The sequence below is a fragment of the Lycorma delicatula genome, chromosome 8 (genome assembly GCF_047948215.1).
Source record: "Lycorma delicatula isolate Av1 chromosome 8, ASM4794821v1, whole genome shotgun sequence".
NCBI lineage: Eukaryota > Metazoa > Arthropoda > Insecta > Hemiptera > Fulgoridae > Lycorma > Lycorma delicatula.
Genome location: NC_134462.1, coordinates 91045145 through 91288937, shown reverse-complemented (window position 1 = coordinate 91288937; position 243793 = coordinate 91045145). Strand labels below are relative to the sequence as shown.

The window sequence follows — 243793 nt, the reverse complement described above, 5'->3', positions numbered from 1 at the left end:
AGAACTATTTCTTTCACCTAATTTAAGAGACAAAAGTAATAACTATCCCTACAATTAATAATCAAACTTGTCAATTAAAATGAATTATACAATGCATTCTTGTTTTTGTTTTTTTTCAAACAGTAACACTCTTAAAACAATAATAAAATTTTTTACACATACTTTAATAAATCCATTAAAAAAAAAATGTATGATGATAAATATAAAGGAGTTCTTGCACTACATTAAGTTCCATACCAGTTTAGTTTCTAACACAAAACATAATAAAAAAAGAAAAAATTTAAGTTGGAATGTTATTCAATAAAAAATATTTTATATAAATTACTATTTTATTTTAATGTAATGTAATTAAATTGACACAAATACACAACATTCTTACTACTTTGTTCTAAAATAAAATTTATCGAAATTTTATACATGCTAAATAATAAAATAACATATCACCATTCAATGATGTAAAAATATATATCATTTATTTATTTTTTATATGTTTATTAGTAAACAAAACAAATAATACATACTTATAAAAACCTAATATTTTACTTTACATTTTGCAAACATAACATCTTTTTTTATTTGGTGGCTGTTTACAAATAACATAAGACAATTTTGGGCATTCTTTTCACTCCCTCATAAATATATAGCAATATTTTTATTGAACCGGAGGACTGATAAGAGTAGTGGTTGACTGGGTCATCCTACCAATTCAGTTTTAGGTATAATCAGTTGCATTACAAAGCGACTTTGTTAAATTACTACATTTATAAATGCAAACTAAATCACAAAAGCAGCAAATGAAACTGAACAAGAAAGGGATAAAACTATTTCTTACAGCAATATGCCCATGAAATTTGAATTAAAACTTTTCAACATCAGGCACAGAAGAGGGACAGTTTTGTGGCTTTTGGCAAAATTTCTTTAGGGATTTCTGAGATAATTAATTGAAAATATTTTTCTAGTATTTTAAGAATTATACATTGGAAAACAAAAAAAAATAAAAGTAAATTATTAAATTAAATTATAAAAATGAAAGTAATGCCAATTTGATAAACAGAAATACTGAACACATGGCAATACATGATGTTGATAAATATGTCATACTAACCATACAGATGAGAAATGTAGAAGATCCACCTATCAAAAAGTATCATCCTATATATGAGATAAGAAAATTCAAATATCACAATATGGTACAGCGAATGTTGCAAGGATTAACTTGTTCAAAATCAGAAGTAATTCTTACAATGTGATATTTTTCAAGTTACTTAACTTTTTCAAATTACTCAAATTATTTTTAGTTAAATTTTAAGTAGTTTGTATTGCATAAGATTTTTTTTACATAGGTTGATATGACTTTTCGGTTTTTAATCATATAAGTAATTTTTTCAATGTATATAAGCTTTTTCTTTAAAGGATTTACTTTTGATTTTCAAGAACAAGGTAAATTTTTTATAATTCAATGTAAAAAGAGTTGTGTAAAATATAACTCGAGAAACGAATTATAATTTTTGATGCGACTGTCAAAAGATTACAACTCATTGATAGACAAATTGCTTCATATAAAATTTCACAACAAAACATTCACTTCCCTCAATTAACAAATAGGTAATGTTATTTGTAAACAATAGTCAATTACCATTATCAAATTCTACTTCATTGATAATTATAAATATTTATTTAAGAAAAAAACCCCTTAAAATTATAAAACATAATCGTAAAAATATTGTCCACTGAAAAAGATAATCACTTATTTAAATTAATGTACTGCGCCTAACCAAATCCACAACACTCCCTACACAATAACAAAACACAAAAAAAAATATTGATATACTGCTGTCGTTTTTAAGTTTTTAAAAGACAAACGTATAAAATATTCATTACATTACACTACATCAAAGTACAAAAGATAAAACACCTATTGGCTAACGATAATACATTACATATTATAATTACATTATATATATATTATTAAATATATATTTAAATCATATTATAATAATCATTTAACAATCAATAAAATATTTAATGAAATAACAAAAAGAAAAATAAAAACAGTAAACCTAATAGAAATAATGTATTACAAATATATATTTATGTATATGCTATAATTATATAAATATATATTTATAGATTGCAACTAAGTAACATGAAAAAAAATATATATGTATATATAGTGAGAAAAAATAAAATAAAAATTATAATACACGCAATTTCTAAATGCAAATTAAATATAAACTATATGCATACGCTCAAGAGTAAACCTCACAAACACACGTGCACACAAACATACACAAATTTATTTGACTTAATCGTTGTAAATAGATAAATAATAAATGAAAAAAAAAAGAATAAAACCCATAAATACTCTCTTTTCCTAGTTAATATATTAATCATTCTATGCAGTATACAATATTACATAATTATTATATAATCTATTTATGTTATTATATGAACATAACATTTTTAGTTGCTTAACTATTGATTTTGTAATAAAATATAACACTAACTTTTCAATTATCTAACTACAAATTTCTAATATTTGTTTATACATTAACTAAAAGAAAATTAAAAAATCAATTAAATGACTTTTTCAGAGTAGTGAAATTACATGAAAAATACAGAATTCTTAATTTTGCCACAAAATATAAGTAAGCAAATATAGTAGGTGATTCTGGGGCACTGACAAATACGCAGTATTCTGTCAAGGAAGAAAGTTAATTCCTGCTTGTTTATGTTAACACCCTTTAGGATAAAAATTAACACAAACAAACAAGAATATAATAATAAACATAATTTATTATTTTCCTTGCAGTATACAATGTATTACAGAAAAAATTAATAACTTAGAAGATTAAGTCTCAATAAGAATAATAGCAGCATTTTAAGGAAGCAAGTAAAATTTATTATAAATGGTAAATAAGTAAATATGGAATAAAAAAGGAAAAAACCAAGTATAACAAATTCTTCTTAAAAAAAGACTATATATCAGACTAGATTACCATGATTTCATATATGACGACCGGGTGCAATGGTTGAAACAACACAATTCACATTCTACAAGCTTACAAATGGTAATCACTGGATTATCCTGACTACAATGGTCACCAAGAATGAATAAAATCCAAAACTTACTTCCTTTACTTTAGCTTTTAGGTACATTATATTCACAATTGCAATGAAAGAAAATTTTTAATGAAATTAATAATTTTAGTACTGACCTTGTTTTCAAAAGAAAAAATTATTTCAATAATGAAAAACTTAGGGTAAATTAAAGAAGTTGACAAGCATAGGAAATAGTTCATGAAATACAAATAAGATTTCAGAAATCAACAATATAAAACCTAATTTTAAACTGATACTAATTAAAATGATATCTTTATTTACCAGTATTCATCTGACTGGATGAATCAGCCTGGGCTTGAAGTTAATAAAATCAGCTGATAATAGAAATTTTAATAGATTTTAATAATGATATGTATCTAACAGCTTAAATAGCCATTTGATCCAATACAAAAGCTCTTTATCTTTTTAAATTTAGTCCTACTTCAACAAACAGTGTTTGAGTCAAGTTTTAACGAGATCATAAAAGAACATTACTTGACCAATTTGATTGAGGTCAAGCCCGCAACAAATCCCCCCCCAAAAAATTGAAAACTAAGGATCAGAAGAAATAATTTAAAAACAGACTACGTAATAGATATTTTATTCCTAATGGAAGCATGTGTAGTAATTAAATAATGTAATACCTTAAATAAATAAGATTGATTTAAAAAAAAATACAATTATGTATTTTCAATGTGCAATAAAATTTTAAGAAAAATTCTTTCCCCTGAGTTAATATAAAACAAATATTTTAAATAAAAATAATAATATATATATATATATATTAAACTATTGACAATGTGCACAGATACAACAGTCAAGCAACTATATTACAAAAACACTTTGGTTTAAACAATGATAATATATTATTTATAATATACTGTCAGTAAATTTCAGCAAATTGTTATGCACTTTTCTCTGAATTGAATAATCATAATAGTAATAATACTATATAAAAAAGAAAGGCACACACAGTTCGGTTGTCTGTTACTGAACAATTAAATCAGCACCAGTCCCTAAGAAATATTAATAAAAAACAAAATAAAATATCTTGCTAATCGTTTATCTGTGAAAGCACTTGATCGGTTTTTATCAGTTTTTTCATTACTGAAAACTATAAATATTGTAGTTAAGATATGATGATCCCACTGTAATTAATGCGTGCTTAGAAATAATACTTTTTCATCCTGAATAAGGTACGGAATGTACAAACAGTTACATAATTATATGCATAAATGGAAAATCTAGCTTACTTATAATTACCAATACTTATAACTTACTGAATACCTGTTAATATAAAAAAAAGAAATAAAAATTAAACTGTAACCTTTACTAATACAGAGAAATGACATTTGAATGAATGGGAAATATTATTTTAAAATAAAGAAAACAATACAGAAAAATAATTTCTCCATGTGGCAGTCAACTATATCATTTGCAGAGATAAGATCTCATCATGCTAGAAGTTGTGCCAGAAAAAACCTTAATACGAAAATACGGGGGTCACATCCAAAGGAAGTTTTCAAGTACAGTGTTCCCATGCACTGTCATGTGTTTATCAAGTGCTTCACTCTCAGTAAATTTCTCACCGCAAGTTACACACTCATATGTAGTATTCATATGTATTTTTGCATGACGCTCCAAGTGATATCTGCGTCCAAAATCTTTACCGCATTCATTACAACGGTGTACTTCCTCACTCCCTTCAGGACAGACTTTATGCACTTGTCTTAAATGACGAGAAAGATGGCTGCGACGCGAAAATCCTTTTGAGCAGATGTGGCATGTGACAACCGTCGGTTTCTTACTACGCTGTTCTTCTGGCTTACGTTCTTCAGGGCTATTTGGTGGTGATGGAGTAGGATTATCCTCGCTCATATGAGACACAGCATCTATCTGCGGCGAACACTGTACCTCTTCTGCCTGCTGGACATCCATTGGCATATCTTTCTGGTGGATGGCTTGATGTCGACGTAAATGTTCACGCCTAGTAAATGTTTTATTGCACGTCGGACATGAGAACGGTCTCGGTTCAGTTTCACCTTCAGGCAGATCGATGTCATGAGCACGTTTCATGTGGCGTGTAAGATGTTCCTTGCGAATAAAACTCTGACCACAACTCTGACAACTATGCGGACGAACTCCTACCTTGCTTTCACTTGACCCGTCCCAACACATAGGACTAACTTGCAAATGACGATTAAGATGTTCATTACGTGTAAAAAACTTACCACACCTTTCACAAGAGAACGGTTTAACCGCTCCGTGTAATAACAGATGACGAGATAAATGTTCCTTACGGTTGAAACCTTTACCACACACTCGGCACTGAAACGGTTTTACATCTTCATGAGTAGCCTGATGACGTTTCCAAGAACTTCTTCGAGGAAATACCTATAAATAAATAACCAAAACTACCACTGTATTGTTATTTATATAAATTACATATACTTAAAAAATACATATAATAATGTTTTTAAAGGAAAATCTGATCAGCAATAAGAAAAACAATATCAGTCAGAGTAGGATTCTCGAATTAACTTCAGCCGTTTTCTTGTAACTAGTATCACCCACACAATAAAACATATTTTAAAATGCAGTATATTAGACCACAACTTTCCAAATATATAAGGAAAAACTCACACATTTACAAAAATTGGAAAACTTAGCATGATCATAAATAATATAAAGCATAACCATGTCACAAAAACAAAAATTAAAGAGATGAAGTCGAATATTCATGCAGGGAATTGCATCACCATAACTGATATGGGGGACGATTACAGAATTCAGAACATCAATTTTAACAGTTTTCTTTACCTTCTTCTCACAACATTACTACTTAACCAAACTTTCGAATTTCAGATAGAAGATAAGAATTTTATTTTAATCTTTTTAAAGAATGTTCAGAGCTACTATTACTTTAAAAAAATCTTCCTAGAGTTTTGCAATTAAGAAAAATTATTATTAAGCAAATAAATAAACGTGCTTATAGATGAAGTTACCAAATAATCTAAAGTTTAAATTTGAACTAAAGTTTAAAGTTTTTCTAAAGTCTAGTTTAAATAATCTAAAGTTTACAGAATAAATGTATCTAATATTATAAAATTAATAAAAATATAAATAAAAATAGGAAACATTATTACCTTGCCACAAGTATTACAATCATAAGGACGGATTTCAGGTGTGCCACCTCTCTCATAACCCTGATCAAATTTAAAACATTCTCCACAGAGAGAACATGGGAATGCAAGCTTACTCACAACATATCTACGATGGACTACTCTAATCATTGTCTTCTCACCTAAATCAACAGAAAAAAATTAATTATACTATTTTTAACAAAATTAATTTTATCAGATTACATTATTAATCTTACAAAAACGAACAAATCAGATCACTGAACTGGTTGTTTTAATTTAAATTAAAGTTCATAGTTCTACCTAACAAAATTATAAGTGGAACTCACACATATTATAACAAATATACAAAATAAATAGAAATAGAAACAAGGATTAAAATATAATATATAACTGAAGATGTAAGGTACAGTAAACATTTGAAGTTAATAGATCAGTAGAAAAAGAAATGCTATATAAATAACTATAAAAAATTTAAGCAATGGCCAAAAAAAATTTAACAAGATTTCAATTTCACATTGTTTTACAGATGACAGATTCAATGTCATACTAAACAAAATAAAATAATACACACTGTTGAAATAACATTTTGGAGAGGTGATTTACTAAAAGGAATAACTAATATCAGAAAGTATTTTTTTAGTTTTAGTCACAGAACTACGCAACAGAAAGATGAATGTGTAAACAGATGACTGATCATGCCCATAAAAATAAATCAAAAAATTCAATAAGAAAAAAAGAACCAAATGTCTAAGATAAAACAGAAACAACACCAGCTATTGGTGCATCAAATAGTATCCAGAAGCAGGGAAAAAATATTTAGTTATGAAAAACATTCTCATATAATACCTAATACCAGTGCTTCAATCACAACTTATGTCATGTCTCCATTCAAACAGCTATGATGATTTATCACTGAAAAGTGAAAATTGATAAAATGAACAATAGATTGAAGTAGAAGAAGAGTTAAAATCATATAAAATGAATCAATGATTTAAAGAAAATGCATCAAATTCAAATTACATATTTTATTGGGTATGACCATTAATGAAAGTTGAGGTTAAAAGTTTATAGTTTTTACTACAAATTTCAACAATAATTAACACATACAACAGACTTAAAATTTTACATGAAAAAATACATATAAACCAAAATATAATTTTAAGAACATCTCACCATTAGCACTTTCATTACGTGGCCAAATTTTCTCAAATACATCCCACATAGGTGCCAAGATATCTTTTCTAAGACGTTGTCCATCAATAACATCCCTATCTTTTTCAGAAGTACTGGTGTTATTAACATTATTATTGTTATTATTAGTACTATTATTGTTAAATTCCACAAAATTGTCTGATAATATTCCTGGCAGATTTCTGAAAAATATCAAAAGAAATTGAGAAATGCGTATGATAAAATTTTCTTAACACAGTTAAAAATGTAGCCTAGAAAAGTATGGTAATAAATAAAACTCTACGACAAAAGTAGTTGAAAATTTTAAGGAACAAAGAAATTCTATTTATAGTAAATTTGAAATTTTTAACTGCTATATTTTTTTTTCTGGGCGAAAAACACTTCGGTGTCGACATCACCCGAACACAACATATTTTTTGTAATATACAAACAGATATCACATTTTACATCTTAATTAGAATAATGAAATTTCTAACCACTACACAGCATTAGCATAAAAAATAAACACCACAGTAAATTAAATATTTCAGAATAAAAAGACGGTTCTAAGAAATAACACCTGTCTAAAGCTTCCTTATCGGTGCCCAGGATTCGTCGAATGCTTTTGGGCAATTTATATTTAAGACCATGTAACTTGTGCAATCCATGAGGATGTGGCACTTAGTCAAGCAGCTGTTACATCATATGCAAAATGGAGCATTTTATCCTGACTTCAAAAACTCGTGTGTAACTCGTCAGTCCCAACCATAATCAGCAGAGGACCACATCCTCTCAGCGAACTTTTCTGCATGACGAATCCCATAGCAACACAGTATCTTTGATAAATCAAAGTTAGTTATCAACTGTAGCAGTCCAGTCATCTTGCCACTTTGCATGAATAGTGTTTTACAAAATTAATAGTCAGTTGTAGTAAGATAAGCAGTGGACAGTTGACTACATGCGACTAGCAGCGGTATCTGCACATTTATTACCCAGAATTCCCACGTGGCTAGGAATCCAGCAGAAACTTACTTGTGTGTTGCAGTGGTTTAACTCAGCGAGTGTATTATAGATCTCAGTAAAATAAAAATACTAAAACTTTGAGAGCACTGCAAATGTTAGTTTGTTAGAGTTTTGGCTCATGATACATATAACCCTGCTTTCTGCTCCCTCTGTGAAATTAAACCATAGTAAATTCTTGGGGTACAAATTAAAGGGTAAATTTGGTCTTCCTTATGGTTTTTTATCTAAGAAATTGAATGAAAGTGGTCCGATCACAATTTCATTTAGATTTTAAGAAAAACGGGATAAAACACGATAAGGTTTTGTGGAAGAAAATACACTTTTTTAGGTTTGAAATAAAATAACTATTATTTAACCAATAAACAATTAAAAGTTTCTAGTTAACTTTATACAAAAACTAATTATGGATAATTGATTTAAATAATGTCTATTAATATTGCACAAAAATTTGAGAAGTTCAAATTTAATTAGAAACAAAACATACAAACTGGATCAGAAAAGTGACACAATTTTAAACAGAACAATTTTCATCAATCTTTGAATAACATAATGCAAAGCCTTATTGAACAAGATAAAGCCTTATTGATAATGTACAGTTCAGCAGTAAAAACATTTATATTATTAGACAAACCAAACACATAGGTTCCACCATTAACAAATGTGCACCCAACAGTATCATTCTGTTTCAATCCACTGCCTTATTGGTACAGCTTTAATTTACACCGCACAATGGTAATTTTTCAATATTACTTTTACTCTCATGTTAACAGTACTATCTTTTTTAAACCAACCCACTGTTTTGTTTTTACACAAGGCTAACCGTACAAATTATTATATACAGGTGACTCCAAATTGCACAACAATCTCTCAGGAAACGATTCTACAGTAAAAAAGAAGAAAGAAAAGTTCACATATCAGAAAACTGTTTGTTAGAGTTTTGGCTCACGATACATATAACCCTGCTTTCTGCTCCCTCTGTGAAATTAAACCGTAGTAAATTCTTGGGGTACAAATTAAAGGGTAAATTTGGTCTTCCTTATGGTTTTTTATCTAAGAAATTGAATGAAAGTGGTCCGATCACAATTTCATTTAGATTTTAAGAAAAACGGGATAAAACACGATAAGGTTTTGTGGAAGAAAATACACTTTTTTAGGTTTGAAATAAAATAACTATTATTTAACCAATAAACAATTAAAAGTTTCTAGTTAACTTTATACAAAAACTAATTATGGATAATTGATTTAAATAATGTCTATTAATATTGCACAAAAATTTGAGAAGTTCAAATTTAATTAGAAACAAAACATACAAACTGGATCAGAAAAGTGACACAATTTTAAACAGAACAATTTTCATCAATCTTTGAACAACATAATGCAAATGAAAAAATAAAAAACTTATCAATACAGAAAAAATAAATATAAAATAGATTTTAAAAAATAAGTCACATACTTTTAGTTTTTTTCTAAAAATTATTAAATATTAAAATGGTTACCTGATAAAGGTGCAAACATTTCTTCAAAGCAGTTGCTCAATGTGGCCACCACACAGTTCAGCTCGGCGAATCCATGCTAGCTAGGCACGTCAAATAGCATCATTATTATTCTTAATAGTAGCTCCAGCTTCTATTATAAGATTCAATTCTTCTTGTATGCAAATACGAGCAGAATAGACTTAATGACTTTAGCCAATCCCAAAGGAAAAACTGCTGGCATCAGATTGGGAGATCGAGGTGGCCATTTTACCGGTCCGTTTTCACCAATCATTGCTTACTAAATGTGTTATTTAAATGATTCATCACATCATGACAGTGAGCAGGTTGAAAAACCACATCTGCACTCTATCTGCAAGTGGAACATCTTCCAAGGTTCCATCAGATTTATTTGTAAAAAATATAAGTACGCTCTCCATCGAGCCTTAGCAGTAAAAAGTAGGCTCTATGAGATTATCACCAAGACCACACACCAAACATTAAATGAAAAATTGTATTGGAAATGACTTGTAGCAGTCTCATGTGATTTTCTTCTGCCCAAGTGTGAGTGTTTCGCCATTTCTCGTACAACAGGATTCATCAGTAATTAGAATATTACTTATGAAATAAGAATGATGTATACATTTTCTAATTAACCATTGACAGAATTTTCGTCCATTTATCAAAATCAGGTAGTAATAACACTTGTACATATATTAAAAAGAATGGATATAATTGTTGCTCCTATAACATTTACCAAACACTTAACTGTGAAACATAAAAGTGATGTGACAACCTTCTGGTGCTTGAGGTGGAGATAATTGTACTGTGTTCAATATTGCTTCTTCAGCATTGGCATTTCTCACATAATGTTCAAAACCAGCATCAAATCATTGTTGTTTAAGCATATACCTGTTCTTGAACTCACCTCTCCGAAGCCTCAAATGTTTTACGATCCAGAACTCTTCGATCTGGATAATTTCCCGGTATTCACATGCAGCATCCAATCCATTTTTATTTACTTTAACATAAATTAACATGTCCATCAACTCTCCAAATGAAAACAAATTTGTGGTATCACAAATTGTGAATGACTGACCAAACGATAACAGTACAAACACCACTCAAATGAATATTCAAATGCTGGACACTAAACTTAATTGTTGATCAGCAGTTATTTCCAACCAATGAATAAATAAGTTTTTATTACGTTTTAGAAGGATGTCTTTTAAATTTACTTTTATAACTTTTAACTTTTGTATGTAAGCTGTTCTGTTTAAAATCATATCTCTTTTCTGAAACAGTTTGTGTGTCTTGTTTCTAATTAAAATTAAACTTCTCAAATTTATGTTTAATTTTAATAGACATTATTTACATCAGTTTTTCAGAATTGAATTCTCTACAAAGTTAACCAGAAATTTTTAATTGTTTATTGGTAAATTAATAGTTATTTTATTCCAAACTTAGAAAGTGTACTTTCACGTTTTACCCCATTCTTGAAACCTCAGTGAGATAGAGGTCTGAGACCACTTTTATTCAATTTCTTAGATCAACCATAAGAAAGTACCAAATTTATCCCTCAATTTGAACCACACGAATTCTGGTACGGTTTAATTTCACAGAGGGACCAGAGAGCAGGGTTAAATGTTTTGCGAGGCCAAAACTTGTCAGCAAACCGTTTTCTGATCTCTTTAATGAACTTTTTTTCTTATTTTTGACTAGATTGTCATGCAATTTGGAAATCACCTGTATGTTTAATGAAATGTTGTCAAAAACAATTTATTTCTTATAACTAATTTTTTCAAATTATTATTTGTCTTGTTTCATTATTTATATTACTATACAATTTGCTGGAAGACAGAATAACATTAATCAATTTTAAGTAAAGTATTATTGTTGTTTAACAAATTTCAACACAAAAATATTGTTATCAGGAGCCATTGTACAACAGAGAAGAAATGAGGGAAAGGAACAGACTATATAACTGCCTCTTACTTAGCAAGATAATAGTTTACTACCATGCCCAAGACCATTAGTAAGCAATTAATGATAAGATCACACTACTGAAACAGACAGAACATTGATAAAAAAAATAAAATATCACCTGTTTTCACGATTTGCTTCTAAACTGAATGTCTCTTCTTTCATTAGTACATAATCCTCCGAACCTGGCTCACTAAGCTCAGGTAATTTCTCTATACCATTTTCTTTTATTTCTGAAAAAAGGAGAAATTAAGATATTCAATTTTTAATTATATATATATATATATATATATATATATATTTATTTTGTTTAAATACTTTAATTATATCTTGCTCTAAATATCACAGCTAAAGTGTAGTAATATTTTTTTATATAGCATAATAATAATCGGTAATTGTCACTGCTCAAAACTGAAAATAGAAAACTTTCTTCTAATATAAAAGTAGCAAAAATTATTAATTAAGGATCATAATTAATATAAACAAAATTTTAATTACTTTTTTGCTGGTGATTTAGAAAATCGCAAATTAACAGTAAATCAACAAAAGCAACCAACAGCAAAAATTGCTGCTAATAATTTAGAAAATGGCAAGAAAGAAAAAAAATTGTTGCTTACCTACATGCCAGTGAACTACTAACGACTTTATGGTTAAGCCGATAGTGTCAGTATATGTTATGAGAATCCTCTATGTGAAGGCAATTTACACTTGAGTTCTAAAATTTACATGGTATTATACAATATTTTTTGTGTACTTTATTTTTCTGTGTTTAATGATTTAATTTTATTAAAACGGAAGGGCCCTATATACCCTTACATCTGATGATCGTGCGGGTGAATTAATTTTTTTTTAAACAATGTGACAAGGGCAAATGGCCTTAGGTCAATGCCCGTACAATGCAAAAAAATTCTTATAACAAACTTTAGTAACAGTTAAATTTTCCATTTATGAGGTTAACACCACTTGGTCTTATTTTGAGGATTTTAACTTTAAGAACTATAAGTACAGTATTAATATAAAAGTATAGTGGTACAACAAATTAACAAAGCATGTGATCACTTACATACTTACTTTCATAAGTGGTATTTTACCATATTAGCATGAATAATTTTTATTTTTGAATAATCACTAAGTATAAATTTAACGTAATTCTTTCAATGTTCAGAAAAAGAATTGATTATTTTTCAAGGCACAAATTATCCAAACACAACTTACTAAAGTTCTACTGTAATTAATAATACCAACCAAACACCTTATAAACACATTAACTTTTATCAAACTACATAAACATGTCATGTCACAGAATAAGAAAATTATAATTACATATCTATTTGTAATAAGTTGTAAAAGATCTAAAAAAAATTGGATTTTAAAGAGCCATCTCAATATCTCAAAGTAACAATTATAAGCAAAACAACATTCTGAAAAAAGTATTTAAAAACTATCTTACTGACAAGATCCAATATCAAACATTTTCATCTGATAAAGTAACTAACATTAGACAGTTTTGGTAACTAAAGTAATTCACAGTTTTGGTTGGAAAAGCAAACTGTCACAATCTTTTAACTCTTGGCTGAAAACAATTCTCTGTCTTTAAAACTATATCATTAGATTTAATTAAAATCTCTAATTCTACATCTAAACTTCTAAATTTATTTTAGATTAAATTTAACCTTCAGTTTCACAGCTAAGATACAAATACCTAACTGAATGGTGCTGACACAAATACTTTGGTTAGAATTGTGTAATATGTACATGGCATTTTATGGTTAAAAGATTTCCTTATACTACACTAAATTTCTCTCAAAATATTCTTCGCACAAAAAAATTTCAAAATTCTAGAATTCTGAAAAGTTCACTCAAATAGAAAATGTAGGTACATAAAAAGCTTCAAACATGAATCCTAGGTATTGTTCCAGTAATTTTCTTTTATTTCAGCTCACTTTGTATTCATCCTCTTTATTTATAACCAACATTTATCTCTTTTTGACTGGATTCATATCAAATTTCTTCTTTTTTCCACACCACTGATTAACAATCTTTTTTGAACCATGACCTACATAATAATAAAATTTACCCGTTAAAACTACAAAAACTGGATAAAGTGGACAAGAGACAACCTAATAAAAATTTTAGAATTTGTTCTTTGAACGTAAATAGTCATATTTTCAACATTAAAAAACATATTTAAAAGTATCTTTTTAAGCATACTGCAACAGGTAGAAAAGCTTACAAAAACCAGAATAAGAAAGAGAGAAAATAAAGAACATAAATTTATAAACACACTAAGAAAGAAAAATCCAGAAGAAACAACAAAGAAATTCTTTCTAGAGTTGTGTAGATGGTTTGGACAATAGAAATCCCTACATTTGAACAAACAAAAGGGTAAGTCGACTGCTGTTACTGTAGGTCAAGCCCTAGCTAGGCCCAGAGGTATAAATACTACTAAAGACCAGCATACTTCAAAAAGTGTGCAAGAGCATTCATAGTGAGTGTACATAACAGTCAAACACACTAGTGAAAGTGCAGTACGGAATACTAGAGTATTCTGTTTTGGGATATTGTTCTCATCTACAGTTAAATATGGAAAGCTGTAAGTACGTTGCCAACAGGGAACAAGGTGGCATAATTCATTGATAGAAGTGTGAATTAGAATCCCTTTCTAAATATAAGAAAAAAGCAGCTCTTTGTTATCTTGCTTGTTATAGCAATATAATCACTTTTAATTTTTATTAGCTATTGTAATGTTTATAGTAAAATAAGAATTGTATTTTGCAATTTATAACCGACTTATTTTGTATGTACTAATTTATTTGAATAAATAAATTAGTACAGAATTTTTTTTAAATTTGTTTGTGGCATCTCTCTACATACTTGTTGAACTGCTAATATGTAACAATACTTTTTGAACAAATCAGAAACTGTGAAACAGATAAAATGCTTAAAAAATAGATAAATAAGAAGAGTAAAAACATACCAACATCATCTGTATCACTTGAAATAGTGGATTGTGGTTCACCAGCAGACTCTTGTTCTGCAGCATCTTGTTCCGGTTTAATCTGTAATTAGAAATTAAAATTTAAACACAACCCACATAAAATATTGAATTTTTAAAAAAAATATAGAGTTAAAAAAAGATTAATGTAAATAAAAATAATTTTCTTCCTAAGCAAAGTTTCTGGAGGGAAATTACATTAAAAAAGATACTTTAGGATCTGCTGATTTTAAATCTTTTGCAATGCATAGATGCATTTATTATCTATTTAATTTCCTTGAATTCCTCATTTAAGCTACTTAATGGCTTTTCTTCATAACGATCACTTAATTTCTTTAACAAACACCAATTATCTTAATACCAGAATTTTATATTAAAAAATCTGAAGTAGACAGCACATGAATTCCTTGCACGCCTTCTAAATTACATATACACACTATTTTTACAATCAGAAGTTAATAATTATTAATAAATCAATATATTAAAAAAAAAGAAGTCAGATTCAAACTGATGTGCCTTCCTCTTGGAAGATCCAAATATTTCATTAATTAAAATTTTATTTGATTATAACTCTGGAACCAATGAAAATAAGTACCATTTGTGATATATTGAAAAGCTCTCAATGAGGATTTTTTTTGGACACTTTCGGTCCAATCGACTGCATTAAAAAGAGGAGGTGCATAAACTAGATGTTACAACAGTCCTAAATCCAAAATTTCACCATTTCAATGGCTAATCGTTTTTGAGTTATGCAAGATACATACATACCTATATGCATACATTCGTCATGTCAAAACTAGTCAAAATGGATATTTCTGTTGAAATCTGAAATTTTCTCGATCACAATACTTCCTTTACTTCATATAAGGAAGTAAAAAAAAAAAATTAGCTAGTTAGGAACACACTCTCCAATCAAATGCCTAAAAGGAAATAAAACTCCTACTAAAACCAAATGAAAACACTACTAAAATGAACAGTGAAAAGGAGAACAATATTACCTGACGGTAATACTGAAGATGAAACATTGGCAGGCCTCAGATAAGCCGCTAGTATTATAATGGTACGTACCTTCAAAAAAATAATACCATGCTATTCTTAATTAACTGGAACTTTTATTAAGCAAGTTTATTTTGTCTATTATTATATATTGTGATTTTATTTTAGAATCTTACAACCAAAAAAAATTAACCAGATTTTTTCTAGAAAGGCTGCCAACCAATGGGGTTATTACGCTATGGAGCAATCTTGAGGGGACCTGGTTGCCAGCAACCACTTCCTGCCGAGGGTCACTTGTTAGGTCTCCACCGAGACCATAGACCTATATAAGGTCACCATGAAGGCAGTACTGCGCCCAAGTGCACTGACAGATTGCACTAAAAATCCTGCTGAAACCTCACTATGAGCTGTGTAGTGAAGGCTGCAGCTGGAACCATGCAGGGAGTCCACAGTAGTGGAGGGAGAGCCAAGGCCAAAGAGCGGAAGTCAGGGAAAGCACTGGCAATGTGGAGATCAGCTCAGTATGAAAGGTCCCTGGGGTGAAACCTGCTGTGAGGTATGTGAGCTCTGGATCCAACTGTATCAGGCGGATCAATCAGATGTGGTCTGAATGGTTCAAAGTCTCCTCTAAGAAAGAGTCGCGTGTAGCACTGGAGTTTTGGCAGATGGTCGACTCCTTTTTAAGTGAGTGTAGTTTGATGGTTGCAGGTCTGGCATTAAAGTACGAGGAACTCCAAGGCGCCAACCTTGCCCGCAGGGTCTCGGTCCCCTGCTGTGGAACCTGGTATTCAACAGATTTCTGGGATTGACATTTCCAGAAGAGGTCACGGCCCAGGCTTTGCCGATGACTGTCTCCGTGACTGCCGATGATGGTATGTCTCGAGCTCATTTTTAAGGGAAACAGGTGCCCAGGTGCTCACAAACCATGCTAACTTGAACCAATATCTGTTTCGGTTCCGCCTGGCAGCTGATGAACTGTGTGTCTGTGGAGAGGTCCAGTCAAACGAACAGCTGATGTTTGAATGCCCTGCTCATGGAAGGGGAGGGGGGGCAGAGACCGGGCCACCCTGGAACTTACGAGGTCAAGGGGAAAATTGGCCACTCACAAGCAGCAAGTCAATATGTAAGAACCGCATTGTCAGACCATGTGGGAGACTCTTACTGCATTGCCGTGGGAAGCTAACCCGAGTATGGCTGACCATCAGCCAATTATTATGGCTCCAAGCACTATAAAATAGTGAACAGGTACTTGCTGACATTCAGGGGCCTAGGCGTGGTAGTGAATTGTTGCCTTGACAAAATAAATTTTATTATGGATGTTATATATATTTTTAGTAGTTGATGGGGTGCACCTATCCATTTTAGCAAATATATGACAAGTGAGTGTCACATAGTCCGCTTACGCTGTTATGTAAGCTCTAGAAGCTATGTTAAGATACTGGTCGCTAAACTGTTCGAGGCTCAGTTGCCGTTTGTGGCACAGACATTTTGTCTTATGCTTTAGGGTGGCCGAATGGGATGGTGGCAGGAGAAATGCCAAGCAAACCAAAAACATTAACAATTTTTTTTTTTAAAAGCCTGCCAACCAAAGGGGTTATTACCAGCTGAGAAATATTAAGAATGGTTGTTAAACTGCTTAATAATTATAAGTTCCACACAAAAACAAGGTAAATATTCAACAATAAGCCTTACAAATTAACAGCCTGTATAGTAAACTGGGCCTCCAATCATAAAATACAAATAGAAAATGTATAATATCAATATTTCTGTTACAACTAATGATGGATACAGTAAACATAGCTGAGGAATTAGTAATACTTGATCATCAAAAACAGTGTACATTAAAAACAATTTGCCTGTAAATGTTTCAGTCACAATCTGCAACAATAAAGCCAATCACTTATGTTTGTTGTAGGCACTAAAAACCTTTTAATAAGCAATTTTGTGATAGAATTTAAAAGCGAACTTTAGACTATTTTTTTATGGGGTCAAAAAACTCAGGGAGTCATCATTGTCTTAATAATATATTTTAATTTTTGACCAAATTGTAAAAACAAGCAAAATGTTTAAATGTTTAATATAATCATGTAGCAATAATTCACAAACCATTAAATGAAAATAATACAAGGAGTAGTGGTGTAAAGAGTTCAATTACGCATAATAATTGAGAAAAAATAAAATTTATCCAATATTTAAACTGAACTTAAAAAATTCACTTATAAAATTAACATATTAATATTGGTTATACATTAATTAAAGTACCTTTCCCTGATGCCAGCCATTTTAAGTTTATTTGAGAGATTTGATGAAAACTATTATCTACACTATTTAATTTAGATTCCTAATCACTCTAAGTTTTCAATCTATTTCATCCAATTGCATTATCAATAGTTTACTCTTAATCATAACGTAAAAAAAAAAAAATAGAATAATAATGTACATAAACAAAAAAATATACTTCTGTCAGGTGTTTAATAAAAGTTTCCTTCAAATCAAGTATGTGCAACTAACATTATCTAGTATTTATGTGCACTACAACTAATATTGAATATCATCAAAAAGCTTTTGGAGGTAGAACATAATAATGGAATTCATTACAAACCAAAGAAAATGAGAATGTTACATCTGCCATTTCTCAAGAAATCATTACTGTGAAGAATAGCGCATTTCTGGCATGCTGTGTTAAACTGCCATTAAAATTAAACAAATAAGACTATACAATTGATCTAATATAAAGAAAGCTATTAACAACCATTGCACTAAGCATTAGACGTCTTAAATAAATGAGACGTAAAAAATTATTTGTAGCTAACAAAGATTAGCATACTTCTTCAATTTGAGTACTAGCATCTCTCAATACATTGGACAACAGCCAACTTGTGGATAAACTTAACCTTAACTCTCAAATTTTCCTCTGTGATCTAAATCAAGTATTTTCCTTACACAACATTTGTGTTTATCAAAGTTTTACCTGAGTCTGCATAGATTATAAATGACTGCAGTCTATAAAGGAAAAATCTATAAGATAAGAACAGTAATGTATGGTATATGAATAGTATTTTTAACATTATTTAAATGATTTTCATGAATAACAAATATATATAAACTAAATCATTACAAAAAGCAAATAAATAGGAAAGGTCTGAAAAAAATATATAACATAAATGGTATACTCACATAATGAACTGCATATAGCAACCTGAACAGCAATTTATTTTACAAAATATATGATATAAATAATAAAGAAGAATAATATGATAATAAATATAACAAATGATAAATAAAATACATGATGTATGATAATAAATGAAGAAGAAAAAACTAAAGAGGCTCATATAATGGCTAATTTATAAGCAAAATAAAAATTGCACAGCTCTGTCAAAACACATACAATGAATTTTCATTTAATTGGAATTGTATTTAAAGGCAAATTTATATAAATGCATTATCATTTCAGATTGTAAAAAACCCAATTTCCATTTTTTGCCATTTTTGGATGTGCCGAGTCAAAGTGGTTTTTACTGTTACTAGATTGATTAAAAAATGTTACTACCATAAATAAAAAGAACAAAATAGATAAATAAGCGAATAATAAGTGAACACACAATGACCCAATACATTCACATTTGTTGAATTATGTAAAACACTTATCAAAAGTAAATAAATAATTTTTATTATGAACAAAGGAAAAGAGATAGCCACATAATTTCAGGCCAGGTTTCTCAAGTTAAGAAATGGCTGTTTGGGGTTTTGTAAAAATAACTTATAATTATAGTTTTAAGATTTTTTTTTGTACAGTCAGAGTCATTAATAAGGAATTAAAGATTTTATTGACAACTTTGTAACATATCATGTTGCAAAAATTTTACATACTTAAAATTTCTATTAGAATAATTTTTAAGAAAAGTTATAATGGTACTTATGTATTAACGCCACCGCAGCTACAGCTTTATTTAAAAACAAAGTAGTCAATCGGATTTCGGTGGAAAATGGGCCAAAACAGATTCAAAACAGAATATAAATGGTTATTTATATTTATTTATTTTATAAATATAATTTAACCAAACTTAACCTACGCTCGCTTCGCTCGCTAACCTTGACTAATTAACACCGTAATTTTTTGAGTATTTATTTAATAAATTCAGTAATTACAATTATTTATTATTTAAATAATCAAATTGCAATAATTATATTTATAAAATAAATAAATATAAAAAACCATTTATATTTTGTTTTGAATCTGTTTCGACCCATTTTCCACCGAAATCTGATTGACTACTTTGTTTTTAAATAAAGCTGTAGCTACGATGGCGTTAATACGTAAGTACCGTTATAATTTGTTTTTGTTCTGAACTTTTTTCAATATTTACTTTTTTAAAGGAATTTACACTGACACAATTTAAATTTATTTTAAATATTAAAATTTTATACTAGAGCTATATCAACATCATGTCTTGTACGTGTGCATATGCATGAGCACACACTTAATAAGTTATTATTTATGCATTTTATTTTAATGAATATTTCTAATAAGTAATATTTTTAATATTTTAAAATATTTTTTATGCATGTTTCTACACAATACTATAGGGTATACATTTTGTGTGTAAATGTAAATGTAATATAAATAAGTGAATCCAACATACATTATATCAAGAAGCCAATCTGTAAAAATTAATATAATAAAGATATTTTTCTGACAATTATCTCGGCTACACTCAATGAATTACACAAAATAATTTCAGCTGGCATCACTGCATTGCAAAAGTTACACAGAAATAAATAAATGCTGTTTTACCTTACGAGACATTGTATTCAATACTAAGTTACTTTTATCTAAAGATGGGGTATCTTCAAGATTCTATCTATATTTTCTTTTAAATTATGCAGGAGTTCCACATAAAACACAACCTCCTATTTGTCAGCCTTCTATAAATTTTGAACTGACTACAATACTGTCCCAAGTTTTACTGGAATAAACCTTAGTCACATCAAAGCCATCAGAAAAAATCAGAGCACTGTTATGAAGATGTTTTCACAAAAGAAACAGATTTTTATTACAGTCATTCTTTGGAATGCGATCAGTGATTACAATGTAAGAATATTTTTTCTGAAAGTTCCCAACAAAACAAGAGTTTGAGGTTAGTAACTAAATTCAGAGAGGCAGGTTCTGTTAACAACAAGGAACACAAAAGATCGAGAGCAGTGTTGAATGCAGATATCGCTGACCAATTAACTGCCTTACCAAAAATTCAATTAGGATACTTATAACAGAAATTAATTCACCAAAACCAACCATTCACTGGGCAACAAAATAGTTAACCTACAACCATACCAAATTCAAACAGTTCATCAGCTTGTGGATCCAACAAATTGAAACAGTTAGAACATTGTGAATGGTGAACATTAGTATGTGCATGAGGGGATTCATATTATGTGCTCACTATTTTTATCTGACTCGGCATCATTTCACTTGGATGGCTGTGTAAAGAGTCAAAACAGTAAAATTTGAAGTGCTGAAAAACTGTCACATATATCTTGAAAAATCAATGCACCTACAGAAGATAAGCTTCTGTCATGGGATATCATGAAAAAGATCTGCTGATAAAACTTTCTTCGAGTTAATTAATGCAGAAATACATCAGATTATTTTATTGTAATTCACTGCACTCTTGGAAGAGGAAGATCAATATTGTTAGAATACAACAGCGACAATATTGTTAAATTCAACTATTTTCATTAAACAATTCTTTGGTGATCACATCACTGATCATGCCTTATTGCCACAAGCATCTCTATATTTTGACACCACCAGATTTTTTTCTTTGGGGGTTATCTCAAAAAAAAGCCTGTAAAAAAAACCACCAACACTAATGGATTGATTGATATTGACTGATAATGGTTATGATATTGATCATTAATCAGTCAATATCACAGAAGCTGTATTGATCCTCCATTTATAAACTCTGAAAACAGTTGAAAGAAACACAGTGAAAGGATGGACACATATATTACAGAATTTTAGTGTGTGTGTGTGTGTGTATATATATGTGTCTGTGTTTATATACATACATATATGGGATTACATGAAAACCGGTTATTGGAAATTAATATGGCAAGTTTAACTAATCTAATTACTGTTTTGGTAGTTTATATTTCATATAACATTAAATATATACAAACTAAAATTTTACAACCACTTTAATGTCAACAATCTATATGTAGATTTACGGTGGCACAAAAATAAAAATTTAGGCCTAAAAAACTGTACTGCTGTCCTTTAATACATCCTAACAAACAAAAAATGTAATTAACAAAAAAAAAAATAGAAAAAGTAATTCATTAAGAAAATAATTTTCATAATTTTATAATCCACTACTGTTTCTTACAGACCAAACAAGTGAGCGACTACAAAAATGAAACAAAAAATGAACCACTGCAGACTGATTTAAATGAAATTTTAAAATACTTTTGCTATACTAATTGCTATACTCATAAAATTTTCTTCATCCTAGAAAAGGTTATTTATTTATATTTAATTAAGACAATAACATCACCTCCAGTGTACTCTATTCATTTAAGAAATATATAGAAAAAATTTGTTTCTAGTCCTAGTTATTTTTATTATAAATTATCAATCAATAGTTATACTTATCACATATTTTATTTTATAAACAGGATAATATTAACTAAACATAAAAATCAATTAATTTATATTACACTTGATTTGTGCTCCTCAGTATCACCATTCAATTTTAAGCAAGCCAGCAGCTTTGTTTGTGTATCATAACAAGATGTTCTAAAAGTACTAAGGTTTTGAAGAAGTATCAAACAATTTTCACACAAATATTGCGGTAAATTGTCATCTTTATGAACCTGAAACCACATCAAACATTAAAATTAAAACTGATTTTTTAAATAAGTAAGCATATACAAAGTACACAAAATTGGACAGTTTGTAATATTGTAAAAAACTTAGGAGCTTATAAATAACACTACAAAATAAAACTAATGAACTACATATAAAATCACATCACAAGTTTTTCGTTACATTTATTATATAAGATTATAAAATTTATTCATGTTAGCAGGATTGGTGAAGTCATGATACAGAAAAGTGACAAGAAAAAATGTTTAGAATTAAGGAGTTAACACAGTTAATGTACTTTTACGTATGGAGATATAATCAGCCTTTGCTAACCACTATCACTTTCCTTTTTTTTATGCACTCAGTCCAAGTAGAAATTTGTTTTTGGAAGACTATATTTTTATCATAACATATAGGGCATTACCACACATCATGTCAAAAGCAGAATCATTCTTCTTTCACATCCACAACTATGAAACAGGTAAAACTGACATAAAGCAGCAGAGTTCTACATTGGTAAGTTTTTTATATTAAAATAACATAATAATTAACACTTTAAAGACTAAAGGATGTAATCAAATACAATTTTTTACCAACTCATCAAAAGCAATAACTTCTAAATTATAAAATAAATATGGCTAATACAATACATATAATAGATATGAATCTATAATATGTAAATAATTAATGTATCTCTCTCTTTTCTTTCTCAAGGTAATGCAATTTTTGGAACATAAATGTAATAATGGTCTAATCATAGTGCATTCTTTAGAGCAGACAGTATAAAATATTATAACCTATTTACAAACAATCAGGAACAAAGCAATTGGTCATCAAGTAAGTGGGGTGATCAGCATGCTGGTTTCTTGTTCAGTTGATCAAGAGAGAAATCCCAGAAAGTGGTCTGGAATGTTCATTTCATTAATTTCAGACAAGTACTAATGTCAGGTTAATGCTTTTAGCAACTAACTTCACTTCATGGTATATAAGACTGATTGGGTTAAGATTAAAAATAAGTATATCTTGTGCACAAACCCAATAAAATAATCAAAAAAGGCAAACAATTTCAGTGAATCTAATTAACGACCACACTTAGTTGATAAACTACGACTAGAACCAAATGAGTAGTATAAAATCTGGTGCAATTTTAAGGATATGTCTATTTTCTTAAGTAGACCTGATTACTACAGTAATTAGACATTAATAGATGCTAAACTGAGAAACTGTGCCTGCTATTAATTAACTCCAGCGATCTAAGAAAACTGGTTTATCAAGCCGCCAGCAAGTCACATTTACCAACACCAAAAATCCACATTTACACTATCATTTAAATCATTACCTATTCCTGACTGGATAGGGATATACATTTTAATGATTTAAACATAGATTTATAATTAAATATCCTTGAGATGTAGAAAATTTAAAACAATACATTTATCTGATGTTTAATTTAAATATCCTTTCTTTAAAAATATTACTTATTTAATATCAATGTCAATTTTGATTAAACAAAACTAATAATCATAGAAATATCACCATGCTGCATATCTCACTAATTATTTGATATTTTCATCTCTGCTTGATGAAAACACAGATTACACAGGCTATGTTATAAGATAGCCTATAAAGAACACACACCACTAAAACTATAACATGACAGCTTTACAAAAGGAAGAAAATGATAGTTATTAAAGGGATATTTAAGTACCAATATAACCCACCGGGTTGGTCTAGTGGTTAACGCGTCTTCCCAAATCAGCTGATTTGGAAGTCGAGAGTTACAGCGTTCAAGTCCTAGTAAAGCCAGTTATTTTTACACGGATTTGAATACTAGATCATGGATACCGGTGTTCTTTGGTGGTTGGGTTTCAATTAACCACACATCTCAGGAATGGTCGAACTGAGAATGTACAAGACTACTTCATTTACACTCATACATATCATCCTCATTCATCCTCTGAAGAATTATCTAAACGGTAGTTACCGGAGGCTAAACAGGAAAAAGAAAGAAAGTACCAATATACTACCAACTCTTTCTAGCTCTGGCTGTAAGAGTACACCTTAATGCCTTCAATTTTTTTTTTAACATTTTGTCCAATAAGCAGATTACAGTCATATGAGACAAAAAATTTCCCGACAATGTATAGCTATTTATATCCCTATATCATTACATAATATAAACAAATTTTTTATTAACTAATTTTTTATTTTTTTGCAAAGAACAAGAAAGGCTACATCATATCCTTTTATTGTCACCTAATTTTCTCTGATAAGGAAAAATAGATTGTTTAATAATAAAATTGTGGTTTCTGTGATAAAAACTTGTAATCCATCCAAAGTGGCTGCAATGCTGAAATGAATTCTTCAATCAAGAAGTTAGCAATGCAGTGAAGAAGGCAGTTGTGTCAGGAAACAGACCGTTTGTTAGGAGTAAATTAACATACTATTTTTTTGGAATAAGTTCTATATCATACTTCTAAACACAGAAAATAAACTTTAAAAAACTATACTACAATTATTTTTTTTTAAATAACACTTTCTTGATTTTTTGGTTTTGAAGTTTTTTTTAAGGGTAACGTCAAATTAAAAATTTAATGGGCATTTATTTGGCACGAACTCAAAAAACTGAAAATATTAATTTTGTTTATGGCATTGATCTGATATTATATATCTACATGGTACTAATATTTTGTTTGAGAAAATTATATAATATGGTAAACTGGAGAACAATAAGACTTGATTCACTTTTGTATGCCTTTATAACAAATCTACATATTAATACTAAATTTACAAATGAGATTAAGTTTTTATTAATGCTTGCACCAAATATGTTTTTTTGTTACATAGAAAGTATTACTCACTCAACCAGTATGTTTCATTTTTAAAAAAAAGAAGAATATTTGGTACACTTGTATAATAGAACAGTACTACACATTAACCATTACAATTACTTCTAATTAGTAAAGTAAATCATTACAATTTACTTCAAAATGAAATAGTACATTGATTAAGATGAATTAATAAATACAATTTGAATGAGAAGATTTGAGCCGTGTTCTCAGGTTACTTAAATCCTATATATTAATTACCAAAAGAGTAATTAACAGTACAACAGCATTATACTAAAATAATTTTCCAAGGTATTACACGTATACTGTACTTTTAAAAACACTAATAATCTCAAACATGACTAGTAACATAATCCACAACCCATCAAGATTCAAATTAATATAAATCAGTAATTCAAATAAAATAAACCTATATACTAATAAACAGTTCAGTTGATAATCAACATTAACAATTTACATATATTATGAAAAAATTAATTACTTTAGCAACCTTTAAAAATATTATCGCTGGCCTATTATTAAGAGGATTTTATCAAACGAAAATGTTTGTATAATTTTATGACTGTAATTATCTACAATACCCAGATTACTTATTTGGATAACAAAACAGGTATATTCAAAATATTTTACAAATTATGCTACTTATAGATTACATGAAAAAATAGGGTTAAACTCTAATTTAAAAATAACTGTACCATCCGCACAATTATTAATGGAGTTGCAGAATGCCTAAACAGTTTCTAAAAGCAAATACAACACACCTTTAAAAGCATCATTGTTTTCGCTTTTTTTTAAATTACTTGATATTGTAATGAAACAATTTACAATGTTTTTAAATAACTATGAAAACTACTTAGAAAAAGAAAGTAGCTGTCTTCAACAAAATGACATAAAATCCAAAGATATGATTGGCTGTAAATAAATCTGCTATATCAGAACTAACAAACCTAAAGTTTGTAAAATTATTTACTACTGACTTTGTAAAATTTATTTAGTACTGATATGTAAGTACATGATTTAGTGTTCAATAAGTGATATTTGATTCGGCATAAACTTGTCAATTTTCAGTTTAAAAATTGTTCTTTGAAAATTAATTATTTTCAAAAAAAATTTCAAAGCCAACAGTTTCGTGCTTGTAAAAATAAAACTAAAACAACATAAATCAAAAGTATCAGAAGCATGTAGTTTTAGTAAATATTAAGTTATCAAAAGAAAACCAATCGTACGATTTTCTTCAGGAAAAAAATTATTTACAAAAGTAATTACTACTAAGAAATATTACTACTCAGATAGTATTCCATTATCAGATCAGGTCTACTATTACATAAATGTACTGTTTGGATCTGGTAATTAGCACCTTTACATATTGTACAGTAAAATTCTACATTCTGCAAAATTTATCAATTACAACTTTTCATTTGAATTATAGTTCTCATAAGAAAGCGATGGAATGAATAATGTCACAAACTTATGAAACTATAACTGTAAAGGAGTTTAATTCAAATTAAGTAGGGAAAAATTGCAATCGTGAAAAATATGTGTAAAAGCAAAATATTTTTTAAATCCACAAAACAGTAATAAACTAAACACTAATTAATATTAGAGCTGAAATTTTATTATTTCTGAGAAATAAGTGTAGTTAAAAATAAACCTTTGTACAGGTTTCAGAAAAAATATTTAAGAAGTGTAAATTAAATCTGGGGTTAATAAATGTTTAATATGTCATTTTCTATAAAATAAGGATAAAATAAACTTGGAAACTCTTATGTGAAAACATAACACCTTACAATCCTTGGCCAATATTACAATTAGGCCAAGGCCGTTAATATACTCTTAAAACAACCTCACCTCCAAAATTTGTAAAAATTATAAACACGCATTATTTAATAAAGTACAAAAAAATTTTAAGAAAAAAAATTGAAATCCTATAAGCGAAACAAACCCCAATAGGAAAAGCAATGTCTTCTTTTCTGGGTCATTTATGGCCCCTTCTCTTACTCAAAAATATAACCACTGCCCAACCAACCTTAAAATGTTCAATATAAGTAACAATAATACTATTAAAATATAAAATAAATACAAGTAAAATGACAAAATACTTTAGAAAAATAAATAATTTCACTTTACCTTAATCTGAAGACATTCATCAATAATATTAGACAGCCCTAATTTTCCACAAATTTCATGTTTTGTAGCAGTCAGAAGAGAAGAACAGAGACGACATATATTGTCAAATTTGTCCTTGCACAGCTCAGTCATATCTTTTTTTGTAATATACAATCAAATTAAATAACAACTGATCATTTAGAAAATAAGGAAAACTGTCAAAAAACGAAAAATAGGCGAAAAATAATTCTGCTACGTAAACAAATCTACATCATGGCGGCCATTTTGAAATCTCTGTGCAATAGGGATTGGTCATTCACACCGATACCAAAATTCTGACCCAAAATTCCCTCCCATCAGTCACAAAAATAACTGGAATATTCCGCTTTCTTTCACACCAGTCATGCCTAACTTCCTTTCATTAACAATTCCCTTTTGAATTAAAAGTAGATAAACTACACTCCAAAATAATATTAAAATATTACCGTGTTTTATTTTTATCGAATAAGCGGGTGATTTTTAAATTTTAAACACCGTTAACGCAATATTAACATACCAAGAAGTATTCAAACGGTAATGTTGTACGGTGTAGCACTCGATCGTGAAAAATTACAGGAGGCCTACAATAAAAATATTGATTTTAAAACTTCAACCTTGGATAAAATGGAGTTCGGTTTGCTTTTCAAATTAATTTATTATTAAACCATAGAAATGAAATGCACTCTCCACTACTACGCAAACGTCCGATTGTAAAAAATTAAATACTCCCTACGACGCGAACAATTTTTACACTACAAGTTCTACCGGCAACTTTTACCATAAAACTAGTTAGGGCGCGGTCCCAATTCTAATCTCTTGTAAGTACCCGTTTTCCGCCTAAATAATTTAAAACAACCCATTCAAGACCAGTTAATGTAAACCATCACTCAAATAAAAATGCATTATAAAAAATAGTAAGTAAACTTTGAAAAAAAAATTTTTTTTTAAGCACAAAACAGGTTTTCAATTTTTTAGCCACAAACCACAGATTCTAGCTAACACCAATAATCAGAATACTCACTACGGTTGTCATAATCTGTTACTAACATAGTGTCTAATATTTTGGTGACATACTTCATTTTGTACTTGTAATAAACCATTACTTAAAAAAGAGAATAATATGCAATTATCATAATTGTCCTGTAAAACTGTTTGAAAAAAGAGGAAAGAATTGTTACTGTCGAATTTATTATCACAGGAAGGAAGGGCCTCCCCCTTGGTAAATTAAGAGTTTATTCTGTTAAATTCCTGTTTTTTTTTGTTTGTAACATTAACAACAATCACGTATTATTTGTGTTTTATTATTTTAATTAAAGGGTATCTTATTTCAACACTGATAAAGTGTTGTCACCCCAAAATTAAGTTTCTTTTTACTTTACCATAACAAAAAATTTAACCAACATTATCTCAACAAAGAAGTAAATCATAGGAGACTGTATTAAAATAAAAGAAGGCAAAATAAACTACAATAAATTAGTACTTGTTAATCTTGAAATGACTTTTCATCATATTTTTAATTTCAGCTTTTTTCCATTATAATTTTCTTCCAAAAATATTCATTTAAAAAAATATGACTGTAACTGTAGAATCATAGTTGTATGGACAAAAATGAAATTGCAAAGTAAAAGTTTTAATGTGAATTTCTTTCAGTTATTTTATCATTACTTTAATGTCATCCATTATTTTGTTCAAAACGAATCAGCTACCTTAAAAATCTAAGGATAAAGGGGGCAGTGAGAACAGCATTTATAAGCACTCAAGTATCAATTTGAAATTATTTTTTATTGAATTTCATTCCATATGATTCAAGCTGTAATAAATCAAAACACAATATTTTGTTAGATTGTGATTAATAACACATCCTGGCATGATTGCCCATGGATGTAAAAAGCTACAAGTCCACTCTTAACATGAACAAGGGATGCAACTGCCTACAAATTTTTTTAAGAAAGCTCCATTAGATACCTGAAGACTTTCAGAAAATTATACAAATCAAATCAAAAGTAACAGAATAGTTTCATCTGTTGATCATAAGTTTGAATATTAAAATTAGGTTTAAAACAAAACACCATCTGTTTAGAAATGTGCTTCCATGACTATAAAGCTTTCCTGAAAAAGTTTACAATACACCTCTCTTATTAATGACAACAATTTCTTAAGCGATTCAGAAACTCATTTAGTAAGCAGTCAAATAGATTTATGTGTTGCTTCCATTACTGTTTGGTCAAATCTAATTTGTAAACTTTATAATGATCAAATACTGAGTTGGTGGCTTTTACATACTAAATGTAAAATTTGCAATAGCTTTGTATATGTGCCTATTATCTATTAAGACATTTGATAAATACAGTATGTCTTTTTGCATAGGTTAATGCAAATGCGGTGTCAAATGCTTGTATCTTTTCTTTATATCTGAGTAAATGTAAGTTAAGTTCCTCTACCATAATATTTTCTGCAGCCCCTGTAGTTGAATTTATTTTATATTCTTCAGTTGTCAGTTTCACTGGTATCTCATATGTATTCTACACTGGTAACACATATTCTCCACAATAATTATTGTAAATTATAAAAGAGGTCTATGTTACACTGTAACATATATCTCTTATAATTTGTAACCTTTTATAATTTGCAACATAGAGGACAAAATAAACTAGTACTTAAAATTATTGGCATTTTTAATTTTGCTAACTCAACTCATTAAAGAAGATATTGGATCTGAGAAATTCTTAATACAGATGAGTATTTATATGAACAAACAATTAGTGTAACTGATATTTTTCTGAAAATTGAGGCAATATTGTGCTAATTTTGTGTGTAAGGACTATGTCACTAAAGATGTTTTTAATTTGATTCTGCATTTCACATAACATTTTGTCATAATTTTGTTTTAATAGAACGGTAATATTTTAATATTATTTTGGCCTGTAGTTTATCCACTTTTAATTCAAAACAGAATTAATAATGAAAGGAAGTTAGGCATGATTGGTGTGAATAAAACAGAATATTCCAGTTATTTTTGTGACTGATGGGAGGGACTTTTGCCACCACTAGGAACTTGTTGCCTCGTTTCGTTTCTCTGTATGGACCCATTAAGTCAACCGCCATATGCTTCCAACAAGCGGTAGGCCTCGGGGGTCGCTGATTGTATGGTGGAGGGTTTGGCCCTCGTTTGTAGCGGGTGCATGTGCAGCACCCCTGTATGTACTGCCGAACGTCCATCATAAGGCTCTGCCAATTGCAGTATAGGCGGATCGCCCACCAAGTCTCTTCTGCTCTGGGATGACAGGCTTCTGGAGCAGGGTGGTAGTGTTGTATAACAGCCAAGCGATTGCCGGGTGGGACGTACACTCCCACTGGTAAAGCTTTGGCCCTAGTGCTGTGCCCTGCTGTCCATATGATGCCATTTTCGTCCACTCTGAGGTGAGGTGAGCGACTGGGGCCGAATTTGAATCCTGGCGTAATCGTTGGCACTATGGATCGGCTTCTTATGCTTCCCGCACCTGTTGAACAGGGAAGTGGCAACGACTTCTTGCAGTCCGGGTGTAACCGCTCCGCTCTCTTCTTGGCCGCGTTCAGTCGGGTGTAGTCTACCTTCATCCCGCATAATTTTAGTATTTTCTTCCACCGGTTCTCTTGACAACAGATCTGGTAGTTCGTTCAACCAAGACAGTACTCTAAGGTAAACTTGAAACTTTGAACCAATAAGGCCCAGCGAGCATATTTTGTTTTCTGCCCGGTGGCCTGCCGTAGTCATGTCAAAGCCTTGTCCGTTCTGAGGATGAAACTTTGGTGTTCGAAGTACAGTCAATAGCGTTTGATTGCCCGCACCAGGGCAAGGCATTCGAGTAATATTTATTCTCTGCCTCTGAAAGCTTCGTGCTGGCGAACGAGATGACTCTTCGCTCCCCGTTCTCAGCTTACTGGTAAAGTACAGCTCCCAGTCTTCGTTGGCTGGCGTCGGTTAGCAAAACTGTTGGAAGCTCTGGATTCGGCCGAGATAACTTCAACGGTCTGCTGAAGGCTTGCCAAACAGCTTCGAAGGCTCGCTGTGCAGTGTCTGTCCGTTTCCAGTGTTTCCCTCGCAGCAGGCCAGTCAGAGGCGCGAAAATTTCCGAGAATCTTGGGATATATTCTCGCAGCCAGTTACAGGTGTTGAGGAACTTCTGCAGCTCCTTTCTTGACCCAGAAATCTTGTGTTCGATGATGGCACGTAGGTGTTGCTGCTGCGGAATATTTCCCGTAGATGTGATTTCATGGCCCAAAAATGACATCTTGTCTCGGCCGAATTGGCATTTCTCCAAAGAGCACTTCAGGTTGTAGCCGTTCCAGAACAAAGTCCAGGTGGCCTAAGTTTTCTACCCGGCTACTGCTATAAACAATAATGTCGTCCAGGTAGACCAGGCAGCACTGGCAGAGGAAGCCAGTGAGAACGTCCTGCATTAGATACTGGAATAAGCTAAGTGCATTTTTCATTCCGAACGGCATGTCTCGGAACTGGTATCGGCCGCCACCTGGAACTGAAAAGGCTATAAAACGTTTGGCTGATTTCTCCAGGGGTATCTGCCAACAGCCATTCTTAAGGTCGATTGTCTAGAAGACGCGGGCGCTTCCCAAGTCTTTAATAGTCTTATAGATCAGTGGCAGTGGTGAGTCCACATCTTCCTTGATGTCGTTCAGGCGCCGGAAGTCTACACAAAAACATGATGAAGAGTCCTTCTTAAGAATTACTACTAGAGAGTTGTAGGGCGATGTCGACGGCTCTATCAGTTTTTTCCTTAGTATCTCTTTCACTTGTTCTCTTATAGTCCGTTTCTTTTCTTCGCTGTACCGGTACATCGGTAAGCGAAACGGCCGGTTTCCTTCCCAAAGTCGAATCCCATGTACTGCTGACCGAGTTGGTTGCAAGGGAGTGCTGGAAAACACTCCCTGGTACCGCTTCAACACCGTCTCCAATCTTGTCTTTACCTCAGGGGGTGCTGTATTTTTCACTGCCGACCAATCCAATTACGATGTCGCCAAAAAACGATTTTGCAGGTTTCCCTACCCAGATGGAGGTAGCCACGACTGTAATCGTGGCTGACTCCATCTTTTTCGTGTCGCCGCAGAGAAGCTCTATTTGCATCACAACCGTGGTACAGCAGGAAGTAGAATTCAATGCCAGATCTATCTTGATGTCTGTGTTGGAATTGACTTGCCACGGTAACTAGTTCAGGTCTTTCATAGCTGAAGTTGGCCGCAGAATCCATGGCTGCTTTTGTGAGTCGTCCTGCTACTTTGACGGTGATTCTAGGGATGTCTGAGCCTAGTTGATTGAGGGCCCCGGTTGGCTCCACAGCCGGGACCCTTACAAATTTCCCTGCTGCGACTTCCTTATTGGGCAGTCCCTATGGAAATTGCGCTCCGGCAGGAGACACCACGGATCCAAGTTGCTTCTACGTCGAGTTGCCTTGTCATTTGTTCTAGCCACGGAAGTAACCGGTTGAAGCTCACCTACTCGATCCAGCGAGCTCCGCGCAGAACTAACGTGGATTTCGTGAGTACTCTTCAACATTGTAGCTTGGATCTTCTGTTCGGCTGCTTCAATGATGATGGCTCGATGCAGCAGGTTGTCAATATCATGAATGTTTGCCGCTCGCAGCGAAAGTTGAATCTGCGGTCTGAGCTGTTCCAGCAATATTGGTAGGAAGGCAACCTCAATACCGGGAGCAATTTGTTGAATGAGTTTCCTCTTCTGCAACAGGAAAAGCTCCGCCTTTTCATTAGCTCCTTGCGTTTGTCCATAAAGTTAAGACCAGAGCTTGGCAGTAGTTTGCGGGCGGTTATATTGATGCCGAATTCGGTCGATGAACTCGGACCAATCGAATTGTAGGTCTTTGTATTGCCTGGCCCAGGACAGAGCCTCTCCTTTCAGCTGCCCTTCGGCGTACTCGGCTCATTTTTCAACAGGCACTCTCTGTTTCTGTAGCTTAGTTTGTAGACGAGAAGAATAGTTCTGGGTCCTCATGTGGTAGGCCACTGAAGGTTTCCGTTATCAGCGGCGGAAATTCTGCACGGATGCCCGCAACCAGGCAGTCAATGTTGTTGGGCACCGTATGTGTTGGTCTGTCTGCTAACATGTAGTCGGTAGAGGCGTGGCTATGTCCAGTCTTCTCATCCAGACGATCTTCACCCCACGTTGGGCGCCCATTGTCGCCGAATGGCTTCGACGACACATGGCACTGTATAACCTTGTAGTAGCCCTGAGGAGGGCTGTTGTCGTCGATTGGCTTCGACGGCTCGTTGTAATTTATAACCTTGAGGTAGTCCTGAAAAGGGCCGTTTTTGTTTAGTTCTGAGAAGAGCTGTTGAGTTCGGAAGCTGGTCTCCCGAAGTCGACTTGGCTGTAGTCGGAGAGTTACGGTTCGTACATTGAAATCAGACCGGGCTTTCCCTCAGCGGCAGTTAGGTCCCCACTGCAGTGTGGCCCCCAGAGTCCCGCAGTGTCGGGTCGGCGTCAGTGGTCTTTTGCCGGCGCGGCGGTTCTCCCCGAGCGACCCCACGCTGGGCCTGCTCCTGAGACCGACGGCCAGGACGATTGAAGCCCGGCGAGCTGGAGCGAGAAGGTAGCGTTCGCGTCCAGCGGCTCCCTCGGCGGGCCGGCCAGGCTTCCTGCTCCGGCAGGGATGTTTGGCATCCGTCGGGAGGTCCCACGTTGAAGCGGCAAGGGAACTTCTGTCTTCTTCTTGGTCTTCTCCAGGTGGTGGTCGACAATGAATTAAAAATTCACTCTCGTGTACGTTATACTCGCATATATATGTAGTAGTGAAGATCTGCCAGTTGAAGTACAATCTTTAATTAAGTGAATTTATGAACTGTGAGTCTCTATCACTGTGTGAGCTGGGTTTGAACTGAACGATTTGAATCGAATGAATAATATTACAAAAATAATAGAATAAAATTAAAAAAAATTCTGTTTAATTATAATGGGCTTTCTTTAGGGACTGCATGTGAGGCTAGAGTGGCGAGGTGATGCAAGCACCTCATACAAGGCTAGACCAATCATCACCATCAACAAACAGGGTGGCCCTGGGGCGCTGTTTTTGGAGGTGCTCTTATAATACCACTGCAAACAATCATCCAATTTTTAAAATTCAATATAAATAAAACAGGTTATTTGTTAGTAGGTTGAAGGCTAACTTTTGCATGCCCAAAAGACCAAACAGATCACTGTTACTCGGAAATGTTTTTATATCTTTGCAACCAATCTTCCAATTTTCAAAATTCAAATCAGGCATTTGCTAGTATAATACAAAATCATGATGGAATCAAACCAGAACAAAAATTAACTGATATACTCAGAAATGGATCTTGTTAAACTGCCCAAAAAAGAATGTAATGTATTTAGGATGTATGTATGTTTGTTCCACCGTAGCAGTTCAACGGCTGAACCAATTTAGATGAATGAGCCCGAGTTGGAATCCTGACATTACTGGGAGTGTCACAGGTTACATAAATATAATTTTTTAATATTTATCTCTAGTAATATTTTATAAAATTCTTAATCAATTATTTTTGCTTAATACAAAATAACTTAATCAGTTATTTTGTACACTAGTCAGTAATTTTTTCTCACTTTTATGATGTTAAAATTAAGTTAAATATTTCAGTTTCTGTTAAATACTTAATAATGTTATGCCGTGCATTGTTTAATATATTATAGCTGCTGTTTAATTGGTTGCTCAAATAAAATTATGAAGTAGAAGTCAATGTTGTATTAGTGTGGGTATGTAGCCATTAACATGTATTTGGTATTTTACTAGGCGAGTATTTTGCTACTAGCTGACATGGGTGTATGTAACAAATCATGAAACATATGAAAAATCTGGATGCTTGAACTATAAGGGAGTAGCTGTTATTAATGAGCTGTTTTAACTGTGTGGAATTTAAATGTATTTTGCTTGTCTCATTATATGGTGCTTATTTTCATCAATCCAGTTTTAATCAAGTCTGTTAAAATAATTAAAACTGTTGTTTATGTTCATCTATCAAACATTACATACTACTAAAATGAATACAGTAATAAGTATTATAAAAATTATTAAACCACCAGATTTAGTTAAAAAGTTACCAAAACTTTGGTAAGTGCAAGTTAGACATAGGAGGCATTTCTCTTCCTGTACAAGTTTGAATGCATTGATATCAATCAATTTTCTTTTGATCTACTAAAAATGGTACACAATTTTAAAAATTAGAACAATGGCAGATTCATAATCTCTCCACAGATGAAGTAAAGTTCCGTAATAGAGTAAATTGTCTAATACATAATGAAGATTACTTCCTAAGAGCCTGTAAAGAATATTTTAGAGACAACCTAAATCAAACACTATAATTCATCATTAAAATGGTTTAGATATTTGCTAATTCTAATTATATATTGTTACATTTTACAGATGTGTGTTTATAGTTTTGTTGGTTATGCCAACCAAATGTTATTATAGATGTGATGTTCACAGCTTGTGCTGAACAATAGAAATTTTAAATACCATCATTCATACAAACAAGCACATACTCATGTTTTAAATAACTTAAAACAAAAAAATAATTACAAATAACTGATTGTACAATTCTAAATATAAATTTATTATAATAAAGATAATTAAAAAATACAATCTTTATCTTCAGCTACAAATTATATGTAAAAAAAGATTTAATTACATTTTCAGTACAAGTTTTACAATAACTGTATAAATTAATAACTACAAATTGAATAAAATAATTTATAAATATTTAGATTACATTATTAAATTAAATATTAAAATAACTCTCATTTTTTTATAATTTAATGGACGGAAATTATTTTAAAACCACATTTCTTAAATACACTTCAATTTATTATGCAATGTGTAAAATAATATTAATAAGTTTACAAGAAAATGATCTTGTCTAATCCACCTCACCATAAAAATCTTACCCTTACGGAAATCACAAGATCCTTTTCTTGAGAAACCGTTTAAGACAAATAATATGCCATTAAGACAATATGGATACTATCACAGAAATTGATGTTTTTTATGGCTTTTGAACAGTCAGAATAGTTATTATGTCCCAAAAAGAAAACAAAATACTGCACAGTTAAATTTAAAAAAAAATTAATTTCAAAATTTTGAAGGAAAATAGAGAGAGCAATAGCCATAAAATAACAACTTATCAAGTAGCAAACAGTAAAAGGTTGTAAAGTACAAAACAAAAACAAGTTTTAAAAACTTCATACAAACACAAAAATATTCATAAAATATAAAAAAAAAAGAATTACTATATATATATATATATATATATATATATATATATATATATACATATACAGAACTCAAATGAAAATTACTGAAAAAGAAATATAAACGGTTCTCAGCAAAAATGAAAAGTAACTGCAAATAGATTAAAATTCAAGGAATTTAAAAAGGTTTGTCATTTATAGTCAAATAATCACCTAAAATACCCCAGTTTTGCAGGTGGGGAATCTCTGGAGAGGTCATATTAAGGAACAGTTTTTGAAAGAATGTACAAGCCTAGTAGTTTGAGAATGTGAAACAGACAGTAAGTTGATTCAATCTTAGCAACATAGATTTAACATTTAGCTTACACAAACAACTTAAAGGAGAAGAATTATAATTACATCTTCCCAGGAACTACATTTTGCTACTAAATATTCCTCAGGAAACATATATTCAGATTAAAATAATTCTCCGATCGGATCTCAAAGTAGAAATTATTCATTGGTGATCAGAAAGTATACAAACCATACATTTTTTTAATCTGTTGTTTTCACAATTCTATTAAAAACAAACTAATAAGAATTCAGGACATTAGAATTTTAAAAACTTAAAAAAAAATGGTATGCCAAAGATGCAAATACAATGTGGATTGGATAATAGTGGAACGATGATTCTCAAATCAAATTACATACTGTAAAATACATCTAGAAGCAGACATGAACAAAGTAATATACATAATTAATGAAGTTCAGTATAATTTGCCAAACCAAATTAAACAAAAACAAGAAGTTCCACAATAATTATACTATTTCCACAAAAAAAGTAAAAAACAAAAATCATGTTTGTACATATTTGGTATTGGTTTCTGGTTATAATTTTATTATCACTATTGCTGTACACATAGTATTTCTAAAACATTCTCTACCATAATTTGGTGAAATAGAAAATGTAGAGGAAAGTGAATAGAGAAAGGGAAGTCATATTACAGAATGAGTTTCAATATAAGAAATGCAACTTTAACCTTCAAATAGCCTAGAAAGATAGATAAGACTGAGAAAACAAAGCTGCTTATATCACATTTGTTGATATTAAAAGTACGTTTGATAATGAGGAATAAAATAAGTTGTTTACAATTTAAAGGAACCAAAAACAATCCTCAAAATAGAAAATAATGAACTGACATATTGCCATTACTTTTCTAATCTGTACATTAACAATAAAGAAAAATTACAACCCAAAATCCAAAACACAAGGATATCATATTACACTCTCATATAACATATTTCTTTCAAGTGAAATTAAAAATATATAATGACAAATGGTGGTTTTGGGGGGGGGGGGGGGGTAAAAAACGCTTTTGCGTTATCATTGCCTGAATATGATATACAGGGATTTTTTTCTATAGGGTTACCCCAAAGAAAAAGCCATGCAATTACAGCAACAAACCATGAACACTTGAAAGTCAGTATGAACAAGCTGTATTAAATATCCAGCTACAAACTTTGAAAAAAGTTGCAAGAAACGCTATAAAAAGAATTGAACCTTGTATTCAAGAAGATGGCGGCCACTTCCAACATTTACTCTAAATGTAAGGTAATGGATGGTAATAATAAAAATTACATTTACATTTACGCATGCCTTTTTATTATTTCAATTAGGGTTGCGTTTTATATGGGAAACCCTGTATTTGTTATAAAAAACTAAATGTTAATAATTCACAGTTAAAACAAATTAAAAATAAAAACATCATTAAAAACAATTAAAATATATCTTAGAATGAAAAATTAAGATAATAAAATTACCATCTGTTTTATGCCAAATGACATAAATAGCTTAAACACAGCAATTTAAATTTTTTAATATAAACGGATAGCTCTAATAAATCATGAAACATAAGATAATTTTCCTCCTCTATGAATCATGAGACCTTGCCGTTGGTGAGGGGGCTTGAGTGTTCAGGGATACAGAGTAGCTGGACCGAAGGTGCAACCATATCGGAGAGGTATCTGTTGAGAGCCAGACTAAGGAATGATTCCTGAAAGAGGGCAGCAGCTCTTTCAGTAGTTGTAGGGGCGTGAGTCACAATGACTTAAACGGCCGTATCAACATCACTCAGTCCTCTGAGTACTGCGCAGCTGAAAGCAATGGAAAACTACAGCTGGCAATGGTTTACAGCTCCAAGAAAATGTGGCTCTGCATTTTCACATAGCAATAATGGAGGCGCCTTCCTTGGTAAAATATTCCGGAGGTAAAATAGTCCCCCGTTCGGATCTCCGGGTGGGGACTACTAAGGAAGGGGTCACCAGAAAATTAAAAAATAACATTCTACGAGTCGGAGCATGGAATGTTAGAAGCTTAAAAAAGGTTGGTAGGCTAGAAAATTTAAAAAGGGAAATGGATAGGGTGAATGTGGATATAGTAGGAATTAGTGAGGTTCGGTGGGAAGAGGAAGGCGACTTTTGGTCAGGTGATTTTAGAGTAATTAATTCAGCGTCAAATAATGGGCAGGCAGGAGTAGGTTTCGTGATGAACAAGAAGATAGGGAGGAGAGTAGAGTATTTCAAAACGCATAGCGATAGAATCATTGTAATAAGGATAAAATCAAAACCTAAACCGACAACGATTGTTAACGTTTATATGCCTACAAGCGCCCATGATGATGATGAGGTAGAGTGTGTATACGAAGAGATTGATGAAGCAATTAAACACGTAAAAGGAGATGAAAATTTAATAATAGTTGGAGATTGGAATGCAAGCATTGGAAAAGGCAAGGAAGGAAATATAGTGGGTGAATACGGGCTGGGCAAAAGGAATGAAAGAGGGGACCGACTTATAGAGTTTTGCACAAAGTATAATTTAGTAATTGCCAACACCCAATTTAAAAATCATAATAGAAGAATATACACTTGGAAAAAGCCAGGCGATACTGGAAGGTATCAGATAGATTATATCATGGTTAAGCAAAGATTTAGAAATCAACTCGTTGACTGCAAAACTTACCCTGGAGCAGACATTGATAGCGACCATAATTTGGTGATAATGAAATGTAGATTGGGGTTTAAAAACCTGAAGAAAAGTTGTCAGATGAATCGGTGGAATTTAGAGAAGCTTGAGGAAGAGGGGGTAAAGAAGATTTTTGAGGAGGACATCGCAAGAGGTCTGAGAAAAAAAGATAAGGTAGAAAATGTAGAAGAAGAATGGGAGAATGTTAAAAAGGAAATTCTTAAATCAGCAGAAGCAAACTTAGGCGGAATAAAGAGAACTGGTAGAAAACCTTGGGATTCAGACGATATATTGCAGCTGATGGATGAACGTAGAAAATATAAGAATGCTAATGATGAAGAAAGTAAAAGGAACTATCGGCAATTAAGAAATGCTATAAATAGGAAGTGCAAACTGGCGAAAGAAAAGTGGATTAAAGAAAAGTGTTCAGAAGTGGAAAGAGAAATGAACATTGGTAAAATAGACGGAGCATACAGGAAAGTTAAGGAAAATTTTGGGGTACATAAATTAAAATCTAATAATGTGTTAAACAAAGATGGTACACCAATATATAATACGAAAGGTAAAGTCGATAGATGGGTGGAATATATTGAAAAGTTATACGGAGGAAATGAATTAGAAAATGGTGTTATAGAGGAAGAAGAGGAAGTTGAGGAGGATGAAATGGGAGAAACAATACTGAGATCTGAATTTAAGAGAGCATTAAAAGATTTAAATGGCAGAAAGGCTCCTGGAATAGACGGAATACCTGTAGAATTACTGCGCAGTGCAGGTGAGGAAGCGATTGATAGATTATACAAACTGGTGTGTAATATTTATGAAAAAGGGGAATTTCCATCAGACTTCAAAAAAAGTGTTATAGTTATGATACCAAAGAAAGCAGGGGCAGATAAATGTGAAGAATATAGAACAATTAGTTTAACTAGTCATGCATCAAAAATCTTAACTAGAATTTTATACAGAAGAATTGAGAGGAGAGTGGAAGAAGTGTTAGGAGAAGACCAATTTGGTTTCAGAAAAAGTATAGGGACAAGGGAAGCAATTTTAGGCCTCAGATTAATAGTAGAAGGAAGATTAAAGAAAAACAAACCAACATACTTGGCGTTTATAGATCTAGAAAAGGCTTTCGATAACGTAGATTGGAATATAATGTTCAGCGTTTTAAAAAAATTAGGGTTCAAATACAGAGATAGAAGAACAATTGCTAACATGTACAGGAACCAAACAGCATCAATAACAATTGAAGAACATAAGAAAGAAGCCCTAATAAGAAAGGGAGTCCGACAAGGATGTTCCCTATCTCCGTTACTTTTTAATCTTTACATGGAACTAGCAGTTAATGATGTGAAAGAACAATTTAGATTCGGAGTAACAGTACAAGGTGAAAAGATAAAGATGCTACGATTTGCTGATGATATAGTAATTCTAGCCGAGAGTAAAAAGGATTTAGAAGAAACAATGAACGGCATAGATGAAGTCCTACGCAAGAACTATCGCATGAAAATAAACAAGAAGAAAACAAAAGTAATGAAATGTAGTAGAAATAACAAAGATGGACCACTGAATATGAAAATAGGAGGAGAAAAGATTATGGAGGTAGAAGAATTTTGTTATTTGGGAAGTAAAATTACTAAAGATGGACGAAGCAGGAGCGATATAAAATGCCGAATAGCACAAGCTAAACGAGCCTTCAGTAAGAAATATAATTTGTTTACATCAAAAATTAATTTAAATCTCAGGAAAAGATTTTTGAAAGTGTATGTTTGGAGTGTCGCTTTATATGGAAGTGAAACTTGGACAATCGGAATATCTGAGAAGAAAAGATTAGAAGCTTTTGAAATGTGGTGCTATAGGAGAATGTTGAAAATCAGATGGGTGGATAAAGTGACAAATGAAGAGGTATTGCGGCAAATAGATGAAGAAAGAAGCATTTGGAAAAATATAGTTAAAAGAAGAGACAGACTTATAGGCCACATACTAAGGCATCCTGGAATAGTCGCTTTAATATTGGAAGGACAGGTAGAAGGGAAAAATTGTGTAGGCAGGCCACGTTTGGAGTATGTAAAACAAATTGTTGGGGATGTAGGATGTAGAGGGTATACTGAAATGAAACGACTAGCACTAGATAGGGAATCTTGGAGAGCTGCATCAAACCAGTCAAATGACTGAAGACAAAAAAAAAAAAAAAAAAAATATAATTTTGTTTCATTATCTCCTGTAGAGTGACCACCTGTTAGTTGAGAAATTAAGTAACAGGATAAAACAAAATAGAATAAAATAAAATTTTACAGAAAATAGACATACAATACTACTATGGTAGAATATAGTACCATAAATGAAAAACTTTGTTTATTAACTACAGGATGTAGTAAGTAATGGAAGTAAGCTTAGCATGTATATAAAAGATTAAAAATATATTTTAGAATTAGGTATAAATTTAGCAATTTCTGTAAACAAAGCACAGAGAATATGGTTAAAATAAAGGACAAAAGATAACAAATTTGGAGATTTAAAACCCACTGAAATGTATTGTCTAAAGAAAATGCTGAGTATTAGATGGCTATTTAAAATGTTAACATTTTTATGATGAAACAAAGAATTACAGTAAGCCTATTCTGATATCAATTAATTTTATTTTATTACAAAACAGCTCTTAATTCACATAATGTCCTTGAATGTGCTAAAGAAATAACTAATATCGATATAATTGTCACTAATGCTTTTATTACTGCAACTTAGTAAACCACAAATTTCTAAGTCCAAGGAAATAAACTACACTAGAATTTACTGGGACGATTCCTTTTTTGTTAATTGTAGATTAGCTAACCTACTTATTCCTGATGTACTCTAATATAAGTACATAACTGGTCAGCCAATTGATATAATACTTAAAACACTGATTTCAACATCAGCTTCTATTGGGTTTGGTTCCAAGGATCAGTTATTTTTTCATGTATAATTTCATCAGTCTCATACAAACATATTTCAGTGTAAGATTAAAATTAAAAAAAATATTAAAAAATAAATACATATATATAACTAATAATGCATTAGCCATGTTGACTATTTCCAAATTCTATTTACTGACAGATTTTTTAAATTTCTTATGAACTACTAATTTCAGTATTTTTGAAATTATCAAAACTGATGCGATTGGCCATAATTATTATTCATCATTCTTTTCCAGTTCCTTTAGTATAGTTATTTTAATTAACACTACAATTTTCAAACAACAAAGAGATTTTCCCTAAGTTAAATGCTTAGCATTGTTCAATGCTTTAGCATTGACAAAATGAGTTATGTTCATAATCTGTCATTACTTTCATCTGTATATCAACCTCCAAACTGCCTTTCAGCTCTTTAAAAGTAATCTCATTAATTTTTTTTTTACCCACATAACTAAAATGATAAAAATAATTTTCAAGACGGGTATCATTCAATTCACTTCCACCAAATAATTTGTATTGGATATACCATGATTCAAAGAAAATAAATGTTGCAGTGTAAGAAATTTTCTCTATTTGATAAATACAAATTTTTTAAAACTCGGCTTGATAATAATCCATATCAAATAAAAATGCTTAATTTAAAAAATACACACATGATATGGTTCTTTAGTGAAAGATAAATAGTAAAAAAATATAAATTATCTATTTAAAAAAATAAGCATTTAAAAAAATTGAAAATCATTTGTAAAATGAATCATATGAAGACATAATGTAAAATACATTTAAACTGAATCACTCCAAAAGAAATTAAAAAAAAAAGATTAAATCAACGTAGTTGAGAAAATGCTGATATAAAAAAAAAAGATTACATTTTCATGAATAATGGATAAAATTCTTTATTTCATCCTTTATTTAAAAAGAAATAAATAATAAAAATTAATAAATAATTTATAAATTTGAATTGTGACAGTAGCATGTAATTTAATTACTTATAAAATTAATTTTTCTACTTTGAGCTTTTGTTTCTTTTTTTCCCATGTTTGGTACTTTTAAGGAGATATCTGTTTTATCAGATAAGTTTTATAGGGAATTTAATTAAAAGTATTATCAATCATTGATCAGTGATTGAGACAGTAAACCTCTACAATTTTAATATTTTAAGTTTAATTCCGCATAAAATGAAGCAGAGATCTGTGCAAAGTATAAAAACTTTGTTACAAAAAACAAAGCAGTAAGTGAAAAAAAAATCATCTTATATATAATTTTAAAGAAATATAATTGGTACTAGCCTGAACGTCTAGCCATGGGGCTCTGTCCCCTGGACGCGTTCATATACTCATGTTTGTGAGAATATTAAAAATTTTACAGATATTCAATAAAGATAAAAAGATTAGTAATTTTACTTAATTATATTTTTATTGCCATGGTGACAAAAATATAATGAAGTAAAAGGATTAAACATTTACATGTATATATATATATATATATATATCATTTGTATCAAGAAGTATGGTGCTTCTATACTTAGTTTTATAAAATTTCAAAAAAACTTATGTCTACATTTTAACAAAATGTAAAAACATAAGTACATAATAAATAATGTTAATGTAAACATTCTTTTTATAGTACAAAACACAATTTATTATACAGTTGTTAGTTCAATTTTCCCCCACTAAATGGAAGCCTTCATTCAAAATAAAAATGTGAGCACATACAGCACGCAAACCCAACACACCATGCTTCTTGATATGGACGTTTGAGAAGCCAACAAAGCTATTTTCTCCATATAAAATCATGTTTTCTTTCCATAATAAAAATATTCCATTTATTCATGAAATAGATGTGTAAATATTGAGAGTATATAGTGACTAATTAGGGTTCTTTTATTATCAATTTTTTTTTTAATTTTTAACATACCAGTTACCAGTTTATTTTTACAGTAATTTATTAAATTACATGAAACTTCACCATAATATATAGCTTTGGCAAGCATAATAAATGGTTATTTATTTTTCCAACTTGTAGCTAGTTTTATCTTCTTTGCAATAACTCCCTCTCATCTATTCTACAAGAATTTCTGCAAATCTAGATATACTTTTAGACAACCAACATCTAAATATTGTAATAAAAGAAGAAAAAATTTGTTAAGTCGTCATACTTCTGTTAAACCAGTCCAATTTTCATTTTTGGCTTTAACATTTTCAAGATATTCTCTACATGATTACTTTTATATTGTTATATCAAAACTATACCATCCAGATTAATTAATCAGCTCAATATTACAATTTAACAAGAATGAAGGATGATCACAAACTTTGAGTTCACATTAGCAACTGTATTGACAGTAAATATTGAGAGCTACTACTACAGTTTGGGTGTAAAATAAAATTTTAATTATTGCTATTTAAATTAGATTATTATTAAATAATGCTATGTTTTTGCCATCATCAGTTAAACTATTTGCAGCATTTTCTTACAAGTTTATATATTTTTTTTATAATCTTGTAATATAGAGCTACTCTTATCACCATTGATTCACTACAATTTTACGTAAGGTTATACCCTCTTTAAGTTATACATTTTTAATTTGTCTTCTCTCATTTGATGATTTATTTTATTAAATCACCTATTTTGCAGCTTTTTAACACTCCACCACATGATTATGACTGCCTCCTGTCTTGCTCTTGCATACTCGAGAAATATCCACATTTTATGTTAACTATTTTTTTAAATGAGATTTTTTTTGGACTTTCTTTAATAGTTTTTTGAAAGTCATAAATTTTTTATCAAATGTATTTATTTTATTTATCAATATGCCAGTTTCGATTATTTAGTATTTATTTATTTTATATATTATTTATTACTATAAATGCAATTTTTTTTTAATTAAAGTTTAAATACACTTTCATAAATTCCTACCAATAAACATTATAAAGCCTAAAAATTTTATCCATTAAAATTTAATTTAATTATAAATTCATGTTAAAATAGAAAAAATAAAATGCATTTCTTTTTGACAAAGCTAAATAGTTGTAGATTTTCTTCATCAAGATTACCCAAATGTAATAACAAACATACCTCGTTATAAATAACTGCTAAATAAATGCAATTAAAATATAATAGTTGCTTTTTGTTGTGACTATGTTAAAAACTCTCTTGTAATCAATAATCATATTTCTATATTAATCACTTGGTTTAATGTTCTAACAATCATAGTATCTAATATACTGCAGTGCTAAATATAGATGTGAGTACAGAAAAGTCAAATAAATATTTTTTAGATGATTTAATTCTTTACTCTTAGCGAAAATTCATTAAAATTATATTTCTATACCACAAAAGTATACACTGAAATGCTCTTTTTATATCTGATATAAATTTTTTGGAAATAAATTATATGAATATGTTTATATTACAAAATACCCAGCAAGTATTAAACAAACAATAAATAAATTTAAATGGACAATTTTTTCAAATTTTCTGTTTAAAAACTGAAAAAAAAACAAACATCGGCTAAATTTATTAAATTGCTTTTGGTACCATTCCTTATGCAGTGTGGCACTTTCTGTTGCATTTCAATGCATCTTCTTTACTGTTAAAAATTGGATATTTTGATACAAAATATTCAAATGTTTTATATTTTTGTTCAGTTCTCTAATTAAATCAATTTTCCATATAGAGTCAAAGTTATCCATTTTATTACAAACACATATTTAATATTATTAATTAATATGTAATATATATTGAACACTTATTTTCATTATTGTATTCAATCACCTCATTTTGAATTTTAAGTTGTAGCCAGTTTGTTCTTCAGAAAATGACAAAATGCAAATTCTCATAAGATGCAATAGATTCTATGATCAGCAGATGATCAAATCAAAGAACAAAAAGTGCTGAATTTAATCATCTTAAATTAAATTACATAATAAAACTTACCTTCCTTTTATAAACATTCAAGTACACCATAAAAAATAGAATAATTTGCATAAAAATGAGGATCAACAAGAATGATTTTTATGTAACTTGAAAAAAATATCATGCTGAACTTTCAAAACAATAATATATTAAAAAATCATGCATCAGAATTTTAAATTAATGTTGATACATATGAAGTTACAATGCATATGAAGCAGTCTTAATATTTTTAAATTACTCTAAGTTATACCTAACCATAATAAAGTTTATAAATTAAAAATGGAGTGTAATTAATAAGTTTAACAAATGATAAGAAATTAGAGGAAAATGTATTGTTTCATTTCAACCGAAATACCACTCGGTTGCTTGGCTTTTAATGCTCAGGTAATTTTAAGCTTAATTTTTAATATTACATGCAGTAAACTATTTATTGCCTAAAAAATTATTATAGTAGAATATAATAGTATACTAATCATTTATAGTGCTATTAATTTATTCTATATCAGCATAAAAATAATTAATAAAACAAATTTCTAGAGTGAAAAAAAAATCAGTAACTTTGTTTGTCCATGTAAAATTACATTTATAACTGATGAAATAAAGCTGTAGTAGATTTATGTATGGCACACAACAAATTCTTCATCATTGCTATGTCATTTTCATCAATAAACTTGCAACTCATGTCTTCATTCATAACATTTGAAGTTATAGACCATTATCTTTTGACTCTGACAAAACATCACCATCATAACAATTACATCACCCACATAAGTAAAAAAATCAAAATAGTAAATCTAATTTGGTGATTTTGTTTTTAATATGCGTTTTTTATTAATAAATGATGGAAGTGAATTGGAATTTTTTGATAAGCAGGTTCAACTTTTTTCTTTTTTTCTCTTCAAAAATAACAATAAAAATGCATATTTTTACATTTACATAACAGTAACCAAATAACATTAAAAATAAATTATTATTATTATTATATTTATTACCGAAAATAAAAAAAGAATTGAACATGCAGTCTGAAACTATTACAAAATTTATTTATGAGAAATATTTGCCTTGTCAAAATAAGACAAAAATAGGTGGACCTAAAACAATTGTAGGGATTGATGAGTCTGTTTTCTAAAAGAAAATATAATAGAGGACGAATATTATTACATCAGGGGGTTTCTGAAGGAATTTGTCATGAAACAAAAGAATGTTTCATAAATGCTGTTCCTGATAGAACAAAGGAGACAATTTCTACAACTGTAGCATGTATCGAACCAAGTACTAGAATCATATCGGATTTATGGAAAGCATATGACTGTATATTAGATTTAAAAGGTATAAAATACAAACATGATGCAGTAAATCACAGTGAAAACTTCATTGATCCAAAAGCAGGTGCACATACCTGAAGTACTGAAAGTTTATGGTGCAAGCTAAAAATCTCAATAAGAAAAGAATGTGGTAATAGACATGAATTGTAGGATTCATATTTGTGTGAATTTTTGTGGCAAGAAAATAATAAAGGAAATATTAGTGAAATTAATTTAGATTTAGCTTTAGATGTTAGTCAAGACATGTGAATAAGTACAGTGTGTTTATGTATTATTTATTTGTAATAAATATATTAATTATTTTTAAAACTGTTTTTATTACATATCTAAAAAAAAGGGTTATTGGGCTGTTTAATAAAAAGTTACCAATCTCCGTTGCAGAGTGGAAGCATCTCAGTCTTTTATCTGGAAGTCCTGGGTTTGAATCCCGGTCAGGCCATTTTTCATATGTTACAAAATTCCACTTCCATATCCCATCCACAAGCTTCAAGCTTATAAGGTATAATCAAGCAAAAAAAGTGTATGTTTTGGAGGTTAATTTGGTAATTAAAAAACAAAAAAATATTGGGTTATTTGGTTACTTTCTGAAAAAAGAAAAAGAAAAAAGTGGTACCTGCTTAATGAAAAAGGGCTATGAAATTTTCTTAATTTTTTGGGTCCACCTTGCAAATTTTGATGAATTGTTGACTTTTACACATGTTGAGTTTGTCATAAGATATAAAAACATATTGTAATAAATAAACAATAATTTTATGAAAATAATTAAGTCAGTTTTTAATCATATGTAACATACAACTGTAAGAGAGATAAGAATGTAAAATCAAATTTATTTAGATATTTTATTTATTATGAGGTCATATTTACTTATGTTTTTATAATTAAAAAAAAAAATAACAAACTTAACATGAGTATACAAAACATAATAATTTAACACACAAACTTAATAGAAACTCTTAGCAGTTATTAAAAAGATCCAAATGTCTTAAATTGGTCTTACTTAATTTAAAATAGTAACAATAAAAAATAACTTAATTCATAAATGCTAAGTCAGTGTGCAAAAGAAATCTTTCTAGCACAATTAAAAATCACATAATTAATTTTTGTTTAACTATGTTCTCATGGTTTCATTCTGATATGACCTGTCTGTTACTAGAAAATAATCAGCCACTTTCATAAGTAGAGGTGTTAATTCTTTAAAAAAGCAAAATTCTGCAGCTTTAACTCAATTCAAGGATTAAAAAATGGCCTCCACTAAAAATCAATAATAACAATATGAAGATACCTTCTTTTTAGTTATTTCATACAATAAAACAACAACATTATATTACTTATTTGTTATAAAACAACAACATTATATTACTTATTTGTTATATCTATATAATATAATTAAAAAAAAAAAAAACATAAATAAATACAACAAAAGAAAAATATGTTATTTGATTTTCACAAAAAATATGTTTACATATTACTGTTGCATATGTCACTCCCTATTATTGCTCGTTATCTTTATGTATATTATATCTTTTGGTTTTGTATTCACCTTTTTCATAATAGAAGTATGAACTTTCAGCTTTAGTTTTTAGTTTGTAACACTTGAGGAAAGTACTGTGTACCAAATCAACCACTATGATTTTTTTAAATCTTATTTTTTGGTGAAAATCAAATAACATTTTTTTTATGATGATTTTCATCAAGTAATGGCTTCATCCATAGATTACTTGATTAAATAAATTTAATACTGAAATGATAATAAAATAAGAAATAAATACATGAATATAAGTGTAAAAGTATAAAACTAAAAAGTTATAACACAGAAATGAAAAAATTTTAAAAACACAAAATAATATAAAAGAGTACCAAACGTTACTTTTAACAATGCAGTGAACAGAATCTGTACAAAGCCAGCAGCATAAACAATTTAGACAATATTAAACATTCTTTATAAGTGAAATATGTCAAAACATTCTACAGAGCATAATTCAACACCCTACCAACACATAAATTTGTTCTGTAAAATCAAAAGAAAAAGTAACATCATTATAATAATCCATAATTTCATAACCCAGCATATATGAGTGTGTGCGCAAACTGCATGAGTAACTGGGTTATACTCAGCATATTTGAATAGTCATGTATGCCCTGTGAAATAAATTTTATTTACCAATCTCACAAGCTATTACAGCTTATTTAATAAGAAAAAAATTATTAAAAATGGTCACTGGAGTCCTGCACCGAGTGTTCAAAGATAAATGAAGTAAATCCACTCAAAATAAAATTCAATAAATAATTTTTACTAAAGAAAACACTAGAATTTCAATAACCTGACGACACTAAGGTCATAATGTTTCTAATACTTCTACTCTACTACTAAATCTCTGTTTTAGTTTCAGAAGGTGCTTAAGTTAGACATCTGCTCTTTAAGCACATTTTTTATTCTAATCCCAAAAATATATACTTCCAGACTTCACAAAAAAAAAAAAAAAAATAAGAAAGCTATCAGTAATCAATGCAGATCTGAACAATCCAAATATGAACATGTACATAAATTATGACTTTGCAAGACATAAGGGGTTTACCCTTACCTTTGTTAATATCGGTATATACAGGTACTTTTGAAACTTAGCTAGTTGCTTATTAACTAATTTTAACATAAGTGAAATCTTTCCTATATAAGTTTACCATCTACTTTCGATTTAAATTACTCTGTGTTTTTTATGGTATGATATAAATCTAAAAGCGATGTCATGAGTTAACAAGTAAGTGCTATAATGATGATTTTGCATGGTGTGATCACAACTGCTATGAGGTTCGGATTCGTATCTTAGGGGTTGTTCTGTTAAATGTCAGGTGAGACATATATACACCCCGATAGTGCTGCTTTTTCATACTCAGTTAATTGCAGAAATGTCCATAGTCTGTTGGTAGTTTTAGCACAAAGAAATCCATTTTTCTTTAATAGTTATAAATATTTAAAATCTGCTGGTTTTTTGACAGAAAAAGATTTTATTATTAAAAGCAATAATTATTACATTATTAAAATAAACTGTCCAACATATTTCAATGTATCTATCTTTATTCTGCATAAGTCAGTCTTTTGTATTATAAATGAAGTCTGTGAACCTGATCTTCTTGATGAAACATCAACACCTTTTATACTAAGTTGTGTTGTAATGTGTTGTTTATATGTATAATCCTGTAATAAATAATAATATTATAACTATATAAATGTCTTTAGTAGTTTGATAGAGCCTATTATAACAATGGGTTTGTATCAATGGCATTATGAGTTTGGTATTATAAGTTCTACAGGAGTAGATGATGAAATAGATTCAAATTGCAGCGCTGATGTCTGTGACGTATTGGATGATGAGGTAGGCAGGTAAACATGATTTATTTGATTATGATTCTGGCCAGAATTCACAGTGGTTACCACAAAATTCAGATGAAAGTGACATTGGTATTATCGAAAACGAGGTATGTATTGGCAATATCAATCAGCATGTAGATAATATAAATGCAGTTGTAAATAATCCAGTTAATGAGGAAAACCGTGATGTGAATATTATTGATGACATGAAAATATCAAAAATGAAAATAGACCTGATCAGTATGTACATAACGTTAATGTAATTATTAATAATGCAGTTCAAGATAGACAAAATGTAAATAGTATGGAAACAATTTAACAATGGAAACAATTGAGAATGTAAATAGCAGGATTATAGAAAACAGCAGTAAACGTGTAAAGATGTCAGTAGGTCTACAAATAATATAGTACCCCACAACTACAACTATAAAGAAAAAATGCTAAAATTTGTAAGTGGGTGCCCACTGTTATGAATGAAATGAGAAATTTCATACATACACTTTTGTCAAAAAATAACAATATTACAGGATCACTAAGGACAAATCAAAAATTAAATCCAGCAATTGTAAAACAGACAAAGTTAAAAAAAGAAGTGGATCGTCTGTAAAAGTAATACTGGTGTACTTGTCACAAGTTCACCAGTATTACTTTCTCCATTTAATTAAATGGAAAGACAAGTGTGATGTCCTGATGCTGAGCATGTGCAGTTTTACCAAATTTACAGATAAGGGATAAGGTTGTAAGAAAACCAGAAATGGTTTTACAATATAACTAAAAGGAGTTATTGACTTATCAGATCAGATGTCATCTTAAAGCAGTCCTCCATGAAAGGCCAAGTTGTACTATAAGATTGCAACTGAAATTTTACTAAACACATCTGTAGTAAATGCACTTTTATATACAAAAATGTCAAAATATAATAGACAACATTTAATAACTAAACTCGTAAAATTGCAACTGAATCACCTTGCCATACGAAGAATTTCTTAACAGCAACAAAAACAAGAAAAGGCTGCATACATTGTTACTTGAAAATATCAGCACGTAAAGGAAGACAATGGCTCAGAGCCATTGTAAATGTGTGAAAACTGCTTGCCTTAAGACATATTGTAATGATTGCTTTTTTAAGATTATTAAATAAAGTGTAAAACAAGGTGTTGTGAAGAACAATGAATGAATAAATTAGTAACAAAATTACAATTTATAGTACTCATAGTTATTCCAGTACAGTTTTTGTTATTGAGTTTTACTATGAAAAAGAATAAGTTTTTACATTTACAGGATGTTTGTTTCCAAAATTAAAGCAGATAATTCAATATTTTATTAGTATTCTTTCATACATTATGTCTTCAGTGCTCTGAGGTACGTTTTAGTACCTCACATTCTTCTTGACTGTGTAGTTATAATAAAATATGGATGAATTTTTCTAGTATAAAATTAGATAAGCAACAAAATAGGCCAATGCACAAAAATGATTTAGCATTGAGTGATGGTTCCACAAACATAGCACTCAGTGCTATGGTATTCCTGCAAACAATTTTTTTACTAGTGATAAAAGTTCAAATTCCTCAATTTTGAATTTAATTTTGCCAATCTCCGTGGTGGAGTGGTAGCATCTCAGCCTTTTGTCTGCAGGTCCCGGGTTTGAATCCCAGTCAGGCATGGTGTTTTTCACATGTTACAAAATTCTATTTCCATATCCCACGCACAAGCGTCAAGCTTACATGGTGATATAAAGCCAAAAAAATAGTCAACTTAAGACTGTTACAAGCAAGTTAGTTGTTTGAAAATGGGATAAACTAAAAAATCTTCCATAAAACATAATTAAATTGCAATAGAGCAGGACTACAGTAAATATATTTATTTTACATATAATTTTTGAATATAGATTTGATATAGTTAGATTCAAATCATTTCTCTTTTATTAATTAAATGAACTGCCTTCTTCTTACTCTGTAATATATGAAACTGTTACAATTCAGTCACCAGCTGACATTTATTTTACTTATTATTAATCTGTTATATTGTTTAATGTTAGTTCAATTTATTATTCATAGGGTAAACATGTACATATAGGAGATTATACATATTTATCAATGTTATATTCATTACAATAGAAAAGGTGTTAAACATAAGCCAGCAATTCATTGAATTATTTCATAAACATAAGTATGAATCTGTGACTTCAAAATCAAGGAACAGTTCACCATATATTTTGGTCCTCCGACCATGTATACTACATAAAATTGCAAGAATCCTTCCTCATTGACAACTTCATATGACCAAGGATCACAACAGCTAATTCTATATTATCGTAATATTTTCAATTTACTGTGCATATTTTACATTACTATTAACATGGAAAGGGAACAATTCATTATACAAAGAGGGCTAATACAGGCTGCCATAACCAGAATTGAAACATTCATTCATAAATATGATCCCTAATTAGGTGATATTCATATTTTATAAATCAAAATTAGAAATCTTACTGAATTGCGGAGTTATGACATTATTCAATCACAAATTGAATTAGAATTTAATGATGAGGCTTTAGATTCAAATCTTATATTAGTCGAAGATTTGTGTAATAAAGAATGTAAATGGCAACATTTAATTAACAGCCAGAAGAAATCTAGTCAAGAAGTTAGTTCAATTAAACAAACACAATTACAGCCTATAAATTTACTATATTTGAAGATAAAGTGTTAGAATGGCCGTATTATTTTAATAATTTATTGATTTAGTACATAGCAGAGATGACTTATCTAATCCAAATATTATTATTTACATTTTTCTTTAAAAAATGAAGCCTTAGCTCTTATTAAAGATCTCCCAATAACAAACAAAAATTATGTTATAGCTCTAGAATTGCTAGATGATACAACAAATATTTAACTGCATCTCATAATGTTAATTTCATCATAAGGTTAGATTCTATAAAAAGAGAATCGATAGATAATTTATCAAAATTTATTAATGAGATTTCCTCATGACAATTTGCTCGAATTAATGCATCTTCCTGTCAAGTCATATGAATTGGTCCACCAATTTCTAACATTCAAATTGAACTATAACACTTTAAGATTACGGAATGAGAAATTATCAAATGAAAGGTTTTCCATCCATAAGTACTTTTATATTTTCTTAATTCCAAACAACTTTTAGAAAATTTTAACTCATTCACTTCAAACAAGCAAATAAATACAGAAAACAAAACCAAAGATCGTTGTAAAAATACAACCAAACGCTTTAATTTGCATCATAATAAACATACTGTTAGATATTATGCTAAATTTAACTATAATCAATGCTCATTCTGTAACTCAAAACATTATTTATACCAGAGTAAGGAATTTTTAAACTTGTCCATTGATGATCATAAAACCTATTTGAAAAATAATAATTGTTCTAATTGTCTGTGTAAAGGCCATTCCACTAATCATTGTTATTCAAAAAATCAATGTAAGATTTGTGCTAAGAAATACAATACACTCATCATTCATATGGATAAATTTAATGATTCTAAATTAGAAAGTAATAACTCTTAAATTAATACTTATTGTTTAATCCAAAAATCAGTAAGAGAAAATCTGGTAGAATTCATTCATTCATATCGTGTTGGTAATGTAATGAAGAAAAACATAATCGAAGGAAAGTTAAAAGAACATAATTCATGCTATTCTGGGCATCAACAAATCCAGATGAGACAACAAAGGTTGAACTTTGAAAAACAGTTTTTACTGAGAAATCACAACCTACAGTGTATTGATCAAAAAATTTTACAATAATAATAAAACAATATTCACAATATTCTAAGAATAAACAAGATCATTCAAATATAAATGATAATCATAACTGTCGTAACAAGGTGACATTATTTATAAAAATAGATCACATAAGTTATCTCTTGATAATATAACTCAAACGAAGCATAAACATTTGCAGTATCTGAAAAGGGAAAACTCTTTTCTTAACATTAATATAAATTTAAATGCATTACCTTATTCACAAAACAAAATCCTAATCATCAAAATGGCATTAAAGGTACAAACAATAATACTGATCAAAACATTCAAACGAAGAACAGAACTACATCGGTTCTAATGATGTACTATCACTACCGCAAACAAATCCATTCAATCTCGTACAATTATGATTCGTCATGACGGGCAGAGGTCTAAGACTTGTGCATAAATTGTTTATTACCATACTCTAATGACTGAGTTTATTATTTGCATATTTTATTATTACAATTTCATTTACTTTGTATTTCGTATCATCATTGTATTTCATATTATTGTTTATAACTAGTGTGTTAATCATGTTACACTCTAGGACAGTCTATATGAATATTTACTATACTACATACATGCACCTTGCATCTTGTACATACATACAATGTATACATAAATATTACAAGTATTATTCATTACAATTGTATGAGGACTTCCTGATTTATGTATGCAGTTTGAAGCAAGCATTATTGTTTCCATAAACATTTTTTAAATATGTACTTTTAACTTTATTCATTGTTCTGAACTATGGCATAATCTATACAGCACTATATATTACTTTTATTAATTGACTTTTTATGGAATACATTCAATTACAATCATATTATTGAGACTATAAATCACTTATTTTCATGTTATTATTGTAACATTACAGATAATAAAAAATCATAACATGATTTTTTGCGGACAGTATGTTCAGATTCAAATCATTTCTTCTTTATTAATTAAATGAACTGCCTTCTTACTCCGTAATATATGAAGTTACAATTGTCACCAGCTGACATTTATTTTACTTATTAATAATAAAATTAATAATATCTTATATTGTTTAATGTTAGTTCAATTTAGCATTCATAGAGTAAACATGTACATATAGGAGATTATACATATATATCAATGTTATAATTGATTCATTGAATTATTTCTTAATCATAAGTATGAATCAATGACTTCAAAATCAAGGAACAGTTCACCACATTCCATTAACATATAATTTTACAAACCTATACAAAAACAAGCAAAGATTAGTAAATTGTTAACTGGCTTTAACACTTTTCCTGTCCCTCTAGATCCCTAGTAGCATAGATCTGTAATTTGTTACACACAATATTCTATATAACTCTTAATTCAGATTCATAAATTGATTAGCCAAAAAGTACCAGACTCCTTTCTCACTAAAAACATTTTTAAAAATAGCTTATATAAAATTTCACTTTTCTAACAATTCAGGAAATGGAAAATTAATAACAGAAAGTGAGACACTTTGCCCTTTATGTAGATTAGTACTTAAGCAGTACATCATTGCTGATTTAAATCTTTACAGCACTTTTAAAACATAAATCCTTTTATCCATTTAAAGATGTGTTAAATAGAATCCCTTGAAACATATTTTGAGTATCTATCCAAAGTTACCCTAATATTGTTAAAATTACTTTCAGAGCAGAAAGAATTCTGCTATGAAAGAGACTAGGCGCTATGGAATTCACCTGTAATGTGGAATGTACATTAAATATATCGTTAGATACAGATAACACATACGGATCCACACGCCCTGAACCATGACAGTATAGTGCAGAACAGACTCTGGGACCTATAATGGCACTGCTCAATTTTTTAACATGTTAACTTAATAGATCAGAACCAGTAGTGTGAAGAAGACGAGAATGATTTCAACATACTTAGTCATATACTGTGAACACAAATAATAATGTACCACAACTGCCCATGCAATTATTTTGGCAAACTCATGCGACTATAAACACACATTGTTAATCATATTATGTTAATCATTTAATAAAGTTAATGAAAAATCAAAATTTACTTAATAAAAAAACAAATATTTGATATATAAACAAATCCATGAAATATTTAAACATTTCTGAAATCTATCATAATGTGTACTTATGATAATTTGTAAATAGATACTTTAGTTTATGAATGACCGATTTTCTTATGAATGACAGCTTTTTCATTTTCTTCTATTTTAAAAAAAAATTTTAATCTAAGATGCTTAGTCACATCTTTAAAACTTTTGTACACATAACATTTCAACTTATCTAAAAAATATTATTTTTTTATTCTGTCATTTTACATCTTATCAATTTGAAATAATTGCAACAATTTATATTGTTTTTATTCACAATTACAATGGAAGTAAAATCATGAAACCTCAATATTGTTTTGTAAAGAATATCAATGAATGTGCTATACAACAGCATTTTTTTTCTGTTTATACCATAATTACAGCAGGTAAAATATTCTTTTAAAATTAATAATGGCAATGTTTGAATGCAGTACTGGTTTATGAAGATATGTAGAAAATTATTCTATTGACCCTAAGGGAAGCAGGAAACTTGTGTGATTTAACTGTTATGAAGACAGATGGTTCAGCAATAGACCCATGTATACAAGCCTAAAAATTTGTACTGCTGTACAGAATTCACCAACACAGGGCAAAAGGGATTTTTACCATACTGGTAAATTCAATTAAAAATCAACATGCTGAAGGAGAAACTGAAATGTGATAGAATGTTGTTAATGCCATGTGAGCAGAATTTCAAATTTCTATCACAACAGCAGGTATACAGATTTTAGTAAATCTATCATTAATCCCAATTATCTATTTCAGAGATTGCTTTAAAGAAAAATCCTCAAATTTTAAATGGATAAATAAAATTACAAGTAAATATTATTTACTTCAACTTTAGTTGGGCTACATATATTTCCTAGTAATTTTCAGTGCTGCATCTCAACTCGTATAAGAATCACTGGTTTTGCTCCTCCTGTTATCCCCTGAGGACTACGTGGGAAAAATCACTTTTTACTGATAGTTTAATTCCTAACGGAAACATATCTGTTACATTTCTAGTTTCCAGATCTTCTGACACCACATTTTTTTGAACAACATATTTTTTCCCATATAGAAGTAAAATGATTTCTACTAACTTTTCCAGAAGACTCCCTTGGCATTAATCAGGAAAATGTCTGATTAGTGGATGGAGATTTACTCATGACTAAGTAGGTGAATATACTCTCTTGTTTTTATATATATATATATATTTATATATATATATATATATATATATATATATATAATGCTTTTGGAATAAAAAAAAAAGAAGAAAGGTAAGTGTCATTTCATTTACTGTGTAATTCTGTACTTGGGTTGTTTAAGTTGGTTTTTGATTATAAAAATAAAATATATTGGTACAGAGGAATATGGATCTTATAAGTACTGACTTTAGAAAAAAAAAAAAATATCTTTTGAATCTTTTTTTAAGCATTAGGGATGACTGAAAAATATCCTTCCTTATTCTCTAAGGAAGATATGTACCTATAAAGTAGCTCTTTTCAGCTCCTATTCAATTTAATCCCTTTGAGGATTGTACAGAAAAATAACTTTTGCTTATATTTTCTAAAAAATAATTCACAGATCTTGAGAATAAATCAATTAAATTCCAGCTTTTTAATTATTCAAGCTATGGAAATATTTGAGATAAGCCAGGTTTTCTAGCATCCCTTGACCAATGCAGTCCAACATTGTATCAGTTTTTACAGAATGATTTCTCCATAGACACAAGATTTATCTGCCAAACCTCTTCCAAGAGGTTTACTTTACAGTAAGTAAACCTCACTGTTTACAAACTGTACAAACAAGTTCTATTAACTAAAATGTCCATTGAGCGACAGGGGCTGGATTTTTTGATACTCCGACAACAGCATCAGGATGATGATCTTTAATATGATTAGCACACTGTGTGGATTGCCTAAAAGCTTTGCCACAGACTTGGCACAGATATGGTAACTCGCCTGTGTGTATGCGTCGGTGTCTCACAACATCACCCTTCTTAGTGAAACCACGTGAACAAATGTCACACTTAAAAGGTCTTTCACCGGTATGCGATCGCCTGTGGACACCAAGATGGCTGCTCTGTGAGAAACCGTCACCACACATCTCACAAACATATGGCCGTTCTCCTGTGTGCTTACGCATGTGTTTCTTAAGATCACCCTTACCAAAGAATCCCTGAGGACAAACATTGCACTCAAACGGCCTGACAGGATTATGAGTTCTAGCATGTTGTTTCAGAGAAGCTTTTTGTGCGAATGAACGGCCACATATCTGACATAAGTAAGGTTTGGTACCCGTATGCAAATTAACATGATCTCTTAATAAACAACTAAAAGCAAACCTTTTACCACATGTTGGACAAATAAATTTCTTTTTTGGTGCTTTTAATATTTCCCCATCACTATTATGTATTGATGTTCTATGAACTTCCAGTGCAGCTTCACTTTTAAACATTTTATGACATTCCTCGCACTTAAATCCGACATTTCCAGCATTAGTACTACAATTACCATTTAAATTACGTAAAATTTCACCTTCTTCATAATGACTTTTAATATGAGCTAATAATACACGATAATCATTACAAATTTTATTACAATCTTGGCACATAAATCTACCGTCTTTATCTCTATGTGCTTCATTACGGTGTTTAATTAAATCACGTTGTAATTCAAAACTTAATGAGCATAATTCACAATTAAATGTCATTTTAATTTGATGCTTTTTCTTTTTATGAATTCTTAAACTACCCTTCGATGATAATTTTTTACCACATATATCACAGTTGTGAGGTCTACATTTTCGTTTAATAGGTTTCTCCTTCGGTGGCATTTTAAAATCATCAGCTTCTTTATCACTATCATCAATTCTATGATCAGGACTATCATTCCAAAGACAGTTATCACCATCATTATTATCACTATTTAGAATCTTACTACTATCATCTACACTGACAGTAGAATTGTCTTTTTTTTCTAAATTACTTTGCTCCTTTACTGAATCATTTACCTTCAGTAAAGGAGATAATCGTAATGAAACTGGACTTGATGATATTGGTAGTGAGGAAAACATTTTTGGTTCATCAGTTTTCAGTGGTATCTCAGTAATAGTCACTCGTGATACTTCAATATCATCAGGAACTTCAGTTTTTACTGCAACCTATAGAAAAATTTACATAATAAATTAATGAAAAGTTATTTTTTGGGACTGAATTTTGTTCAAGAATAAGTTTAGATCAATGAACCACCAAATTAAAAAATGGAAAATTAGGTTCTCTTAACCAAATGTATTTTTCAACAAGAATAAAATCATTAGACTTATATCGAGATTTAAAAATATTTTTTAACTACAAATCATAGTACTTTACATCAATATTTTCACTAATACATCAAAATGGACAGGACTATCTTTGTAACAATTGTCATTAACAAGGATTGTTCTACTCATGGTTAGAACAGTAAGGCAATATCAAATATACTATTTTAAGTTGGTACCAACTTAATAATGCTACCAACTTTATTTAACTGTCATTCTCATATTAACTTGGTGATTCATTTACCTTTATTTTTAAAACATATTTATAATTGTAAGTACATAATCTTTTTTACAATATACTTCAATTCATTACTAGTAAATCTTAAAATTTTCAAATTATTTTTTACATTACTGATATTTTATTTGTTTTTAAATGTTTTGTTATATTGAATAATTTATATTTATTATTTTTAAATGCGTATATGAACTCAGTTAACGGATTTTGAAAAATGTATTTCTTTTTACTTGCAATATGAATAACATTACATCAGTTACAAATGATTTTATAAACATTGCATTTATTATAATTTTGGTAGGGTTTGTTTTGTTTACAATAATTCTATTTAAATAAATTTTGATGAACAGGATATCTTTTATTAGTTTACATAAATTAATAAGAAAAAACATTCTGTTATCCTAAGTAACAGAGAGTTGTCAAGTTAGAGGATCTGGTGAGTATGGATGTGTTTTTGTTGCGATCTGTGCTTTTTCTTGTGTTTATTGGTTCCATGATTTAATTATCTGATTTGGACATTACGTATTGGTCGGGGGAATTTATCTGGAAGTGTTTTTAAAGAAGATTGATTTTTGGAAGACAGATTTACTTTTTATTAAGTTTTTTTTAATATAAGCAACTGTATTGCCATTGGCAATAAGGTACATTATTGTCTAACTGCCACTGTTACGTATTAGTGCAGGTTAGTGGATGCATTTGTATTCGGTTGTTTACAAACTGGGGTGGTTGTTATCGGGTTATCAGTACGGTATTAGGTTATCATTATCAGTAAGTGATAACATTCTGGTATAAATAATTAATAATTCTTTTGATGTTTGGTTCTTACTGTGTATTTATATACAGGTGTTTGATAACTATCATATTGAGCACAAACTCTACATAGTAGATAAAGGAGATTTTTCCTATTCTTATGGAGGGTGAGCCAAAGAAGACAGCTGTAGTTCTTCTTGAGCCTATGACTTCCAGACAGGAGGACATGGAGGTCATGCTTGGCCACCACCTGCTGACATAATGGTAGAGGACTTACACCCAGACCAAATGTGGTGACTAGGAAAAGTACGAAGAGGATCATGACGAGGCAATCCCTCACAGAGGAGGAGGATGTCCCTCTCGATGCCCCATGGAGGAGCATGATGCCCCATGGTATCACAGAGTTTTTGAATTAGGTGCTGGTCTCCACCAGAAGTTCCATGTAGTTGCCCATGTAGTCGAAGTTGGGTTAGGTGAAGTTATCGAAAAACGAAGCCTTGATATTGTTCTTCTACAACACCCTTATGTGGTCAAGGGTGATCTGGTAGGTTTCCCAGGTTAGAAGAAGTTTTTCATTGGCGACAGTAAATCTACCGTTCTGTGCAGAAAGACTTTAGATAGCATCTTTATACGGCAAGCCTCCTTGCCGTATATGTAATGCAACAATGCATCACATTGTTGTCAAGCTTGTTGTGGATAGTCTGGAACTAGTTGTTGTTGGTTCGTACTTTCAGTAGGAATCCAACTTCTTATAGGTGCTGATGCGAATGCCAAATCGCCTCTTTTGCAAATTGGGATCACAGACAATGGTGGCGAATTGATCAAAGGTTTCATCGCACAGCACCAATTCAATGTTTTTAATGTAGCCGGTGAATTGTCTACTTCCATCGGTGCAGTTGAAGAAGAGCGGAGGGCCTTCCATGGTACCAAAATCAATGTTACCACTGGTAAGGATATCCCTGGTAGGATTCAGAACTGGTCTGTAGTCGATGATTACGCGAGTGATCAAATAATAATTTTTGATTTGGTAGGCAGGCTGTGCGATGTCTATAGGGGGTACGACCCTGTTCAGCAGGGATGCTTCCCGTACAGGCAGGCAGATTGGCCCAAGTTTTCTAATATTCTTATGACCAGGCTTCGAGTTGTTGCTCAAAGACTGGATGAACTCCCGTTAGATGACCTGGCAGAGAATTTTTCTTCTGCGGTAGTTGAAGCCACAGTCGATTCCCAGGGATACGTGTCGAGAGAGAGTAGCTGGATGGTGGATGCAAACTTGACTGTGATGAAGCAAACTGTGGGCCGCTCAAGAGAGTTGCACAGCGTGAGGGTGATCCTGATCAGCAAGTAGTCTTGCTTGCAAACTATCATCTGAAAAGGACCCAGTATTTTCACAAGGTTAGGTTTTCTAACAGTGATTCCTGGCACCTTTTTGTACAAGAGCAGAGAAATAAGGGCTCACAGGGTGTTGTTTATAGAGTTCTTGGTCATAAGAAGAAAAAAGACATTCTTCTGTTGGCTCTCTCAACTCGGGATGGTGTTGTTATAGACAAAGATCGTGTCTTCACTCTTCTGATGAATGATCTGCTTCTAGACAATACTAAGGTTGGTGAAACCTTTTATCATCGATGTTTCCGAAGGGAGGGTGTAGGTTTTCACTCTGGGAATTAGTCTTCTGAGATTAGATTACTGAGGAGGAAGTCCGCCAATTACTTTGTATCCTGGCTAGGAATAAAGCCCCCAAATATGATTGTATCACAGTGGAACTCCTTGTTCACATGTTGCCAATGATTGAAGACATGTTTTGTCCAGAGGACACACAAAGCATAACGCTAAAAGGAGTTAAAGAATGGAAAGCGGTTGAGAACTACGTTAAGAAGGTGATGAATAAGCTATATATTTATGAAGAGTCCCGCCAGGAAATGAGATGTTGGAGGGTGCCAGGGTGGATAGACCCATGGCTGAGCGCTTAGAAGGCCCCCTGAGTAGTGTTGATTGCCTCTGTACAATGAGGCAGAGGGCACTCCGCATTTTGGTGCCTCACAATGTGACACTCTCCTTTACCAGATTTACTGCTCTCCAGGAGTGGTCCAAGGAAGGGGAGGTTCGATGAGATAGGAATTTTAGTTGGTAGGGTGCAGGCATACATAGGAACTTAACATCTGGCTAAATCCGTGCAAGTCTGACACTCCCCCAGTTGTGGGGGGTATGTAAATGGTATTTCTCCAACTCATTGGAAAAAAAAAGAAAAAAGGTAGCAAAAATTTAGAAATTTAACATACTAAGAATAAAATAAAAAATAAACATTCAAGCATTCAAAGAAAGAAGCTGAATCTAATATATATAATTTTTTTTATACAAATAACTAGGATGGTCAAATATTTCTAATAAATATTTAGATATAACTCACTTTACAGTTTTATTTTTTCTTTCTTGGTATCTGGTTTCATGGTGTATTATTACTTTTTTAAACAAGTCCTGTTATAGTTATACACTAAAAATAATTTAAATTTTATAAAATCTGACTTGCATAAACAAGAATAATCATACTCATCTCAGTCATGTTGGATAAAAACTGAATGCATCATTATTTAGTAATTCTGCTAATAGTAAAACATATAATTTGATTTACAAATTCTTTATAATTATAAAAAAAATTAACAATAAAATTCTGAAAGTGAATATAATCTTCAAACCTTGACAGTTAATTATATTAATATTAGTGATTATTTTATATTGTAATTTTTCAACTGGGAAAAAGGTATAATTTAAATTAAAAATTTTGATATTAATATATTTTCTATTTTTTTAAAGTTTATTTGCCATAAGACAGTTGTCATATCTGTTGGAAGGTAGAATATATTCCTAAAAAAGCTTTTTTAAATTTCTTTTGCCTTTAATACCTATGTAAAATTTTTACCACCATACTGCAATTACTATATCATCTATTTTCTTCCCTAAAGAGTGCAGACAGCATACATACAAAACACATCATTTCCTACAGAAAGGGATAAATTAATTTATTGCTTTACACTAATCATCCTGATCTTTCATAAGGGTGGCTTCTGAAGTGTAAGTAGCACCAGGAAAAGCTGCTTTCTTTGAAAGAAATGATGTTTCTGCCAAAGTCTGGTGCGAGTGGCTTGTAACTTGTAATCTTCAAGTATGCAAATGTCATTAATGACAGGTTGACATAGCATTGCTATCTGCAAAAACAGTACTCCCATAATTCATAATGGTATTTTCATAGTGTAACTTTTTTATATCTTCTTTTATGACGAATTTTCATGAGACAACAATACTGATTTTACTTCCAACAATATTAAACCATACTATTTTGGTTTGAAGCATCTTAATCAAGCACTGATATGTCATCATTATTATGAGGGACGTTAAATAATTATCAAGACAAACTGATGTAGAGAAAAAAATAATTCATTCAATGACAATAAAATTTTTTAAGGGTCATACTCAACCTTGGGAACATATTTAATCAGCTATTCAATCATAATTAATCTAAACATAACTCTTTTGTTGATTTCAGAATGTCAGCTCTATTAGAAATCTGTATTCCAGAAGAGCAACATACAGTAATAAGCTATAAGAAGGGGTGAAACTGGAAAAAATTTACTGAAGAATGTTGAACCAGTATGATGAAAAGTTTTTAAACTGCAGTGGGCGGAACAGTTTAATTCAGGCAAAACAATTGTAACTGATCTCCATTCTTCTGGAAGACCAGTTGAAGTTTCGACTACCATGCTGAAAATCACATAAATGACCTTATTTGCAAAGACAGGCAAGTCCAAATTTCCCAAATTGCTAGTTTCTGTAATATTAGTGTTGGAACAATGCACTCAATTATTCATGACTTGCTGAATTATCACAAAACATGTTCAGGATGGGTTCCAAGAAATTCCACAAGAAACACTCAAGAAGTTGGGTTGGGAGGTGCTGCCACATCCTCCTTACAGCTCAGACCTCGCCCCATCCAATTTTCATTTGTTCAGCCCACTCAAAGACTTTTTACATAGCAAGAAGTTCAACAACAACGAAGTGGTAAAAAAAGCAGAACAAAAATGGTTCAAACAGCAAAGACTTCTACACTGTGGAAATCAGAAAGTTCACAGAATGGTGGGCAAGTATCTATAAATGTTGCTGTAGACTATGTTGAAAAGCAGTGTAAGTTTCATTGTCATTAAATAAATAGTTTTTCTCTACATTAATTTGTCTCATTAATTACTGAATGACCCTCATAAATATTTATTATGTCTATGTACATATGCATATGAAATATAATTTGTGACTCTTTCAAATAATCAGAATAAGGGTTTCTGGACAAAGCATTGCTCAATGATAGTTTAGATTCTATAAAAAGAATCATAGACAGATGTTAGTTAGTAAATTAAATCTGTAAGAATGCACTATCATTGTACAATGACAAATAAAAAATCCTTTAATAAGTAAAATGTTATTTCTTCTTTAGGTGTTTGCCTGCTACAGGATATCCTGGATAGCTGACAACAATACATCTCCAAATTTCCCAGTGAGTGATGCAATGATGATTAAAACAGACTTGTGAGAGATAACTTATACAACACACAACCCAAGAAAATATTGTACACATGGATTAAGCATGTGATAGATTTACTTGCCCAATCAATAGCATCATATGTTTCTGGTCCATTAATGCAAAGAGGATCATCCCCATTGCTTCCTAACAGATCTTTACGTTCTTCCAAATCCATCTAAAACAAATAAGAAATGCATTTTTCAAATGGTTAATAATTAATTATTAAAACAAGAAACACATTTTGTATTGTTATTTTTAAATTAGTTATAAAAAATTATTAATTAGGCATAATCTACACAATCATTTCATGAAGAAAAAAATGCATTATCTCCATATTATCATATAAAACCAATTAATAATGAATGATTAACATTTGAATCATAAAATACGTCACACAATACAGAATTTAAAATAATACTACTTGTAACAAAAATATAAATTAAAAGACAAGAAGTAAAACAACTCAAATCACATTACAGAAGATTAGAAAACCAATAAACACTGAACAAATTATTACAGACTTTTGGACAAAAAACTAAAAAATAACTACATGTTCTGTTAGTGAACCCTTATTTATCAAATAAACAAATTTCACTTCAAAAATAAAAATTTAACAATAAAGAATATATAAATAATGTGTATCTCCATTTTAAATTATTGTCAATAATTATTACTAAAAGTGTAGCAAAGTTAAAGAAACAAAATTTAACAGATATTGAGATTCAAATTTAATTCTTTTCTTTTACTATGTTTTTGCTTTAAATTTCATAATTACAGGTTTTAACAGTTTAAGGAAAGTCCATTGGACTATCCTTTTGAACGTATATCACCTGTACAAACTATATAACCTTATAATCAGAAGAAGAAATCCATGAGATTCACACAGAAAAATAAGGAGAACTTCAAAGAGGCTATGTATACAACTCAACCAACATAACCACCCACAGCCACTGCCACTATTACTGTCTGTGCGATGCAACTGGCTGTACCTGCCTCTGGTTACTTGACTAAAAAACATAAAATAAGAAAAAAATTGACTACAACAGGAAATGCAAGTAACCATAAAGCACGAGTGCTGCTGTGACAAGGGATGCTAGTGTGTGTGTATATATACAAGGCATATTCATAAAGTAAAAGCCGATTGGTCATTAAAAAAAATGAACTCGTGAGAAAAGGTTTTTACGTACAGTTTTAGTTTACTACTATCTACTTCACTTTTCCACATAATTGTCATTCAGTTCTAAGCACTTTTCATAACGCTGTAATAGTTTCTTTAACCCTTCTGCATAGAAGTTCGCCACCTGGGAATTGAACCAGTTGACAACAGCAGTTTTGAGTTCCTTGTAGTTTTCAAACCATCGTCCACTTTTTCAAATGCAAGAAGAGGAAATAGTCGCTAAGTATAAAGTCGGGACTATATGCACGGTGGTCAAAAAGTTCCCAATGAAAGTCTTGAATCTTTTTCTTGGTTAAGGCAGCGATGTGAGGATGCGCATTGTCATGTAGGAGGATTACACCGGACGACAGTTTCCCACATCGTTGATTTTGAATTGCACATCTCAGTCTGTTGTTTTGCAGTACACGTCAGCCAAATTGTTGATCCATGTTCCATGAAATCAACCAAAATGACACCCTTCATCCCAAAAAATGGAAGCCAACATTTTTTAACTTTAGTACAAAGATTGATTAAACGTTTTTGATTCTGAGGTACTTGAATGGCACCACTGCATTGAATTTGTTTCAATTCTGTGCTGATGTACGATATCCATGTCTCGTCGCCCTTAATAATGTGGGAAAACAAATCATCTCCATTGTGTCGATAGTAGTCCAAAAACGCTTGTCCACTGCACATTCTTTGCTCTTTGTGTTGGTCGGTTGGCATGTTCAGTACTCACCTTACACCACACAATTTGCGATATCTGAGCTTTTCTGTGACAATCGTGCAGATAGAGGTGTGTCCAATATGAGGAAATTAATCAGCCAGAACACTAATCGTCAATCGCCAGTTAGTGAATACTGGTCCTGCCACTCTGCTCTTGTCATGCACATTTGTGCTACCATTTTTAAAATTTCAATACCATTGTCTAAACTTTCCTTCACTCATTACTGTAGGTCCATACACTAAGCACAATTCCCAATGAATTTCAGCATCTGAAGATCCTTTTGCACACAAAAATCGAATCACAGCACGCACTTCACAACTGGCAGGAGAAACGATTGTCGTGGACACTGTGATCAGCATTCACCGGCAGGCAAACGACTACTCAATTAAAACAACTGCAGTGGCTTCATAAATAGCATGAAACTGTGTTCAGACCCACTAATATTTAAATATAAGCCAACAGTCCTTATTTTATGAATATGCCTGGTATATATATATATATATATAAAACATTAATATCTAAAAATCAATTTCTGGTTTTTCATAATTCAACCACCAATGGGGCCAAAACACCAAAAAATTTATATACTGAGCAACACCACATTGATGGATGTACATCAACAACAACAGTTTACAAAATGGCACACATCACCAACTAGAGCAGCACACCAGTGAATAATGGAGCAAAAAAATTAATACTTCTCTCTCCTCAGCAGTCGAAGGTGAAATATTATACTTATAAAGCAACTTGTTCTGACTCACTGATTTATCAACATCCAGCAAAAAACTACTGAAGAGAAATTGATAAAAATTTGTGTACATGCTCTTCTTACAGTGCAGGTGTATATTAAGAAAGGATTTTTTGAAATTCCGAGTTTAAAGAGTTAAAATGGAGTAACAATGAAATTTATTATTTTTTTTAATTTCTCGATAAATAAATATATGAACTTAATTTACAAAATACATTTTTACCTGTATGAATGTACAGGTAACCATTTATAACTAATATTTTTAGGATGTAGGCCAACTGTTTTGAAACCCACATTCTTAGATCAAAGTTTTCAGTCCAAGTTTTCACTGGGACCCAAGGAGCAGAATCTTCTGGCTAGACAGGAAGAGCAAGCGAGTCAAGCCATCACGAGCTAAATATCCCTTAATCATGATGGGAAATGCAAGTAACCATAAAGCATGGGTGAAGGCACGATGAGATGAAAGGCGATAAATTGTTCTTCTTCTACATTTTTGCACGTATCTTGACAATGAATGACATATCAATTTGATATGCAGTGAATTTTCTTCACATTAATATGTAAAAATCAATTTTTGGTTTTTTCAAAATTCAACCACCACTGGGGCCAAAACACCAAAAATTTATACACTGGGCAACACAGACGGATGTGCGTCAACAGCAACAACAGTTTACCAACAGGGATGCATCACCAACAACAGCAGCACACCAGTGAATAATGCAGCAGAACAATTACTACTGCCGTCTCCTCAGCGCTCGAAGGTGAAATATTGTGGGTGAAACTGTGACAGGGGTGTGTATGTGTGTATATACATACATACACAACTGCATACAGAAAGGGAACTAAAAATGAAAGACTTATATTTATTATACAATATATTTTGTTTTTTCTGAAAAATTACAAAATAAAAGAAATATGATAAGAATATTCTTACAATTCAGTGCTTAAATAAAATTTATCATATTTCTTTAATATTCACACATTTAAATATTAACCAACTAGGGTATCTACAACAATAGAACAGTACCATGTAATTAAAGTTATTTATTCAATTTTTTCAAGTGTTGTAAATAATGGGTGTAAATTATAATATCTTCAAATACCAGAAGAAAAAATATCTCACTCACAAAAAGTAAGAAGGTATGAAACAGAAAAAAGCTGTGCAAAAATACCCTTCGATGACCGATAAAGAAAATAATTTACAAGCTATTTAAATAGATATACTTACAAAATGTGAAAGTCCTGATTCCTTTAATCTATCATACAATCCACTATTCACATCATTAATAGTTTCAGTATCATTTTCACAGATCCTTTCAATCACTATATCATGTTTACTAATTATTTGTTTTGGTTTATCAGAACAAAGCGTTTTACCTATCTTGGATTTTTTTAAACAATTTTTTTTATACATCTTTTCTGTAACATACATAAACAGCAATTAGCACATTAATGAACTAAGAACAACAAATAGTTAAGATAGTAGGAATGACTTAAGTGCAGCTGAAGCCATTCCCTCTAAATTATGACTAAAGACAGTACTCATAGTTTAATTTATAATATATTTTCAATTTATAAAAGGTATAAAATTAAATCACCCTCAAAAAGTTAAAGTATGAAGGTAATTCAAACATAAACTCTTTTTCTCCTGTTTAGCCTCCGGTAACTACTGTTTAGATAATACTTCAGAGGATGAAAGAGGATGATATGTATGAGTGTAGATGCAGTGTAGTCTTGTACATTCTCAGTTCGACTATTCCTGAGATGTGTGGTTAATTGAAACCCAACCACCAAAGAACACCGGTATCCATGATCTAGAATTCAAATCCGTGTGTAAAAATAACTGGCTTTACTAGGACTTGAACGCTTCCAAATCAGTTGATTTGGGAAGACGCGTTCACCACTAGACCAACCCGGTTGGGTAATTCAAACATAAACTGGAATATGTTTACTTATCTTTACTGATGTTAGATAAAATTGCAAATAAATTACTTATTTTTCTACATACTTTTCTTCAATAGAAATGCATTTTCTTCATCAGATAGGTAGCTAGCTTCCTGATCCCCTCATCAAAAAACAAGATGGCTGCCCCAACAACCAATATCACATATAGTGCTCGTCTGCGGCATCATCTTCAAATCTTTCCTCTCCTAAAACTTCTTTCAGCAAACCAAACATATGGAAATCACACAGAGACAAGTATGGATTGTACAGTGGGTATTCAAGAGGAATTCAATGAATTTTAAAAAGTTATTGCAAGTCAGAGCTGCTGTTTGCAGCTATGTATTGTTGTGAAGAAGGACGTTGGGAATTTGTTGCCAGCATTGTTTGTTATGAAAAGTAGCCTTGAAATCATCCAGCTGGAAATATTATATCACATTTACTGTCCATTATTTGTGCAGGAAATCAATCAGCTGTCCCAAAACACAGTTGTCGGAACTTTTCCAGCTGATAAGCGTTTCTTGGCCTTGATTGCCAACTCCATTTTTCTACTCAATACTTGTTCTATTGTTTTCTGGGGTTTAGTGGTGAACCCACATTTCATGATAGGTTCAAAAATGCCTCATAGTTCAATGGTGCATGGTTTCAAATGATTCAAAAGTATCTCTCCTTCTTCCTAATATGATTCAGAAGCCACTGACAACTGTCTTTCTGGATATTTCTCTGTGCCTCAGTAAGAAAACGTGGAACCCACCTTGCTGTATTCAAGAGTGTTTGACAACATTGTATGCATACTCCCAGCATTTACACCTTTGATGCAATACCTTTATTGCTTATTACCTTTGATGCAATTTCAGCAACAGTTAAGTGGCAGTCGCCTTCCATAAAGTCACGAATGGCCTGAATGTTGTTATAATTAACGCTGGTCCACAGAAGATGTCTGTTACTTTCATTTTCCACTACATCACAGCCACTTCAAAACTTTTTGGCCCGATCAAACACTTGAGTCTTTTTCAGGGCAGCATCTTCGTATATGCCTGGTGTCGAGTCAAAATTTCAGAGGATTTAACAGCTTTGTTGGCAAGAAATTGGATTATAATTTATTGTGGAATGGACAATGGTACCTCCTGCTCAGACATTCTGCTACTGATGTGGGAACATGACCTACAAGCATGGCTGCCCAATTGCTCCCCTCCACACATATTCAACTATCTACACTGCCCCCCCACATTCACATTCCTGTCTGTGTGGAAAAATTCTGATTCATATTTGAATAACCCTCCCTCATAAGTTACAACCCTCATAACCCTCATAAGTGTTTCTACTGTAAATCAGGAGGAAGTTGTCATTGAAAATCTATTAAAAGCTAATAACTACAAAAACATTAAAGATAATGTCATGACTAAAGGAAATGAACTACACAATAAAGGGGCTTAATTAGAAAGATGATACTCATGATGCTAATTAATTCTATAGGCCTAGATACAGATAAATGTTTTCAATCTCTTTTTTTTTAGTCTCTGGGACCACCGTTAAGTACTGCTTCAGAGAATGAGATGAAATTACAATTTTGGAGCATGTGAAAATGCCATGCCTGACTGGGATTCGAACTCGGGACCTGCAGTTGAAATGCTGAGAAGGTTCTACTCGCACCATAGAGGCAGGATCAACTTTTAAGCTACATCTGGAGAATCTAGTGGATCAATAACATCTGAAAGTAAAAATTAATTTTCTATCATCCTAAATGCAAGATGACATGGACATCATGGTGAAACTACATTTCAGTAATACTTCCTAAAATGTTACATAGTTTTGGGAGTGGATTCTTTATAAAAAAGAGAAAAAAACAATATGGCCTAAATGACTAAAATGTTTTATTTTCCATAACTTAAGTCAATATTTTCTATAAAAAAATAAAGATAAATAGCCTACATGAAAATTTTTATTTTCAAACAGTTTGCTACAGTTTTGTCCATAATGTTTGGGGAAGACTTTTTTTTTAAACTGCCAACTTTTTAAATGATAAATTGAAATGTTGTATTTTTAAACTTGTTTTAGGTTTTCAATCACCTTATTATACTCACTGACACATGGTGACCCAGACATTAGCTGGCTAATGGTTATTCCTGGTAGGTTTTTTAAGCTACACAGGCAACTATGTATAATGTGATTGAAAAGTGTATTGAACTGACAGTGTCTGTTCATTTATTATTTGTGTGTTTATACATTTCATATTGTATCAGCATTAAGATGTGCCTTTTTTTATATATGCTTGAAATATCAGCTGCAAAAGACACTGAAAATGTATGAAGTATGTTAGAAACTATTTACAAAAATTTGATCAATTTTAAAATGTTTACATCGTAGTCTTAAATAATATGTTTGGATTTAAGTTTTTGGATTGAATTCCCTACATTAAATAAAATATATATATAAAGTAATACACATCTTTGCAAACTCATAATGATTTACTTGTCAGCTTATAATTTCTACTTTTCAATTCAAATGAGATATATTTTAATAAATCTAGATAAAAAATTTGATTTACACTATTTTGGCAAGACAGAACAGCCCTAACCATGTTATCCTTTACAAATAACAGTTATTTCTGAACGTTTTTATTATACTAAGTACGCATACAATATTCTAATTTTAAACAAAACCATTAAACTGAAATCAAAAATTTTTTGAAACAAAAATGGGGTTTAACGATAAATATTAATTTAGTTATTTAATAATTACTGCAGTGACATTACCTTTCTTTTTTGAAATTCTTTCTAAATCACGCTCTTTCTGCAAAACCTCCTTAATCATATTAATTTCTTCAACCCCAATGATACTGCTTTTAGCTTTTCTTGGAATTTTTTCTCGTTGCTCTACCACATTTTTCATTTTCGGCATATTAATTCTTTTAACCAATATCACTATTTCAATAGAATAAAAAATAAATGACGAAGCACCGTCATTTCAGAATAAAGAACAAAAAGATAATCACTATTAACTAACAAATCGCGTAACAAATAACATTCGGGGTACCGAATCCATTAATTATTTCAAGTACATAATACTGACTAATTTTACTATCATAATAATAAATAGAAAGGTTTAAGTAGTCAAAACTAACCCAAAACAACAGTATTGTACACATATAAAAAACATCGGTAATACAGCCCCTCTCTCGTGACAATGTTAACAATAAAACTGTTGCCGGTAATCAAAACCGGCTACTTACAAATAAATCCGTAGATTTCTAAAACTGAAGTATCTTAATGTAATTATCTGCAGAAATTAACAAGAAAATTACAGTGATGCAAAAATGTTGGGATCACGAATCGACTTAGATGTTCTGGGTTTATTGGTCATTGTACAAAGTTAATAATAGACTATTAAAACTAAATAATAACTTAATTTATCTGTTCTATTTTCATCAAGAAAAGTTATAATCTTTTTTTAGCAATAAAATTACAATGTAAATTTTAGAACACATGAAATTGTGCTACTAGATAATTGCGGTAGTGTTACACACTTTCTCAGTCGGTGAAGTTCCAGGTGGCATTGTTAACGGCGCCCGTTTGAAGTGGTTAAGGTACGTTCGTACTAAAGTAATGTATTCGGAGTTAATTATTAACAAACATAACTGAAATTATTGATGATTGTTAATATTTTATTTTTTCAGATTTAATACATTTGTAAATTTTATTGTCAAATGTGATGAACTACGGCTATTTGTAAATTTGTATGTTTAAATTATCCAGTTATACAAGTTAACACATCCCAACACTCTTCTCATCAATCTGAAACCTGTATAAAAAATAAAATGTATAAGAAGGATAACAGGGGCAGTGATGAGTTTAAGAAGAGTAGGATAAACGAGAAGGATCACACAAAATATGTTGCAGTTAATGAATAAACCCCACCAGTTTAAGCTAAAAAAACAAACATATGCTAGTCGCATATTTATTGTCAAAACACATAACAACTTATTCAAAAATAATCTTTGGAATGTTGACATTTATTTATAAGTCAACCAAGTACTGACATGATCCACACAAAGTAGAATTTTCATAATTTTGAATTCATTTAACTCTCCTACCTGTCAGATAAAATATTATTTGCTTGCCTATAATAAAGGCCTCATACTTTGGTTCATGTGTTAATATAATAAGCTAACTTATCAAGTTATAATTTTTTTTACAATTTGCTGCATGGACTGCATTTATAAATGTTCAAACATCAGTTTTAATTTTCATGCACACTTATAAATACCATGCTAAATAACACAGAACAAAATTAAGTAAACCAGTACACAAGAAGTACAACAGGTTTTACAAAGATGGTGTCTTGCATCACTGTGCAGACAAGACACTATGCAAATTTTTTAGGCGGATCATGCAAATTAGTATCAAATCTGTTAGAATAGTTGTTTGAATAACATTAAAATGTATAAACTAACTTTATTAACAATCACAAACAATTAATAGTTAATATGTAATATTGACATTAAGTTAATGATGTGTACCATTTGACTATCCTATTAAGACTAAATAAAATTATATATACATATTTTTCACATTTTGCCTACTTAACTAAATACAAATTTATTAAATATTACATATTATTCAACATGCCTCCTTAACACATTCAACACTGATGACACTGCAGTGGTGTCGTAGAGGAAATTGCTCCCTACTTTTCACTATTTGAAAGTACAAGTCTTTTAGAATAGATTGCACTTGAAATGGACATGAAAAAGTTCTTAAAAGCCAAAATAAGTACAGTTGCCTTAAAAGTATTTTTATAAACTAATTTCAATATCTCAGCAATAAATAAACCAATTTTCTTGTTTTACAATAAATATTGCCTTTGTAAAAAAACTGCCATTTTTAATGGGTTTTCGAATTTTTTGCATTAATTAATAAACGAAATTCAACGCTTAAGGGCTTAAATTATAGGTACAGCAAATGCCCACAACGTTTTCGCCTATGAAGTTTACTTTGGCCTACAAAATTGAAAAACACATTTAACCACCTTTGAACGGCCGCCATTTTGTCCAGTCGCATATAAACAAGTTATACTTACCCTAATCTACAACCCCATGTAATTCCCTTAAATAATCGACCTTTCCTCCCTTCAACTAGACTACATTGACATAATATTAAACCATATATTTTAAAAACCATTGAATAATTTCCAAGAACAAATGGGAAAAAGTACTTATCGGTTATACGGGACCCCTACTGAAATCCAATTGTTTTTTGCATTTTCCAAGAAGCAATGTGATGGGTGGGTTACAAAACTCGAGAATTTGTATGCCGCTTGATGATGCACATGTTGCGTCATACTTTAATATTTTATTATTATGGTTCCGGTTATTGTAAAAATAAAAAAAACAAAACAAAAAACTAGTTATATATGCTAGTGCTATATACTAGTATAATTAAAAAAAAACAACAAAAAACAGGGCAGCAGATAAACAGAGAAAAAAATTCAGCAGTGAATGTGTTAAGTATTACATACGATTAATTTATTAATATTCAACAGGATCAAAATACAAGATTAGAACGAGAAACATGTGTGAATAGTATGAAATTTACAAACATAAATTTGACAAAAGAACCGCACATTAAACAAACACAAAATAAATTTAAAAACAAGAATATGGTTAAAATTGTTTACAAAAAAATTTATTTAAAATCTAAAACTATGTGGACAGATTTAATCTTAGATAAAATAATTTGTAAATAGCTTTTGAGAATTTTCTTGTTTTCTATTTATTTTAATAACCATTTAGTAGTCTAACTCTTTCTTTGTATTTAAACACAAAACTGACCAAACATACTGTTTGACTCAAACTAAATCAGCCTCTTAACTGTTTTATGTCGGCACAGTAACAGTGCTATTGGTAACCATTGGCAGTAATAAATTCTTAACTTTGAAAGTTAGTTGTTAATATCTATTAATAAATAAAAAACAAAACCAATAATGCACTTTGCTAGCGTTCACATCGTTGCCATTCGAACCACGATAAAATTTGGTAGGTAGTATAGTATACTGCCTCTGATCAAGTTCTCAATTCGAGGTCACTAGTAGATAACAATTTGAATGATTTACGTTTTTTGTCAGTGCTTTTCGACGGAAATTCTAATAATTCAGTTTGTAAATACAAACCCTGAGATTTCCAGGAACAAAACTTTTCAATTTTGAACTTATCACTTTAGACGAATTTGTTTTACCATAGTGATAAAAATTCAAGATGGTTGGATAGAAATTGAGCGTTAAAAATTTTCTTAAAGTAGGTAACTATAAAATAAAATGCACCCTACATGAGATAAATCTGTCATCAGCTTGCAAGTATGTGCAATTTTAAGTAATCTTCATTTTAAGAACGTAAATAACGAGGTACATGATAAATGAGCTGTATTATTTGTTTAGTTGGTAGCCATTTTGTGGTTGGTGATAGTGTCATGGCGTTTACCAATTTCATTTTGTTGTATGCGTTGTCTTTTTTGAATTGAATTTGCTCTACTTAAATATAGTTTTAACACAGTTTAAATATGACGTAAGTAAATTTTGTTATGTTTTAATTTGTAAGATAATTATTGAGTTGATTCCTTAGTGAAGTTATGAAAGTTTCCAAATTCATTGTCTAGCGTTCTTCATTATTTTTAATAAAACTATTTCTATTTCTAGGTGAAAAATGTTAGATACAAGTTAAATGCTACTTTGTGTTTAGTAGATGCCGTTTAGAATCATATTTATCCTAAATGTGTTATTCTGTGGTGTTCAGTTGGGTGTTTTTGCTACGTTGAGGATTTGTTAAGGTTAATATTTTTTCCTGTGGATTTTTCATGTAATGTTTCAATTCCAGCTCTATTAATAGTGTTTTTTTTGTTATTAATATGGTTGGCTATTTTAATTATATTGAGTTAACAAATTTATTTTATTTCTATCATACCGTTACAGTACAGATGTACACTATTCTGCTTAGCCACGTTTATATTCGCGAAGGCGGCAGTATTTTATTGTATTTTGTTAGAACATGGTGTTACAATGGTTATTAAAATAACTAACAGTTCTATTAGAGTATTAATAATTGTATTGTGAATTACGAAAACTAACTTTGATTTTTTTTAAGACAAAAAAAATAGTGTTAAATAAAAACAACTCTGTGTAAGAAGTTAGTGAGACCATTGTGAGATATAGTTAGTACATTGACATGGATGTTGATAGATGTAAATGTGTTTGTATGTGTATTTTTGATGAGTTGTACCATATTCTGAGAAATAATTCCACAAGAAACCCTAATCTAGATTAAGGATTAATTTAGTTTTACAGTTTTTAAAATTCCCCATGTATTCTTGTTTAATTGTTCTAATAATTTTAATCATGTTCTCATTTTTATTGTACCTAATTTAACAGTTTGTTGTTTCATTCAAATTTTAAATTGAAGTTTGATGTTTAAATTAAATTTTTAATTTAAATATGATCATTGATTTTGAAAGGTAACAATGCAGTATTTTATGTAGGCTTCAATACATTCAGTTGTTGATTTATATTTAAATTCAGAAGTATAAAATACCTGTAATCCTAATTTATCTGATAACATTTATAATTAGTTAAGTGTAATATTTATTATTAGCCTTTTGAAAAAAAAAATCCTTGAGAAGATGGATTATTAATTGGGATGTGCTCTTCCAAATTTCAGTGTATGGACCCTAGGTTCATTTTTTTTTTGTAATGGTCTATTAAAAGAGTTATGAAAGAATGTTATTATTATTTTCTTTTTAATTAATAATTTGGCTCCAATTTTTTAAATTTATCTTTTTGATAATTTTGCCAAATATATACTACACACCACATTGAAAGTCATGTAATAAATATATTATAAACTTTCTTGGCAATTTTTACCATTTATATTCTCTTTGAGAACTAAATAGACTAATTCTGGATATAGTAAGAAAAGAGAGTACTGATGATGACTAGCAGGTTGGTAGGATATGAGAATATGTCTGAATGAATAACAGCCTCATGTCTATTTAGAAAAACATTATTATGAATAACTTTGTTGTGTAACATAGGCAACTTTTTGTTGATGTTCACGATAGGTTATAAATTGGTATTTTATTTAATAAAAAACTCATCTATTCAATAACTATGAAAAGACAATTTTTTCTGTTGTGGTCACTTCTCTTAGTAGTTCTTGAGGATATTTATTACATTTTTAAAAAGTATGAATATTGTTAAATTATTACAATAACTTATTCTCAGAGAAGATTGTATTAAATAATTTTATTAATTTCATTTAGACTGTCACTTGAATTATAATTCATGCGAGTGGAAATTAAATTGTAAATATCTTGACCTGTGACTTAATTTGTGATTGATTTTAATAATGCTTCAAACTGTGATTACAGAATGTCAGAATCTGAATCTGTACAGTCTGAAGAATTGAAACCAGAAGGAAAAGATGCTATCATTACGAATAGTAAAGAAGATCTACATGAAAAAGACGGTAAGAAAAAAAAGAAGAAAAAGAAGCATAAACATCATAGCAAACATAAAAAGCACAGTAGTGGTGATGGCGACAAACATGAAAGGTATTTAAAAATATAAGTTGTGTCTTGTTATTTTTGACTACAGCTACATGGCTTTTTTGCAATCATCTGTTTTGCTATTTGTTTTGTGCATAATATTCTAATCCAGTGTTTCTCAACCTGGGGGGAAGGATCTGGAGGTCAAACTGACCTCAAGTTTAACCTGAATCTGGAAACTTGACCCTGTGGGGGTTGCGATCCCTGAGGGGATCGTGATATGAAAGGGGGGTCGTGAAATTAGCCTACAACTTTACACATAAATAATAATGAAGCCATAACATTTATTAGTTCAGATGTAAAGAAAATAAAATGAGAATCTTGTGCTTATTTTTCATTTAAAAGTTTCTCTATATGTAGATCTATGTTAGAAACACCCAAAAACCAATTGTTTTCAAGTGATAAAAGATGATTCCTGTATTTAGTTTTTAGTGCAGCCATAGATGAAAACCCCTTTTCACAGAGGTAAGATGTAGTAAAAAGGATTGATATCAGTGCTTTGACTAAATTTTCCATACTCACTTCGATGAGCAAGCAAAATGTATCTAATTCTTCAAATGTGAATTATAGCTGTGATGTTTTTTTGGCAGACATTTTGATGAACTGTGAATCTCAACTGGTTACTTAGCAGCTGGAACAATGTTTTCACTAAATGGATTCAGTACCCATCTCTGCAAAAAATTATTTTTATCTTCTGAAAAATGACAACTGAATTTTTAACTCGCGCAAATCTATCTTCATGCTATCCAAACTGTGGTTGGTAATAGTGTCTTCTTCATCCAAATTTTTCTCAATGTAATCAGGAGTGGAAACATAAAGATTTAAGCTTTGAAGGCGATAATCCATGCATCAAGCTTGTAAATGAAAGCATGAACTTTGACTATCATTAATAAAATATTTTTATCACATTCAAATTGTTTGAATGCAAAAATACATCAGCCAAGTAAGCCAATAGCAACATATACTCATTATTCTGTACAAACATTGAGAATGTTTGCTATCCCGGAAAAATATTATATATCTCAGAACTCCAATAATTGGGTTAACACTTTCCCCCGTGATAACAATCTGACTTCTGAAATTATTTTCTTTTTGCTCATTTCATTCCATAATTTAGGAAACAGCCTGTTCTGTAATGACTTTTAATAAAATTAATCATTTTTACAGCTTTACAAAGAATTTGTTTCAGATTTTCCTGCATTTTTTTTTGTGGCAAGAGCATCTGAGTGGACACAGAAATCCACTGATCTTTTTTGTTTTATTGCCTTTGCACCAGCACTACATACTGCAGTACATTTTATTTGGTTAATGTTATAGTTTTTAGTGCCTCATGAAAAATAAAAAAGACCATTGTCCTGTTGCATGACTTGGTATTGATTTTGCAAAAACATATCTTTGATTGATCTGTTCCTATCGTGTTCATATCTCACAAAATATAGAACTGAGAATTATTTGCCACGTCTGTTGATTCATAAAAGGGTCAATCCATTTGAAGTGACCCAAAGGTGGTTGCTTGACCAACTAAAAAAAAATTGAAACTTACCCACTTGTTTCCTACATGTCTCAGGACCTAAAAACAATTTTTAAAATTTTTTTATTTAAGCAGTTTACCTGTGGTGGCCATTTTTGTTATAGTGTGCACACCTAATTTTGTGATTCTAAGGGTTTACAGAAAAAATCATTATTAAAAAACTATTGGTCCTGGAAGGATGAAACAAAAAGTTTTCAAGGTAAAAGATAAAAATCTCAAAATTGCACAACTTCCAGTGTCTTTGTAGACGTTTATGGGAAATAAAAAGGTTTCTTGTGTATTGTACTAATAAAAAAGTTATAACCTCTAAAAAATCATGAAAAACCTGTTAAAAGCGATACCATTTTGACTTGCTAAATAAGTGCTCCAAGGCGGTTTCTTCCCTTCTTGGCATTTTAATATTTTTATACTTATTATTATAGTTGAAATAGACTTGTATGAACCATTCAACTGCAGTGTTCATGTTATAACAGGTGCTTGAAGTCATATCCATGTCAGGAAAATTCATGTGCAACATGCTCATTTATGCTTGTTGCATCATTTAGCTTTGCAGTTACAGACTGATCAGTCTGACAGTAGTCGTGTGATCTGATCACATCCTTACAGAGTGTCTCAAATTTCATCCTGTGTTTGGAAGTGTTTATTAAATAAATAAGTTTTACTTAATAATATTATATTTGCATATTTTAAAATTGGTTCAATTTTTATATTCTTTTCAAATAGTTTCACATAAAACAATGGAAGAACAATGTTCCATAGGAATTTTATGTGACTGAAGAGTTTTATAGAACAGTGTATGGTATAGTGCCAAAAGAACTCATTAAAATTTGTGAATTTAGCGATGAAATCCAACAACTTATTTTTTACATATTAATTCAGATGTCATTAAGATTAGTGTTTGTAAATATCATGAAAAAAGTTTTTGTCAAAATTCAGTCACCTATATAGCCGGTTCTGTTGTGACCGTTAACCGTTGTAACCGTTCTGTGTTAACTGTTTCAAAAGTATTTTTTTCTCAGCAGAACAAAGCACTATATGTATGCAAAGACCAAGAGCAATACATTCCCCCACATCACAATATTGAAAAATTGAATTTTTTAGCATTTTTGGTGTATCACCTCCATCAAATAACTACAGTGAATGGGTCATTCTCACACAATTTCAAGAGAATTATCAGAAGAGATATCACGGGTGTTGGTTAACCACACTAAATAATAAACTTTCATTGCTATAAAAACAGGTTGTTTCATTGCAGAATAATTAAAATTTTACTACAATTTATTTTTTCTTTGGTAGTGTTTACAAAATAAACAAATATAATAATAAAATGAATTCTTGAAAAAAGATGTGTAGGCTACTCATTGAAATCTCAGTTTGTCAAAAATATTGAAAAGTCTCAGATATTTTCAAAAATATCTACAAAAACACTGGAAGTTGTGCAAATTTGAGATTTTTATCACCGGAGCAGCTCCATCAGAGTTATTTGAAGCCAAAATTTGAATATATAAAAAAAATTAATTTTCAAAATTTCATAAAAATTTAGGGATAAGTATTTCACCATTAATATTATTTATGGTTAAACTATACTAACTTATACCTACATAAAAAAATAATTCAAACTGTATATGCCATCCCTGCCTCTTGAAAAAATTACCAAAAGTGAAATTGAACAGACTTTCATGTTCAACTTTAATTTTCAACTGGTAATTTTCTCATAGAGAGAAGAGAGATAGGTAAATAAACCACTGGACCAGTCTTTTACCTTGAAAACATAAGTAAATTGCTTTTTGTTTCATCCTTCCAGGACCAATAGTTTTTTAGTTATGATTTTTTCTGTAAACCCTTAGAATCACAAAATTAGGTGTGCACACAGTGACAAAAATGGCCATCACAGGTAAACTGCTTAAATAAAAAATTTAAAAAAATAGTTTTTAGGTCCTGAGACATGTAGGAAACAAGTGGGTAAGTTTCAATTTTTTTGGAATTGGTCAAGCAACCTGCTTATGTTTTTTTGGGACACTTCAGATGAATTGATCCATCCATGATCTTTTGCAGGAGCTATGTTGTAGCAAATAAAACTAGAAAAATCACTTAGTGTTATAATAAAACACAACACAATATAGTCAAATGAAGCTAGACTAAATAACATTTTAAGCTCTGTTAGTAGACAACAACAGATGTCTGTATGATGTCATCATACAGATATGTTGATATTTCTACTTCTCATGATATAGTATATATATTTATTTATTTTTTCTTTATTTATTAAAGATGTATGCATATTGTGTAAAAGTAAAAATACAGAAACTATTCTTAATTGTAAGTAGTTGATCCAAATGAGGTTATTTTTAAAAAAAATTTACAAATTTACGATTTACATAAAATCATTATGTGGGAACACAATTTCAGTAGCATATTTGAAATCAGCACCCAAATTACAGTGAGAAAAGTTGTGTAACACGTTAGAACAAATTTTGTGTTTAGCGTTAATGACTATACCTTGACTATACCATTAACTATAACCCTTCCTCCATGAAAGAAGTTAAATTCAGAAAACTGTGTTTCTTGTTTACACGAGTAACGCCAAAATTAAAATGTTTTTTCTAAATTGACAAGAAAAGATCATTATTGTGTGACGTAATATTTTGTTTTTATCTTGAACAAATGATGTGCATTAAACATCAAATAGAAATTTTTTTTTTACATTTTAGATATGAAAATGTGGTTATTTTAACTGTCGGGTGCAGAGTGCACATGCATGTTTCAATTTTACCTGTGGTTTTGGTAGGATATGGATTGGATGAGAGGGCTCAGTGATCTACTCTTGCCAGGTAAATGGCTGGGTTGTTGAATGAAGTTGTTGGACCCTAATAACTTTCTTCAACTTGCTACTGGCAAATTTTGATTTAGCCTGATAATAATTATTATAGTATAATGTGGTATGCTTTCTTTCTGGAAATAATAGAATTAGCAATGATTAAGGTATCACATTGAAGCATAACCTCAGCAATTGTAAGATATTGTTACGAATAGGCTTAATGAAATTTAATAGAGCATCTGCACTTAACAACTCTAATGTGTGTTGAGTCCAGTGCATATTTTCTATGCTGAGTCTTGACCTACTTACTGTATTTCTTCGTCAAGGTTGAACAAATTGAACTTTACTGTCATGCATACTTTTCCCACTTTATTGTCACCGTCAGCTATTTAAATATAACAAAACAGATGATAACCATGTTTTTGCCAAATTCTCACGTAGTAAACGTACACAAATTAATTTACACTGAAGGATGAAGGTTGAGCGATTCCTGTAAATCATTCTTCACGGTTGGTCAGAGTGTTTACGTGTGCTCTATATGCCTCACCAGTGCAGTACATTTACTGCTGAATTGTGCTGAGTTTCAGTAAATGTGAACTTCAAAACATTATCTGACATATTCCCTACACAAAATAAAATTATATTATATTTTATTATTGAAAATTCAATAGTTATGGATATTCACATATCTGTTTCTATTCATAACAATAATCATTCATAATTTACATATAAATTGTGTATATGTAATTCTAATTTACGTTAATATGTGTGCAGTGCGGTTTGCATGGGATGTGTATACATGTTTATTTTTGTATATCTAATGTTAGATTATTAATTACATTTATTTTCTCTAAATTATTACTTTAAATTTCTTTATTATTTTTCTGATGTAGTTTTTATATTTATCTTGTTTTGGTTTATATACTGTTTATGAGATCCCTCTACTACCTAATATGTTGTTTTTTGTTCTTTCTGTAGTACTTAGATAATTAATGTGGGATATTTTTTGCCAATTTGCTTCACATTTCCTAAAATTTTCACAAAATTTAGCCATCAGTTCATCTTTAGTGCCAGCATTTTGTTTCTTATAATCTAGGCATGATGGTTATCTATCTTGTATTTCACTTTTAAAACTTAAAACCGAAACTATTCATTGAACAAATCAGATGACATCCAAGTGTTGTTTTGATTTCTGCAATAAAGATGTGTGATAAGTGATGTTTACGTGAAGGATTCCTTTTCATGTATTAACGCTATAGTATTTGTTCATGTCTTAGCTCAGTCAGTTACTGCAAGGGGTATAGTTTATTTCATGTAAGTGTAGAACATAATATAGACCATGTGCTTATCATTGCATGTGTTCTAAGAGGAGGAGTTCATTGGAAGTGATTATGTTTCCTTTAATAATTGATATTAACTGTTGTAGTAGAAATTCTTCTTTCTTTTACAATCCTTTTCCATTCTGTTTATGAAATTATGAAAGCATATATGTACCCTAGTAGTAATAATGTTCACAGCATAGTGCAAAAATATTTTGCCACTTTACTGAGAGTCATAATAACGATTTAAAAAATAATACCCACTGTATTTAAACCAACCTTTAACTGCCCTGTAGACTACAGAAATAGTTATTTTTTTTTAATGTAATCTTAGCATTTGGAATGTTGAAATGGCTCTAATGAGAAAACATGCAAAAATGGGATATATTTTATGTGTAATGTATGCTGTAATCTTGAGAGGCTTTCTTTAAATTAATTCAATTCACATCAGTGCAGAAAAGATAAGGGTTAATTAATCTGCTATAAAATTCATTTTTTTCCCTTTGGTAGTTAATTAGATGTAACTCAAAGACAAAGTTCAAGTTTTTTCTTCTTTTTTTTATTATAATACTGTAATGATGGTAATATAAGGCTACATTATCATAATCATTTGATGATATATTTATTTGATAATTTTTTTATGCATATAGAAAACATCATAAGAAACACAAACATAAAAAAGAAGCTGAAAATGGTACAGTCAAAGATGAAAAGAAAATTAAGAAAGTAAAAGATAGTATTACGTTATCAGATACAGAAAATTGGAAACAGGATACTAAAGATGTGACTAATTTGAGTCTCATTAATGGAAATAAGTTACTTAGTTCACGTGATGAGGCTGATCCATCATTAGAACCAGATAGGAAAAAAAGAAAAAAGAAAGCGAAAGAGAGTGATGAAGATGTAACTGTAATTGAAGATGAAATGAATTTAGAAGAGTTAATGAGGCAGAAAGTAAGTATTGGTTATTACTAATTTACTTTATGATTAACTGTTGTCAATCAGTTTCATTGAAAATTTTGTTGGCTAAATGGCTAATTAATTATCTCTGTTATTGTTGGTTATTTTCAAGGTAGTAAACTATTCCTGTGCGAGTTAATTGTTTGTATATATAGAGAACATTTCAGCATCCTAAAGAGAAGCGATTGCTTATCTCCGATTTATGTTTCAATTTATATAGTAACACATTCAATATGACATTTTTAAAAAATTTATTTAAGCTATCAGTCAAAAGAGTTTTTTTCTTAATGAATTATTACAATGAGGGACTGTAAGTAATGGAAAAAAATTATACTGATTGGAATTCTTAAAAAAAAGGGGGGATTTGGTTTCCTGCAAGAAGCAAGTTTCTTGTCAAGCCCATCAAAAGCTAAGGGAAATGCTGTGTTCTCTGTTAGATCTAATTCCTGGATATATGTAGAATATAAATGTGGGTACTTACGTATTAACGCCACCGCAGCTACAGCTGCTGTTTAGGTTATGTTGACTTCGTGTACTGACAAATTGTATGTATATCAAAATAACCTAACTAAATATAACCTACGCTCGCTTCGCTCGCTAACCTCTTACGTATTAATGCCACTGGAGCTACAGCTTTATTTAAAAACAAAGTAGTCAATCGGATTTTGGTGCTGTAACATTAAGGTTATATTATTAATAAGTTGTATATATTATGCATATTTAATGTTAATTATAAGAGGTTAGCGAGCGTAGGTTCTATTTAGTTAGGTTATTTTGATATACGTACGATTTGTCAGTACACGAAGTCAACATAACCTAAACAGCAACTGTAGCTGCCGTGGCGTTAATACGTAAGTACTTAAATGTGTATATGTCCATTGAAATTAATGTATTTTCAGTAATGTGAAAACAATTTCTGTTTATTTTAAGTTTAAACAATCAATCGGCACTATCTGCCTTACAGTATATGTTCAAATCAATGAACAGTTGATTATTAGCTTTATTGCAGTATTCATTTTTGTTATAAGAGAATAATTTTTTAGAAAATAATTCTTAAGTATGTTTTTCAAATTCATATTAAAAACTGGAAATAGAAGGGTTATTATATTTCTGCTTGTTATCCCAAATTAAAATTCTGGTTAGGTTTGGAGAGTATTGAATAAATCAATCCAGAATTTATTGCCTATTTAAAAATGATAAAAGTTTAGAAGGAGAGAAAGAGGAAGAAGAGAGGAATTTTTACTAAAAACTTTTTTAAACAAATTTAATGCTTCAAGAAAACATTTGCTCAGAAAGTTGAAAACTAATCATTTTATTATTATAAATAAATGCTAGAACAGAAAAGGGCAAATATAAGCAAAAAAATTAATTATTTATTGAAATCTTTAAAAAATAAATAATTTCTGAGAAAAACCTAGTAACAGCAATTAAAAATTGAATGTTGTGCAATATATTCTCTTTGTAAGCATGTAGATAAGAACAAAACCACATGCTTCATCCCATCATTTGATACCTTCCTGTTAAACAGAACTAAAGTATAGTGTACTTATATAGTATAGCAATCATGTGGCTCTAAGTGACCAAATATGACTGTTAGGAAAGGAATCATTATGTGTAAATTTTTGAATTTCATGTGTTGATTTGATTTATCATTTTCGATAATGGAACCTTTTTTGTTCAGAAAATGCCAAAATGTGTAAGATAATAGTATGCATGACATTTGTTTGATTTATGATTTCAATAGTTTTAATAAAAACTTGCAGTTTCCTTTTCATTATATTAAGATTGTTATCTTGTTATATTAAACTTTACATTAGATGAGATAAATTTCTTTTATATTTTCAGGCCCTACTTCAAGCACGTCTAGGAGCGTATATGTCCGATACAGATACATCAAAATCTGAAAGTGAAGTTATTAATTTAGTTGATGATGAGTCGGATGATGTTGGAGTTAAAAATCATGACAAAAGAAAAAGAAAACATAGTCGGTAAGTAATTTTTTTTTTCTAGCAATGTCTATATTATACAATCATATATGAGAGCTGTCCAGAAAGTAACTTACATTTTAGCACAAAAAAAACAGGAGCTGTTAGAAGAAATTTATTATATACAATTTGAAAATATATCCTTAACTAATTTTCTACATAGCTGCCAAATAAATTGAAATGATTCTCATATCTGTAGATGATTTTTTATTCCTTCATTAATAAATTCTGCTGTCTGGTTTTTCAACTACTTTGTGAGATCTTCCCGGAGCCCCTCATGGAGTCGCTGAGTTGCCAGCAAGTTTATTAGTTGTTGTAATCATTAGCTTCTTGGCTAATGATTACAACAACATCCTTGATGACCCCTGCCGACAGCTCATCTTATACACCACTTCGGCCAGGACGTTCGGGGTCGATCCCGTACTAAAAGCCCCCTCTGACTAGAAGATCTTTATTCCCCCACTTCCCAATGTCTGCAATCAATTCATCCACCTTCTTGAATTCCATTACTTCGATGTTGGGGTATAGATATACACTGTATATCACATTCCCTATCCTACGCCCATGCCATACACTTCCAAGGTCACTGCTATGACCATGCCACATCAGTGTTTAGTGACCACATCAGTATCTGTGACCACTGCCTATTTAGTATCTGTGATTGTCCTCCAATCAGGTTCACTGACTAAAATAATGTCGACTTCCCATCATGCGTCTGTGGCTCTGCTGCTCCGGTTTACATTGATCTGCAAGAAATGCATTATTGTGTTGCTCTTTCATCACAGCAGTCGCCACTACCTCCGATGCACTACCATTACCTATCTTTTCCTCCAGCATTCCCTGCACGCTGTTGACATTCTTCTTGTGGTCCTCGCCATTACACCGAAAGTAGAGCCCTTACACTTCGCCGACGTATGGCCACTTTCTCCGCATTTGTAACATTGCTTTTCTTTCTCTATCTGTGATATATGACAATGTATCCTCCAATTGGAATCCTTCTGACCACTTCCAATTTTTGAGCCGCAAAACCCAGAATCATGACTTGCATTTCATGTGCCTCCGTACGCAGGCCTTAATGAAGTTACTTTGAACTCTGCTTCACTGCAGCCTGTGTGTGCTGCTGCTACCAATTTGGCCACCTCTTCTGCAGTTACATCATGCGCCAAATCTTTTATGTGGTTGAATGGTGGATACGTCTGGTTTATTTCGACATAAAAGGTTTAGAGCATGATGGAAATAACCGCATCTACTGCCCAACCTCTCTTACTGCAACTTCTTCAACTCTTTGACAGTTTGTTTTAGTGCCTCGGCCTTCTTTGCTCATACTCTTATTTGGACTTCCTCGTCTGCTCTCTTCCTTACTGACAGTACTTCAGCCACTCCTTTATCAACTCCCTAACTGATTTGAACAATTCAGCGAAGGAACGCCCCTCAGCTTCTGTAATTATTTCAGTTTTATTTTTTATTATTGTCATTGTATTTATCTAATAATTTTTAAAATTATTTATTATTATAAATACTTTGTATTCACTTACATTTTAGAGATTAACATTAATAAAAATTATAGTTTATAAGATAAAACGAAGTTTCAGCGAGTATTGCCGGTGATACTCATGGCACACGAATGATACATGTGTGACTAGGAGGCTGTGAGTATCGCCAGTGCACTCACGGTTTGATTTTATTATTTGAGGTTTATATTCAATTTCAACTATATGTATACTAAACATATGCATTAGAAACCGTAATCAATTTTTATCCCTTACAGCCTAACAGGAATGTTTTTCATTAGACATTACTACATGTTAACATGTCAACATGTTAACAAATGGTTAATTTCATTCCGTTTTAGCAAAGATTCACAGATGGAAATTTGATCTGTTAAGTTTTCATTGTTAAATCAATCGTGTGGCACCCAAATGTTGAGTTTTTAAATCCAGCCTTCTTCAAATGGTTTAAAACTATTTTTTGGTTTATGCTTAGTTTATTATTGATTGATATTATGACTGCTATGTGCCTGTTTTGTTAATTTCCATGATCTCATAGATTTTTTTCAGTTACTGGTTGGCCAGACCGAAGTGCATCATAAACATGAAAATTTCCAGATTGAAAATGCTTGAGCCATCTTTGATGCGATACTAATACCATATTTTGTATCTATAAACATCACATCTTTTTTTTAGCAGCCACAGTCGTAGTCTTCCCTTATTTTCAAGGTGTAATAACTGTTAAATAAACTAATATAATCAAAACCATTCTAGAAAAATGTTTTTGATATGTCACTTTCAAAAGCTCACAGGAGTTGCCAGATTTGATTAATATTACCAGAGTTATGTGGTCCTAAAGCCATCTGGAGAATATGAAGAAACTTTTCCCCAACCCCAATATTAAAAAAAACCAAAAAAAACCATCCTTAACAAGTGTTCGTAAGTTTAAATTTGCCTTATTGATTGTCACATTCAAAATTTAATTTGTTTGCATTTAGCTACCTCATAAACTAGTTTGGTGGAGTTTATTGTTTGATAAAAAAAATATTTAGAAAGCTCATTAAGAATAACTCATGTATGTTTATTATTTTGTGTAGTTAATAATGTGTAAAATCTTTTAAATTTTTAATTACAAATTATCAAATATGTTAAATTATTTTATATCAAGGGAAAGTCAACATTTTACTTTCCTCATACTCATTTTTATATTTTTGTTTATTTTTCCTTTACGGCAGTCTATTTGGTGTTAAGGAATGTGGGAACAAGGAGGATGAGTTCTAACTCTGCTGTCTGGGTACTGTAGTGAATAGATTCGTCTCATTTTGTTATTAATAATTGGCTATTACTGTTAAAAGATAATTTCTATCTGAATTAATTTACTTTACAACTTTTTGCTTGTATCTAATTTGTTTTTCCTCTTTTGCTTTCAGGAGTAGAAGTAGAGATAAAGATTTATCCAAAGATGATAAAAATGGTAGTGAAATGTATAGAGATTCAAAAAGAACTAGAGCTTCTATTTCAGGTAAATATCAGACTAGGAAGGATAGTGAACTAGATGATAGAGAGGATGATAGGAAACGTGAAAGAAGAAGAGAAGAAGCTAGAAGAAAAGAAGATGAAATTAGAAGAAGAGAAGAAGATAGAAAAAAACGAGAAATGGAAAGGCGAAGAGAAGATGAAAGAAGAAGGGATGAAGATAGAAAAAGAGAAGAAGATAGAAGGCGTGAAGAAAGGCGGAGAGATGATGAAAGGTTGTTATTAAAATTATTAAATTAATTAATTGAACTTATAGTTCAGTAAGTGCTATTAATAAAAAGAAAAAAAATCAGTTGTTTGTTTGCATTGAAAAAATTTAAAAAAAACTTATTCATTTATTTTTTTTGAAAAAGATAAAATTTCTGCTTAATCTTTGGTCATAGTAAATGTTTATTTCATTATTTATTATTGAACCCAGTATCTATTAGATAAAGTAGAGTTATGCTACCACTCTTCCATGAAGGTTGGGAAGTTATCCTAATTTTTTTCTAATTACTTCAAAATTTCTTTAGTCAGTTTTGACACCATCTTTGGTGAGTGGTGCTGCTGTTTTCACTCTGCGATTAGGCGGTGTTTCTGTTTGCAGTTTTTTTTTTTAGTCCTACAAGTATTTAAAATGTGACGATTGTTCACCTATTATTATATGTTTATATAATTTTTATATTGCTACGAGGAAGGTTTTCAAATGCTTGTTTGAGTTGCATCCTGTTTGCTTATACTATATTATAGAATTAAAATGGTTCAATTTACTTATTTTAAAGGTATTATGTTTGTTTTTTATTGTTTCTGAATGTAATAATTGTTTTGTTGATTATTCTGCAGGATACGTTAATGGAGATTTTTAATGTAATATGTATTATTTTTATAATTTTTGGTTTTTATTTTTATCTGTTTTGCTTTGTTGGATTTTGTGTTACTGAAAAATATTTTATGTATTTAAAATATTTTTAATAATTAAGAGTATTTTTTTGTGGCTCAAAAAGTATTATTATTTTTTTTTTACTACTGTTCTTTTTGTAGTTATCAGTTTTTATATTTATTAACCGTTGACATTATTAAAATTATATTGATATTTTTTAACATATTTGACTAAAAAAAAAAAAATGTGATTGCAGTTATTGAAAAAACCTCTTCTATTATTGGAAGTGAGATTTTAGTGAGAATGTGTAACTTTTGTCTTAAAAAAAAAAAAGAAAAAAATAAATCAATAAAGAAAGAATTAATTTCATTATAGTATCATGTAAAGGAGGCTCTGTGGTCTAGATCTGTTAAATGATTTCAAGATGTAGTTTAATGTAAAAGAGGCTCCTTCACTCAGTAGTTTATATTAAATGCATACTTTTATTAAAATTCATGTATTTGAATTTTTTTGTAATAAGGATAAAATCAAAACCTAAACCGACAACGATTGTTAACGTTTATATGCCTACAAGCGCCCATGATGATGATGAGGTAGAGTGTGTATACGAAGAGATTGATGAAGCAATTAAACACGTAAAAGGAGATGAAAATTTAATAATAGTTGGAGATTGGAATGCAAGCATTGGAAAAGGCAAGGAAGGAAATATAGTGGGTGAATACGGGCTGGGCAAAAGGAATGAAAGAGGGGACCGACTTATAGAGTTTTGCACGAAGTATAATTTAGTAATTGCCAACACCCAATTTAAAAATCATAATAGAAGAATATACACTTGGAAAAAGCCAGGCGATACTGCAAAGTATCAGATAGATTATATCATGGTTAAGCAGAGATTTAGAAATCAACTCGTTGACTGCAAAACTTACCCTGGAGCAGACATTGATAGCGACCATAATTTGGTGATAATGAAATGTAGATTGGGGTTTAAAAACCTGAAGAAAAGTTGTCAGATGAATCGGTGGAATTTAGAGAAGCTTGAGGAAGAGGAGGTAAAGAAGATTTTTGAGGAGGACATCGCAAGAGGTCTGAGTAAAAAAGATAAGGTAGAAAATGTAGAAGAAGAATGGGAGAATGTTAAAAAGGAAATTCTTAAATCAGCAGAAGCAAACTTAGGCGGAATAAAGAGAACTGGTAGAAAACCTTGGGTTTCAGACGATATATTGCAGCTGATGGATGAACGTAGAAAATATAAGAATGCTAATGATGAAGAAAGTAAAAGGAACAATCGGCAATTAAGAAATGCTGTAAATAGGAAGTGCAAACTGGCGAAAGAAGAGTGGATTAAAGAAAAGTGTTCAGAAGTGGAAAGAGAAATGAACATTGGTAAAATAGACGGAGCATACAGGAAAGTTAAGGAAAATTTTGGGGTACATAAATCAAAATCTAATAATGTGTTAAACAAAGATGGTACACCAATATACAATATGAAAGGTAAAGTCGATAGATGGGTGGAATATATTGAAGAGTTATACGGAGGAAATGAATTAGAAAATGGTGTTATAGAGGAAGAAGAGGAAGTTGAGGAGGTTGAAATGGGAGAAACAATACTGAGATCTGAATTTAAGAGAGCATTAAAAGATTTAAATGGCAGAAAGGCTCCTGGAATAGACGGAATACCTGTAGAATTACTGCGCAGTGCAGGTGAGGAAGCGATTGATAGATTATACAAACTGGTGTGTAATATTTATGAAAAAGGGGAATTTCCGTCAGACTTCAAAAAAAGTGTTATAGTTATGATACCAAAGAAAGCAGGGGCAGATAAATGTGAAGAATATAGAACAATTAGTTTAACTAGTCATGCATCAAAAATCTTAACTAGAATTTTATACAGAAGAATTGAGAGGAGAGTGGAAGAAGTGTTAGGAGAAGACCAATTTGGTTTCAGGAAAAGTATAGGGACAAGGGAAGCAATTTTAGGCCTCAGATTAATAGTAGAAGGAAGATTAAAGAAAAACAAACCAACATACTTGGCGTTTATAGATCTAGAAAAGGCTTTCGATAACGTAGATTGGAATAAAATGTTCAGCATTTTAAAAAAATTAGGGTTCAAATACAGAGATAGAAGAACAATTGCTAACATGTACAGGAACCAAACAGCAACAATAACAATTGAAGAACATAAGAAGGAAGCCCTAATAAGAAAGGGAGTCCGACAAGGATGTTCCCTATCTCCGTTGCTTTTTAATCTTTACATGGAACTAGCAGTTAATGATGTTAAAGAACAATTTAGATTCGGAGTAACAGTACAAGGTGAAAAGATAAAGATGCTACGATTTGCTGATGATATAGTAATTCTAGCCGAGAGTAAAAAGGATTTAGAAGAAACAATGAACGGCATAGATGAAGTCCTACGCAAGAACTATCGCATGAAAATAAACAAGAAGAAAACAAAAGTAATGAAATGTAGTAGAAATAACAAAGATGGACCACTGAATATGAAAATAGGAGGAGAAAAGATTATGGAGGTAGAAGAATTTTGTTATTTGGGAAGTAAAATTACTAAAGATGGACGAAGCAGGAGCGATATAAAATGCCGAATAGCACAAGCTAAACGAGCCTTCAGTAAGAAATATAATTTGTTTACATCAAAAATTAATTTAAATTTCAGGAAAAGATTTTTGAAAGTGTATGTTTGGAGTGTCGCTTTATATGGAGGTGAAACTTGGACAATCGGAGTATCTGAGTAGAAAAGATTAGAAGCTTTTGAAATGTGGTGCCATAGGAGAATGTTAAAAATCAGATGGGTGGATAAAGTGACAAATGAAGAGGTATTGCGGCAAATAGATGAAGAAAGAAGCATTTGGAAAAATATAGTTAAAAGAAGAGACAGACTTATAGGCCACATACTAAGGCATCCTGGAATAGTCGCTTTAATATTGGAATGACAGGTAGAAGGGAAAAATTGTGTAGGCAGGCCACGTTTGGAGTATGTAAAACAAATTGTTGGGGATGTAGGATGTAGAGGGTATACTGAAATGAAACGACTAGCACTAGATAGGGAATCTTGGAGAGCTGCATCAAACCAGTCAAATGACTGAAGACAAAAAAAAATGTATTTGTATAAGATGGGTAAAATAATGTGAAAGATGTTGGTGTGACTGGAGCTGGAGTGGGAAGAACTGTTCATTGCCTGCAATTTGAGTATTATCAGTCATATTCGCTTTTGAACAAGGTTGCGTATATGTGTGCTGTTGTTTTTTTAAAATGTGGTTAACTGTTAAAGAACGTGTATTTGTGATAGAAACTTATTTAGAGATAAAATTTCTACTTAAAACTAATGTCTGTATTACTTGAAACTTATGCATTATGCAGGCAAAAGTTCAAGAAAAATTTGAAAAGGAAGCACCACTAAAAAGTGTTATTCAGAAGTTTGGTAAAAAATTTAGTGAAACAGGTTCAGTATTAGATCAGAAGTGTACCTGAACAGGTCAGTTTTAATGATGCAGGTCATGCAAGACAGTAAAGTAGCAGTTACAAGATCTCTTCATAATCTTTGTGAAGACTAATCTGGGAAAGGAACATTTCACTAGGTTCAGCCCACACTGGAGTGAGGAGAATACCTGAAATGTTGTCCATATTGAATGCAGGTTTTTCATGAGCTGATTAATGTTGAATATGCTAAAATGGTTCATTACTGTCAACGGTTCAAGAACTTCATTAGAGGCTACATTGGCATTTTAGATCAAGCTTTTTTCACAGATGAAGCATGGTTTCATTTCACCTTGTGGGATTTGTTAATAGTCGGAACTATCAGACCTGTGGTACTGAAACCCGCACATATTCTTTGAATCTCCCCTGCACCCCCAAAAATAGTTGTATGGTGTGTAGTTTCAAGACTGACGAATAATAAATATGACTCTTGCTTTTTGAAAAAAATGCTGCTGGTAACCAAGAAATTATCAACAGTTCATAGCCTTAGAGCAAGAGGATGAGTATGATTTCTGGTTACAACAGGACAGTACTACATGCCATACAGCTTGCTTTACTATGGCTTTTTTCAGTGGAAGAATAATTTCTAAAGGATTGTGACCAAGATCCCCTGATCTGATTTATCCAGACTTCTTTCTGTAAGTTACATAAAAGAAATTGTTTATAGGACAGTCCACACACCCTGCAGGAATTGATGCAAATATTACCAATGCCATTTCAAATAGACAGGGTACAGCTAACAAGAATAACCAGGAACATGGTCAAACAAGACAAGTGTAAGAAGTAGTAGATAGACATCATTTTCAGTACTTTATGTAAATTATTTTATAGATAATAATAAACTAATATTTATAAACTAGACTTAGTGATGGAGACTGTTGTAAATTGAACACTGTATTACCTTCTTTACAAATTCTGTGATTACTTTTGCAGCCTGTGTAATATTTTACTTATAACATATAATATTAGCTTATGCAAATGTTTCAGATTTTGTTACTCTACTAATATTACTTATGCATAATTTCATTATATTCTCTGTGATGTTATGAAGTATTTTTCTTACTTCAGTATGTGTCCCATAACCTAGGAAATACAGCTATATATCCTTGTAGGCTGTGCTGTGGCAGCATGGATTTAAAATCTTTTATGAATATGTCATAAGTTATGTTAATAGTGGAAAATATTAAAACACAATTTATATTTAATTCATATTTAAAAGCCATTCAAGAGATGAGGTTATTGATGTTTTGGACATTGGACTGATTTAACATCAGTAAATATTGTTAAAGGATAAATGGGTATTTTTCTGGCTGTTACAGCATCCTACAGAGGGGCAAGCATTTATCTGAAAGGTAGTTGACTTCATGAAAATTTAACTTGTTTGTTTTTACTATAAAAATGATCAGTAAGAGCATAGGAAGTAATGTAAGGAATAAAAAATGTTTTAAATTAAATGTAAAAATTAATCAAAATTTATTATTGCAAGCTATTTTTATTTAAATAAATGTAGGCATAATCATGATGACAGTTTTTAATCTATCTGAGGGTTGGGGGAATTAAATCACAACCTTATTAAAACTATTTATTTATTTTTTTTTTAAATATTGACTGCTATTTAAACTGGTGCTTAAAGAAAGAGTAACCCAAACTTTGTTTTAACAATTATCTGATTTGAATAGTTAATTATATATACTTTAAAAATTTAAAGAAGTTCGTTCAGTTAAATATTACTAATTATTTTTTATTTACAAAATATTTGAAAGTTAATATTTTATGTTATTAAGTTAATATTTATGTTATTACAATAAAGAATGCATGGCTTATTTCAGTTGACGTCTTTGTTCAGAGGATTTGAAATATTAAGCTATATGGGTCTATAACCATTAAAAAAGAAAAGTATTGAAAAAAAGGTTAATAACTGTTTATTTATTTATATTTGATTGGTTGAGTAAACACTTAAATTGAGCTATCAGATTTGGTGGTTGTTACAGCTTGCCACAGTAATAATTAAAAGATTACATGTTTAAGTATCCTGTCCATTTTAACTGGGAAATTGATTAAAAAATTAAATATTTATAATATTTTGCAGTTTTAAAAAGAAAAAGACTTTTCGTTAAAAATAGCAAAGGCAAATTTGATTGGTTTTGTAAGCTTCTATTTCTACACCAAAAAAAAAATATTTTTTTAAAAAATAAAATACTAATTTTTAAAGAACTTGTTTTAAAAAAATGAATTTACTAATGTTGGGATTTGCGAAACAATGTACTAAGATTATGCTGCTTGATAAGTTTATATCCTAAGATTGCTCTCTTTAAAATCTAATTGGAATACCCTACTGTCAGATAATCATATTTAGTGTAAACATGAGTAAAGGAGTCTCAAAATTAATTATTCAGTTAAAATCAGAAATTTATATGTAATAATTTAGTTATCTTTTTAAATAAAATAACATAATAATGAAAAATTGAAAATTCTAACATAAAACTGAAACTTAGCTAGAGCCCTAATTTATTTACCATTATACATTACAATGAATAATTATTCATTATTTATTCGTTATGAAACAAGTATTGATGTATGTAAAAAAACAAAAACAAATAATAAACACATAAAAAGAAAATATAAAACAAACTCCTTTGCTTAGAGTATATTTGACTCATAGAACACCCATTATTAATATACTTGAGAGTCGTAGAACCCTTATTATTTATCTACTTGAACTTTGATATTCGCATATTAGAATTTTACAAATTGTTTTATTAATACTTATACTAATATGGAATTGGCCAATCCGAAAGTAATTCTAGTTGTAATTTTGAATATAATTTATCTTAAGTATCATTTTTAATAGTTTTTTATTAAATAGTCGACGGATTAGTATTATTGTAATGGATCCATTGAAACATTATTGCAGAGAGACCTTTAATAATAAAGTTTCTCATACCTGTATCCAGAATAAAATATAAATTATAAATATTTTGAACAGTTTTCTGAACAACATTTTACGAACAAAATCACTGCACTGAAGCTCATACCGACGAATCCAAACATAAACTGCGTCTTATCGATTATCTCCCTGTCTAACCCCACCACCATTCCTGAGCATTATTCAGTCTATGTGAATGTGTGTACGCACACTAACATAACACTTTCTGTGGGAAATGTTTTTTTCCCATTTCGAGCATGATCTCATAATAAAATTTATTTTTAGCAAGATTGTGCAATGAGAATTGAATGAAAAAATAGTTTATGCTTATCCAATTAAGCCGTGATTATCCACAATCAGTCTTGCATTCACTGATTGAATGTAAGATTTTGATCACGAGTGATCACTCGCATTTTTAAAATCGTCCGTCAACTTAATACAAAATTTATAAAATAAGAAGTGTATAATACAAATAAAGTAACCAACTTAATTAAGCCCTATGAGCCTATTTTAGTCAAAATTTATAATTGTTACAGTTTACAACAAAAGCTGTTGTGGTAAGAACCTGGATCCATAATACTAAAGATGGTGCTGTGATTTTGTGAGAGCAATACAATGTTTTAAAATTTTGTTTTAAGTTGGCTAGTAGTTGTTAAGCTGAGTCGCACATGTTGTACAAGGTTATTTAGAAGGAAACTTCTTCTTCACCTCATCTTTTGAGTGGTTCTTGATCATGAATGAAATGTAAACTTTGTTGTAATATTTTCTGCTTCTGACATGACTTATACATCATGAATGATCTTAAATCCATGTTGCCATATATAGGCTATTGGAACATATAGCAGTACTTGCTAGGGTAAGGATAAGCATAGTGGAGTAAGAAAAATATTTTATAACAGCACTAAGAACATTCTGAAATCTTCTCACTTTTGAAGGAATTTTCAAGGTATGATTTATGACTAAAAAACCATTTAAAATTTGCCAGATTTAAACATTTTTATAAAATATGAAAAATGCAATGAAAACAGAATTGTTTTTCTGGGGGAAAAAACTAATATTTTAACAGGTTAGAAAACTTGTTGCGTGGGATAAGATTGTGTAAAGCAGTCAGTTATAAAAGATTTAGATTCTTAATTATTATTCTTGATCCTAGCCAGACTATTTCAGATATGTGATAAGCCTTTTGTTTTATTATATTTCTTTGTGTTTGTTAGGAGACGAGATGAAGAATTAAAAAGACGTGATGATGAAAGAAGGAGGGATGATGATAGAAGACATAGCAGCAGAGATAAGCATTTACTTCCCAGAAGAAGCCGGTCAATTGGTAATATATTATAAAATTATATTTCAATAATGTTCATTTTAATAATGTTTTTTTTCTGACACCTGAATACTGGGTGTACTATTATTAATACTGTAACATCTTCAAATTTCAAGTTATAAGTACAATATAGTTATTTATAAAACTGAAAAATGAATGAAAATTACTATGTAAATAAAATTTTGTTTTCTGTATACATGGATTCACGCACATTCATGCTGCGCACACACGCACAAAGTATTTTTGTAGGAATTTATAACAATTAAGATCTACTGATTAATTAATTTATTCATGTAAAATCCATTTCATGTAATTAATTTATTTTGCAATACTGTTAAATCACTGGAAAATAAATCATATTCAACACATTTTGGCACAGAGTGTACAGCAAGAGTGGCTAATGGAATTTGGTTAGTTGATATTATAGGTTTGAATTTTCAAGGTTTATTTTGAGTTTTGTTGCTTATAAAATTGATAACATCAACTGTGCCTTTGCTTACAAAGTGTTTGAATTGATTTAAACTGTTTGGTCCATATCTTCAAGGTTAGTTTTTATATATATTTGTACAAACAGATTGAGACGAAGTTGAAATTTCAGTTTAATTTTAATTTATACACATATTTATTGTTCAATATGAGCTGCATAAAGTTTAACCCATTTAGAGAGAATAAAAAAAAAATCTTTTGACTTCTACTAGTTGAACATGCTCATTCTGTAAAGTTAAATGAAAAACTGTACCTAGTTCTTTTATCTTTAAAAAAGTCTCAAATTCTAGAACTACTTATGCTCTTAAATTATGGGTCAGTCTATCACATACCCACCCTTGGTTTATCTTAGAGTATTTATTTATTAGTTTTGTGCTTAAAATGAATGATTAGATTACAAAAAGTTACTTTCTAATTTTCTTTTTGTAAGTGGTATGAAGTGCTGTGGTCAGTAGCCATTAACTTAAGTAAGCACCAGTACAGACAGTGAGATTATTTATAGCTAAGAATGCTGAAATTTAAATATCTATGGGAGGTTGATGAAAACATGGCTTTGATTAATGGAATTATGTCTATTACTAGACATATTTATGTAATTTAACCTTGTTTACATTCTAAAAGCTGAGAGTGGCATTCACTGTTCTTAATTATGGTAAATCTATCGGAATCAAAGCATTCATCATGACAGTGGTTGTTGTATTTATCTTATTTCATAACATGTTAATTTCTGAAGTGATCCCAAGATATTCTGGTGTTACAGATCCAGCTCTAAAGAAATGTAGTTTGCTGTCTTACCCCGTATCCAATAGTTTTTTGTTTTTGTTTTCGCTTTGTGAATGACATTCGTAGCCAATTAGGTGTTACAATTCTGAATAAAATCTATCTGTTGTCTGACAGTTACAAAAAAAAAACCCAAATTATTTTATTCTTTGGCTTAAATTTAACTTTATTAAGTTTTGGTTCATTAAGGTAACTTACATTGTACTTGTAATAATATTTTTAAAATTTAGGACTTTTTGATTAATGTATTGTTATTATATCTGATTAATATTAATTACACATATTAACCCAATTTTTATGTATTCTGCCTGTTGTCCTTAACAATCCTATGGAGTTTGTGGGCTGTGAAGCCCACTGTCCTGCCAGCTATGTAGTTTTCACAAAGTTAGTAAATAATTTTCCTGCAGTAAAAGTTTTTGTGGTATTAGATTGATGAACTTTCATTGACTTCTGTTAAAATTATCTAATGTATAAAATTCATGATGCACTGGAAAAAAATTCATTCCTGGCAAGGAGTAGAAATCCACAAAAATGAAATACAAAAAATTATACTTGAGATAGAGTTTTAGATTTTACTTAATTTATGTTAAAGAGTTTTTGATATTTTACATCCAAAGCCAATATGTGGAAAACCACTTCTCATTGATAAATGAGTGCTACTCAAAATTTTGTTAGTAGATATACATCGTAATAGTCATTTATAGGGTTTAATGGTTATTTTTACAAAGTCTTTAAAACAATTCACTATCAGGAAAATATTGTAAGAAAATTATATTTAACCAAGAAGAACTTTTGAGCACGTAGAGAGAATTTTTAAGAAAAATAATTTTGATTAATACTAGAGATATTTAGTAAAATAATGGACATTTTTTATTATTTTGTACTCTTATTTTAGACATACAGCCCTTCAACATAGTTTGACTGTTTTTGAAGTGATCACTTACCAATATTTCAGAAGATTGGTTAAATCAATGCAGTCCCCAGTTATCATTCAGCCCTTGGGTGCACCAGGGTGAATTCACAGTGGCGTTGGGTTTCAAAGAGTGAATTCACTCTTGGAGAACCTATGATGGACTGTGTAGTGCATAAGCTAAAACTTCCCATAAGTATTTACTCAGGAAATTGTTTTTTTACTGTTTTGCAGTTAGCCAGTATGGGATTTGCCATACTTGAGATACAAAACTGATGACCCAGTGAAACTTGTATAACACTTTCTTGAAGAAAGTTGAAAAATGTGGAATCACAAACCACCAGGATTCCAGCAACATTAGTACCTTGTATTTTAAAAACTAATTTTCTGAAAAGCCTTCTTTTTTCTTTACCTTAGGTCACCATTCCCAGGTTTTCATGAAAATCAGTACTAACAGGAAACTGAACCAAGTCTGCTATCTGCTCACTACATGCTTCATGCAAAGTACTGTGAATTCATGGTAAATGCTTAATCAAAGTACTGTGAGTGATGAATGTTGGTTTCCAACCATTATAGTACCGAGAATGCCCTGGTAACACCTGTCAGTTCAAAATGGCATACACTAGGAAAGTAATAATATTCACACTTGTAGATTCTTTTAATCTTCAATTGTAGTGTCAATTTTACTGGGATTGCATCAACTTTGCATTGTTACAACTTTATGCATTATTTCTGAAATGCTCATTGAATGAAACATTCTATAATATTTCTTAACTTTTTTTGCTGTTTCTTAACAAACTGATAACATATACATATTTAAAAAAAATTTAATTTAAAAATCTTTTGTAGTACCAGTAATTATTATGCAAAAATTCTTGATAAAATGTTCATTGCACAGGTAAATATAGTAAATTTTTATAACAACAGCTGCCATTTTTTGAAATATTGTGATTTACTTAATGTAGGAATAATTGAAATTTATTTAATTAAAATTAATAATTTTATATATTTAGAAAAAATTATAACTTTGCACAAAAGATGGTGTTTTTGTATTTGTTACTTCTATATGCTTTACAATTCTGGGAATAGGCAAGAGTTTTCTGTAAGGATGTCTTAACCTATTGTGCCTGTTTGATAACGTGTATTTGAGCTGGTTGATAGGAGTAGTTGAGAGATATGGTACTCCCATATCGGAATTATGAGTGAGATGGATGCCTACTTTCTTGATACGGTCCTGAAGTATTTTATTTTGGTTGGTCTTGGTTTTTGATTTCTGTGGGTAGTTCATCTCTATTGCCCACTGCTTGTTCCCTTCCTTTCAATGGTGGTGGGTATTTTCTAGATGGCACTGGATCTGAAAGGATCCAAAAGTGCCTTTTGAAGATTTTTGTAGGTTACTTACTGTACTATGTTAAATACTTAATGTTGAATTTAAGTGAAGTAATATCTTAGAAGTAGTATGTGTTTATTTATTTGAAGAAAAACTAGATAATGACCTAATCCAGCTAAAATTAGCTACCAAGTAGATAATTTGACTAACAAAACCCAAAATGGAGTATTTTATATGACTTCTGATATGCTCAAATCTCATTTACACTAGGTGTAAATGTATAGAAACATGGTTTATGCAAATATCTGGATTGTGAACCATTATTACAGTGTTACAATAAGAAAATACTTAACGGTTTATTTTAAATTTTAGAATAAAGTTTATTTACATATTGTTTAATGAAATTTAATAAAATATTTTAAAACTATAATTTTTGGGTTTAGAATGTATGAAGATGGTCTAAAACATCACATTTGGTGATAACAGTTAATTCTGCATTAGAGTCTAATTCTGCATAAGCATCTTATGATGTATTAAAGAGAATTACAGATTTAGACTTTTTTTGTTAATTAATTTAATTTTTTTTTAAAGTGAGGTAGATTGTGAAGATAAATATTTTACAAAGAAATATTATAACAAAGAAAAAGTAAAACCATTCTTCATTTTTTCAAATGGTAAAAAATTCCATAACAAAAATAGTGTTATTAATTAACATATAAAAATAAAATTAAATTAAATACCGTTTGTTGACATACAAATATGTACAGATCTTTGGCAACATGCAGTGAGTTTGACCTATGTGGTCAATCAATAACTTTCTTTTATAAAATAGCTTGCACTTCATAAAGTAAATGTCATTTTATTTTCTAAATTTTGACCTTATTGTAACCTTAACTTAATGAGGATTAAACTTTAATAAAGGGATTTCTTTACTTTCTTCCTACCCTTTTTTTTTTAGTAGATTCATTAACCAAGTTATTTAAAAAATGTGTCTTTCATTAAATTTTATATTGATGTAATTTATTTTCCTGATCTAGCTTGATTTCATTTTCCATTTGGTTCTTCTCATACTCTTTTTATATATTTCAGTTTTCTCTTCATATAGATAAAAAAATAATTGCACATTCAATTATATTGTCGATAAAAGAGCTATTAAAAAATCTTATAAGATCACCATGAATTTTGATTATTGAATTTATTTGGATTAATTCTCTTTTTTGTTTTGGGAACTATGTAACAAAAAATTCTATTTTATCTTTATTGCAGCATATGCAGTGTGTAATATTTAATAATTTTGTCATTTAATTTGTGCTTTATATCCATGCATGATCCTATGTTTAGGCCTGTTTCATAGTCCTTGGACAATCTGTCCTTTTAGTTCACTAGAGGTACATCAGATACAACTGGTGACCTTTGCAACAGTGCTAATATTCAGCTGCTGATAAATTGTTCATTATGTCCATTAGTATGATTGAAGGGTTAAAGGTTTGTTTGTAAAGACACAGGAGCTGAAGGTAAGTGATAAGTTGAGTTTTTCTTCTTTGTCTGAAGAAGGCATTTTGTGATACTGTAAACTGTTAAGATCCATTTGTACATAATGTGTATGTATACTATCAAAACAGTTGTGGTCTACATTTTGTATGTTCTTTGTGAACAGACCTTAAACTTATTAAAATTATTAATGAAACTTCTTTTCCAGTTTCTAATTCAAGGTGTTACATGTATAATTTATTTTTGTCTTTTGTAATGTCTGTTAAATGAAGCTCTTGACCTAAGTTAAGGTTGTTTATTTCACTTTAATGGCAAATGTTTTTTATTTTTAACTTTCATTGGTCTAAATGATGGTGGGGTTTATAAGGAATGTTTTTTTTTATATGCTGGTTAGAGATCATATTACAAAAAAACCAAAACAAAAAAAAATCATGGACATATACATATCTATCCATTAACAAGAATCTTTGTCGCAGGTTGTCTGTAATTGGGTACTTTGTTTCGAAGCAGTGCAGATCTCAGAGGAAGACATTATTTGCACATAGTGGCTGATAAATAAGAAAAGGTATCATGTGTCATGAAAGTAATGTTACTTGATATATATATATTTTTTTATAATGATTCATGTAATATTAAAAATATTTACACTGAGTGTAATTAGTGGAGTAGTTAGAATTGTTTTATTCTTTGTGTTCAGTTATGTTTTTTCTTTTGTTATATTTCAGGAAGGGATAGTAGAATGAGAGATTTTGAAAGAGACAGAGATAAAGATAGAGAAAGAGATAGGGAGAGGGATAGAGAGAGAGATCGAGACAGAGACAGAGATAGAGATAGGGATAGAGATAGGAGAGAAAGAGATAGAGACCGTGATCGTGATAGAAGGAGACGATCAGATAGCCGTGATAGGCATGGTTCTAGGTAAGACATCTGCTTGTAGTATACTATAGCTTATTTAATTTTACATAAACCATATTGTAGAAATCCTTGAGTGTTCTGTTGCCTACTATCCTATTCAATCCTATCCTATCTTATTTTTTACCTATGCTTTTATTCAAAATACTACATTCTGTCTACTGTGATATCAATATAATTGCTACCGTTACTTGTGCATCCTTCAATATATGTATTTTTTTAAAACTTGCGAGACAATACTGTTGTTGTTTTGTTGTTAAAATTTACATGTGTGATTTATTGAAATCAATCTCTGCAATGTGTAAAGAAATGTTAATTGGAATAAGAACTATAGCCACAGAGCCTGGTATGAGATTGTAATGCAAATGAATAAAATGTTAAATTTAGTTTATCTGCCTTTTTTAAGTCTTGTGTTTACCTGTTTTAAGTAATTTTTAATGTGATATTACGATTTATGTAATATGAATATCATATTCTTCTGGAGGAAAGAATTTTGCATATGGGATAAATTTTATTATTTGGTGTTTAATATATTCTAAATCAAAAAGTTACTAAACTTCTTATATAATTAAGGTTTTTTTTTCAAAAACCTCCTTCTATGAGTAAATTTCACTTAGTTTTCGAATCGCTGAAGTTTTCCAATTTTCTTAGCTATGACATCAAAGATCTGTAGCAGTTGTTATTGTAACAAATAGTTGTTTACTTACAGACGAGAGGAAGTGTGACAGGATTTGACAGTCATGTTGAAAGATTTACTCTGAATCTATGTCAGCATCTTTAGTTACTTTAGTGGATTGTGCGAGTATATTATTTTATAAATATTGTACAACGTAGCAATAGTTGAGATGATCCATTCCAAATGGAAACTGAGGGCAGTTGTAGTTGAAGACTATAGGAATTGACTAGTGTGATTGTTAACTTTGCCATTGTATGCTGTTTTGAATTAACCATTTACAAATGGTTTGCATGTCCCTAGCTTCCTGTTATGGTTAAACATTGAAATTTTATAACAGGATTGAAATTTAATGTGGCCAAAGCCAAACCAAAATAAAAATTGGTTGTGATTGATTTGTTGAATAAGCATGACGGGAAATGACTTTCAGTTACACCCTCAGTCAGGTGGTGACATGAGTGTAGAAAATCCTTGAAATTTTGGGTAGGAAGGGGTTTGGAAAATGCAGAGGTTGGTTCTACATAGAGCGAATGAGATATTGTTTGAAATAAAGTATGTATTTCATTAAAAAAAAAGTGTACATTATTTGTGAAATTTCCTTCATACTACTTGGCATGTGCGCATATTTTTCTGCTCATATTTTGAAAAATCTGAATTACCTTGCTAAAATATTACAATAATCATTTATCAACCAGATTATAATATTTGTTTTCTCTCTATTAATAAGTTAAATAATTAAGTGTAAGAGAATGTATAAAATTCTGTTCGGTTATACATGGTATAAAAATAAAATTATCTAGTTAAAAAGCATAGTTTGTATTAGTGATTTATATAATTTTTGTATTCTAGAATAAAAAAAAAATTGAATCATCTCATTCATGCAGAGACAATGTGTGAATCCTCAATTGTGTAACTCCTCATAACCTGAAAATCCAGAAAAAATAAAACATTAATTTTTCTGTTATATTAATGTTTATATTATCTTGTATTGTGATATTCCAGTATTTAAAATAATAAAAAAAAACCTTTATTTAAAAGATATTGATTTTATATAACATATTCTAGTATGCATTGTGGTTTTTTCTGTAATGGCTCAGTCAAGTAATAGTAATTACTTTGAAATTGATAGGAATTAAAGATGAAATTCTTGTCTGCTTTTATGAACCAAATCTGGCTTCAACTAAAAAGAAGCATCATGGTGAACTATTTATCAAGCAAATGCAACAATATACAGATTCAAATCCAAATAAGATAAGCTAATTTTATATGACTGAACATCCATTTTTTTATCAACTTTCACACTTATATTACATTTTACTTGTAATTGGATTTGAGTATACCTATATTACCGGCATAGCATGACAACCTTGTCATTTAGTTTCAGGTAGTGGCATTATTTCACAGCTCTTAGATCTTTGTCTGCATGTCCAACTAACAAACTGTAATTGGCTCTCATTCTGTTGTGAAGCTGTTTGTATTTTAAATTGAATTAATTTTTGTTTCTTATAATTCAGTTAACTACTATTCTTTACTTCAGTTTTTCAAATTTTGTATTTTATCAGGTTAAGTTAAATTTTCCTTAAGTCTTTGAAATTTTGAAAATCTTTCCTTGAAATAATTTAAGTTTACAAGATTTATGTTGTAATTTAAATAATTTAAGCATCGTGTAATTTCAGTAACCATGAAGATTACATGTTTTTTGTTTTTACTATTTCAGATCACATAAGAGTAAATCTGATAAGGATAAAGATAAATTTAAAGACAGTCTTTCAGAAGGATTGAAAGCTGAACAGTCTTCATCTTCTGATGAAGAGTAAGTAGTGTTTATTTTTTCATAATATTAAATAAGAGATTTTTCAAAAAAATATTTCACCTTCAAAAAATTGTGCTAGTGTAGTGTATTGATAATATAGACATATATACATTCAGCACAAGCTTAATTTTTTAAAAGCAAAATCTATATGTACATAGTTTGTTATTGTATAACAATTAAATTTTAACTGTACAATGTAAATAAGATTTCATCTTGCTTCCAGCTTATGTTGTCGTTGTATTAGCTAAGTTTTAGTGATAAAATTTGAATGATTTAAATATCCCCCCCCCATACCACAGGTGCACTTAGATAAAGTCCTGTCGCAAGCTTGCTTGTTGACTGTGGTGAGCCATCACTTTGGGACAGACAGGACCAGCTTTTAGCATCTTATTTTGCCCGTTTCAAAGGACAGCCAAATAACCCATAACCTGGTTTTTGACTCAGCTCTTGAGAATTCTAATTTATGAAGGTATGAGTACCATTCAAATTGTACTGGCTTTGTTGTTCGTAACTGTCGTCTACTGCACCTTATAAATATTGACATACCTTCTATTTTTCCAACATATTTGTGTTCATATCCTCTGTGGGGAATCAACCTTATAAATTTTATGTTTGATCTTACGATATACATTGAAGAATCAACACTACTTATTGTCTTCCAGCAAATGTTTCACTGTATTCTCTCCAAAATAAACCCAGATGCAGTAGTTTACAGTGATGGATCGAAACAGAACGATACTGCTGGTTGCGCATTTGTTGTCAGTGTTAGAACTTATATGTTTGGTCTACCTTGTATTATGAGTGTGTTTACTGCAGAACTATATGCTGTAAATGAGACTGGGAATTTCATTAACTCTAAGTACCGAAATATCCTTATTTGTGGCAACTCATGTAGTGCACTCCAAGCTTTAGAAGATTTATACTTTAGCCATCCTTTGGTCACTGAAATCTATAACGCAATTGCTGAGTTGAACCATCGCAACAGACAAGTGAGTTTCTGTTGGATTCCTAGCCACGTTGGAATTATAGATAATGAGTGCAGATCCCGCTGCTAAAGATGCATGCAGTCAACCTCCTTTCACCATTTGTGTTGCTGCTTCTGACTTTATTATGCTATAATTAATAGCATAATAATTATAATAGCATTATAATTAATATTATGCTATAATTATGTAAAACAGTTTCTTCAAGCAAAGTGGCAAGGTGACTGGACGGCTGCTGTTGATAACAAAAACTCCAGCACATTAAAGATTCTGTGTTGTCATGGGACTTCCTCAGGTAGAAAAACTCATAATGAGAAAGTGGTCCTTTGTTGATTGCTGTTGGGACATACCGGAGTCGCACACAAGTACCTCATGTCAGCAGGATACGCACCACTATGCGTATGATGCAACTGCTGCTTGACTGTGTGCCACATACTTGTGGATTGCAGATGCTATGCGGCCTTGTGTCGTAAATTTAAATTGCCCAGAAATATCAGTCAAATCTTGGGCTTTAATAATGAAGTTTTGGACTGGATGTTTCTATTTTTGCATTGTGTTGGTCTTATATCTAGAATTTGATATTGTTGCGTATAGTTTTTTGTATTGGAAAAGTTTTTAATGTGTCTGGTTTTGTGTTGGTTTTTTATTCCGTTATATGAGAAAGGGGCCTTTACACCCCTCTTGGATTTTTTAAAATCTATGTTTTTGTAAGATTTATATTGTTTTTTTGTTTTTACTTTTATGTTTCTTTTAGATAATTTTATAATATTTTTAAGATTCTGACTGTGATATTAGTTGTAAGTTTTTAGTGATATTAGTTTTAATTTTTTTCCATTTTCAACATTTTAGTTTTTATGTTATAGTTTTTATATTAGTTCTTAATATTGTGTTACCTGGGAAGGGGCTCTTTATACCCCCTCTTGGATGTTGTAAAATTCTGTTTATTTCTAGTTAAATTCTATATATTTCTATTTTTTATTTATTATATTTACGCTTATTTTAATTCTACGATTATGGCTGTGATATTAAATTTAAATGTATTTTAAGAAACCTGTGATATTAGTTGTAAGTTTTTTGTTTAATTTTTTAGACTGTTTTTAGTTAGTTATTTTGTTTTTTATGAAACCTATTTACTCCAGGCGATGATAATGCGAAAGCATTTTTCGCCCTCAAAAAAAAACAAATTCTTAACATTGGATAGGAGTTTTTTTAAATGTTTATTTCAGCTTTTAAAAAATTGGGTTGGTGCAGTAAAATGCGCGCACAACACACACATGTTTTAACAAATACAATGTTGATTTTGTAAAATTATTTAATGCCTTTTGACTTATTTTAGTTTGAATTTTGAATATAGGCATCATCAGTGTTTTTGTTGTGGAACTGTATGCTATTAATGGGGACTTATCTATAATTAGCCCAACATTTACCTCAGACACTTACTTATCTGTTCATATTCCATGATTGTCTTGCAGGCATTAGTGATATATATTCCAACACCGTGTTGTCTGTGAGGTACAGTCTGTCATTTCTGAACTCAGCAAAATACAACTGTGAGCTTCTACTGGATCCCTGGCCATATTAGCATTTTAGGCAATGAGTGTACTAGTTCGGCAAAACAGGCTTATTTATTTGCAATCTCCTTTCACTAATCGTGTTGTTTCAGACAATCTTGTCTGTTTTCTGAAGAGGGTGATTTATGATGAGTGGCAGAATGAATGGAATGCTACCATCAACAGTAAACTTTGCCCATTCTAGAGCATTGTGTTAACGTGGAGGAGCTCTTCATGCAGGAATAACTGTCAACAGGAGGTTTATTATTTACTGTTTGTGAATAGGCATGCTAGACTCACTCTTGGACATCTCCTAGCTCAGACTGATGCACCCATTTATGTTCACTGTGTCTGCCAACTAACAGTACACCACATCCTTGTGGACAGTGTCTGTTATGCAGCAGTGCATCAGAAATTGTAATTGGGGGCTAACATTCAAAATATTTTAGGAAACAGTAGTATGACAATGCTATTGAATGTCTTGTTATTAATGTCTTGTTATGCTGTGCATCTGCATCTGAATATTTAATAAATATTGTAATTTATATTTTACATTCTAAATTTTTACTATTTTTGCTCTGATTTGGACTCTGATTGTTAATTTTATTTATTTTGAATTACTATGTTTAGTTTTTTGTCTATGATACTGAGCGTTGTTGAACTAGTTTGTTTATTATAGAACCATTGCTTCTGGGCGCTAATAATGGATTTTTGTTGTGCATCCAAAAAAAATACAGTATTACAGTATTTCGAGGTTTCTAAAATAAGAACATGATTCTCAGGTATCAGACCTTTTCAGAAAGTAGTCTTATGTGAATAACTCCCTAAAAAAGAAAAAGTAAATATTTTACTCTAAAAATATTTTTTCCTGAAGTTGAAATTTTGTGTTTTTATAACTTTGATTTCAATTAATTTTTTGTGTTATTTCTTCCGTACAGGCCAAAATATCCTCTGCATATAAAATATGTCATACAGAATCATTTGGTTTTTGTTTGAACTTATACCTTTAAAAACATAAGTTATTAAAACCTTTGGAACCTAAAAAAAAATAAATGCAAAATTGGTCATAAAAAATGGCTTTACAAAATTATTGTTGAAAAAATATCCTTATTTTCAACTCTAAACATGGTAAGATTTTAAGTAAAAATAAATAAATTTTATCAGTAGCTACCTTTAGATGGTCTTAAATAGGTACACCCAGAATATTATATTATATCTTGAGTTAAGTTTTCATTATGTAAATAGGTGAGTGAAATTAATTTTCCATTTTTTTGTTAAAAAAAAAAAATAAGGTGCTAAAGGTATTTATTTGTTTTGTAGGATTGCTGATATTAAAATAGATGAAGAAGAAGACGAAGAAGAAATAATTGAAAAACGAAGAAAACAAAGAGAAGAGTTACTTAAGGTATGTATGGATATACAGCATAGATTGTTTTTGGAAACTATTGTCTGTTTGTGATATTATTTTTGTAGAATTTATTCTGAAATAATACTATTTTAGTATATTATTTCAAAGTGTGACTATTGTACTTTTTGTCATCATTTATTTGGTTTCACAGATTCATTTCCTTATAATATATCATTTTTTGCCATGTTCTATTACCAGATTTACCAGTCTTTGATGTTTGCACATTCTTTTTACCTTTTTTTGAAAATTTTCTGTAAACTTTCATCTCTTAACACTGATGATATTTCGTACAGTCGTAACTGTCTGTGGCATACTTTACACTTATTTTATTTACTTGTTTTTGCTTGTAAATCTTTCGTTGTAATAGGAATGTCTAAAACAGTAGTTCCCAAACTTTTCTGAGCTGAGGCTCTTTTTCAATTAAAATTTTTCTATGGCTCCCTACCCTAAGTAAAAGTATGACTACTTGAATAAAAATAAATAATACTCTTGTATCTTCATTATTTTTTTACTTTATTTATATTAAATTAATAATAATTAATTATGAAGCTTTTACAATATTTCATGGCGCCCCTTTGAAGTGTGTGCACAGTTTGGGAATCACTGATCTAGAACTTTGGGGAGAGACTTTTATTCTAGTTGATTTTTGTAACAACTTTTCCATAATATATGAAGAAAAACAGTTTTATTAATAAAATTATTTATTTTAGAAAATGTGTTACAGATGACAAGTAATGTGTAAGAGTACAAGCAATGAACAATTGAAGTTGGTTGCCAGTTTATGGAAAATTAATGGTACTTACATATTAACGCCACTGCAGCTACAGCTGCTGTTTAGGTTATGTTGACTTCGTACTTATATATATTGACTTCGTGTACTGACAAATCGTACGTATATCAAAACAACCTAACTAAATATAACGTATGCTCGCTTTACTCGCTAACCTCTTATAATTAACATTAAATATGCATAATATATACAACTTAATAATAATATAACCTTAATGTTATATCATCGAAATCGGTGCTTAATGTTAATCCACCAAAATCCGATTGACTACTTTGTTTTTAAATAAAGCTGTAGCTGTGGTAGTGTTAATACGTAAGAGGTTAGCAAACGAAGCGAGCGTAGGTTATATTTAGTTAGATTATTTTGATATATGTACGATTTGTCAGTACATGAAGTCTACATAACCTAAACAGCGGCTGTAGCTGCAATGGCGTTAATACGTAAGTACCTAATTAGTCATTAAGTTTTGTGAACATAAATGGGGGCTTAAAATTACTAAATTAGTGATTTGAGAAACAAACTTGTGTTAAGCTATATTATAAAATTTTTGTTTCATTAGTAATAAATACATAATAGTTTGTGTAGGTTAGTTGTAAATGTAAGTATTGAAATGTTTTATTTTTCTTTAATTCATCCATCTGGTCTATATATCTGCAAACTGCCACCCACTTGCTTTGCCTCTTCCTTGTTTCCTTTATTTCCTGTTTGTTTGTTTTTTAAATCCTACGTTTTCTTTTAAGTAATAGTTTAAATATTTTGCTGTATAATTATCTATTTGTAATAAGTTTTTCATGTGTTAAATTACAGAGGTTGGGAGCAGCTAGCGAAGACTCAAATAATACAGTATCATTAATATCAGCACCATCAAGTCCTGTTCTTTCACAACCTATTACTACTGTTCAGCTTTCTGAACCTCAAAATAGTGAGGAAACTGTATTGACCCCACCTCCAAAACCTAAACGTAAATCACGATTTGAACCTGAAGCTGATAAAACATCTGCACAACAGGTACCTACACCTGCTAAGCAGGAAAAACAGCAAAGGAAAGATGGCAAGTGGGATATGTTTGCAGAAGCTGATACATTTGGAAATCAATACAATGTAAGTTAAAATTATCGTTTTCTGTGCTATTTATTATTCCTTGTATATAATAGTATGATTCTTTTTTTTCATTTATGACTGCACTTTAGTTAGTACATTATTCAAGTCTCTTTGAAGAGACTGGGTCTTGCAGTCCTCCCATTACTTTATCATACATTTTCCAGCCCTTTCTGGTGTTGAAAATGTTCACGTAGTGAGTGTTGTCCTTGATTTTTTTATTGTCTGTGGTGTTTTCTGGTGTAATTTCTTCAGAGCCTCTTTTCTCTGATCCATCTGCATCCTATCTTGGTATTTTTCAAGTCGAGATTGTACTGTACCAGCTGTTTCAAAAGTCATGAATCTTGAATTCTCATGATATGTTCAAAGAATCGTAATCCTAACCTCCTCTTACATGTGGTGTCAGTGATGAGTTCTAACTCTTTGTATACAACATTGCTATACACACACGATACACCACTGCCCGTTTTTCTGGAACTTTTAGTTAAGTAGTAGGTTCTTCCAATTCTTCGTTTGATTTTTTCGAGTCTGTTGATCGTTCATTCAGGTGGAAAAGTGTTTCTGCTGCATATGTGGCTTCTAGTTTTATAACTGTGTTGTAGCATCTTTACTTTTGTGTTTGTGGATAGACATTTTTTACTGTCTGTGTACTAGGTTAATTTTTGTGCTTTAGCTAGTTTGCTGTTCTTGTTAGAATTCAGTTTTTTTTTTCATTTTGGTTGTTAGTTATTTCTTTTAGGTGTTTAAATTGGGTTACTATTTTGATTTTATTACTGTTTATGTTTACGTCTTTTAATTGTGTTGTTTTTTGCGGCGTAATTTCTGTCTTCTCGAATAATGTTTTCAGGCCATTTTATTTGTAATGTTTTGAAGTTCTAATATCTGTTTTAGCTTTATCAATGTCATTTGTTAGCAGTGCCAAGTAGGCAGCGAAACCAAGGCAGTTTGTTTTGTTTTATTTTTATTTTTATTTTTGGGGGCATTTTTGAGCCATTCTTTCTTTGCCATTTCCAGAGCGCAGTTGAATAGTAGCGAAGATTTCATCGCCTTTCCAGTCTGTTTTGATCTCAAATGATTTTCAGAGTTCGCTTCAGAATTTCATTTTTTAGTTAAGTGTTTGTAAGGGTCAGTTTTAACATGTTTATTAATTTGGGGTGTAGTCTGAGGTGTCTTAGAATTTTCAGTCTGCATTCTTTGTGGATCAATATTATGCTTTCATGAAGTTAACTAACATTATCAACATATCGCTGCTTCTTTTTCTGTTGTAATCCATTATTAGCTGGTTATTAGCATTATTAGGCCTGGACAGCTCCTTTGTAGTCTGAAACCTGGTATTCTCCTAGTTCTTTCTCAAGTTGTAAATCGATTCTGTTTAGGATGATTCTTGAATGAATTATGTATGTTGTATCTAGGAGTTAGATTCCCCTGTATGTTATGGTCTGTCTTGTCCACTTTTTTATGTAGCAGTTAGATGAGGACTGTCATCTGGTGTTTTGGTAGTTCTTCTTTTATCCAGATTTTGGCAAGCTGTTGATGAAGGGTGATTTCTGCTGGTCTTCCTGTTTGTTTCCAGGTCTCTGCAAAGGTGTGATCTTTTCCTGCGCTTAGTAATTCTTCTTCTCGCCTAATTCTTGGTAGACTTCTTTTATTGTGTTAAGGTGAATGTTTGACAACACCACAAAAAGTGTTGTCAAAGTTTAGGAGTTCTGTCGGTTCTTCACAATTGTTGAGTTAGTTGAAATATTTAGCTAGAATTTCTGCATTTTCTTTATTGTTATGCGCCAGATTATCGTTTTCATCTTTCATTAGTTGAGTTGGGAGGGTTCATATTTTTGGAATTGTTTTTTGAAGGTGTTTGTAGTCTCTTGACTGCTTTTTGTTTAATTCCTCTTCTATTGATTTCAGTGTATCTTTATTTTCCATAGGATTCAGGTAGGTGGTTTCTTTTCTTTGTTTTTCTAGGTTTTTGAAGGATGTTTCTGATTTTTGTGATTGGTGTAACAGCCATGCTTGATAGTATACTTTATTTAATTGAGTTATTTAGCCACTATGTGTTATTTTAACAAAGAGGTGCTTAAAATTTCTCTAATTGGGAAAAGTGAGGGGCTGAAGGCTTTAATTTAATTTTATTCTTGTATTTAATACAGTAGCAGAACATATTGTAGAAGAATATCTAAATAGCTATATTATTGTAAAACGTTTCCTGGAGTTAATTGAGAAAGTTAAAGAGTTACCATCCAGTCCCAAAATATTTGTAATGACTGTCTTTCTAATCACATTTTTAACAAGATGCATAATTAGCTAAACCACTGGTCTTAAACATTGTAAGTCATTTGTACAATTTTTAATTTTTTCCCATTTCCCTTGTAACCTCATTTTATATTCTATTTCTTCTATATTTAGTCAAATTAAAAATTTTTTAAATCAACACGCCTGTTGATTTACTTTGAGATGTCATTTCTAATACCTTTCTTATTAACAGTATTAATCCCCCCCCCTCAAAGAAGTCTGGAGAGGGAACTTGAGCTATCCTGTAAATAGGACAGTTTGTCTCATCTGTAGTTCTTCCGTATGCAGATTGTATTCCACCCTTTTTTTATCCTATATATGAATTTTTTTTATTGTGCTTAATTGTAGTCTTTAAAAAGTGTGTACTTTATTCACATTCAAGGTATTAACATATTTCTATAAATTTAATGTATACATTATTATTTTATTAATAATTCACTGTGATGTTTCAATTATTAACAGATCAGAAAGTTGAAATACAAGGTGTGGTTACTAATAACAAGACTAATGCTGTAAAATATTTTATTTTAAATTTATACATATTTTGTTATTTTCTTCAATATACACCCCTTTATCCCTACAATACTCAGTGTGAATTTTCCATTGTTTGAAACAGTGCTGGAAATCCTCTTCTCTGAGTTCTTTCAGAGAAAGAACATTTTATTAATAAATTATTCAAGTGATATATGTAGCATGTATGTTAATATCTAATTGAGGGGAGAGGTAAGAGAAAGAGAGAGAGAGCTAGTGCATACGAGAGAGATAGAGTAGTGTTTAAAGGACAGGCTACAGTTTTATGTGTAAGTAGGACATTATTTGCTTCGAGAAAGCATCGAGATGTAATATTCAAAGTTTTTTTTTAACGAAGGTTGATGATATTATATATATATAAAAGCGTTAGAAAAAGAGAGAGTTATCGGGGAAGGGATAAGAGAGAAACTTGAGTTGGAGTTGAGGGCCACACATGCCCATAAAACCTGCTGCTTTTTCTTTTACAGCTTCAATGGTCTGAAATCTTGTTCCTTTTAATGCAGATTTGACCTCAGGGAACAGATAAAAGCCTCATGGTTCCAGGTCAGTTGAATAAGGCGGTTGATCTAACACTGGGATGTTATACTTTGCTAGAAACGTATTGACAGATAGTGCATTATGAGCCAGTGTGTTGTCCTGATGAAGAACCCATGACTTGGTCCTCTACAATTCGGGGTGTTTTTTCTTATTTTTTCACAGAGTTGAGCAAGGACCTCAAGGAAGTAATGATTAATAGTTTGACTTTCAGGAGGAACCCAGTGAAGTTGCACAATCCCATGAATGAAAAAACATTCATCGCTTTGAATTTTGATCATCTTCAACATCTTCTCGGTCATCTTGGATATGCTTAAACCACTCAAAACACATGATAAACATTCATTGCCATATACTTTTTTAAATAAAATATTAGTTTCAGTAGCGGTTTCTCCACGTTTCATATGAAATTTCACAACAATTCTTTGGTCTAATAAAACAGTTATCATTTTTTCAGCGAAACAAAAAAACAGATGTTATTCAAACAAAGGCCATGACCAGACTTATATTTGTACAAAAACTGGTCTGGCAACAATCAAAAGAGAAGGCTTCATGCTACATAGCTGTCAGTCATACGAATTTGGTGCTTGTGCAGTTCTTCTGTAGCAGCATTAGTTTGGTTATTTAATATCCACTCCTTGTATATTAAATTTTAATTCAAAATAAAAAAAAGGATCTCTTTTTTATATCTTTGGGATATCACTCCTCTGGTAGGGTCAGGCAGAACATTTATAGCTCATTTGCATTTTTTAGATGCTGTACAAGTCTGGATATGGGGAAGGCTGTATTTCAGGAGAATTTGAATCTATTTTTAGTGGCCCTTGAATTTTTGGAGGGAAAATGTTTTTTTTTGTTAAACTTCTAATTAGACTGGTTAATGAAAATTTGTTCATTAATAATGTGCTTCTCCCTCCTTGAAAAGTGGAAGTGCAAGCTGTATCTGCTATGGAATTGTAAGTGGTATGATCTCTACATGTCTGGAGACATTTTTTTATTTATTTATTTTTTATAAAGATATATTTTTATTTTATTTTAATTGTGATTAACTTTGATCAGGAAAGTATTACTTTTCACACTTTGTTTCAATTAGAACGTGCACCTTTCAGTTAATGTGAGTGAATAAGCAACAATGAAATTACTGTGTAATATTTTGTAAGTTTTAGCTGTCAATAGTTGAAATCTTTGAAAAGTAATTGAAAAACTTGTGTGAATAATTCGGTCATCTTTGGCTCATTATTTTTACGGGGGGGAAAAAACTAGAAAATATCTGAAAATTGGATTGCAAAAGAAAGAGAAATTAATTAAAGACTGATATATTAAAAACTGTCTTCAAAGTAATAAACAAATTAGCGGATCTACTATTCTTTTATTTCTACTGCAATAAATTTTATTTATTTATTCTTTGTTTTATAGAGTCCAGGAATGTTAGAGAAAGGCGGTTTACCAGAAAATCCTAGCCTAACAGATAATTGGGATGATGCAGAGGGTTATTACAGAGTACGTATTGGGGAAGTAATGGACTCACGGTATGTTGTCTATGGGTATACTGGACAGGGTGTGTTTTCTAATGTTATACGTGCTAGAGATGGTGCTCGTGGAAATCAGGATGTTGCTGTGAAAATTATACGTAATAATGAAATCATGTAAGTTTTAAACTATTTTTATAACTTTAAAGTTTTATTAGCTGTGTACGTAAAATATTTTTAATGTAACTTAACAATTTGAAATTTCTTTTTGCTGATTGTTATTTTAATAAAATATCTTTTTTATACTAAGAATTTCGGTGGACTGTAACATTCAAGAGAATGTAGTAGTTTGTTCTCTACATTTAAGAGAATCTGATCTCTTCTTATATGGTAGATTCAGCTGCATCAGAATGTTGAGAAATATTTTTTTCCCTAGTACTGTTTGTTTAAGAAATGACATGTAACTGGCAGAGGAGCAAAATTTATTTGATTGATATTGATGGTTAATATACTCAGCTTTTCTGGACTTGGATCAATATTTATGATTATATATCCTTCATGAAAGAAGTAGTCTTGTGAGAGATTGAATTACAGTTTTCTGTCTGCTCACCACAAACTTTATGAAACTGAATTTCTTTGGGTTTTGCCCAGTAAAGTTTAAATCTTGATGATCAACTGTCACAATACCCATTGTGCACCATTTCTAAGACTTATCAACTCAAAATGGTGATTACTAGGATATCAAACATACATATTAATTCAAGTCTGCAGCAAACTAGTATCACATTTCAGTGGGATTGCTTCATCAACTCTGCAGATTTGCCACATTCTGTATTATTTTCTGTCTTTCGTATATTTCTCATATGTTTTTTTATACCTGTTTATTTAGAAATTTACTTTTCAAAAGATCCAGCGTTTGCGATGGATATACATTATGAGGATGCTAAATTTAATTACCATAAAAAATTTCAAGTTTTGCATATATAAAGTAGTGCTGTTGAGAAAGATGCAGTGAAACAATTATTTCATTTCCAGTTCATAGTACATTTTTAGTGTGCTTCACATTTCTGAGTTTCTGTTTGGCTACATGTTTCATTAAACATGCATTTTTGTTTGTGTCTGAATTTTATTTATGTCATTATTGTTAGCTTATAATCTCAAATTTTGTTATTGTATATTTAAACCTCTCCTCTTTGTTTTACACAATAATGTTGTTAGTGTAATGTTTTTGATATTCATTTGCAGATGACTTGTGGATTTTTTAAAAATTTATCTGATGTAGGTGAGCTGTATACTAAATTAAATAAAGATGTTGCTGATTTGGCTCTTTATCTAGTTAATGTTAGTAATGAGAAAATAAGTTAAAACAAATGCATCATAATCTGTAAGGAAAAAGACAGAATTTTAATTATTATTTAGAATTGCTATTAATATAAAATTTATATCACATCTATATTAATATTGTGTCTTACTTCCAGTACTACATAATTCTAGAACTATCTAATAAGTCACAAATTAATAAGCTGCAGTTATTACAAATTAGACATAAGGAGATTATTGAATGTGCCTTATTGAATACAAATTTCTAATATGCTTATATGATTAAGTTTTTTGTCTATAAAATGAAAGTTGGGCAATACCACCATATTTATGATCGGCAATAACCGATCATATTTTTTTTTTATTGAAAAAGGTTTGGGCATAAATATAATATTAGAAAGAACAATTATGGCAGTAAAAAAAAAGAACAACTCAACTTGTTATACTGCAAGGGAATAGCTATTTATAATATAGCTATCCCACACAGAGGCCACAAAATGAGTTGATAAATTCCACCCAAGAGGAGTTTTTCAAAGCCCCATCCAGGAAATAGGTGTCCCATTTTGCTCACAGTTCTTTAGGAAATTGGCATATCTTCATCTAGATTAGTATCGTGCATTGACCAGTTCAAATAAATGATGCATTAAATTAAATTCATTTTAATGAATTTCAAGAATCTTCTTTAGAACAGGATGAGAGTTTCTTTATGAAAGATTCTTGTCCATCCTCTGAATTGTGTGATAATTAGGAGTATCCAACTGAAGTAAGAATTGTTTAGTCGGATATCCACTAGAATTTATATTAGAGAACTATTCATTTGTCTTTCACATAGTTAGTGATTGAATATTTACCATTATAGACATTAGCTATAATTATTAAGAAATTGTAGCTTTTTATTCAGTTCAGGCTAATACATCTGTTAATTTTGAATGACTCAGGTTTCAGGTAATGGAAGTTAAAATAAATACAATTTTATTGCATTTGATTTTACAGAAAACAGGATATTTTTTATTGATTTTTGTCTATTTTTTATTAACTGTGCATGCTTATTTTGATGATTGATTTTTTTCTTCATTATTATTATTATTATTATTATTGCATGTTATGAAGTGTACTATTACATTTGCACAATTAGTATGCACCAATATTTATACAATAAAAACTATATTTTTTATCTGCTTACAGGCATAAGACTGGTTTAAAAGAGTTAGAAATATTAAAAAGGTTGAACGATGCAGATCCAGATGACAGATTTCATTGCCTTCGGCTGTATCGTCATTTTTTTCATAAGCAGCATCTTTGTATGGTGTTTGAACCTCTTAGCATGAACCTGAGAGAGGTAATTTTAAGTATAATTGTATTATTAACTTGATTATTAAAGATAACACTGATAAACATAATTTTTGTTTCCTAACATGCGATACATATTTTAATCTAGTTTTTTGATGCTGAAAACTAGTATGAACTCAGAATCATTCTGTCACCCACCATTTCTGAAAAATGTTAAAATTTTAATTAAAGGATTTTTAAAATTTTTCAACATATAGTTAGCATTTTAAGCTCCTGTATTGTATTTTGTTAGCTCACTTTTTATTGTTTAACTTTGTTAACATAATTTTTAAGCTATAAATAAAAAATACTAGATAAAAAATTAAATCATAACATAGTCACATATTATGACATATCATACCTATCTTATCATACCTATGGTTTGGCGTGAACCAAAGGATCATGTAACCGATTGTTACTTCCCTTTAACTGTCTTGAATTTCTAAAAAATCTAAACGTGCTGTAAAATGTCCTTCGTTGCAATCTGCAATCAGGTCTATACCTCACAGTGAAATTATTCCAGTTTCTGAGCCACCTGTGAATGAATGTTTCAAAAGCAGAGATGAAGAATCAGGCAGTACTGAAGAAGACAACAATGATTTTGATTTTGAATTATCTTCTAATAAGCCACATCTTACATCACAAGGTGAATTAAATGACTCGGTTAGGGATTTAAGTTTACCAAAAATTCAAGCTTAACTTTTAGGATTAACACTGCAGGTTGGAATTTAGTTAAAAAAATATAAAAGTTTCTGGCTCTCGAAGCCAAGAAAGAACTTTCTCAGTACTTTATTGATGAAAATAATTCGGTTTATGGCACAAATATTGATGAGCTTATGTTGCTCTTAGGACAAGTTCATAAACCTGAAGACTGGTGCCTTTTCATAGATTCGTCCAAGTATAGTTTAAAAGTGGTTCTACTACACAATGGTAACTAATATCCTTTGATACCAGTCGTTCGTGGCATTAATTTGAAAGAGACATACGATGTGATGAAAGATGTTCTTGAAAAAAATAAATTATAAAAACATAGCTGGAACATATGTGGTGATTTGTAAGTTATAGCTATTTTGATAGGCATGCAGTTAGGCTGTACTAAATACATGTGTTTTCTTTGTGAATGGGACAGCTGGGCTAGTAAACATTATGTTACCAAAGTTTGGAAGAAATGAGACAACTTAACTCCAATTGGGAAAAAATATTATTCATGGGCCCTTAGTTGAACCCAAAAAAATATTTTTACCCTCTCACCATATCAAGCTAGGACTAATAAAAAAATTTGTAAAAGCAGTGAAGTATAGTCCTGGATTTTTGTACATCAGGGAAAAATTTCTGAATGTTAGTGAAGGAAAAATTAAAGAAGGAATATTGGTTGGTCAAAGATGATGTATTTAACTCAATATTAAATAATGTAGAAAGTGCAGCTTCAGCTTCATTTAAAGACGTTGCAAAAATTTTCTTTGTAAACAAAAATTTGACGATTACCATGATATTGTTAAAATCAACTTCTTACCAGGTGTGTAAATATGAAACCAGAATTTTTGTATAGGAAATACATGTTTATTGTATGAAAATGATAAAAAATATTTTATTCAAAATATTGTCCATCGCTAGCTATACATTTTTCCCATCTCTCTGATAATTTATGAATGTCATGCCAAAAAAACTGTTTTCTATAAGCCATTTTTGTATATTTTCATAAGAAATGAAGCACTGCTCAGAAAGTGCGTGTCCCATTGATGCAAATAAATAGTAGTCAGATGGAGCCAAGTCTGGTGACTAAGCCACATTTGAAAGTATTTCCCAACTGAACGCTTCAATGTGTGATTGTGCATTATCATGAAGCGAATTCACATTGTGCTGCCTTTTTTATTATTTTGGTCATTTTTCATGTAAAATTGATCATTTGTTGTCCGTAGTGTGCAGTATTAACAGTTTTGCCAAGTTTTAGCAGCTCGTAATAGATCACACCATACCCTTCTGATCCCACCAAACACAGAACATTGCCTTCTTTCCATAGGGATTTGGCTTTGAAATCGATGTTGATGGTTTGCCTGGAGTTACCCATAATCTTTTACACTTAGGATTCTTGAAATATATCCACTTTTCTTCACCTGTCACAATTCGATGAAGAAATGACTATTTTCTACCTGGCGAGCAGCATTTCACAAGTGGTTTTTCAGTTTTCTTGCTGTCTTTCATTCAGTTCATGTGGAACCCATTTTCCCATCTTCTGGATCTTTCCAGTGGTTTTCAAATCTATGGAGATTGGTTTTTGTGTTACTTTTAATTGATCCACAAGTTGTTACATTTGAGCGTCATCCTCATCCAACAATGCTTGCAATTCGCTGTCTTCAAACTTTTTTAGTAGTCTTCTATGTTCTTCGTTTCTTATGTAAAAATCACCACTTTTGAATTTTTAAACCACTCAGAACACTGTGATTTACCAAGAGCATGCTCACCATAAGCTTTGACAAGCATTCGATGGAATTCTGCAGCATTTTCTGTTAACCATTTCTTTAAATAATAACAGAAAATCAGTGCTGTCCTGTCTGCAAATCTTAGTTTGTAGGTATAAAATTCGACATGCTCAATGCTAAGTAAAACTATGCTGTTGTATGAAACTTGTGAGTTTAAAATCTTTGGCAGTTGTCAAAGAAAGAAAATGGTGCCAATGATGCGGTTTGATGGTAACTACATTGACAGCTAGGCCATCTATAGGCAAATTCCGGTTTCATATTTACACATCTGGTACTTCATACATGTCTGGATTTTTTCCCGGACAACCTCGGAGACATAAGTGACGAACACGGTGAATGTTTCCATTAAGATGTTTTGGCGATGGAAAGCCGCTACAAAGGGAAATGGAATACTAACATGCTACTTGATTACTGTTGGAAATTAATTCGGGATGTGCCTATAAAAGAAAAGCATCAGTAAAATCATTCTAACACAGGTATGGCCGTGCAAAATTTTAAATTTGACAGATTTTAACTATATTTTCCCATTTTTTTAAAGCGTAATTTATTTAAAACTAAGGGTGATAGAAAGATTGTATTTACAGATCTGTAATATATGCAAAAAAGCAATTCAAGAAATGGTATCACACTTAAGAAACATTAAAAAAATTTTTTGTCTATCAGTGTAGTTATTGATATTTTTGTATTTTATTAACAAACAGCTATTTTTCAGGTAGAAGTTTAAATTTATGTTGTGTAATCATCCAGAGGTAGATCAGGTGGTTTGCGGATACATCATTTCATGCGATTTATGAAGTTTATTCAGTCCATAAAAATTTATCTAAAATAGTTTTATTTACAAAAAATAAAAGTAGTTTACAAAAGATTTACAAGGTTACAAAGTAATAAAAATAGTTGGTATTTAAAAAATGTACAAAGCAGTTGCCGTAATTAAAAATCTTTGTTGGTATAAATTTTAAGTTATAAATCACTGCTTATGTGACAGTCTACTTCACTACCTATTTACAAACAGGTAAGTCACTATAAAATTCTTCTAATTTGTGTTTCATCTCTTCAGTCAGTTAAAAAAATTTAATTTGAAATAACTTGCTTAAATTGATTGGTAACAATCTAAATTGTGTTATAATAATTTATCTATTATTTCAACAATGATTTGAGTTTTGTAAAAAAAATAAGTTACAAATTATTATTTTCTAAGAGATGATATTTAAAAATTACACTTATTGCTGGTGTGTGTATTGTCCAGTTTTGGAATCAAAATATTTAAGTAATATTAAACAGACCAGGCTTCCCCTCAGTGCCAGTTGGATCCCCACTACAGTGTGGCAATGGTGGCCCCCAGAGCCCTGCAGTGTCAGGTTGGTGTTGGTCATTTTTCACTGGCGTGGCCAAGGTGGTTCTCTCTGAGCAATCCTGAGCTGGAATGGGAAGTTTGTGTCTGTGTCCAGTGGCTCCCTCAGCGAGCCAGTCAGGCCTGTTGATGCGGTGGGGATGTTGGCGTCTGCCGGGAGGTCTCATGTTGAGGCGGCCAGGGAACTTCTGCCTTCTTCTTCTTCTTCTTCTTCTTCTCCAGATGGTGATTGACAGTAACTTAAAAATTTACTCTTTTGTACGCTCTTTTATTTGAGAATGGTGGGAGAACCGTACAGTGGGAGTGATACTTATACCAGTGCGCACATATACTGTGCTCCCTCTGACATCTGAGCTGCTACCATTATCGTCTGCCGATATTAAGTTAGGCATATATGTATGTGGTAACAATACAGATATATCTGTCAGACAAAAGTAAAACTTAGCTTCTACCAACAGTACAGAATAGATTTATTATAGGTAGGATTTAGAATAGGTTTATTATAGGCTTTATTTATAGGTTTCAACATTGTTGTATTACTAGATTTCAATTTTTGTTTTTTATAATTATTATCAATATGAGATGTTATATCCATTTTTTACTGCAATACTTTTTATGTATTGTACTAGAAATTTTGGTCTGGTAGTGCAGTGTTTTCCATTAACATAAATAGGTTTATGAAAATGTATTTCCCAAAGGTTGTATGAGATCTATGATACTGATACTATCACTAGTACTTTTAATTGAAGGGGACTAAACAAAGGCTTTAAAAATATTCAGGAAGCCTATTAGTTTGTTTGGAAGGGGTTATTTTTTTTAAGTTTATATTTTGTCATGTTTGTTTGTCAAATTTATTTGTTACAGGTGTTGAAGAAGTACGGAAAAGATGTTGGACTTCATGTTAAAGCTGTTCGATCATACAGTCAGCAGCTGTTTTTGGCACTAAAATTATTAAAGAAAGCTAACATACTACACGCTGACATTAAACCCGACAATATTTTGGTATGTGATATTTTTCTGTCTTTGAAATCATGTTTATCTGAGTAGATAAAGTAAACTTATTTTTCTTATTTAGATATTTATTAATCATTTTTTTTTCTTTTGTTTTGGGTCCATTCTATGTCAAATCAACAAGCCTCACAACCTGACCACCACCAATTTCAAAGGATTGATCATAAAGTGATGGAAAAAATTATTTTTTTAGATTTTTCAGTCTCTTGGTTTGTGTAGGACCCTGTAAAAAAAGTGAAAAAATTGCAAAAAGCAAGGTTCAGGTAATTACAAAAAAATAATTTTCTCAGCTCCTGTAAGAGCTAGAGAGCTCAATGTGGTGTCATTTTAAAGCTCTTGGAGTGGGCTTTCATGACATATATCACTTGGTATGGTTTTGTGACACTAATTAAACATTTATAGGTAATAAAACATTTATTTGATTTTGAATATATGCAAAAGTGTATTTTTTTAAATTTGAAAAAAAATTGTTTCCTTCCTAATGTGTTGCACATGTGGTAAACATTTTATAATGGGATTGCAATGAGATCATAATGAAATAAAATAATGAGCTTGTACATTCATCACTTAACTGCAGTTCATATAGCTTTCAAAGATATTTACAGAAGAATTAACCGGTCGGTGTACACTTCACTTTACAATTTCTGGCTAGCATTGTCCATTTCTTGCTTTGAGAGATTATAAACTCTTCCTGTTGGATTTACCCTGGGATCTGCTTTTGAAATAACATCACTCCTATGTACATTTCATTAAGAACATCCTCAAAGTCTGGGTAGTGAAAGGAAGGTAAGGTAAGGTCCATGTTGATGTAAGAACTTCATCTTCACTGTTAGGTTTTCCTCATTTGAGTCTAGAATACCCCCTACCACCAGTGCCCATCATATCTGCAGATCAAGAACCCAATCATTTCTGTGATTCAGAATCATCCTCTATATTTATTGTACTTGCAACTGTTGAGTTGTTAGAAAATGAAAACACCCTCAGTTGCTCCTGATTCTTGTTCGGTAGAACAAAATAGTTGAGTTTCTGAGTACCTGGTGTAGTTTTGCTGTCATTGCCCTACTCTTCAAAGCCTTTTCTTTTCCTTTATACTGTTCAATTGTACTCTAATGGAAATGTATCGACTCAATGTGTCCATTTGCCCAGTCATACACTCTCATGGAGTCATGATCTGGTCATTGTTGGTCATTTGAATACTTAATGTAGCTGCAAGTCTTTTAATAGTCCCTCCCACACCATCACACACTTTTGCCATGAGATGTGGCAAAAAAATTCCACTCTGTTTTGATCCCAAACTGTGATTCATGGTGGTAACAGAGGTTGAGAAAATTGAGTATGTTTTGTACTGAGAGACAGCACCATCATTGTAATAATAGATTAGGCTAGATTTTGTGGTAAAATGAGACTGCATGAAACCATTAAATATATCTGAAAAAGGTGCACTGCTATTGTGTCATATGTTAAACAGTCAGAAATAATGACAAGAGATGTACGCATCAACGTTTTTGTTGTTGGATCTTGGAAATGGATTGTGAGGAAGTGCACAGTCGCCTGTGCATTGTTCCAGTGGAAACCTTGGGCTGCATCGTGGAGAATGAATGAGTAGTTCTTGGCGAAGTCGCAGATTACATGATATTCACATTCTTTCAGAGACTGCTTCAGTTGGGTGATGTAACTGAACTGTTGACTAGCAAGAAATGAGTGTTTGAAGTAGTTTACTGATGAATTCTTCAGTAGATTTGACTAATATCTCAAGAGATGTTTTTCTTTTCAATTTGTATCTGCTGTTTGAAGGTGATGTTTTCAATGCAGTTGAGCTTGAAAGCTTCATGAATCCTTCCCTTGATTTTTTCAAACCTAGGACAATCATTGCAGTTTCCAAAGTAGCAAACTTCAGATGGATTAGCATATACTATGTATGTCATAATATCTTTGTAAGACTTAATTGGTCAATCAATCACTTTCTATCAGTTCTTTCATTCTACAACGCATAACCATAAATTTTGCGTTATGGTGCATTGTACACATAAACACTGTGGTTCCATTTGCACCTGCAAGAACACATTACTTAGGCCTGAGTTCACAGAACTTTATCCTGTTTTCAGCAATGGATACCTCAGTTTAAACAATGGAAAAGCTTCATTGAGATTACACAGAATTAATTTTTCGTGAACATGCTCTTGCCTTCTATTTATCTTAAGAGAAATAAAATATTTTTTCCTGGCATCATTCAACTTATTTCCTCACTCTCATATAAGATATTACTTTTTCTGCTGTTTTATAATCTAAAGTTCTACGTTTTAGGATCAGGACATGATGTGACACCTTTCTCTTAAACCATGCTGTTAGCTTTCCTTACAGTGCAGTCTGATACTCCAAATTCATCTAGAATGTCCAGCTTTTAGGGAGCATTGTCAATATTTGCATCCTGCTGCTCTTATCGGTAGTATTAAACTTTTCCCTCATTTGGTTGATAATTTCACGGTCATAGGAGAAATGAATAGTATCTTGTTCAGAATCTGAATCCAGGTTCAATACTTTGCTTTTGAACACTACTGCTGCTTTCTTAAGCTTTTGCTGAGGGTATTTTCTCTCACGTAATATTGTTTTTGGAATAGGTGATTTATTTAAAACAGAAATGAGACTTGAAATCAGACTTGTTCTGAGCATTTACAGCTTCATCTTTTTCTGGGAAGCACAAAGGATGTAATTGTTGAAATTCTTCATCAGAAGTAGATTCTTCGGCATTATTTTTAGCAGATGCTTCTAACAGTTTGTGGCAAGCATCATAAATTTTATAACCTTGTTTAAGAGAAGTAAGTGTTTGCACCAAGTTCTTGCTTACACTTCTCAGGTTTTTCTTACAGAAATTATTACTTTACTTTTCAAATGGATTGCAACAGTACATTTTATTTGAAGCTGCAGAAGTTGATGGTTCCATGCTAGTCACTGTATTTTGGTCCAAGGCTGTGATGAATTAGTCATAAAACTCCAAATCTGTAGAGAAAGGCAAGCTCAGTTAACAAAGAGTGACTGAAAAATCTGAAAAAAGTATTTTTTGCATCACTTTATAGACATGATCAATCGTCTTGGGGAGTACACCACTGAACCTTCTGTTCCAAGAGATGATCTAAACTGAATATTACTTGACTCTTGTCAAAAGGATGAAACATGTACTTTCTTTTGCTGGCTCTGGGGTGCATGTCATGACATTCAACTTTCTGCCACATCAAGTGACCCAGTCTGGAAACAATTGGAATATTCTGCTGTACCTAATTATTACAATTTTTTTTTTAATGTGATCCCATTGCAATCCCATTATGAAATGTTTACTACATATACAACACATTAGGAAGCAAAAAAATATATTTTCAAATTTAAATAAATACACTAGGATGTGTTCAAGGTAAAATAATGGTTTTTGTGACCTTGAACTACTAATACAAAACCTTGCCAAGTGTCATCATATGGAAGCCCATTCCACGAGCTTTAAAATGACATCAAAATAAACTCTCTATCTTATGGAAGCAGATAATTTTTTCTTTTGTAATTACCCAAACCTTGCTTTTTACAGTTTTTTTACTTTTTTACAGGGTTCTACACAAAAAACTGAGTCACAGAAAAATCTGAAAATAAAAAACTTTTTTCATTATTTCATGGGCAGAGCCAAACCTGTAAAGTTTATTTGAATTACTGGACATGAATCTGAGTAGTGCATTTCACTGATTTGATGTGGAATGACACTTTTTACTAATTGATCTTACTTGATGGTAATTGTTTATATACATAAACACTGAAATAAGTTATTGTAGTCGACATTATATGACACTTGTAAATAAGCCTTATATTTACTATTAAAGGTGTTCTATGACGTAAGAAAGTGTAGATGTAAAATTTCACATTATGTAAGAATTATAAAAAAATATAACTTTTTTATGCTCTATAGTTTTTAGAAAACAGTAGGTCTTAATGCAGTGGATTTCATTTTGGGCAGTTTAGTTAGTTAAAACAAAAATATAGGTAGATGGACACTTATGATATATGAAGCCAGCCATTTTTTTCATAGTTTGTGTGTTTCAGGCTATCTTTCCTTTACCTGGGAGAAGGGCTTAGGAACCTTGTAGTTTTTTTTATTTTAGTTTTGGTTTATTTATATTTATTTAATTTTTTCGTGTCCTAAACTTCGGTATACTGGAATTGTTAATAGCTTGACTATTGTGAATGAACTTGTTTAGCTGTGCAATGTGTATGCTTTTATGAGCAATAACAATAAGCATTTTCTTGTTAAGTACATATTTTAATATAAGGAATAATATGTTAATAAAATTGAAATTTATATATGTTGTTAAATCATTTATATATGTTGTTATATGCTCTATTATTTTTTGCAGGTTAATGAGAGTAAGCTAGTGTTAAAACTGTGTGATTTTGGTTCTGCATCACACGTTGCAGAAAATGAAATTACGCCGTACCTTGTTAGTCGTTTTTACCGAGCACCTGAAATAAGTATGTTAATATTTTATTTTTATTTAAGTATGCATTGTGGTTATATATTTAAAGTTTTTAAAATGTTTTCTTGTTGAATATGTTTCTAAAAAGATTTATTGTAAATATTAAATTTTATATTTTCTAAATCCCATAGTAAATATTAATATAACAAATGTCAAAATGTTCAGCAGTACTATTCTACAGATAGAGATGGTTTTTTGTATGTCATTTAGGAGAGATAAAGTTTAGAACATGTTCGTGGTGAGAGGGATGTCCCTTTATGCTAATTATGAAATTATTAGGATAGGTGCAGCTTAACTTCTATCAATCTAAAATGTATGTGTGAGTTCCGTCATGTTCAAAGCACAGTTGTATGCACCTTCATGTCTGTTTGTTCATCCAGACATGTCTGGTTGTTTATCAGGAGTGGTCATTTCAAATGTTGACCGAACAGCATCATGGAGCTGCTAGTTGTTGATGTATCTTGTTGTATTTTCAGATTTCTTCTTTTACAAAATCCCTTTTACAAAATCTTTTACAATGCACTCTCATTGTCAAGTGTGGTGAGGTCAGGATTTCTTGCTGTCCAAGGCAATAGAGCTGGTAACTCTTATGAACAATGTCCAATCCAGCGATACAGAAAAAATTCCATTGAGGCATCTGTAGATGTTCAAAGCAAAATGTGCGGCGTATCATCTCTGAAACATAATGATGTCAGTTATTCCTTTTGCCATTCGTTCTGGAAGCAACCACTTGTCTATCATTGTGATTAACTCACAATTATCTGGCTCAGATAATTGTGATTAACTGCATTAAAAAGTAAGGACCAAGGAGATGTTCAGCTGTCATCCCAGCCCAAATCATATGATGTAGATGGTATTCAATTTTCTCAAAAAAGTGAGGATTATCTTTCTTCATAAAAACCATTTTGGTTACAAGAGCTTTGATAAATCACACTCACTCAGCTGAGAACAGGATGTTCTTTTTATTGTTTGCTCTCAGAAAACATTCAAGCAATTATTGACATACATAAACACATCGATCAAGGTCATGTCACTCAACTCATTAACTGTGGCTAAATGAAAACATTTAACTTCAGGTTCTTCTGCATGGTCTTGCATTGTCAATCTTGGATTGCCTAACTTTGCAGATTGTTAGTGCGTTAATTTTATTGGTGATCGTGATCGCTTGTCTCAGCTTGAGTGCTCAGCCCCCCAGTATATGGTGCATCAAGAATACTTCCTGTTGCAAAAGCTTTCTTTGTAGTGATTGTAATGATTTTCCAAAACCCACAAAGAAGTCGTCAATAATGTTTTGCAAGTGTTTGGATGTTTGTGGACCCACACACGAGCTAACAAACTCGTATCTGCCATCATTCCACACTCGACTGTGACTAAGATCATCCCACCACGGCTTATCCTCCCCACCTTTTCCAGCAGTGAGCGATATCACTGGTGAGTATTGGCAAGCAGCAGAGCCTGATTAAGCTGGATTTATTACAGTGTAAAGGGACTTCCTGTCCATTCTGTACAACAGCAATTAGATATGTGGAGAAACCTTTCTGGTTACTGAAATAACACTCTCAATCTTATCCTAACAAATTTATGCGCCTAATACTGTTTAGAAACATAGTCACTAAAATTCAGAATCATTTTATTAATCTGTATTATATTATTTTAGCATAGTATTGGATGACATTGATTATTTATATTTAGTCTGTTTATTATTAATGTTAACAAGTAGGCTGTTTGTCCAATTATATTTGTTGGTATTATTGTAAATGAGGAATTAACTTTATTACCCATGGAAAAATTGCAAGTTTGACTGGGATCTAGATCCAGAACATTTTGGTTACGATTGGCCTATTACTGTTAGAATATAATTGAAGGCCCTACACCTTTCATAATAATTATTTTTAATGTAAATAATCATGTTTAATAATTGTATTGTGTTTTTATTCTTTTTAACTTTTCATCAGTTCAGTGACTGGTTGAATTATACTGTTGTAATAGAAAAATTAATAATAATGATATTTTCCTAGTAAATTTCACAATTTTGTGACTGCTTCATAAGAACAAAACTGTTAGTGTTTTTAGCTAAATAGGTGATAATCAAAGGAAATTACTGAAACTTCTCATTGTCGAGATAATATCTGCCTTTGTGTAGTACCTTGGTTAGGGTAATTACTCTACGTATTTACCAGTGTTTCAGATAATATATAAATATAGACATTTATCACTTTGTAATTAGATATGATCCTATAATATTTGAATGGATAATATAAGATTATGTATAAGTGTATCTAAATGCTTTTAATGATTTCATAAATGATACACTTTAAGAATATATATTTTGCACGTTGAGTCCATGAAGGCTGATGGAAGAAGATTACCGGAATTTAGTGCGGAGTCGGCTTATATAATGCGTACGGAGCCGCTGAATCGTCAGGAGCTGAGTGCATCTGAAAAGAGCTGTGTGAACTGATAGAAAGACCTTTAAATTTTAGAGTCCTTAGATAAATTTTTAATAACATGCACCGAGTCTGAACACTCATACTTAATGACAATAAGTATAAAATATTCTAAAAGAAAAGCCTCAAGAGTTTTTTTATAAATATATAATAATTCATTGATTTAGATTTAAAAAAATAAAGTAAATAAGAATTATTGTAATTAACAATGAAATAATATCCTGAAAGCATTACCACTGATATATTAAAGCCAAAAAAGTAAAATAATAAAAGGTTATATATAAATATATTCCTCTGTATTGTTAAATTATATTTAACTTCTATTTAATACACCACCTAGTATGGAATGTTTAGGTAAGATATATTTATTTGATGTAATTATAGAATTGTGCATTCCCACATCATCAGTGATCCTGCGGGATCACTGCAAAATGATGATGCAGGATCCTGCGAAAGCTTACTATTGTCATTGGTTGTTTTAAGTTTTTCTGTTACTGTGTTTTGATGGCTGAGTTGTTATTTTCTTAATTGATTTAGCACAGTGGTCAATATGTTGATGAATTATTTGAATTTTCAAAAAATAAGTAAATAAAAAAATTCATATTGCATATACAATAGCCAAGAAGTAAAATAATTATTAACATAAAATCTGGGTCCATCTGTAAGATACTATAACCAAAACATTACAGCTGACTAGTATTTCTTCTAGTAGTACTAGGCTGAACCCCAGTTAACAACTTAAAACTTTACGGGAGAGGTAGAGATGCAAACTCTCCAGAATGGAGGTCGCCAGAGTTAATGATCTTAGAGAAATAAATATCACTGAAAAATCTAGTGTTATAATATTCAAAATAGTAATATGTATAAAAAACAAAATTTGTTTGTGGGTACTTTCAGTTTTTGAGATTATTTCTTAATAGTAGGCTCTGTTATGCTAAAAAAATCTATATATTAATATATATTGATTTCTAATATTAAAGATGAACACTAATCGATGTATTCAAAATTACACTAAATTTATTGAAATATTATTATTATTATTATTGCGTTAAAGTTATTCATTATTTTTAGAGTTGTCATATTTTTCTGGGTAATTATTAATTTCTTTAGAGAACACCTTTTAAAAAATAGAAACTGGGTGAAGGTTGTGTTTTATTTTTCTAACTGGATAGGTACAAGGTTCTCTATCCCTGATATCATAAAGGATTAGAAGTTCATTTATGATTAAAATTTTTCTATCAGTTTGTATGGATTTTTTTTATAATTACTTTCTTTTTTATATATTTAGTTACATACTTATTTTATTTTTTTTGTTTTTTAGTTCTAGGAATACCATATGATTTTGGAGTTGATATGTGGTCTGCTGGTTGCACAATTTATGAATTATATACTGGTAAAATAATGTTTTCAGGAAAATCAAATAATCAGGTGAGTAAAACACTTTATATATTTTTTTTCCATACACACATTATGTGTATTATGGGTGAGTACGTCAGTGTTTAGCAAATTAAGACATTATTATTATTAAGTTGTTTTATGCATGAACTTGTTTACTTTTTTTGCTGTACTCTTTTTTGATTATTAATATGACATTCTTTTATTATTGAAATTATCTGTGGTTTTACATTTTTTTAATGAGTTATTAATTACATATCTTAAAGTTTATAACTTGGATAATTTTGTATGATAAACATTTTTCTGTCTCTTTAAAGTGTGTTCTGTTACAGATGTTGAAGTATTTTATGGAATTGAAAGGTAAAATGCCTAATAAACTTATTAGAAAAGGCGCTTTTAAAGAACAGCATTTTGATACCAATTGTAATTTCCTATATCATGAAGTGGATAAAGTCACTGAAAGAGTAAGTACTGTTTTTTTTTTTTTTAATTTAATGCATTGTTTTTGCATAGATTGTGCTATACATTAAGATTGTGATTGGGCGCACATTTTGATGTTTGTACATTTATTTTGTATGGGCCATTAAAACAGGTATTTTGCTAAATATGTAGTACTAAACAATATAAATATTGTAATTTAAGTGAATGCATCATGAAAATTCTACTATTTTTCACTTTTTAAGTTTTCACATAAAAAAAAAAATCTTCATTTATTTTATATAAATAAAGTTATATATACATTTTTTCCCCATCTTTTATGACCGCGTAGGATCACTTTAGTTAGTTCATTATCCAAGTCCTTTGAAGGGGCTTTTCAGGCCTTGCAGTCCTCCCAGTACTTTATCATACATTCCGATCTCCATGCCTTTCTGGTGTTGAAAATGTTCATTTTGTGAGTTTCTTTCTTGTGAATGTGAAGCTTGTGTTTTTGTCCTTGATTTTTTCATGTAATTTTATGTTGTCTGTGGTGTCCTCTGGTGTAAGACCAGTTTCCTTCAGAGCCTTTCTTATTTCTTTGATTCATCTGCATCCTATCTTGGTATTTTTCGAGTTGAGATTGTACTGCATCAGCTGTTTCAGAAGTCTCGAATCTTGCATCCTCCTGATGTGTGATCAAAGAATCCTAGTCTCCTCTTATGCTTGGTATCAGTGATGGGTTTTAACTTTTTGTATACAACATTGTGGACACAATCCACCACTGCCTGTCTTTCTGGTACTTTTTGTTATGCAGCTTCTTCCAGTTCTTTTGATTTTCTGGAATCTGTTGATCTCTGACTTTTTGTTCAGCTGGAAAAGTGTTTCTGCTGCATATGTGGCTTCTGGTTTTACGACTGTTGTGTTTTTATTTTTGTATGTGGATAGACATTTTTTACTGTTGGTATACTAGGTTAATTTTTATGTTTTAACTAGTTTGTTTGTTCTTGTATGGATTAAGCTTTTTCCATTTAGGTTGTTTGTTTTTATTTCTTGAGGTATTTAAATTGGGTTACTATTATAACTTTATTACTGTGTATGTTTACTTCTTTTAATAGTGTTGGTTTTTGGGGTGTAATTTCTGTCTTTTCGAATAATATTTTGAGGCCGTTTTATTTGCTATGTTATGAAGTTCTAATATCTGTTTTAGCTTTATCGATGCTGTTTGCTAGCAGTGCCAAGTCGTTGGCGAAAACCAAAGCAGTTTGTTTTGACTTGGCCTATTCTTATTTATGAGCTACTCTCTCATTACCATTCCCAGAACGCAGTTGAATAGTAGCGGTGAGAGTCCATTCCTTTGGCGCAGTCCTGTTTTGTTCCCAAATGGTTCTGACAGTTCGCCTCTGAATTTCATTTTTTACTTAGTGCTTGAGAGGGACAATTTAATTCGTGTTTATTAATTTGGGATCTAGTTTGAGGTGTCATAGAATTTTTAGTAGGGATTCTCAGTGGATGCAATTGTATCTTGAAACTACCATCTACTACCATTATCACCACATCTCTGCTTCTTTTTCTGTTGTAATTCATTATTAGCTTGAGACTTATGAACTGGTCTGGACAGTCCCTCCAGGGTCTGAAATCTCTCTGGTATTCTCCTCGTTCTTTCTAGAGTAGTAAACTGATCCTGTTAAGGATGATTCTTGAAAGAATTTTGTATGTTGTGTCTAGGAGTGAGATTCCCCTGTAATTGTTAGGGTCTGTCTTGTTTGCTTTTTTGTGTAGTGGTTGGATGAGGGCTGTCATCCGATGTTCTGGTAGTTTAGATGTTTAAAAACTTTTGATGAAGGGTGATTTTTACTGGTCTTCTTGATTGTTTCCAGATGTCTTACAAAGGTCTGATCTCTTGCTGCTTTATAATTCTTCATCTCACCCAGTGCTTGGTAGACGTCTTTTATTGTGGGTGGGTTGATGTTTTGTGGTATTGTTATTGAGATGCTTTTATCGAAGTTTAGGAGTTTGTTGAAATATTTAACTAGGATTTCTGCATTTTCTTTATTGTTATGGGTCAGATTATGGTTTTCATCTTTCATTAGGGTTGGAAGTTTGTATTTTTGGACTTGTTTTTTGAAGGTTTGTGGTAGTCTCTCAACTGCATTTTTTGAATTCTTCTGTTGATTTTGTCTTTTTATTTTCCTTAAGGTTCAGATGGTTTCTTTTCTTTGTTTTACTAGATTTTGGAAGGATGTTTCTGATTTTTGGGATTGCTATAATAGCCATGCTTGATATCTTTTTCCACTGTTTCGTTGCATTTACTGTTCCACCTTGTGTTTCTTATGTTATATATATATATATATATATATATATAATCTAACCACCTTATGTTATCTTCTAAGTGGCACCCCACTATATTTTTGGTTCGGTCAGTGGGGTATTCCTTAAAATTGGTTGACTGAAATATAAATATGGTTGACTCTCAATGGGTCACTTGTGATAGGACTAGGTCCCAAGTTACAACTGCAGATGTGTTCTGGTCAGTTTATAGTGGGTATCATGTGAAGACAAATGAAGTTTGTTTAGATTCAGTTCACCAGACAATTTTTCCTATTTGTTCCGGATATATCCAGGCGCACCTCGTGGATGCTCAATCTGACTTTTGTTATTTTGGAGAAAAGCTAAAAAGTACGAATTATGCCAAATTATATATTAATTATTTATAAATATAATTTTTTGATTTTATACAAAATTTAATATGAAATATAAACCATCAAAACACAGTAGATAAGTTAGACTTGCCATTACATTAAATTATCCTTTTAAGGATTTCTATTTTTAAGGATATATTTCTAATGTTAAATATGTTTTAATGTAGTAGATATAAAATTTACTATTAACTGAAAATGTGGAATTCTGCCAAAACTCGTTATTGGAAATTAATATGGTAAGTTTAACTTATCTAATGCTGTGTTTTGGTGGTTTATATTTCATATTATAATATTAAATATATATGAGACATGTTTTTTAAGCAAGAGCCGTTTTTAATTTGCCACCATTAGAAATGGTGGAAATTTATGGCACTAGTGTAGCATACTTATTTATATCAACAATCATCTGTTTGTAACGATAAGTTAATGTTATTCGGATTAGTTGCAGTGTATAGCCTGGTTGAAGTGAGTGCTATAGTCCCACGAGTTGTGAAGTGCGATCAGTAATTTGTTGTCTATTGGCGAAAAACAAATCTGCTAATATTCATAGAGAAAGTGTCGATGTGTTTTATGGAGGAAGAACGAATGTTCTTGATGAAGAATGTAGTGGTCGCTCAACTGTCGTTGCAGATGAATTGACTGAAAATGTGAATACAGAAATCCATGAAAACAGAAAGCTTACTGTTTTTCAATTATCGATTGAATTTTCTTTTGTTTTGTGATTAGTAATTTATGACATTTTAACTGAAAAACTGTGTTACAGAAAGTTATGTTCCCAATGGGTATCAAAAAGTTTGACAGAAACACACAAAGAGAAACGTCTTGCTGCAGTTCAAACATTTTTGAGACAGTATGAAAACGAAGGTGATGATTTATGGAAACACATTGTGACTGGTGATGAAACGTGGGTATCTTATTCAAATGTTGAGACAAAGCAACAATCAATGCAATGGTGGCATTCATCATCCCCAAAGCTCAAAACATTAAAGTGAGAAAGTTTAATGAAAAAGCTTATGCCCACTGTTTTTTGGGATGCTGAAGGGTTATTGCTGATTGAATTTCTTGAATGTGGAAGAACTGTTAATGCCGATACGTACTGTGAAATGCTTACTGAACTTAGACATTCAATTCAAAACAAAAGGTGTGGGAAGCTAACCAATGAGATTTTGTTTTTCCATGATAACGCCCGACCTCACATGCCAAACAAAACCACTGAACAATTGTGACAATTTTGTTGGGAAATCTTTGAACATCCGCCTTAGTCTGGATCTTGCACCAAGTGATTATTACTTTTTTCTCTCATTTAAAACAATGGTTTGCTTCGCAGAAGTTCAAAGATGATGAGGAATTGCAAAATAGAGTAATTAATTGGTTAAAATCACAGGTGGGAGAATTCTTCAGTAACAGAGTAATGAAGCTGGTAAGCCGATATCAAAAATGTATTGCAGTGAATGGTGAATATGTAGAAAAAAATATCTATATGCAAGTTTATTTTGTTATAATAAAATATTTTCTATTTCATTTATTTCAATTTTTACTTCAAAATTGTCCTTACTTTAAAAAACATGCCTTCAAATGTTGACTTTTTTAAATTGAATTTTTATTCCTGTAAAACAGCTGTTTGATTATGTTTTTTAATATTTACTGCGTCTCTGAAAGTAATAGTATTCACAAATTAATTTTTTGGTATGGGATTGATTATAATAACAATATGCATTTTTGTGATCTTGACTTAACAAACAGTATATTTTGCTAACCGAAGAAAATAATGAGATTCTATTTTACTCCTTATGCATTTTATTAAAGAAATGGCTCCCAATTTTGGGGATGATTTATGATAAATGTCAAGTCGTGTTTCACCGTTTTATTATAACCATTTTATTATGAATATTTATGTCTGCAACTATAATTGTTGTAGATTGTTCAACATGGATCTCCATCTATTTTTAAAAATTACAGCCATTTTTAAGAATAACAAGTCCCAGGCCAGGCTTACTAGAGTGAGTGAAAATGGGGGAGTGAACTATTTTTCCCATTTCCTTCTTTACCGATCTTGAATATTGTGTTATATTGATTTATCACTATACCAAGTTCTCTGAAATTTAGCTTATTTTAGCCCTGTAAGTGACAGATTCACTCTATTTACCGTTGAATCTTAATATATAATTAACATCATTACTCTAGTAAAAAGTAACTCTTATTGGAATATCTTGTACATTGCTTGCAGCACATATTTCACAACTATAAAAAAAGACTGGAACAGATAGTTTAAAACAAAATTAATGTACTCCTTTTTACTAATAGGCAACATGTTGCTTTTCATACTGGTTTAGTTCAGTAGGGAAAAGTAATATCAATAAGTACTTTTTAATTGAAAATAAATTTACTGGTTTTATTTTGTTATTTATATTTACAGTTAAAGTTCTACATATTAAAGTTTCTACCATTAAAAAAAAGCCTTTGTTGGGAATAAAACTGAATTCATGAATTATTGTGATGTCAAAAATATGTTTTACACACACACACATATTTATATATAATGTTTACATACATAAAAAAATATATATTTTTTGTGAATTAATTTTTATTCTTATTTTAGGAAAAAGTAGTTGTCATGACCACAATTAATGCGACCAGAGACTTACATGCTGAATTGGTTGGTAATCAGCACTTACCAGAAGATCAGGCCCGTAAGGTACAACAGTTGAAAGATTTACTTGAGCGAATACTTATGTTGGATTCATCAAAACGTATTCCCACTAATCAGGCATTAATTCATCCATTTATCCAGGAGAAGATTTGAGTGCACTGCTCTGCTGTATAAATTTTAATGGCAGAGGTAACTTCCACACGTGTTGTCTACATTGATAACAGTGTCTGATATGTTGTCAGAATTGTAATATAATATTATCATCATTAATATAAAAAAAAATGCATTTAAATGGAAATTTTTTTATTAAAATTAATTTACTAATAGATTGTTTAAATTAAGTTGATTAATACCAGTGAAAATCTACCTGTAGATTTTCATTTTCAAAATTTGAAAAGTTACTGTACAAAATGAGGTGTTGCCTTTGGATTGTGGGGTGACAAATTCCAGTTTGAATTTCATTCTTACATGTTCTGTTTAATAATTTCTGTAGCTTATATGTATATTTATGCATTGTGATGTATTCTAATTTGTATTCAACTATTATGAAGTGTGTAAAATAACTGTTTTACACATATAGTTTTAAAATCTTTTTTATTCTTTTAAAATATCAAACTGCTATGGTTATAATTGATTAAATCCATGTTGTATGTAGCCATCTGTTAAATGTAAAATTCATCCAATGTTAGATGTGCTGGCCATTTCTTCAGTTTACAGAGTTGTGTTGCCCAATTGTCCAAATCAGATGGTGCGTAAGGATGTTCAGCTGTTTAAGGCACCATGAAGTTCAGGGTTTTACTAATTTTAAATCAATTCATTAAAAGTTATTTAAAAAAAAATATTAACATATGTTAAAATTAATCCTAAAGTAAATAAAAAAATTTTTTACCTTATGAAAATTATTGACTTGGTCAATAGAGTAGCAGCTACTATTAGCAGTTATAAGTGGATATATAATTCCTGATTTCTTATAAAATCTTTTCAACTTTTAGCTAAATTGATTTGGCTTCCCCATAATAATTAAATCTTAAATCTAAAAAGAAAATAGTTCTGTTATCAGTTTGTAAATATATTTTATCGATTTCAAAAATATTATCTAAAGTTGGTTTTCTCATAAATAAATAAATGTTTTGAACAAATAAAAATAAAGAAGTATAATGTGTAATTTCAAATTTACTGCAAGTGTAATGCAAGACTGGTGTGTGTTATATATGAGCAAACATTTATGATGTGCTCTTCAGTTCTATTTGTTTGCTGTTAAAAAAACAGAAACAGAATTTTTAATAAGTATGTAGGGGTCATAAAGCTTAATTGTTCTCTGGTTATTTAATTTTGTTGATATATGTGTACCAATTGAGTTACTACAGTTACTACAGTTACAACTAAGCTTTCTTCCGTTGTTAGTTAATCCTTAGAAAAGAAACCTACTCCCAAGATTTTTCAGTGATAATGAAATCAGGTGGACACAGTTTTTATATTCATTAGGAGCTGCTTCTACTTAATTTCTTCACTCAGAAATAGTTTATAATTTTCTCAGTAACCAAGGTTACTTTTACTCCTCACAATCCAGATTAATGTGTTTCAGTTACGTGATGAGTCGTTTTTTGTTTTAAATAATTTACCATCTTACTTGATGTAGAAGAAGATGCCTTTTGTCTGCTGCAATTTTCTTCTAGTCTTATTGTGTAATTGGCAATTAATTTTTGTTCGGGTAAAATAAAAGTGGTTAAAAGTAAAATAAAAGGTTTTCTAAATTTTGTGTGGTAAATTTTAAATTGTCTCTGTCAAATTCTGCTTTATAAAAAAGTTATTTTACATGATGTATAACATACAATGTACTTCTTCTTTAAAATTTCAAAGGTGTCTTATGGTGTATCAGTTATGATTTTAGATGTTTGTAAATTTGAAAGCCCCTCTTTAACTTTTAGGGTATTTATTTTATTGATATAATTCTTTAGTTAAAACATCAGTATGATGTTAAAAATAATGAACTTATGAAATGAAGTAATGCATTAATGAACTTATTTTTTTTATTCATGATATCATATACGATGATGTCATAACAAATTTTTGTTAGGCTTAAGTAGTGTATTTATTCGATTAAAAACTATGAAGAAGAAACTCTGAACTGCATCAGTTTGTCAGTGAACAAATATATTTTCCTTTATATATATATATATATAATTTTGTAAATATAATTAAATATTTATCAATATTTCAATTATTAATATTTTATCATTTGACTAAGTAAACATCAGTGTGCTTCAGCTGATATATAATTTCATCTTGTATTAATAGTGATAATAAATATTTGTAGTTCAATTTTTTTAATTATGAGCAAAACATTGTTTAGTTAATTATAATTTTTATTATTGCTATTGTTTTGATGATTTGAAGTTGAGTGATGAATTTTATTATTTAATAAGAAAAATAAAGTACTGTATTCATTGAAACAGACTGTCCATATACGTATATTATGAAAAGAAAATATCTTGTATTTGTTTAGATTATTTTTTGTTCTTTGTAAACATATTTAATAATTTCAAATGTTGTAATTAATAGTAATAAATTGAGTGATTATAATTTTAGTTTAATTTTATAATTTTTTAATTTTAAGTTACATTCCTTAAGTGTAGCTATGTTATTAACAAGAATTAATTTTTGTGGATGAAATTCTTCATTTTTACATTCTAAAACTAGTTTTATGCTTAACATGTTGGCTGCAGTTCTGTGGTTTTGGGTGTTTATCTTGAACTCAACTCATGAAGGATTAGGAAAAGTTATAAATTTTTTTTGTAGCAGTATAATATTTAAAGGTTCAGTTTTTTGTTACTATGCAGTTTGTTTATGATTTTTATTGCTTTTTCGTAAAAAATCAAAATGCCTCAGAAAAACATTGATATAACATCAGATTAGTGTTTCTCTTAAATATTTTTTAAAGTAATTTATGAGTTAAAATCAATTTGCTTTAATGTAATATTTGCTTATTGGAAGTCTTGTGTGCAACTTTTAACCGTTTAAAAAAAAAATTGTTAAAATCTCATCATAATAAAATAATTGCAACAGAAACATTATTGACATCTGTTTCTTGTTAGATAATATAATTTTATAACTTGATGTAGGATTTTAGAATTATATCTGGTATGAACAAAGATGAGAGTACTTTATTGTATTCATAACAAGTTTATTTTGAAAAAGTATCATTCTTCTGTTAACGTAACTTCTTATCTTACTTGGGTTAGTAAGTTTTCTAGAATTCTTTTCTGATTTTTATGTCAAGAAAGTAATGTTTTATTTTTGTATTATTATTATTGTGGATTGTTGTACTTTATGGATAATCTGGCCAGAAAATATTTACAGCACCTATTATTTTGTTATACAGGCTGAGTCAATGTAAGGTATTCTCTTTATTTCATCCAGTGTCATAATCTTTCTGGCCTAAATTGTTATTATTTTTTTGGAAATTAAGTCGTTTTGCATAGTTTTTTTATTTACGAAACATTCAATGAAACGGTAATAAAAAAATATTGTCTTCAAAAACAACATCAGTTACTGAAGATTACTTAATATTGCGTTAAGCATTGTGATGTATAAAAAACCAATCGCGGAAGCAGCAATTACTTTTATACATAATGACTATAATTCAAATGTAATTTTATTACATAGAACTATATTTAGTTACATTTTTTTCAAACATATGATATAAGAAATATTCTGTATTGAAAACTATAAATTATGTACTATAAAACTATAAATTAAGTTCCATTATGTAGATGTAGCTTTAGATATTATCATATATATACATACATACCTATTATTTTTTTAAACAAAATATGTTATAATATTTACAAAAAGTGTAAAAATTTAATAATTTTTTTATTAGTATAACATTTATGGGAATTAACAGTTAAATTGATTTAAAAAAAATTAAACTTTTAAAATTGTATAAGTAACCTTTCTTAGTTAGTGAATTAAATGTTACAGAGACAGTGTAATCTCTTCATATATTTTGTCTTCTGGACATAACCTATCTAGAGTTGCAATTATCTGATTATCAAAATTGATTTGATGGTGTTTTATTTAATAAACATTTATATTACACAAAAACAGTAACAGTTAATCCCTTCTTGGTATTAGTTGGTTATTATTAGTTCAGCAACACATGCTAGTAGTATGTTGTTGTTTGTATTCTTATCCGATTAATATGTCAATCATCTGATTGACTTGCACTTCTGAAGATGAAAGGGTCTTTCTGTTATCCTACAACTATATTCCTAGTACACTAGTAAGGTGTTGAGTTGATGACTAGCTAGTGAAGCTTTGCATAATGGTGTAATTATGCATAATTGTTAATTAATGATGGTGTAGTTATTTGAACAATCAAACTGTTCTTTGGGAGAATACTCTTAATTTATTTCAAAATAACTCTTAACTTGCAGTACTTAAAAAAGTAAGTTAAAATTAAATAATCAGTTTCATATACTGATGTTAGTTTTTGGATACAACAGACTTGTCCTGTTTAAAAAGAATAATTCAAATAGTTGCTTTTAGGTCTTAAGAAAGAGATGATAATAATTCAGATTACTGGATTTTCTGTTTATTTAGAGCATTTTCATTTAATTCAGATAATTGGAGTATAGTATTATTATATACGAACGATAAAAAAAAATCATTATGTATTTTTTTACACAGTAGTCTTATCTTTTTCAGATCCTCCTCAACTGAATTTCCACATTATCCAGTTGACACATCACTTATTCCCCATAGTACAGTATACAGTAATATAAACAATTAAATTGTTGTATGTATGTATTAATTTAATCGATGATTAAATTTTTTTTTGTTATAAAAATTAAATTTTGAATATGTATATTTGTAGTAGTAAATGGAGATAATATTTCAGCTTAAAAAGTAGCAAGTCTTGGAAAAAGATACTAATAAATTGTAATAATATTGAGGATGAAATATAAAATCCAGGTCATGAAGAAATTGCAAATATGGAAATATGGGTTTGCTAAATGATTAAGGAAAAACTAGATAAGGAAGGGAATATAATACTAGATATGGATGATCCGAATAAATTAATGTACTGTGGTAAGTTATTTAAAAATAAATTAAAAATTTTGAGGCTCCAAGTATAAATCAGATTAATAAGAAATAAAAAAAATGTGAGAAGCAGAAATGGAAACTGAAGTACAAAGGTGAAAAAGATTTTCAACATAAGATGCATTAACTTGCAATGATAGCCTAATGGAATGCAGTATCATGTTCTAAGATTCAAAATATGGAGAGACTACACAGTAGTAAAGCCTTGTAAGCTATAAAACAAATGTCAAACATTTTTTTTATAACAATAATAAATATGAATTGACCAAAATCAGTAGGAATAATGTGCTGCTAGTGTGTACTAGTGTTTTACGTCTTTAAGGTCAACTGGAGTTACTTTTTTTAAATGTTAACTGACTATCCATTGGTCCTGACAAGAGTTAATTAATAGGGAATCTACTATATTAAATTTATTTTATTAGTAATGAATAATGTATATTCAATGACTGAATTAAGTAATATCTTTCTTTTGTATATATTTCTCAAAATATTGTTTTGAAAGTATTTTCATATTTACAATTAGTGTTATTAAGAAGTTTTAGTGATGGGTACCAATAGATTAACAATAGGAGAGGCAGTGTGATGCCTAAAAAAATTGAAATGTTGAGATAAAATGAAACAAATGAAGAAACCAAAATTTATAACAGATTAAATTGAAATAAAATTACATTTTTATTCTGAAAGGAATACATAGTGTTTTTATGAAAACAGAATAGTACTTTTAGTATTTCCTCTCATGATATATTAATGTACTAAAAGCATTCAACACTTTTACATAGTATTAATTTTTAATTGAATATGTTATTATATATTAATTATTGTTGCAGAAGAACGATGTCTGTGTGGAGGCCATTCTGTCACAGCTGAGTTCGAAAATGAATATCATATTCTCAGTTGATTAACATATCATTTCATAGCGTAGCGCTTAAAGGTATTTTTGACAAAAACTTCGGAATAAACTGTTCATTTACCAACAGTTCATCTTTAATAATTATATATACATTTTTTTTAAATTGTAAATCAAATAATTTATACAAGTGGTTCAGTTTTATATTTATTTATAAATACAGTATATTTTTATTTGATTTCAGTTGTGAATGATTTTCAAAATTATGCTTATAATGTGGTGTACGCGTAAAATTTAGTAGAGAATTTTATAATAGAGCCCTTAGAATGTTAAAATAGATGTGAATGAACCTGCTGCTCGTAATGTGCAAAGTATTTATCTCCACTTGGTCACAGACAATTGTCTTCATTTTTCATCACATGTTTGTGGTTATTCATGGTGTAATAATTCTGGTAACGCTTTTTTCATAAACAGTGATCCAGTTAGTTTACTGCTTTTTATGGTCTTAATTGTAAGGCAAATTTGAAATCGGTCTATCATAGAATGTACTAAATTTCTGTTGTACAGTAAATTAATTCTGACTGATATGATGTAGCTTATTGAATCCTTACTACTTGTGGAATGAGTTCGGTAAGTTATTGAAAATTAAATGCTGTTTACCGAGATGAAGAAAGTGTATTATTTTTCACATCTACTTTGACAAAATAAATTTTTATTTAACGGGCTCTGTGAGTTTAGTATCAGCAAAAAAATAATTAGTGAATGAATTTTTAACACAAAATGATTTTTTTTCCTATAACAAAAGAATATGTATTTTATATGGTATTTTTTTGTCTTTGCTAATTTTATCAATCTGAAATACGCTTTCATATCTTTTTATGAGCTAATAAAAGAAAGCAAAATCAAATTAGAGGTTGTTATTAATCAATGAACTTTTTTTTTAATTACTGTGAACCATTTTTTAGAGGAAATGAAAAGAGAATATACAAATCATAATTAAAGAATAGAGGAAACTAGGTTAGCTATTCTTTTTTAGAATGTATTATTGTTAAAATATTAATTTAAATACAGTTAACTTATTTGAAGGGTTTAATCTTTTTATGAATCAAAAGACAAAAACGAAAATGTTATAATGCAATAACTGCATTATTGTATTACAGGATTTTATTTTTGCTGATACACTGTTTTGTGTAGAATTACTATTTTAGGAGCTGCTGGTAGGTTTTTAAAGCCACACCTAACAGACTATAAAATGTTAATTGAAATGTCAATTTATGTTAAGATCATCCATAAAAACTGAAGGTCCTTACTCCATGTAGAATGTGGAGTATTCCAGGAAAGTGTTTATTGCTTCTTGTTCGTAATATTAATCTTCATAAATTTCTTGTTATTCATTGTTAAAGTCTTTGATACCACTAACTTTGTATTCTAAAATAAGTTTACGTAAAAGTGAGTTGGAAACTGCATTAAAATGCATGATTAGGAGAAAAATCATTCATTGAATGGGATTGTAATTATCTAATCGTAAAAGGATAAACTGTTGTAATGTGCATCACAGATAGCAATGCCTTGCGCTAATTGCACATCTGTTGTTCTATTCATAGTTATATTACAGCATTAATATTATCCATTGTGTGAAATTTCTGAATATCTTGTTAAATAAATAACAAAGTTTGTTAGTTTGACCAGATAGATAAGTTTCATTTTCTTTTACAAGATCAGATCATATTTGTACTCTTCTTCAGACCTGCATTAGATTTGCTTTCGTATAATATTTATTCTCATTTAAATACAACATTATACCTAGAAGTGGCCTCAAAATTGAATCAATAATTACTCTTACTAGCAGGTTAAAAAATAATCAAATTTTGTTATATTTATGGAGTTATTAGATATATTATAAATCGTGTATATAAATGTTTAGTAAATTGAAACTCTAGATTTTCATTTATAAAGTGCTACCAAAAAAAAATGCACTTACCAAACCAAAAGTATTGTTATTTTACTAAACATCGTAATATTTTCGGAAAGCAACATGCCACACCATTATTGTCATTTCTATTGAATTATTTAACCATGACAAAGATTTTTCTATCAGTTAATTTGAAATTAAATTAAAAAATATTCTTTTACAGAACCAGTAGCAATTGGGGTGGTTGATGAGTTTTAGAGAATTTAGTTGAATTTGAGTGGCCAGTTTGTATAAACCCCCATTAGGGTTTATTTCAGGTACTTAATTGGGACTGATCAGTTAGAGTGTAAGAGACCTACTTATGTTTAATTTAGCTCAAGGCCAATAAGCATTAATGAGGGAATTTTAATCTCTACAAAATTTCCTGATTATTTATGATTTATTTTTGTGGCTAAATCTGACTTCAACTTTTGATGGTATAACTGTTATTATTTTATTTCGTGGAACTGCTCACTTTTTTGTGATAGCAGACTTAGAACAGTTTTTTTTTTAATTGTAATGCAAGTTAGGGGAACATTTTTTTTTCATTTAAGATAATGTAAAATCTGTAAATTAAAGTAAAAATATTGATTTTTTAAAATTAGATTTTATTTATATATTTTTTGTTAACTGTCTGAATATCCATATTTTTTTAGTGCTCCAGTATATGAACAATATGAGCATTTAACTTATTAAATGTTCATTTATCTTTGTGGTTCAATATGTTAAATGTAGTGATGGAGCATTTCTTTAAAATAAAAATTTTTAATTAAGTTTTATAAAAAAAATTGATAACTGATTACAGTACTATATTTCTAGATAAATGAAGTAGATAAAATTAACCATTATTTATTTATTTATTTTTTTTTTTAATTTAGGCGATCATTTTATCAATTTTTTTAGAGTTGTGTGTGTAAGTGTTTAGCGTACATATTCATATACTGTGTTTTATATTGTTTAAATAAAATTTTTTAATTAATAGAAATCTTGTTAATCGTTAATTTTATAACTAAAAAAAATATGTTGCATTCCATTTCACAGGATTTGATGAAGGAATAAGACTTGTATTTCTCAATTTTCAATCGCTCTTCAACGTTGAAGTTAACCACAGCCGTACGTACCGGTTTGTGAATTAATATTATTTTTATATTTATATATCTGCATGCTTTTGTTTCATTTATTTTTAATCTTATTCGATGATATTTCACCTTCCCTTTGTTATACCACGTTAGTTATACTTTTTTTTAAATATTAATACGTGTTGAGCTGCTATATATATATTTAAAAAAAAATTAATTTAGTGCAAATTATTGATTTCTAAAAGTATTATTTATTTGTTTAGATATTCTAATCTTGTTTCTTAAGTCATGGTATTTTAATTTAGATATAAACCTTCCCTTTCCTAAGTTAATTTTTTGTTTCTCTGTAAAATTTTGTAACTTTAACTAATCAGATGAATTTAATTATAAAGAACTTTTTCCGTTTAACTGTATTTGTCACTAATAAAAATTGTTTATTATAATATGATTTCTTGATGATGAGGTGTGTGTCTTAATCCTGAAGGTTTTTAATTTTAATCTAGTCTACTTGGTATTTTTTATACACTGAAAATTCAGCTTTTATTTAGAAATAGAACTGGGCATCAGCCTGTTATTTTTGGAGAAAGTACACACAAGAAAGTATCATTGGACTTTAAAATTTTCTCAGATCATTTATAAAATGTTCTTTTGTCAGATGCCTAGAATTATTAACTTTTATTTTCTTGTAATATCTGAATATTTATATTTAGTAAATTTTTTGACTTTCTGATTTCTAGAGAACTTTGTTTTTATCGGATCCATTTTAACATAAGTATCAGGTTATCAAATCTGTCATGAACTATATAGTTAACTACATAACTGTTCTTAATATTAAGTTTCTAATTAGACCTAATTTTTTTCCAAAGCACACGTTGCCCCATTTTTTACATTTTTACCTGAAATGAAATGAATTGAATTTTGTTATACCTAGGAGAATTAGCCATTATTTTTTGTTTGATATTTTCTTATTTACGATGAAACATACTTTCGTTAACTCTTTTTTTATCTTAATCAGTAGTGGGTTCCATTGCAGTTTTCTAGTTCTACTGTTTATTTCAGTGCAGTCCTAAACAAAATTTTCTTTTTCTTTTATTTTTAGGACTTGATTTATTGTTTTCAAATTGTGGTTTCAATGTCTATACATAATCTTTTTACATATAATCATTTTATAAAAAACATCTTTTTATTATTTTATTCACAAAATTTATATGTTTTGAATTATTTGGAACACTGTAATTTCCTACATTTGTACTAGGTGTTAATATTGCTTGAAAATGAAAGATTTATAATAATGCTTGCATAAGAAGTTCATTTAGGAGTAGTATATATTTTTAAATATTTAAGTCGTTCAATAAATAAAGAGACAAATGGCTGTAGAAAAATTAATTTTTTCAATTACCATGAAACCAATGCTACTTTTCAACATAATCTGTGACTTCATTTAGGCACTTATCCTATTCTCCTGTGAGCTTTCATACTCCATGGTAAAAATATTGTACACCTTGATGTCTGAGCCATTCTTGACCTGCTTATTGTTGCTGAACTGGGTGTCATGTAAAAATTCTTTGAGAGGACCAAACAAAAATATAATTTGATAGGAGAGATGGGGACTGTAAGGTGACAACCTGCTAATCCAACTTTTGAATTTATCAAAAAATATCAGAAAATAATGGAAAATAAGTATTAAAATAATATGCGTTTAAATACATAAAAATAAGTTAAATTATGTGAATTTATATTTTTTTTTTATTGAGGGTTACATATTAAAAAAGAAATGTTAATTAGATTAACAAATTGCACATGTGTTGGTGTAAAGTAGATTGTTATCTTAAGAATTACAATATGCGTCATGTATAATTCCAGGTGTTTAGAAAATTATTTATACGATTATTAAATTTGTTTTTATTTTCTTCTTTGTGTGGCAATGGTGTGTTAGCATTGTAAAAACAATACATATAATATAAAGCCATTAGGAATAGATGCTTAAGGTTAACAAAATTTTTATATCAGGATTGTTGTAATAATGAGAGCAGCAAAAACTTTTAACAATAGGCCATTTGCAGTAGATAATACTCATCTACATGCCTTGAATTGCGTAGGTTTGTGTTTACTGTGTGTATTTTTTATGTTTCTTTGCATTTTTTCTATGCTTAATTGTATTTAAAAATTATCATATTTTTTTCATGACTTTAATATCTATATTAAAATATATTAATATTGATAAATTGCAGTAAAATTCTTTCTGTTTTTTAATTTTCAAACTATTTGGATAATTAATGGTCTCTTCCCTAAAGTGTGAAAGCTTTTTTTTTTTTAATAAGATTTTTCATAAAATGTTTTACAAAAGAATTGATGATTACTTTCAGGGTAAGGAGGTAAGTGTGATGCTGTTTTATTTTATGTACTCTGAAAATGATTTTAGATGATCATATTGAACCTTTATTATACCATCTAAAGGGAGTTTTAAATTCAGAAAACTATTTATTACTAAAGAACTTTGAATTATGAAAAAAATGTTTTCGTAATGAGGATTTCTCTTTTAATTAAATAACTTGAAATTGAAGTATGATAGACTTATTTTTTCAATAATATTCTGAGAATTGCCTGCAGGTGCTAACTATTTTTCTATTAAAAAAAAAAAACATATTAAAAATTATTTATCATTAAACAAATCATTTTTGAGAAATTCAGCATTAAATTTTGCAAAGTAGCTGTTACGGTTCACTTTAGGTTAGTTAGTATTAATTTTGTTTAAATATTTCTACAATCATGCTTATACCAAGAATAGATAAAGTATACATCAGGTTAATAAAAAATCAGAATTTTATGTATAATTGGAATGAGTGTGTGGTGCATGCTTTAATATTGCATTTTCTTTATAATCTAATTATATTTTTTGTTTCAGGTTTAAATTAAATTTTAAAGGGAAATTTTGAGTAAGTATTATTGGTTGGTTTAATAGTGGAGATATAAATGATAAGATTTAAATAATGGGAATATTTCATGACTTCTGTGGTAATGTAATTTAAATTTATATTCAGGTAAGTAATGTTTGGTAATTTTTATTCTAAACTGTTACAGGGATTATTATACTTGATTTGGCAATTATTGTCATCCAAAACATATAATTCAGTTAATGCAGAAGGATATTATTGATTTATACGATACAATATTAAAAGTTACAAGGACTACTGTTTCATTGAGGTAATAATAATATTAATACTATTTTATTTTTTTCAGTAATGCATAGACTTAACATTGTCAGAAATATCCAATTTTTATTGTATATTATTAATTTAGCAAATGATTACAGCTGTTGCCACTTTTCTGTGTACCCAGTTTCTAATTTTTGTCTGTCATCATATACAAAAGGTTCTCTATTTTATTATCTTTTCAGTATTGTCCTTATGTTTAGGGCATCCTCTCTTCTTTCTTTGTGAAGGTACCAATTGTAAAACTCTTAGGAAGTATAGTGGCACTCTGTTAACATGGCTGAACCTTTTCAACTGTCTTTCCTGAGGATTATCCATTAAATTTCTGTTCTAAAGACATCCATTTCTTTCTCTAAAACTTAAGATCTATTTCTTTCATTCGCATCCCATGCTTTTTTTTTAAACATGCCTAATGGATACACCGATAAGCGTGCTTCAGAGGATGAGATGAATGATTTGTACCATTTGTAAAAATGCCATGCTTGACTGGGATATGAACCCAGGACCTCCAGATGAAAGGCCGAGGCGCGCTATCACTCGTGCCACGGAGGCTGGCCGCATTCCATGCTTTAGCCCCATATAACATTACACTTCTGATGACTGTATAATAAATTTTTTCTTCATCTCTTTTGATTTCTTTCCAATCCACCAAATTGAATTCAGAGCTCTAATGACAGCTCTGAATTCAATTATTCTCCTTATTTCTCCTACTTATTTATAAGTAAGTTAATATTATAATAAAAGGAACTTATTTATAAGTTAATATTAACTCATTAATAATAATGGTTATAATGCAGCAGATCAAATTCTAAAATCTTAGCTGGTTGGTTGTAGGTTCAGTTATCTGTCCTCTTTCAGCAAAACAGTTCTTAGATGCCAAATTTTGTTTTCTTCCTTCATTTCAAGTAGTAAAAATAAACAATTCTGTTACAACAAAGTTTGTTACATGTAATTGGATTATGTAAAAGTTCAATTTTAGAAGTTTAATTATTAGATTGTTAAATGAAGCATAGATTGAATGAATGCATCTGAAGTATATGAGTGAATAAGGTATTTAGTTATAAGGTATTCTTTCTAGCTATTCCACAGTTTTTACAAAATACATGAAAATACAATTTTAAGAAAAGAATTGTGGCACAGTAATAGGTATATACACTTACCTATTATTATCATTTAAAAGTTAAAATGCTTTTTTACATAAGATAATTGTTATTGAATTAAACCTAATTTTACATTACCATACACATATTTTCAAATTAAGCTGTTTTTTGTTTCAATACACATGTTTTCATTACAATCAGTTTTCAAATCAAGCTACCAGTGTTTGTGTGGACAATCAGTTACATGGAGAAAACTAGAAGAAAGAAAATTCTGGAAGAAAATACCTAAAATCATGATTACTAGCATTGCAAGTAATTGTTACCTCCATTAAAAGTTCTGCTGTACTGCGACATCCTTGCAAATGGTAGTGTGAAAGTTATTTAATGTAATTATTCTTAAAAGATCTTCATATATGATTGTTAAATCATAAAATTGTTTGCCAAATCTTCCAAAACTTTTTAGAGATAATTATGCATCTTTAGTAACACTGATTAATTACACTTATCTTAAAAGGATTAAGAAATCTTATTGCTATCAAATAACATCTTTAATCTTTTTTTTTAAATTTCATGTGTTTGTAAGTTTCATATAGTAAGCAGATATTGGTTTTTGTATGCTATACATATTATGTTAGTGTACATGCATAATGTGCAAATATTGATTCCGTTGATGTATAGTGCTATCTGTTCTATGTACATAATTGTGTGTCCTGTCTGTTCACTATAATATAAAGCAGTCACTGCAGTTTATTTTTGTACGGTGTTGTAATTTCACTAGTTTGCAGTTTTAAAAGGATACAGCAACCTCCTTTCCAAAAAAATATTAGTGATTCTGTATTATTTTTAACTTCCTTGCAACATCAGTGATTTGATAAGTTTATATTCAGCAGATAAATGTAAGTTAAGGTATAATTTCTTAAAAATGTGAGCGAATATGATTTTTTTTCTGAATTGTCAGTATATTATTTTTCTGCATATTTACCATTGCAGTGTTATAAAAATATTTCAGCATGGAGTCTAGAAATAAGAAAACCCATTTGATAGGCCTGGTTGTATTTCTTTTTTCTGTTTCAGCCTCTGGAACCACTGTAAGGTATTACTTAAGAGGATGATGTAAATGAAGTGTAGTCCTGTACTGATGAGTGGTTAAAACACTGGTACCTATGATCTGTTATTCAAATCCGTATAAAAGTAACTGCCGTTACTAGGATTTGAACCACAGAAGGATCGACTTCAAAATCAGCTGATTTGCAGTGATGAGCTTACCACTAGATCAACCTTGGAGGGTTTGTTTGTATGTTCTGGTGGTCTATTGTGGTTAATGTGATTTTGGTAGTGTTTGTATTATTATATTTGATTATAATGTAATGTACCAGGTGTATAAATATGAAACCAGAATTTTTGTATAGAAAATACATGTTTATTGTATAAAAATAATAAAAAATGTTTTATTCGAAATATTGTCCATTGCTAACTATACACTTTCCCATCTCTCTGATAATTTATGAATGCCACACCTAAATAACGTAATCTTGTAAGGCAAACCAGTGACAGAGCCATTTTCATATATTTTCATAAGAAGGGAAGCGTTGCTCAGCAAGTGCGTGTTTCATCAATGCAAATAAATAGTAGTCGGATGGAACTAAGTCTGCTGAGTAAGCCACATGCGAAAGTATTTCCCAATTGAACGCCTCAGTTGTTTCCTTCACCAGTTTTGCTGTGTGTGATAGTGTATTATCATGAAGTAAAATCACTTTGGTGTTGCCTTTTTTGATATTCTGATTGTATTTATGCAATGCTTGATTCAAATTGCTCATTTGTTGTTGGTAGCAATCAGTATTAACAGTTTTGCTAGGTTTTAGCAGCTCATAATAGATTTCACCCTTCTGATCCCGCCAAATACATAACATTGTATTCTTTCCATGGCGGTTTGGCCTTGAAATCGATGTCTATGTTTTGCCTGGAGTTGCCCATGATCTTTTACGCTTAGGATTCTCAAAATACATTCATTATTCTTCACCTGTCACAATTTAATGGAGAAATGACTTTCTTTTGTACCTGGTGAGCAGCATTTTGCATGGTTTTTCGGTTTTCTTGCTGTCTTTCATTCAGTTCACGTGGAACCCATTTTCCCATCTTCTGGATCTTTCCCATGGCTTTCAAATGTTTGGAGACAGCTTCTTGTATTACATATAATTGATTCGTGAGTTGTTTTTGTTGTTGCGTTTGAGCATTATCCTCAACCAACAATGCTTGCAATTCGCTGTTTTCAAACGTTTTGGTGGTCATCCACATTCTTTGTTTCTCACATCAAAATCGCCACTTTTGAACTATTTAAATTCAATACGATTCTGCAGCAGTTTTTTATTTAAATGGTAACAGAAAATCAATGATGTCCGCAAATCATAGTTTATAGGTACAAAACTTGACATGCTCAATGCTAATTAAAACTATGCTGTTGTATGAAACTTGTATTGTTGTGAGTTGAAAATCTTTGTCAGCTGTCAAAGGAAGAAAATGGCACCAATGATGCGGTTTGACGTTAATTACATTGGCAGCTAGGGCCATCTATGGGCAAATTCCAGTTTCATTTACACACCTGGTAGAATTGTGTGTTATCTTAATCTTGATAATTTGCATGTTTTTGTATAAGCTCTTTTTCTATTATGAGGCTGTATCAGGTATAATATAATTATGTTTATTTCACAAAGAATGCCATATAATTGTTGGCAATTAGAAATACAGTGTTAGATTACAGGTTTTGCTTTTAAGGTGGATAAGGATATTAATCATCTTTGATTGAAATTTTGGTACAGCATTGAATTTTTATTTGGTTATCGTTTTGTTTTTATTTTGTATAATTTTGCGATTTATATACACACAGGTGTATCACAAAGTTCTCCTGGGACTTTCATAGCCTATTCTATTCATGAAAATAATGAAAAATTTCACGTAAACAAACATGTCCTAAAATGCTTTGTTTGTGAGTTATGGATAGTGATAGATTTTGCTCGAATTTAAATTACCCTGGTGAGATGAGGTATTAATTTTTTGGATGTTAATTAAGGGGCAGAATTAGTGATTTTTTTAATGGTTTGACCTAAATATTGATCCCTGTTTTTTATGTTTGATGTACAATAATTTTGTTAAATGGGTAATAAACACATAAAACCGTTAAACAGAATTTGTAGAGAATTTAATTCTGAACCAACCATCAAATGCTCTAAACTCTGATCCTCTTTGTAAGAAGCCATTTACTGTGCTGAACTGCATTGATAATAATTTACACTGTCCAACAGCTTTGTTCACGTTGAACACATCGTTAGTGTGTAGCTGGTACAAATAATTGGTAGTGAACCTGTTTCCCGAAGATTGTGAAAAGATGTGCTACTTCTTTTGGGATCTTGAATCCTGCTATTTGGAAAATGTATTTCATATTATACTGCAGCATACAATTACCATTACACACACCCAAAATGGGAATACCATATCAGCATATTCCTTTCTTGTAAATATGTACAACATTATTTCAGTGGCAAAACGATCACATTCAAACAAATTCACAGAAAGTTAACAGTTCAATGTACCCTACAGAATGATTTAAACACTAAAACAATATTGTGCATTATTGATCAGCTGTTGTTATTTTATTGCTAACTTTAAAATAATTTTTTAAATAATTTGTTTGTTGTAATTTTTGTATTTGCATAATAAAAACCTTACAATTTACATTTTTTAACAGTAAATTTTGTTTTCACATTACAAAAAAAGAATTTGGTTTGTGCTTTCTAACTTTTCTTTGTTTTATTCAACTTTATCTTAACACATTATTTTAAATCATTAAATTCATTCTACCTCTTAATTAACATCCTAAAAATTTCACAATTCCTTATTTAACTAGGGTAGCTGAAATCCAAGCAAAATCTTTCACTAGCCTTAATTTATATATAGAATTATTATCATGTTTCCTTTATTTGTAAGTTAATGCAGCAAGTTACAAAGCTAACAAAGGAAATATGTTAATAATTATATACACACACACACACATCAGTGGTGTATCATGAAATTCTCCCAGAGCTTTTATATATATATTCTACTTGTAAAAATAATGGGAAAAGTTCGTATAAACATGAGTAGAATAGGTTATAAAACTCCTGGGAGGACTTCATGATATACCCTAATGTATTTATATGTATAGTAAGAATTATTACAATTTTCCTTTGTTTGCTTCATCAATGTAGTTGTTTGCTGGTGGTTTTTCATGTAATATAATTGTTTTATGAATTAGCAGATTATAAAAGGTTTTCATCCAGAGATATGTTTGAATAATTCCATAAAGGTAAAATATGAAAGTAATGTAATGCTTGTGTTTGAAAATTTGTTTACTCATTTCTAATTGCAACAGCAAAATCGTTCAAATTACGGTACAAAATCTTCCACTTTCCCCTACTTGTCAGTTTAGCATTTTTCAAACTATGAAGATTTATGCAAAATGAAAAAGAAGGTATTGCCAAAACATATGCCTGTTTTGAAAACTTTGATGAATTACACTATAAGGATGGGATAAAAACTTGAAAATCGTTGGATTTTTGTAGCTGTATAAACTTGCAATGAGATTATGTTGAGGAATAAAAGATTTTTTTCTGATTGTGAAAAACTGTGTCTTCATTTTTGTATGAATTAATTGAACACCCCTTTAGTTATATGATAACCATATATCCTCAACTTATTTATTCATTTGAGTTTTGAAGTTGACAAATGATGAAAAAACAGGGGCCATCTGAGTAATTCTGCCATCAATTTGTGACATACTAATTGAGGCATAGTTGCTATGTTGTATAACCTGTGCTAAATACGATTAGCGTTCTGATGTCAAAAACATCTACCTGGTTAGATAGGTTTCTATTATTTTTTCAGTGAAATCTTTCCCCAACTCTTTGTTGCTGAGAAATATCAATTTAGTGTAAGTTATGAAAAAGTAGAAAATACAGTAAATATCGTTTATTTACTGACGATTTTAGGTCATTGTAACCAATAGTCACAATAAACAATGCTTAGGTAGCTTAGTGGTACTACTTAAATATACCATCTACATGGGTATTATAATAATTATTTAATAATCATTTATTTCTGTAATAAAAAAATAAAAAAAAACAAAAATACACAATAATAAATACAAATATGGCGGTGTAAAAGAAGTTAGAGAAAAATTGTAAAAATTACTTTTTCTGCAAAAAGTCTATATTTTGCGTTGTTTAGAGTATTTTGTGTTGTGATACAGTAATACATTAGCAGCTTCTGTTAAATTGGCAAACAGTTTTCATTGCTGTTAAAACTTTGTTGCTGCTATAGTTTCCTGTTGTTGTTACCTATGTCCCCTTCTATTTATGCTAGTACTGCAGCCACTACATCATCATCTGTTACAGTTTCATGCTTTTCTAAATCTTTGCCAACCTATTGATAATCTTCAAACAATGCATTTGGCAGAGATCAGTCTTGCAGAGTTTTTGTCCTGTTCCAATTCTTCTTTGCATGCAACGTTAGTAATTTCGTCAGCCTGTGGTAAAAGTCCTACATGTTGAAAGTAAGTTTTTACAGTCAGCAGAGAAACCTCATTCCGTGATCTTTCTAACATAATTATAACATCCATAATAGTTATTTGTGTTTCTTTTGTGATATGAAACATCTTTAGAATCAGATTGGAACATACGGGTACCAGGACAGAAATTTGTAGCGTAACAAAATGTTCTATATCATCCTGCTCTAATAATTTCCTAACTACTAGTCTCAGTGACAAATATGGTGTCATTTTATAACTTACATGATCAGCTTGCCAATATGACTTTGAGTTTGTGTCACTGGTGGGTGGGTTGGTTAGAAGGGGGAACAGTGCAGATTGACCAAAACTGGTGCTCTCGCTCATTTCCATTCAGTGTAGCTCACAACTTAGATGTCATGCATGGTGATTCGTCTGTTTGTGTTTGTCAAGATAGATCAATTTAAATAATAATAAGAGTATTTTAGACAATATTTACGTGTAAAAAATTAAAGTAAACATGTAAAACAGTGTAAAAATTCAATGTCAGCGTCAGCCCATGCAGAAGCCAGCCAGAAATATAAATTATACATATCATTGGAAAGAGAAGGTTATATGGGCCACGCATAGGTTCCCCATTGTCCAGTGCCGAGCGAGCGAGCATGACTGTTTTGCAAGCGTTGCAAAGCTGGCATAGCACGCTTGGTGCACAACGCCAACTGTGCAAGCAACTCTACTGCTGCTTATTATGCCATTTGTCTTGCTTCTCATATCACAGACCAATGTTGAACAAAATTGTCATCAAATGTTAGTCAAAATAAATATTTACCATTTAGTGGCTGTTTTATGTTAAAATTTAATTTAGTGCGTAGCCAGTGTCTTGTTTTTATTTCAGTCCAATACACTAAAAGTGACTCGCTGATGTACAGACCAACCAGTTTATCTGTAGAGTTGGCCAAATGAAGCAACTAAAATTTTCCATTGGACACCTTCAGTTTTGTTTAAAAAAAATACAATTGTAGCTCTCCCATTTAACTCTGCAGATAAGTTGGTTGGTCTGTAGCTCAGAGTAACTACGTCCACGGTCTAACATTTCACGTTATACCAATGGCCGTGTGCTCTGACAGCCCTAACCAAATTTTTCTTTATCTAAATTCTGTATTGTTTGTAAAATTAGGTGTTTTTTTGTAGTGGACTTTTACCAACTTGAACATGTCTTGATCTAAGGGCTGTAGGACCGTTGTCGTTTTCAGTAGTAAGAACAGTAACTTTATACACGAAAGATTTTTGGGGTATGGATGTGTCGGATAGTTGTTAATGAGCAGCAGTATTTTGTAATTTTCAATGTTTAATTCACGATCCTGTTTTTATAACAAAGACATAAAGACATCACTTGTCCAAGCTTTCTTGTTATTGTCTTGCATAACAGAAAGCGATTTCAAACTTATAAAACATCAGGGTTTAGCACTCTTCCGTATAACCGGAAGTTTTATTTTCTCAGTTCCAGACTTGTACACACTTTCTCAGTTCCACTTGAACACGTTTCGCCTTTACTGAAGGGTTCTTTCTGGTGTCAGTTTAAATTATAGATATCTTCGTCTGAATAGCGCTCTTTTAATTTTGGGCAAATGTTTTCTAGCCATTTTCCTGACACACTAGTTGGGCTGCTGGAGCCTTGCCACTTATTCTTCCCGATACAATATCCTGATGCTGACTGTGTCGTTGAATCCAATGAAGTTATTTCACATGGTTTATAGAATTTTTTAGAAAAATTGTTCACCTTAGCTTACAATAAAGGGATGTTAATAGGGGTATTACTAGTCCTCCGGTATTTAAACCATTTCAACAGTGCTTGTTTACATCATTATATTGACTAAGCTGTAATTTTTTTGATTTCATAGAATGTGTTTCAAGATTTTTTATAATTTTTTCATCATTCCTCCATGTACCAATATTGTCAGATGACCTACTCCTAATTCTTGGGTCTTGGGCAATGTCCTTATCAGTTTTACCATTGTCTAACCGCCAGATGCTGTGCATCTTTTCCTCTACCGTGAATGTTTTTTGCAAGGTTATAATTAAATCACTATGGAATGAATTAACACAGGACACGTAAAATAAAATACTGTACTTGCATGATATTATACGCTTACAGCAAAACATTAACAACAAAAATTATTAAGATTATTAACAACTGAATGTGCGTCTGCTTCAGTTTACAATAATCTGGTACAGGAAAAAGTTAGAACTATAGTACTTATGTAAGAAAAAAGGAACCATCAAAATATTTCTATGAGTCACTTCTGTTCATCTTTGTAAGCGATAAAATGTTGCATTGCAGTAGGAAAAACAACTCATAACAGATATGTAACTGCAACCGATGTCATTATAAACTATTTACATACTGTATTTATGCGTTAATAGCATACCAAACCAACCAAGAGACAAGTTTTTGGTCAGAATATCCGATATGTTATTATATCTGTTTTCACTATAAATGATACTATATAAGATATGAGCAGATATTGTTTTATTTAGGAATTTAACTGCAAAATAGATAGAATGAATTTCATTTTTCAATCGTAACGTCTAATAAATTGTTTTGTTTGAGTTTTCTTTTTTTTAAATTTTATTTTCAATAAACTTAAAAAATCGTATGTTTGTACTTAGTGTCTGTACTTCATTCATAGCATTTACTCTGAATCAAATTCTCTACAAGTTTTGTTCAAAACAAAGTTATTTTATGCCAAACATAATAAATAGTTTGTCCCCAGTCTTTTGTCTTTTACTGCAGATTTCTTGAAAACCATTAAAAATACAGTTCTGGAACCTATTTTTTTTCTATCTTTCAAGTCAGAATACATATAAAACTACTAAATTTATCCCATAATTTGGGTCCAAAGAATTACAGTTTGACTCTTTTACAGGTTTTTTCCAGCTGACGCACGCTAACGAAGCATTTCCTATTCTATGTTCATTTGATTTTTAGTTTCACCAATAGAACATGTCCTGTAAGTTTGTTACATTCTTTGTGGATCATTCTCTGTGTGTACGAGGTCTGTTCAAAAAATACATAGACTAACATCATAATACAAAATGTACTTTATTTAGAAGTTACTTGTCTGGGTCCCCTTCAAAGTTCTCTCCTCCCCAACGCACACACTTATCCCAATGGTGTTTCCACTCTTGGAAACAGTCCTGGAATGCTTCTTTTGTGATGTCTTTCAGTTCCTTAGTCGCATTTGCCTCGTTCTCGTGAATCGTCTCAAATCTTCCTTTCAAAGGTCTTTTGAGTTTGGGGAACAAGAAGTCACAAGGGCCGAGGTCAGGTGAGTGGCGGGTGGAGAAGAACAGTGATCGAGTGTCTGGCCAAAAACTCACGAGTTCTGAGGGCTGAATGGCCTGGAGCATTATCGTGATAAAAAAGCCAGTCACCACTCTTCCACATTTATGGACTTTTCTGCAGACGTTTGACAACTTAAATGAACTTCTCTGATGGTCATAAGCAGGGTGTTGATTTAGTCTACGTGTGAGTCGTCAGTTGACATGGAAGGACGTGCAGGATGCTCATCATCTTCAATTGACTGACAACCATCTTTAAAACGTCCATCCCACTTAAAACATGTCACATGCTTCATAGCAATGTCGCCGTAAGCTGTCTTGAGCATATCAGAAGTTTCACTCGCAGATTTTCCGAGTTTAACACAAAATTTCACGGCAACTCTGCTCGTTGAAGTCGCTCATCCTAAATCTGCCAAATGAAAAAAACACTTCACAAACAACCGCGCAGCTAAGCAACCAATAATGATATTCACAATCAAAAAACTGTGTTATAATCAGCTAATCCATACAAACATAACGATGCCAAGTGGATTTGACGAACCAGCTGGACCTGCGCAATTCAAACAGTCTACGTATTTTTTGAACAGACCTCATATCCATATTCACAGATGATTTCCTTCACTAATACATAAATGTATTTATTGCTTGTGAATAGTTTTATCAGAATAGAAATATTTTTTTTTTAAATAATTTTTAACAGTTAATAGTTTTTTTCTTTTTTTAGGTCCTAGTTTTGTTAATATTAAAGCAATTTCATTATGCTGTTATTTCTAAAAAGGTATGATGAATAGAAGAGCCCCAATGATGAAGAATATATTTTGTTTAATATTTTTAACTTTGTAAAGTAAATTTTAAAATAAAGTGTTTTTCTTTTTAAAAAAAATTTCTAATGTTATTTATTTATGAATTGTGTAAAACCTAACAAAAACAAATTTAATTACAGTTCTCAAAAATTGTTTCATTACGCTCATCAAAAGAACAGTTGCTACACTGATCTCACTGTGGAAAAAGCTGATGCATTTTTATAGTCAAAACATTTATTTAGAATATCGTCAAAAACATGTTGAATTTGCCCGTTTGGTGTATTTTTTCTTACAACTTGCTTCATAATGTGTGTTAAGAAGCAAATCGTTTGTGCGTGTAAATAGACGTTTGTGCGTGATCAAGAAAGTTTTAATGCTAATTCTGTGGTTTTGTGATCACTTATATAATACTAGCTGACCCAGCAATGCTTTGCCATTGCTAGATTTTAGTTTATATATATAAAAGTTTGATAAAACATTAAAAAATTACATTATGGAACTTCACAAAATTTAATCTTTCCCATCTTCCCTTTTTTCCTTTCTCCCTTTTCCTTTTTTAACTTCTTCCCTTTTTACTTTTTGCATTTCTTACAATTATATTTCTTTTCACGTAACTAGTATGTGTTGTGAATATGAGCCAAATCTTACCATAAATGCAATTTTTCCAGATATTTCAATCTCAGCAACATCTAGCGGGTCCATTGTTTGCAGAGGTATTTCTTTTCATGTAACACATTCTAATATGAACCCAATTGGACCATAAGTACAATTTTTTGAAATATCTCGACTCCAGCGCCACCTAGCTGGTCCAAACTAACTTAGAAACCTTCGCGGGTGTGCAAAGTTTCATTGCAACAGATGAATGGTATAGGAATGCATACGGGACAAGCAAGCATGAATTATTATATATATACTTGCAAACCCGGCAATACTTGGCTGTTGCTAGATCTGAGTATGTATGTAGATTAAATGAACACAATTGAAAGTTTGATAAAACCTAAAAAACTGAACTTTGTGGCATTCACATAATTGAACCTTTCGCTTTACCCATTTCTCCCTATTTTCGGTAACAAATTTTAGAGGGACTTAGCTGTATTCTTTTTTAGTGTTTCTAAAGATGTAAGGTCTACACCAGTAAGTCCTTCGCAAGTGGACAGCTACTAAAATTATCAGCAGGTACATTTCTATTTGTATTTCTAATTAAGGCAATCAATGTTGTTATAGTCAAATCTGTGCATAAAATGTGCGTGACTCTAGTAACGCGTAGATTGCTAGTCCACATTTAGCAGATTTTAATGCCATATTTTGTATAAACCTAAAACGGCAAGGTCGTTACCACGACTGGAAAACCTAGAAACTCATGGGATTTCATTTTGGGTCTGGAAAGTCATGAAAATTTAAAGGTTTCTGGAAATTTTAAAATATCTTTTTATAATCGCGTATGCAAAATTAATACTACTGATGCTTGTGCCCAGTGGCAGAACTCCACTTTCTGGCATTAGCGCGCAGAAATAATATTTTTGCACATTAACATTTTTTTCTTTTACGCCTTTTTTAACATAAAATTTGAAAAAAAATGTTAATATTTGTTTACTTCTTGTTTTTTCTGGGCAAATTTTTGAAATCTCGCTACCTTTAATTAAAACTCGTTAAAAGTTAAGCGATTTATATATCAATCTAAATTTTATTCATAGTTTGAAGTATTTTGACTCTTTCTATAATTTCAATTAAATACAATTATCTGTCGTACTTTTGCGCGCAAAATTATAAAAAGTTACCTACATAACACGTGCGTGAAATTAGCTGGCTCGTGTGCAGAAGTAAACTCGTGCGTGTAAAGTTACTTCATGCCCTTGCTGCATAAATAACTAAACAAATAGTTAAATTAATTCAAAATTCATTTATGCTGTTTTAATAGATCTTTAACTACTTTCTACTTATAGTCTCATATAGGTATACTTATTAAATTCGCTACATATAATTTTTTTGTATGTAAATTACGGGTACATGTAGGAAAAAAGTCAATAAATATTAATGTGAATTTTCAGTAAAAATAATCGACCGGTTGAGTTTGTTCTCAAAGGGTTACACAGAACTGTCCATACAGGTGACTGAAGTTTGACAAAAACTTATTTTCATGATATTTACAAACACTAGTGACATCTGAATTAACACTTAAAAAAATTGGTTGTTGGTTTTCATCACTAAATTCATAAATTTTAATAAGTTCTTTTGGAACTGTACCATACACTCTCTTAATGAGATTGTATGGTACTCTTCATTCACATCTTCACATAAATTCCTATGTAATATTGTTCTTCCATTGTTTTACGTGAAATTATTTGAAAATAATGAAAAATTTAACAGATTTTAAAATTTGCAAATACGAGGTACGACAATAAAGTAATGAGACTGATGTGAAAAAAAATGTTGCTTACCGTCTTAGTCATGTTTAGTGTTGTCTCCTTCAAAGTAGTTCCCCTCTGATTGCACACACTTATTCCAGCGCTTCTGCCACATTGACGGTAACGTTTCTGGAACTCATCTTCTGTAATATCCAACAAGACCCTTGTTACAACTTTTTGGACATCTTGTGTTGTTTGAAAATGGTGTCCCCCTTGACCGCCATTTTGACTCTTGGAAATAGAAAAAAGTCGCACGGAGCGATATCTGGTGAATACGGCTATGGTAATACTGAAATTTTTTTTTAGGTTAAAAATTGCTGTACTGACAGAGCAGTATGGGATGGCGCATTTTCGTGATGCAGCATCCAATTATCAGTATTGTTGGCACGGACACAAAGAACTCGTTTACGAAGTCTTTCTAAAATTTCTTTGTAGAAATATCGGTTAACTGTTTGTCCAGGAGGCACCCATTTTTTATGAACAATTCATCTTGGAATCGAAGATGCACACAAGCATGCTGCATTTCACTTTTGACTTTGACATGCGAGCTTTTTTTGGTCTGGGTGATCCCTTTGAGCACCATTGCGAACTTTGGCATTTTGTCTCTGGATCGTATTGAAAAAACCAACCTTCATCGCCAGTGATAACACGGCTCAACAAATCTGGATCGATTTCCGTTTGCTCTAACAGATCGGCTGCCACATTTTTCCGTGTTTCTCGCTGTTGTTGTGTGAGATTTTTGGGGACCATTTTTGCATAAATCTTTCTCGTACCAAGATCTTCAGTTAATATTATACAAACCGTTTCTCGATCGATGTAGAGTTCTTCTGCAATCATTTTCACGGATAATCTTCGATCAGATCGTACGATTTTACGCATCCTGGTCAAGTTGACATCTGTCCGTGAGGTTGACGGTCTTCCACTGCGGTCTTCATCTTCAACATTCGTTCTGCCTTCACTAAAAGTTTTATGCCACCGAAACTTGAGCTCTTGACATAACCTCCTCTCCGAAAGGCTTCTGAAGCTTACCGTAAGTTGTCGTGTTTTCACCCGATTTAACGCAAAAAGAAACTCATACCGTCGCGCAATATTTTGCGGTTTCATTTCTGTGACGAGAGACACAAACACGTGTTCACTTATTACAACACAACTCACGACTGAGCAGTTGCATCAATGTGCCGCTTGGACTAGAAGTAGCTTGTAGACAAAGGTCAAAGATGGTGTGCCTACGCAAGCTGCAGGGTTGCCACATCTTGCAAAGAAAAATCAGTCTCGTTACTTTATTGTCACACCTCGTATAATATTATTAAGTAAAACTTATTTATTTAATAAACACTTTCAAACACAGGATGAAATTTGACATACTGTGTAAAGATGTGAACAGATCACTGATTAATATCAGGCTTACCAATCTGTAGCTGCAAATCTAAACAATTCAATAAGCATAAATAAAATGTTGCAACGTAAATTTTCTTGACGGCTGGAAATGACTTGTGACTGTTATGTAACATAAACACTGCAGTTGAATTGTTGAAACAAATCTATTTCAACTATAGTAATAAGTATAAAAATATTTTAAGTTCCAAGAAGACAATCAACCCCCTTGGAGCACTTATTTAGTCTGTGAAAATGGTATCACTTTTAACAGGTTTTTCATGATTTTTGAGAGATAACTTTTTATTAGTACAACACACAAGAAACCTGTAAACATCTACAAAATAAATTTTGTATAAACATCTACAAAAATACTGTAAGTTGTTAAATTTGAGATTTTTATCACCAGCTCCATCAGAGTTATTTGAAGTCAAAATTTGATTTAAAAAAAAAATGGTTTTAGAAAATTTAGGGCTATATAATCACCATTAATATTGGAAGAAATCCTTTACATAAATTACATCTATTTATGAATGATAGATAATTAACTGATGTATGATTTTTATGTAAAGGTTTGACCTTTATATCACTTTGACCCTTATTTACAAATTGAGCATGCTTTTTAACATTTCATTCTTCAAGAGCTTCTAATGTTTGATAGCGTTGCTCTAAAAAGCCAATTAACTGTTTAAGTGAAGGGATTTCATTGTTCTTTATACTGGCCTCCCAATCAGAAAAGGTGTGATTATCAAGTTGACTGATAATTAAATGAATTATTAATGTGTCCCAACTCTTTGTGGGCTGGTCTAATGCCTAAAGTGTACGTAAATGTTTTTAAACATTTACAAATTGAATTTCTGATTTGTTTTGCCGATTTTTTTTTCTAATTTACTTAAAGTGAAATGAAGTGATATGTTTATTAACAAATATCATTTATTAACATATTACGATTGTACAATTGCCAAGCTATGGCATAATTTGCTGCTGAGCTTTCTAAAGACTGAAGTACTGTAGCAGCTTCACCTTTAAGTGCTGACCTTAAATAATTAAAAGTTTTGAATGTCTGAAAGATAGGCATTTTTATCCATTACAATTTGAAATCTGTTATAGAATGATGACCAGTCATCGTAATTTCCATGGAACATGGGTAAGTTATTGGCTGGCAACTTTGTCAGAACACTTGTGAGGTTAATTACCTCTTTTGTTTCTGATTGAATAGTATTTTGTTTATTAAATATTTGCACTTGTTCAACTAATCTTTTCCCATTAAAGCCCAACAGGGCTAGGAACGGTGGGGGATGTGGTGACTGGAACGTCGCTAGACAGGTGTCTTCCCCTACGTGGTTGGGATGATTAAGTAATCTAAAATATGTCTTCAAAATTATTACGCTCTTCATTGCTACTTTCGTCACTTATATACTTGATTTGAGTTTGTGTCATTGAATTCTGGCAAACAGTTTTTTAATGTATCAAAACGTAATTTTAATTGACCTATCTCATCAGCTTTACCTTTGGTTTAAAAATATTTTTTTAAACGTAGGATATTTTGCTTTAACCATACCATGCTGTTTGATTAATTCAGTTTTTTTATCCAAAGACATATTGTACACAAATACTAGACAGTACGGAAAACAAGGAAAGAAAATAATACAATATGTAACTAGAAAATTAAGGATTGATTGAGTAATTAAAAAAGGTTTTCAAATAGAATGGATAACTTCTATCAATACGGAGTGATAAGTAAAATACTTTGCGTAATTAAACAGAAATGGATGTTATGACTGGAGACGTAGAACTCAATAACTGTATGTATACACACAATTAAGAAAAACAAAACTGGAATTAATAAACCTTACCAATTAATAAACAGCATACGTAAATACCTGATACGATAAGACGCTACTCAGAACTGACATTGACCGCATTTCAGTAAGCTGATCCTGTGTACAGTTATAATTGACAATGCAGTCATGCAAGTCCGTCGCTTCGTACACTAAACCACAATTCAAACTTATGTTAATTTAATATTTCTACGAACGCAATGTCAAATTTGATTTATTACCGTCTCATTATACTGAATAATAAATTTATATCACAGTCAAAATTAATAAGTAAATGAATATGATGAACACATAAAATGAATGTTTTGTAATGATTTCACACAAATGTTTAATTGATTCATTACAGAAGACACATGTACACTAAGTTTTCTCCATCTCAGAGGACCACCTTTTTGTTTTATGAATTATTAATAGAAAGGTTTGTTTTTGTTTTTTTTTGATAGTGGACTGGTATAAGTAATTGTTATGAACACCAATTGTAAACACGTAAGATTTGTATTTTAATCACAAATTGAAGTTTATAAGTATACAACTCGCAAAGTGTAATAAAGTTGGTATACATTGAACGCCTATGAATACACTAAAAAGAAATCACATTAAAATATATGATATAGGAAGCACACCACACCAACACGATGATTCTCCAGACACACACTACCCGAAACGAGCAGCACTCACATCCACATGAAACTAACCCCCCCACCACCACCATATATGCACACATACATACACGCTCTCGCTCGCTTGCACACATAGATACACAAAAATCCAAACACAGTCAGTATACATCAGTTAATACTCATCAGTACACCTGTAGAGGTAATAGTGACTACCTGTTTGCAGAACTGGAACTTACTTACTAAAAAAAAATAAATAAACAATAACTAAAAACAACAGATCTTATAAATATTTCCAAAGTAATGTCAACTTCGCCCCTCATAAAGTTCTTGTTTGGCTAGTCATAATAATTATTACTTTAGATCCATTCTCAAAATTGAATATTTTCTGGATTTATGGAAAATAGCTGAAACCAGTCAAACTAGGTAAACCATACAATAATATAACATCGCATCGGCCCATTAGTATGCCTTTAATTCAAATAGACGGGCATAAAACCCATGAATACGAAATTATAAATTTCATCATAAGCAGTATTAACACTAATGGTAGTAAGATTAGAAAAAAACTAAATCATGAGAATTACTGCAACAGTTTTAACAAACTATTTAAGTGTAAAAGATAACAATTTGTAGAAAATAATACCACCTTTCAGTTTATAAGGTGAATAGCAGCATTTTTAACATTTAAATTTGTATGGTAACATTTAGCAAAAGAAACATTTTCTAGTACAAAACCTGGCACATTAAAGTCACCTAATAATAATTTAACTGTAGCTGTGCTGTTTGTATGTGGTAAGTGAATTAGATATACAATTATTTTTATTTTATAAATTGTACAATAAATCGTAAACATATTTATAGCATTAATTTATTGTTTTTTTTTTTTATTACAGCAGATAAATTTAGTAAAACTGAAAGAGGAACTGCTTGACATTATGAATGGTGATATTGAAAAAGATCCCTTAGCAATTGAAGAGACAAACTTAGTCAAAACAGAAAATTTTAAAGTTGAAAATGAAGTGGTAAGAGTTAGATTTTGTATACAGTAGAACACCAATTATCCAGATGGCCCTTGAAAGGCAAAAACTGGATAATTTAGGTGTGTGAGAAAAGTAATAAGACTGACTTTTTACTTACCAAAGTTTTTATTTTTTTCAAACAATATTATCCCCATCAAAGTAGTTCCCTTGGGCAGCTATACACTGGCGGAGTCGTTGTTCCCACTCTTAGTAGCACCGCTGGAAGGCTTCAACTGGTAAGGCTTTTAACTGGTCAGTCACAGTCTTTTGAATGTTCCCCAGAGTTCCAAAATGATTTTTTAAGACATGTTTCAATTTCAGGAAAAGGAAAAAGATACAAGGACTCAAATCAGGTGAATAGGGGGGTTGAGGAACCGTAGGAATGCATTTTGAGGTTAAAAATTCTGTGATGGAAATGGCGGTGTGACACGGGGTATTGTCATGATGAAGCATCCACTTGTCTGCAATGTCTGGCCCCACACGAATCACGCTTTTCCTGAGCTTTTCAAGGACACCTTTGTTAAACACTTGGTTCTCCAGGACAGTTTGTCCTGGAGAAACAAATTGTTTATGCACGATACCCCTACTGTCAAAAAAGCAAATCAGTATGGATTTGATCTTCGGTTTGCTCATTCGACATTTTTTTGGTCGAGGAGATGATGGAGTGTGCCACTCTTCGCTTTGCCGGTTTGTTTCAGGATCGTACTCAAATATCCAGGATTCATCACCTGTGATTACACGATTGAAGAATTCTTGGTCATTGTCAATCCTCTCAAGAAGATCAATGCACACGTTTCTTCGATTGTCCTTCTGTTTCGTAGTGAGGTTTTTCGGTACCAATTTCGCATGTCCAAATTGTCTGTCAAAATTTGATGTACGGCAAAAGTGTTTAAATTTAACTGTTCACTCATCATCCTTTTCGTTAAATTACGGTCTGATCTCACAAGAACCATGTTGAGAACATGCTCAACATTCTCATCAGATTTTGAAGTTGAATGTCTCACTGAGCAAGGTTGATCTTCAACGTGTTCTTGGCCTTCCAAAGATGATTTGTGCCATCGGAAAACTTGTGCTCTTGATAAGCAATGTTCCCCATAGGCCTGTGTCAACTTTTCAAAGGTCACACTCGCAGATTCCCCAAGTTTAACGCAAAACTTGATTGCATACGTTGCTCTAAATTCCGATGCTCCATTTTTGTAACAACTTCACTGATGGCGCTGTCAAAAATAATGTGTTGGCTGAACGGAGTTGAAACTGTTACTGAGCATGTGGAAGAGATGAACAAACCGGTCCAGCGCAGACCAGTAGACACAGCATTGTCAGATTACTTGCAGTGTTACCAATCAAATTACTTTTCTCACACACCTCGTATATACTGCCCATATCATTCTATATTTAATGGGTAAGACACTAAGTAAAATTAATTAAAAATAAAAAGTAAACATATTTCAGTAAAAATTAAGAAGAAATTTGGAAAATGAAAGTACAGTGTAATGTAAGAAATGGATACATAGTAATATTGTACATAAAATACAGTCTGTTAGAAATTTGCTTTTATAATTAGTTTTACAAAGGCCGTATATATATGGTTTTTGCCAAATGAATTGCAAAAAAGGCAGTTCAATAATCTAGTATAATAAATATTGATTAAAAAAATTCCTATTGAAGTAAAGATTTGTTTGAATAGTTTAAATTTTTCAAATAATGTATAGCTTTTTTTAAGTTGTTTAGTCTGGATTTAAGCAGTCCATTTGGTTGGACATCCGGGAAATTGGATCCCACTGAATTATCTTTTCATTTTTATTTATGTAGTATGTAAATTCTGTATTACATCTGAACCTTTTTTTTTGTCTTCAGTCATTTGACTGGTTTGATGCAGCTCTCCAAGATTCCTTATCTAGTGCTAGTCGTTTCATTTCAGTATACCCTCTACATCCTACATCCCTAACAATTTGTTTTACATATTCCAAATGTGGCCTGCCTACACAATTTTTTCCTTCTACCTGTCCTTCCAATATTAAAGCGACTATTCCAGGATGCCTTAGTATGTGGCCTATAAGTCTGTCTCTTCTTTTAACTATATTTTTCCAAACGCTTCTTTCTTCATCTATTTGCCGCAATACCTCTTCATTAGTCACTTTATCCACCCGTCTGATTTTTAACATTCTCCTATAGCACCGCATTTCAAAAGCTTCTAATCTTTTCTTCTCAGATACTCCGATCGTCCAAGTTTCACTTCCATATAAAGCGACGCTCTAAACATACACTTTCAAAAATCATTTCCTGACATTTAAATTAATTTTTGATGTAAACTAATTATATTTCTTACTGAAGACTCGTTTATCTTGTGCTATTCAGCATTTTATATCGCTCCTGCTTCGTCCATCTTTAGTAATTCTACTTCCCAAATAACAAAATTCTTCTACCTCCGTAATCACATTCAGCGGTCCATCTTTGTTATTTCTACTACATTTCATTACTTTTGTTTTGTTCTTGTTTATTTTCACGCGATAGTTCTTGCGTAGGACTTCATCTATGCCGTTCATTGTTTCTTCTAAATCCTTTTTACTTTCGGCTAGAATTACTATATCATCAGCAAATCGTAGCACCTTTATCTTTTCACCTTGTACTGTTACTCCGAATCTAAATTGTTCTGTAACATCATTAACTGCTAGTTCCATGTAAAGATTAAAAAGTAACGGAGATAGGGAACATCCTTGTCGGACTCCCTTTCTTATTACGGCTTCTTTCTTATGTTCTTCATTTGTTACTGTTGCTGTTTGGCTCCTGTACATGTTAGCAACTGTTCTTCTATCTCTGTATTTGAACCCTAATTTTTTTTAAATGCTGAACATTTTATTCCAGTCTACGTTATTGAATGCCTTTTCTAGGTCTATAAGCGCCAAGTATGTTGGTTTGTTTTTCTTTAATCTTCCTTCTACTATTAATCTGAGGCCTAAAATTGCTTCGCTTGTCCCTATACTTTTCTTAAATCATACATATTATTATTGTTATTTCCAATTATTCCCCTTTAGGAGAGCACGTGACCTTGAGCCAGTCATGGCTTTACTCCCTTCTCTTTCTAAAACCTTTTCATCTCTTCACTATGTTTCTTTTTCCTCTCCTATATCAATCTTCTTTCTATTGTTTGCCATTTTTGTTCTTGTTCAATTTTCTTATTTCTAATTTCATCCCTAAATTGTCTTTTGTGCTTGATTTCTTCTCCTGAGATGTTGAGTTGTTCCAGGTTGTCTTGTGTTTCTCATCCTAATGGACTTTAATTTACTTGCCTTGACGATGTTGAAAACTTTCTTATTGAATCTATCTTCACTCATCCTGCTGAAGTGTCATATGTGTTTTTGCTAAATGAATTGCAAAAAAGTCAATTGAAAAACCCTGTAAAATAAAGATCAATAAATTGATTAAAGCAAAGATTTATTTTTTGAATTAATGTATTAGTTTTTCTAAATTGCCTAGTTTTGATTTGAGTAGTCCAATTAGTTGGACATCTAGAAAATTAGCACCCTACTGTATTATTTTTCATTATTACCTTATATGTAAATTTTGTATTACATGCAGTTCATTTTTCATTTATTAACCCATTTCTATATATATATATATATATATATATATATATAATTCATTTCTACACACATGCATGCACACACACACACACACACACACACACACACACACACACACACACACACACACACACATACAGTGGATCCTTGAATCTCTCTTTCAAGTTCTCTAACTACTCTCTAATTTGGTACGTTCAGCCTCATACCAGGAACAGATGTGGAGGACATGGTCCACCATGTCAGCAACCCTGCAATCCAGGCATAGACTTGAATTTACTAAATGAAACCTAGCCAAACTCATAAAAATAAAGACAACATGGAAATCCTAGCCAAATATTTCAACAAACTCCTAAGTTGTAAAGAACAAACATAATTCTTACACTTTAATACCAACACTCCAATGATAGCACCAGCAAAAAACATCAACCCTCCCACAATAAAAGAAGTTTACCAAGCCCAGGGTGAAATGAAGAATTACAAAGCAGCTGGAGAAGATCAGACTTTTGTAGAGATCTGGAAACATGCAGGAAGGTAAGCGAGTTTCCCTTCAACATCTGGATCAAAGAAGAACTAGTGGAACACTGGACGACAGTCTTCATCCATCTGATACACAGAAAAGGGGGCAAAACAGACACTAACAATTACAGGGGAATCATTCCTTGACGCAACATACAAAATTCTTTCAATAATCATCTTCAACAGGATCGGTCCTCAACTCTAGAAAGAACTAGGAGAATACCAGGGAGGTTTCAGAGCCTGGATGAGCTGTCCAGACCAGATCATGAGTCTCAAGCTAATAATGAATTACAACAGGAGAAGAAACAGAGATATGGTCATAACACTTGTAGATTTCAAGAAAGCTTATTACTGCATCCACAGAGAATCCCTACTAAAAATTCTGAGACACATTGGACTACTTATAAACTTAAAACATGATAAAAATGACCCTTACAAACAAACTGTCCTGGTTTCACCGACAACTTGGCACTACTAGCAAACATCATTGAAGAAACAACTAAATTACAGGTATTAGAACTTCTAATCATTGCATATAAAATCGGCCTCAAAATTTCATTCAAAAAAGACAAGATAAATTTGCCCTAAATACAAACACGATTAAAAGGAGTAAACATAAATGGTAATAAAATCAAAATAGTAACCCATTTAAATACCTCGGAGAAATAGTAACAGACAACCTAAACTCCTCTGTACCTATTAAAAATTAATTTATATTTAATAGAGCAACCCTAAATACAGAACTATTAAAATAGGATGACTTACCTTATTTCATTACATTACAGAAGTGCTTTCGTGAATTTGATTCTCATCATCAGCTGCATACATGATATATATATATTTTACAAACCATCAAACACTTGCAATCCATGGCAACATACTGCCTATTCACTTAAAGTAATTAAATTTAACTTATACTTTAAAACCTTTAATTTAAATTAAATTATAACCTCAATGAGAGATAAAAACATAAAATATAAAAGAATTTAATGAGTAATGTACTTTGTAATATAAATAGTAACAATACTTCTGATTGTATACAATTTGAGTGGTATTCATAAAATTATATGTAATGATTCTGACCATATTTATGTTGGTAAGACCACTTGATTCTTTAAAACCAGATTCATGGAATATTTTAAAGTTGTAAAAAAGGCAAACTGGGTTTATTGAATGTATCAGATCATTTGATTAAAAATAAACACACAATATCAGATATTCAGACAAACTTAAAAATATTACAAATTAAAAAATGTTATTTTAATTTTACAGGTTACTATCGATAAAGCAACCATCAGTGGAAGTACCAAGCGTTGTATTACTTGCAAGAGATGTGTAAGTAATTCTGTAAATGATGGTATTATTAAAAAAAATCAAGCGACTGTAAGTGTGCATATTGTGAAGTAACGACAGAAGAAAATTTAGTTGAGAATATAAGTAGTGAAAACATGTTAACTATCCAGAAAAGAAAGAAATTGGTTTGTGAATATTGCAATGAAAGATTCAGATGTAAATGTTATTTAAAGAGAAACATTAACTTTCACGGTAAAAACAAAAAAAATAATAGTAACGTTTGTCAAAAGTCTCCTATTCATGATAATGATTCAAAAACCCACCTTATTGCGCATAAGGAAAAGAAAAATTATATTTGTAACTTTTGTCAGAAAAATTTTAATCGGCGTTCTACTTTAAAATTACATTTAAATATTCATACCAAGGAAAAAGATTATATATGTAACTTTTGTCAAAGATCTTTTAATCACATTTCTACTTTAAAATTGCATTTAAATATGCATACAAAAGAGAAAAATTATGTTTGTAACTTTTGTCAAAAGTCATTTAATCATAGAAACAGTTTATATACACATCTTAATATTCATACAAAACAGAAAAATTATGTTTGTACCTTTTGTCCAAAGACTTTTAATCAATATTCTTATTTAAAATCACATTTAAATATTCATACAAAAGAGAAAAATTATGTTTGTAACTTTTGTCAGAAGAGTTTTAATCAAAGTTCTTCTTTAAAAACACATATAAATATTCATACTAAGAAGAAAAGTTATATTTGTAACTTTTGTGAAAAGACATATTATTCTAAAAATAGTTTAGACACATATTAATAATATTCACACAAAAGACAAAAATTATGTTTGTACCTTTTGTCAGAAGACTTTTAATCGAAGTTATGCTTTAAAATTACATTTAAATATTCATACCAAGGAAAAATAAATTATTTGTAACTTTTGTCATAAATCTTTTAATCAGAGTTGTACTTTAAAATTACATTTAAATATTCATACTAAGAAGAAAAGTTATATTTGTACCTTTTGTCCGAAGACTTTTAATCGAAGTTATACTTTAAAATTACATTTAAATACTCATACCAAGGAAAAAAAAAATTAATTTGTAACTTTTGTTAAAATCATTTAATTATAAAAAGAGTTCAAAGATACATATTAATATTCGTGCAAAAGAGAGAAAATTATGCTTGCAACTTTTGTCAAAAGACTTTTAATCAAAGTTCTTCTTTAAAAATAATTTAAATATTCATACTAAGAAGAAAAGGTATATTTGTAACTTTTATCAAAAGACATATTCTAAAAACAGTTTAAAGAAATTTGAAAATAAACAAAAATTAACATTTTGAAGTAGACGTCTGAAATCATATTAGTCCTATTACATTCCCAAATATATGCTCTGTTCACAATTGAAAAGGAGCTGCAAACCTAAATAATAGAGTGCAGAGACTTTGATGCCATGTCACTCGCCGTTCTCTGAATTGATACTTGAAAATTTACAGAGAAATTTTTGTAAGTATATACTGTCTAAATATATATTTTAAAATGTTTTTTTTTTTACTCTACAGGTTACAATTTCCCTAATAAAATTAAGAATTAAAAAAAATTTTTACATTTCTTAAAGAAATTTTTTGTTGTATATTAAGAGATTTATATTAAAGAATTTTTTTTTTGACTGATGAATAATTCATTTAATTCTCTTATGATAGATTATTTTTAATATTTATAATTGTTTTTCGTAGGAAATATATGATCCTGTTTTTTCACAATTACTTTTAACACTTCTATTTGAATTTCTGCTGGATTATCCTTTTTGTAACCTAAACTTATTGTATAGGGACAAGGGAAGCAATTTTAGGCCTCAGATTAATAGTAGAAGGAAGATTAAAGAAAAACAAACCGACATACTTGGCGTTTATAGACCTAGAAAAGGCATTTGATAACGTAGACTGGAATAAAATGTTCAGCATTTTAAAAAAATTAGGGTTCAAATACAGAGATAGAAGAACAATTTCTAACATGTACAGGAACCAAACAGCAACAGTAACAATTGAAGAACATACGAAAGAAGCCGTAATAAGAAAGGGAGTCCGACAAGGATGTTCTTCGTTACTTTTTAATCTTTACATGGAACTAGCAGTTAATGATGTTAAAGAACAATTTAGATTCGGAGTAACAGTACAAGGTGAAAAGATAAAGATACTACGATTTGCTGATGATATAGTAATTCTAGCAGAGAGTAAAAAGGATTTAGAAGAAACAATGAACGGCATAGATGAAGTCCTACGCAAGAACTATCGCATGAAAATAAACAAGAACAAAACAAAAGTAATGAAATGTAGTAGAAATAACAAAGATGGATCGCTGAATGTGAAAATAGGAGGAGAAAAGATTACGGAGGTAGAAGAATTTTGTTATTTGGGAAGTAGAATTACTAAAGATGGACGAAGCAGGAGCGATATAAAATGCCGAATAGCACAAGCTAAACGAGCCTTCAGTAAGAAATATAATTTGTTTACATCAAAAATTAATTTAAATGCCAGGAAAAGATTTTTGAAAAGTGTACGTTTGGAGTGTCGCTTTATATGGAAGTGAAACTTGAACGATCGGAGTATCTGAGAAGAAAAGATTAGAAGCTTTTGAAATGCGGTGCTATAGGAGAATATTAAAAATCAGACGGGTGGATAAAGTGACAAATGAAGAGGTATTGCGGCAAATAGATGAAGAAAGAAGCGTTTGGAAAAATATAGTTAAAAGAAGAGACAGACTTATAGGCCACATACTAAGGCATCCTGGAATAGTCGCTTTAATATTGGAAGGACAGGTAGAAGGAAAAAATTGTGTAGGCAGGCCACGTTTGGAATATGTAAAACAAATTGTTACAGATGTAGGATGTAGAGGGTATACTGAAATGAAACGACTAGCACTAGATAGGGAATCTTGGAGAGCTGCATCAAACCAGTCAAATGACTGAAGACAAAAAAAAACTTATTGTTTCTACCACATTGAGTTTCAGTGTTTTCCTCCATTCTTTTATGACTATCTAGAAAACAATTAAAAGTGATCAGAGTCAACGTAATCCAAGAATACCAAGAATGATGTATACATCCAAGAATACCTAGAAATAAAATCATTCATCAAAAGTAAAATTGTAAAAGCACATTAAGAAATTACTATTTCAACAACTGTTCAAAATGTCCTCCTTCATTGTTAACAGTACTCTGCTCATTTTAAAATTCCTTTGGTGGCTCTTTCACCGAATCTGGATTATTTCGTAGAATTTCAAATGCATTGAAAATTCTTGCCATCAATTCTTTTTGTAGTTATCTTTTCAGCATATACTATCAATTTCATATGTCCACACGTATAATAGGCCATTGGAGTCAGATCAGGTAATCTAGGACCAATTAATTGGCCCTTCTCGCCTGATCCAGATGCTCCTAAATGTTACGTTCAAATAATTTCTAACTACTTCACAAAAATGTATAGCAAACCCATAGTGTTGAAAAATAATTTCTTGCCTTGTTATTAGTGGAATGTCTTCTTAAAACTAGGGCAGGTTATTTTCTAAAAGAAAATACTAGTTTCCTGTAAGGCTACCATCAAAAATAAATGGTGCAATCATATGCTTATCAATAATGCCACACCAAACATTAACAGAAAACCTGTGTTGAAAACTGTATCTACTAGCCCGTGGAGTTTCAAAATTCCATTGATGTTTATTTTGAAAGTTATTAACTCCATCTCTTATAAATGTTACCTCATCAGAGAATAAAATAGAACATACTTTATGACAGTTTTCTTGAAGCCAATGACAATACTTTAGATGCAATGCAAAGTCGCCAAGCAGTAAATTTTGAACCTTCTGATTGTGGTACAGGTAAGAGATTTTCTTTAAGTATTCGCCATACTGTGCTATGTGGCAAACCAATGCAATTTGAAATTTGTCTAGTATTAAGTCCCGGGCTACATTGAACTTGCTATATCACGTTCTCCTTGTAAGCGACACGACATTGTTCTTGTCTTTCAACAGAATAAGAATGTGTAGGTAAAGAACCAGTTCTGCGTAAACAATGGAAAGCTGAAATGAAGGATTTGATTTGGAACCCTTATATTAGGAAATCTTTTTTGATATTGCATTTTTGCAGCCAAGGAGTTACCATTGCAATAACCATAAATAAAAATTGTTAGCATATTCCTCATTTGAAAACTGAAATGAAATTTTGAGATCGCGGAACACAAAACACTCACCTTCACACACACTGCACAATTGAATACAACTTTTAAAAATGTACAAAACTACTCGCATTCTGTAGACAAATTATGATTGTTTATCAGCTGTTAAAACCAGCTTATGAAATTAAAAATAAAAAATTTATTGTACCATTAAAATTTTTTTTGGACAATTGTGGATAAAATTATTAAAATGGTGTTTTATCTTACTTTTTTCTGTTGATCTTATTTTTGTTAAATAATTTTATTTTTAGATGTTCTCAGATGTTAAAAGTATTATTCTTTCTGTTTGAAAATTAATGTATTTTTTCAGCCACATTTAGGATATTTTGATGTTAATAAAATTAATTTTTTGTAGCTTTGTTTTGCTTGTTAATAGTTTATTTACATCATTTTGTTCAGAATTAAATTCTCTACAAGTTTTGTGTAACATTTATTACCCATGTAACAAAGTTATTGCACATTATGTGCCATAGAGTAAAATAAAACCATTATGAAATTCAAGGAATGCAAAAAAAGGGGTAAGCTTGATTGTTTATGTTTTTTGATCTGACAAATTGAATAAAACAGGTTTCAGAACTCTATCTGTAGTGGTTTATGAAAAAACTGAGCTAGAACACAAAACATTGTGGTGAAAATCCCATTTTGTTAAATTTTATGTAACCCATGTAACAAAGTTATTGCACATAATGTGCAATAACTGGGTTTGCTGGAAAATTAATTATCCCCAATAATTCCACCAATTAGTAAAATATTGTATTGATGCTTTATTAATATTTTTATAATCTGTACAATCTAATAGATCAGAATAATAAAAGGGAGGTTGATTTTTTTATTTTTTCAGAAAAATGGATGATGGACTTTTGCAAAAATGGATTCATTTTGATGATAATTATTTAGAAAGATGATGTGCATTCAAAATTCATTAATTTTTGCATGTTGTTTTCTCCATGCTGATTATAATTATACTAAAAAATCACTTTATTTTAGTTTTTGACTTATAAAGATTTTAAAATCAAAAAGTTCCCATAGTGACAGGAGTAGTGTTTTGAATTTGTATGAGCATTTACATTTTTTCTTTTTCAAATGATCTGTATATAATTTTTTTGCTATTTGTTCTTAAATAAATTTCATTGAAATTTGTATCAACCAATAAGATTGTAAAGAATGTTATTAAACTAGTTTCAGGGATTTTATTTCATATTTCTGCAAAGATAATAATAACTGATTTGAGTTATTTTTAGCCCTTCATTCTCAAAACTACTTTTAGCACTCCACAAACGCTAAACCCAAAAATTTACTACATTAGAGTGACACTTTTTTCTTGTTTGTTGATGATTAACACGATGACCACAACAGCATATGCCAAGATTATTCTCTTTTGAATGCACATCATCTATCTAAAAAGTTATCTTCATTTTTCTTTTAAAAAAAAAAACAGTAGTTGCCATTCATCTGTTTCATATTATGTATAAAGATACACATGAGAACTATTGTACTGTAAATATAAACATATTTTACACCAAATTAATATGCAGTTTAAACAGTATTATAGGGTGAATGGTTTTATTTGTATAGTGTAATAAAATTATTATAAGTGTATATTCAGAAGTTTTTTTAATTTAAAACTTTAAACTTTTTTTATGCACATATCGCTTGCCAAAGGGATATCTACTTAATCCCTTAAGAGAGATTGGAAGTGTCAAAAACAAGTATCGCTTTGTTGAGGTGAAGCTTAATTCCAAGAATATGCGTTAAATTAATTTCAAAAAGACTTTAATTCAAAAGTTGTTTTAAAAAATTTACAGATAATTGGCATGGAGAATAAAAAATAGAACTGAAAAATCGCAAACCCAACCCAACATCGTGATATTTTATTCTGTTTTTAACATATAAATAGATGTTTTTGCTTTTGTAAAATTAATTACTAATTTTCTTATCATTAAACTATTAAAATCCTGTATTTTCATCTTTCACATACCATTTAATTCATAAACTATCTACAATGTCGCTCGTCATAGAGTTCTTAGTTTGCTAGTTATAATTATTATTACATTATACACTTTCTCATAATTGAATACTTTCTGGATCTATGGAAAATAGCTGAAACCAGGCAAACCACCTAATGACATAATATCATATCAGCCGATTAGCATGCTACCTGCACTTAAAAAGTTTTCAAGAAATCTACTTAGATGATTAAAACCTTTTTAGAACAAAGCAAACTAATATCTGATTCCAGATTGGCTTTCAAACAGATCATATTACCATCGAAGATTCATAGTCATTGCTAATATTCAGTTAGCTTTATACAAAAAACAGCTGTTCTACTGGTTTTCTTGATATCTGCTAAGCCTTTAGATTAATGGTGGCACACTGGTCTTTTTGAAATTAATCAGCATCTACCTTTTCAGTATTTAACATTTTCATTTCTTTTTTAAGTAAATGATATTTCAAGGTTAAATTCCAGACTGAAGTGTCTCTACTATTTTCCATAAATACAGGCATTCCTCAATGAAGTGTATTCCTCACACACTTCCAGTTTACCAATTTCTCCCAACACTAAAATAGCAGCTTGTACTGTGTAAAAGTAATTCACACGTCACCAGACATCATGTTACAGCACCTTCAAGAATAGTTAAACAGCATTGAGCATGGTGAAAAATGTGGCAAATAGTCTAATGAAAATAAAAGTATGCATGTTAGTTTTATTCTCTGAACAAATGTCCATTTGTTATACTCGATGACATTCAGCTACCACAATCAAATTCTAGAAATACTTTGGTATTCACCTTGACAAAAGGCCCACATTTGGAAAAACGAGAATAACTGATTAGTAAATTTTTTCAGTTGTACTGGATTCTAAATTGAAACTCAAAATTATCTCTGAACAAGTTAATTATTTACAAAGCCATATGGCAGCTGGTTACTGAGAATATTAACAGAATCTGATGCAATTATATTATTTTTTAATCCAAAGTTTATCACAACTCACAGATTTACATTTTTTTTATAAATAATATAAATGACTCCATATACCTACAATTCCAGAAGAAATCTCACCCTATTAATCAAAACTCAACAATCATCCAAATGTTCTGATAATTAATCTTCAAACTGCATTTGACACTTATATCCTTTTTTAAAATTCAAGATTTTTAAGAAGTAAATCCTTCTAAGAGAAGTATGAAGGAATTATTTTTTTAACTTTTGCTGTTGAGCTTTTCTCCTTCAAGACATTTGCAAACATACATTCACCTCATCTATACATTGTCCCGAGTGAACAAATTTTAGATACCTAGTTGCATTAAAAAATTTTATATCAGCTGATGTTTATTTCAACCACATTCTTAAGTAGGTTTAAACTGATTTAAAAAATAAACCATCCAATAATGTCATCTGACCCCAGTGTGAAACAGCTGTGAGGTAGACTGTTTCCTTATTTGAATACTAGATCGTGGATACTGGTGTTCTTTGGTGGTTGGGTTTCAATTAACCACACATCTCAGGAATGGTCGAACTGATGATGTACAAGACTACACGCTTCATTTACACTCATACATACCATCCTCATTCATCCTCTGAAGAATTATCTAAATGGTAGTTACCAGAGGCTAAACAGGAAAAAGAAGGACGGTTTCCTTAAGCCATCAGGTTGGTCTAGTAGTGAACACATCTTCCCATCAGCTGATTTGGAAGTTGAGAGTTTCAGCATTCAAATCCTAGTAAAGTCAGTTATTTTTACACAGATTTGAATACTAGATCGTGGATACTGGTGTTCTTTGGTGGTTGGGTTTCAATTAATCACACATCTCAGGAATGGTTGAACTGAGACTCGACAAGACTATACTTCATTTACACTCGTACATATCATCCTCTGAAGTATTAAATGAATGGTAATTACCGGAGGCTAAACAGAAAAAAAGAAGACTATTTCCTTGCTCAATTCCTGTCATGTCATGGCTGCTTCAGGCCATACCTGTAGCGCAGCGAGTACAATTTGTGGTTTTATTGTGGCACCTTCAATGGTGTTGAAAACGTGATCTTCGTGTACGTCACGTAGCCGAATCCAAGGGCAAGCTATGTGGCGGTAATGGACCCGCTAGACACGAACAACATAATTGAATGCGATTTTCAAGTTAGTGAGAACCATCAGAGTGTGTAAGGTGGCTGAGTAATAGAATGGTGGCCAGCCTGCTGGAGTGGTGGGCATCCATCTGCGTCAGTTAAATTTGGTTAATCACGTTCCACCCTAAACAGAAAAAGAGAGAGAGGTAGCTAGTGGTGCCCATCGGGTTGGCTTAGTTTAATTCTTCATCACAAATCATCTGATTTTGTCGAGAGTTCTAAGGTTCAAATCATAGTAACTGCCTTTACTAGGAATTGAACCTTAGAACTCTCGACTTCAAAATCAGGTGCTGTGTTTAATCGGCCACTTTTTTACACGTCCATTTCAATTGAGGAAATGGAATTCTATTATTTGTTTTTCAAACTACAGATAAGTTTGTTATATTTTTAATAATTCAAAAATTTTTTTTAATGTTTCGTTCATTTTTTTACTCATTTTCAATTTTTTTTCATTCTTTTTTTATTGTTTAAATCTGGTTATGGTTTTTTTTTTATTACTTTTCATTTGCTGTATTAAACAAACAATAGAATTTTGTCCTAATTTTTATCCCTTAATATTAATATTATTTAATAATAAATCCGATTGCTTGATATGTTCATGCATCCTCGGGCGTTCAAATAACGCGCCAAGAGTAGTGTGTGGCGCGTGACTACAATCGGCCTGTTTCGTTGAAGTTCGGCATCCTCACTTGCCTGTCGCGAGACAAGTTGCTGGGCCGGCTCCTTCAGCTGAGTCCGCCGGCCAGGGTGATTGAAGCCCGGAGCGCTGGAGCTGGAGCGGGAAGGTAACGTCCACGTCCAGGGGCTACCTCGGCGGTCCGGCCAGACCTGCTGCTCCGGCGGGGATGTTGGCATCCGCCGATATTAAATTAGGCATGTGGCAACAACACTAAAAAAAGACAGCTAATATCTTATAAAATATTTGAAGTATATTTTTATACAAAATTATATATAATTTTGCTTCGGTTTGTCGTTACAGAATTATGTATTTTTAAATTGATATCATCTCCGACCGTCATGGACAAAAATCTATACAGAAATTAAAAGTAATTACTAGTTTAATTTATTAATGAAAATGATTTTTTGATGTTTAACTATTACGTTTTTGTGTTGCATTATTTTTATGTTTAACAAAAAGAACATTATTATTATTAAATGCTGACCTATTATTATTATTATTGTTTTTTTTATAAATTAATAAATCTCAATCGCTTCTAAGAATTTTCTGAAAATTTCAGTAAATTTTTACTTTCATTTTAAACTTGTTTAACTGTTACGTGAATGAAAAATTACTTATTAAGTCTGTTGTGCAAATCATATGTATTTATATATTTTTTCCAACATTATAACGAGATATCGTATGTATTGAAGTGTACAATTGCGTGTGTTGGCTTTATCAATAATTCTATGACCTGTTAGTGTGAAAGTGTTGTAAAGAAAAGATTTATATCCTAATTTCAGTATTACTTATTTATTGGTTTTCATTTTTGTTTATCTGACTAAGTAAGTAATTTTATACCATTCTTATATAAATTAATAAAATTTGAGTTTTTGTATTGGTGGATTGGTGGTGTGTGGCTTTAACTTGTGATAAAAATTCATTTGAGTGCGTCGTAAAATGGTTTTTTTAAGCAAAAATTCATATATCGTGGGCATATTATTATCATTATTAGTTATTTTGGCACACGAAGTTTGTTCCACCCTAATGGTTCTTAACGTATACGCCATTACTGACATGGTGTAAATGAAGGTTAGCGAGCATATGTTAAGTTTCGTTAAATTATATTTATAAAATAAAAAATTGTTATATCAGGTGATTAGTTTTGATTATTTAAGTAGTAAATAATTGCAATAATTACTGAATTTACTACTTAAATACTCAAAATATTAACAGTAATGACTGAAACGTAAGGGGTGGAACAAACTGCACAAGTGCCGTAATTTTCTTTCTATTTATTGGCAATTATAATACTTACTTTCTTATCCGTTATTCCCCGATACTAATAAAAAAAAAAAAACAGTTGATAGTTGACCAGTTTTGTAATAGACTGTTTAAGCTTTCCATTATATTACAATTAATGGAAAACAGATCTGTTTCATGATAACTCCTAGCAAACGTCAATGGTTTTTAGTATGTCAAGTAGAACTCGCTAAAATAAACTGAGGTAGGTTGCAAAGAACTATTGTGTCCCTGAACCAACCATGAAAACCAACTTCACAATTAATTATATACACTTGCATAATAATTTCGCAAAACTGTCGATTCTATCAAAAAGTCTCAAAAATAAAATTTCACAAAAACAAAAATTATAAGTAATTTATGAAACAAATAAAACACGATTATTGTACGAAAATATTAATGCTCCTTAACTAAGCTCTCAGAAATCGATAATTAACATTGAATTTTCATACGCATGACTGTTTTCATACCTTTAAGCAGATGAGTCCTTTTGTAAATATATCGGTTGCCTGTTTTTCAGATTGAATGCTTCCTTCTTTCTCCATCTTTCTCACATAATGGCATCTAGTTTTCTTTATTGTAGAACATCGCTTTATTTTTAAGTTTAATGGCAATCTGATTATCTATTAAGAGAGTTTGCTTTGGATTGACATTAAGTGTAACAACTTTCTTTTAGATGTCAAGCCAAACCAACTATTTGGTTGCCTCTATTGTAGAAATATATGCAGCTTTCGTAGAAGAGAATGATATAAATTTCTGCAATTTACTTTTCCACACAACTGATCTACCATTGGATTTAAGGAGAGTTTCGCTAGTCTTCCTTCAATTGACTGTCACCAACATAATTGGCATCGCTGTACACCTCAATTTGCCCACTGGCTTTTTTTATTATATGTAATGCCATTTTCAGGAATAGATTAGAAATATCTGAAATTTCTTTTTACCAAATTAAAATTAAAAATTTTTTTTGAATCTTTGCTCCAGTTGCAATATTCAAGGCAAAGCTTAAGTCTGTTGTTTTGCCTGATGCTAAATAATTTAAGCTTCCAACAATTTCCCTATCATATTCACCGTTGGATATTAGAGGAGAGGTTCCAGGTTCCCAACTAAGTTCAGTTGGAAAGATTAAGATTTACAGTCACTAAACCAATTTTTTTTGTAGAATTATCTTTGCATGTACTGACTGGTCCATCTATAAATTTTTCAGTGCCTGCATTATGGCAACGTGAGAAATACAGTTAAATGCATTTCTGATGTCTAGGGTAATGAGAGCACAAATACCCCGCCGACTGCCTCTCATAATTCTCCTAGCCACCTCTAGCACAACAGTATTGAGAGCAGACGTTCCCCTGCAAAAGCCGTACTAGCTTGAAGAGAGCCCACTCCCTCCTATACTATTGTGGTGCTGGAGCATGTGCTCCAGTACAAAACACAGCAGTGGCCATTCCGTGTATCATAACCAGTGGCCGGTAAGAGGAAGGAAGCGCGGGAATCACAAATGATTCTGTTTTCTCTTTCAGCTACTGCAGATTGTTGTGGCGTATAAGATACTGTCATAGAGTGTTAACACTTACATTATAATTTTTCCAAGCCTGATACAACTGTATCACAGTGCTATTAGATGGCCATTCACTTGATTTATAGAGATTGCCCAATTTTCCACAAGAAAAACATTTCTTACCATTGTGATTAGCATTAGCATGACTTTCCTTTGTAGAATTAGATCTAGAAGCACACTTCTTGGGTTGAGAATCGACCTTGAGTTAAAGATGTATCGTTCATTTTAACCTCAATTCATAGTTTAAAAGTCGTTCCTGCAATTTTAGACCATGTCTTTATGGCAAGTCATGCCATGTGATGTAAATGGGGAAAAATTCTTGAGGCTATATTTGTAAAAGCTCTGCACATGTCATTATGGTGTATTGTTTTGCCTAAGAATGTCATTGCATTTGAAGTTCATTGTACTAGGCAAGAGGAATGTCAAAAATGTCAACCATATTTTGTGGGCAATGATGTAACTGCTAAAAAAATTTCTGTCTAGAGAAAGAATAATTTTTTCTTGGCCTCTTCATTTGTTATGTTCCATTCACCAGTTTTTTGATATCAGTAAATATTCCATAGATTGCCTCTTAGAAGTAGAAAAAAAACAAATATTGTTTCGCTTGATAACCATGTACTCATATACACAATATAAAGGAAAAGTCCACATGTCTGTTTTCCATCTGAAAACAGACATTTCTGTTAATAATTGAAAATTGCCCGCTCGCCTACTATGTCTTGTAAAACTCTCTAAAGTAAACGGTCATCGGTTACAAAAAACTATTTGTTTTGACACGCAACAAATAAACACAAAGACAGAATAAAAACGTCTTTATAGTTAACTAAATACGTATGTCTACTTAATATTGCAAACTATCAATTCTCTTAAAAAGTGTCTGTAATTAAATAGCATCAAATTAATACCCCTTTATAATTAGTTCTTCATGGTTATTAACTTTTAATATGTAACATAAAATTTGTTGTTAGAAATGAAGATGAATTGAATAAATATGTTATCACTAAAGTGAGTGCTACCATTTCCTGATGAATGCTAAGAGACTTAAGGGTCACGTGGCCTTAATTAAAGTTTAATTATTTATTTATTAAATTAAACATTTTTATAAAATTATGTATACATGATTTAAAATGTATGACATGGTGGTAAGCAAGGTAATAATGTAAGGTAAGGTCATAATGTCGAACCAAGATATGAATAAACAAAGATGTACACACCAATATAATGAATCTGTTTCACAAACATGATAATAATATTATAAATAAAGGTTCCATAAATATGTTTATTGATACTCATATCTAAACAAGCTTGTGTTGTTCATTTTTTTGAATTCTGTTAAATCTGATTAATTATCATTTAGTATTTACCCCATTTTTGGTAAAAGATTTTGAACCTTAGTGTGGACATGTTAAAAAATACATTTATGCTAAAATCACGCTCATTTTTTAACAAATTGTAATCGGTTGAAACTGACCTGTCTGCTAATATTTTATTGTATTCTGTTACAAGGTTTTTATCTTAATTTATATGATTAAATCGTTTATAACATTAGTTATACCGCATCTAAGTTGCTTCCGCATAATTTTGCTGTTTTATTTTTAATTATTAAAATTCGATGTAACTTACATTGACGGCAGAAGTTATTAGTTGTGCTCTGTTAAGCATCGGGCATATGCATAAAACTGACATCAGGGGAATGAGACGTTATCTTTGTTCAAAAGTCATTTAAATGTAATATTTATTAAAAGTGTAATAGAGATGCACATTTATACTGGTTTGAGCCACATGCGGCTCACACATGCCTCCCAATGTTCTTCAGTTTGTGGCATGAGATCCGTGTAAGCCTTAGAGGGGCCACATGATTAATTTCAATATTATTTACAAAGTATTCTTGTATAAAAAAAAGTTATATTTATAACTCTTAAAGAGTTTCTTTAAGATATGTACCTATTTACATATCTTAACTGCTGTTATTACTTACATCATACTGTGTTATAAAAAACTATTTACAGAAAACACATTACATCATTTACATTTAACATTGTCAATTCTGTTCATCATTCTGTTATTTCATTATCAATTTTGTTCTAATAATTAAATACAGAACATTTTTACTCAAAATCATGAACAACAAAGTTTCTATTGAAAGTTTTATAAGAAAACAAAATCTCTTTTATGAGATTTTGTCAAACGTAGTCTCTTTTATGAGACTACGTTTGACAATGATGCATAAACTTCAGTTTATGCATCATTGTCAAACGTCTGTAAAAAAAAGGTAAAATCAATTCTTCCCTAAATATTAGGATTTTCATTGGAAGTTTTTGTTGTTTGATAACAAGGTTGTATGAAAACCATTGACAATTGAAGTTCCAAACAGTATTTCAAAAATGATTTTTTGATACCACTTTATTGAATGTAGATGGCTGGTGGAATATATGCTCATTTGGTCAGATAAATCAATAAATTCTTTTGCAGAGTTGTAGTCTGTTACCACCTTGGGTTTCATGATGTCCTTCCCTCTCTTCTGTTTTGTTACCATTTCGTCTCTGTGTTTTGTTGAAATCATCAACACATTTCCGTTATTCTTCTATTTCAATATATATATATATTTTGTTTTTTTTTACCTGAATATTGGGCTGTAACTACTTCACCTTTTTTCAGTTTGGTTTCTGTTAATTATGTTGTATTTCCTTTTTGATTAGCCATTAATGTACCAAAAAGATTTGTATAAAAATCATGTAACTGAGAAGCCAACAATACACTTGTATACCAATTTTCACAATAGTGTTCATCCAGCTTCAAGTAATGGTCCAGCAAGCTCCAACACATATTTTTCTGGAACCCCTTTGCCGGAAATTGGTTCTTTTCCAGCATATATCATGAGATTCCATATGTAGCCACAGACAAGACATAATTTGAAGTTTCACCCCGTGCTGGTGTCTTTCTTTTGGGAGAGTATTGATGAAAGACAAGCTGTCCCCTGAAAAGAATTATTTTTCATCGATTCACATCTCTTCCTGGAGGATTGATTGCATTTTGAAACTTTGGGAGAAGCTAGTCGATGAGTTGTTGAACTTTGTACAGTTTCTTCATTGTATGGTGCATTTCCATTATTTGAAGCGTGGAACATTCTCAGAAGAATCTCAAAAATGTTGGCTTAGAATCTCAGTAAGTTAGCTTACTAACCTGGTTAGAATACAACAGATTTACTATATACTCGGCATTTTACCAAGACCCCATCCACAAAATTTTCCACAAATCTTTCTGTTTCATTTATATCAGGTGTATTCCATTTTTTCAATCTAGAGCTTTATTATAATTATCGATTGCTCTTTTTCTCCTTCGAAATTCAATCTTTTGTTTTGCATAATGATTTGTCTCATTACCTTAAGAAATTGAAAATGCATGATTGATGAAAAGTGCATAATACACTTCTTGGGGATTGGCATCTGTACCTTTGCTATTATTTTTCATCATTAACTAATAGTGCAAAGGCATTGGAATAAAATATCACGTATATCAAAGTTATTAGATTAGATTCATTATCTCCTTCATTGTTATCACTGTATAATGCATTGTTGTAAACATTGGAGCATTGGAGGTTTAAACAGTGTACACTCTCAGTTTGATCTGGAATAAATGAAATTCGAATATCGCTGCTGCTACTTATGCCAGCCGAATTACTGACAGAATCAGACATTCATAATTCTATCATAACTTTCCTCTGAATCGCTCTACAAACCTCTAATTTTTTGTCTTGTCATTTACAACTGGTTTGTCAAATTCTGATCTGTATTGAGAGTTTTCATGAGAATCTGTGCCAAAATCAGCATTATTACTATAAATCATTTAAAAATAAATAAAACACGAAAACGTTGTGCTGGAAAATACTAGAATTAGGTTAGGAATAAAATAACTTTTTTAGGCTTTGAATATAAATTTGTTAATTTACCAATAAACAATTACAACTTTCTAGTTTGTAGAGAATTTACTTCTGACGAAATGAATGTGAAGTAACATTTATTAAAATTAAACAGAAATTTAGTTTGTGTTAACTGAATCTGGAGCTAAATGAAAACAAATAGAAAACTTAGCAGTGGCAGAAAATAATTGTTAATAATTGAACTGTGTTGATTTCCACTCTTTTTTTCGTTAAATGTGGTTGAAAATCTGTTTTGTGAGACCGAAAAAAGATTTGGCTCTCTTTTTTCTGATGAAATTGACCTTTTCTCGGTTTCATTGTATATGTAAATGTTTTTGTTACTTTGGTTCTAGAATCTTTCTCAAGTTTTTACTGTATTTTTCTATTTGATTTATTTTATCTGATTTCAAACTGAAGATGCGTCTGATGATGCAAACAGGTCCTCCGGTTTGATTAATGTATTTTAGTGTCTGATTTTGGCACCGAGATGTTCTTGTTGAAAATATCCTTTGTTGGTAGGCTAATTTTATTTTTCTCTTTCTTGTTTGATTGGATTATTAAATAATTTATAAATAATTATTAAATAATTTGGATTATTTCTCCCATATATTTAAATTTGTTAACTTGATTGATTTTTCATATTTCATTTTTAGGGACTCGGGAGAATCTTGGTTGGTCATGAATTCTGCATTTTTCAAAGAAATTTTTAACCTTATTTCCCTTGAAAATTATTTTAGTTGGTTTACTTGATCTGCTGCCTTTTCAAGGTTCTGTAAGAAAATTGTAATATTTTCAGCAAAGGCTAAGCAGTTATTACAATTCCTTTCAGTTTCAGACTCAATTTTATTTAGTGGTGTGTTCCAACTTTTTTCATCTTATTTTCCCAATTTTAGTTCTAACTTTGTGATTGGACGAGTCTGTTCAGTAATGTTAATTGCGTTGGGATCCACACCAAATTCTTCTAGGAACTTTGAATAAGGAAGTTCTGTAGATTGAGTTGTATACCTTTTTGAATCTACGAAAACAATTACTTAGTTTTATGGCTTGTAATTTTTCCCTTATTGTTTAAAGGTTCAAGATTTGCTCTGCACATGATCTTACTTTTCTGAATCCTTCTTCATATTCTCCTAGTTGTTAAGTCTATATTAATTCACTCGAAGTGCATTTCAAAGGATTTTATTTGTCACAGGTAAGAAGGAAATTCATTTGTTGTTGTTTACTTACGTTTCATCTTCTTATTTGTGTAGTTTATGTATTAATGCATTTTTCCAGTCTTGTGAGATTTTGTTCAGTTTTCTATATCTCTTCTAGCAAGTTCTTCAGTTTTCTCTTGTTTTTTCATGATTCTTCCTGTAATTCTGCTGCAGTTAAGTTATCATCTGCTTCCTTATAATTTAATTTCTGGGTGATTTTGTCTATTTTCATTTAATTATGTATTTTGGGTTTTTCAGTTCATGTTGCTAGATTTTGGAATTGAAATATTACCTCAGGTTCTTGGTAGTTTAGTAATTTTTCAAAGTACTTGCTGGAAATTTGCAGTTGTCTTTGTTGTTATGGCCTAATTTTCTATTTTTACCCTAAAGCAAAGGCTGGGTGATTGATATTTGGTAAGTGTGGTAAATTTTAATTTACTTATTTATTTAATTGAAATAGACAGGCATGAAACCCATGAATACAATATCATATTAAAAAAAAAAAAAACATAAGTACTTAACAAAATTATCATTCATAAGTTAGAATAGCTCTTGATAAGGCATTAACTGTACTGTAAGTGTACTTTACACAGTAAAGGTAGTCTAGTAATAGAGATATATGAGATTTGATTGAACCAAGAAAATATTGAAAATTATGCCTAAGCAGTCTAGTCATTATTATATGTAAGTCAAAACTGAAATAATTTAGGATAGTCAAAATAACTACTAAAAATTTTATTAGCAAATATTAATCTGTCCTTGTCAGAGGTGATTCAATTCTTGGTATTTTTAACAAATTAAAAATATTAATAAAGTTAATGATCGGTAAAGTGCATAGAATCACAGATTTTATAGGCTGCATATCTAAGAAAAATTCTCTGTGGTATTTCTAGTAATTTTAATTGCAAGTCGGCAAAAGGTCACTAGACAACAGAGCCATAATTTAGTACTACAGTATATAAAATGCATAACCAAAAAAATTCTCCCGAGTTAATATTTCTAAAATTTGTAGAGAATCTCTTAATTAAATTTACAATTTTTAGTGTCTTACAGTATAATCTTCGTATTGACTGAAGGATAACTTCGTATCAAAACCTACACCTAAGTCTTTAATAGAAGATAGCTTTTGTATTATTCAGTTACACAGTTATATCAACATTTGCAAACCTTCTAAATTGAGTATGAAATCAATTTTTTTTAAGTTGGAAGAAATAATATATAAGTTAATTTTTATACAAAGTTCAAGTCAACAAAGTAATTGAATATCAGCTAGATTCATAATAATAGGCTTAAACAATTTCATATCTGCAAAAAAAAAAAAAAAAATATGAGTAGTGTGTAATGAAACTGATGTCATTTATAAATACTATGAAAATTGTAGAACCTAAATGTATGCCTTGTCTTAGGAAAAGAAGAGCATTTCAAGAATGATTGAAGAGCTTAGTTAAAAACTGTATAAAAAAGGCAGAGCATTTCTTCACTAAAAGAGGATGAATATATTCTGGGCCTGTCAAAGAATTATTAGATCAAATGGCCTCTTTCAACATCATTCTCAGTTAATGTTTAACTGCACCAGTTAAATGTAATTTTAGTTGAGGAAAAATCATTGCTAGTATTCACTCCCAAATTTTTTTTAGCAAAAACGTACAATACCAGTGCCCTTATTAGCATACTCATTTCAAAAAGCATACAAGGTAGATAGATCTATTGTTGTCATTATTATTAGCAAATTTAAAAAAATCTTTGGAATCATCAGATAAAGATTCCTAAACTTTAAAAATATAAATTTTCTATGTTTGAAAGTTTCTTAATAATTTTAATTAAGATTTAGCCCAAAACTAGTATTATTTAAGCATACAGTGTTTCTTACAAGACAACCTATCTTTAGTTTCAATGATTATTTTTTTGGGGGGGAAACACATCATTGTAATCATGGAAACAATTTGAATAAGTTGACGATATTTTGAAAGTAAAGTATTTAATATTAAGCTTTTAATTGAGTTTGGAAAGGTTTGAAAAGATCATTCAAAGAGTACAGTCACAGCTAGTAGTTGAGCATGTATCCTGTTTGTTGCTATTATGACCAGCGACATGCAGGCATGGTTAATATTGTCTTTCACACAGTTTTATCAGATACTTTATACTTTGTTAATATTATGAAGTATATTTTTGAAGTATATTATGAAGTATATATTTTTGCATTATTATTATACTGTTGGTGTTGTTATTTTCATTTATTTTTGCAACTGTTCGCAATATTTCTATCAAAGACTCATCTGTTTAAAAAGAACAACAGATTACATAAAGGTATTAAAAAATCATATCAGTTAACATTATACATTTATTTTAACTATGAAACTTAAAAAGTGTAAAAGCAGTTGCAAGCAACCATTTTTTCTGGAAACCACTACTGGATTTCAGCTTTCCTCCAGTTGTTGGTAGTAACTTTATTTACCGCAAACGGGTGATAAGTTGAGTTTCCATTCTTATTACACTTCCTTCTTGTAAATAATTTAAAAATTCATTTGTAAACCAATTTTTAAAACTGTCCCTATTCATTTCTGAATGATAATCTGAAGAACAGGCTTTCAATTTACTGCTGTAAACCTTACGTTGTTTAAGAATCCTGTTTTAGCTGAACCTGCATGACATACTATTAGACTGCCTTTCTGATGAGCATTTTAGTTTTAATGTGTAATTTTCTTTGAATCTTTCCATATGCATTTATGAAAATGATTTTCATTAAGCCATGTCTTATCTATGTAAAATATATGATCATCACATGACACTTTTAATTTGTGAAATATATTTAAAATTCAATTCTTTTTAATGCAATATCTGGTTTTTCCATCAAGAAATGTTGACCATCTTCAGTTTTTTTTTTTTTAATAACAAAAACCAATTTTTTTCACAATACGACGAACGGTCGTAGACGATAGATTTACATCCAGTTTTCCCGTACTTCCTCTTTGAAGTTCTTAATGGTAGGGATTTCATTCTGAACGGTAGGGGTAGTACTGATATAAGATTGTGCACAATGCATGACTGTTGAAATATTCCAGTAACAGATTTGCATTCCGTGGTCCTATTTTCCTTGGCATTTCAAACTGAATGCAAGTGTCAATACAATAGCACTCCTACATATCCTTTGTAGTGACCTTCATCTAATGTTCATGTTTCGGTGATGGGTTCATGAACTTTATCAAAGTAAATTGCACTACGGAATTCAAAGTCTTATAGCTTTTGAGTAGAGGGTATACTGAAATGAAACGACTAGCACTAGATAGGGAATCTTGGAGAGCTGCATCAAACCAGTCAAATGACTGAAGACAAAAAAAAAAAAAAAAAAAAAAAATAGCTTTTGAAAAAATGTTTATTTATTGCAGATTGCATTTCTCAAACCACTCTTAATTGTACAGCCTTGTTGACCAGTAAATAAAGGTGTCTCCATCTCATTCATATTACACTTAAGATAGTTACAGAGAAATTACAAAAAAATCTTTAACTTATTACCCAATAAAAAAATGCTTAACTTACTATTCTAAACTGTCTTTGACATAGGGCGATACTGTTAAATAAACTTGCTAAGAAACCAGCACGAACTGAACATATCAAAATAAAATATTGTTATGATTTATTAGATATCATAGCTAAGGGCTTAATGAACCCATCAGACTGAAGACTGGCATTGCAATTGATTTTTACTAATATACAATGACATAATATTAATATACTGTAATCAATATTGAGACTGTACTGCCTACTGAGAATGCTTCTTCAGCCCTTCACATATTTCCAATTTCCACAATTTTAAATCAATTATTATGATCCTCACCATAAAACAGGAATTAATTCAACTCAACAAATAAAAATTCTACAAAATTAATGCCTGATATTAATGGAAATTTATTTTTTTTACACCTAATGTTAACCGAAATGTGATGTTTTTACCTGAAAACAACCTGTATGCTTAATTACAATTATTGAGAAACAATTGTTTAATATAATTTTAAAAATAGAAGCTTTTTATGTATTGGTTTGGATTTTATAGCAATTTAAAGTTCATGTTTTCAAAAAAAAAAAAAACTGCAAGAAATTCACCTTTCACGCCCCTAATTTTCAAACGAATGACTAACTAAAATCGGCTGAATCCAGTTAGTGCAAAAATAATTGGAGTTTCTGATACCTTCATTTTTATTGTGTGATTTTTTTTTAAACTAAGATGCAATAGTTTAAACACAAGCGCCATCTTTCATAGTGACCACTGTAATACATAGCTGCAACTCTTCAGCAAAGATTTTTATATCATGATCAATATAAAATTCCGGTGAGGCACGACATGTTTCATATGCTATAAAATTCCATTTCCATATTCAACACACAAGCTTTAAGCTTATGTGACAACAAAAAATAAATAGATATTTAGGGTCAAACTATCATTCATTAAATGTTGAATCTTACAGAATTTATATTTTTATAATCTGGTATGTATTCATTAGATATAAGATTAGAATTTAAAATCTTAGGTAACATTATCTTTAAAGGTAAATTATATTTGTCACAGAAATTTCACCATAAAAACAATATTAACACTAATGTTTGTAAGATTATAAAAACCGAATCGGTAGAATTACTCAACAGTTGAAAAAATTATTTGATTGTAAAAGATTACAATATGTAGAAAAAATCTGTAAGGTGAGTGCATTTTTAACGTTTGAATTTGGATGATTAAATTCGGCCTAACAATCATTTTCTAGGTTTTCTCATACAAAGCCTGGGCCATTAAAGTCACCAAATAATAATAATAATAATTTGACTGTGGCTACATAGTTAATGTGCATGTGTGTGTGGAGGGGGGGAGTGAATTAGAGGTATAGTTTATTTTAATTTTATGAATTATACAAAAAATCATAAACATTTACTTTGTAGCATTCATTTTTTGTTCTGGCAGCAAGTAGATTTAGTACAACTGAAACAGGAACAGGTTGATACGATTAATGGTGATATTCCAAAAGATCCTTTAGCAATTGAAGAGACAAACTCAGTTAAATCAAAAACTGTAAAAGTTGAAAATGAAGTGGTAAGGGTGTTAGATTTTGCATACATTGGAACACCAATTATCTAGATGAACCTTTGCAAGGCCAGATCTGGATAACTGGAAAAGATAATTTAAAAAATTTAATATTTATATATATATAGTAAAATTAAAAATAAATTTTTAACATATGTACAATGTAAGAAAAAATTAATATGGTACAGTAATGTGGTGCAAAAAATGCAATGTGTAGAAATTTGCTTTTGTAATTACTTAAGGAAAGTCCTATATAGTATAGTATACCATATATAGTTCATCTATATATAGTTTTTTCTATATGAATTGCCAAAAAGGCAGTAAAAAACCCCCATAAAATAAAGATAGAAAACAGAATTCTTGTTGAAACAAAGATTTGAGTGTACAAGACTACACATTTTTTACATGTCATACATATCCTCATGTCATTGAGCCATGGTGGGGTAGCTTTATTGTTCACACTAGTTGAACAAATTGCAGTTATTTAAGAGACTAATATATATATATATATATATATAGGTCATAACCTTCATAATATAATAACCTTTGATAACATCTGGATCCATTGCCTTCTTTCTTTCCATACTACTTCTACACAATCCAATTTGTGTTTAGTTGTCAAACCTAAAACATCTCGTTTATCTTGCCGCTTCAACAACATTTTTTCCACCTTATCACACTCTGCATGAATTTCATTTTTGTTTAATTTCTTTTGCAATTTATGTTTTGGAATACTATGCCTGTATTTTCTTACATTACCCGTAAGTCCGTATTTCATTCGCTCAAAGCCAAAGCAAGTTCAGAGGCAATAATAATTATCAGAATAAAAACAGTAACCTTTCTCTGACAGGTTATATTTATTAAATATTAGTTTGTTTTCACAGTTTATAAGGGTTTTTCTTTATCTTATTTTTAAAGGAATCTGAGAAAGTTTTACCGCAGCTTAATCTTAACATGAAAACCGATGAACTTGAAATAAATTATTTACACACTGTGAAGACAGAAGAAGAGGTAGAATTTTATCCAGATCATGTAAGTATTTATTATTATTGGATATTGTAACAAATATGATTGATTTGTCTCCTGTTAATTTTATTACTGTATTTCTTTGTTAATTAATGTATTTTTTTCATTTCTGTGAGTTCTGTTTTAAAAAGATTGTTTTTAATTTTATTTATTTCTATTTAATTAATACGGACGTATTAAGTTGTGTGTAAATGATAAATTGTTAATGCGTGAGGGCAAAAGTGTTGTTTTTAAACTTCAGTGATGTCTAAAATGTGTGTATTTTAACTTGTTGATAGAGTTCTCATTTTAATAAGCTCTGGGTAATCGGTTGTTAATTGAAATCATTTGTCATATTTGAATATTTATTAGGTTAGTAATTAAACCTTACCCGATACAGATTAAACAGTCATGACATATAATTTTATTAATGAAATAAAAATAAAATAAAATTTAATTCTGTATTTACATTAGGAAAATTAACATATTTTCATATTACAAAAGATATTTGAAGTTATTACCCTGCAGACATGTTGCAGAAATGCTAAAGTAATCATACTGACAGTCATCTGATGTAAAATGTTATCAATGACTTCACTTTTTTTGTGAACGTTCACCTTCAGTTATTGTTAGTGCAATTTTAAAAATACGGTAGTGTAGAGGGTTTTATATTTGTACAGCATTATAACGTTATAAAAAATGTATGTTCAAAAATGTTCATTTAAAGGTTTTTTTAATTTCTGTATAAAAAACCCATGATCCTCTCTAACTTGGTTGCCTAAATAGGGATTAAGCACATGTTAGGTCTCGTATAAAATACCAAGCTGTCTAACCAGAATCTAGACCCTTCAGGGCTCAGATAAACCCAGGTGAATCTTAGCCTACCCCATGGCTGCAGATGTCGCTTCGCTAGCCATTCCCAATTTACCTGGACTGGCACCCTGGACACTGCAAAGTTTGCTTAGGTTGCCATCCACTCAGAGGGCTCCACCTTCTAGTCCTTCGCATTGTATGTTATCCTCATGGTTGTGAGAATAATACTGATAAATAATTATTCTGGCTTTACAGAAACCTGAAAAAGAAACTAAATTACAAAATAAAGAATAATAAAAACTGTGGTAACTAAAGTACTCATACCTTTGACGACAAAAAATTCATAACATTTCTTTGCAATGGTAACAGAAATATAGTAATGAAGTAAAAGGATTAATCTATATTTTCCTTAATGAATATCTTTAATCCACAACTTCACCCACCCTGGGAGCTACGGACTCGGTTGAAGGATTAAAACCTTCTCTGGGATAACACGAGTTTATCCTGCAAATTCGAAAATAATTGGTCATTTGGTTCTTGCATGATGCGTTAACAAACAAACAGACTATATATATATATATATATATATATATATATATATATATATACATTTCCAAATAATTATGATCTGGAGAGTGTACCTGATTCATGCAAAAGTTAGCTTTTAACCTACTAAAAAATACCCTGTTCGAATTTTGAAAATTGGACAATTGTTTGCAGAGATGTTACAAGAGCACCATATTGCACCTTCCAAAACAACGCCCTAGGGGCATCCCGATTGTTACCCGTTGATGTTAATGATTGGTCTAGTTTCCCATGAGGTGCACGTATATCTCACCACTCTAGCCTCATACGCAGTCTCCACAGGAAGCCTTATGTTAAACAGAAATCTTTTAAATTATTTAATATTACTCGTATTTGTAATATTATTCAATTGACTGATACGAATCATCAGCTCAAACAGTGATACAGACTCACAGTTCATTTATTCAATTCATTAAAGTTTATGCTTCAACTGGCAAATCTCCACTACTACATACATATATTTTTTTCTACATCAGAAAGATATCAAAAAACCTCAATATGCTGAGAAACACGGGTAAAAATTTGGTTGCGATTGATAAGAGTAGTTTTTCTGTTTATCCCTAACAAACAAAAGTGCTCTTCCTCTTTGTATAACAGTATTGATATAGATAGAAGTGTTATCAACAAGTACTGCTTTGTTGAGGTGAATTAATTTGAAGTTCTTCCAAAAATCTTTTAATTTGAAAGTTGTTTAAAAAAAATTACAGATTGGTTGCATGATTATATAAATGTAAATGTAAATATATAAATAAAAAATATGAGTGGAAATCTCATACACAATCCAACAGCTGTTTTTAATGTGAATTGATTTTTTTAACAACTTTATGTTTTCATGCAGAACAAACATATTTTGCTGCTTTTGTAAAATTAGATGCTAATATTTTTATAATTAAACTATTAAAATCCCCCAATATCTTCATCGTTCGCATACCATCTAATTCATAAACTATACAATGGTGACTTCACTTGTCATAAAGTACTTGTGTAGCTATTTATAATTATTATTGCTTTACATCTATTCTCAAACTTGAATATTTTCTGGTTCTATGGAAAATAGCTGAAACCAACAGAACTAGGTAAATCACCTAATATAACATCATATCGGCCAATTAGCATGCGAGTTGTGTGGTGGTAACAGGCCCACTAGACACAAACATAGTGCTTGCTAGAGTAGTGAAGTAGACTATCATCGTGAAGGCGATCATCTGTCCAGGTGGGTGGTTGTTTTTTTTTCATGTTGCTGGATTTTGGAATCAAAATCTTTCCTCGAGTTCAAGGTAGTTTAATAATCTTTTGAAGTACTTCTATAATTTTTCAATTTTCTTTGGCGTTAAGGCCTAATTTTTTTCATTTTTATCCTCAAGCAAAGGGGTGGGTAATTTGTATTTTGAATCATTGGATAAAGATTTCTCAACGAAACAGTATAATTAAAAAATAAATCTTTGTGACTAACAATATTACATATACTTTGTTCTTAAATAATTCTTAATTATAAGTAGATCTATATTGTTTTTGAATCTTTGGAAGTTTTTATTATTAATAATTGTGATAATAAGTTATCAGCTGTGATAACCACTTTGAAAATTAAGTTTTTTTATAAATATTTTTGGTACATGATAATCAACAATATTGTTAATACATAACTGCAATTCCTTAAAAAAATTTGTTTATCTGTGGTTAATATCTAATCCCTTTCAGGCATGGCATTTCTTTTATGCTATAAAATTCAGTTTCCATGTTCCATGTACAAACTTCAAGGTTACTAATATAAAAGAATAAGTATTATTTACAATCAAACTCTCATTTAGTGAATGTTACAAAATGAATATTTTTATATCTGGTAAGATTTTATGAGGTATAAAATTAGAATCAAAATCTTAGATAACGTTATCTCTAAGGTAAATGATATTTATCATGATAAAAAAATTTCAGCATAAGCAATATTAACATTAATGCGAGTAAGATTAGAAAAAACAAAATCATGAGAATTTACCTCAAGAGTTTTAACAATTATTTGATTGTAAAAGATTACAATTTTTAAAGAATATGTAAGGTGAGTAGGAGTATTTTTTGATAACACGTAGCAAAACCTGGCATCTTAAAGTCACCTAATAATAATAGTAATAATGTAACTGTGGCTGCACTATTTATGTAAGTGTTAAGCGATTTAAAGGTGCGATTTATTTTTATTTCATAAATTATACAGTGTCATAAACATATTTACTTTCAAGCATTCATATTTTGCTTTTTGTTACAGCAAGTAGATTTACTGCAGCTGGAAGAGGAACTGCTTGATGTTAGTAACGGTGATATTGACAAATAATCCTTTAGCGATTGAAGAGACTGACTTAGTTAAATCAGAAAATTTAAAAGTTGAAAATAAAGCGGCAAGAGTGTGAGATTTTGCGTACAGTGGAACACCAATTATCCAGATAGACCTGGCAAAGCCAAATGTGGATAATTGAAAAGAATAATTTTAAAAAGTTTTATCTTATAAACTGCACTTATAATTTTATATTTAATGGGTAAGACATAAGCAAAAAAAAAAATTAAATGGAAAAAGTAAACATATTTAAGAAGAAATTTGAAAATGAAAATACAATGTTCAACGTAAGAAAAAAGATATATAGTAATATGATACAAAAAATAAGTATAAAAATTTACTTTTATAATTAGTTCTACAAAGGCCAGTTATATATTTTTGCTAAAAAAGTATATATAAGTATATAATTGCAAAAAAGGCAGTTAAAAATCCAGTATAAAAAATATTGATAAAAATAAGTGGTATTGAAGCAAGGATTTGTTTGAATACTAATTAAATTTTTTAAATAATGTACTAGTTTTTTTTAAAGTTCTTTGTCTGGATTTTAAGCAGTCCAGTTATCATCTGGAAAATTGGTGTCCCAGTGTATTATCTTTTCATTACTATTATTATTATCTAGTTTGTAAATTTTGGATTACATCCGATCCATTTCTAAACTCATATGTAGTATTATTTCTAATTATTACCTTTTAGGAGAGCATGTGAACTTAACCATCATGGCTCTACTTCCTTCTCTTTTTAAAACCTCTTCATCTGTTCACTATGTTTCTTCTTCCTCTCCTCAGTTCATCTTCTTTCTATTGTTTGTCGTTTTTGCTCTTGTTCAATTTTCCTATTTCTAATTTCATCCATAAATTTTCTTCTGTGCTTGATTTCTTCTTCTGAGATTTGGAGTCGTTCCAGGTTGTCTTGTGTCTCTTTCATCCAAATGGACTTTAATTTACTTGGCTTGATGATGTTGAAAATTTTCTTAGTGAGTTTATCATATTCAGTCATCCTGCTTAAGTGTCATATGTGTTTTTGTTAAATGAATTGCAGAAAAGTCAGTTGAAAAACCCAGTAAAATAAAGATCAATAAAAAATTTCTTATTGAACCAAAGATTTATTTCAATAGTGTTTAAATTTTTCAAATAATGTATTGCTTTTTTTTTAAGTTTCCTAGTCTGGATTCAATTAATCACCAACATACTTACCACTGTGCCAAATAACCTCAAATAACAAAAAAATAATCACCAAACATAATAACAGAACCCTAAAAACCTAATATGAAAATTTGACTTTCATGGGATGCTGCATTGTCAGTCTGTACAAAATCCTGTAACAGAGCTAATCAAAACTAAGGAAGGCAAACTTAAGGGTAAATTTATAATTATAGTCATAACATTAATACTAAGATTATTTAACATGTTTTTGTATTATTTAAGTTGTTACAAAATAGTGTTAACAACATAACAGATATAACAGTATTTTTTTACTCCAATTTATACCATGTTGTAACAAGACCGGTATAATGAGGCTGAGTAAAGGATTCCTACCGATTATAAAAGTAATGTTAAGTACAATTGGAGGAATCCAGAAAGGGACAAAAAGTAGAAACTTTTTGTAAAGTATGGTCGTTTAACAATTATCCTTTGTTATACTGCCTGTTAACATGCAGTGAACACCTGTTTTATGGTGAGAAGAGGCCAGGTTTGGAATTCATGGGAACAAAAGCCTTGAACAACTGTTTTCACACTATGAGTTGGGTCCAGTCTGGTAGGTAAAGAGGCTAGAAGTATAAATAGCTCAGTAAGACCAGCTAAAAGAGAGTTCTATTAGAACCAGTCTGCAAGGTGTTACGACGTCAGTCCCACAAGGGCAGTTCAGCAAGGAGAGGCTGCGAGTTGTGTGAGTTCGGTGGAGTATTGCAAACCAGTCCAGCGAATGAGAGTCACAGGTGTGTCTGCGAGATGGGAATGCAAGACGTCAGTCCAGCAAGGAGAGTCTTGAATCCAGTTCGATAAGACTAAGATGATGCCACGAGTAATTCCAGTAAACAAGAAATACTATCGGTGAGTTATAGTAAAACTATAAGTGTATAAGTGGAAGAAATAATGCGATAAACTTTAGGTAGATAGCAAGGGTATTTGCAAGTGAAATTTATAAGATAGTTTGTTAATATAAGACAAAGTGTTTAAAAAGGGTTAAAACTAGCAGTTTCTTTTGTTAATGAGTTGATTCTAGTTTTGTTTTTTCTACCTGGAATAAATTCTGAACGATTTTTTGAAATCTGTCCTATGTATACAATCTGTATTTCCTATTGACACTTATGATGTGTAATATTTTGATTGTTATTCTTTGTTGATTACATTATTTATTTGGATTTGTTATTGACACGTACTATTATCATTTACTACTATTATCCTGATTATTATTGTGGTTGTAATTACTATATTAATAATTGTGTTCATTATTTGTTTTATTATTGTCACTTATTATTATTAATTTGTCTGGTTATAATTATGACATTTTAAACCAGTAAGTTGTAATTATATAAACATTCTAAATTGTCCACCTCTCAATATTCTGATCGAGCCACGAAACATGCGACAATATACTAAGCATAAAAGTGTACAACACAATATAAATATTATTTACTTCATCATCATATTCTTGTTTCTTCGTCACATTACTAAATCTAGAATGTTGAATTTTAATAATGAGTATGTGCAGTCATTTGTTATAGTATTATTATGTTTAATTATTTTTATTCTTTTTCTAAGATAATAAATTAAAATTTTAATTGATCTCAGTCTTTATATTTTTTTTGTTTATAAGAATTGATGCATTTTAGTAATTTGCTCTCTGAATTGAAGAGGATTGTATTTGCCACCGCTTTTCTTTTGTAAAACAGAGCATTGAACATAGTGATATTTAAAAGTTGGCAGAACTGCTTTTATATCAACCATTATTGTCTTTTCTTTCGAGCGGGTGTGTGCTCAGCATTTGATCGATCCTATCAACTCTGTCCATAAATATATAATCATTGACAACGTTTGGAAGCATTGCCTTCTTTCTTTCCTTACTATTCTATGCATTCTAATTTGTGTTTAGTTGTCTAACACAAGACATCTCATTTATCTTGCCGCTTCACTATCATTTATGACACACTGATTCAGTTTCATTACTTAATTTTAAAGTAGATTTATATTGTTTTTGAAGCTTATGGAACTTTGTAATTGCGATAAAAGCATTTATGTTTTGCTTTTTGTTACAGCAAGTAGATTTACTACAACTGGAAGAGGAACTGCTTGATATTAGTAATGGTGACATCGAAAAAGATCCTTTAACAATTGAAGAGACCAATTTAGTTGAAAATGAAGTGGTAAGGGTATTCGATTTTTCATACAGTGAAACACCAATTATCCAGATGAATCTCTTTGCTAGGCCAAATCGGGATAATCGAAAAGGATAATTTAAAAAAGGTTTATCATATATACTGTAAAATAAGTATATACAGTAAAATTAAGCAGAAATTTGGAACGTATGTACAATAAAAGAAAAAGGAGATATAGTAATATGGTACAAAAAGTACATTATGTAGAAATTTGCTTGTATTACATTAATCGACAAACTGAAAAATATAATGAATTTTGGTGAAAAGAAATCCAACCCTCCCCTTCGCTCAGTAGGTGTGAAAACCATTTAGGTTGTACTTTATAAAAATCCAGTCCAACAAACTAACTATAAAGTTATTGACATTACTTCTTAAACCATTTGAAATTATGATTATGATTATAATCTGTAGATTAAAACTTTGAAAATTATTTTTCAAATTACACAAAATTTTGCTCTTAAGTATTCTCAAAATTTTTAGGAGTTGAAAACTTATTTTTTTAAAATGAGACAATGTAGGTTGTGATACCTCATTGGAAGCCCCTTGCATGACAAGTAATTTTGTACAAATAAAATAAAAATTGGTTCACTGGTATTTATGTTATGATTAAAAATGTGTTTTTTTTTTATGTTATGTTGAGATACAGTGTTACTGACCCAAAGCATTAGGTCTGAAGTCATCCATTCTTGTTAAAAATATGGGTTTTAGGTTTCTCCATTATTGATTAAACGTATCAGTAAACACAGCATTAAAACAAAAGTTAAACATACAAAAAACCAATAATAAGGTACCTTATCTTTGCTAGTAACATGCTAAACAATCTATTACCAGATAAACTTAATAAATAATTAAAAACTAATTCATAAATGAATAATAGTTAATCAAAAAATAATGTTTTAATTATTCTTTACCTAATTATATATATATGTATATATTGCCTACAGCAATTTTTTGTTTTAAATTGTACAAATCTCAAACTTTTCTTTGTTACAACTTGTAATATAATCCCAAACAAAAAAGTCCAAAAGACTGATATGTGGGAGATCTAGTTGGCTATGCAGTTGGACCTCTCATCTGATCCAACATCCAGGGAAGCCTTGTTCAGAAACATTGTAACATCTCAATAAAAGTGTGGTGAAACACTATCTTGTTGGAAACTGTATCCTGCAGGAATCTGAGGAACAACAAAGTTTTCAAGCAGTTGAGGTACGTTTGCCTTCAAACAGTGGGCTCCATGAAAAAACTGACTGATGGTGCCAATTTTATTCCGTCATAATCGGACATTGATTTTTAATTTGTCTCTTTCATTTGCAATTGTAATTATTAATTATTTTTGATTTTACAGGTTACTATCGATAAAGGAAGCATCAAGGGAAGTATCAAAATATCCAATGAATGTAACTGTGCATATGGTGATGTAACAACAGAAGAAAATTTAGTGGAGAATATAAGTAGTGAAAATGTGTTATTTTTCCAGAATGGGAAGAAATTGGTTTGTGAATATTGCGATGAAAGATTCCGATTAAATGTTATTTAAAGAGACCCATTAACTTTCATTGTAAAAAAAAAATAATAGTAATTTTTGTCAAAAGTCTCTTATTCATGATAACGATTTAAAACCCCACCTTATGCATAATGAAGAGAAAAATTATATTTGCAACTTTTGTCAAAGACTTTTAATCAAAGTGCTAATTTAAAATTACATTTAAATATTCATACAAAAGAGAAAAATTATGTTTGCAACTTCTGCCAAAAGGTTTTTTATCAACCTTCTAATTTAAAGAAACATCTTAATATTCACACAAAAGAGAAAGATTATGTTTGTAATTCTGCCAAAATGTTTTCAGTCATTCTTCTACTTTAAAGACGCATCTTAATATTCATAGAAAAGAGAAAAATTATGATTGTAACTTCTGCCAAAAGGTTTTCAGTCATTATTCTAGTTTAAAGAAGCATCTTAATATTCATACAAAAGAAAAAAATTATGTCTGTAAATTCTGCCAAAAGGCTTTTAATTATCTTTCTAATTTTTAAGAAGCATATTAATTTACACACCAAAGAAAATATTTGTTTGTAACATTAGTCAAAAATCTTTAATGAGAGTTATACTTTAAAAAATTACTTCTTTTTGTTGTAATGATTATGTTTGTAAGGCGGAGGTTATGTGTGTTTTCAATATTGTACAAAATAAGTTATACTTAAGTTTACGTGAAGATATTGGTGCAACTTTTAAAATTACTTTTCCTGATAGTTGTATAGTGTCAAAATTCCAGCTTGGAGCTATTAAATGCTCTTGTCATCAGTCATGTTCCTGTACTGTACTTTGATGGCATTCTGCAAATACACTGGACTAATAATGACAAAATATTTTTCAAGTAAATATTAGTAAAGTTTGTTTTCTGTTCTAGTTTTCTTATCTGTATTACTTTTAGTTTTCCTTTAGTTTTGATCATACATATATTCTTTATTAAATTGAAATATATGTATCTTAATGTTTTTATGCAAACCAAGTTATGAAATATAGTTTTCTTTTTACTTGACAAAATAATGTAGGCTAGTTTTTGTGAAAAAGTTCAGCAATTCTATGTGTGTGCCAATTGTTTTAAAATTTTTAAAAATTGCTTTAGTTAGCTTTTATTCCTTATCTGTTACTTTTAGTTACCATAATGTTCATCAGCAAAAAACTTATTATATTTTTGTTATTTTTTGTTTTGTACTTTACAATGTAAATTACTGAAACAATTTATCACAAAAATTAGCCAAATTTTAAATGTATATTGAAAAAATCTTTAAAAAATGAATTAATTATAGAAAAAAAAGTGTGAGTTGGGCAGCTACACGGGTACGGTAAAGACTGCAAAAAAAATAATTTATGTACTTTGCAGAGTAAAGTACCACAGCTGCTCATCGGAACCGGCTCACCTAAGCATACTGGCACAGATGGGCTGTTTTCAATTCGGGTGTAACTTATCTGTAGTGGATGGCATAGACAATTGTAACTGGCATCGACTGATAATATTGTTTATTATTCTTCAAGTGATAAACTTTTGATATTGGAATTAATTTAATTAATTTCGGTTGTTATCTCTTGATAAGATAGACTGCTGTAGCTTAGTTTATCAAGCTATCATTTATATATATATTTTTTTTTTTTTTGGGGGGTATCAACGGATGCAGAATTATCCCCTAAGTACAATTTTGAGACATGCGAAGTCGTAGCTCCCTCCCATCTGAGGATACAGCCTCACAAGGGGCTGGACCCTCGAAGGGAGCAACTGGAAGGAGAGAGAGTGGCACAGTGGACACTGAAGGTATGGATACTATGGTGAGCACCCAGGAAAAGAATAAATGGAGGGAAACCGAGGGCAGAGTAGCCAAAAGACCTAGAGCGGGTTCTTCGGAGGAGGAAGAAACCCCCCTCCTACTCTTAAGGAAATTACCTACAAATTAGGTAATGCAATCACACAACTGAGACAGATGACTGGCAAGGGGAGTCAAACTGCAATCAAAGCCCATGAAAGGGAAGTTAAAGAAATATATGAAGACTTACAAAGACTGTGTGAAGAGAAAGCGGAGACAAGTAATCAGACCACTAAGACTGAAGGTCATTATAACAGCGAGATGTCGGATATTTTGGATGTTGATCTATCAGACGAGCAATTGATAGAGAGACTGCCTTCCAGATGGTCAAGGTGGGTGATGAACAGGATCACGCAGGTTAACGCAGCAAAACCTGGAGAGGGTAGTTGTCACTTTGTAGACTTGAATGGCATAAGACCAAACAGCCTATATGCAGGAGCAACGCCTGGTGCAATGTTTCTTCAGGAATCAACGATACTCGAAGACAGTAAGGTCACAACTAATGGTACAAGATGCACAGTCATCTATGACTCCAGTTGCGGGGATAAGGAAATGGCATCACACGTACTTAAGGCACTAAGAAGAGTAGTGGGTAACTCTGAGTCTTCAGTTTTCGTGATACCAAATGGCCCTCCGGGCATTTTGATTAGGAAAATAGTAATATATATTTTAATGAAGGGGAAGACCTTACCAAGGATGGTCCTCCCCAATCCAAGTGACAATGCGAGACCAAGATCCAGATCGGCATCTGTAAGGCGAGGAACCCCATCGGTCGCCGAGAGTAAAACCATTGTTGTACAAGCACAAGGGAAAACATACACTGATCTATTAAAAACTATGAAAGAGAAAGTTAAAGTAGAGGAGGCTGGAGAAATTATTTCTATTAGAAAGGGTAGAGATGAACAGCTAGAAGTTAGGGTAAGTGGAGTACAGAAGGCAGGGGAGTTTTCTGCAATGCTGAAGGATAGAGCAGGGGATCTTCAGGTATCGACCTGATATACGGTCTATATCGAGAACAGTTGTACACATTAAGGACATGCTTGGAGATACTACGGAAGGTGAGCTAAAAGAGGCAATTGAGAAGGTCCTAGGAACGGGTGAGAGATTTCAAATAACATCTATGAGAGACGCATACGGTAGTACCAAAAATAATAGGTAAGGCAGGATAATATTATATCTAGATTAACGGATTTCCAGATACACCGGGTGGCAAATAATGCGGAAAATAGGATTAGGAACTGTGAAAACATAGAACCGGAGAAATTTCAAGAAATAATCAAAGAGGAAATTGCTAACATACCGTAGTCCGATAATAGATATCATCCGGTGTACTGGTGGACCAGAGAAATCGAAGACCAAAGGAAAATCATGCAGCGTCACAAAAGAACTGCTCAGAGGTTGCGAGCAAGGAATAGTAACGATGAAGAAAGTCGACGTGCTGCCCAAGACTATAGACAGGCCAGGAAAAAGCTTAACTTTCTCATTAAGCAATCTAAGAGGAATAAATGTCAAGAGCTCTGTAACGAACTTGACACTGACCCTTGGGTGAAAGCTTTTAAGATAATTACCAAAAGGCTAGGTAGACAGGTGCCAACATTGAGTAAGGAAGAAGCGGAACGACAAGTTAGGATTCTTTTCCCTAGACCTGAAAATCTGAATAGGGAAACAATTGTTTGTGAAGGTGGCAGATTCACAGAACAAGAGGTAATGGAGGCCATTAAAAAGTTGAAAAACCGGAAAAGTCCAGGGCCGGATGGCATACCTGCGGCCATCATCAAGACTATAGCAGGAATAATATCCTGGGAAATTGTGGATCTGGCTAGTTATGGTCTACAAAACTGTAATTTTCCTGGCTGCTGGAAAGCAGCCAGGACGGTTTTTATACCCAAGGCGGGGGTAAATAATGAATATAGGACGATTACTCTTATTAATAATATGGGAAAGGTGGTTGAGAGGCTGATAGAAGGCAGGCTTAGGGCAGAGCTTGAGGAAAAGGACTGTCTACATCCACAACAATATGGATTCAGAAAAGGCCAATCTACCATAAATGCCTTAGAGAAAGTTAAAAATTGGGCTTTAAATAGCAGGAGCGGTACCTGGAGGACCAGGAAAATCCCCCTAGTGATAATGCTGGACATTAGGAACGCGTTCGGATCAGTCCCCTGGTCATCTATAATCGATGCATTGCATGAGATGCGAATAAGCGAATATCTAATAAATCAAGTTCATCACTATCTACATCAAAGGTTTCTTGAGATCAAAACTTTGGAAGGTAAGGCAGTTTTCCAGATGTTTGGTGGCGTTCCTCAAGGTTCTGTGCTGGGCCCAACCTTGTGGAACATTTTTTTATGACGCAGTCTTCAGACTGAATTATCCTGAAGGAGTTACTGCAATTGGCTATGCTGATGACATAGCAATCCTCATTGAGGATAGGGATGTAGATAACTTAGAACGCAAAGCCAATCTGGCATTAGGAATTACAGATGAATGGTTATAAAGAAGCCAACTACAGATAGCCCCAGGGAAGTCCAGTTGTATTGCCCTTTCCGGCAGAAGACCTATTAGAGGTATAAATTTGAATATCAGAGGAGAGCCAATTATGCAAGTCAATGAGGCAAAATATCTGGGAGTCATACTCGATAAAAATTTGAGATTTAGCAGACACATCGATATGATATGTAGTAGGGTCACTCCAATGGTCAAAGCTCTGAGAGGACTCTTCCAGAACCATGGAACACCAAAAATAGAAACTAGGAAATTAATAACTGCTGCAACAACATCAATGATATTATATGCGGACCGGTTTGGGGACATACAATTAGTATTAAACGGAATAAAGGAAAATTGAGAAGCGCGCGGATAGACTTGCACTGTTGAGGGTGGCCGCTAGTTACAGAACGGTGTCCTATGATGCGCTTTGCGTAATAACAGAGGTTCTACCAGTAGACCTGCAGATTAAAAGCAGGATGCTTAGATATGAGGGACTACCACAAGACGAGATAGCGGCTCAATTGGAGCAAGAATGGCAGTTGGAATGGTCACGCTCAAGAGTCTGGGATTGGACTAGAAGACTAATCCCTGATATAGGTAGGTGGTATGGAAGTAGACGCGGAAACGTCGACTTCTACATGATACAGTTATTATCGGGGCATGGATCTTTCGGGCAGTACCTAGCCAGAATTGGAAAAAGGGACACACCACAATGTGTTTACTGTGAAGATGCGGAGCACACTATATTTGTATGTCCTAGATGGGCTGAAAACAGGAGGGTAATTATAACAAATCGATTAACACCGGATAATCTAATTAATTGGATGGTACAAAATCAAGAGAACTGGGACTGGTTCAGAAGGTTTGCTGGAGAGATCCTGAGAACTAAGGAAGAAGAGGGCGGTAGACTGTGATTAAGTTAAGTAGGGAAGGGCTGACAGTCTCTCCGTGGAGGGCCCGTATGCCCTGGTATGCGGGTTCCTGCGAAGTGGGAGAACTCCAGGGGAGATGGGAATAAAAGAAAAGACCGAGTCCCAGCCGGCGGTGTTTTTCCCTGCGGGCGTCTAGGCGCTTTGTGAGGTGGGTACCGTCGGTTAGAGGCATAGGCGTAAAGACCGACACCCGGTTCCCTGCGGAGGGGCTGGGGGACGGCATCGCCGGACCTTGGCCCTAACGCGGGGAATTAGAGGCAGGCAAAAAATAAAACAAAGATCCAAGACCGGGGGGGCCAACCTGCCGTGCCGTATGTAAAGCCGGTGGGTGGGGGACGCCCCCTTTGAGTAGAAGGACACTCTCCCCGACTGAGTATACTTAAATGGATATCCGGTCGGGGAGAGTAGGGGGGGAAAAAAAAAAATAGAACTAAGACTTCCAACCCCAAGCGCATCTATGAACCACTTCTATTATAAAAAAAACGGAGCAAGTGAAAAAATGATAGCAATAAGATGCCATACATTTATCTAATGTAAATCTTGATCGATTTAAACTTATTTTGATTATGAATATTCATAACCTTCTTCAAGGCATTTTAACAACATGAAGTAACATTACATAATGATCAGTACTATTGTAACTGCAATACAAAAAAATCTCTTCTGATTCGCTTTCATCAGCTTCATATGGACTATTAGCAGGACTTCGAGCTTGAGGATGTCATCTTTTCTTTTACAACTTGCGTTTTTTCGTCCTTTTCCAGCGGCAATTTCCTTTCCGATCACCTTCTTTCTTCACCTATCAAAATCAGAAATTTCAATCGCATACTCAAATCAATAAATTTGTGAAACGCTAAATAATAAAACTAGTGCGTTTAAAAAAATGAGGTAAAACTACTCTTAACATTCCCTATTAGATAAGCACCTTTCCACGGACATTTTCAAGAAATATATATAAATATCAAAAGCATAATGTACTTAAAGTTCTTTGAACTAAGTATCTTTCTGGTCAATTGCCAGTCCATCAGCACAACTTACGGTTACATTTTTTCTTTTTTTTTTTAAATAGAATATGAACATCAGTTTATCAAATAAAATTTACGTTACATATCTGTAACTCAAAATCGGATTTTTAAAGTAGTACTTTTATTTAAATTCTAAAAGCTATACCTTTCATGCGTTACTTAAAAATATAATTTTAAACAGAAAAACTGAAAGTACAGTAAACCTTAATACTTTTTTTGGGGAATAAAGGTACATTTAAATTATATCACGTGCAGCATATAGAAAAAAAAATTATGAAATTACTACTTGTATAATAGAAAGAATGTAAGCAACAGTACAGTAAAATCAAAATGAATCGCATCTCAATATTCTTTGTACGGTCTACACATAAGGTCTGTTTAATGTGTGATTTTTTCCATGTTATCCAGCAGAATTTTATCAGATGGCTTACAAATACATTAGGGTGAAAATTATTTTTACGCTTGACAATAATTTACCTTCCTATCAAATCAAAAATTCAGTGTTCTTAACTAAAAATTTAATCGGTCGATTTAATTCTGATTACAACAAAAAAAAAACAGACTAAGATTTTAATAATGATAGTCAAAAAAATACTGTGGAAAGTTGAGCGAATGACATATTTCAATGAAAAAAATATTAATCTATATAAAATCTGTATTTCAGTGAAATAGGTTCATCGAATACATACCAGCTGTCGATTTAAATTCGTATTTCATGTTTTTTAATGACTACTACTCATTTAGGTATTCTAGACCGACGCTATCATTTTGCAGTATTGATTTTGTAATGCACAACTTATAAAGAAAAAAATATTGTTTAGCCGTTTAATCATTATTACCTTTGTTTATTCACACTCTACATTAAACTTGTCCCAAACAACCGTTTGAATTTCCAACTGACAATTTATGGAAAAGTAAACTAGTAATTTTAAGAAAATGTATCGGTTACTCCGATAACATATTATTGATTTACCAAACAGACTTTTCTTCTTTGTTTAAAAAAAAGAAAAAAAATTATGAATGGCTTAGGGACAGCCTGGATCGATAAAAAATCTTTACAGGATTGTAGTGTACATTAATTATCAATAAATTATATTTTTAATAAGGATTTATTTTTTAACATATTTTTTCTTTTAGGATGGTAAGTATATGATTCATATATATAGTATCTTTTATTTATTTATTTTTCACTCTCCTCCCCTGGGTCGGATCGACCGGTTGGTATTTCGCCACCCAGAGGTGTCTGTTTTACTCTAACGGGCCTTCCCACCTACCAGCTTAATATCCGGCACGGTAGGTCGGCCCGCCGGTCAGATCTTTTGAGTGCTCTTTATTTGCGTTTTTGACATCACGCCATACCTTGGCTAGCCGCAGCGTGTGTCACGTCTTTTCTCTTAATATCACGTACCTATTATCCCCTGTAGTCCCCAGCGGATCATTGATGTCGACACACCTAAGCGTGCCCACTCACCGCTGGGGGTATCCACCCTTCCTTATTCTAATTTTTAAAAACCCGGTTGCCTTTCTTCTGCGTCCTTTGTTGTTAGGACCTTTCTAATAAAGTCGGCTACTTTTCTCCATTTTCCTTCACCTTGCAACATTTCAGCAGTTATTTCTCCAGTCCTCATACCTTAACATCCCCGGCCTCCGCCGTTAGGCTATGCGCAGGAATGTCGGAGTGTCGTGGCAGTCGACTGCCCCCCCGTCTTGCCTTTTCTTTGGCGTCCCATCAGGGTCCTCTCAGTTTCATCAAGATGCAGTAGCTCTCCCTTCTGGACGACCACTACATCCCTCCACTGAGAGGATACCCTTCCCGTCCCTATACTAGGTTGGCAAACCGCCGCGTCCCCCCTCTCACACCTGAGAGTCCCAAATGCATCATCGGAGCACCCCAACTCACCTTCATTCTTGCATATGAAGGAGCCAAAGCGTCCTCTGCATCCAGGCTGCCTCCCTGGCCCTGCATGGTGACCACGATTCGCCCCTTGTATTTTTTTTTCACACCCATCCGCAGGACACTACACAAGTAATAAAACACTCACTCACACTCATACCACCACTTAGCCGCCATCAGGAAAACGCAGTTAAGCCTAGTAACACACACCATACAATAAAATAAAATTCGGTAAACACAGTAACTTCCCGCTGCTGCGGCAGCTCTCGTCGCAGTCAGCCACCACTATCACGTTGGCTGCGATTGCACTCCTCAACCGGCAGCAAAACACAAAACAACTCAATAAAATGAAATAAAATAAGATAAAATAAAACACAATCAGGACGATAGCGAAGAACCCTCCCTTCAGTTGCAGTCCATCACGTTGGTGTCTGCTCCTTCCGCAAACGCGGGCACGTTCGCTGTGAGTGCCCTCGTAGCCGTTAGCAGGAACGGAAACACAATCGATAAGATAAAATAATACCACAATCATACAATACAAGGAAAATACATAATAAATGAAACCCACACTTCATGTTGTCTCTTCGGCGATGTCACCTCTAGCCGTGGCCCTCCTGCACACAGTCGAAGCGATCGTGCTTGTCATCTCGAGCCGGCCGTAGAGTACCAACCACAGTGACAATGAATTCACAATACAATACAACACAAAAATAAAATATATATAATAGAAGAAACACATAGTATACTCGCTAGGGACATTGCTGCTTACCCGCGCCTAGAAGTCTTCTCCCCACTCTCTTCCATGTTCCTCCTTCGTCTTCAGGATGCTAGCCACCGTGCTCTGTACCGCCTCCCATTCTCTCTTCCCTTTAAGCATGTGAGCTACAGTTTTTTCTGGAGTGAGGCCATCTGTGCCATGCCTACACCGGACAACATCCAGTCCTCATATCTGCAATTCCTGAATCTAACCTATATCGTGTCCGTTTGTTACAAACTGTAAACGTGTGGTCGGCATCATCATCATCATGGCCGCAGTACATAGAGGCCGGTTCTAGTCTTTTCCCGATCTTATGCGGGTAATTATTGAAATTACCACGGCGCGTATAATACTGTGTCGTGTAGTAGTAATCTATTTCACCATGTCTCCTTCCAAGCCAGGCTGCAGGTCAGGGATATCAGCTCTTTTGTACTTGGCAGGTCCCTCCTCTCTCCATCTATTCTGCCGTCTGGATAATAGCCTATGCTTATTATATATACTATCTACCAGAATTTATTTCACTAGCGGTTTTTCCATCGCTTAAATGTAATGAATAGTGCATCCTGCGAGAACACCTTTTCACTGAAGACTAAAGGTTCCTCCTAAAACCAAGAATAAGCTATAAATGTCTTCTTTTTAAATGAGCTTTTGTGAGATTTGTTTTAACTTACAGATATTGTAAAATTTTTATTACATCTCTGGCTTATTGGAAAAAAGTAATATTATATAAGCTTATAATTAACTTATTATTTAAGTTTATTAGATGTTTTCCCGTATTACATTATCATTATAAAACAATTTTATTGTGCGATAATGATATATAAAACTTTAAATTTTTGTCGATTATTAATCTACAAAATCTAACATATTAGGAACATGTTTTCTGTCATCGACAATCTGAAACATTTTCTTATTTTTTTGGTAAGCTCTGCCTAAAACCTATTAATGACTATCTCAAAAACTAACTCCTCTACTACTTCGTACCGTGGACTCACAATTTCTTAGATCGATTACTACTATATTATTAATTAAAGTTTTATTAAAAATTACTCGAGTTTGTATAAAAAGTACATAAACTTTAGTCAAGATATAAAAGTATTTGTACTTGAAATTGGTTTGTTAAAAATGATTTGCTTTACTGTTAGCGCCTTCTGTTTTTGTTTTTTTTACATTTCTATAATAAAATAATTGAATTAATGTCTTAAAATGAAAAAAAGATTACACAGCCTTAATTTGTGATAGTTAAAAAAAAAAATTAGTACTGTTTGCAGTACTTACCTGGTTGCCAATTTTGATGGTTCATCATTTTCACCTGCTTCTATATTTTTAGTTTTTTCTGATATGTGTAACAGAGTCCTGAAAATTTCTTTTATTTTAGGTCACAACAGCACGATTGGAAGTTTTAAAATTTTTCCTTAATTTTCTACATTAATATAGTTTTATTACTATGGTCAACAATAACTTTGATATAAGATTAATATTTTTGGGTGCTATTCCAAATGAAGTCAGAATTTCCCTGTTGGACTCAAACCTTTGGAAATTAATTGCCCTTAGTATTTTTTAGCAGGTACATGTGCATTAGAAATGCAAGTGCAACATATTACTTATTTTATTTATTGTAGTAATAAACTATAATTTATTTGAGCTGATAAATAGAGAAAAATAAGTATTATTATTTACACAGTAATTAAAACAAGTACATATGATACATTCCTGTCATTTTTTTTCTATATGTTAATTGTCACCCATTGTGTCACAGAACGTGTCAAATAAGTTACACATTGCAGAGCATATATGAAGTTGATTTTGGTGACTCAGCACTGGATGCAATACTGTAAACAATAAAATGTGTCAGCTGACTAAAAAAATATTCTATTACACATTATGATTAATTTAAATACATAATTACAAGGATAAACTGAATAAGTTTATTTGACTTATTTCAAAACAACTAAGTCCACATAAAAAAACTATTAAGGTCCACTTTCATGTATTCGAATACTGGGTTCGAATCCCAGTCACACATGATATTTTTTATGTTACAAAATTCCATTTTCACATCCCACTCACAAGCTTCAAGCTTATATGATGATATCATCATCAAACAAAAAAAAAAATACAGGAACTATAAAGAGTAACCTATATGATGTGATGTATATTTAAATATAGTTATTCTATTTAGTTTATACAGTAAATATGGAGAACCTACATAAAATTGGATTGTAGAAAATAAAAATTGTATTAAAAATGAAAAACTTGAATAGTAACTGGGAAGTTTATTTGAATATATGTTTATATGATAAATGCATGTCGAGAAATTGTAAAAACAAATGTTAAGTAGTGTACAAAAAATCTGTCAAATGAAAATCTTACATTTAATGTAAGATTTATTTAATTTATTTATCTGTCACTCTAAAGGACATATTCAACATTTATACGATAGTAATCCAAAACAGGTAGAGCCATAGAATTACTAACCTTTTTCTTCCTTTTCTTGTAGTAAATAAAGATCTTTAATATTTAAGAGAGTCAAAATAACAAAGCGATATTAAATTATATATGATAAAGTATTACTTCTGTCGGTAATATTTAAATAATTAATAATTAAAAAACCCACTTACCAACAATTCTCTTATATATATGTTGAAGCGTAGTATATAACATAACGGTGGAGACATTCATAATGACAGGATGTTAGGTCGACATAATTTTAAACATTTGACAACCTCTGTTATATTATATTACATTACATAAACAAATTTACACGACGAAGAAGTTTTAGTTTTATTAAGATTATACACATTTTGTAAGTTCCTGATGATGGAATTTTATTCTGAAAGCGCTTGAATGTATATACAAAGGAATTGTTGGTAAGTGGGTTTTTTAATTATTAATTGTATAATCATACCAACAGGCCACGTTTGATAAAATTAATATTTAAATATCAATTAGTATCAGTATTGTGTTGCTTTATTATAATTCTAAATTATAACGTACTGAAATTTAAGTAAAAACTGAATTAAAATAAATAAAGTTGTATAGTTATATATATATATATATGTGTTAAATGCATGCATGTTAATTCAATGCTTGCATTCCAAACTCCAACTATTATTAAATTTTCATTTCCTTCTATGTGTTTAATTGCTTCGTCAAATTCTTCGTATACACACTACTTATCATTATGAGCACTTGTAGGCATGTCGATGTAAATAATCGTTGTCTGCTTAGGTTTTGATTTTATCCTGATTACAATGATTCTATTGTTACACTTTTTGAAACACTCTGCTCTTGCTCTCTTACCTATCTTCTTGTTCATTACAAAACCTACTCATGCCTGCCCTTTATTTGACGCTGAGTTAATTATTCTAAAATAACGTGACCAAAAGTCGTTTCCTCTTTTCACCGAAACTCGCTAATATATATATAAAAGTTGATATAGATATATTATATCTATGTCAATATAAATATGAATATAGATATATTTATAAAAGTTGTGAAATGAAAATATTACAGCATAACACTATTGACATATAACAATTTTTTGTTAGCATGTGAATACTCAAAACCTGATATCAAAGTTTTGATATTTCATAAAAAATAAAATTGTAAACTATTACAATTAAATCAATTTTTAATAACAGGAATATTTTTTAACTGTTATTTTTATAACAATAAATATTATATTGTAATACGGTAATTAGTTTTTACATGTTCAAATTGGATTCGTTAAGTATAATTAGGAGTCAAATTTTAATAATTTTTTTTACAGTATTTTCCTTTTTTCAGGATATAAAAAAAATATATTTTTTTTAAATATATAAGTGTAAAATATATTTTACGTATCGAAATTTTCAGCAAAACTAAAATGGAAAGAAATTTGATTAAATTAGGTTCTTCTTTTTCTATCTGCACTCTAATAATATTTTTTTATGTCCACGTTTTATTTTATTAAATGTGTCGAGGGTTCATACATATATAAATAAATAATATACGATATATATATATAATGTTAAAATACCATCGAATCGTAACTGCAACGTTTCTTTTTTATTTACGTTTGTTCAATAAACTAAATACCATTTTTTAATTGAATCTTCTAATAAAAAAAATTATTTTAATATAAGTAATCATTTTCTTAAATATATTTCTTTTAGTTATGAACTAGATATGATGATACTTCACACCCGATGTGAAATTATTATTTACATATGTAGATAGAGATACATAACGATATATAAAATGGAAACGGCAAAGCGTTTAAGGTTTCATTTAAATGTTTCCTTCTATAACATGTTCATGAAAAATAGTACATTAGTATCATTCATTTTTCCCGAATCACTTGTTTTAGTTTTTCAGGCACTAAGGATATTCTGTGTGAAGCAAAAATTAATGGAGACTGATTAGGCTTCAAATATGTTTTAAAGTTGATATATGAAAAACAAATCAGTCTTAACTGAAGAAAAACATATGTCAAATATTTATTTTTTGTAAAGTAGCTTATGACAGAATACACTTACCAACGATGATTTATTATTATTATTATACATTACAGAATGCTGCTTTTTAGAGGTAATTAGACATTGTCCATCATTTCCAAATTCACACATATAGACTACGTTTAGTACTTAAAAATACTAAAACAAGCGATTTTGGTAAAATTAGAGCATCAGCATGATGTTGCCAGGTTTTGAAGTTGTACCAACATATTAGATAGAAATATTTTTTGAAGAGATGATTCAAAAATATATTCAATATTAAAGATAATCAGAAAGTCAAGATGTAATATCTATATATACATTGCAAATAAGTGTTACGTACGTTGAATTTTGAGATCCTCGTGGCTGAGTATGGTGACCTTGACTGGACAGTTTCGCCTCTAATCCGGTCCAGACCAATACCCTACCTAACGCGATCCTACCGATACCACACCCAAAGTTCTTCCACCCCAACCTAGCTCTTTGAGCTTCCCCCACCCAACACGTCCCGACCAATACCCCACCTAACACGTCCCGACTAATACCACACCCGACGCTTCCACCCAGCGGCCCTTCTGGCACCCGTCGGATGTGTACATCCCAACGAAACTATCCCGTTCGGCAGCATTTCCCTCTACCTACCGCACATCTAGCACACTTTGGATGAGCCGCTTCCCCCCAACCAACGCGTCCCGACCGATACCCCGACTAATACCAGACCCGACGCCCTACCACCCAGCGGCCCTCCTAGCGCCCGTCGGATGTGTACATCCCTCATCCCAACGAAACTCTATCCCGTTCGGCAGCGTTTCCCTCTACCTACCGCACATCTAGCACACTTTGGATGAGCCACTTCCCCTACCCAAAGCGCCACGACCGATATTCCACTCAAGGGCTCCCACTTAACTACCCTCCTCGCGCTCGTCGGATGTGTAATATCTCCATCCCGACGACTCTCACCTCCGTTTTGCGACGTTGCATCTCCGATGACAGGACCCGCTGATCACCACTCCCTTCTGCGGCGTTTCATCTCCGCTGATAGAATTCGCGTTAAAATCTGATTGTAAGCTGTCGGTGCTACCGGTTGTGTGTGTCCATTCAGCCGTGGCGTACCGTCATTTCGACGAGGGCGTTTTAAGCAAGCAAACCACTGTCGGTGGGATGGCTATGAACAGGAGGGGTGTCGACCGGAAACGTCACAAGGCGAGTGTCTTTCCCTGCGATGTTGGGATGGCGACTGCGCTATCGGGGGCATGGATTCCATGCGGCCGTAAATATGGCGACATCTCGATAGTATTAAATGAAGTAATTGTCACAGGACTCTGCGGTGGGGCTGAGTGGGAGTAAGCGGTCTGTCCACCTCTCCCTTGTAGACCAGACCGGAGTCCAACTATTCCTAAGTCTGGAGTATGAACTAAAAATGAGTTCACTAAGAAAGCTAGGAGTAAGTTCCGTTGTTGCGAGCAACATTGCTGCAAAATGTAAAACTAGAACTAGTAAAATGTAGAACTCTGTAAAATGTAGAACTAGGCGCGGGGTTCGTGCTTCCGCGAACTCGGTTAGCTAGTTTAGAGGGCAACGATGTAGGACATTCAAGATGTCCGTATGAGGCCTGCAGCGAAGGCAAAAGCCGAGTTAAAAAATCACTGATGTAAATGTATACCGAGGCATTTACATCGGTGGCATCCCAACCAAGGCCTGGCTTATTACTGTGAGGTGTAATCAGTTGATGGTCTATAAGACGACTCCTGTGTTAAAGCCCATCAGGGCTAGGAATGGGTAGGGGGTGGCAACCCCAATCGTCACAAGGTGGGCGGGCGACTTCCCCTACGGGGATTGGGATGATAGAACTCGCTGAATTCTCCGGCGTTTCCTCTCTGTTGATACAACTCCCTGAAAATAAACCATAAAAATCATAGATACAAAAATGTTATATTTTATTTCAATTTTATCTTACGTTTAGAATATAAAAGATTCGATGGTATTTTAAATTTTCATACTGTAACTTAATTAGATTTTATTACACATACGTATATAATTATCGTTTGAAAAAAATTATAAAAATTAGGTTTAAGAAAATGATTTATTTATAATATAAAATAAAAATAAATATTCCTGTAAATTATTAAAAATTGATTTAATTTATTATTGCTTTTAAAAATATATTGTGAATATCAAATAATTTATTACGCTTAAAAATTAAATATTTAAATAATAATTCGTTTATTTACCTTTTCAATATATCACGAGATATCAAGTTTTAAGAATTCAAATGCTAACAACCAGTTGTTATATGACAAGGTTGTGGTGTAATATTTTACCATTTCAGCTATTATTAATATTATATATCTTGCATATATAATATTAATATAAGTAATCATTTTTGTATATATATATATTTTTTTTTTGTATATATATATATATATTGAAAATATATATTAACAATGAGAAGGAATATATAATAAATAATATGGTGTTACAAATATAAATGACCAATGAAGTCAAACTGAATGAATTTTACGGCGTTGTATAAGGGTAAACTTGATAGTTTTTTGTTTTTTATCTGAAAAAAAATCGACTAAACCAACAGGTCCAAGAACTGTATTTGTGTAGTTTTCACACGAATACTATACGAACGCTGGTTTTAATCCAGCGTAAAACGAACATTCGATGACGAAAGACACTTTTTTTAAGTTTAAGTGCAGCTTTGTTAAATAATTAAATAATAAAAAGTAATAAATCAGTAAATTTGGTCACCAAAACTTGTAGAGAATTCAATTCTGAGAAATCTGATGTAATAAAACCTGTGAAAAACAAAAAACAAACAAAACTTAGCAGAAAAATGTTAGCAAATTCTTAACATGCTTAAAAAGTGTTAGCAGAAAAATGAATCTAAAAATTAAAAACAGTCATTTTTTGTACAATAAATATAGACCTTCGAAAAGTTAAAATACTTTTAATCTACTGTTCTTTTAAATAAATACACATTTTGTTTTATACTGCATTAATTAACAATAATGAATAATTTTCAAATTAATTTCAAAGCATACTGTTATGTATAAAGTATATTTTTAAGCACATAAAACACATACACACACACACACACACACATGTACGTTAGAAGATATTATTTAGCAAATGCAAGCATTATTACTAGTATGTATTCCTGGATTAGTAGTAATTCTAAGAAATATTATGTTGAAGTCATTGTTATGCACATTATTTTATTCAGTTGCTTAATACGTACGTATGTTAGCTGTACACCTAACATAGTTCATTAGTCTTGTATTTGGAAGGTATATCCAATATAATGTAGAAAGAATATCTGTATATGAAATAATTATGTTATATGTATAATAAAAAAAGTTTTTTTAAAAATATTTACCGCTAAGAAATAACTTAACTGACGCAGTCGGTAGGATGTCTTCAAGGAGTTAATAGACATAATTTTTCATCGCTTTCCATAGTTCGTGAAAACAACAAACAACGAGAATAAAATCATATTATTTTAAGAGTGCAATGAATAAGTGAATATTATTCAAAATAATTTTATTTTTTTGTACGTGTTATAATATTTTTTATAAAGTAAATTTATTAAAAGGTGAAAAAAAAATTAAGTCGGTGTGAATCAGTAAAAATTAAAGTAGTAAAAAAATAGTGCAAGATCGCAAAATAATTTTATGGTAATTAGAAAAATATTAATATAAAATTTAAATTCTATTATTAGTCGCCTTTAATTTGTATAATTTTTGTGCGAAAGAAATCTTATTCAGACAAAATGACGAGAACAGTGTCGAGAAAGCCAATATTTTGACGTGATCCCTGAATACTAAGGTGATCCGACTTTATTAAATCGATTTATTGCTATTTTGCTAAGATCTGTAACAAGATTTTATATAAACGGTAACCCAGATTTTCAGAATGAACAATCGCCTGTTTTAAAATTAGTTGAAATAGAGACAATGATATTGAATGTTTATTTAGGTAAACGTGATTGTTTCAGATTAATCTAGAAATGACAAAATTACAAGAAACGAGCAAAACACCTTTTGATTTTTATGAAAAGGTCTAAAAATGATTAAATTTTCAAACAGAGAACCTCTAATAGAAAATGTTTTATGGGAATATGTTAAGAAAATTAGCTTTAAGGGTCTTTATTAAGAGATTTGCAGAACCGGTAGGTTCACTTATACGTATTAAAAATCGCAGTTCATTTAAAGATGCTTTAAGCATGTTAACGAATGTTTTTCAGTTTAAAATAAGTAAATGTGATTTTTATAGTAATAATAATAATTTGTAAGAAAACGTACTCCAATCAAAAACCAAAATAATTTTATATTTAACCGATACCGAATCCCGCAACAATATATAATTCAAATCAAATTAGATTTCAAAAAATTCAATACACAGAAATTACCTTATAGAAATCCCAATTCCTTTGTAAGATTGCAGTTTAAAAATTACAACAAAATTTCAACGGACGACTACTCTTTCAAAATACAACCCGAACCACAGACCTCAGTTTAAAAGGACTCAAGAAATTACAAATAACCTAAATTATATCAAATGCCAGGAAATAATATTAGTAACGTACGAGCTACGAATCTACATCAAACAGCCGAACAATATGCTGACCCTTTCCCGAGAAATAGATAATCTCGATGTACAAAATAAAATTAGTTTAATAAACAATAAAACAGTAGAAGAATTTGAAACCGATCATTTTTTTGAGTAAATGAACTCAGGAACGGTTTTTCAATTATGAATTTACATTCGGAAATTAATGACTGTCATATAACATCGGTGCTCGAACTAGATATAGGATATTAATCGGTACTGGAAGTATCAGATCTTTTGTAAGAAATTTATTTGCTTCAGAGTATCTAGATAAAGACCCTTTCGAAGTAACCACGGCCATATTTATCGAAAGAAGAATTTTTTACTCTAATACCATTAAGAAGTAACTGAAATATAAATTTATAATTATTATAATTAAGTAATTAATAAATACTATTTTTATTTGATTTTGATAACAAGTTTGATTTGCTATTAGGACTAGATGATTTGAAGGAAATGAAATCAGTTTGTAAATATAAATCAACGTGTAGAAAGATAGTAATGCTTATATATTATTTTAATATAATTGAAGAAATGCAAACAGCACATCTGTTAAAAAAATAAGTTCCAAAGTGGAGGTACGCACGACGCAAAATATTAGGTTTCATGTAGGAAACGTAAAAAACAGTGAAGTCGTATTGTCTTATAGAAATATAAATGGATTTGAAATACCACAACGTATAATTACGATCAAGGACAACGTAGCCTACTGTACAGTAATAAATTCCACATAAGTAAACAAAAAATTAATATATTAAACCAATTTTAGCAGAACCGTTTAGTTACTATAATTGTGTACCAATAATAAATAAATTATTTATTAAAAAATTAATTTTATCGACGTTTGAATCGTCATAGAATTAGATCATATGAATTCTGAAGAGAAAGAAGCAATATTAATTTATAAAAAAAATTTGCGGTTGTATTTCACGTTGAAGGAAACAATTTAACGTTTACGAGCCAAATAAAAAAAAATTCGTACATCAGATGAGGTACCAGTTTACACGCGAAATTACCGCTATCCCAAAAAATATAGAAATGAAGCCGGAAACCTTATTCTAGATATATCAACAAATTATTCGATCCTCATATTCGCCCAGGAACTCTCCAGTTTGGATAGTACTGAAAAAACCTGGCGTCTTGTGAAAACAAAAAGTTAGATTAGCGATTGATTGTGTAGAATTAAATTCATAAACAATAGATGATAAATTTCCGCTTCCGAATATAACAAACATTTTAGACGGGCTGGTTAGGAAAAACCCAATATTTTAGTACGTTGGAACTCGCCACAGCATCAGGTAAAGGTGGATCAGTAGCATAGAGAAAACAGCGTTCTCCACAAAAACAGGACACTATGAATTTTTAAGGATGCCATTTGAATTAAAAAATATCTCACTAACCTTCCAACAAATTACGACTAATGTACTACGCGGAATTAAAAATGAAATTTGTCTTGTTTATCTTGAAGGTATTATTTATTCGATTAGTTCAAAGGAATAAAAAAAGTTTGTTAGATTTTGATAGGCAAATTTCAAAATTCAATTAGATAAAACAGAATTTTTACGAAAAGTGGATGGAGTTAAATCAAATCCGGATAAGGTTAATGTAATTAAACGTTATCCGATACCAAGGACCGCTAAAGAAATTAAAAAGATTTTTAGGTTTATTAGGATATTATAGAAAATTTATAAAAAATCCTGCTAATATACGAGTAACAAAATCACTTACTAAAAGTTTAAAAAAGAACGTGAAATGTACATTGAGAACCCAAATTATATAAAATGTATTGGAATGTGTAAAAATATTTTGTCAAATGAGCCGATACGCCAATGTATTTTAGTAAACTCCCCACAGATGCCAACAATTTTGCTATCGTGCAAAATTGAACTGTTAATCAAGCCATAAAGACGGCACAGATCTACCCATCGCATATGCAAGCCGGACCCTCAGTGAAAAAAATTTTAAGTATTAACCGATCATAAATAGCAACGGCTATTTTTTACTAAGGAACCAAACTCCAAACTTTTAAGATGACGATTAAAATTAGAAGAATTTGATAAAAAAATAGTTTACAAAAAAGGAAAGAAAAATTAAAATGCCAATTTATCAAGAATGCAATTAAATATAAATAAAAAATCAAATAAAAGTTTTTGAAATCGTGCCAGTAGATACAAATGAAAAAGACAAAATGATTAATGAACTGTTAGTTTATATTTTCCAAAACTATGAGTAGATGACCGGTCGATGATTGTAAATGTAGATGACGGCGAAAATCAAGGAGAAATTCAATTGATTGAAAATAGTCAGAAGAATAAGGTCAAGTTGAGGAAGATGACCAGACAATGCGATAAAAATTACGAAGGTAACACGTGTGAAAATACCAATAATTAATTGACGAACCACTCAATTTTGGAAAAAAATCAAGTAACATTAAAAATAATACAAAATAACCCTCGTAAAATTAAAATACAAAAATCGTTTGATAATAATAAAACTAGATTAACAGTGGAAATATCCGAAAAAAATTTGTTGACGATATTACTTTTATGAAGAATATTTGGTTCCTAGTATAAAATATAGTTTGCATTTTTAAAATGATTTTTACGAATGATTTGTACAGGTTTTCATAGAATATTTTAAGTTTCCAATATTACAATTAATAAGATGTAAAAATATTTTTGATATCTGTAATGAAGAAGAATTATAAGAAATAAATAATTATGTATGTAAAACTAATCGCAGACGAATACAAGAAACCTATCGACAAATTAAACGAAAATATTTTACCTCGAATTTAAAATACATATCCAAAATTATATAAATGTGAAATTCATTTAAAACCAAAATATGAAAGAATGCCTTTAAATTTAGAGATTAATTTGACTCCTACAGCATCTAAATTACTGCAAATAGTTCATATCGCAGTGTCTTTTTTGAAAATTTGTGTCTATTGCAGATAGTTTTTCTAAGTATGCACAAGTATATCGGTTGCAGGATCGCAAGCCATCGAAGTAGCCGATTAATTATTAAATTAATTTACATATCACAGAATCCTTGAAACAATTACTTCTAATAACGGTACCGAATTTAATAATAGTATAATTAAAGAATTAATGCAGACACAAAAGTAAAATAGATTTTACAAGCATACAACATCCACCGTCTAACGGAATATGTGAAAGATTTCATTCTACACAAATAGAACATATTAGACTTTTTAATAACCAACCAGAATTTAAAAAGATTATTAACATATGCAGTTATCAGGTACAACAGCAGTATTCATTCCGTTATCAAAAATTAACACCGTTTGAATTTTTTTTATGGACATATTAATCCAGATTCATTATTATAAGCACATATGTAGTAGTAGGTAATAATAAACGATTACGTTAATAATAAAGGAAAAGGTGAACGTACAATTTTTTCACCTTGTAAAGGAAACTAATGAAAAATCAAAATTAAAAATTCAAGAAAAAATAAAGAAGATTTACTGGAAACACCACCAGATGTTTATATCAAGACTGTCCATAAACAAAGTAAAACAAAAAATAAATTCGAAAAAAGTCAGTTCAGTAAATAAACAATGAAAAACAGCAGAAATAGAAGCAAGACGAAGTACAAAAAGTAAAATACATTCGTCAAAAGAAAAATTAAGAGATTTATTTAACGAGTTAAATATCTTTTATAATATTTTAAGTCTAGTTCAAGTTATTGAGAATTCTATGACATTTTGTAAATTACGAATGCTGAACCACAGCGTTATTAGAAAGTTATTTAATGAATATAAAAGGTTTCCGCATTACGTTAACCGATTGTCATCGGAAATAAGATTAGAAAATATAAGAGAATTCGAAAATTTATTAAAAGTTAGTTGTAAGATTAATTCTATGGATATAGTGTAAGGTTGCCGATTGTAGAACAATTAGATTGTAATTTGTATAAAATGTTTTCTGTTGCGACTAAAAAATCACAATATATGACAATTCCACCAAAAGTAGAAATTTATTACGACAAAAATTGAAATTAGAAAAATAAAAAAAATATAGGTTTAGATAGTAAATGCGGCGATCAAGAAATACAACTTATTAATCTTACTTAATCATAGCAAAATTATACATAGAAATAACCGTCTACAGTACGCAAGTGAAAGTCGCAGGGATTCAAAATTTTTGGATAATAATGAATTAAATTTTGATGAGGCTCAACACAGAATTTTCTGTAAACATAAAAACATTAGATTTAGATAAAAGTAATTTGAATAATTTGTCGTCTGTCAGAAAAACGATTGTTACGATCAAGCATCTCTCTGAATTTTATTATCGTATTTAATTTTAGTAATTATTATTGTTTATGTAATGTATTGTAAAACGTTTAAACAAAGACAATCTGAGCCTGCTAATCTGCAGCACCCGGAAATTTTATTTGGGGAAGGAGGAGTTAGAATGTATTAGTTAGTGTATGTAAGCATTACTGACTGGTATGTATTCCTGGAATAGCAGTTATTCAAAGAAATATTTTGTTTTTTATGTAATTTTTCTTTAGTCTTGGACTCACTTCGTTAGAATGAAAATCTATCATTGTATTAAAGTTTTTAACTCGCTCTGTTAGAACGAACATCTAACATTACTTACAATAAAGTCTTGAACTTGGTCGGCTGGATTCAAGTACTTTTGTACTCATTTTATTATATAAAGAATATCTATATGTAAAATAATAATATATAATTAATATTTAAAATTTTTAATTTTAACACCAGAGATACCAGTATTCTTTGGTTGTGGGATTTCAATTAACCACACACCTCAGGAACGGTCGGTCTGAGGTTGTTCAAGACACATTTAGTGGCCCAGTTACACTGTTAAGTTTCTGACTGCTAATTGTTGATGCGACTGTAAATAAAAGTATTAAAAAAAGTATATATTAACATGAAAATATTATCTGATAAAACCAAATTTAAAATATCTAAAAAAATATAAAAACTAAAATTAAAGGAATTTTAATATATATATATATTTAATAAATTTTAAATAAAAATAAAAATATAAAGACAATCATATCAAAGATAGAATTTTTTTATAAATTTATAAAGACAACTATATTTTCAAATTTACCTTATTTTACGTCCAGTATCCAAAATATAAAATAATTATATACCTCTATCCGCTGTTAACAAACTGTGTTTATTTTCAATATTTCTCCAAATTATGCCCTCATGTCTTCTACTTTCAAAATTGTATAATGAATATGAATGTTTATTTTTTAATCATAATTTTTGAACGGTTGCTATGAAACAGAAATTGTTGTAAATGTTACTTTAATTTCTAACTTTGTAAAATTAATTTTTAATTACTTGCTTTTTATAAACGCTAATGATGTAATTTTTCCAAATATTGAAAAGTTTGGACTAGATCAGTACACATAAAAGTTTTTATATAATCACTTTTTATATTAATTTTTTATATAAAAAAATTTTAAATGTCGATGTATACATTTTTCTAGATAAAGTGCATCATACAAAATATCAAATTACTATATCATTATAGAAGAGTAGATGACTGTAAGTGATTATCTCTTATCTTTGATACAAAAGTAATTAAAAAAATATGGCTAAATAATTACAAAAGCTCTTTTGAAAGAACAATTTCTGTACAATTTCAAAAATTCATAAGTCGGGAACTTTTCCCATGAGAACCTATTATTTTTTTTTAAAAAGCTCCCAATTAGTCTTTATTATTACTGTATACAGTTGGATTTTCAATGTTGAAAATTAAAATTAAAAAAAATGTTATGAGTATGGGTCCCATGCAGCTTCTTCGTTTTTGGGGTTCAAAACCTTTTATTTATTGTAGAAATAATTCATTTCAATAAATCAATAAATTATCATCAGATTTGTTGTAATTCAACATGGCTAAAACATTATACTTTAAAAATATTTTTTTTTAAAGTCAGTATTTTCAAGATCTATACCTCAATCCTAATATATATTGTATACATAATCCAACTTGATCCACCTATGTACAGAAATTAAAAAGCAAATAAGATGACACCTTATTTTTTCATAACTTTTACAATAGCACTTTCATAACCCCACATCTTCAGTTGTAATTTTTGTTTTTTTTAATTTTATAAAACACAAATTGTTTAAATTATATGAATCACTATGATTACTGTTTTTTAAATGTTTTATTATATGATTATTTGTTTTGTATGCAGGTTTAAATTTACTTTTATCATAAACCTTAGTTATATTTTCAACAAAGTTATTAGTACATAAATATTTTAAACATATGTTGTCAATTTTCTGAGTATCATTTATTGAAATACTGTGGGTGTATATGGGCTGGGACTGACTTATAGAGTTTTGCATGAAGTATAATTTAGTAACTGCCAACACCCAGTTTAAAAATCATAATAGAAGAATATACACAAGAAAAAAGCTAGGCGATACTGCAAGGTATCAGATAGATTATATCATGGTTAAACAAAAATTTAGAAATCAACTCATTCACTACAAAGCTTACCCTGGAGCAGACATTGATAGCGACCATAATTTAGTGTTAATGGAATGTAGATTGGGGTTTAAAATCCTGAAGAAAAGGTGTTGGATGAATCGGTGGAATTTAGAGAAGCTTGAGGAAGGGGAGGTAAAGAAGATTTTTCAGGACATCACAAAAGGTCTGAGTAAAAAAGATAAGGTAGAAAATGTAGAAGAAGAATGAGAGAATGTTAAACAGGAAATTCTTAAATTAGCAGAAGCAAACTTAGGCGGAACAAAGAGAACTTAGGTGGTAGAAAACCTTGGATTTCAGATGATATATTGCAGCTTATGGATGAACATAGAAAATATAAGAATGCTAGTGATGAAGAAAGTAAAAGGAACTATCAACAATTAAGAAATACTATAAACAAGGTACACACATAAACAGGTGCACACTAGGGAAAGAAGAGTGGATTAAAGAAAAGTGTTCAGAAGTGGAAAGAGAATGAACATTGGTAAAATAGACAGATCATACAGGAAAGTTAAGAAAAATTTTAGGGTGTATAGATTAAAATGTAATAATGTGTTAAATAAAGATGGTACACTGATATATAATACGAAAGGCAAAGTCGATAGGTGGGTGGCATATATTAAGAGTTATAGGGAGGAAATGAATTAGAAAATGGTATTATAGGGGAAGAAGAGGAAGTCGAAGAGTATGAAAGAGGAGAAACAATACTGAGATCTGAATTTAAGAGAGCATTAAAATATTTGAATGGCAGAAAGGCTCCTGGAATAGATGGAATACCTGTAGAATTACTGCGCAGTGCAGGTGAGGAAGAGATTGATAGATTATACCAACTGGTGTGTAATATTTATGAAAAAGGGGAAGTTCCATCAGCCTTCAAAAAGAGTGTTATAGTCATGATACCAAAGAAAGAAGGAGCAGATGAATGTGAAAAATACAGAGTAATTAGCTTAACTAGAATTCTGTACAGAAGAATTGAGAGGAGAGTGGAAGAAGTGTTGGAACATCAGTTTGGTTTCAGGAAAAGTATAGGGACAGGGTAAGCAATTTTAGCGCTCAGATTAATAGTAGAAGGAAGATTAAAAAAAACAAACCAACATTCTTGGCTTTATAGAAAAGGCATTCGATAATGTAGATTGGAGTAAAATGTTCAGCATTTTAAAAAAATTAGGGTTCAAATGCAGAGATAGAACAATGCTAACATTTGTAGGAACCAAAAAGCAACAGTAATAATTGAAGAACATAAAAAAGAAGTTGTAATAAAAAAAGGCAGTCCGACAAGGATGTTCCCTATCCCCGTTACTTTTTAATCTTTACATAGAACTAACAGTTAATGATGTTAAAGAACAATTTAGATCCGGAAAAACAGTACAAGGTGTACAGATTAAGATGCTATGATTTGCTGATGATATAGTAATTCTACCTGAGAATAAAAAAGATTTAGAGGAAACAATGAATGGCATGGATGACATCCTACGCAAGAACTACTGCATGAAAATAAACAAGAACAAAATGAAAGTAATGAAATGTAGTAGAAAAAATGAAAATGGACCACTGAATGTAAAAATAGGAAGAGGAAAAATTATGGAGGTAGAAGAATTTCATTATTTGGGAGGTAGAATTACTAAAGATGGATGAAGCAGGAATGATGTAACATGCCAAATAGCAGAGGCAAAACGAGCCTTCAGTCAGAAATATAATTTGTTTACATCAAAAATTAATTTAAACATCAGGAAAACATTGTTGAAAGCATATGTTTGCTCCAAACATATAAAGCTACGCTCCGTAGCTTTATATGAAAGTGAAACTTGGTCAATCAGAGAACCTCAAAAGAAAAGATTAGAAGCTTTTGAAATGCGGTACCATAGGAGAATGTTAAAAATCAGATGGATGGATGAAGTGACAAATGAAGAGCTGTTGCGGCAAATCGATGAAGAAAGAAGCATTTGGAAAATTATAGTTAAAAGAAGAGACAGACTTATAGGCCACATATTAAAGCATTCTGGAATAGTCGCTTTTATATTGGAGGGACACGTAGAAGGAAAAAACTTTGCAGGCAGGCAACGTTTGGAATATGTAAAAAAACTGTTAGGGATATGGTATGTAGAGGGTATACCGAAACGAAATGACTAGCACTAGATAGGGAATCTTGGAAAGCTGTATCAAACCAGTCAAATGACTGAAGACAAAAAAAAAACTTTGGGTTTAGAAAAAAAAATTTTAAAACATATATTATCTGATCTAATCTAAGATTTTCAGTATTTGAATTACTCGTACTTTGAAAAACAAAGCTGCAGTTACCAAGGGGGAAAGTACTTAAATACTTCATTTAAACACAACTAAAAGATTACGCAATGTAAATAAAAAAATTGAAGTATACAAAGTTAATAGTTAAAATAAAAATAAAATCATTATAAATTCTGTTTCATAGCAATCATTTAAAAATTATATATTCACATTTATTATAACATTTTGGAAGTAGAAGACATGAGTAAATTGGAGAAATACTGAAAAAATTAACTCAAAGCCATAAACACAATGACTAACAGTGGATAGAGGTGTATATTATTTTATATTTTGGATACTGGATGCAAAATAGTAAGTCTGAAAATTTAGTTTTGTCTTTATAAATCTACAAAAAAGATTTTATCTTTGTAATACATTTAATATGGAATAATTTTCCAAATTTAAAAAAAAAAATTAAAAGGTAAAAAATAATTGGGAATGATAAAACAACATAACTAAATAACTTACAAGATGACTTTCTTTTCCTCCCTGGTAAAATAACTAGCGGTCTACTCAGAAGTAGTTTTGTCAGACAGATCATCCTGAACTAAACTTAAATCTCAGAACAACAAGATGACAAGGCCCTTGTAAAGTGGTTTACATTCCATTACATATAGAATGTAATGTAATATATTCCTATACATTCCACATGTATTGGATCTTTTATATTGTAGGTAGTTGACGATTTTCACAAACAGTCCCACACCAGTCTTCCTTGTCTCCTTAATAGGTCCTCCTGAAGCTTCTGTGAGCCCTCGAGCGATTACAAGATCTTAGTTTAAAATCCTTTTATTCTATTTATCACCAAATATTTTGGCAACGCTTCATTATCTTTTGGTGGAAACTTAGTTTCATCCTTTTTTTATTATCATTAAACACAACGCTCTTCTTTCAGAAAAGCTATTCTACACGAAGGTTTTATATGCACTCTCCGCCACAGAAATCGTGGAAGTTAAAGTTTCAATGAATGAAGTGACGCCAGTCAATACGTTGGAAGGTGCAGGCGGAAAGGCGGTTGGGCATATCCAGATCATGATCCTGACTGGATTCCCCCAGTCAGCTGCCTCCCACAGATTTATTTAATCCAGGCCGGAAAGTCAGGTACTGCCTGACCCAGCTATACCGACATCCTAGGTTTTGCACGTAGCAGTAAGACTCCGATACTCTTACCGATGGGAAAATCCCTGCCAAGGACCGAAGTGACTGACTCACGTTAAACGGCGCAAGACTTCGACAGAACAAATTTCCACTACCGGAAAGGAGGATAAGCACTCCCCGTCCGCATTCCGCTCGACGTCGACAAAATATCAGACCGAATTCATGACTCCTGCCCCCGCTGCAAGCAACAAAAGCGAAAAGTAACACCGCGAAAACCACAAACTCGACCGATAAGGAAAGCTCGGGTCCGCCAATCTCGTACTTCACAGGGAGGCTCCTGAGTAAAACCAATTGATCGACATAGGCTAGGTGAAAGTTCAGAAGTACCTCGTCGTCGCCCGCTCCGGACGTGTGTGTAGATTTTGTGCACGGACGTGGGATTGGATTTTGTCGGGGGTATTATTATTAACAAGATTAACTTGTAAATTTTTAGCTTTTTCTTCAGTAGACCTGTATCTTACTCTTAAGTTGGGGTTTTTCAGATGTTAACTATTTATATAGTAATAAATGTGAAATAAAAGAAATAAGAATACAATACCCTATATTGGGATGAATATTTTGAAGTAGCGGGTATTAAAGTAATGTAAGATTGAAATGAAAAAAAAACAAAGTTTTTTTCAGATAAAATCATCCTATTGTTTTAAAATATTTTAGATATTAACTACATGAAATATGTCATCTGAAAATAATTTAAAAGTGAAATAAATGTTCTACGTTAAATTGTTTGTTAAATGGGGATACCAAAAAATCGTTAAGATATGAGAATAAATTATAAATAAACATAGTTAACATTTGAACTGTGAAAAAAGGTAACTGAATAGTTTAATTATTATTAAATATTTTCATTTTGATAATCTGTTGATAATTTAAATTATTATATAAAATAGTGTTAGTCAATGTACGTAAACAGTTAGTTAATGTATAATTTTTTCAGAATATTTTTTAAACGATTTTTTTAGTTACAAAGCATATATGTACATATATATATATATATATAATTTTTTTTTTTGGCTTGATGATATCGCCACGCGTATGAAAGATGTCATGCCCGAACGGAATTCGAATCTAGGATCTCCGTATGAAAAACCGAGACGCTACCAGTACTCCACGGAGATAGGCAATTGATCATTTTTATGAGTGTAATATTTAAAGATTAAATCCATATTACTTTATCGATAATAAAATAATTCATTTCCTAATTAACAAACTTTTCTAATGCTATTTTTTAAACAATCTTTCCATGCGTTATTTACGAGTACATAAATATTATTTTAAAATAATAATAATAATAATAATAATAATTAAAATAATAATAATAAATTCATTAGAAAAACATAAGTTGAATTCAATATGAAATTTCGTTGGACTGTACAAACCTGAAACATTCATTAAATATTATTAATATTTTATTTACGTATTACTATTGTTTACTAGGATTTTTTTTTAGGAGCCCCGCCGCCCGATCCCAGAAACTGGCCCCCTTTGATCACCCGTCTTTGAACTCCAAATCTCCATCTATCCGCATCTCCTCTGCCTGTCGTCGCCTCTTCTCATTGGTCTTCTCTCCTATCATTGTTGCGATCGTAATCGAGATACATTTCCATTTGCCGCTATTGCTGAGTATCGCCTCGATTATATTGTTGACCCCCTCCACCCATGATTCTCGAGCACTATTCTTAAGTCGCGCCATCTAGGGCAAAAGAACGTTACATATACTGCTGTATCCAGCCCGCCGAAACCATGACAGCGACTTGTATTGAATCTGTCTATCCTGTACAGGTAGTCCCGGAAACATCCACGCCCAGACAGGAACTGGGAGAATTCGTAACCTGTGTTACCGTGCTTTCGCTCCACCCAGTTCCTGACATCGCTTATGAGCCCATAGGTCCACCTTCCTTTGTCCGAATCCCGCCATCTGTAACGCTAAGTAATCTAGAGACCGTCAATTGCTTCCTTTCTGTCTCGTTCGGCCATTATTGAAGCTCTCATTTGCGCTTGTAAGTTTATCGGCGGTACCCAGCTATAATCGATTTCGCCTCGGTGCTGATCGCACGATTTGTAAGTTTATCGGCGGCACCTAGCTATAATAGATTTCGCCTCGGCGCTGATCGTACGATACCCCGCGATGATAAGTATATTTAACCTACGTTGTTGTATAACCAAACGCCTCACGTTCCTGGCTGTAGACAACGTTATCAACCATACAAACTCTTTATTTTATTGTTAAGGATTTGTAATATGAGACATGCTGTTCAATTATACATGTGTACTTTTATTTTCGTATTAGTAGGGTTTTTTAAAAGTTTTTTCCAAGAGCTAAATTTGTACTCGTATGTTGAGCAACGGTAAAAATTAACCGAATTAAATATTTTCAAACTTTTCTTTAAATTTATATTGGAAGATATGGTAGAAGTATTTAAATTTTATAAAATTTTAATGAAAAAATATTTAGTAAGTAATGTATCAGGGTAACCTTTATCTTTATCATCATATATATAATTTCAGTTATAAAATATTCTGTATTATTTAAATAATATTCAACTTTAGAAAAAGAAGATATATTATATACATATTTCTTCAATTAATAGTTGTCAATTTGATTGATAATATAAAAAAGATTTAATATCGGTATGAATATATTTATATATATATAAAGCCAATTGCCGTTTTTGACATGACTACGTCCAAAGGAGGAGTGGTAATGTATTTAACTGTCATGTATGTTTGTTCTCTTCTGTCAATTAATGGTTAGATCTACGGGACTTCGGCCTGTAACATAGGCTATTTTAAACTGTCATACGTAGAAAGAAAGGGGGGGGGGTTATATACCGGGAGAAAAAAAATTTTAAAGATGGTATTCTACAAAACAAAAACACCTTTTGCATCTAGTGTTTATTTTTGAAAATTTATCGTTCTCTAGATAAAAGCGAAAAAATGTCGGGTATCTGACTGACTTCAGAGGCCTTCTCTTTGTTAAGACTAACAGAGATCCGAATATAACATAAAATGTAGGTAAAAATAATGATACAACTACGGTAAATTAATGGAAAAAGTAATATGATGGATAATGAAAAATGTTGTTTAAAAGGTATTTGCAAATACTTAAACTTTATAATTAACAAACTGTTAAAATACATCAAATAAAAATATAACATTATAAAATAGAAATGTTATTTGGAACATTTTCCAGGCTTTAACTGTACAACGAATTATCGTTTCAAAATAACACACGCGCGCGAGCACACACACACACAGACACATCTTTTATATACAAAAATGATTGTTTTCTTGTTCCGTATGGGTTCCTTTACCATTCATCCGATTTTGATGAAACTTTGATGAGTTGTTGTGGGCACTCCCCGAAGATTTTTGAATTAGTCTAGATCCGCTAGGTGGCGCTGGGGTCGAGATATTTACGAAATAAACAAATGTACAAACAGACTTTCTATATATATATATATATATATATATATTTATATAAAAGACAATGTTCGTATGTGTGTCCGCTATAAACTAAAAAACTACTTGACCGATTTACGCGCGAAAAAAGGGAAAAAAGGATAAAGGGAAAACGTTAAAAAGGGAGGAAGGAAAAAAGATAAATAGGAATAGGGAAAAGGAAATAGGAAAAATGGAAATAGGCAAATCGGGATAGAGGGAAAAGTGAAAAATTAAATTTTTTGAAGTACCGTAATGTTCAGTTTTTTAATGTTTTATCAAACTTTCAATTGTGTTCATTTAATCTATACATATACTCAAATTTAGCAATAACGAAGCATTGCCGGCCCTGCTAGTATACAATAGAAATGATTAAATGAAGATAGGAAATTAATTTGGGAACTGATTCTAGAGCTTGAAATAAGGAAAAACATTTCATCCAAAAATATGTCCGAAAACGCTTTGTTATTGAGTTAGAGCTACCGATAAATTTCACTCGAATTTCAGTTACCCCTGTGAAATACTGAAAGGATATACTGAAATTTTTACGGCGTTATATAAGGGATAAACATGATTGTTTCTCATGGTCCCAGAACTGTATCTCCTGTAGTTATGTTATTCAAACTAAAACAGAAAAATTCAGCGAAGCAAAACATGTTATTTTAAGGCTTGAAGTACAATAACTTCATCATCTAAAACCTTTAGAGAATTTAATTCTGAGAAAACGGATATAATTAAGCCTACGAAAAACAAAAAACAAATCAACTTTCATTAAAAACAAATAGAAGAAAACTTAGTAGAAAAATGGTTCTGGTGTTTATACCATGCATTGGTATCCATTGTACCTGCATTGTTTACACTCTTTTTCAGTTTTAATGCTATATTTGTGAAATTATTTATTATATTATATATTCTTTTTCATTTGTTAATAACATTTTTTTACTCTCTCTCTCTCCCCCTTCTCACTCGCACTCTCTCTCTCTATTATATATATATATATATATATATATATATATATATATATATATATATATATATAATATTTATAAATACTGAAATGGGAAAATATTCAGCAAAAGCATTGACAAATTATCGTTTGTAAGCATTTGAATATTTAAAATTTGATATCTCATGATACGTTGAGTTAAATAAACAAATTTATGTACGTATTTAATTTTTAAGTATATAAATTAATTGATATTAATATAATTAATTGATATTAATATAATTAATTGATATTAATATAATATTTTTGAATTATTAGAAATCAAATAAATTTTTATAATTTACATGAATATTTTAACTACCGTATTTATTCGAGTACCCCCCGCCTCCGAATAACCCCCGCACCACGATTTTCCGGACCGAAAATCTAAAAAAAAAATCGAGTATATACCGGTATTTTAAAGGTATGTAATACTTTTTGTTCATAAGCGTCTGGAAGTCGTTGAGAAACGGTCGTCTTTCGTCTTATTGACAAATCATTTCGTGCAAAAAATCGTGTTATCCAGCCACGGCTTGCTTTAAAATCAACTTTATTCAATGATTTAGCGATTTCACGACCATATGATTTCTATCGTGACAGCATACTGGTCTAGTGGCTAATCTGTCGTCGCAAATCAGCTGACTTCAGGAGTTCTAAGATTCAAATCCTAGAAAAGGCACTTATTTTTATACGGATTTGCATACCAGATTGTGGATACCAGTGTTCTTTGGTGGTTGGGTTTCAATTAACCACACATCTCAGGAATGGTCGACCTGAGACTGTACAAAACATTTCATTTACACTAATACATATAATCTTCATTCATCCTCTGAAGTAATACCTTACGGTGGTTCTGAAGGCTGAACAGAAAGGAGAGAGCCACAGAAGTACACCATTATCTACTATCTAGTATTCAAATCCGTACAAAAGCAATTAATCTTTACTAGGTTTTGAAACTCAAACTTAGATTTCGAAAATTAGCCGTTCAACAATTGATTTTTGACAATGAGTTTACTGCTAGATCAGCCCAAGGCTATAATTTAAAAATAAAATGTAGACTATATTTTATGTAAAATTTTGTGCTTAGAATTTCAGAAAAACTAAACATGGAAAGAAAGTTCTTAACGTTGAAATACAAAAAATATTTTTTTTTTAAATTTGATTGAATCCAGCTGATTATTTTATATCTGTATGCCAATCATTTATTTTTAAGTGTATATTTCGTTTTATTTTATCAATTGTGTTGAGGTTCATACACAATAGAGTAATAATTTTCTTAAACTTGTCTTCAATAAGGCTATGTTAAAAATTATTTTATATATAAATATATATATATATATATATATATATATATATATTATTAGTAGACACAAAAGCAGCATGAAATGTTAAATACCATCGAAACGTGTAAATGCAACGTTTCAACATTAGTTATGATGAAGTTAAATATGATCTAAATTAAAGAAATAATTAAATTTTAAGTGTAAATGTTTTTTAAGCTGTATAATATAAATTATAGTTACGTCTTCTTTCTTATATTTTAAACAAAGTCTAATATTAAATAATAATAATGATAAACCTTTTCTATAATGTGATAACGGAATATTTACCATTAATATTTTGATGTGATTTATTATCAGAGGACCCGCCCGCAGGAGGAAGAGGACCCCGACCGAAGATCGAAGACCGCAGGACGAAGAGGACCCGCCCCGCACCCACCGAAGACCGCAGAACGAAGAGGACCCGCACCGCACCCGACCGAAGACCGCAGGAGGTAGAGGACCCGTCCCGTACCCGACCGAAGACCGGAGGACGAAGAGGACCCACCCCGCACCCACCGAAGACCGCAGGAGGAAGAGGACCCGTCCCGTACCCGACCGAAGACCGCAGGAGGAAGAGGACCCGTCCCGTACCCGACCGAAGACCGCAGGAGGAAGAGGACCCGTCCCGTACCCGGAGGACGAAGAGGACCCGACCGAAGACCGAAAACTGCAGGACGAAGAGGACCCGCCTCGCATCCGACCGAAGACCGCAGGACGAAGAGGATCCGCCCCGCATCCGACGGAAGACCCCAGAACGAAGAGGACCCGACCGAAGGCCGCAGGAGTTAGAGGACCCCGACCGAAGACCGAAGACCGCAGGACGAGGAGGACCCGCCCCGCACCCGACCGAATACCGAAGACCGCAGGACGAAGAGGACCGGAACTGCACCCAAAAGGTATAGATAATTAAATTTAAAAAATAGTGTTAATTTACTGGCTATATATATACGTGAAACGTTGTAGTTATGTTTCGATGGTAGTTTTACAATTGTATATATGCTTTTTTAAATATTGAATTTTTATATTATAATTGTGTTTTTTTATTATATGAAATCAAATGAGAAAAGATGTTTCTTAAACAGGTTTACGAAAATTATTAGTTTACTGTGTACGAACCTCAACACATTTAATAGAACAAAAAAAGGGCCATACGAAAAAATTATTATTGTTAATCAAATGTAACAAAATTACGCTTATTCGATCAAATAAAAATTTTCAATTAATGAAGAGTATTTTATTATTTTATTGTAAATTATTCTTCTTTTAGTTTTGCTGAATATCTCAATACAAAAATATTCAAATACGTAGTTTGCATTTTTACTCGTCCTTCGTACGGGTAAAAATGTATTTTTCCGGTTTTCAACGTTATCCGAAAAACACAAAAATGTTATCTCAATACAAAAATATTCAAATACATAGTTTGCATTTTTACTCGTCCTTCGTACGGGTAAAAATGTATTTTGTCCGGTTTTCAACGTTATCCGAAAAACACAAAAATGTTATTTAAGTTTTTAATGTAGTAACCCGAGGCAGGTTCTGCAGTGACGTCGCCATACAGTAACAATGGTAGTGGCTAAGTTGGTTGATCCGCCGTTTTTGTAATTGAAATACAAAAAAAGACCGAAAATGGTTTTTTATTATCTGAAGAGTATTTTCACTCCCAAATAGAGTGAATATCTCGTTTAGTATATTTGGAAATGGGAAAAATTTTCAGCCATTGAACAAAATGTATGTTTACTCTTCTTCACTCCTCAAGGTTGAATTTTGAAAAATCTATAAAGATTTCACACATAAAAAATCAAGTTGATATCGACATTTGTTTCCCAGAAATTAAAAAAAAATAAAAGAAAATAGTATATTTCATTGTTACTTCATTTTAACCCTTTAAACTCGGAATTTCACGTAAAAGTGAACCAGGCTCACCTCTGAGCGAAGACTCCAGGATGGAGAGGACCCGACCCACACTGAGCTTTCAGTTGCATCAAATTTGAGAGGAATCTCAAAATAAACAAGGTTGGTAACTTATATGAAGTACGATTTAAGTACGATTTTTTGTTAAGTACGATAAATCGTACTTAACAATTTTTAATAAACATTAACAATTTTTGATATTGTATATATCTTTAAATTTCATTTTTTAAAAAGAATTTTAACTTAATATCCGTACTCTGTAACATTATAGATTATATTTTTATAACTGAAAGAAATCTGGTGAAAAATGAGCTTTTTTAATTTTTACAGACATTTTTAATACAAAAAATATCTTATCTCTAATCTTAGGTAACGTTTTTAGGGGAATTGCTTTTAGTTTCTTCCATTTAACATAGTAAACATACACATATAAAAAACATTTCATAGGTCGTGATTTTGCTTTTGCGGGTGATGGACAGAAGAAATTAAG

General features: G+C 30.9%; 3 protein-coding genes across 9 annotated transcripts; 2 read left to right on the top strand and 1 right to left on the bottom strand.

Moving 5' to 3' along the window:
• Positions 1-310: 310 nt before the first annotated feature.
• On the bottom strand, positions 311-74231 carry LOC142329496 (uncharacterized). The gene is made up of 13 exons (XM_075374169.1): positions 73622-74231; positions 70153-70343; positions 66376-66468; positions 59243-60585; positions 57062-57176; positions 51221-51384; positions 27729-27882; positions 22605-22760; positions 14871-14952; positions 12015-12126; positions 7419-7618; positions 6249-6406; positions 311-5496 (listed from the first exon to the last, which is right to left on the bottom strand). Exons 1-13 carry the CDS (start codon positions 73764-73766, stop codon positions 4606-4608), a joined length of 3804 nt encoding a protein of 1267 aa, XP_075230284.1. The 5' UTR covers positions 73767-74231; the 3' UTR covers positions 311-4605.
• Positions 74232-76911: 2680 nt separating this feature from the next.
• Prp4k (Pre-mRNA processing factor 4 kinase) lies at positions 76912-163341 on the top strand. Of its 7 annotated transcripts, none has more exons than XR_012757466.1 (23): positions 76912-77424; positions 79280-79462; positions 85775-86078; positions 87930-88072; positions 90987-91307; positions 99581-99690; positions 105410-105602; positions 107987-108082; positions 111936-112020; positions 113621-113914; positions 118679-118908; positions 121237-121390; positions 126076-126213; positions 130614-130728; positions 134502-134608; positions 134908-135039; positions 140291-140530; positions 146275-146378; positions 149287-149358; positions 152230-152260; positions 152406-152528; positions 154711-154930; positions 163239-163341. XR_012757466.1 is itself a non-coding variant. In XM_075373804.1 (17 exons), the coding sequence occupies exons 1-17, from the start codon at positions 77420-77422 to the stop codon at positions 140492-140494; spliced, it is 2814 nt and encodes a 937-aa protein (XP_075229919.1). In that variant the 5' UTR covers positions 76912-77419; the 3' UTR covers positions 140495-142929. The 7 variants fall into 7 exon arrangements, 1 of the variants encoding a protein (XP_075229919.1); XR_012757464.1 differs by having other exon boundaries at positions 154711-154968; positions 163239-163321; XR_012757462.1 differs by lacking the exon at positions 163239-163341 and having other exon boundaries at positions 154711-155088.
• Positions 163342-195025: 31684 nt separating this feature from the next.
• Positions 195026-208713, top strand: LOC142329495 (uncharacterized). The gene is made up of 6 exons (XM_075374168.1): positions 195026-195070; positions 197920-198048; positions 198958-199071; positions 202700-202738; positions 206022-206129; positions 207487-208713. Exons 1-6 carry the CDS (start codon positions 195026-195028, stop codon positions 207676-207678), a joined length of 627 nt encoding a protein of 208 aa, XP_075230283.1. The 3' UTR covers positions 207679-208713.
• Positions 208714-243793: the final 35080 nt, after the last annotated feature.

Bases quoted from the DNA above. Each gene is read 5' to 3' on its own strand.
- LOC142329496 (XM_075374169.1), bottom strand. From the start codon at position 73,766: ATGCCGAAAATGAAAAATGTGGTAGAGCAACGAGAAAAAATTCCAAGA. The intron at 51,385-57,061 runs GTGAATTCCATA...TATTTATTACAG, and splicing joins ATGTACATTCCACATTACAG to GATTATACATATAAACAACA. The intron at 12,127-14,870 runs GTATGTTTTTAC...TCCTTTTTTCAG, and splicing joins AAGTGATACAGATGATGTTG to AAATAAAAGAAAATGGTATA.
- Prp4k (XM_075373804.1), top strand. The intron at 126,214-130,613 runs GTATGTGATATT...TATTTTTTGCAG, and splicing joins TTAAACCCGACAATATTTTG to GTTAATGAGAGTAAGCTAGT. The intron at 135,040-140,290 runs GTAAGTACTGTT...TTCTTATTTTAG, and splicing joins TGGATAAAGTCACTGAAAGA to GAAAAAGTAGTTGTCATGAC.
- LOC142329495 (XM_075374168.1), top strand. From the start codon at position 195,026: ATGTATCCTGTTTGTTGCTATTATGACCAGCGACATGCAGGCATG. The intron at 199,072-202,699 runs GTAAGTATTTAT...TTTTTGTTACAG, and splicing joins TAGAATTTTATCCAGATCAT to CAAGTAGATTTACTGCAGCT. The intron at 202,739-206,021 runs GTTAGTAACGGT...TTTTTGTTACAG, and splicing joins TGGAAGAGGAACTGCTTGAT to CAAGTAGATTTACTACAACT.